Genomic DNA, 288,358 nt, shown 5'->3' with positions numbered 1-288,358 from the left:
AGCGGGCGGATTCAGCGGGAGGACCGCCTGGAAAACTAGGATACAGCAATAGCCATTGGCTGTATCCCAGTTTTCCAGGCGGCCCTCCCGCTGTTTCCGCCCGCTGCACGGAGCGGGCAGACATCGGGTATCCGATGTTGAGCGTTCTGGTTCATCCGAACCCGAACCTCGGCGGGTTCGGACCATCCCTACTTGGGACTTTGGTGTCTCCTCATGTTGGAAGCCTGACTGTGTCTTCTTTGGCCAAAGTTGGTAACCTTGCCTGTCCCTGACTCTCATTTCTACTGATTTAGTATTGACCTTCAGGCGGTAGGAAAAAAATTTTTTTCACTGCCCCAACAGTGCCGGCATGGGGATCCCAGTGGCACGGTCCTTTCTTCTAAAAGGTTCCTGGTTCCAGCACTCTGCGCCATCACACGTTCCAACGCCAAAAGTAAGCAAGTAACATCGGGGGAGCTATGAGAGTGGCTATCATTCAAAAATTTTTCCCACATGTTGAAAGACAAGGATCATCCGACATGATCGTTACCTTTTGACAGGAGCTATTACTCCAAGCGGTTATTGGCCTTAATGGCCAAGAATCAGCCAGATACGGACAATAATTGATTGGTGTAAAGGGGCCTTTACTCTTCCTCTTGTTAAAGGGTGTGTCCCTACACAGTCTGAGGCTATGTTCACACTAAGTAAAAGTATGGCCATTGTTGCCATTGGCAACAACGGCCGTACTTTATGCAGTGTGGAACATTGCCTACATTTCTATGGGATCCCGGCACATTGTATACGCTCCAGCCGGGATCCCGTGCGGCGCAGAAAGACCTGTCAGTTCACACAATGAAGCGAGCGAGAGCGAGAGAGTTCAGAACACTGGGGCCGGAAAGATCACCCGGCATGTACTTAAGTACCGGCCGGGATGATCCGGGCAGAGACGGGTCACGGAACGGCTAGTCTCTCACAGCATGTGAACATAGCCTGATACTGTATGCACTAATTGGACAGTATTATGGTCCATTTACACGTAGCGTTTATTGTTCAAATCTGCGCAATTACAATCACATTTGAGCGATAATCGGCTCGTGTAAATCCAGCTAACAATCAAGCGACGTTCGAGAAATCGTTCATTGTGGTCTTTCAACATGTTTTTAAATCAATGCCGGTCACTCAATGATAATTCGCAGATGGTTTCATCGAAACAGTTTTTCAGAGATTCACCCTAGTGTGTCCGATGGTCTTAAGTGATCTTAAATCGATTTTAAAAACAATTTTTTTGGAACAATTTATCTCTTCGTCTAAATGCTGATCGGCATAAAAACCAAATTGTTGCTTCAAAATCGTTAAGCGATCAATGGAACGACTTATCACTCTGTGTAAAAGGACAATTATTTACACATCTCTAACTGGTAACACCCAGATGTTAGATTATTCATGAACTTCTAGGAGGATTAACAGAGGAACAGCCTAATGCGGCGTGTTAAGAGAATACGTTCCAGGATTGTTATTTCACGAAGCACACAAGTATTTACTAACAGACGTCAGGAGAGCTGCCAGGTCCTCTGTAATTTACCTCCATATTCATTATCTCAGCAGGAATTGTTCTGTCTCCATCCACAATCTGACGCTGCCAACAAGATATTCCGATCCTCGAATCCTCTCCTCCCCGCTAAATGAGGTTATTTACATAATGTTTGATTCACTGACATTTGTAGTAAAATAGAGGAGATGTCCATGGATGAGGATACGGGAGAACAGATCATGCAGCTGTTTTCAGTTTGTACAAAGAAATTGCTCCTCGTTTACCGACCAGGAGGAAAACCATCAAGAACACGTACAGTACATGGTGATGTCATTGACGTCTTCCGTAAGCTGGAAGGGCAGGCTTCAATTGGGATTCCCATCTGTGTCATTGATGGTATATCTACAGGATATGTTATAAATGTCTGATAGATGCAGGTCCCACCACTGGGACCTTTACCTATCTCAAGAACAAGGGTCCCATGGTCCTATCGTGCTTGCATGTGGTAGCCAGAGATGGTTCAAAAAACTGCATCACGAACTGCAGTGGTATTTTTCCACATGGCGGTGTGTAACACCACCATAAATAACAATCAATGAGTAGCACCATGAGTAGGTCAAGTATACCAGGGTCAGAGGAAACAACCTATTTCCATTACATCAACACTGTGGTGGTGGTCCTGCACCAAGGTTAGGACCAGATATGGAGTATACATATATTAAAACAGTACTGTATGCCCTGGGCTAGATTTATAGCCAGTCACTAAAAATGGATCGACAGCTTCTGGTGGGAATTAATATACCCACCCACATAGTGTTAATCTGCAGTCTATTTGTGGGATGACCACCTGTAGAGGACAGGCTGCAGACTCGGTACACTCAGCTTCCTTAGGTTAAGAGCTATAAAGTTGGTTGGTGCTTCTCTTAGTTACCTGGATGGGCAACACAAACAGTCTATAGGTTCCTTTCATAGGGTAACCGTTCCTTTCTATTTAGGGCAGATCTCAGACCATTCCAATAACGGGACCTTATGTAGAGGTTAAATGTTAGAGAGAAATCAGAGTGTTGTATAATTTGTTCTTTAAAACCAGACAATGTCAGTGATAAATGGGGGTGCCTCAGCTCAAGGTTGGAATCTAGAAAGGTTTAAAGGGGTAGTGCGGCGGTAAAGAATTATTCATAGAATAACACACATTACAAAGTTATACAACTTTGTAATGTATGTTATGTCTGTGAATGGCCCCCTTCTCCGTTTCCCACCACCCCCCAACCGTGTACCCGGAAGTGTGGTGCGCTATACATACCTGTCACGTGCCGACTTGTCTCCGATCTTCAGTCATTAAAGTCATCTTCGGAGTGCCGGCCCCCCTCTGCCACGTCATCGGCTGCTCAGCCACGATTGGCGGTATGTAAAATAATGCACTTGTGGAAAAGGAATCCAAGTATCATATCAGAAGTGTTAGTAAAGACTTCAGAAGAGAAGGATTTAGGGGTAGTGATCTATGACAGCCTTACAATGAGTCACCAGTGCAACCAGGTGGTAGGGAAAGCTAATCGTATGCTGGGTTGTATATATAATGGTATAGTTCACATAAAGAAAAAACTCACCGGCACTACGAGTCACAGGTTGATCGCTTGGGTCAGTATTGGATATACCACCCACGGTGATCCTGGTGGTGCTCAGTTCATAAAGTAGTCCATGTAGACATAAACAAAGTAGAGATGCACGAACGGCACTTCACCTAAAATCTTCACCTTTATTTCATATATAGACAGTTAGGACATGGACATCATGGAGGAACTTGCTCCCAGCTGGGAGCAAGTTCCTCCATGATGTCCATGTCCTAACTGTCTATATATGAAATAAAGGTGAAGATTTTAGGTGAAGTGCCGTTCGTGCATCTCTACTTTGTTTATATATAATGGTATGCTGGGCTGTATATATAATGGTATGCTGGGCTGTATATATATAATAGTACGCTGGCCTGTATATATAATGGTATGCTGGGCTGTATATATAATGGTATGCTGGTCTGTATATATATATATATATATATATATATATATATATATATAATGGTATGCTGGGCTGTATATATATAATGGTATGCTGGGCTGTATATATAATTGTATGCTGGGCTGTATATATAATAGTATGCTGGGCTGTATATATAATAGTATACCGAGCTGTAAATATAATTGTATGTTGGGCTATATATATATATATATATATATATATATATATATATATAATGGTATGCTGGTGTCAGGACTGGCAGGCGTAGACAAGACAAGAGACAGTGACCCTAGATCTGAACCCACCCACTGTCACCTGCCTACTTGCCTCGGTCGACCCTAAACGGTCGCGGACAACCACGGAGTCGGTCCCTACACTGCGTAGGTGAATACACAAAACGTAGACAGACAAACAAAACACAATAGAGGATAGTCAACTAGCAGGGTCAAAACCAAACAGACAACGCAGTACAAAATCAGAAGGAGAGCGGATAGTCAAATGTCAAGCAAGAGGTCAGAACACGGGCAGAGCAATAGCAAGGGGATTAGGACAGGGAACGCTGGGAAAGGAGTAGGGGAGCTGGGACTAGTGACAACTAATAGCCAGCGGGGAACTGAGGATCTGACTGCTTTTTATCCAGGGTAAGAGCTTAGGTCCAGCAGCTGATTGGAGCAGCCCTGATTCCAGCACCAAGCTCAGCTGAACAGACCTAGCAGTGCAGTAACCCCTGCACTGCCAGAAGTCTCACAGGCAAGGCAGGTGTGGCTGAAGTAAAACACAGTTCAGACACAATTCCTATGCAAACACAGACAAAAATTCAGCGCTTCCTCGGCCGCCTGGCACAGACCGAGGAGCGCAAAGTCACATTCCTAACAGTACCCCCCCTCTTATGAGGGGCCTCCGGACCCTCTTTCAAAGGACTCGGCTTAGAGGGATTGCGAGCATGGAACTGGCGTATGAGACGAGGAGCATGAATATCTTTGCTCGCCACCCAAGTTCGCTCTTCTGGGCCGAACCCCTTCCAATGGATGAGGTATTGGACAGAGTTCTGCACCCGACGAGAGTCCAGAATCTTTTCCACTTCAAACTCAAGATCCCCCTGAACGACCAGAGGGGCAGGGGGAGTAGATGGCAACACTGGAGTAACATACATCTTTAATAAAGATTTGTGAAACACATTATGAATGCGCATGGTTCTTGGCAGTTGTAACCTGAAAGAAACAGGGTTAATGATTTCAGTAATGGCATATGGACCAATATATTTAGGTGCTAGCTTTCCGGACGGAACCCTAAGCTTCAAGTTTTTGGTGGAAAGCCACACTTTGTCACCCACACAATACTCTGGGCCAGATATGCGTCTTTTGTTGGCTTGTCTTTTAGAAGATTCTTGGGCTTTAACCAAGCTCTCAAGAGCTCGAGCCCAGACTGTGCACAGTCTACTATAGGTCTTTTCAGCGGACGGGTTAACAGATTCAGAAGCATGCGCAGATGAATACCTTGGATGAAAACCATAATTACAGAAAAACGGCGACATTTTGATAGATTGATTTTCCCTATTATTGAGGGCAAATTCTGCCAAGGACAAATACTCCTTCCATTTGTCCTGGGCACCAGAAACAAAGCATCTGAGAAATTGTTCCAATGACTGGTTCACTCTTTCAGTTTGCCCATTGCTCTGAGGGTGAAAGGCAGATGAAAATGATAATAAAGTGCCCAATCGACCACAGAACTCCCTCCAGAACTTAGACACAAACTGCACCCCTCTATCAGACACAATGTTCTCTGGCACCCCATGTAGCCGTAGAATATGATTGATAAACAAAGATGCTAAAGTACGTGAATTAGGAAGTTTCTTAAGGGGAATGAGATGGCACATTTTGGAGAATCTATCAACAACAACCCAGATGACAGTCTTTCCTTTTGATGGCGGCAAGTCAGTGATGAAGTCCATTGAAAGGTGAGTCCAAGGTCTCTCAGGTAAAGGTAGAGGATGTAAAAGACCTTCGGGTAATCTGCGAGGGACCTTGGACCTGGCACAGACCTCACAGGCCTCAACAAACAGTTTAACATCTCTGGCCCAAGTAGGCCACCAATAACAACGTGAGAGCAAATACTTTGTGCCAGCAATGCCCGGGTGACCTGCTAATACAGAACAATGGGTCTCTTCAAGAACCCTGAGTCTAAGATTAAGAGGTACAAAGAGTTTCCCATCTGGAGTATTCCTGGGTGCTAGGGACTGTGAGTTTACCACCTGAGCTGCAAGTTCAGGTTGGAGAGTGGCAATGACCACTCCTGGTGTTAAAATAGTCTCAGGTATACTACCAGAAACTGACCAAGATATTTACGAAATACATCATTTACAAAGTGCTGAAAAACTGCCGGCGCGTTACTTAACCCAAAGGGCATGACTAGGTATTCAAAATGCCCTTCAGGGGTATTGAAGGCAGTTTTCCATTCATCCCCTTCTCTTATTCGAATCAGATTGTAGGCCCCACGAAGATCAATCTTGGAGAACCACTGAGCACCCACAATCTGATTAAACAGATCCGGAATAAGAGGAAGGGGGTGCTGATTCTTAATGGTGATCTTATTAAGTTCACGGTAATCTATGCAGGGTCTAAGTCCACCATCTTTCTTCCCCACAAAAAAGAAACCAGCACCTAATGGAGAGCAAGAGGGACGAATATGACCTTTGCGAAGACTATCCTGGATGTATTCTCGCATGGCCTCCCTCTCGGGTCTGGACAAATTAAAAATTCTCCCCTTAGGATATTTGGACCCTGGAATCAAATCAATAGCACAATCGTACGGACGGTGCGGTGGCAGAACTTCCACAGATTTTTCATCAAACACATCAGCAAAGTCAGCTACAAACTCAGGAATCTCTCCCTCCATAGTAGAGCAGTCTGTGACATTTAATGCAATACAGTGAGAAGAACACTTAGAACCCCATTTAATCAACTCCTTAGTGGACCAATCAAATACAGGATTATGTTGTTCCAACCAGGGCAAACCCAAAATTATGTCAGAAGACAAGTTATCCATGACCAGAAAATCAAGAATCTCCTTGTGTACTGACCCAACCTGCACCTCCATAGAAGGAGTAATGTACCTGACTTTACCCTGGGCCAGGGGTGTAAAATCAGCACCAGTAATAGTCAACGGACATCTAAGCTGAAGCGGGCATATTCCCAGAGCTGACCAGAATGCAGAATTAATGAAGTTGGCCGAGGCCCCCGAATCCACATGAGCGTAACCAGAAACACATTTGTCTCCCAAAAACAAAGAAATAGGCAACATTAATTTGTTTTTCTTTTCAAGAGGTACCTGGGCACCTGAGTGACCCCCTCGATCGTCACTCAGGCGCTGGAGTTTTTCCGGAGGTGGTTCTGGTCTGGAGGTACATTCCCTCACCCGGTGTCCGGCCTTTCCACAGTACAAGCAGAGATTATGTTGTAGGCGGTAAGCCCGTCTAATCTTGGCATCCGCAACCCCGAGTTGCATGGGTTCATCTTGCAATCGGGGAACAGAAGGACTTAACTTAGGAGTAGAAACAGCAGAGGACAGGGTTTTAGAAGATTCAGGGGTATCTTTCTCTCTGCGTCTGTCTCTGAGTCGTCTGTCCACCCGTATGGCTAATGTCATGGTCCCCTCTAAAGTATCAGGGGTAGGGTACACTACCAATAGATCTTTAAGCTGATCCGACAACCCCATCCGAAACTGGCAACGCAGAGCTGGATCGTTCCAGCCGGATGGTACACACCACTGCCGGAACTCAGCACAATATTCTTCTACAGGTCTCTTACCCTGTCTCAGAGAAGTAAGCTGATGCTCTGCTACTGCCGCCTGGTCTGGGTCATCATATAATAGCCCTAGGGCAGCAAAAAATTGATTCACGGAGGTCAACTCCATGGATCCAGGGGACAATGAAAAAGCCCACTCCTGAGGAGGACCCTGCAAGAGGGACATAATAATGCCCACCCTTTGGTCCTCGCCCCCAGAGGAGCAGGGGCGCAAACGAAAAAACAACATGCATCCCTCTCTAAATGTTCGGAAACTCCTCCTGTCTCCCTTAAACTTTTCAGGGAGCTGCACAGGAGGTTCCAGAGGTAGAGGGGTGGTCATGGTCACCTGTCGTGGTGCAGTCTCTTGCTCCTGGACGCGCTCAGCAAGGTTCTGAACCAGCGTGTTCAGACCTTGCATCTGGTTAACCAGAGCCTCCATGGCGTCCATGATGCAAGGTGACTGCAAAAAAAAAAAAATTTTTTTTTTTTTTTTTTTTTTTTTTTAATATAGGGCTGGCTATTCTGTCAGGACTGGCAGGCGTAGACAAGACAAGAGACAGTGACCCTAGATCTGAACCCACCCACTGTCACCTGCCTACTTGCCTCGGTCGACCCTAAACGGTCGCGGACAACCACGGAGTCGGTCCCTACACTGCGTAGGTGAATACACAAAACGTAGACAGACAAACAAAACACAATAGAGGATAGTCAACTAGCAGGGTCAAAACCAAACAGACAACGCAGTACAAAATCAGAAGGAGAGCGGATAGTCAAATGTCAAGCAAGAGGTCAGAACACGGGCAGAGCAATAGCAAGGGGATTAGGACAGGGAACGCTGGGAAAGGAGTAGGGGAGCTGGGACTAGTGACAACTAATAGCCAGCGGGGAACTGAGGATCTGACTGCTTTTTATCCAGGGTAAGAGCTTAGGTCCAGCAGCTGATTGGAGCAGCCCTGATTCCAGCACCAAGCTCAGCTGAACAGACCTAGCAGTGCAGTAACCCCTGCACTGCCAGAAGTCTCACAGGCAAGGCAGGTGTGGCTGAAGTAAAACACAGTTCAGACACAATTCCTATGCAAACACAGACAAAAATTCAGCGCTTCCTCGGCCGCCTGGCACAGACCGAGGAGCGCAAAGTCACATTCCTAACAGCTGGGCTGTATATACATAATGGTATGCTGGGCTGTATATACATAATGGTATGCTGGGCTGTATATATAATGGTATGCTGGGCTGTATATACATAATAGTATGCTGGGCTGTATATATATAATAGTATGCCAGGCTGTAAATTGAATTGTATGCTGGGCTGTATAGCTAGGGTTATATTGCAATCCCGCTGTATACAGCTCTAGTGACCCCCCATCTGTGAAACTGTGTCCAATTCTGGAGATCTCACCTACAAAAAGATACTGATAAAATAGAACTGTTCCAATGATGAGCTACAAAAATGTTGGAGGGTGTCAGGCATAAAACCTGGAAAGACTTAAGAAACTTAATCCATTGTTTCAGCAGTATAAGGCTCAATATGAGTCTGAAAACATGGTGTGTGAACATAGCCTTAGCATATGTCCACCCCTGTGATAAATCTGGCACATTGCTTAACTTTCTAGTCTAAGTGTAGCCTGGGACCGCGGCTATTAGCGGGCACGGCCCGATCGCCGTGCCCGCTAATACAGTAATCAGATGCAGCTGTCAAAGATGACTGCTGCACCCGATTACTGGAAGCAGCACTTCCCTGGTGTCTAGTGGGGTGGATCGCTCCTCCGGGACGTTGTCCTGGAGGAGCGATCCACACATGTTTACCGGCCGGGTGTCTTCGCCTAAATGGCGCTGATCCCGCTCGGCACTTGGATGCTTTCGGCTGCAGCAGCCGAAAGCTTCCGAGTGCCGATCTCATTGATCTTTGCTGTATAACTATACAGCAAAGATCTCAATGAGAGATCAATGCACTTATACTAGAAGTCCCCCAGGGGTAATAATCCTAACCCCAGGGGGGAATAACCCCAACCCTAAGGGGGAATAACCCTAACCCCAAGGGGGAATAATCCTAACCCCAGGGGGAATAACCCTTACCCTAGGGGGATTAACCCTAACCCCAGGGGGAATAACCCTAACCCCAGGAGGAATAACCCTAACCCCAGGGGGGAATAACCCTAACCCCAGGGGGAATAACCCTAACCCCAGGTGGGGGAATAACCCTAACCCCAGGGGGAATAACCCTTACCCCAGGGGGAATAACCCTTACCCCAGGGGGAATAACCATAACCCCAGGGGGAATAACCATAACCCCAGGGGAGCTTCTAGTATAAATGTACAAAAAAAAAAAAAAAAAAAGGGTTGTTATTAGTAAAAAGCCCCCTCCCCTAATAAAAGTTTGAATCACCCCCCTTTTCCCATGTTTTAAATAAAAGTAAATAAATAAATAAACATGTTTGCTATCGCCGCGTGCGCAATCACCCGAACTATTAATTAATCACATTCCTGATCTGGCACGGTAAACGGCGTAAGCGCCAAAAAATCCCAAAGTGCAAAATTGCGCATTTTTGGTTGCATTAAATCCAGAAAAAAATGTAATAAAAAGCGATTAAAAAGTCATATATGCTCAATCAAGGCACTGATAGAAAGAACACATCATGGCGCAAAAAAAAGACACCTCGCACAGCCCCATAGACCAAAGGATAAAAGCACTGTAAGCCTGGGAATAGAGCGATTTTAAGGAACATATATTTGTTAACAATGGTTTGAATTTTTTAAAAGCCATCAGATACAAGAAAAGTTATACATGTTACATATCGTTGTAATCGTATCGACTTTAGGAACATTCATAACAAGTCAGTTTTACCCCAGGGCGAATGGCGTAATAACAAATACCCCCCAAATAAAAGCAATGCGTTTTTTTTGTTCAATTTTACAACACTTTGAATTTTTTGCTGGTTTCGCAGTGTACTTTATGCAAAAATTCAGCCTGTCATTGCAAAGTACAATTAGTGACGCAAAAAATAAGGGCTCATGTGGGTCTCTAGGTGGAAAAATACAAGTGCTATGGCCTTTTAAACACAAGGAGGAAAAAATGAAAACGCAAAAACGAAAAGTGGCTCCGTCCTTAAAAGGTTAATATTGGATATTAAAACAAATTAAGCTGTAATTGTAAGTGACATTGCCCTTTAAATTCAAGCAAAGCAAAAAAAAAGACAAATAAAAAAAAAAAGAAAGAAAAAAACAACAACCCAGAAACTATACATTCATAGCAAATGGTGTTGGAACAGTCATACGTTCCAGATGTCATAACTGCACATCTGCATCTCCCGGTTCTAGGCCTGTCTGCTGGCCATGGAAAAGGACAGCTCTGTGTCTGTCATGAATGGTGGCAGAGGCCCAAAAGGTTACATTAGGTTTTACACATAATAAAACACAATACTAGCTTGTATGCTTTACAATGTACACGCATCACGTCACCAAAGACACAGAGGACGACATTACAATGTGGTTCCTTTTAGAATATGGAAATTACAGCAAACAAGTAATAAACTGCTTAACATAAAATGCTCTCGCAAACTTTTGATTGCTTTTGATTTTACTGGATGTGATTTCCCTAATTGTACTGTGGAATTTGTAAAGATAATGGGGGGAGATTTATCAAACATGGTGTAAAGTAAAACAGGCCCAGTTGCCCCTAGCAACCAATCAGATTCCACCTCTCATTCCTCACAGACTCTTTGGAAAATGAAAGGTGGAATCTGATTGGTTGCTAGGGGCAACCGAGCCAGTCTCACTTTACACCATGATTGATAAATCTCCCCCGATTCATTCATAACCCTATTACACATACTGTCCACCTACTTTTGGACCACCCTGTATATAATTTTGTATAGTATAAGGATTAGTGTTGAGCAAGCACTAAACTGCTCGCTCAACTCGAGTAACAAATACCTCTGCCATCAGGAGAGAGTCAACCCTACGTATCAGCCGATATCAACGCTTCGACTGTATGGCCGACTTTATCCTTCTGGGGAGACCCCAATTTACTTAGTGTTTCAATAGTAAGATTTTTTAGTTTTACAATAAACATATAAGATACTAGAGTACATTATAAATGTGGGGGAGAAAGGTCACGAGTAACTGAAGGCATAGCTCAAGTGGTAAGGAATGGAGGGAAGTGGGAAGAGAGGTTAGTGGGAAGGTCCTGTTTTAGTACAAATGTCCAATGCAATCAAGGAAGGAAGGGGTTGAATGGCTAAGGGGCCATGGGGGTGGTGTCTGTTTGTGTGGGTTGGGGGGGGGGCATACCAACGTAAAGTACTGCATAGGCTGCTGAAGATAAGTTCCAATTCGCGTTAATTAAGGCCAGGGTAACACAGCGTATCATACTGGCCGTTCTGTGACACTGAGCTGCATTTTTCATTGTTTGAACCGTCACTTCTTTGTGGCCGCTATTCAATGAATAGAGGCCGCACAAAACTGACAAGTCAGTTTTAGTTGCGGCTGCTTGCAATTCTGTCCGGAGCGTATACTATCTTTATACACTCTAGCCGGGATTCCATTGTCTGTAGCACAATGTAAATTATCAATTAATCACAGCCATTGTTGCAAATTGTAACAACGGCCGCGAACAATTATTAATTTACATTGTGTGAACTTAGCCCTAAACTGTAAAGAAAAACAGCAGTGGACGGATGAACTTCATTTCTTTTGAAATGGGATGCGGGCACATTCGGGTGTACATTCGGGTATGCCCACAGTCCAATTCGCCATAGCCGCAACAAACCTGCAACTAGGGCAACCAATCAGATTCCACCTTTCATTTTCCTAAGAGTCTGTGAGAAATGAAAAGTGGAATCTAATGAATTTTTTAAATAAAATTAAACGTTGTGTGAATTTAGCCAAAGAGTGTAGCAGTTAATCCTAAATGCAAAACATGCTGATCAGGGACGTAACTACCACTGTAGCAGCCATAGCGGCTGCTATGGGGCCCGCCACACCAGGGGGCCCCATGGCCTGCTCCTCATTTGCAGCGCCAGGTGGCCAAGCGGGCCTCCCGGGGTCTGCAAATGTCCCTCTAACTGAAGGCACTTCTGATTAGCGATTGCAGTTATCACTACACTTGCTATGGGGCCCAGGAATTTCTGGTTGCGCCCCTGATGCTTATGCTGGTAGCGCAGAATGTCCAATGCAGGAGCCATGTAGTGTAGAAATGTAGGCTAACAGCAACGTCCATGTTAAAGGGGTTATCCAGCGCTACAAAAACATGGCCACTTTTCTACCTACTGTCGTCTCCAGTTCAGGTGCGGTTTGCAATTAAGCTTCATTTACTTCAATGGAACTGAGTTACAAAACCCCACCCAATCTGGAGACAACAGTAGGGGGAAAGTGGCCATGTTTTTGTAGCACTGGATAACGTCTTGAGCCAGAATTTAATCCCATGGTCCAACTAGTGGGCAAGCCGAGTACTCAAAGCCCAGAATACAACACAAAAACAATAAACACCAACATATAACATATAACATATGGCTGCAGGTTCGTAGAGAATAATAATCAATATCAATGCTCTGAGGGTGGTCATAGCACCAAGACATATGCAAGTAAATAAGTAGGTAAAACGGCCTAGTTTTTTGTCCGGTACAAGGTAAGAGAGAAGGCATTGGAAGGATATAAGAAAAATGTGTAGGGGGGGGGGGCTGATGAGTTTTCTTTCTTCTGGATGAGATCCAATTTGCAACCAAGAAGACGAACAATAGTAAATATCTACATATCCATTTCCAGTATGGTATATCTTGACCAATTGCATGGTCGTCTATATGGTGGTCTATATGCCTACTGGACCTCCACCCAGCTCAGAAATGAAATGTCCACTACCTCCGATCCCCCGGCGAGCCTTTATAATGTATACACGTAAATAAGAGACAGCAGCTTCTTCCCCCTGGATGTTATTCTTGTCTCAGCAATGTCTTCCACAGTGAGATGAAGCTTTGTCACCTCCTGTTAACCTCCCACTATGAAAGCTTTCTTTCATGGAGACCTTGTGTGTCCTCTACCAGTGCATTTGCTTAGTCTATCATTGCCGAATAGACATTCACCAGTAACTAAACAGGGTGGGTTGTATCTCTACCTCCCACACACAGGCCAGGAGGTCAATTCTCTGTAGAGCTGGACTGTGAACTAGCGGAAGAATGGACTGGGAAATTAGTGGGGTGTTTTATTCTACACAGCTGCTTCACTGCTGTTGAGATCGTCTGCATTTAGGATGCTATGCATATTGTATTTCAGTACGTAAACTTTTATTATAGTGCTAGGCTATTGGCACATTGCAAGCACATATGTTACCTAATTTATATAGATTCCCATAGTTATATTGTTACCTTCGCCTAGTTTTGGTTACATCATATCAAAACTACATTAAAGGGGCACTCCTTTTCTTTCAAATCAACTGGTTTCAGAAAGTTTTAAAGAATTGTAATTTACTCCTATTTGAAAATCTCAAGTCTTCCCATACTTATCAGCTGCTGTATGTCCTGCAGAAAGTGTTGTATTCTTTCCAGTCTGACACAGTGCTCTCTGCTGCCACCTCTGTCCATGTCAGGAATTGTTCAGAGCAGTAGAAAATCTCCATAGAAAATTTCTCCTGCTCTGGACAGTTCCTGACATGGACATAAGTGGCAGCAGAGAGCACTGTGTCACACCGGAGAGAATATACCACTTTGTGCAGGACATACAGCAGCTGATATGTACTGAAAGACTTGAGATTTTCAAATAGAAGTAAATTACAAATCTGTATAGCTTTCGGAAACCAGTTGATTTTAAAGAAAAATATTTCACCGGAGTACCCCTTTAACTGGTCAATCACCATATGGAACCGCTCAGTTTTGACTATGGAAAACCTCAATCTTTTACTAATGTCACACAATCTTCCCCTCCCGATGCCAGTAATATAGTTTACTTGTCCCTTTCTCTTTCTCTATTCTCACCTTAGTTTGTAGTCTTGGCACCTTGCTAGACGCAGGATAGAAGAACGTGTTGGCTGTCCAGTAGTCGATTCTATAAGTAGCATTGTATATAGTACTGTATATAGAGAAGATGGAAGGGAACATGAAGAAGCAGATGGTTACCAGCACAGGGCTTAGTCCCACAGTCACCAAACAGGGTCAACTCCATAAGAACAGATGCAGAATTATAGCCTTAAAGTGTCACTGTCGTTTAATTATTATTATTTTTTTTTTTTTTGCAGAAATCAATAGTACAGGCGATTTTAAGAAACTTTGTTATTGGGTTTATTAGCCGAAAAATGCATTTTTATCATGAAAAAGCAGTTTGAAGCTCTCCCCCCTGTCTTCATGGTTCTCTTATGTAGAGAAGAGGGGTTGAGGGAGATGAGGCACCAAACCAGGACAAGAAAGAGTTAATTTACAGCTACATCACCAGGCTATCTCCTCTGAAGTCAGCACTGACCTCTCTGACCTCTGAATACCGACTTTCACACAGGTCCCGCTGTGTAATTCTTTGTTCTCCTGCTGGCGACTAATCTCCCTCCTCCCCCTCCCCTCTCCATAAAACACACAGGGCTCGACTGATATAAAAGAGTCACGATTTCCTGATAATTATCAGTGGATGAGAGAAAAGAGGGAGGGGGGACCTGGGAAAAGTCTTTTTGAATGCAGATAATGGCATATTTGCCTAATAAACCCAATTGCAAAGTTTTTAAAGATCGCCTGTACTATTAATTTGTGCAACAACAAAAAAAAAATACGACAGTGACACTTAAAGTCACGCTGGGGGCAGGGACGGTCCTGTACGGTAATAAAAGTAGAGAAAAATAGATTAGCACTATGGTCAGGTAAACATACAGAAGAGAAACATAGGTTGTGTGAGAAGTGAAGTAGAGATGGTATCTGGCCCATGTGGACTATGACACTTCATGCCATGCTGGAGAGGCTGTCCACATGGGCCAGGTACCATCTCTAATCCCTTTATTCTAACACAACCAGTATCTGGTGAAGGTCTATAGACCGGAATGTTACACGTATTCAAGGTTATGGTTGCAATAAATGTATAACATGTTGTGCACCTATTATGGATTGCTGAGTACCCCTTCTGCTATATTGGGAATACCGGTTCTTTATACGATACCTTACTTCGCGTCCTATAGTGGTGAAGACTCTATCCACAGGACAGGAGATAACTATCTGATCGTGGGGCTCCAACTACTGGGGTCACCTACATCCTTAGGCTATGTTCACACTTAGTATGAAACCGGCCATTCCGTAGCTGATCTTTCCGACGCAGAGTTCTGATGCGGGTGCCCCGTTCTTTCTCTATGGTTGCTGCCAGATAGCTAAGAAGGGCATTTGTCTGTTTACGGCTCCCATGGAGAACGAGTGGAGCAGCAGCCCACATTACACATGTGTTACCCACCATCCCATTGCTAATGGGATCAGATCCCCCACTATCACATAGGGGACAACTTTGTCAGTCGAAAAAACGTCTTCTACTACAGGTATAGTAGCCATAGGTGACACAATGCACCATGATAGGTAAAGTAAATATAAAATAGAATATATAAACTATATTATATATTTATAATATTATATTATAAATTATATATAATATACAAATAGCCTCGCTTCTTTAACTGGCAGAGCATCTGCATTACATTGACCAGCTCTACTTGGCTTTCCGGCCACCTCCACCTTGTGAATACACCAGAGAAGTTTATTACAGTAATAGGGCAGTTACGCACCTACATGGCAGTATACTATGTGACAGTATACTATGTGAGTATACGGCTCCTCACTGTTGGGACAATTGGTTTGTCTAGTTACACATGGATGTAAATTGTTGTTACTCAGTGGTTACAATGGCTAAGTGTGTACACTGTCATAACGTTATGTCCATATGTGAGTGATGGAGGGATACTGACAGGGGGTTATGTAGAGGAGAATTCAGTTTATTTTGCTTATGTTGGGTACAATTGAGATTGCGTTGGTTTAAGAAATTCATTATTTTATTTATTTTACTTATTTATTAAATTATATATATATTTTTTTTTATTATGTTTTATTTGGTTTATATTTATTATGGTATATATAAGTTTTATTTGTTTTATTTATTTCATTATGTTTTATTTTTATTCGGTTTGTATTTATTATGGTATGCATAATTTTTATTTATTTTATTATGCTTTATTTGTTTTATTTTTATTTCGTTTGTATTAATTATGATATAATTATTTTATTTTTGTTATATGTTGATAATTTGTGTTTTTGGGTTCTCGCTGTGTCTCGAAATAAATTTATTTGCTAAGGGCCCGTTCACACAGAGTAAAATCCCACCTGCCGTCTGTTTGGGACAGCTCGTGCACTTCCACTGTTCTCCGCTGAAATAATTGACAATGTCAATTCTTTGAAGGGAGAGCCGCAGAAGCAGAGGCTCATGAGCTGCCCCATTAAAACAGGCAGCAGGTGGAATTCCGCCGATTTTGCACTGTGTGAACAGACCCTAAGGCAGGAGTCACACAGCGCTATCGCTATAGGTGTCAGCTATTTATTCCATGTAAAAAATAAATGTACCATGGGGCCCAGCAGAGGGTCCATTCACTTAAACAGCCAAAACATAACTTCTGACTATATTCAGGTACATATATATTATTTTTCTGTACACAATATCTTAGTGTGCTGCAATATAACACGTATACATAGGAAATGGCCTGAGCATAGTCAGAAGCTATGTCTTGGCTTTTGAAGTGAAGGGAATCACTGCTGTATGCTGCAATATATATCCCTTTTATAATGGGATAGTTAGCAATTATTAGAAACTAAATCACAAAGAACACGAAACATATTAAAACTATGTTCACATGGCCGTTTTCATTGGACGTCCGTCATTTAATATCAAATAACGTCCATTAATTGCTGTTTAATATAGGCCGTCCAATAAAAATGGCCATCATAGTGACAGTGTATGCGCCTTTAAAACACACTTAAAAAACTGTCAAACTTTATAATTGGTGAGGGTCCGGCCTCTGGGACCACCCACTATGTATAAGGTGATTCAGCACTGCTGTAGCATGGTGCTCTCTTCTTGAGCACCTTCCATATTGCTGCTCCTGGCTATTTTGGCAACTGCAGCTAGTCCTATGGCTCATAAAGTGTTGGTATGTCCTAGCCATATGAGGTGGGAATACCCCTTTAAGTCATAGAGTATAGTACATATCTATGAACTGAATAGTTGTAAATTTTTCCTATCTCTTGCTGCTGAAGTTAGCCCTAGATAACCCCTGGCTGCAGTTATACAGGATATGTACATGTGGACTACTATCTGTCTTATAAAGTGGACATCATCATTGTGAGCTGTGGAATATGTAAGAAGCATCTGTAAGTAATCTGCTGTACTGTCAGCATCTGAGGCTCACCCCATGCCGGACCTCCCGGGACCCATCACTCTAAAGAGAAAAGAGATGGTGGGGGAAGAACAGCAACTGAACTACAGTTTTTGCAGAGGTTCATGGTTTGAAATCTTTGAACCTTTAGGCCTCAAGCTGCTACAAAACTACAATTCCCATTATACCTGCAAAAGCTTTGACATTCCAGATATGATGGGAATTGTAGTTTTGCAACAGCTGGAGGGCAGGATTGCATAAGCCCTGGTCCTGGCACAGTTAAATATCACTAGCACAGCTGCATGCAGATACTGCAGCCTCCCCTGATGTCTATATAATACATGTTAGTATAAGAGTAGACATTACACTGGGGGAAGCTGTCTGTGTCAGCAGTACTGTAGCCTCCCCTGATGTCTATATAATACATGTTAGGATAAGAATAGACATTACACTTGGGGAAGCTGTCTGTGTCAGCAGCGCTGTAGCCTCCCCTGATGTCTATATAATACATGTTAGGTTAAAAATAGACATTACACTTGGGGAAGCTGTCTGTGTCAGCAGCGCTGTAGCCTCCCCTGATGTCTATATAATACATGTTAGGATAAGAATAGACATTACACTTGGGGAAGCTGTCTGTGTCAGCAGCGCTGTAGCCTCCCCTGATGTCTATATAATACATGTTAGGTTAAGAATGGAAATAACACTTGGGGAAGCTGTCTGTGTCAGCAGCGCTGTAGCCTCCCCTGATGTCTATATAATACATGTTAGGATAAGAATAGACATTACACTTGGGGAAGCTGTCTGTGTCAGCAGCGCTGTAGCCTCCCCTGATGTCTATATAATACATGTTAGGTTAAAAATAGACATTACACTTGGGGAAGCTGTCTGTGTCAGCAGCGCTGTAGCCTCCCCTGATGTCTATATAATACATGTTAGGATAAGAATAGACATTACACTTGGGGAAGCTGTCTGTGTCAGCAGCGCTGTAGCCTCCCCTGATGTCTATATAATACATGTTAGGTTAAGAATAGAAATAACACTTGGGGAAGCTGTCTGTGTCAGCAGCGCTGTAGCCTCCCCTGATGTCTATATAATACATGTTAGGATAAGAATAGACATTACACTTGGGGAAGCTGTCTGTGTCAGCAGCGCTGTAGCCTCCCCTGATGTCTATATAATACATGTTAGGATAAGAATAGACATTACACTTGGGGAAGCTGTCTGTGTCAGCAGCGCTGTAGCCTCCCCTGATGTCTATATAATACATGTTAGGATAAGAATAGACATTACACTTGGGAAAGCAGAAAGGAGAAGTCTGGTAGGGTCGGACAAAAAAAAAATATTTTGGGCTGGGGGTGGGGGAACGTAATAAGGAAGTTATAGTCACCTGTCATGGCGCCTGCTCAGAGCCACGTCCGGCTCCTGGACCCCAGCTGGCTGTCGTCTGAGCTCCTAGCCGGCTACGTCACACCCTGGCTGACAGATGCTCAGCCAGTCAGTGACTGGGAGAAGATGACACCTGGCTGGTTCCAGGCACTCGGTGATGGGCACTGGGAGCGGTAAGTATATTGGGGGAGATTTATCAAACATGGTGTAAAGTGAAACTGGCTCAGTTGCCCCTAGCAACCAATCAGATTCCACCTTTTATTTTCCAAAGAGTCTGTGAGGAATGAAAGGTGAAATCTGATTGGTTGCTAGGGGCAACTGAGCCAGTTTCACTTTACACCATGTTTGATAAATCTACCCCATTGTCTTTTTTATGTATTGGCTGCGCAGGCTGTTTTTCTTGTCTCAGTAAGGAAGTAGAGGCGGCTGCGATTAGCGAGGACACCAGGGGAGTGGGAACAGGTAAGTATTGATGAATGAACTTGCTAAACCGAAATAAAACAGCTCAATACCTGCAACCATTTAGCTGTTTTAGTGCAGCTGGTTTTAGGTTTGGTTCAGACAAACCCGAATCTTACTTCAAAGTTTGGCGAAACTTTCAAACTGAACTTTCAAAAAGGTCACTCATCTTTAGTTCCATGCAATATCACTGATAACCACTGAAATATAAGGTAATACAGGGTCTATAAGGGCACACTGAAGTTTTCTATATGGTGCAGTAGGTAGATGTGTCCATATGACTGGGAGTTGAAGGCGGCTCCGGATGATCCCTGGTGTTTGCACAGCTGGCCTGATCATTCTGAGAGGGAATGGGAGTCGGGTGGAGGAGCAAACTCCTTTCATGCACATGTGCTTTCTGAAGGTGGAGAGAAAAGAGGACTTTGTAAGAACTCTTCTTCCCTACACATGGTCCCTGGACAAACGTATTTACTTATGTGCAAAGGAAAGCAGGAAAAAAGGGGGATATTGATATTAATGCAAACAACACAGTGGAATGTAAATCCCAAAGGACGACCCCCTTCACATCTGGATCCAATCCCTTTTCGTCAGTATCTGCCATAAAGGTGCCGTCATTTGTCTATCAGGTTTGCTGGAAAAGTGATCAATGAGATCTCTTTAGGATATTTTTAACACCATCTCTGTCTTGTTTGGAGGGAAGATTGTAGGGAGGACGGCACTTCTGTGGGTCGGTGGTGCTTGAGGTAGTAGTAATGAGAAAATGGTAGAGAAGACCCGGCACTCACCAAGTTAGTTCTGCTTTTTTATTGAGGTGCGGATGGTGTCAGGTAAAAGAGAAAGGACACGTTTTGGCCAGGTAGTATTACTACTGCTAAGCTGTTGAAGGCCATGCCTGGCCGAAACGCATCCTTTCTCTGCACCTCAATAAAATAAGCAGAACTAACTTGGTGAGTGCCGGGTCTTCTCTACCGTTTTTTGTTTGGAGGGAAATCCTGGCTTAGTGGCTGAAAATTCCTACATTTCTTCTTGTCTCCAAACAGTATTGCAACATAAGACAAGAACATGATGGTTATATATAGGTTATATATGACACACCGAGCTTTGATGGCCTCGGAGTAAGACGTAATTTCAATCACCACTTGATGTATGGTAGAAAAGGTTTAAAGTGGCTATCCAGCGCTACAAAAACATGGCCACTTTTTCCCCTCTCTTGTCTCCAGTTCAGGTGTGGTTTGCAATTAAGCCCCATTTACTTCAATGGAACTGAGTCCTAAAAGCCACCCAATCTGGACACAAGAGAGGTGAAAAAGTGGCCATGTTTTTATAGACAAACGACTAATATAGCAGCAGTCTGCTCACTCACTCCCCTTACTCACCCGCTTCCTGCCGACGCATGTAACAGCGCTGGCAGCAAACGGGGACCGAGGAGCAAGTGCTGACAGCGCTCGTTTTCTCCTCTCCGTCGCCCCGTGTAATAGGGGCTTTACATTGTGGCTTGCATGGATCTTCTTTAGGGCTGTACTGACAGCAGGCAACTGTTTCAGGACTGAGACAGCTAGTACCGGAGCTGTGGGGGACTTCTTACCCATCTGGGAAGGTCAGGTAAACACTGGGGTATAGAATCAGTAGAACAGAATTAGTTTTTAATCTATAACTTTAATCATCCTTGTGTTCTACCACAGGGAGTGCTGAGGGGGGAGGCTCCTGCTGCAGCCAGGAATCTTACAGCCAGACACAGGACTGGAGGAGGGGTTAGGGAGGGGGAACAGGGACAGCAGATCTGCTGGGACACAAAGAATATTTCATTAGGATCTTCTCAGTCTTAATTTCAGAATGACAAAATAAAATTAAAAATTGCAGAGATTTTTTTTTTAATTGAATTAAATTTTTTAATTGGTTTTCCTTTTACACAGTAAAGTTGCCATTTTGTTTGTCTCCAGTATCAGGAAACTTAGAAATAGCTTTCTGGCCCCCTTGAAGTGGCCCGGAAATGGGTTAACTGCAGTTCCACATGACTTTTTCAGGTTTTTTAGAACATGAGGCTTTAATATGAAGTCACCCGCAGATGAGACATTCCTGTCTGCTGAAACAAGTTATGAAGTACAGGAAATTCCTTTTAGCCAAATTTGAAGAAATCAGGTCAATTGGGATGGATCACCTCTAGGTCTATTGTAGGGTTTCCGGAAAAACTTTTCATGGTACGGACTATAACATGTAAGAGTAGGAGGGTGTCCTGTAAAATGATGTCGCCCCCCCCCCCCCCCCCCCCCCCCCTTTAAATCTCGTGAGACCTCTAGCTCTGCTATTTCAGTTCTTCAGCTACAAAGAGTGGATTCATTGTCTGGGAGAAAGAGATAGACGTTGGTATTATAGACGACTGTTAAATCAAAGTTTTTAGATTTTTTTTTTCTTTGCTTTGATCAAGGCAATATTATACATGTACGATTGTCAAATAAGTGAACTCCGAACATTTCGTAACACATATCAAATTTTTAAAAGGATGTATTGCCTATATTTGTTTGTGTTATCTATTGTCTATTGTTATCTATAAACTGGTGTCATCTATCACTGTGCTCCCATCTGTGTTATCTATATACTGATGTCATCTGTCATTGTATTCCTGTCTGTGTTATCTATATACTGGTGTCACCTGTCACTGTACTCCTGTCTGTGTTATCTATATACTGATGTCATCTGTCATTGGATTCCTGTCTGTGTTATGTATATACTGGTGTCATCTGTCCCTGTGCTTCCGTCTTGTTTTCTATATACTTTTGTTATCTCTCACTGTTATCTATATACTGGTGTCATCTGTCACTGTACTCCTTTCTATGTTATCTATACACTGGTGTCACCTGTCACTGTACTCCTGTCTTTGTTATCTATATACTGGTGTCACCTGTCACTGTACTCCTGTCTGTGTTATCTATATACTGGTGTCACCTGTCACTGTACCCCTGTCTGTGTTATCTATATACTGTGTCACCTGTCACTGTACTCCTGTGTTATCTATATACTGGTGTCACCTGTCACTGTACTCCTGTCTGCGTTACCGATATACTGGTGTCACCAGTCACTTTATTCCTGTGTTATCTATATACTGGCGTCACCTGTCACTGTACTCCTGTCTGTGTTATCTATTTACTAGTGTCACCTGTCACTGTACTCCTGTCTTTGTTATCTATATACTGGTGTCACCTATCACTGTACTCCTGTCTGTGTTATCTATATACTGTGTCACCTGTCACTGTACTCCTGTCTGTGTTATCTATATACTGTGTCACCTGTCACTGTATCCTGTCTGTATTATCTATATACTGGTGTTACCTGTCGCTGTCCTCCTGTCTGTGTTATCTATATACTGGTGCCACCTGTCACTGTACTCCTGTCTGTGTTATCTATATACTGGTGTCACCTGTCACTGTATTCCTGTGTTATCTATATACTGGTGTCACTTGTCACTTTACTCTCTGTGTTATCTATATACTGGTGTCACCTGTCACTATGCTCCTGTCTGTGTTACCTATATACTGGTGTCACCTGTCACTGTACTCCTGTTTGTGTTATCTATATACTGGTGTCACCTGTCACTGTACTCTCTGTGTTATCTATATACTGGTGTCACCTGTCACTATGCTCCTGTCTGTTATCTATATACTGGTGTCACCTGTCACTATTGTCCTGTCTGTGATAAGGAGGACACTGATAAAAATCGTTCTAGACAGAACAGGAAGTACTAGCCAAGTGGCCAAAGGGAAAACTGCAAGATTTCAGCATTACCCCGGCCCATATCAGGTCAGGTCAAGTAATAGTCTTTCCTTGGCAGCATACACAGGTCTTATTGTGGTTGGAATATTAAAAATGTAACTTGTGCATGCGCGTGTCCGATCATTCTGCATCCAACTTCTTCAACCACCGGTATTCAAATGCTGAACGATTGAAATGAAGCATCCATCGTTGCCTCTCACACATACCGTGGCTATGTCAGTGTCACTTCATTGTCTGATGGCCCCAGGTACCATAACAAGCAGAGAGTGCAAGGTTGTAGCAGTGAAACAGCAAACTATATTGGTACTGCCAGATGTCAAATCAATCGGTCCTGGCAAGCGCCAGAAATTTGTAATTTTCTTCTATTAAAAAATCTCCAGTCTTCCATTACTTATCAGCTGATGTCCTGCAGGAAGAGGTGTACTCTATCCACTTTGACACAGTGCTCTCTGCTGCCACCTCTGTCCATGTCAGGAACTGTCCAGAGTAATATCTCCATAAACCCTTCTTGCTGTGGACAGTTCCTGACATGGACAGAGGTGGCAGCAGAGAGCACCGTGTCAGACTGGAAAGAATACACCTATTCCTGCAAGACATACAGCAGCTGATAAGTACTGGAAGACTAGAGAATGTTTAGGAGAAGGAAAATACAAATCTCTGTTACTTTCTGGCTGCAGATCATATGAATGGAAAAGCAAAAAAAAACAAAAAACTACCCCTTTAAATAAAACAGCAATAAGACAAATAATTCTGTGAGGTCCATCGAACATAAGGAATCCCACTTTTTTCAAGTACACGATAAGATATCCTGACATTTATAGAGCCATTGACATCTAGTTAAATGATAGGTACTGAAGAAGGGAACATTTCCGCCATATATGAATAGCGGAGCTGAGGAGCCTTTCCGCTCTTAAAGGGTTAGCAGACGGCCTTTACTTTTACTTAAGAGGAAAGATATGGCTCCTGTGGGGGAAATGCAAAGGTATAAAATGTTGCTATTTCAGTTCTTGGAAAACCTCCATGGATTCTGAGAAGTGTATGTGCAGGAGGATGTTAGAGATGAAGAGAGGACTTATACGTCACCATCCATGGGGTCTCGCTTTGTCAGACGGAGGAGTCACTTTTCTTCCTGGATAAACATTACAGTCATCGTTATTCAGCTGGAGATCTGTAAAATGACTATTCTGCATTAACTTGATTGTTTTATAGGAACTTCTTGTAATGCTCTTAGTGGAGACTGGGATTCTCTAAGATGTTATCCATTTGGCATTGGTTAGACTGGGATATGGCATCCAGGGAATCTCCATACTCCTGGCTCTTAAATGGTCATTGTCATAATGGTAAATCAGCAGGGGAGGTGACAGACTACATTTTTGCAATTTACCTCTTTTATTTTATTTTATTGCCTGTTTTCTATAGGAAAACAATGATGCTATAAAATCAGCCACTAGGTGTCTCCCTTACTGCAGGCTACAGTTGAGACTCCGTCACAAAGGCTAATTTGTCTTTTGTAACAGCACAAAAAGAGACTGAATGCAGGAAGTGATGTCAGTTGTCCCAGTAAAGAGGAGTGCTGATTGGCCAGCGGCCGTACACACCCCCTGTGCGCTGCTGCAGCTGAGTCAACTAGCTGATCCAAGGGTCCACAAGCTCCGAAGCCTGAATAGTGCAATACGGCACTAACCAGACTGCTGGAGTTGCAATATTAACATCAAAACCAACAGCATACATAGGGCAAGCATTAAAGGAGAAGTGCCACAAATACTAAAATCGTAAGGCGGGGAGGGGGGGGGGTAAGAAAATAATAAACAAGTAAACTCACCCCTCTTTTGTGCCTTGCGGCGTTCCCAGGTCCTGTTCACAGCTTTACTAGCTGCAACATCATGTCCCCGGCTAAGCAATTGCCTGCTCAGCCAAACAGTGACTGGGACAGTGCTCCAGTCATTGAGTGGCTGAGCGGGCAATCACAGGAACAAGACGTTGCTGCTGAAAGAGCCAGGTACAGCTGGAGATGACAGCTGGCTGCTGTGAACGGGACCCGGGAGCGGCTCAATGGGACAAGGGGTTATCGACTTGCTTGGTCAGATTCCCAGGTGGCGGCATCCAGAATATTCACGGATTGGCGGTAGTAGAGCTAATGCAGCAGTCATGTAGTCGGCGACAGAGCCAAGGATCATCACCAGGAGAAGTCACAAGCAAGTGATCAGAGGACAGTACATGACTTTAGTCAGATCCAGATCATTGGTCAAATCTAGGTGTAGAACAACATTAGGGTGAAACAGCAGTCAGGATCAGTAGTAGCACAAAGAGTCAACAGAGCCTTATTTACAAGACAAAGGGAGTGACGACTGTAAGGAGACCACCAAAACCACTATGATAGGTGGCCCTTTAAGTCAATATCTAACTCAATTATGAGTCTAAGCATGTGACAAGGGAAATACCAAAGCCAGGTATCCATCCACAGACAGCTGTTTTGGGCTGTTGTCCCTCATCAGTTTGGAGTAGGATTCTGGCTAGTGGGAGCAATGCCTTGTAGACCACTCAGGCAGAACAATCTCTGATCTCTGGGAGATCAGCTAAAAAAAACACACTGTAGTCTGCTTACTAACAAAAAGAACCCAAGGCATACAGGATATCAAATACACATGTCACCCATGGAAAGGGCTAGTATGTGTTGGAGTGCCAACAGTCGTGAACTTTAGGCACGGAAATTCCCTTTGAAGCGGCACTATCAGCAGGTTTGGGCCAGTGAACATGCTGATATGAGCCAGACGCTATTTACCTCTGGATTCCCTGGCTATCCTCCTTATTCCGTTGGGGTCCGGTATAGTGGTGTTTTCGGCTAATTGCTAATATGCTAATTAGCATGCACGGAGCATTTGGGGCGTTCCCCATGCTCCAGGAGCACCCTCTCGGGCTGCCTAGCCTGCCCCCTACCGGCCCGCCCACTATGCATATTCGTACTGTATATACATAGCTAGGCCGCTTGTTACGGGATGCTTTCTGCACATGCACCGAAACAAGCGGCCTAGCTATGTATAAATGAATCTGCATAGTGGGCGAGCCAGGAGGGGGCAGGCTAGGCGGCCCGGGAGGGTGCTCCTGGAGCATGGGGAACGCCAAAAAATGCTCAGAGCACGCTAAATAGCATATTAGCAATTAGCCGGAAACAACACTATACCGGACCCCAACGGAATAAGGAGGATAGCCAGGGAATACAGAGGTAAATAGCGGCCGGCTCATATCAGCAGGTTCACTGGCCCAAACCTGCTGATAGTGGCGCTTTAACTTTGTAGGCAATGGCAAGGTATTGGAGGAGACTCACTTCATGTGCATTACGCCTTTGATTCCCGATGCCTTCCCGGTCCGTGGGGAAGGAGGAGACAGCCTGGGTACCGCCTGGAATTCCGGGATTCAGAATAGGTAATAGGCCTAGGTAATAGGCTGTATCCCGGAATTCCAGGTGGTACCCGGGCTGTCTTCTCCTTCCCCACGGAACGGGAAGGCATCGGGAATCAAATACGGAAGGTTCAACAAGGTTTGAGTTGGATAGAACCTAGCTTTTTCCAGTGTTCGATCATCTATACTCAGGAAGGCTGGGTTACCCAAGAACCTCTCATTTTCTAGGGCTTTCTCCCCTATAAGTCTATGGGCTAAACAAAGTGTATTACTCCCTACAATAGATAGTAGTAACATTCTTAATAGACATAAGAACATCAATGAGGTATTGACGGTGTAAATGTCAAGTATATTGCACAAAAAGGAAACAGGAGGAAATGATGGGGAACATGGGGGCATCACACCTGACAACCATTAGCAGGCACAAACACTACACGGTGGGACACTGCATTGTTGCCTTGTGGATCCCCCCTGTACCTCCGGGACACGTTGAACGTCAGTATCTGATCCTTTTGACATAAGACACCGTTAAAGTAAACCTAAACCTTCATAGAGGCATATCAGATGTTTGGATCTGTGGGGGTCTTATTGCTTAGACCCCCTCAGTCGCTAGAACAAAGGGTCAGAAATACTTAACTCAGCACTACACCCCTTGATCTCTCCGCTTGTAAAGCAGCACGTGCTGTCTGCAGACTCCTGTCCTTATACGATCATGGGTCAAATGGCCGGAAGTGACACTATCAAAGATCACTATGACGCTTATAGTTCAGGTAACCTCATGTCTGTTGCATGAAGATAAATCTGCCTCCTTATTACTATACATATTAAAGTGACCCCATCCCTTATTCTGTACTGGAATATGTGCTGTACTTTGCACAGTGGACTGTGGAAAACATTTGCGTTGTTTTAAAATAATCATAAATAAATAACTTTAAAGGGAATCTGTCACTAGGTTAATGCTGCTTTAAATAAGGGCAGTATAAACTAGTGACAGAAATGCTGAACATTCTGTTCAGCCGTTCTCCTAATATGCAGGAGAATAGGATTCTTGCCACACCCCTCCCCCTGCCCTCCAGCTACTGGTTGAAAGTTGACTGGCTATACACAGCATGGATAGATAACTGCCAATCGGTAGCTGGTGGGCGGAGTTTTCTGCTTCTCATGAATATCCAGGACTACTGAGCTCATGCACATAATGGAGAGGACTACTTATTGTTCATGTTTTTCAGGAGGAGATCTCAGGAACAGCTGCACAGAACAATGTAAGTGATACATTGTTATGTTCAGCTTCTCTGTCACTAGTTTATGCTTCTCTGAGATAGGACGGCCTAAACCTACGGACAGAGTCTATTTAAGGCTATGTTGTTACTATGTACAGATTACCCAAAGAACAGCCATTGTTGTAAAACCCTGTTCAGAATAAATGGTCAGGAACATTTATTTCCGGACGTAGTTTTACAACATCAGCTGTGGTTTAGCATTAAACATTGGCCGTTGTTAGTACATAGTGGGAACATAAAAGTATACCCTTTTTTGTTTTTAAAGTCAACTGTTGTCAGAAAGTTTTACAGATTTGTAATATACTTCTATTTAAAAATCTCATCGTCCAGTACATATCAGCTGCTGTATGCCCTACAGGAAGTGATAAATTCTCTCCAGTCTGACACACTGCTCTCTGCTGCCACCTCTGTCCATGTCAGGAACTGTCCAGATCAGGAGAGGTTTTCTATGGGGATTTGCTATTACTCTGGACAGTTCCTGACATGGACAGAGGTGGCAGCAGAGAGCACTGTGTCAGACTGGAAAGAATACACCACTTCCTGCAGTACGGCAGCAGCCATCATGCAATCAAAAGTTTGCCATGGGGCCCAGTCATTTCTGATGCAGCCATAGGGGGTCCTTGGAAAACATGCATACAGTCATGGGCCATAGGATGTATCCAACAGGACTCCCTAGGGCTGCATCCAACTTCTTGGACTCCAGCATGCTCCAGTTGCGCTCATATCTAATCTAGTTTTAACACAAAGATATTGCAAAAATTTTGGTATTTCCAAAAAAGGGAAAGAGTATGGAAAGTAAAACTTCCAGTCTGGGAAGTGCTAAATACCACTTTCTCTGGTCCAAATTGTCTTTCCAGTCCAGCTGAATAAACACTAGACTTGTTATTTATGTGGCATTTTACTAGTTGTCAGTCATTTTCTGCTTTTTTTGTCTTTTCTGGCTTGCAGGAATTCCGTGCCTCTGTGTGTAGAACGTCCGTGCTCACCTATGGACCTACAATCATATATGGAACAAAACATTTTCAAGGAAATTTGTGTCTTGGTTCCATCTAAAACCTCAAGCAATAAAAGTGACATGATGGGGGAAATTCATGAATCATGGGTTTTGTGAGTAAACTCTTCAGCTATTTTCCTACTTCTTAATCCTGACAGGCACTACAAGGGTAGAAAAAAAAAAAAAAACTAAAATATATTATAAAATATATATTTAAAATATTTTTTTTAAATATATAAATAAATAAAATAAAAAAGAAAAAAGTGGCGAATGTGCGCAAATTCCAGGATCGATTCTGATTGATTTCCTAGCAATTTCCCACCTCACAGATGATGGGAGTTGTGGTTAAAGGGGCTATCCAGCAGATTTTTTTTTTCTTTCAAATCAACTGCTTTTAGAAAGTTATATAGATTTGTAGTTTACTACTAATCAAAAAAATTTCGAGTATTCCAGTACTTATCAGCTGCTGTATGTCCTGCAGGAAGGGGTGTATTCTTTCTAGTCTGCCACAGTGCTCTCTGCTGCCACCTCTGTCCGAGAGAAGAACTGTCCAGAGCAGCAGCAAATCCCCATACAAAACCTCTCTTGCTCTGGACAGTTCCTGACATGGACAGAGGTGGCAGCAAAGAGCACTGTGTCAGACTAAAAAGAATATACCACTTCCTGCAGGACATACAGCAGCTGATAAGTACTGGAAGACTGGAGATTTTTAAATAGAAGGGAGATGTTCTCATTGGATGGCTGCCGGTATATACAGTGACATGAGTTATATGGTAAAAATGCTAACAATAAAATTCTAACAAATTAGAAATATATAAAAGTTTAAAAACATTAATTTGTACAATACAATCAAATAAAATCTTTATTGTACAAAGTAATGCTTTCACTCTATGTAACCCCATACACTTGTAGGCTATGTTCACACAAAACGTAAGAGACCGGACGGTCTCTGAAAAGATCATCCAGGCCTGAACTGCAGTACCGGCCGGACAATCTTTGGCGCCGCAGAGTTCTGATGCGGGCGCATAGTGTGCGCGGACATGGTTTTCTGCATCCGCTATCAACTGAATAGCAGCTGCAGAAAACTGACATGTCAGTTGTTTGTGGCACCGCTAGGGATCCCGGCCGGAGTGTATACTATGTGTATACGCTCCGGCCGGGATCCCATAGACAGCAAAGTAACGCATATCTACATAATAATCAATGACCATGGTTTTACGAAAATATACGTTGTGTGAACATAGCCTTAGGCTATGTTCACACTGCGTATATGTCCAACCGCATATTTTCGCGGCCAGACATATACCGGGTAAACTCGGGCCGGAGATTTACGCTACTTGCGGCCGGCTACGTACGGACCGCTAACTTACGCCCGTAGTCTACTTACGCTTCCCGAGCGCCCTACGTTGCGATCTGACAGCGGTCTTTTACTTGGAAATCTTCGCCTAGCCCCGGACACCCCACAGAACCTTTTTGATCGGCACAAAAAGCTGCAAAAATGAAGAAATCACCACTACGTACGGGACCGCATGTAACGCTACGGGCGTAAGTTACGGCATTTTCGTCCGCAAACAATGGTCTGGTTCATTTTTTACGCCGGCGCGTACGATCCCGGCGTAAGTTCGTACGTAGTGTGAACTGTGCAGCCGTACTTCGTATACTTTCCATTATACGCAAGTCTCCGGCCGCTTATTCACGGAACGCGCTACGGCCGGAAACTTACGTAGTGTGAACATAGCCTTATACTGTAAGTGATGGAGTCTCATGACCAGGCAATGTGGCGATGTGGCATAGTGTTTCCTAGTCGCACAACCAGGAATCACCATAAAACCGCAGCCTCAGTAGGGGGTACGTACCTTTTAATAAATTTGGCATACCTGAGGCTGCCTTGGCGCACACATTAAAAACTACATCAGCTCTGAGCTGCCATAGATTTTGAGCCGGTTTACTGATCAGTAGAGCACAAACAGGTTTTTTATAGGTTCATGGAAGTAAGAAATACAATTACTGTACAAAAAATACCAATAGATTTTAAAGATTAGTTCTAGGATTTAGGATTTGACGATTTATTTAATGCACCAAAGCCATGTGAGTGTAACTGGGATTGTTCCCTCAAGGATTTCCCTTCTGTTTAAGGGTATATTCACACGAACGGACTCGCAGTGAGATTCTCGCTGCGAGTCCGGCAGGTCCTGGCAGTTCCCACACACTATATACGACCGCAGCGAGTATGTAATTCTACCGCCCTTAACTCCTTCTGCTCCCGCCCCGCTCCCCCGCTGTAAGCATACATTACCTCTCCTCGCTGCACAGGTCCGGCGTCCTGCTCTCCCGTCCGGCCAATCAGTGGCTGCGGCTGGGCAACACACTGATTGGCCGGACGGGAGAGCAGGACGCCGGACCCGTGCAGCGAGGAGAGGTAATGTATGCTTACAGCGGGGGAGCCGGGCGGAGCAGAAGGAGTTAAGGGCGGTCGAATTACATCTGAACGACCGCAGCGAGTATATAGTGTGTGGGAACTGCCAGGACCTGCCGGACTCGCAGCGAGAATCTCGCTGCGAGTCGGTTCGTGTGAATATACCCTAAAGGAGAAGTCACAAGAAGACACAAGGTCTCCAGCAGAACATTGCCCATCACACTGCCCCCGCCATCTTGTCTTTTTCCCACAGTGCATCCTGGGGCCATCTCTTCCTCAGGGAAGTGACGCATGCACCACGGTGGTCAAATAATATGAAGGGCTATCCATCAGACCAGGCCCAATGCTTATAGTAGATATTTTTGGTAATGGACAGGGATCAGCGCGGGCGCTCTGACCAGTCTGCAGCTCCCGTACACAGCAAGCAGCCATGTTCTGTGTGATCTGACACTTTTCTTTTATAGACAGCTGGGACTGCTCTGTGCCCAGTAAGCAGTTTTATTGTAATGGCTGATCAGAGTATATATTATATATGTGTGACTATGGCTCCCGGCGGCTCCTCAGTCTCAGCGGTCGGCCAGTCTCGGCCGTGTACAGTTGATGAATCAGCAGTACACTTTATAGCAGGCAGTGGTGGGAGGACGGCTTCAATGTAAAATTACAGAGCCTTCTGTTCTCCGATCTCTTCCAGACTACGGATTAGACAAACTACATCTGGAAATAATGTCAAGGGCAGGAAGACACCAGTGGAACAAATAATTCTCTTTTTCTGTTACTGGGAAACTTCATCTTAAACCTGACATGGGAGAATCGACCATTACTATACGTATATAGATTTATAACAATGCGTAATTCTCCTTTCAGTAACTCTTTATGGGAAACACTCATATTTGTTACTGCTGCGCTCTTCAGGAGAGTTATGGCCCTGTCCTACAGTAAGCTTGTCCTTGTTGCCCATAGCAACCAATCACAGCTCAGCTTCCATTTTACCAGAGCTCATTAGTACATAAAAGCTGAGCTCTGATTGGTTGCTTAAAGACAACTAAATAGGTTAAAATGATTGATTGCCATCAATCCCTGATTAGATAGGGCTGAAGCTCCCCACACTGCACAGTGGTGGCATCTGCTCCCATTGAAGTGAATAAAAAGATTTGTGGCTTCCGGCCTTGTCGTGTCTCTCCCAAAGAGCTGATCAACGGGGTTGCTTGCAGTCTGAATCTCACCTGATTGACTGGTGAGGTGCGATGGCCTGCGGATAGGCCATCAATAGTTTTAACCCGTAAAACCCGTACAAACATACTGGATCCACAGCGGATTTCTCGCTGCAAATTCGCAACGAAATCCGTTGCGGATCCCATCTTGTTAGTCTCTATGGAAAGACATACTCGCAACGGGATTGATATCCCGCTGCAAGTATGTAACTGACAGCACCGTAGACCCCCTGTCGGCCGTAGTATACTGTACCTGTTCCACGCTCTGGCATGCTTTGGGGGCTCCTGGTGTCCAGCCAGGAGCCCCTGAAGCAAGCCGGAGTGTGGAGCAGGTACAGTACAGTATGCTCCGGCCAGCGGGGGGTTTAATGGGGCTGTCAATTACATACTATGTACCCTTAGGTCGGGTTCACACTATGTAAAAAACATGGCTGTATTTCATAAAACAGGCCGTAATTGTGTAAACACCGGCCATTATTTGTGACATAACGGCCGTTGTTTGTGCAATTACGGCTGGTTTTATGAAATATGGCCGTGTTTTTTACGTAGTGAACTGGCCTCAGGGTGCGTTCACATGTACAGGATCTGCACTAGATCTGCAGCAGATTTGATGGCCCAGATTTGCTTTGCTTTGAATCTGCAACTTCAAATCTGCGCCATCAAATCTGCTGCGGATCCTGTACGTGTGAACACACCCTTAGGCCATGTACCCACTGCGTATCACACTGGCCGTTCTGTGACCTGGTCGGATGCAGCACCGGCCGGATGATCTTCATTTCTGGCGAATTTGGATGCGGACGCATTGGTGTGCACCCACATCCCAATTCACCGCTTCACACAATACAGTGTGCGTCCATAGCCGCACTCTTCATTGTGTAATCTGTCAGGCTTGTGCGGCTGCTATTCCATGAATAGCCGCCGCAGAAAAACGACATGTCAGTTTTTCATGCAGCCAGATGAAATCCCGGTCTGAGTGTATACTATGTGTATACGCTCTGGCCAGGATTCCATTCATTCAGAAGCAATGCATGTTTAGCCGTTGTTGCAAATTGCATGGCTATGATTTATGCAAAAAAATACGTTGTGTGAACATGACCTTAAGATGCATCTCACATGCAAGTCTATTAAAAATAATAGTGGGATTCAGATCAAATTTATTAGCAAGCCCACAATTAGGAATTTGTCTCATTTTGGACTATCCTAAAGTCAGGAAATGCTATCTATGGTCCAGATTTATCAATTCATCTAATGACAAGAACATAGCAACCAGATGGGAAAAGCCAGACATTATATAGGGGGAGATTTATCAAACATGGTGTGAAGTGAAACTGGCTCATTTGCCCCTAGCAACCAATCAGATTCCACCTTTCATTTTCCAAAGAGTCTGTGAGGAATGAAAAGTGGAATCTGATTAGAAACCTGAATCAAACAGTCAAATGTAAAAAGAACAGATTATTTGCCAAACTGCTAGGAATATAATTGATATATTTATATCCAGTATATGGTTGTACAAAAAAGTGTATAGTTAGCTTAAAGGGAATCTGTCAGAACCCAGGCTCTATCTAAGAAGCTGAGAGTGTGCTGCAGCTGGCAGTCCCCTAGTAAGCATTATACCTTTTGGTAATTTGTCCTCTCATGTCTCCTACTGTAATGAAGTTTCAAAGAGGAATTGTTTGTGCCGCACTCTAACCGCCTCTCCAGTCCTTCCTCCTCCTCCCTCTTCTTCATCAATAATCAATGCTGCCCGGCCTCCTGCTCGCTCAGCTGTCAGCCAGTGTCTCTGATTGCAGATCAGTCCTCTGTAGGCAGGTTATGTCTAAAAGAAACACTCAGATATAGCTGAATCACACATCCTAAATGTGTTGTAGCTGTGGTCAGGGGTAACTCACCTGTCTAGAGACCTGCCAGATGTTCATTCTCTGGTTTAAATCCCCTGATGGAAATTAAATATTATTTTTTATTTATTTTTTTCTCATTATTGTATCATTTTTGCACATGAAGTGCTTTTTTCCCTGCATTTACTACTCCATCAAAGCTTCACTTCCTGGATAAAATGGTGATGTCACGACCCGACTCCCAGAGCTGTGCGGGCTGTGGATGCTGGAGAGGATGCTGGCAGGGGGACACAGGGCACTAGAGGGACACTGAACATCCCTCTGCCATCATCCTCTCCAGCAGCCACAGCCCCCACAGCTCTGGGAGTCGGGTCGTGACCTCACCATGTTATCCAGGAAATTACATCACCATATCATCCAGGAAGTGGCATTACCATGTTATCCAGGAAGTGGCATTACCATGTTATCCAGGAGGTGACATTACCATGTTATCCAGGAAGTGACATCACCATGTAATCCAGGAAGTGAAGCCTTGATGCAGTGGTAAGTGCAGGGAAAAAAAGCACTTTATAAGCATTTCCCGTAATAAGTGTATATTGTAAATTTGTATAATTTTGGGGGGCAATACAATACTTTAATAAAAAATTTTGTTGGACTTCTTTAATGGCAAATAATGGCTATTATTTCAAAACAGCGGCCGTTGTCTTAAAATAACGGCAAATATTATTACCATTAAATGGCGGCCATCCACTCAATTGCAACAGTGTGTGAACATAGCCTAGACCACAGCTCCAACACATTTGGGCTCAGAGATTCATCTATATCTGAATGTTTCTTTCAGACTTAAACTGCCTACAGAGGACTGATCTGCAATCAGAGACACTGGCTGACAGTTGAGCAAGCAGGAGGCCAGGCAGCATTGATTATTTATGAAGAGGAGAAGGCACCATGCTCACTAGGGGACTGCCAGCTACAGCTCACTGTCCACACCTTAGGTAGAGCCCGGGGGCTGACAGATTCCGTTTAAGGCTACAAGACCTAGATCCCTTGCTGTTTAACAAAACCAAACTTAGCTCTTTATAGTGATCCCTTTTCCATAGAACCATGGGGCCATCTTGCAGCTGTAGGGTGGACGTGGCATATAGCTGCATCATGGACTTCAAACTGAATACATTTGTGCATGATGGTTTGTTCCTAATTCATCACCAGCGGCGAGGATTCTGAGGTTTACGCATGTGATTTTGTTTTATAGTGTACAATGAAGTCTGCTACTTGCATAATAGACAACAATACTGACTTAAGACTGACTGACTAATCTGAGTCTCTTAGACATCAGTATTTTATCAAGGAAAAAGTTATACACATTGCTAACAGTCCACGTTCCAGCCACGGCCACAGATACACCCAGGTAAACCAAAGTCCAAGACCCAAGAGATGAGAGGATACTGTACATAAAATACCCTTGCCCTACATTAGTATACCTAGAAACTTTTCCTTTACTGTTACACTATGAACCACTGGTGTTCACTTTTACACCATCTACATCAGCGTGGACTTATTATTTTTAACACTACAAGATACGCCGAAAACCTCGGCTGTGCGCATCGACGCGCACGGGATTTATGTAGAGGCAGTCCGCCTCTACATAAATCTCCGTAGCGCCGGAGATGCGGGGACATTTATAAGTCCGGCGTAAAAAACGCCGGACTTAATAAATGTCCCCCTAAGAGTTGTTCAACAAAGACACAAGTGTGTGAGAGGGCACCCTAAGAGTTGTTCCACCGAGACACAAGTGTGTGTGAGGGCACCCTATGAGTTGTTCCACCAAGACACAAGTGTGTGTGAGGGCACCCTAAGAGTTGTTCCACCTAGACACAAGTGTGTCTGAGGGGACCCTAAGAGTTGTTCCACCTAGACACAAGTGTGTGTGAGGGCACCTAAGAGTTGTTCCACCAAGACACAAGTGTGTGTGAGGGCACCCTAAGAGTTATTCCACCAAGACACAAGTGTGTGTGAGGGCACCCTAAGAGTTGTTCCACCAAGACACAAGTGTGTGTGAGGGCACCTAAGAGTTGTTCCACCAAGACACAAGTGTGTGTGAGGGCACCCTAAGAGTTATTCCACCAAGACACAAGTGTGTGTGAGGGCACCCTAAGAGTTGTTCCACCAAGACACAAGTGTGTGTGAGGGCACCCTAAGAGTTGTTCCAACAAGACACAAGTCTGTGTGAGGGCACCCTAAGAGTTGTTCCACCAAGACAATCCGATGCTGCAAGATATCGCATAGGTGTAGTATAAGACCTAATTCCCATGTTCCGAGCACGGTTTGTAAATATGGATGATATGCTATGGAACACGCTGTGTCAGTACAGCAGAGCAAAGATTTAAACAGTTTTGGAGCTTCTGGCATCAACATGAATGATGATGCCAGAAACTTCCAACTCTATTCCATAGCAAATTATCTGTATTTATGGACCGAATGCAGGACGTGGGAATAAAGCCTGAAAGAGGCCATTCTCAGAAAGCACCAGAACTTGTCCATTCCATGGGCTATGCAGGGAGCGCAGAAAAAAACTAACTGATGACATACAGATGCAATAAGGATCAAATATAGATGCATTTTAATGTAATACCAAGACGCTTCTGTAAAAGATGCATTCATTTGCAATAGAACGTATGAAGGAGTTTGTTGGCCTACCTGTAGATCTTCTATTACATGGAAAGATTGTCATCCTTACTTGGCCGATTACTGACCGTTCCGGAAAATAATTGTTTTGTGCAATAGCTCAGGTTGAAAGACAACGATCAGACACCATTGTGCATCATTGTCTTTTAGCATGTTCTAAAATCCTGATAATGATAGCGAGTTTTCTGCCCATCACTCCTTGCAATAGGAGCAGTGGCAGCAGACCGCCACTCTCTTCTATGGGCCATGATCTTTAGATCCCCTCCCCCAGTTCCCCCCCCCCCACACACACACACACAGACAGCAAGCGGGGAACGAGGAAGCAGTTAGTGCTGACCTGACCAATCGCTGCTCGCTTTCTCCTCAATATCAAGCTGGGTAATAGGGCCCTTAGTTTACTTGTCTATTTAAATTTCTTTATATACATTTTATTTTTTATTTCTTTTTATAGGAGAAGTCCGTCCTCCGGTTTTTCCTTTTTTTTTTTTTTTTTTTAAGTTATCGGCACGGGAGGAGGATAACAAAGTGTATTAACTCTTCTCTACCCGTGCCTCTTCAGGTCCCGCTGGCCTATGGGAGCATGACCCAGCTAATAGACTGGGTCAGTGACAGAGGCAGAGCACCATTCCAGTCACTGATTGGCTGAGCGGGCTGTCCATCAGCCGAAATGGGCATTCTCCCCCAAGTTGTGACGTCATCACAACTGGGGGTAAATACCTTTCGGGCAGGGGTTCCGAGACGGTCAGGTGGGGCATCGTGGGCATGGGTAGAGGTAAGCAATACTTCATTGTTACTCTCTTCCCTGCCTCTGTCTCCTGTGAGAGGTCATAATTAATAATTTATATAAATGTTTTTCATTGTATTTATTAATGTACCTATTTAATTTATTTATTGACTGAAGTAGCAAGTAGTAGAAAAATATACAAATAAAGAGATTTTCTCGTCATTTTAATGTCTTTAGTAAAGCCAATACTATTAGTAGTTTCAAAGCATGAAAATATTTAAGGTACAAATGATCCACTCTTGACATTGGCTTCAAAAACTGCAAAAAAAAATTTACAAAAATTTTCTAAAAAATATTGCTCCATAGCCTCATTCCGATACAAGCCATAAAAAGCTGAGTGCGGATTCCTTCATTAGAGAGCTTGTATTTGCTGGGAGATACATTAGCATTTCAACGCCTGAACTTTGGGACTGTTTGGCTTGGTCTCTGGGTACACAAGGCAATTTAGGTTTCTAAATATTTAGAGCACTTCAATAAATAAAGCCATGTTAATTTGCCATTGGGGAGGAAGCATTGTGCTTACGGTGTGAACATCCCGGAGGACAATGAGCGAAGGAAATCTCCTCTTGTTCTCGATGGATCCCAAGGATTGTTGTCTCAGCAGACAGCTTTCCCTTTAAGGCTCCTCTACCCTCCTCAGGCTGCGTACAATTATAACAAGACAATTGTATGGATGGAGATGTTTACAGGAACCTTACAAACCATCACAGCTGGCTCATGGGGAAGAGTTATAATGCACCGGGGTGGGGGGGGGGGGGGGGGGGTAGAGTGCAAGTGAGGTCACCGATTGCCTGTACACCATTGTTCATTCATTTTCATACACCCCCAGATTTGCTGATCTTTTTGTAAAGTATAAAGGCCATATGTGGTATTTTGTCCAGAAATGCATCTGAACATAGTCTAAGGGTTCTATTACACGGAGCGATTTTTAACGATTAACGACAAATGATAAACGATCGCAAACGAGATTGTTTATCGTTAACCTGAAATGGTTCACCATATTACACAGAGCGATGGTCGTTATTGCGATGGTTACTATGATCGTTTATTCCTTCTGATCCCAGCAAAACAATGAACAATGTTGCAATTACACTGAACGATTAGTGAACAAATGCGGACGATTAACGATAATTTTAGGTTCAGATCTAAATCAACGATGAACGACCTACGAGCGATTTTTCGATCGTTGCCTGCAATTACACAGAACGATTATCGTTTAAATTCGAACAATATAATAATTCTTCGCACGATATTCGTCCCGTGTAATAGGGCCCTTAAAGTGACTACTAGATTCAGCACAGTTGTGAGCACTAGTCTATCTGCCTTATTCCAGCACAGCTGACTCCATGTGTTTCATTACAGTAACCGGGTCATGTGATCACCTGCCTGACCCACACTAAATCACAGTGTTCATGTGTAAGAGGAAATAAGCTGTCCTGGATCAGCAGACTTGCAATGAATTCATAACCTCCAGACCCCTCCCAACCATTCCTACTCAGACCTGTATGCTGCTGCTATCTCTATGTGATCAGGTTATATAGTAGGTATACCTATAAAGATACAAAAACAGACATAGCAGCACATTCAAATGCCTAACATTATATTTATCATGAAAAAGCAGTTTGAAGCACCCCCACCCCCCACCCCGTCTTCATGGTTCTCTATTGAGAGGGGAGGAGGGAGATGAGGCATCAAAACAGGACAACACAGAGCTAATTTACAGCTACATCACAGGGCTATCTCCTCTGAAGTCAGCACTGACCTCTCTGACCTCTTAATACTGGCATTCCCACAGGTCCCGCTGTGTAATCCTTTGTTCTCTGCTGGCGACTAATCTCCCTCCTCCCCCCTCCCCTCTCCATAGGTTACACAGGGCTCGACTGATGTAAAAGAGTCGAGATTTCCTGATAATGAGCAGTGAATGAGAGAGAGAGAGAAGGAGGGGGGGGCCTGGGAAAAGGCTTTTTGAATGCAGATAATGGCATATTTGCCTAATAAACCAAATTACAAAGTTTCTTAAAATCATGGTGGTGGTGGTCACTGTACAGTGCTGCACCATTTAGTAGTGTCTGGGCTTATATACTTTAGTGAAATTACAACTAACTCTGATATTGGCATTCATAGAGCTGAGAGGTAGAGGATCAGTGTAAGGCGAACGATCTGCAAAAAAGTCAATAAAGATTCAACATGTACTGTATGTGAACAGAGCCTAAAGACTTCGAATCTTCATAAAACACCTTCAGTGTTATAGGTCTATTGGTGCCTTTACACAGAGAGATTTATCTGACAGAATTTAAAGCCAAAGCCAGGAACAGACTATAAACAGAGAACAGGTCATAAAGGAATGACTGAGATTTCTCCTCTTCTCAAATCCATTCCTGGCTTTGGCTTAAAAAATCTGTTAGATAATCTGTCTGTGAAAGGCACCCTAATTCCTTCCTTCTCATAGTAGTAGTACTCTAAATAATAATAAAATGCGTCAAAACTGCACATAATGTGAACTGACACCAATCCTCTCACCTGCCTGGACTCCACCAGGTCATCTCATTATAAGAGAAGAGCAGTGATGAGACTCCACCTTCTCTCTCTCGCACTGAGCAATAGAATACAATTATAATGTTATTATACTATTTAATATATTATATTATTATTACTAGTATTTTAATTATTAAATTATTTTTAAATTTTTTTGAATATCATGTATTTAAAAAGCGTATAATTATTATTATTATGGTAAACATATTTTTCAAGAATTTTTGGTGATATTTTTTCAAATTTTCAATTTTTCTATCCATAGTATAAAATAATCCTGATATCCTGCAGTTCACATTCTCACCACTGGGGCTGAAACTAAGCTGAGACTTCCTGTTGTGTCTGTGGTGATAAGAGGAGGCTGCTGTAAAGTGATCTGTACAGCACTGCAGCAGCATGTGTGTCAGGGCCCCTAGGAACACAGAGACACAGGACAAGTGGGCCCTATGGCTAAGACCCCCCACACTGTCCCTACCTACTTGCAGAGCAGGCCCTAAACGACTGTCCGCAACTGGGCGGCGTTCCCTACACTGCAGTAAGTGCGAATACAGACAAGACACAGTACAGACAAACAAAGTAAACGGTGGAGCCAAAGCCAGAGATACAACAAGGTAACAGTGAAGCCAAAGCCAGAGATACAACAAGGTAACTGTGACGCCAAAGCCAGAAAATGTAGCAAGACGAACTGGGAACAGCACAAGGCACACTGAGGACTAGAGGAGAACACTGAACCAAAAGACAAGGAAGGTAATAAACAAGCAAGGGATCAGGAACTAGGAATACAGACAATCTGAGGAAAGGCTGGATCTAGCAGTACAGACTAGCTGAACAAAGCTATCAAGAGCCCAGACAGAAGGGAGGGAGAAGCTTATAAGGGAAGAGAAGTCCCGGACTCCAAGCAGATAGGCTGAGCAGGAGAAACACACGAGAAACATAGAAAACCATAGGTGAAGAGACCTGTCAATCACAACACAGCAGACACAATTAGAGAACAGACCACAGCAAGGAAAGTGCAGGGAGAACTAAGAAACATGGACCGGATCTCAGAAGAAATAAGCAGAGAACATAGTAAAACCAGGAACGGATCATGGCCAAAAGCGCAGTCTTTGGCGCAGAGGTCTAATCTTCGCAGCAGAGGGTGGCACCAATGCCTTTTCAGGTGCGATCATGACAATGCGACACCAGTAGATAGAGGAGACAATAGCAACTCCCTGTGGAATGACCTCTTCACAGGTCACAGAGCGCGCTCAGCAGGGGCGGATTAACTTTACCACAGGCCCCGGGCTGTTCACCAAGCCTGGCCCCCCCAGGAGCTCTGGGCCCTGGGCTACCGCCTGAAACGGACCTATTATAATCGACTACTGGCTCTCAGTAATGTTTCACAATCATCTCAAGGGGATAGCGTCTGTCTATTTCAGTCTATGTCCATGAGTCTTGTTGTAAAGCATGCCCCTAAATGCTGTTAAGAACGGCCTAGGCAATATGGCAGCCCCCATAACAATGTACAAATAGTGAAATAAAAAAAATCGCAGTCAGAAAATAGAAACAGGTTAGAAAAATGAACAAGTTTTAGTATCTGACTCTCATCAGTAAAAGAAAATTTAGGTGACACCTTTCCTTTAAATAATCAAAGTAATATTGAAAAATTAAAGCAAATTATATGCACCCCAAAATAAAGCCATTAAAAAGTACAATTTGTACTTTGAAAAACAGGAATAAAAAAAAAAAAAAAAATCGCAAATTTGCTTGGAATCAATGAAATAAAGTGGTGCCAAAGGGGTTAAATTCTAGGATCTAGAATGACCAATGTATTCTTGTCATATGTATAAATAACGTATCAATAGATAAAATATGGATTTCCCCTTTAAGCTCTGTGCGTTCCCTGGAATGTCCAGGACTGTACATGGCGGTGGTGAGTTGTCTCCTTGTAGCCCACAGGCAGCAGCCTTGATGGATGGCTGTGCTCCTGCATACTACATCTGTCAGAGAAGTTCTTCATTAGTACAAAATACCAGCGGAGGAATGAGAACGTGATCTATGCCGCCATTTCCAAGCTTGTTGTATTATTTTACATTAACAACCCCATTAGCCAGATGTGACAAGTGCGGAAACAGCAACATATGGATTCCCATCCCTCCCAATAACATCCGCACCCGTAATGTTATATGTTCATAGTGACGGTGCGGGGGGCTCACTACTACAGCCATCACATGGGCTTATATCCAAAGCTGCTATTAGAGTTAAGAAAGATGTGAAGTATAAGGGAGTGTTCACATGTGGCAGAAGGGATGCAGATTCTCTGTGCGGGTAAAAACCGGCAGCTGATCACAGGACAAGCTTGAAAAAGACGATGGAGGTCGTTGAAACGTTGTATTTGACTGAATAGATAGGTAGATAATAGATAGATAGATAGATAGATAGATAGATAGATAGATAGATAGATAGAAATAGATAGATAGAAATAGATAGATAGATAGATAGATAGATAGATAGATAGATACAGGGCCGCTTCTGCCATGAGGCGGAATGAGTATTCTGCCTCAGGCGGCAGATTCTGCGTCCCTGCAGGGGGTGGCAAGATCTTCACCGCTGTCATTTTTGTTAAGTTTAACTTAGCTAAAATGACAGCAACAGTCACGGCCCCACCACTTACCACACATCTTGCCGCCCGTGCTCCCCGGCATCCCCATCGGGTTCTCTTCCTGACGTCACCCAGCAGCCTTGTCCCTGATTGGGGGGGGGGGGGGGGGGGGGGGGGGGGGCGGCATCAGCCCAGGTTTGCCTCAGGCGGCATAAAGCCTGAAAACGGCCCTGGATAGATAGATAGATAGATAAGAGATAGATAGATAGATAGATAGATAGATAAGAGATAGATAGATAGATAGATAGATAGATAGATAGATAGATAGATAGGAGGTAGATAGATAGGCAATAGATAAATAGATAGATAGATAGATAGATAGATAGATAGATAGATAGATAGATAGATAGGAGATAGATAGATAGGAGATAGATAGATAGATAGATAGATAGATAGATAGATAGATAGGAGATAGATAGATAGATAGATAGATAGATAGATAGATAGATAGAAGATAGATAGATAGATAGATAGGAGATAGATAGATAGATAGATAGATAGATAGATAGATAGATAGATAGGAGATAGATAGATAGATAGATAGGAGATAGATAGATAGATAGATAGATAGATAGGAGATAGATAGATAGATAGATAGATAGATAGGAGATAGATAGATAGATAGATAGATAGATAGATAGATAGATAGATAGGAGATAGATAGATAGATAGATAGATAGATAGATAGATAGATAGATAGATAGGAGATAGATAGATAGATAGATAGATAGATAGATAGATAGAAGATAGATAGATAGATAGATAGATAGATAGATAGATAGATAGATAGATAGATAGATAGGAGATAGATAGATTCAACAAAGTAAATTCAGCACTCAGTGTGGAGAGCGAAATGTTGCGGTTTGGGGAAATAAACACATTTGTTTGAATTTTATCCTCCCGTGTGCTGCGGTTTTCTCAATTTAGATAGATAGATACTTCAGGAGACTCTCTGATCTACTCCCAGGCATGGGGGAGGAAGAGAGCACAGTGGACATAGCAGCACAATATATCAGTGTCTGCCATAAAAGAGCGTGCTATGCCATGGACTCTTATACATCACTTTGGGGACTGTCTGATATTCTCTCTAAGATATATATATATATAGGCAGTAGATAGTCCACAGCACTCAGAATAGTATTGTGCAAAAAAGTGTTGTTTATTTCATCAAATCTTCAAGAATAATCAAGTGCAGCACACAAATACCAGGAGCAACGTTTCAGCGATTAGACCTCGCCATTTTCAAGCACGGTATGTGAACAAATCAGTGGGTTTAAATACATATGTGAAAAAACCACCACGAGCTATTGGAGTGCTGCTGAACTATCTTCTACATATATATATATATATATATATATATATATATATATATATAACTTTATTATATTAGCTTAGTGACATTGTAACCAGACTGACACTAAGGTCAGATAAATCAGTTTCATGGATCTATAATATTTTGCCTCCTCAAATAAAAGTCAATGGAAACACTAGTCGGCCTACTGGGGCAGGAAAGTCACACAGCAGTGTCAGTTTTCATTGACTGCTGTGGTATGCGACTGTCATGTGACAATTTTTGATTGCGAAACAATCTGCAACTGGTGGCGGTCATAAGGTTTACATTGTGCAGCCCAATGCATTTATATGGGCTAGAGTCGAGCAATGACCAAGAGGATGCCAGGGCCTCATCAGGATGACCAAGAGGATGCCGGGGCCTCGCCACACTGACCAAGCGGATGCCGGGGCCTCACCAGGCTGACCAAGAGGATGCCGGGGCCTCACCACACTGACCAAGAGGATGCCGGGGCCTCACCACACTGACCAAGCGGATGCCGGGGCCTCGCCACACTGACCAAGCGGATGCCGGGGCCTCACCAGGCTGACCAAGAGGATGCCGGGGCCTCACCACACTGACCAAGAGGATGCCGGGGCCTCACCACACTGACCAAGCGGATGCCGGGGCCTCACCACACTGACCAAGCGGATGCCGGGGCCTCACCATACTGACCAAGAGGATGCCGGGGCCTCACCAGACTGACCAAGAAGATGCCAGGGCCTCACCAGACTGACCCAGAGGATGCCAGGACCTCACCACACTGACCAAGCAGATGCCGGGGCCTCACCACACTGACCAAGAGGATGCAGGGGCCTCACCAGACTGACCAAGAGGATGCCAGGGCCTCACCACACTGACCAAGCGGATGCCGGGGCCTCACCAGATTGACCAAGAGGATGCCGGGGCCTCACCAGGCCTACCAAGAGGATGCCGGGCCTCACCAGACTGACCAAACAGATGCCAGGGCCTCACCAGACTGACCAAGAGGATGCCGGGGCCTCACCAGGCTGACGAAGAGGATGCCGGGCCTCACCAGACTGACCAAGCGGATGCCGGGGCCTCACCAGACTGACCAAAAGGATTCCGGGGCCTCACCAGACTGACCAAGAGGATGCCGAGGCCTCACCAGGCTGACCAAAAGGATTCCTGGGCCTCACCAGACTGACCAAGAGGATGCCGGGGCCTCACCAGACTGACCAAGAGGATGCCAGGGCCTCACCACACTGACCAAGCGGATGCTGGGGCCTCACCAGACTGACCATGAGGATGCTGGGGCCTCACCACACTGACCAGGACGATGCCAGGGCCTCAACACACTGACCAAGAGGATGCCGTGGCCTCACCAGACTGACCAAGAGAATACGGTGGCCTCACCAGACTGACCAAGAGGATGCCGAGGCCTCACCACACTGACCAAGAGGCTGCCGGGGCCTCACTAGACTGACCAAGAGGATGCCGGGGCCTCACCAGGCTTAATCTGCCCTCTTCCCAGACACTGACACTTGATAAACACTCACACGACAATGCCTAGTTGTGCAGTGCTGGGAATGGCGATTAAAGTCCCATGATAGATAAGCTGCTGCCGAAGGTGTCTGGCAGCGGTTTAAGGTACATATGTGCTATATGCATGAACCCACTACTGGTGGGTAAGGTGTTTCCTGACTCTCCACCGACTGATAATATTGGTGGTGAGAAGGGTCAGCCATGAAGGATTTTCACTGGCGGCTTAACTCTCCCTATAGGAAATACATGAAAAGTTGCCTGGCTGAACATTAATATGTATGGGGAGGATGGGAGAGATAACTGATGGTTAGAGATAAGTGAACCGAGATTCATTATGCACTTTGTAAAAAGTTAATTACAGGACCAAATTTTTTGTTAAATTTTTAACGTACCCGGTCCAAGATGGCAATCACATAATTTAATACACATAAAAAACAAGAAAGAGCCTATGCTTACCAGTACGTGTTCCCCTTGTGTCCTCCTAAGGGTCCCCCACTGATCGCAGCTCCCTTCACTTCCTGATATGAGAGTGACAGCCCGCTCCAATCACTGACTGTGGTGCTGTCCCGTATCAGTCAGTCAGTGGCTGTGCTGGCTATCATTCATGCCTGGGGCTGTCCCTTCTCACCGCTCAGCCAATCAATGACTGACTAAGACGGGAGAGAGACGCTGCCAGTGATTGGCTGAGCGGGCTGTCACTTTCATCTTGTCAGGAAGTGGAGTCGGCTGCCATAGGTGGTGGACATTGGGGAAGAGTAGGCAGATAAGTAGTGAAGAACGAACAGGCTAACAAAAAATATATAAATGTCTGCAATCCTTTAGCTGTTTTAGTGCAGGTCGTTTAAAGGGGTTATCCAGCACTACAAAAACATGGCCACTTTCTTTCAGAGACAGCACCACTCTTGTCTCCAGTTTGGGTGCAGGTTTTGCTACTAAGTTCCATTGAAGTGAATGGAGTTTAATTGCAAACTGCACCTAAACTGCAGACAAGAGGGGTGCTGTTTCTGAAACAAAGTGGCCATGTTGTTGTAGTGCTGGATAACCCCTTTAAGGATGAATCCGATCTGTGCTTCAAATTTTGGTGAACCTGCCGAACCTGTCGTTTGTCTCTACTGATGGTTATTGAAGGTGTACGGGCACCTACAGTCATGCTTTCTCGATTATTGGGAGGGCAGGGGGAGGAGCTTTTAGAAGAATTAGCATTCAACTAACAGCCCTTAGTAAGAAAGACAGAAGAAGATATAATGGGGGCAGGTGGTTAGGAGTGCCGCGGTACCAAGCGGCCGCAGACCTAACCGATCAGTAGCAATGGCACAAATAGCCGGCGTAAACCTCACCATGTTCCTAGACTAGAATTTTTCCCTTAAAGGAGAAGTCCGGCAAAATTTTTTATTAAAGTATTGTATTGCCCCCCAAAAGTTATACAAATCACCACTGTACACTTATTATAGGAAATGCTTATAAAGTGCTTTTTTCCCTGCACTTACTACTGCATCACAGCTTCACTTCCTGGATAACATGGTGATGTCACTTCCTTGATAACATGGTGATGTCACTTCCTGGATAACATGGTGATGTCACTTCCTGGATAACATGGTGATGTCACTTCCTGGATAACATGGTGATGTAACTTCCTGGATAACATGGTGATGTCACTTCCTGGATAACATGGTGATGTCACTTCATGGATAACATGGTGATGTCACGACCCGACTCCCAGAGCTGTGGGGGCTGTGGCTGCTAGAGAGGATGATGGCAGAGGGATGCTCAGTGGCCCTCCAGTGCCCTGTGTCCCTCAGTGTCCCCCTGCCATCATCCTCTCCATAAGCCACAGCCCGCAAAGCTCTGGGAGTCGGGTCATGACATCACCATTTTATCCAGGAAGTGACATCACCATGTTATCCAGGAAGTGACATCACCATGTTTATCCAGGAAGTGACATCACCATGTTATCCAGGAAGTGACATCACCATGTTATCAAGGAAGTGAAGCCTTGATGCGGAAGTAAGTGCAGGGGAAAAAGCACTTTATAAGCATCTCCCATAATAAGTGTATATTGGGGATTTGTATAACTTTTTAGGGGCAATACAATACTTTAAAAAAAATTTTCGCCGGGCTTCTCCTTTAAATCTCATGATCAATTGCTGACCATCTCATCCACCATATGACTTCTCCCTCTAAATTCGAAGTCTTCCATCTCGCTCCTCTTACAACACCCTCCAATAACCCATCATTAATCCCCTCCACATCCAGTAACTCCTGACTTGTTTTCATGTTAATTCACTTTTCATAAAATCCTAATGAATAATTTGCAGGTCGCAGCCAAAACCAATAAAAATCCATCTATTGTTCGGCTTTCTATCCACCCCTTCCAGCCTCCGCAGTATAATGGTTTCTTTTTTTTTTTTACGAGAACCTGATGTTTTGCCCTGCAATAAAACACCTCTCCGAAGTAGTTACTCATTTTATTAAATTTACGGCGGTTAATTTGCCAGGGCTAATAATCTTGGGTTCATGTTATCTTTTAGCCAACTTTTTTTTCTTTCCCTACAATTGTTCCTAATGACTGTAAGACATAGGGAGACGTCTACGAAGCTAATTCTACAAATGCTCGGAAAACACTTGGCTACAATTTGCTACAGAAGCCATAGATAAATTCACGTGACGGCCCCGGGCAACGTCCCCTTTTGACTCTCTCGCTGACAGACATGACGTTGCATTATGTGTTTGCTGTCTATGGGAGGTGTAAGCATGGCATTAAGCCGCCAATTAAAACAACTGTATGGGCGGCATTGATCTGTATACACGGAGGGAGACGGATTCCGCATTTGGTGATCTTCCCTTTGGACGCACAAGCCAAGTCTTGCATTCAATGCTTCTTACATTTCCCGTTCCTTTAGATGATTTTACAAAGTGCCGTTCGCTACCTGGAACAAGTAGTAGCCTGTCGGGCAGATTTACACAGGCTATTGAGTTTCAAAGGCATTCGTTTTGCACTGCATGTCTCCTGTCATTTTCGCCCTATGTTATATAGAATTGTATGAGTGTAGTGTGCCGTTACTGGATTACGAAATGTAAAGCTCGGGCAAAGTGCCGTAAGTGGTATGGACATAATCATAAAGCAAAAGCATACAATACAGGTCAAGAAGAAGGGGAGTTATCTGTAATAGGCTTTATAGGGTTATATAAACCCAGGGACTGACTGGTAAGAGGAGGAGGAGGAGGGGTAATCACCCCCTAGGGCTACACTTGTTTTTATTGATGGGAATTAACACAGTTGGTGTCCAGTACTTTACAGTATATCCATCCTATCTACTATCTAATAGGATTACTGATGTCTACTTTGTAATTATAAATATTGTAGATTGTCTGTAGATTGTGCTCCCTTGTAGGCAGGGTACTCTCCCTATGTAATCCCCTGTGAGCAGGGGCCACTCTTCTTATGTAATTCCCTGTGGGCAGGGGCCTCTCCCCATATGTAATTCCCTGTGGGCAGGGGCCTCTCTCCATATGTAATTCCCTGTGGGCAGGGGCCTCTCCCCATATGTAATTCCCTGTGGGCAGGGGCCTCTCTCCATATGTAATTCCCTGTGGGCAGGGGCCTCTCCCCATATGTAATTCCCTGTGGGCAGGGGCCTCTCCCCATATGTAATTCCCTGTGGGCAGGGGCCTCTCTCCCTATGTAATCCTCTTGGGCAGGGGCCTCTCTCAATTTGTATGCCCCCACAGATGGAGTCCTCTCTCCCTATGTAAGCCCTCGTGGGCAGGGTTCTCCAGGATGCAAGGACACAAGGTTTCCAGCAGAACATTGCTCATCATAGTTAGTATATTCCAGCCTATAGTCTCCCATACCACCCATATGGCTACATTATGGGCATCCATGTGGAAATGGTGAACATACAGTAAACCAAAAAGTTGATGTTTAAAACATTAAATGCAGCTGTCAAACCCCCACCCCCACCCCATGATAAAATGACAGTTTATGACTACACATGTTTTGTATTGGCACGTCCGTAACGACCCATGCTATGAAATGCTACTATCATCTATAACGCATAGTTCATGCTGAAAATATATATAAAAAAAAAAAACAGCGCCAGAATTGCTTTATTTTGTCAGTCTGCCCCAGAAAAACATAAAAGATATCATATATATGTTTGGAAATTGGTATCAATAAAAACTATATATCTTCCCACAAAACATGATCCCGCAAACCGCCATGTCACAAGAAAAATATGAACGCTATGGATCTTGCAATGTGACAATAGTTTTTGTTTTTTGTTTTATTTTCAAGAAAATAGTTTCCACTGTGCCAACTACTGTCCCCCCATGTGTCTACTGTCCCCCCATGTGTCTACTGTCCCCCCATGTGTCTACTGTCCCCCATGTTTATTATCACTGTGTTCATGGCAATATAATTCCATAGAGAATTTCACAACTAAGACCCTCGGCTGCATCTGTGAGAATTTCATATAAACCTGGAAGTCTCTTCTTTCCATCTGGCGTCAAGCTCAACAAAATGTATTCATTGCCATGGAAAATCATTGAAATTTATATGAACCGCACCCCAGAGAAGCAGAAAGATTTTCACCCTTCTATACATCCTATAGTAGAGCAGCCTCATTCCATGACCTGGGACATGTCTCCCTCTGCACAGTGGAGCAGCCTCATCCTATGACCTGGTACATGTCTCCCTCGGCACAGAAGAGCAGCCTCATCCTATGACCTGGGACATGTCTCTTACTGCACAATAGAGCAGCCTCATCCTATGACCTGGGACATATCTCCCTCTGCACAGTAGAGCGGCCTCATCCTATGACCTGGGACATGTCTCCCTCTGCACAGTAGAGCAGCCTCATCCTATGACCTGGGACATGTCAGCCTCTGCACAGTGGAGCAGCCTCATCCTATGACCTGGGACATGTCAGCCTCTGCACAGTGGAGCAGCCTCATCCTATGACCTGGGACATGTCTCCCTCTGCACAGTAGAGCTGCCTCATCCTATGACCTGGGACATGTCTCCATCTGCACAATAGAGCAGCCTCATCCTATGACCTGGGACATGCCTCCCTCTGCACAATAGAGCAGCCTCATCCTATGACCTGGGACATGTCTCCCTCTGCACAGTACAGCAACCTCATCCTATGACCTGGGACATGTCTCCCTCTGCACAGTGGAGCAGCCTCATTCTATGACCTGGGACATGTCTCCCTCTGCACAGTAGAACAGTCTCATCCTATGACCTGGGATATGTCTTCATCTAAATGTCCTATAGTAGAGCAGGCTTATTCTTTGATCTGGGACATGTCTCCTCCTACAAGTCCTATGGTAGAGAAGCCTCAGCCTATGACCTGGGATATGTCTTCCTCCATACGACCTATAGCAGAGGAGCCTCAACCTATGACCTGGGACACGTCTTCCTCTGCACGTCCTATAGCAGAGGAGCCTCAACCTATGACCTGGGACACGTCTTCCTCCGTACGTCCTATAGTAGAGGAGCCTCAACCTATGACCTGGGACACGTCTTCCTCTGTACGTCCTATAGTAGAGGAGCCTCAACCTATGACCTGGGGCATGTAAAAAGCATGTTTGCACAGGAGCAGACATAGACTGCAAAGGCCCCATGCAAAAAACGGGCTTGGGCTCTCCAAAACCCTACTTTCTTATATTAAGTGATTACAGTGCAGTTACATCCAGTACCTCACAGGGGGCATCTCTGAATGATGTCTCTGACTGGAGTCTCGTCAGATATTTTTAGGGCAGAAACTAAACTTTAGATTTTAAAATCTGGTGTGAATTTCTCTGAGAATTTCTGTGGATTTACTACCTAATGTTCAGTTGTGAACCCATAAGATGTGCATTTACCTTTGGGTGATATTCCATTACCTGCACAATACATTTCACTCACCGTAGAACTCTAATGATTTATGTGATGTAGTTCATAGCTAAACATCTGTCACTCCGCAGACTGTAATGTTCTTTCTATGTCACTAATATCTCTCCTGCATCTTTGTATTATATAAACCAGCGAGAGGGCATATTTCCATCTCCTGGAATGTATGCAGTCACCAGCAAAGTGTTTGCTACAGGTGAAATAAGCTTGTTGGAATGTGCAAGCTGAACTGTCTGTGTCCGTCCAGGTGTTTTACTGACTGCTGGCCGCCTGGAGCAGACAAAGGGAGGTGGGTGGAGGGGCACGGCTTCCATGACCACATCTGCTTCCATTACGAAAATGTTACATTTTACTGATAGAGACTATTACTAATGTGAACTGAGGACACAGGTTTATGTCTAAAACATGGGTGTCAAATTCAGGCCCTCCAGCTGTTGTAAAACTACAATCCCCATCATGCTAAAGCTTTGGTTGTCCAGGCATGATGGGAATTGTAGTCTTGTAACAGCTGTAGAACCTAAGTTTGACACCTATGGTCTAGAACATGGTGGCCACAAGATCAATATTGGGCTCTCAAGATGCATTAAGTGTCTTAGTTTGGTTCTGCCCTTCATAAACAACAGTGGACATAGGAAATCCAGTGTTCTTACCATATGCTCTCGAAGCAATGACTTAAAGGGGTTCTCGAGACCAATTTTCATGTGTAAATTTGACCAGTTTGATCCATTCTCATTGTTTCTGGTCCAAGCTGCTCAACATTTGCAGCTCTTAGGGTAGGTTCACACTACGGAACCCGAGCGGAGAATTTCCAATGGATTCCATAGCTCCATAGACAACATTCTATGGGCGGCCCTATTCCGCTATCCGTTAAAGAATTGACATGTCAATTCTTTCGGCGGAATCCGCCCGTACATAGAATGGTGTCTATGGCACGGGCGGAGAGGCGCGCGGCCGTGAATGTGTACAAGCTACAGAATCCGTCCGAAATTCTCCACTTGGGTTCCGTAGTGTGAACTTACTCTCTGTCTTTACACAAAGAAGCAGCTACTCTGCAGTATGGGAACTTCCCGGTGTCAAGGACAAGACCAGGAAGTGTTTAGTGGCTGTTTCTGGAAACATTTTTCTAAGTCTAAACTATACCTTTAAGAAGAAAGTCAAATATCCTCTTACGAGCTTATTAATAAAAAAAAAATGTATACGTACACATATGAAATGAAGCAGTCCTTATACAAATGTAACGAAAAACTCCAACTTGGCTTTATTGCGGCATATAAAAGTTCAGGCAGACAAAAAATATGGCCACGCTGTGCAAAACAGGATACAAAAACCACATGCCTGGCTGAGCTCTAACTAAACACGGGTCTTACCTTAGGGCCCATTCACACTACGGAATCAGTGCTGAACTGACATGTCAATTCTTTAAACGGAGAGGCATGGAGAGCAGAGGCGTGCGAGCCCTCCCATTCAAAAAGATAGCAAGCAGGATTCAGCGCCAAGTCTGGGCTTCCGCATGGAATTTTGGCACTGATTCCATAGTGTGAACAGGTCAGTGGCGTCCAGCCTCTCAGCAGCATTCACCAGCCTTCCGAGCTGCCTTTTCTGTGGTAGTAATTGCCTCAGGATTACACCTGAACACAAGGTTTGGACTGAAGTCAGGGAGGGAACGGCAGGTCCTACTACCAAAACTACCCACCATTCCAATAACATTCAGGCCCAGAAATATTAACCCTTTCACGACCATAGGTCATTGATTCATCAATCATAATGATCCCATAAGCTGATGTCCCTATGTTTGCCCCCTCTACTCTGTCCCCTGCCGCTGTTACTATCTTGTGACAGGGGTAGAGGAGAGAGGAGAGGGGCAGAGCTCACCGGTGCGCGCCCTGCCTTCCCTCCCTCTTCCTGCCGGCCACCATAGTCAGGAAACTGGAAGCCTGAGGCTTTCGGTTTCCATAGCTACCATCAGGGCTCTGCGATCACTTCTAAGAGCCCCGATGGACAGCGGACAGAAAATTCTCCCTCTGTAGAGGGAGAATTCTCTGTCAGGAGCCCTATAGATGCTGCGGTTGTGCTGACTGCAGTATCTATAGGGTCAACTCTCTCCAGCAGCCACAGCCCGCACAGCTCTGGGAGTCGGTCGTGACATCACCATGTTATCCAGGAAGTGACATCACCATGTTATCCACGAAGTGACATCACCATGTTATCTAAAAAGTGAAGCCTTGATGCAGTAGTAAGTGCAGGGAAAAAAAACCTTTATGAGCATTTCCCGTAATAAGTGTATATTAGTAATTTGTATAACCTTTGGGGGGCAATACAGTACTTAAATAAAAATTTTCACCGGACTTCTCCTTTAACGTCGCTGCAGCGTCAGGTATAGGCTGCAGCGACGTTAATTTGCTGCCCAGCGGCGGGAGGGGGTTCAGCAGCATATCTTTACTGAACCTCACAGCCTGCAGCCTGTGTGAGAAGTACACCCCCTCTAGTATACTTTCAGGCACATGTCCACAATATATAATTTTTTTTTTAATATAAATTTTTAGGTTTCTACTAGAGTTAAGTGGGCACTAAGATGCTCCAGTGCTTGTTACTCGAGTCGAGTATTTCTCATTGCTCTAGTCCCTAGGAGAGGTGTGACATGTAGGCACCATCTCAGCTGAAAACAAGTGAAAACCATCTGAGCACTTTCATTTATTGAACAACCATAAGGAACTTTGAATCGGATTAAAACAAGTCAATGACATGACGAGACTCCTTAAAACAATTATCTTATTTGTCCACAAGTTATAATTTACCCAAAAGATCTACTATCTCTAATTCTACCTGGCTCTTAGAAAACTTTAAAGGCAACTTGTCACCTGGTTTTGGGACAGTAAACCACCTGCACGGCTGTATACCAGCTGTGGTTTAATGTTTGTATGAAGCCCTCCTGGTCCCTCAATCTATATTATAGAAGTCAATGTCTGTCCTCTACAAGCGTACAAGCAAGGCCTCACATCTCCTGTTTATAAAGACCAATCTAGATCAATCCTAAAGCAAGTTAAAAAGATTCGAAGTCTTCACTCTTCTCGGCTAATCGCTGTCACTTTGACAAAGCGTCTAGTAACGCTCCTGGCCGATAATCATCCCATGTAAAATTCCCCTAAGGCTATATTCACATGTCCATTGTTCTGAACATAAAACCGATGTTATACAATGGCCCCGTTCACACGTCTGTACGTGTGTACGGGACCCTGATCCGTGCCGCATAAAAAATGGACATGTTGTAATCCGGACCTTTTTTTGCGGCACGGATCGCTAGGGTAATGACGTGTGATTGTAGTCCTCTGTGAAGCACAGAGCACTACAGATGCACATTTGTAGTGCAGGCCGCGACTGCTGCACTACGGGTGTGTGAATATAGCCTAACTGTTGTTCTCTGTTATCATCCATTATCACGGCTTCCTCTTAATAGGAGTCCAAACGCCTGAACTGTTTGGCCCCAAATTTGACATAAAAGTACATGAGGAGTCTTGGATAAAAGATAGATAGATAGATAGATAGATAGACAGATAGATAGATAATAGATAGATAGATAGACAGACAGACAGACAGACAGATAATAGATAGATAGATAGATAGATAGATAGATAGATAGATAGATAGGAGATAGATAGAGAGATAGATAGATAGGAGATAGATAGATAGATAGATAGATAGATAGATAGATAGATGATAGATAGATAGATAGATAGGAGATAGATAGATAGATAGATAGATAGATAGATAGATAGATAGGAGATAGATAGATAGATAGATAGATAGATAGATAGATAATAGATAGATAGGAGATAGATAGATAGGAGATAGATAGATAGGAGATAGATAGATAGATAGGAGATAGATAATAGATAGATAGATAGATAGATAATAGATAGATAGATAGATAGGAGATAGATAGATAGATAGATAGATAGATAGACAGATCGCCCCCCTCGCCACTGTACTTTCTTGTGACCGCAAGCATAGTTTTGCTTGCGGTCACAAGAGTTCTACTGTTGCCGACTGATGCGCGGCTTCCGGGGGTGTCCCGTCCTATCCCCGGGGGCGCGCGCATCAGTGAACTCCCTGTGCTGCCTGGGGCCCTGACTTCTGGCACAGGAAGCGCACATCAGAGACACTTCCTGTCCCGGAAGTCCCAGCCCCGGTGTACAGGGAGTTCACTGACCGGGGACCGGACCAGGAGGCGAGAGGTTCGACGTGGGAGTGGAGGAGAGGGAAGCTATCTATAAGGGAGGGGGGAGAAGGGGCCATCTATAATGGGGGGGGAGGAGAGGGAAGCCATCTATAATGGGGGGGGGGGGAGAGGGAAGCCATCTATAAGGGAGGGGGTGAGGGGGGCCATCTATAAGCAGGGGGAAAGGGAGCCATCTATAAGGGAGGGGGAGAGGGGAGCCATCTATAAGGGGGTGTAAGTATGGGGGGAGAGGGCCTATAAGGAGGCTACATAGAGGGGGCATATACTATAAGGGGGATCACATAGTGTCAGCCTACCCACTAAATGAGGGCATAAAGGGGCCGATACACATGTGCAGTTAGTAGAGAGATGAGGATGGTGAGGAGTGAGAAGTCTGGCAGATTCTGTGAATTCGTGGCTCGGAGAAGTTCTCATAATGGCCCAGGACAGATGGAGAAGACTGCACTATAATGTATATGGTGTACAGAGCCTGTGTAGGGCTGGGTCAGCCTCTATATGACTGGATGAGGTGATAGTGATCTGTGTACAGTGGATTATTCAGTAGCAGCGGTGGTGTTAGTCAGTATGTGGTGGTATTAGTCGGTAGCAGCGATGGTGTTAGTCAGTATGTGAAGGTATTAGTCAGTAGCAGCGGTGGTGTTAGTCAGTATGTGGTGGTAATAATTGTTACTTTTATCTGGCACTGTGTTTTATTGGTCTCAGTATGGATTTGGTCAGTAACAATATGGTGGTGATGGTAGTGGGTGTGGTGTGGCAGTAATATTTCCTTCCTATATACTGGTAATATTGGTCTCAGTGTACAGGATTTGGTCAATAACAGTATGGCGGTAATATGTATGGTGATAAAATTTTCTGTTCCTATAGGCTGGTGTTATTGGCAATATCGGTCTTGGAGTATATATATATATATATATATATATATATATATATATACACCAATAGCATCACTTGGTCGTGAAAGGAGGGGATCAAGTTGGCCTCTCGCACCAGGGCCCAGGAGACATTGGCTACGCCCCTGGATAGATAGATAGATAGATAGATAGATAGATAGATAGATAGATAGGAGATAGATAGATAGATAGATAGATAGATAGATAGATAGATAGATAGATAGATAGGTAGATAGATAGGAGATAGATAGATAGATAGATAGATAGAAGATAGATAGATAGATAGATAGATAGATAGATAGATAGATAAAAGATAGATAGATAGATAGATAGATAGATAGATAGATAGAGTAGGTCATGCGTTTTGTTATAGACACTGGAAGGTACAGTGGAGCCACAGCAACCAATACACCATTACACTGCCCAAAGCAACCAATCAGATCACTGCTTTCATTTTCAGAATGTTTGGTTGCTAGGGGCAACTGCCCACAGAATCTTTGACCTAATCTCCTACAAGTTTAGCTGTTTATTTAGGTATTTTTAGAGAGTAAAACAGTTTTACTGGCCCATAGCAACCAATCACATCCCCCCTAGCAACTAATACCTTCCATAACAACCAAACACAGCTTCCATAGCATCCAAATAACAGGTCCCATAGTAACTAATCTTAATTTCCATAGCAACCAATAGCAGTTCTCTTAGCAACCAAATAACAGCTCCCTTAGCAACTAACCAAACTCCCTTGACAACTAATCACAGGTATCGTCGCAGCTCACAGCAACCAATCACAGCACCCATAACAACTAATGACAGCTCTTATAGCAACCAATCATAGCACAACTTTTACTTCAGCTGGTAATGATTTCCTTGTAAACTATAAAATAAGGGCATAAGGGGCACTCTGATCTAATGTCCCAATTAACATATATATATATATATATATATATATATATATATATATACACTCACCGGCCACTTTATTAGGTACACCTGTGCAACTGCACATTACCACTTAATTTCTAATCAGCCGATCACATGGCGGCAACTCAGTGCATTTAGGCATGTAGACATGGTCAAAACAATCTCCTGCAGTTCAAACCGAGCATCAGTATGGGGAAGAAAGGTGATTTGAGGGCCTTTGAACGTAGCATGGTTGTTGGTGCCAGAAGGGCTGGTCTGAGTATTTCAGAAACTGCTGATCTACTGGGATTTTCACGCACAACCATCTCTAGGGTTTACAGAGAATGGTCCGAAAAAGAAAAAACATCCAGTGAGCGGCAGTTCTGTGGGCGGAAATGCCTTGTTGATGCCAGAGGTCAGAGGAGAATGGGCAGACTGGTTTGAGCTGATAGAAAGGCAACAGTGACTCAAATAGCCAACCGTTACAACCAAGGTAGGCAGAAGAGCCTCTCTGAACGCACAGTACCTCCAACTTTGAGGCAGATGGGCTACAGCAGCAGAAGACCACACCGGGCGCCACTCCTTTCAGCTAAGAACAGGAAACTGAGGCTACAATTTGCACAAGCTCATCGAAATTGGACAGTAGAAGATTGGAAAAACGTTGCCTGGTCTGATGAGTCTGGATTTCTGCTGCGACATTCGGATGGTAGGGTCAGAATTTGGCGTCAACAACATGAAAGCATGGATCCATCCTGCCTTGTATCAACGGTTCAGGCTGGTGGTGGTGGTGTCATGGTGTGGGGAATATTTTCTTGGCACTCGTTGGGCCCCTTGGTACCAATTGAGCATCGTTGCAACGATGTGACATCAAAAGATGATGCGTTGTCCCAGGATACAGAAAGGATCTGGGGAGCTGTAGACAATACACATTGTGTAGTTCTCCTATTTTTAACTTCCTGTTTGAGAAAGGCTGAGCAGGAACTGCAGGAGTCTCTGCTCAGCCAATCAGAGGCTGTTGCGGTGTCCTGCCTTGGCTACTGATTGGCTTATTGCAAATGAAAGAGCTGAACATAGAAGACACTGCTGGGAGCCCAGGATGATAAGTATAAACACCCCCCACCTCCAACAGAGCACAGTCTTGCCCCCAGGGAGCTATGTGGGGAAGCACATAACCCCCTCAGGACAGACTATAACTTGTAATAGAAAAATAACTCTGGGGAATATATTCCCCAGTAGCTAAAACATAACTTTTATTATTTAGATTTAAGTCACAGTGAACTGCAGGGAAAAGTGTGAGCGTGTCTTGAGCTTTATCACTTACTACTTACATTCTCCAACCTGGGACAGTTTAGGGTGTAATAATATAAGCACCTTAAAATAAGGGCAAGCTGAAATAACATTTTAAAACACTGCACTTTGTCTCACGTTTTTTCACGGTTTTCAAGTCTAAATAACAAAACTTATATTTTAGCCACTGGGGAAAGTGGGGTATATATTAAGGGCTTGTCCCTCAGATTGCTTTTTCTGTTTATTTTCTAGCCAATCACCGGCTATAGCCATGGCTCATCTGATTGGCTGATTGCAGAGGAAGGAGTGGAAGAAAGAAGACGCTGCCAGGGGCCCAGCATGGTAAGTATGATTCTCCCAACAGAGCACAATCTGGCCCCCAGGGGATTAAGCGAGGGATGTGCTTAACCCCCTGAGGGACCAGACTATAACTTTCTGAGGTTTTCAGGTGAACCAGATAACCTACCCTCTGCTAAACAGGGGGACCCTCTTTAAAGCGACTCTGTACCCACAATCTGACCCCCCCAAACCACTTGTACCTTCGGATTGCTGCTTTTAATCCAAGATGTGTCCTGGGTTCCGTTTGGCAGATGATACAGTTATTGTCCTAAAAAACAACTTTTAAACTGGCAGCCCTGTGCCCTACGGGCGTGGCCTAGATTGTGTATGCATTAGGCTGGCACAACCTCTCTGTCCCTCCTCCCCGCTCTCCTCATCATTAGGAATGCTCCAGGCAGATTGTCTCCTATTCCTCACCTGTGTCAGCACGGCACATGGGCTGGGTCGTTAAGACACCTGTGCAAATGTTCAGCATGGAGAAAATGTTTCAGTGGCATTCCTAATGATGAAGAGGGTGGGGAAGAGGGACGGAGGGGTGGTGCAAAGTTAGGGCACAGATACTCCTGTAGGGCCTGAGGCTGTAAATTTAAAAGTTGTTTTTTTATGACAATAACTGCATCACCTGCCGAACAAACCCCAGGACAGATCTTGGATTAAAAGCAGCTATCTGAAGGTACAAGTGGTTTGGGGGGGGGGGGTCAGATTGTGGGTACAGAGTCGCTTTAACTCTTTAATGACGGATGACGTACATTTACACCATCTCGTCGCTGAAGGAGTTCAGAGGGGGGCCACGAAGCGACCCTGCTCTGAACTGCCGCAATCTCAACTGCTATCTGTAGCCCGGGAGATCAGTGTAGTTGTACTAGAACTAGGACTTCTAATTACTACGTAAGTTTAAAAAAAGTGTTTCTATTAATAAAAAAAAGCCTGGTACCACTCGCATGGTAAACGGCGTAAGCGCAAAACACCGCCAAAGTGTAAAATTGTGCATTTTTGTTTGCATCAAATCCAGAAAAATTGTAATAAAAAGCGATCAAAAAGTTGCATATGTGCAAACAAGGTACCGATAGAAAGAACACCTCATGGCGCAAAAAATGACACCAAAGGATAAAAGCGTTATAGCATGGTCATAGAGCAATTTTAAGGAACGTTTATTTTCTGTTATTTTTTTTAAAAGCCATCACATAAAAAAAAAGTTATGCAAGTTCCATATTGTTTTAATCGTACTGACTTGAGGAACATATATAATATGTCAGTTTTACCATAGGATGAAGGGCGTAAAAACTAAGTTGTTTTTTGTTTGTTTTTTCAATTTCACCGCACATATAATTTTTTTCTGGTTTCGCAGCAGTGTCAGTAGAAATTATACAACTTGGAATGCTGAAATGAAAAAATGAAAAATATGTCAGGTCCTAGAGCCTGAAAAAGGCTTGTAAGAAGTCAACATGAATTACATATACAGGATTCATCGATGATTGATGGACTCAAGCACTACATATGTCCTAAGGCATTCGCTCTCCATGGAACAATATACAGCCTACATCTTAATGTTACACATTTTAGCGTATGACCTTTCTGCTTAAAAGCTAAAGGCGATTTAATGTTATTATTAGGACAGGAATAATCCAATGTATCCAGAAATACACAGCCTGATATTTGTTTAATTTCATCCTATTGATGTTATAAGGAAAAATTCCTTTTACTGCACCAAACCAAGCCTGGTACGTGTCCGGACCTGCCGCGTCCCACCGCGGCTGTGAGGATTTACATGCAGAAAACCATTTCCACTACTGTAACATTTTTCATCTTGGTCACGGTCTGTCCGATACCGTAAGCAAGAAATTGTTTTATGTAGCGGAGAGCGGAGCAGACTAAACAAGGCTGCCGGAATGTGGACACCAAGGGGAGAGACGGAAGAAAGTGGTTAGATACATTGTTATCATTCAGACTCCGTTCATATAGACAAGTGATCAAAGGGAACAATGAAAGTGATAGACATAACACTACAATATCATAATGCAATAAACTGTGGATGTACTCAGCAATGCATGCACAGATAACATCACTGGCAACTCGGACTGCAGTCAACCCCTATGGCTGGACATCCACAAACAATGAGTTTTGGCAGAACAGACCTAATGTATTCGATAGCCTCCCAACTTCACATTCAACAGTGGATGTTGGGAATATAAGAGTTGGGAGTTTTTGTTCACTGGGAGATAAGCTGCTGTCAGCTGAGTTTTTATGGGATCATCTTCTCCCTCCCCAACTCTTCAATTAAAAAAAAAAAATGCATGCTCTGCTCCCGGTAATGTCTGTGACGTCAAATCCCTGCACAGAAATGCCCATTCAGCCAATCAGTGATTTAGGCGGGACAATTCTGCAGTCACTGACTGGCTGAGTAGGTAGTTTGTGTCGGGTCGTGAGAACCCAGGAACCCAGGAGATTAAGAAGACCAGAGGCTGACAGTTAGCGGTGGCACTTCAGCTTTGGGGGCAGAGGGACAGGTAAGTATTACTTCATTATTATGTTCCCACCACCCCCTTCCCTCCCTGTTTTTTTTGTTTTACCTTTGAGTTCTCTTTAAAGGGGTTAACCAGCGCTACAAAAACATGGCCACTTTCTCCCAGAGACAGCCCCACTCTTGTCTCCAGCTTGGGCGGGGTTTTGCTGCTCAGTTTCATTGAAGTGAATGGAGCTTAATTGCAAACCGCACCTGAACTGGAGACAAGAGCGGTGCTGTCTCTGAAAGAAAGTGGCCATGTTTTTGTAGCACTGGATAACCCCTTTAAGCATGGAGCAGAAATTATATGTGAATAGTCATTACACAGTTATATACCTAATTTTTCTCCCTGTACTGTGGAGGTTTACTCAATGTGTTAAATAAAAAAGACATAAATGGCACAAATGTCTCTGTGTGAGTTAAATTGCAATTCATCCATAATTGTAAATACAAAGAATCCTCAGTGCCCCATGCGCTATAGGGACATATCAACACGTTAGGTTCCTCTAACCTACTCATATGTCCTGATAGCGCATGGGTCGCTGAGGATGATGGTAAGTTTTTTTTGTTTCCATGCTGATGAAATTCTGGTCTAAAAGTCACTCTTTTGTTCTCCCTGCACTGTAGATGTTTACCCCTAGCAACTTTTAGGCGTTAATAATTTACTTAGATTGCGTTTTTCTATAATAGTGACCCAGGTAACAATCAGACCACATTATATTATTAATTAGTACAGAATAATTCAAAAAATTCACTTACCTTTTTCTTCCCACTTCCCTTCTTAAATATTTGTTTCCAGTCTTTCCAATCTACTTGTTATCATAACAAGGAAATGTATATGTCTCTATGCATTATCACAACAAGGCACCAGACTTTACTCATCGTATTAAGGAGGCTGAAAGAACACTAAAAGCAGGATTTTAGAACACAAAGTTCTTCTATAAACATTTCCAAGGGCTATTCCATAACCCAGACAGCACAATATAAAGAAAAAGAAACAGAGAAGAAAAGGAAAAGGGTTCTCGGCTATTGGAGGTCTGGCCCTATGACCCACAGTATCTCCACTAAAGTTTTTGCCTGAGGGAAAATAATTTTTCAAAGAAATGTAATTTTAATTCGGATCAGACGTTAAGGAAGGACAAGAGTCTCTACCACATGAATGACGTTTGTCATTATCTAAAAATAAGACATGTTCTCCGCCACCCCCTTTATACATCTTTGGGCAGCTTTGCTATAGGCAACATGAGTAGCTATTAATTTATTATGAAACTTTTTCCCATAGATCTGTTCATCCTGTCCCTGAAAATTTGGTGATGTCGTCTCTGATCTCTTTTTTCTGTTTTCTTCTCCATCTGACTTAGACGGCCACGATGGCTTCTTCCAACTGGGGCTCATCTCTGCATGGAGCATGAAAATAAGATCCTCGCTAATAATGCCCCAACTGTGCCCCACTCATTACTAATGCCCCCTATGTTCACGTGTCGTGTCACTGTGTCCTCACACAATCATGCCCCTTTTACTTCTATGTAGTAATAATTCCCACAGAGTAACATTTCCCCCATACATAAATAATGCCCCATGTGCCTCCATACAGTAAGGACACCCCCTGTGCTCTCTTACAGCAGTAATAAAGCCCGCTGAGCCCCCATAAAGTAATAGTGCCTCATACTGAAATAATGGCCCTGTGCCTCCTTATAGTAGTTATGCCTCTCTTTTCATCATAACCTAATCATTCCCCAATTCCCTTAGAGTAATAATGACCCCTGCTGTGCCTCCATATAGTAATAATGTGCCCTTTGCCCCATATAGTACTAATGCCATCCTGTGCCTCCATATAGTACTAACACCATCCTGTGCCCCATATAGTAACAATAACCCCTGTGCCCCCATACAGTTCTAATGCCATTCTGTGCCCCCATATAATAACAATAACCCCTGTGCCCCCATACAGTACTAATGCCCCCTGTGATCCCATACAGTACTAATGCCCTCCTGTGCCCCAATACAGTACTAATGCCCTCCTGTGCCCCCATACAGTACTAATATCCTCCTGTGCCTCCATATAATAATAATGACCCCTGTGCCCCCATACAGTACTAATGCCCTCCTGTGCCCCCATACAGTACTAATGCCCTCCTGTGCCCCCATACAGTACTAATGCTCTCCTGTGCCCCCATACAGTACTAATGCCCTCCTGTGCCTCCATACAGTACAAATGCCATCCTGTGCCTCCATATAGTAAAAGTGCCATCTGTGCCTCCATATAGTGATAATGCCCCCTGTGCCTCCATACAGTACTAATGCCATCCTGTGCCTCCGTATAGTGATAATGCCCCCTGTGCCTCCATATAGTGATAATGCCTCCTGTGCCTCCATATAGTGATAATGCCCCCTGTGCCTCCATATAGTGATAATGCCCCCTGTGCCTCCCTATATCATAGTAATGCCCTCACACAAATCACACGACCTTCTGCACATTGAAAACTCGGCCCTTAATATCTGTAACTTCTGAGTGTAATGGAAAATCTAAACTTGATTTATTAAACGTGTATGATTCATTGTGTACAGATAAAGGACACGTTAGACTTTATAGTAAAAACACTGGTGTATTGTTACATTTCACTGCTTTTATTACATTGTATTGTTTGTCCCGGTCATTCTCTTTCTCCACATAAAGTGCTCCAGGAAATGTGGAAATGGTGCCATGTTGTAGCCTTGGCCAATATTCATGTTCCATTGACTGGCAGCAAATGCAAAATCATTTGTTCTATTGAAACAGTCCGTGTTATTCAGACCTTTACGGCTCCTCTCTCGCTCCCCTTACAGTGAATAACAAGTACGGGACCTTGTGTCCACAGTTGATACTCCTAGGCTTACTTTTGGCCAAGATGACTCCTCCCTCTACCGAAAATCTTTTAAAACCATGTTAAAAGATAATGGTGGAGGTTTTCAAGATGATGGTGGAGAAGAACAGGGAACCTACGTACCCCCCATGACTTGCGAAGATTAGGGCTTGTCTACTTATATCACTATGCCCCCCCCCCCCTGTCACATCCCGTAGGGCTGGCAGCATTATGTTTGTGGAAGTTTTTGTGATGAGAGGCCAGGAAGCCAATGCCCAATGGTCTTTTGTCAACATGATACAAAATGGAATTAAAGAGTTTTTCTTGGACAATATTTGTGGCCTGTCTTCAGGATTGGCCATGATTGGTGAGAGGCAGACAACCAGCACTCCTGCCAAAGAGAGCTATGGTGTCCACACATACACATACTTTATGTAGTGGCCATGTAGTGGATAGGAGTGGAGTGCAGTCACTCAGCATGGTCACTACTAGAGATGAGCGAATTGGGTTCGGGTTCGAGTCGATCCAAACCCAAACAATCGGCATTTGATTAGCTGGGGCTGCTGAACTTGGATAAAGCTCTAAGGTTGTCTGGAAAACATGAATACAGCCAATGACTATATCCATGATTTCCACATAGCCTTAGAGCTTTATCCAACTTCAGCAGCCACCGCTAATCAAATGCCGAACGTTCGGGTTCGGATGGACTCGAACCCAAACCCGGTTCGCTCATCTCTAGTCACTACACAATGTACTGCGCTTTCTGCTGCTGGATCAGTGCACTCTAGCTCTGGCAAACAGCTGACCTGTAGGGGTATCAGGCACTGAATCCTTACTAGTTACATTTAATAACCTAAGGATACATCAATTAAAAAAAAGTCCCAGAAAAGCCCATAAAATTAAAGGGGAACTACAGCAATCCCATAAATCCCATTGTTTGACACCTTTCCTACTTGTGCTCCTAGCTCCAGATTCAAACTTTTACAGATTATCACAGTTTTACATCATGACACCTGGGCAGAAAACTACATCTCCCAGCATGCACTTCACCTCAGAGCCAACTGCTATCATCTATTTGTCTATCTATCTATCTATCTATCTATCTATCTATCTACCCATCTACATAGATAGATTAGAGAAAGAGAGAGATGGAACAACAGTGTCTCCTTTCCCCTATACTACTCAGGAGAGGTTGTTGTTTCCCCGTCCTTGGCCAGGTGATTACTGTGTGATGTCAGTGGTGGGTGAGGTTACAGATGAGGTGTTACAGCTTGCCTGGCAACAGAAAAGACAGAGATCAAGTGAGCTCTGTCTCAGCAGGGAAGGAAGGACAGAGGAGTGGAGACAGAGTGGACCAGGAAGTGAGGATTTTCAGCAGCTTCAGGATATGAGTCAGGATGGGCTACAGACAAATGGGTCAATTCATATATTGGAAGCCTTTACATACAAGCTTAGATTATAAGAGGGATTGAACAGGGTTCAATCTTTCTTAACTGGAGTACCCCTTTAATTTTCTGTCTTACACCACATGGCTAAGTTAATGTATATGGACAAAAAAAAAAAAAAAAAATTAGCTTGGGCCATATCCCACTGGAACTATATTCATACTTCCATATTGACTCATAACAGATGCAGAGAGGTTGTCCAAGTGTGTCTGCTGAGAATTCCATTGAGCCGGCTACACATTGATTTATAAACTCTGCCAAGGCCACTGTACACATCTTATATAATCTCCTGAGCATGCAACATACAACTCATAGGATCAGGAGCATGTCATGTGCTTGGTATTCAGCCTATGGCTCTTTAGTCTGTACCTGAGCTTGTGATATTTGATTACCGCTGGCTGAAGAAGTTGGATGCAGCCCTAAGGCTGTCCGCAAAACATGGATACAGCCATAGGCCATAGGTTGTGTCCATGTTTTCCAGGGCTCCCTAGGGCTGCATCCAACTTCTTCAGCCACCGGCGGAAGATGCCACACACTTGGACAGACCCAAGCATCCCTATTAGTGATACCTGATGACGATCCGACCATAACAAGGGGATTGTGAGACAACCCTCCAAGACACCTGTGCACATGGATGGATATATATCCCATTCACTATGATGGCTCAGCTGTAACATGACGCTGGTTTCCTATTCAATAAAAAGACGTTCAGATCCGTTGGACTTTGTACGTTTCCTCTTCCAGTATAATCATCCCCGGACGTCTCTGCCAGAGATCAGCCCCGGAATATCCACAGGCTAGAACATTTGGTAAAAGGCGACTTGTCAGTGAACGCAAACTGTGAATTCTGGCACCAGAATGATAGGTCACAAGTGAGTGTTTGCTGAATACCACAAGAGCTCAAGACCAGTCAGCGGCTGAGCGAGCAGGAGAACGTATGAAGGCTTAACATGGATTTTATACCTTCTATCATTACTTCTTATAGCGGAGCAGCCATTGGATAAACCACGTGTTAGTTACCCCTGCAGTGACGCTCTATATGTGGTCTCACTGTCCAGACATTGTTACCTCTTAGGGCCCTATTCCACCGGACGATTATCGTTCAGATTATCGTTAAATCGTTCGAATCCAAACGATAATCGTTCGGTTGAAATGCAGTTAACGATTAACGACCGAACGAGAAATCGTTGATCGCTTTATAAGACCTGGACCTGTTTTTATCGTTGCTCGTTTGCAAAATGTTCGCATTGAATAAGACGTCGTTCGGTCGTTCGCAATAGCGAAGAAAAAAGATCGCAATTACGATCATATCGTTCCATGGAAATGAGTGAACGTTTTCAGGTCTTTCGCAATAGCGGTCGTTTGAGATCGTTAATCGTTAACGATTGTGCAAACGATAATCGTCCGGTGGAATAGGGCCCTTAGTCTATTGAGTTAAGTCTTGCACGTTTTCTGTGGCAGAATAAACTTCCTGCACATATTTATTTCTATGAATAATCTCCTCTTATTAAATGTACAAGAACTAAAGTAGGAAAAATAAACCTCAGCATTTTGGGTCTGTGTTCCCACTACAGGAACGTGCCTTCATTTAGCATGGAAAGACTACTGATAATGACGGCCGTAAACAATGATCCAAGTAAGGCCAATAATTGTTTAATCGTGAAATAGGGCCCTTAAAGGGGTACTCCAGCGAAAAAAATCTTTTTTTCCTTTAAATCAACTGGTTTCAGGAACTTATATAGATTTGTAATTTGCTTCTATTAAAAAAGCTCAAGTCTTCCGATACTTAACAGCTGCTGTATATCCTGCAGGAAGTGGTGTATTCTTTCCAGTCTGACACAGTGCTCTATGCTGCCACCTCTGTCTGAGACAGGAACTGTCCAGAGAAGGAGAGGTTTTCTATGGGGATTTGCTGCTGCTCTGGACAGTTCCTGACATGGACAGAGGTTGCAGCAGAGAGCACCGTGTCAGACTGGAAAGAAAACATTTCCTGCAGAACATACAGCCGCTGATAAGTATGGGAAATCTTGAGATTTTTTTTTAAATTGAAGTAAATTACATATCTATATAAGTTTCTGACACCAGTTAATTTTAAAGAAAAAGATTTTTGCTGGAGTGCCCCTTTAAGTCTGTCTAACACGCTGATTCATTACAATAAAGAAACCAAGATCTGGAAAGCTTGAAAAATTCTAACATCACAAAAGAAATATATAATCAGAAAATAATCTAATGTGGGTTGAGTAGTTATTGTTATTGTGGAACCCAGGACCCACTTGTGAAAGGGGTACGTGTCAAGTTTTCACAAAGAAAGGTGACACTAGTGTATAAATAAGACCATTCAGGTCATTCACAATAGGTGATGGGGGGGGGGGTATACTTACCCTCCTTGGCTCAATCTTCTCTCTTCACCAGACTCAGCCCTATTTATAGCCAAAATTGTATTGGGTCCTAAAGAGTTAAAGGAGTTATCCAGCGCTACAAAACATGGCCACTTTTCCCCCCTCTCTTGTCTCCAGATTGGGTGGGGTTTCAAACTCAGTTCCATTGAAGTAAATGGAGCTTAATTGCAAACAACACCTGAGCTGGAGACAAGAGAGGGGGGAAAGTGGCCATGTTTTTGTAGCGCTGGATAACCCCTTTAATAAAAGTATTTTACCAAACGAAGTAAAGAAAGGAAAGGCAGCACTCACCATATCCAATTTAGTCTTTCATTGACCCTTCATGCCATGCCGCGATGTGTGGGGAAGAACAGATAGTGGGTGAGTGCCGCCTTTCCTTTCTTTACTTTCATTGGTATCCTGATACTTTGGCCATACATTCGGAGACATTGACCTGATGATTGCATGGCGTGCCTATTAGCTGAAACAATTCCGCGAAACCCCTCTACATGGTGATAAAAGTATTATACCCTATAAAAGGGGCAGGAGTTATATTGCAGTCATCTCTTTGTTATATTTACTTGGAGTCTTCTCTCGATTAGTATTATATATAGAGATGGACGAATCTGAACTCTCGGTATTTGATTACCAGTGGCTGGAGATGGAGCCCTAGGGAGTCCTGGAAAACATGGATACTGCCTATGGCCTATAACTATGGCTGCATCCATGGTTTCCAGGCAGCCTTAGGGCTGCATCCAGCTTCTTCAGCCACCGCTAATCAAATGCTAAGAGTCTGGGTTGGTACGAACCCAAACTTACTCATCTCTGATTATATATGTTTTATTACCTGTGGGGTTATATCAGTGTTGGACTGGGGAATCTGGGGCCCACTAGAGGAAATGATCCTGGGGGCCCACCAATAAAGAATCAGTGAGAAACGACATGTCAGTCAGTGTTAGTGCAGGTTCTAAAGCTGGGGGCCCACCGGAGGATTCACCGGTCCTCTGGTGGGCCAGTCCGACATATTTAGTCACCTTTGCTTTACTTGCTTTTGTCTTAGTTACTTCGTTTCCATTAGGTCAGCACATGCTATTAAAGGTTACACTTCCTCAGTAAAAAAAAAAAAGGCGCACTATACCTGGCCAATTCTATGGGTGTATATATGTGTCAGCGACATAAAGAGTACACGTATTACGCCAAGTCATGTCTTACACTAAACCGACTGTACTGCCACAATGAGTCTTTTTCTGAAAGGGTATTAGACAGTAAAAGCTTTGTGTTTCCCCTCAGACCTGCAATCAGACCTGTGGAAGACTCTTCAGATGATCACACAGAAAGCCTTATTCTCATCTGCTTCAACTTCCTAAAATTAATTCACCACCAGAGTCCGAGCAGCATAAAGGCTCCTTTCAGTGGCACCGAGGGAAAGCTAGAACTAAGACTTTTCTTATTCCTTAAAAAAAAAAAACAGAACAAGGTTGTCCCTAGATATAGACTAGGATTATAACCCTAAGCAACGTAACCGAGACAGAACCGACCAGAAGTTACAAATAACATTGGTCTGATGCCATTTCATGATAAGTTTGGTGCATTAGTTCCATCTTCTCATCATGTCCCATGAATCTGGAATTTGGGAGGTTTTACAAATCTTTGAAAGAAAAAAGAAAAAATTGCTACAGTATTTGCGCCAAAGAGAGGAGGGGAATAGGAAATATAAAGGAGGAGTTTACACAGAATGTTATAGACACCCATCTGGCAGCGTTGGGTCTTCTTTAGTCTTCAGAATTGGTCTTCAGAATCGGAGAACCCAGGGTACCCCAAGAGAACTTTCCTCACACCATTACACCTCCTTCTAACTACCTTAAATGTTCACACCTGAATGGAAGGGGTGACCTATTCATGCTGCATGGGCCAAATTCTGTCCTTCCTATCAGCATGGTGCCACAAAAATTAAGATCTATCTGACAGACTATGTTTCTCAACCGAGATCTGGATCCATCTGACCGCCATTTTTTTCCACAGACAACTGGATCCATCTAACAAAGATATGTTTTCCACAGAGATCTGGATACATTTGACTGGCTATGTTTTTCTGCAGAGATCTGGATCATCTGCCCAGGCCATGTTTCTCCAGAAAGACCTGGATCCATCTGACCAAGTTATGTTTCTCCTCAGAGATCTTGATCCATCTGACCGGCCATGTTTCTCCCCAGAGATCTGAATCCATCTGACCAAGTTGTGTTTTTAGATATAGATATTTTCTCCATTACAGATAAGTCTGACTCTTCTAAAACAGTAACCCTGGTGGTGTAGACTTTTCAGTGGGTTCAAGGAAAAGTCCCACTGAAGTACAAAAACTGCAGGCAGGCTGGTGGGGGTAGGAAAATAATAAACAACTGAACTCACCTGCCCCTGTGCCTCTGATACACCTCTCCCAGCTCCCGCTCCCATCAGCCGCTTACTGGGGCTGCTCTGCTGATTGATTAGCCGCCCAGCCAACGTGACGTGAGAGGGACCCGGGAGCGGCGCATCAGAGGCAAAAGGACAGGTGAGTTCAGTTGTTTATCATTTTCCTGTCCCCACCAGCCTGCCTGCAGTTTTTTTTTACTTCCGTACAGTTTTTGTTAGTGTAGTGATTAGAAAATTGGACATATACTGTACATCTAATGGGTTTGTCACCTCTTGAGGCTTCAAAAATATTTTTGCATTATAAAGGAAAATATAGTGCCACATGGACCCCTACCATACAAACCCAATCATCCATACAATATGAACAGGGAAGTCTGGCCCAGAGCAATTAAAGGGTAAAACTGCAAGTTAAAGAAGAAGTGCGGCAAACCTTTTTATTAAAGTATTGTATTGCCCCCCAAAAGTTATACAAATTACCACTATACAGTACTTTTTTATTATGGGAAGTGCATATAAAGTGTTTTTTTTCCCTAGACTTACTACTGCATCAAGGCTTCACTTCCTGGATAACATGGTGATGTCACTTCCTGGACAACATGGTGATGTCACTTCCTGGATAACATGGTGATGTCACTTCCTGGATAACATGGTGATGTCACTTCCTGGATAACATGGTGATGTCACGACCCGACTACCAGAGCTGAGTGGGCTGTGGCTGCTGGAGAGGATGATGGCAGGGGGACACTGAGGGACACAGGGCACTGGAGGGACACTGAGCATCCCTCTGCCATCATCCTCTTCAGCAGCCATAGCCCGCACAGCTCTGGGAGTCGGTCGTGACATCACCATTTTATCCAGGAAGTGACATCACCATGTTATCCAGGAAATGACATCACCATGTTATCCAGGAAGTGACATCGCCATGTTATCCAGGAAGTGACATCACCATGTTATCCAGGAAGTGACATCACCATGTTATCCAGGAAGTGACATCACCATGTAATTAGTGTATATTGGTAATTTGGTAACCAAGAAATGGTCAAAGAGCAAACATGTTAAAGTAATAGGAAGATGCCCATTCAGCTTTAATAGCTTCAGACAAATGCTCATTCAGCTGACATCTATTACTCCCGACCCCCCTACACATTTTCTCTCAGCATGGGGGCCTTTATTGAAACCAAAGATTTCATCTCGTCTTTCAGCCAAAAGCTAAACAAGGAGCGTTGAGCACAGTAGTGCAGCGGAAGAAGTGAGCATGTATGAAGAAAAAGCATGTAACAAATTTGTAAAGATGGCAGCCGCACATTTCAATATACATAGAAAACAGAAAAGAACCTATGTTTACCTGTGGGCGCTTCAACATTGTCCTCCTACAGGTCCCCGGTGTCTCTTGCTGAGCTGAGCGGGCTATCACACTAGTCTCAGTCAGGAAGTAGAGGTGGCTGCGTTCAGTGGGAGAAACCACATAGTGAGAGGTACAACAATACAGTGAAAATAAACAGTTAAGACAATAAATGAAGCTCGCAGCTCAGCCTTCCCCTCTCTCTACAAAAGTCACAAAGTTTGCCCAATAATGTTTCCCATTCATGTCAAAGGGACACCTGTCAATTGTTGTCTATGTCTGTGGGTCATTCTGTGAAATACATCTCTAAGGCCTTATTCACACATTCAGTAAAGTTTTCTATGATGGGGGATCCACCATCAGGAATCAACTTATTGCCCATTGATTTCTGTGGGGCTATTCACACAACCACAAAATCCGTGTCACGTCCATTACATGTTCTAGTGCGGATTGAATTAAAGCATGGATTAGCCAATGGAAGTCCATGGGAGTCTTGTTTTTTGTGAACGTCAAGAATGTCACATTCATGACGTCCATGAAAAAAGTGGATCAAATCTAAGAAAACGAGTTACTTTTTCTTTTTTTTTACCAATTCAAATTTTTTGCAGATGAGGATACGGATGCAAATACCGACCATTCTTCATGGATCACGGAGGAAAAATATCAGAGTTATTTGCAAATCATAAAAATCTATTATAAATGTAAATATAAATTAGGCTGCATTTCTGTTGTCCGTTTAATGGACCTGTCTTTAAATGTTTAATTTTGGCGTACAGAAAAATATGGGCAGCCACGTTTTTTTGTGATCCTTTTCGATCCGTTTTTCTCTTTATAATGAAAATCAATGGAAAATGGACATAGCTGCGTTAGTGCAGTTTTGTGAAGATTTGTAAAACTGCGGAGCTTTCAGCATCATAATCATACATGAATCCGATCTGCAACACATGTTCCATGACCAGACCGTATGCACGTAATATGTGGATGCAGCCTTAGAGCCCTATTACACGGGACAATTATTGCAAGAAAAATCGTTATATTGTTCGAATTTAAATAATAATCATTTCGTGTAAATGCAGGCAACTATGGAATGACCAATGAGAAATCGTTCATCTGTCGTTAATCATTGATTTTTTTCTGACACCGAAATCCTCGTTAGTCGCTCACTAATCGTTCAGTGTAATAGTGCATTTACACGGAACGACTATCGTTTGTATTTTCATGATAACTATCACATTTGAGCGATAATCGGCTCGTGTAAACACAGCGAACAATCAAGCGACAAGTGAGAAATCGTTCATTTTGATCTTTCAACACGTTCTCAAATCATCGTTGGTCGTTCGCAGACCGTTCCGTGTAAACAGTCTTTCACCGATTCACCCTATGTGTGAGTTTCTTAAGCTGCTTAAGCTGTCTTAAAACAATCGCAATAACGATTTTTCCAAATGATATATCGTTCCGTCTAAACGCTGATCGTTATAAAAAACACATTGTTATTTCAAAATTGTTAATCGTTCTATTGGGCGAATTATCGCTCCGTGTAAATGGAGCATAATTCCACATTGTTTGCTATTTTGCTGGGATCAGATGGAATAAACGATCATAGTAACGACTAGCGGACTGTGTAATCTGGTGAACAATTTCAGGTAGTTCTCATTTGCCATTGTTTCTCAGTAATTCTTAAAAAAAAAAACGCTTTGTCTAATAGAAAAACACGTTCCACTATCTGGCTCTAATTAGTAAAAATAATCTGGGTGATACTTTCTTGTAATATCACAATCTTGTGAACTGAAGATGTGGGACGTAACTGGTTGCAAATAAATTGAAGAGAATAAATATGTAAATTAAAGTGACCTTAATGGTACATCCTCTTTAATTTGACCCACGGATCGAACAACGCCATCACTGGGAAGCCGAGCCGGTGCCGCGGTCTGTTTTTGGAACCACGGCCTGGTTCCCGTGTACGGCGCCGTTCTATCTACGGGTCCCGGGCCGGTGTGAAGCAAAGGAGGTGGGCCGGCCTGCCTTCTGTGTTTCACAGCGGCCAGGGACCAGTGAATAAAACGGCGCCGTACACGGGAATCGGGCCGTGGTTCCAAAAACAGACCGCGGCATCGGCTTCCCCGTGACGGCGTAGTTCGATCTGTGGGTCAAATTAAAGAATTAACGAAAATCATGGCTTTTCAGTCTATGGGTGTCGGTGGCCTGGTGTTATCGACAAGTAAAGAAAATTTCAAGTTTTTCGCCTAATCCATTATAATGTATAGCATATGTCAGTGGCTGCTGATATGTTTATGTCACTGTATGACCTGCCGAGTATCTGTCCTTACGTCCTCTCATTGTGTGAACTCCAGGAGCTCTTACTTTACTCTCTGATGAGGTTGAAGAGGAGTCGAGAATTTGGTGCTTAAGGCAAAATCCATGAAGTCGTAAATAATTCTGAGTCTTTTTAAGAAAAAAAAAAAAAAAAAGCAAAATGTCATCCAATTTTCTAACAGCTGCCAGACCTGATGTTCTATATGAGTGCGGCCATGTTACTATGTAAATTAATCTGTGTTTTTTTTACCCAGGTGCCAATGGGGTCAGGGGTTATTCTAGCCAAATAAAATTCACCTTATACAATAAAGAAGGAATATCGACTTTACCTCACGCCCGTCTATGAAATTATTTTTTTTTAATCCCATCTATGATGATATTTTATTCTCTTACGATGGATCATGGAACTCAGAAGTGGTTGGGAGCAGCCAGATTCTTGTCATGAATGGAAAATCTCTGTTAATCTGGATTTAGGTGTCCAGTGGGCGGTCCTATCTCTACATACTAGCTCATACAGGAAAGGTTATAAATCAATGATACACTCTTAGGAGTCCAGTGGGTGGTCCTATCTCTATATACTTGGTCATACAGGAAAGGTTATAAATCAATGATACACTCTTAGGAGTCCTGTGAGTAGTCCTATCGTTATATACTTGGTCATACTAAAAAGGGTAAAAATCAATGATATGCTCTTAGGAGTCCAGTGGGCAGTCCTATCTATACATATCTATATGCTTGCTCATACAGTAGAGGTTATAAATCAATGATAAACTCTTAGGAGTCCAGTGGGTGGTATTAATCAATGACTGACAGGTCTATGAGTAGGCATATGAAATGGTCCTGTCTGTCTTAGGTGACATTACCTCATAATCTCGCAATGGAAGCCGAATGTGGTGGTTACAGTCTGGAGTGAAGAAGTCTTTGCCAAAAAGCAAGATCTTAAAGGCCCCATGCACCAGCTGACTGTTCAATGTGTATGGGGGTCCCCCAGCTCTCCTCTGACAGATGATGTTAAGGACGAGAAGGATCAGGCATGTTAAATTTTGAGTGCCCAATCCTTTTGTTTTCCCTAGACAGAGTCTGTAGTTGTTTTCTCTCCTTTGTTCAACGAAATTAGATTCATGTCCTGCTAATGCATGTTCTGTCAAGGATGTATTTACATGGGCGGCTATGGAGGAATAGCTGTCAAAATAAATGTCCATCTTAACTCCTTAAATACTAGGCAAATGTCTTTAGAACTTACTCTTTGTGCACTTTATATGACACCTTGGGGAAGAGTTATCAAACTGGTGTAAAGTAGAATTGTCTTAGTCGCCCCTAGCAACCAATCAGATTCCAGCTTTCATTCCTCACAGATTCTTTGAGAAATGAAAGGTGGAATCTGATTGGTTGCTAGGGGCAACTAAGACAATTCGACTTTACACCAGTTTGATAAATCTCCCCCCTTTGTGTTCTTTTAAATAGGTCAAAAGCTAGAAGTAAAAAAAAAAAGAAAATCTACAGTAGTAAGAGGCTAGGTTAAAGGGGCATTCCAGCCCCTGTATAAGAATAATATGTTGCTAGGTTGGGGGGGCGGGGGAGCATACTCACTGTACCTAGTCCTTCTCCCCTTCATCTTCAGTTTGTCTCAGTCCCGTCCCTCAATCTTCTGTCTTCTTCCCGCCTCTGAGACAAAGTCAAGCCAGGTCATGTTCCCAAACACTTGTCAGCCAATCACTGGCCACAGTGGTTTCCTGTCTCAGCAAGTGATTGGCTGAGATGGCGGATCAAATTTCTCAGTATTCAATTTAGAAGCAGGAAGAAGACAGAAGATCAGGGGGCTGTACTAAGAAAAACTGGAGCTGTGGGGAATCAGGGCTAGGTAAGTATGCTATTTTTTAATTGCCTCCCCACCCATAGCGGTAGCATATTCATTTTTACACAGGGGCCAGAATAGCCCTTTAAACTTTGAACTTTCCCATTAGACCAGCCACCTGTTTTGGATCCCTCAGGAGGAGGGATTCCTGTATTATTGCTATTTCAGTGCATCATTTATGAGACATGGTGAAGCCTGAGAGCACACCCTTTCCTGAGCACAAGGGGAGCCTTGATGGTCTATCGGAGCACTCAGTCATCTCCACTCGAAGCAGACATGATGCATTTTTAAACTTTTTGCCTCCAGCAGTAAAAAAGACTGGATGAGTTCCTGGCAATTTGCTATATTTTTTTTTTTATCATTTAATTTCTTCTGATCTTTTTTTTACATTAAGTAGCCACATGACCTTCCCTGTAGAGTTACATGGGCACCCGCCTGTGTCTGGGAATGCCTAACGGCATGTGTTACTCATGACGAAACAGCGTCTGACAGAAAGTAACTTGAAGGCTCTATAAATAGTCCGTCCGTCTGAGTTTTATTAGCCATTCTGGGTGGATTACATGTTCTTAGTGACCATGGCAATAATTAAAGACTCATCGTGATTACAGGTTGACTTCACATGCCGCCGGCCAGCTGTCAAGACTAATGGGATGTTCAGGAAGAGTGGGCACCATCTTTCATCTGTTACATGTGTGGTTACGGTTTCTAACCGGTTGCATGACTACTGTAAGTGTAGACTGGTACTGTGCTGTAGGTGTAGATTGCTACTAAGGTTACTCTTACATGGGTGTGTTCACAGATGGAGGAAGGCAGAGTTTGCCCTCCCGTACAATGCAATTCTTCATACGAGTCAGATAAGAGGAAATTTACTAAGACCTCAGTTTTATACACTGACTACAGATGAGCGAACCAAATCTTATGAACCAAGATTTGTTATTAGCTTTGAAAAAAGTTTGGTTCTGTACCAAACTGAACTTTTTAAAAAGTTCATAATTAGTTTGTAAAGATGGTGTCTGCACAATTTAATATACTTAAAAAAAAGAAGGGGGGGGGTTGCTTACCTGTCCACCCCCCTCTGAGCAGGCTTAAGGTGGCTGCCGGAGAAAACAGAGAGTGGAGAAGGACACCGGGGAATGCGGACAGGTAAGTATTGATGAGCGAACTTGTGTAACTGCACTAAAACAGATAAATACCTTCAATCATTTAGCTGTTTTTGTGCAGTTCATTAAAGTTCACTTCGGACCAACCCAAATTTTGCTTTAAAGTTCGGTGTACCTGCGCAACCAAACTTTTGAAAAGTTTGCTCATCTCTAAGGGTACTATTACACGGGTCGACTACGGCCCGATCATTTTAGTAAACGAGCACCAATCTGCCCAAACACCTGACACCTTACCTCTCCCCGCTCCCGGTCTTCTCTCCTGTGCTCTGAAGCTTTCAGGTCCAGGCGGCAGCAGCAACTAAGTGGCCTGTCAGCTGACAGGCCGCTCAGACCTTGCTGCCGCGGGGACGGGAAAACTATAGAAGAGAAGACCAGGAGCGGGGAGAGGTAAGGTGTCAGGTGTTTGGAGAATTGCAGCCGTCAAGCATGCATCGCTATTAGAAGTAATGCTGCGAGGTCAGCATCCAACAATTTTAGGTCCAGACCTAAATCAACAATCAGCTGATGATTGTTATCATCGGCTCATCATTGTCTTCATTACACGGAGCGATAATGGGCCAAATCGGACTGATTCAGACGATTATTGCTCCGTGTAATAGGGACCTTACACTAACCCTAAAGGACCTTACCACCATATTAAACAGCATGTAATTCTGTAATTAAAAATATGTTATGCTTACCTCTCCGCACTCCCCTGGTGTCCTGCTGGTAATGTCCTCCGCCACTTCTGAGACTGACAGACAGCTGGCTCAGACAATCCCTGGCAGCTGAGTTTTTACTCTTCGTCACTGATTGGCTGAGTGGACTGTCACTCTTGAAACAATTCCATCTCAGAAGTGTCAGGGTTGCAGTCAGCAGGGGACACCGGGGGAGCACAGAGAGGTAAGCATAACATCTTTTTATTTTCTATATAACCACAGCTGTATAGTAAAAGTTATCTTTCGAAGGACAACCCCTGTAAGCAGAGCAGAATTAAGCGATCAGCCAATGAATGAGCATTTTCTTGGTTCATTGGTTGATCGCTATCCCTATTACACTGGGCGATAACAACCTGATTGACTGATACTCAGCCTTGTCTAATAATAAAATTCAATGACATCTATCGGAATACATATAAACTGATATATACTGCCATGTACTGCACATGCTATAGTAACATTCTTCTGGCTGACGTTGAGCTCAGTTGGACATTCACCTAATGTTAGGAATGACATTCACATAGATTTTGTCCTCCGCATAGTATTCGGCATGAATAGAGCAGAAGGCATTCCCTGCACCTTAGATCCCCTTTCCTTCCATACAATAAAATGTTGTTTTATGGTCCGTGTATTTTAAGAAACCTTTTTTTTCTCCTTGCAGAAAGGGCTCACATTCATTCCTGCTGCAAGATAAACAGCAGTGCCGGGGCAGTGCCGAGCTGCGGTCAGGACTCAATATTGGCTCCCGGCCACACAGAGCTTTGGAATCTATCTTTATAGACAAGTGGTGACCTGGACGTTTAGTGATATATAATAAACCTCACATTCTGAAAATCTCTGAAAATGCAAAAAAATTAAAATCTGAATTTTTAGAAAAAAAAAAGTTTTTTTTATTATTTTTATTATTTAAAGCAAAGGGAAGATTTATATAAAGGTGAATAAGCATAAATCCACTATACAAGAATTACAGCAAAAATGATTAACTGTATGGTTTACTCTAAAGTCAGATACGGTGTAAGGCCATGTTTACACAATGTAAAACAACGGCCGCTGTTGCATTGAAAATTGCATTGATTTCAATGCACAAATGTTAATTATTTCCATGGCCGTAGCCACACAATACAATTGAGCGAACAACGGCCCCTGTTTGCATTGAAGTCAATGCAACACAATTTTTTATGACAAGAACGGCCATTGTTTTAATTGAAAACGGACATTCTTGTTATAAAAAAATACTTTCTGTGAACATTGCAAAGGATGTGATATAAAGCAAGTTTACAATATACGTTTATTATTTTATTTGTTTGTTTATTCATTTATTTTTTGTTTAGTTACTTGTATCCAGGTCCAGTCTCCTGAAGCTTTCTTCATTTGTTCTGGTTAGAAAAAAAAAAAAAAAAGGTAACGCAGGAAATAACAGCCAGCACAGAGTATAAAGTCTGAATGTGTCCATCAATCACATGACTGACTACTCTATAAGCGGTCAGATGACTGGGACATCCTGAATTAAGTCTATTTTAACCAGCACAAGACTAAAAGCTTCAAGAGACTGAACCTGCATACAAGTAAGTATAGCTTTGTTATAAAGCATAAGAACTTAAAGTGTCACTGTCGTTTTTTGTTTTTTTTTGCAGAAATCAATAGTCCAGGCAATTTTAAGAAACAGTTGTTTTTTTTTAGGTAAATATGCCATTATCTGCATTCAAAAAGACTTTTCTCAGGTTCCCCCTCCCTCCTCTCTCATTCACTGCTCATTATTAGGAAATGTCGACTCTTTTACATCAGTGGAGCCCTGTGTAACCTATGGAGAGGGGAGAGGGGAGGGGGAGGAGGTTGATTAGTCGCCAACAGAGAGCAGGGAACAAAGGATTACACAGCGGAAACTGTGTGAAAGCCGGTATTCAGAGGTCACTTCAGAAAAAATAGCCTGGTGATGTAGCTGTAAATTAACTCTTTGTTGTCCTGTTTTGGTGCCTCATCTCCCTCAACCCCTCCACTCTCCATAGAGAACTATGAAGACAAGGGGGAGAGCTTTAAACTGCTTTTTCATGATAAAAATGCATTTTTTGGCTAATAAACCCAATTACAAAGTTTCTTAAAATCGCCTGTGCTATTGATTTCTGCAAAAAAAAAATGTAAACGACAGTGGCTCTTTAAAAAAATAATAATGTAAATTGTAAACTTGCCTTGTCTCACATCCCCTGCTAATTTCGATTCTGAAAATTATAACAATTGAAAAATGCTAAATTGGTTTAAAAATAATATCAATTAAACAAACACAAATTGTATAACCCTCAAATAAAAGATAAGACCTCACCACCCCCACTCCCCCTGCAAAAAATTGGAGAAACTGTTGAATGCAGTGAGGCAAAAGGGATGTCAACAATTGTCCCATGTAAAGAGGGCCTTCAAACTTACTATGATTCACTTTAAGATTTAGTGAAACACAACAATACCCCAATCATATATTTCCAAAAACGGATTTGAAATGTTCTTCTTGATATCCCTTATAAACAACAATAGGGATATTCATAGGGTATTTGCCCCCACAAACCACAAACAAATTTACTTTTCTTTCCCTCACTATAAAATAATAATAATAATAATAATAATAATAATAATAATAATATGTTGTTGTAATGCTGGTGAACCCCCTTTCTAGTTAGTTTTATATAACCGTAAAGGGGTACTCTTTAAGGTTCAACTTAACTCGTTTCAGAATGTTATAAAGATTTGTAATTTATTGCTATTGAAAAATCTCAAGTTGGTCAGTACTTATCAGCTGCTGTATGTCCCGCAGGTTGTATTCTTTCCAGTCTGACACAGTGCTCTCTGCTGCCACCTCTGTCCAGGAACTGTCCAGAGCAGCAGAAAATCCCTATAGAAAACCTCTCCTGCTCTAGACAGTTCATCTCCTATATCACACAAACAACCCATTGATGTGAACGGACACTATATAATGATTCATTTGCCCTATAGGGAAATCAAACACTGTCATATTTTTCTGCAAATTACAGCTGTTCACAGGGGAATCGAGCAGGGAAACGAATACTGATCAGTCTTATTGTCAGGAGATCCTGCTATCAGGTAGAGATTGTCCAAAGCAGAGAATTCCTTTAAACAGTAGACTTTTAGTCTAGTTACTTTTACTTTGATCCATAACATTGGACTATTACTGGCCATAGAGCCCTTTAATAAACATACTATGGGACTCAATTAAATGGAGGAGGGAATGGGGTAGGTAAGATTTAACAGAGAAATTAAACTTAAAGGAGAAATGACTGATCTGTACTGCTTTTTATAGCAGTTTCCTGCTGAATGAGTCAACATAGGAGTCCTGCTGTGCGTACGATGTACTTTTAAGTATAATGATACCTATTCCTATTACATATGGTCTTGTGCGGTATCTGTGGTCTGGTTTAACCATATGGACACACATAAAACGTATCTGATGATTTAAGCAGGAGTTACGAAACCAGCGAGTATGGTAAAGAATAGTAAGGCTGCAAGAGGGTGTAGAGTTTCTACTTGTTAATAAGTAACAGATCCAAATGCATTGAGGTTTTTATTTGTATTTTCATTCCTAGAAATTTACAAAATTAATTGAAATCATTAAAGGAGAAGTCCGGCAAAAATTTTTATTAAAGTATTGTATTGCCCCCCAAAAGTTATACAAATCCCCAATATACACTTATTACAGGAAATGCTTATAAAGTGCTTTTTTCCCTGCACTTACTACTGCATCAAAGCTTCACTTCCTAGATAAAATGGTGATGTCACTTCCTAGATAACATGGTGATGTCACTTCCTAGATAAAATGGTGATGTCACTTCCTAGATAACATGGTGATGTCACTTCCTAGATAAAATGGTGATGTCACTTCCTGGATAACATGGTGATGTCACTTCCTGGATAACATGGTGATGTCACTTCCTGGATAAAATGGTGATGTCACGACCCGACTCCCAGAGCTGTGCTGGCTGTGGCTGCTGGAGAGGATGATGGAAGGGGGACACTGAGGGACACAGGGCACTGGAGGGACACTGAGCATCCTCCTGCCATCATCCTCTCCAGCAGCCACAGCCCAAACAGCTCTGGGAGTCGGGTCGTGACATCACCATTTTATCCAGGATGTGACATCACCATGTTATCCAGGAAGTGACATCACCATGTTATCCAGGAAGTGACATCACCATGTTATCCAGGAAGTGACATCACCATGCTATCCAGGATGTGACATCACCATGCTATCCAGGATATGACATCACCATGTTATCCAGGATGTGACATCACCATGTTTATCCAGGATGTGACATCACAATGTTATCCAGGAAGTGACATCACCATGTTATCCAGGAAGTGACATCACCATGTCATCCAGGATGTGACATCACCATGCTATCCAGGATGTGACATCACCATGTTATCCAGGAAGTGACATCACCATGTTATCCAGGAAGTGAAGCCTTGATGCAGAAGTAGGTGCAGGGAAAAAAACACTTTATAAGCATTTCCCATAAGCAGTGTGCATTGGTCATTTGAATAACTTTTGTATTAACTTAGTTGCATTAACCGCATAACTTTTGTATTAACTTAGTTGTAGGGGACTTAGTTGCTCCATAGGCATTTGTATAAAAATTTGCAACTGACTTCTCCCTTGAGGAAAATATTCTATATAAGTGATGGGGAACCTTCTGGTCTTCAGCTGTTGAAAAACTACAATTCCCATCATGCCTGGACAGCAGGAGGGCAGAAGGTTCATGATAAAAAAAAAGTAAGATACTCACCCAGCACTACTCTGGTAAAGCTTGCCAGGTTCCCCACCACTATCCTGCAGCAATGACTTGTCGAACCATGTGACCACTGATATTCTGTAGTGACCACTGTTTGATTTGACATGTCAGTACTAGAGAATGATAAACAGAGACTGGTAGGAGACCAGCGAAGCCATTGGAGTGCCAGAAAAAGGGTAAGATGAGTATGGTGTTCTTTATTTTACCAACACATTTCCATACTTGCACTTTGCTTCAGATTCTTAGGTAATCTGTACAGAATCTGTGGATGTTACTCCAAATTTCTTCTTCTTTTGCTCCATATAATGTTATGCTTGCTGCTTTCTGGTCCAAATACAGAAGGAAGAGGCTAAAAAGAGAGAAGACAGCTCTTAGTATTACCAATACTACAGTATATTCCAAGTGCATGGAAGGGGCAGGAACTCTGTTATGTGTATACAGTATGTGTATTTGCCTATAAATTAGGGATGGGGAACCTTTGGCCCTCCATCTGTTGCAAAATTACAATCCTCATCCTTTGGCTGTCCAGGCATGATGGGAATTGTAGTTTTGCAACAGATGGAGGGCCAAAGGTTCCTCATCCCTGTGATAGATGGACGGCTCTGACCTGAGACGTGAACACAAGTTTAGGAACTTCTTCTGTGCCGCCCCGGTAACAACCAGTTTTTTTTATGTCGGTAAAGTTAAGGAACTATACTGTACAGGATGTCACCTAAAATTATATTTATGGATCAAAGTGCAAGAATTAGTAGCACTCAATTCAATCCTATGGCAGCGCTGCCAAAGCCAAAGAAGATTGGGTGCAAATTGCTCGAAAAGTTACTTGGTCATAATGAGGATATAAACGTCACATATCTAGAGTGCGGCTTTCCAGGGGCGTAGCTAGGATTCATGGGGCCCCATAGCAAAAAACTGTACGGGGCCCCATGAATCCTGTATGCCCCCCAACTCCCGAACACACACAATGACCCACATATATACACACAGAGGCCACCACTAACATACACACATTTACACTGTAATGTGATTACACTAGTGATAACATATACACCAGGAATAGACCATATACAGGGAAATCATCCCCCAAGTGTAATAAAAACCGTTGAACCAGAAATAATATCTGCTGCATTTTCTTTTAGTGGCGGGTCCTTTATTAGAGCCTATATATATATATATATACACACACACACACACACACACACACAAAGATACATAGATACACTCACTGACATATACAGCCACAGATACATATATACATACACTGACATATAAATATATACCCACAGATACATACTCTCACTGACACACATACACAGACTCAGCACTTACAGCTCCCAGGCTTCCCCCTCCTCCTCCTGTAGTCGGGCTGATCTGTACACAGAAGTACTGATGACCTTTGGGTCATGTTAAAAGGTCCTTCATCCCTCTCCTTCTGTGTGTGCAGGACCTGGCAGGTCCTGCTCCTCTGTTCCTCTCCTTCTGATGTGCAGCCTCCTCACCCTGCACTACAGTGAGTGGGCTGAAGAGTACAGTGGCGGTTCCCACTCCTTCTCCAGGTCCCAGGGGGAGGGGTGGTGTGGTCGTCGGCTGTCTGTGGCTTATCTACCATGAAGGTAGAGCAGGCTTTCCCAGGCCCCCTTCCTGCAGGGGCCCCATAGCAATCGCCTTGCCTGCCTTCATGGTAGATATGCCACTGCATCTTTCTTAATCTGAATTGCAAAGAGTCCTGTCATTTTGGGTAAAAAAGGAAAATTTCCATATTGTTAGGTGTTGGTATACCGCAAAGACATCACTTGACGATCATGCAAGGTGTGAACTTTATTCTAACAATCGATGGGGGTCCTAGAGGTTGGACTCCATGATCATAACATGATGGAATTGCCTCGCAATGTGCTATCACTCTACATGAGGAAAATGCCCTTTTACAAAAAATTATTATACCAAACCCGTCCATGCAGAATTTGTGGATCGGTGGCTGAAGAGGTTGGATGCAGTCCTAAGGATATGTCCATGTTTCTGCATGTGTTGTGTTCTGGTCAACTTCAGGGGGAAACTTAGGGCCCTATTCCACCGGACGATTATCGTTCAGATTATCGTTAAATCGTTCGAATCTAAACGATAATCGTTCGGTTGAAATGCAGTAACGATTAACGACCGAACGAGAAATCGTTGATCGCTTTATAAGTCCTGGACCTATTTTTATTGTTGCTCGTTCGCAAAACGTTCGCAAATCGTTCGCATTGAATAAGGGCCCTATTCCACCGGACGATTATCGTTAGCATAATCGTTAACGATTAACGATCTCAAACGACCGCTATTGCGAAAGACCTGAAAACGTTCACTCATTTCCATGGAGCGATCATCGTTACTTATGATCGTAATTGCGATCGTTTCTTCTTCCGTATTTATTCGCTATTGCGTTCGTATCTATTGCGAACGACCGAACGATGTCTTATTCAATGCGAACGATTTGCAAACGTTTTGCGAACGAGCAACGATAAAAATAGGTCCAGGTCTTATAAAGCGATCAACGATTTCTCGTTCGGTCGTTAATCGTTAACTGCATTTCAACCGAACGCTTATCGTTTAGATTCGAACGATTTAACGATAATCTGAACGATAATCGTCCGGTGGAATAGGGCCCTAAGACATCGTTCGGTCGTTCGCAATAGATACGAACGCAATAGCGAAGAAATACGGAAGAAGAAACGATCGCAATTACGATCATAAGTAACGATTATCGTTCCATGGAAATGAGTGAACGTTTTCAGGTCTTTCGCAATAGCGGTCATTTGAGATCGTTAATCGTTAACGATTATGCTAACGATAATTGTCCGGTGGAATAGGGCCCTTAGTTTTGTTTCATCAGTATTGGTGTAATAGTTCTTGAAATTAGTTTTCTGATGAATATGTTTTATAAGAAGTTGATTAGACATGTCATAATGGATACCTGGGGTCCATACGGTTCCCACCTCAAGCATAAAGGTGGTCCCTCATGTACTCGTAGACCTCTATAACTTTTTTTTATTTCCTTGAATATGCGACCAGTAGAGATGAGTGAACCTGAGCATGTGACATCTGAATACCGGTGGCTGAAGAAATTGCAGCCCTAGGGAGTCCTCTAAAGTTCTATTCAGTTGTGTGTTAGTTATTTCCGTTTGACTCCTCAATAACTAATCATTGCCTTTAGCCTTCCCCATAGGAGTTGTCACCAAGTCTACCAACATTGCAATTTGTGGATGTGCCATAAATGTCCATTATGGGGACAAACCTTTAATTTATTTGTTTGTTTATTTATTGTTTGACTGCATTCCTTCTCCCTGGATTGATGGATTCGTGACCTTGGCCATTCGTTTTTGCCTCTTTGGCTCCTCTTCTTTTTGCCCCAGGCTAGTTTTCACTTTGTTTTAGCTTCATCCCCTAACGCTGCTCTTGACTGATTATTATGACCCGGCTAAATGACAAAGTAACTTCCATTTCTAGCAGCCGCTAAGTTACCCTGTCTTGGTTCTATCCAAACGATCACATTACTAAATTACTTTGCCATTGAACTTCCTCGCACTTATTGAGAATTTTTCTTTCTTTTTTTTTTTCCTGATTAAATTCAGATACTGAAACAAGCAATTTTTTTTTTCAATTTTTTTTTTTTTTTCTGATTTTCTGAAACCTTTCATATTAGTGGTCTATCATTGGGATGCGTAGGACAGCTGAAAGAAAGAACCTGCTTCCTACATATTACAGCATAGTATATATGGCTGATAAGTCATCCCTATTAAAGTCTATAAGTCCTGGGTCCAGCAGACTCCTTACTGCCAATGCCTATCTGCTTCCAACACTATGCTATATAGAACTAATGTCTTCAATATGTACAACTTCATCTGCTACGCAAAAGATCTTTTTCCTATTAAATCCCAAACTAAACTATTTAGAAAATGTCCCTCTAAGAATTAAACTTTCCAGGCAAAGAAGTGGCCAGCTGGCTTTGGGACAAGCAACCTTCTGCAAGGTGTTGGTCCCAACTAAGGTTGATATTTTTTTTACGGCTTAGAATCAGTGGAACGACCGGAACATTTTATGGATCTTTGTTCATTACGATAAAAGGTAATTGTAGATTTATTATAAATACTCTAACGGCTTATTTTGGTCTTAAAGGGAATCTTGGAGCATGATCGGTGATCCTGACCTGCTGCTCCTATCGGGTTTAGAGCGTTTTTGGTGCATTGGGTGCTATTAGAGCCTATCAGCAGGTAAGGACTGCCTATCCATTTAAAGGAAGTCTTCTAGTGGTTTTAAACCAATCGATAAAGCTCTAAATGTGAGAAGCTAAAATTAAAGGAAGTCTATCAATAGAAGAGATGAGCAAATCAATTCCGAAGGGATCAAATCTGTTCAGAAATTTCCCAAAAATATGCAATTTATGGGTTTAGTTTACATGACAACATGGCTTTTCAAAGCAATTGGGGCACTTTCACATCTGAATTGATTTTGATGGCCGACTAGACCAAATTGTGTAAAATTTTGGTAATTTTGGTAAATTTCTTTTCAGATTTAGTTAGCCGTTTTGAATCTTAAAGGGGTTGTCCAGGGGAAAAAAAACACATTCTTAGCCATGCTACCAGGACTGTTGGGGACATGTCATATGATTCCATGACATCCCGTTTACATAGGAAATGGCCTGTCAGCATTGACTTTATGCTAAGCAGCCATTTCTGGTGGGAACACTATGTCATTGGATGCTTTCAAAACACTGACAGGGGCATAGAGCGGGCGGTCTGGGAACTGATGGCAGCGGGGGAGCAGGACTGGTAAGTAACATCCCTGGATTCTTGCTTGGTTATAGAATCTGTCGTAGTTTGACAATATTGACGTCTTTTTGCCAAACTTTGCTCTTGGTTTCAGCATCTGCCCTCCTTATTTCTAACAGGATAATATATGAGCTGCTTTGTTCATCTCTTAGGGCCGTATTAGATGACTCAATATTTAGGAAAAAGCAACAGCCAATCTGTCAGGTCAGCACTCGCTTGCTCCTCGTTCCCTGTAACTTTCATAGTTGACCAGATTTTTCAGTGAGTGCAGAGATTCTGAGAACCTGCAGACTGGTATGGGGTAAAGAAGTATCTGATAGGTAGAGATTGATGGATGTTTCTTTAATAAGATATATTACTTTATTTCTTAACATTTCCTACACTGTTTAATTTATAGGGAAAAAAAATAAATCATGGAGACGCTGTTAAGCCTCGAGCCATTGTTTTATATGAAAGGATTTGCTTCATACAGGAAACGAATGAAATGAAAGAAGAAATCTAATGAAAAGCTGAACACTATAAACAAATATTATGTGATTTAGATTACGATAGATTTTCTCCGGTAATCTAGTCTCTGGAGTTTGTGGTCTGTCTGGAGGTTTATCCATCCATGCCGAATCTATGGGTGCACTATATGTAGACTGTGTTCTATCTATATCAACGGTCCCCAAAATCTACTATCGGGGGTTAATTGTTGTAAGAGGTGTTTAGAGATACCTGCATTGAATTGCCCTCCTTGGTTGATAGTGTGTCACTTGACTATTAAGTAGTGTTGAGAAAACTTCATGAAAGTGTCCGGGTTCGGCAACTTTTTCGAACCGGAATGCTTTGCATTTATCTCCCCCATCTGGAGAAGGCGGACGTCGCCCTAGGGAGTCCTGGAACACCTGGATAGAGCCATAGGCCGTATCCATGTGTTCTAGGCAGTCCTCGAGCTTCCTCCACCTGTTCCAGAGTGCAGAGTTAAATACTGAGCATTGCGGTTTGGAGAAGTTGCCGAATCCAGACACTTTCATGAAGTTCTCTTAACACTTCATCTCCTATCCACAGGATTGTGGATGAATGTCAGAAGGCTGGGGGTCCAAGAACACAAGAACGAGCACTCAAGTCTTGTTTCTGTACAAAGTGATGAGCCCCCTTCCAAATATTTCCCCCACCCCCGGAAGTGTGGTGCATTATACTCACCGAATTACATGGGGCAGTGTGGCTTGATCAATTCACATACAGAATTCTGATGTTTTTTATGCAGCCGAGAGGTACTAGTATCAGCCATAGGTGTGAGGTGCAGCACTCTTTTTCTTCCCTGAACCGTATTTTGTTTCTCTCTTTTCTCTGTGTATTGCATTCCTCCTGGTGAGACCCACATGACCGCAATTAGCAGGAGACACCTGAGTGCTCATGGTTTTAATCCCTCCTGTCTGTCCCATTCTATCCTTGATAGCTATGGTGAGTGCAATACCTTATCCAGACTTGTACTGTTTGCGGGCAGCTTCCTCCGCCGGTGGTGCTGGCTGGGTTTTGGTGTGGCATTTATGGGTCTGGTCCTGTGGCATGGGGGTTGCAGGGCCGTTCCATGGCCTCCCTTCTCTGACTGTGCATGCCTGCGGGGGTGGTGGTCGCTGACTGGCACAGTGTGTACTTAGTGTAGGGACCCATGTGTATCAGATACCTGCACGCGGTACATGGGGCAGTGTGGCTTGATCAATTCACATACAGAATTCTTATGTTTTTTATGCAGCCGAGAGGTACTAGTATCAGCCATAGGTGTGAGGTGCAGCACTCTTTTTCTTCCCTCACTGAATTACTGTCGACACCGGGCGCCATCTTGGGTTGAACGCCTCATCTTCAGGAGGCTGGCCGGACCGCTCTAGCCGTCCCTCATGCCGGCCCCCCTCCAACGCATCATCAGCTGCTCAGCCGCAGTTGGCTGAGCAAAACCGTGGGTCGTCAGTTATTATGTGAGTATAATGCACCACACTTTCGGGGGGGGGGGGGGGGGGGGGGCACAGGGAAGTTGTATAACTTTGTAATGTGTGTTATTTAGTGAATAAATATGTAGCACCGCACTACCCCTTTAAGATTCCCATTAAGGTATATTGGATTCTCCCAAACAGCAACCTACAAATGATGTCGGTGGGGAAAGGGGTCGGGTGTGATGGAAAATCACCACCTTACTCCTTTGCTTTGGAAGAGATAAGCCACAGCCAGACCTCTGAGGCTGTGGCTTACTCCTCCCCATAGAGAACACAGGAACCGTCAATTGTACTGTATGTTGCTGTGCATGGGAAGGATGAGAGAGATAACTGATGACCACCATTTTTTTAAGGTGTATTGCCACCTTTATGGTGTTCTGTAGGCAATGAATGGCAATAAAGTCTAAGATTAGGGTCAGATCTAAATCAACGACACAAGAACAATTTTACGATCGTTGCCTGCAATTACATAGGACAATTATCGTTTAAATTCAAGCGATATAACGATTCTCCACACGATAATTGTCCCTTGTAATAGGGCTCTAACCTGTTAGTTCTGGGTTGGTTGTGGTAACCACAGCACCATATGACTTTACCCAAGGACTGTGTCCAGTCAGTGCTCAGAAGGTATCTCTGTTCCTTCTTCAAGATGAGAATTATCTAACAGGAAGAATGAGTGGCTGCACAAGTGCTCTTCTGCCAACACTGGGCTCTTTGTGGCCTTCCAGACAGGGTCAGTGCAGCATGGTTTACAAGTCACAACCATCATGTCATGTAATAGAGTATTGTATTACACCAAGTCTTGTATCTACATTCCTTACCAACTCTAAACGTGCTTGAGTTATAACCAGAGACTCGCCAAATTATTACCATTGCCAAAGCAACTAAAGGGAATTGTGACCGTAACTCGAGCATCCATTGTAGAAACTGTAAATTTCCTGCCCTGTAAGGAGCTTAGGTTATATGGCTGCGCATGGTGGATTATCCTTAAAGTTCATTCCTGTTTGTTCCCCCAGCCATGTCTGGAGTAAATTGTACATACCAATATGGGTCCACCACCACTCTTACTTTGCCCCCTTACTTCCCCTATCTCCCAGCACCGTATGGTAAACGTGACAGTTGTTTTGCGTGCGTCAGCATGCTTCTTCAGACGGAGAAGCGTGCTGACACACGCGAAACCGCTGTCACGTTTAACATATGGTGCTGGCGTCCATGCCGTCCGTTGGATTATGATATTTTTAATGGATTGAAATAAAAGTCATGTTTTATGGTGAGTGCCCTACCGATTACCCCTTTTGTTTGCTGCTATATTATTGGATTCACAACTACTCGGAGGGAGCACCCTATTTATGACTATTGGCAATACAGCAGCGCAGCATTTTTATAAGACTCTGTTCACATTATGATAGTGGCATTTTATATCTATCACTATGACTCTCTATCAGTTCAGTAGAGACCACCATCAGATGACGTCAGCGCCATTAAACTCCTGGACCTTCTGCACAGTTTTACCTCCAGCCTGCATAACCTTCTTCTGACAAAGCTATGGTGATAATACAAAAAACTTTGCTGTCCTCTTTGCTGGCACCACAAGTCCTTTACAGTTACATAGCTGGGCTCGGATCCCACTCCACATGGTCCTCATGTGCAAAATCTATTGTTATTTATGAAATAGTTAAAAAACAATGGGTTTAAAGTCCAAGAAAATCCTCTAAGAATCTCTCCTTCTAAGGTCCTCAAACAATGGACAACTTGGATTTCTATAACAATAGCACAGAAGGATTCCAGGTTAGAAAATTCCAACCCAAAGAGTGTATGGACAATGGAGGATGTGTATTAGGTTTCCGATTAAATATGTCAGATACAATTCTACAAGGTTTACTAAAAAGTGAGATCTAACAAGGTAACTAAGGTCTCCATTCATGGGAACTGTGACATATGACCACCTAGAATTCTGCAAATTCCTCCACATTGAATTCTCTCAGCACCCTCGAAATCTCTATTTGCTTGTTCTCACTGATGGCTATTTACTAGCAATGATACAATGAGCAAATATGCACTAAAACCATCCAATAGAGGTCACACAATGAGAGTGCATGTCGCATCGGTTGCTATGGTTTTGGGGCAATTTTGTTAATTGCTATTCTTTGTTCATTGGGGGATGTATGCGACCTGCTGAGTGACAGGCCTCCCCTAGATTAAATAGGCATAACTAACAGGCTACAAGTCTACATTGTATGGGACTTATGATGCAATGAAAGACAAGACGGATTGATACATGGGGGCAAAAATGTAAGAACGGATCAGATCATGGACAACCATGCTAATAGGAATAGTAGAACACCATGTTACAATCTTCTGGTCACCACCTTAGCAGGCTAAAACTTTTCCGACAACTTTGAGAAGACCACCCCATTATCCAGTCCTGACTTCTTGGATAGATTTCAGTCCCACCATATATTATGTCTGTGATCATTCTCAGTGTATTTTATGGTGGTCATGTCAATGGATTTTTAGGCCATGTTCACACAACATATTTTTTCAATCAATAACGCGCTATTTATTGAAAGTGTCAAATGACATTGTGTTCTACAGAATCCCAGCCGGAGTGTATACACTCTGGATACACTGCGGCCGTGATTCAATGCGGCCGCGCTAAAAACTGACATGTCAATTTTGCGTGGCCGCTATTCATTGAATTCATTGTCACAGAACAGCCGCTGTCTCATAGCGTGTGAACTCGGCCTTAGGGTGGTATTCCACGGGCCGATGGGGCCCGATAAACGAGCGCCGATCTGCTAGATCGGCGCTCGTTTACTGGGCCTATTCCACGGCCTGATTATCGTTAAACAAGGGCTGCAGGGATATCGTTACCGATGTCCTTGCAGCCCTAGCTTAAGTAGTATACACCGTAGTGGATTATAATAGGGGCGTTTCGGGCGGCAGCCTGGGGCCCTGAGCTCCTGGGGGGCCCATGACCACCCAAAAAGACTTATACTTTCAGTGGTGTATTGTCTTCTGGCCACACTAACGCCATGATTTGCAAAAAATCACAGTTTTTTTTCATTATCTGTCACATTATCTGTCCTGTACTATGAACGCCAGGCTAGTGCTTCCATAGTTACAGTGGGGTGGGGGGGCCCAGGCTTGGTGAACAGCCCGGGGCCTATGGTAAAGTTAATCCGCCCCTGAGTATACATTACCTATTCATGGTGCAGGGCTCCTCTTCTCCTGCTTCTCCCGGCTAGGCTATGTTTACGCAACATAATTTTTATGCAAAACAACTTGTGATAATGACGGCCGTCAATAACGACTGTGAACATTATTGACAGATCATCGTAAAACAACAGCCGCTATTTAAAAACCCATTCTCATTGTTTTGCATAGAAATACATAAGGGCTAATTTACTAATATGTTCCCATCAGCAAATTATTAGGTTTTGGTCAAATTTCCCTGTTGGTTTAGTGTCCCGCCACATTTACTTAAGTTGTGCCACACAATTTTTCCAAAAACCGGACAAACTTGTCTTTTTGTCCAAAAAAACACCCAGCGGGTGAGTCATGTTTTTTCCTCCTCGCCTTCTAAGACCCATAACTCTTTTATTTTCCACCTACAGGGCCATGTGAGGTCTTGTTTTTTTCAGGAGCAGGTGTACTTTTGTAATTGCATCTTTTAATCTGCCATAAAATGAATGACGGAACACCCAAAATATAATTTATGGGGTGGGCTTGGGTCAAAAAATGTGATTCCGCAAATTTGCGGAGGGTTCCATGTTTACGTAATGCACTTTAATGTAAAACCGGCATTCTTTCTTTATTCTATAGGTCAGTCCGAACACAGCGATATGCATGTTTACTAGGTTTGTTAACGTTTTACTTTTTTTATTAGCAGTAAAACTTTTTTTTTTTGCAAATAGGTACCTGTATATTTAAAATGGCCCTATTGTGACTCTTATAGCGCTTTTATTTTTTCGTCTACTGGGTTGTATGGGGTGTAATTTTTTGCGTCATGATCTCTAGTTTTTATTAGTAACATTTTTTCTAGATCAAACGTATTGATCGCTTTTTACAAAATTTTTATACATAAAATGTCATTAAAAAAAACACAAAAACAACAATCTCTGCTTTTTGTTCACGCCGTTCACCGTGCAGGAAAAGTATTGTTTTATCTTAATAGATTGGACGATTACGCATGCTACATGTGTTTTATGTGTAAAATGGAAAGGGGGTTGATTTTTAAGGGGTTAGTGGCGGGAGGCTACGCGATGGCGGCGGTCAGCCATTGAGGGTGAGGGCCTGGCTGCAGACAGCAGCCGGTCCTCACCGGATATGAAGCGAGCTCAGCTCGTGAGCCCGCTCCATAGCCCAGGACCCCGGCAGGGAGTACATTTACACCCTCCTGCGTTAAGGCCCAGGCAGAGGGGGCGTAAATGTACACCATTGGTCGTTAAGGGGTTAAAACCCTTCACAACCGACAGAATTACTAAACAAACTGTTCCTTCCAGATTTACATAGAGCGTGCATCACAGTAATGAACAGCAGAGTTCCCCTTTAAATTCTGAATAATCCCCTTTAAGGATGAAGGTACAGAGAAACACAATAAGGATAAACCAGAACCAGAACTTCATACCAAAACTATCTTGTAGGAACACTCCGGCATTGTCACATCTTTCCCCCAGGATTTATGGCCTCCTACATGGACGCTTCCCACCCCATCTGCATTCCTGGGTTATCACCGCTATTGCTCTTACCATTGCTCTGGCTTATCTTAATGATGTATCACCCCATGTAACATGGCTCAGGGCCCTTTAACACTGAGTGATTAACGGCCAATAAACGTTCATTCCTGATTATTGCCCAGTGTAAAAGGAGCTGTGATCAGCTGACGAAGAGGGAAGGCGAAACCTTTGTTTGTCAGCTGATCTTTTATATAGTCACAAAATTTGTCTGTGGGCCGTGCATTTTGGGTAATCATGGGATGTGTTGCCAACAGTTATTGAAGGGATCAATGAACCTTCAAGTGATCGTTTGTCGGGTCAATCACTTAGGACTAAAGATTATCAGGTCAATTCAGGACAAACCAAATTCATTCTAAATTATACAAAAATGGATATATCAGAATTATATTTTTCTCTTTCTTTTTTGTAAGGATTTGGCAAATAAAAGAGTAGGGACTCTCCAGGCAAAAACAGGAATCCCTATTCTGGTACTTACTGAGTGGTGAGACTGGGGAGTGCCAGGCCCAATTTATCATGACTGTGCAGAGGTAGGTGGCGATGCTGTATTCATCCCCGCTTCCATTCTACATGCCCTGTGCTCAGGACTCAACAGAAAGCATTAGTAAATTGATGATTGATCCTTAAAGGGGTACTCCAGAGAAAATATTTTTTTTCTTACAAATCAACTTCTTTTCTGGAAGATGCTCTTCTATTTCTACTTGATCACAATAAAAATTTGTTTGGAAAAAAAAAAGTCATACAAATTTGTAGTTTACTTCTATTTAAAAATCTCCAGTCTTCCAGTACTTATCAGCTGCTGTATGTCCTGCAGGAAGTGGTGTAAACTCTTCAGTCTGACTCAGTGCTCTCTGCTGCCACCTCTGTCCATGTCAGGAACTGTCCAGAGCAGCAGCAAATCCCCATAGAAAACGTCTCCTGCTATGGACAGAGGTGGCGGCAGAGAGCACTGTGTCAGACTGGAAAGAAAACACCACTTCCTGCAGGACATACAGCAGCTTATAAGTACTGAAAGAGTGGACATTTTTAAATAGAAGTACTTTACAAATCTACAGTATTTTCCGGCATATAAGACAACTGGGCGGATAAGATGACCCTCAACTTTTCCAGTTAAAATGCAGAGTTTAGGATATAATCTGCGTATTAGGGCCAGTTCACACTGAGGAAACACAGCGTAATTCCACGACGGAGTTCTCCCCTGCGGAATCCCGCCGCGCTCAGTGTCCTGCTTTGAGTGAATGGGAGAGCGTTCGCTCGTCCGCTTCCTCTCCTCTCCGCTCAAAGAATGAACTATTTAGTTCTTTGAGCAGAGAGCGGCGTCAGCGGACGAGCACACGCCCTCTCCATTCACTTACAGCAGCACACTGAGAATGGCGGGATTTCCGCGGAATTCCGACGATCTTGCTCAGTGTGAACTGGCCCTAACACTACACTGCAATGCACACCAAATAAAAATTAATAAAAAACATCAGACAGCAGCGAGATCTGAAAGGCAGAGAAGGAGGTGAGTTTTTTTGGGCACAGCGGCACTCTACAGTATGTCTTTTTTCATTACCTCAGACCCATGCAGCTTGCTCTGCCCTTTATATGGTTGCCACATACGGCAGGGACGTTGCCGATTTTCAGCTCCCCCCCCCCCCCCCCCCATCATATGCAGCGACTGCAGATTCTCCAGTCCAGTTCTGAAGTTTTTCAGCACCAGCCCTATAAGACGACACTCGACATATAAGATGACCCCTGACTTTTGAGAAGATTCTCCTGGGTTAGAAAGTAGTCTTATACACAGGAAAATACTGTATATAACTGTCTGAAATCAGTTGATTTGAAAGAAAAATATTTTTGGCGGATTATCCCTTGGAAGAAATAAGTAAGTCAGTGCATACACATGTACAGTGGGGAAAAAAGTATTTAGTCACTCACCAATAGTTCTCCCACTTAAAAAGATGAGAGGCGTCTGTAATTTACATCATAGGTAGATCTCAACTATGAGAGACAAAATGAGAAAACAAATCCCAAAAATCACATTGTCTGATTTTGTAAGAATTTATTTGCAAATTATGGTGGAAAATAAGTATTTGATCACCTACAAACAATCAAGATTTCTGGCTCTCACAGACCTGTAACTTCTTCTTTAAGAGTCTCATCTTTCCCCCACTCATTACCTGTAGTAATGGCACCTGTTTAAACTTGTTATCAGTATAAAAAGACACCTGTGCACACCCTCAAACAGACAGACTCCAAACTCCACTATGGTGAAGACCAAAGAGCTGTCAAAGGACACCAGAAACAAAATTGTAGCCCTGCACCAGGCTGGGAAGACTGAATCTGCAATAGGCAACCAGCTTGGAGTGAAGAAATCAACTGTGGGAGCAATAATTAGAAAATGGAAGATATACAAGACCACTGATAATCTCCCTCGATCTGGGGCTCCACACAAAATCTCACCCCGTGGGGTCAAAATGATCACAAGAACGGTGAGCAAAAATCCCAGAACCACGCGGGTGGACCTAGTGAATGAACTGCAGAGAGCTGGGACCAATGTAACAAAGCCTACCATCAGTAAGACACTACGCCGCCAGGGACTCAGATCCTGAAGTGCCAGACGTGTCCCACTGCTTAAAGGGGTAGTCCACCCAAAATTTTTTTCTTTCAAATCAACTGCTGCCATGAAGTGACAGAGATTTGTAATTTACTTCTATTAAAAAATCTCAAGCCTTCCAGTACTTATCAGCTGCTGTATGCCCAACAGGAAGTTGTATTATTTCCAGTCTGGAGAGCAGGAGGGGTTTTCTATGGGGATTTGCTCCTGCTTTGGACAGTTCCTGACATGGACAGAGGAGGCAACAGAGAGCACTGGGTCAGACAGGAAAGAAAACACCACTTCCTGCTGGACATACAGCAGCTAATAAGTACTGGAAGACTTAAGATTTTTTAATAGAAGTGAATTACAAATCTCTGGCACTTTATGGCACCAGTTGATTTGAAAGAAAATTTTTTGGGGTGGACTACCCCTTTAAGCCAGTACATGTCCGGGCCCATCTGTAGTTTGCTAGAGAGCATTTGGATGATCCAGAAGAGTATTGGGAGAATATCCTATGGTCTGATGAAACCAAAGTGGAATTGTTTGGTAGAAACACAACTTGTCGTGTTTGGAGGAAAAAGAATACTGAGTTGCATCCATCAAACACCATAGCTACTGTAAAGCATGGGGGTGGAAACATCATGCTTTGGGGCTGTTTCTCTGCAAAGGGGCCAGGACGACTGATCCGGGTACATGAAAGAATGAATGGGGCCATGTATCGTGAGATTTTGAGTGCAAACCTCCTTCCATCAGCAAGGACATTGAAGATGAAACGTGGCTGGGTCTTTCAACATGACAATGATCCAAAGCACACCGCCAGGGCAACGAAGGAGCGGCTTCGTAAGAAGCATTTCAAGGTCTTGGATTGTCCTAGCCAGTCTCCAGATCTCAACCCTATAGAAAACCTTTGGAGGGAGGTGTAAGTCCGTGTTGCCAAGCGACAGCCCCAAAACATCACTGCTCTAGAGGAGATCTGCATGGAGGAATGGGCCAACATACCAACAACAGTGTGCGCCAACCTTGTGAAAACTTACAGAAAACGTCTGACTTCTGTCATTGCCAACAAAGGATATATATATATATATAACAAAGTATTGAGATGAAATTTTGTTACTGACCAAATACTTATTTTCCACCATAATTTGCAAATTATTTCTTACAAAATCAGACAATGTGATTTTCTGGATTTGTTTTCTCATTTTGTCTCCCATAGTTGAGGTCTACATATGGTGTCAATTACAGACGCCTCTCTCATCTTTTTAAGTGGTGGAACTTACACTATTGGTGACTGACTAAACACTTCCCCCCCCCCCACTGTATACTGGCAGTAGGAAAGATCCAAGATAAGATGCCCCAATGGGTAGCAGAATAGAGTAGTGCTTGTAATCAATCCCCCCCCCCCCCCCCCCCCCCGCCGACTGCCCGATATTATAAATCACTGATCTTCTCCTTTATGTTGCAGCTAGAAGAGCCGGGTACATGACAGCGAGAGCCAGGAGCAGCGCCAGGGAGGCACTGGGATAGGTAAGTACACTATGAGAGAGATTTATCAAACATGGTGTAAAGTGAAACTGGCCCAGTTGCCCCTAGCAACCAATCAGATTCCACCTTTCATCCCTCACAGACTCTTTAGAAAATGGAAGGTGGAATCTGATTGGTTGCTAGGGGCAACTGGGCCAGTTTCACTTTACACCATGTCTGATAAATCTCCCTCTATATCTATTAAGTTTCTGCACCCTCTTGTCGTCCTGTATTTTTTTTTTATTTTTTTTGCTTTCATGGGACTTTGCTTTAAACTTGCACATGAAGATATATACACATATACAGCGCGTGTGACTTTTTTTTCTTCTGTTGTTCTCTGTTATCATGAAGCACACACTTTTGTATGATATAATCTCCTTTTTTCTAATCCCTACTGATCACATGATCACACCAGCTACTTTGGATTTGTTACAATCACACAGTAAAGTCTGATCCTTTGAGCCTTATCCACATTGTGTGTGTGCTTTTTTTTTTTCCTGTCAGTTTTTTCCTGTGAAATTTCTGTAGGAAAAAAAATTGGCATGCCAACTTATGAAACGAGTAGTGTAGGGATACAATTCGGGCCCATAGACTGGTACAGGCTCATAGAGATTGTATGGAGCCATAATAGAGCTGTGTGGATTATCCCTATAGGAAAGGATTGGCTCAGGCATACCGTGTAGATATTGGGCCCCGTTGCAGAATCGGTAACAGGGCCCCCAACTATAATGCTTCATTTAGGGCACCGGTCACCTTATATACAAAAGAGAAACCTGATGACCCCCTTCTTAGGCTTCTGGTCTTAGGTGTATCTGCTCCCCCTAGAATTGCACCCCTATAATCTTCCATTGCTTCTCTCATAGTTTAAGCAGTTACAAAGAGCATCTCTCTTTATCAAAGAATCTTCTAACCAGCAAGAATTGTACAAAGCAGATTTCCTCAAACTTCCTTAAGAGTTCCACTGTCAAAGGGACATGTCAAAAGTTTTGATCGGTCCGGGTCTGAGAACGAGCGGGGAGAGGACCGTGCTGCAGGATTTTGGGGTCCCCATACTCAATATCGCAAGGGGTCCCAGTGGTATTTGGCTCAGTCCTTTGCATTAGTGTTTTGGACCAAAACCAGGGGTTGGTCCAAAACACGGAAAAGGTACAAACCTTTCCATTATGTTTTTTCACTACAGGTTTCACTCTATCCTTACTCTTCCCCCCTTACTCCTTCTCTGGTCACCTGCTGGTGTCTTAGGGTCCTATTACACGGAACGATTTTTAACGATTAACGATCGCAAACGAGATTGTTTATCGTTAACCTGAAATCGTTCACCATATTACACAGGACGATATAGCGATTGTTACTATGATTGTTTATTCCTTCTGATTCCAGCAAAACAATGTGCAATTACACTGACCGATTAGTGAACAAATGCGGAACTTCCACATGTACTGTACTACAGATCTCACCATCCACATGTACTGTACTGCACACCTCATCATCCACATTTACTGTACTACAGATCTCATCATCCACATGTACTGTACTACAAATCTCATCATCCACATGTACTGTATTACAAATCTCATCATCTACATGTACTATACTACACATCTCATCATCCACATGTACTGTACTACACACCTCATCATCCACATGTACTGTACTACAAATCTCATCATCCACATGTACTGTACTACACATCTCACCATCCACATGTACTGTACTGCACACCTCATCATCCACATGTACTGTACTACAAATCTCATCATCCCCATATGCTGAACTGCAAATCTCATCATCCACATGTACTGTACTACAAATCTCATCATCCCCATATGCTGAACTGCAAATCTCATCATCCACATGTACTGTACTACAAATCTCATCATCCCCATATGCTGGACTGCAAATCTCATCATCCACATTTACTGTACTGCAAATCTCATCATCCACATTTACTGTACTGCAAATCTCATCATCCACATGTACTATACTACACATTTCATCATCCACATGTACTGTACTGCAAATCTCATCATCCCCATATACTGTACTGCACATCTCATCATCCACATGTACTGTACTACAAATCTCATCATCCCCCTGTACTGTACTGTCAGCCATAGAAGCTCCAGTGTTAGTGAATGTAATGTAACAAAATGCAAAATTTTATGAGAATATTTACAAATAAATCATCTTTTCCATTTCCAGTTTCCAGCATCTCTAAACACATCCTGAATCCTGCAGAGCAGCTTATGAGTTACAGAACTCCATGGACATAGATGACATAGAGGTACTGTATCTATAGACTAAGTGTGTGTGTGATGCAGATGATATAACACTGTATCAGTCCATGTGCTGTGCAAGTAACAGCCAGTGCATTGGAAAAGTTGTATCCTGTGCAGCAGAAGCAGTGGTAATCCTGGGGGTGCAGACCCTGGAGCAGGACTGAGCAGACCAGAGCCTGGAAGGAGCTGTCCCCCTCTCCCACTGAACAAATATAGCTGGAGCCCTCTATTTTTGGGAGGGTGGGAGATGGGGCTGGACCAACCTGGAGAGTCCTGTCTTTGGGGAGGGTCTTTGATTTTTGGAAGCTGAATACTATTTGCTAGCAGAGGAAGGCTGGAGAATGCCTGTAGAGCCAGCAGAGGGGTCTTAGCCCAGCCCTCTGACGGTGGGACTTTAGGAGGAGAGAGAGAGGTTTGCATTTTGATTAAAGCCCTCATACCTTCTTCAGTCTGCAGGCAGGGGACTGGGGAGGAACACATCTCAGCTGGGCAAAGGAGAAGAAAAGCCACCCCAAGCCCCCCTCCCCCTGTCAGACTTTTGGGTTTCTTCCTCCTTATGGCTGTGTAGTGATCACCTCCTGGACTTTTTGGAAGGAGCTGGTGCTGTAGATTGAATCCTGAGATTCTCTATCACCTGGGGGGCTCCCAGTATTTGGAATTGGAGATGGAGAGGTGGAACACAAGGTGGAAAACGAAAAGGAGGTGGTGGGATTCATCCCTTAGCTCCCTAATTCTCATCACTTTGACTTTCCTTTTCCAAGCTGCAGAGGTCAGAGGAGGTAAGAGAACTAAAAAAAAAAAAAAAAATCTATAGGGGGCAGATGGGCCCCCCTCCATGACATCCCCAGGAAATGTTACAGACCTGGAGAGAAAGTTCTGTGAGAATGATCTACTACTACTACAAGAGTCCATGGCCCCATGCCTGGGTGCACTCACTTTGATGCTTCATGTAGACTTCATTCATTTGCTGGGAAGGTGGGGGCACCCTCTATAGAGGGGCCAGGGAGGAGGGTGGCCATGCTGGGACACAGGTGACAGTTTCCAGATCACCATGCACAAGGGATGAGGATGCTGAGGGAGTGCAGCTCCTCCTGTCCTGAGAGGTGGGAGATAAAGGTGGTGGTGGTCCGTTAGGTGTCTATGGACAGGGCTAGAAGGGTGGATTTTTTACTCTCTCTCTCTGCAATGATCCCTCTGTGCTAGGAATTCCTCCCCCCAGGGGATGTCACATTCAGACACGTCTATGAGAGGGGTGGGACCAGACACACAGAGACCCCACCACCTTCACAGTGCAGAGCCAAGCTGGATGCAGAGAATCACACCCTCTAAGAGGAGACTTTATACACTTTAATATAGCAATCCCCATCATAGGATCCCTGGGTACCTGAGTGTCCTCTACTGCAAACTTATTTCAGGATCCAAAAGTTCATAGATAACTTTATGTTGTGGAACTACAAATACCATGATACCCACTTGGATCTCCTATAGATGACAAAGCTGGTACTTGCAGTTCAACAACTCAAAGCTGTAATATAATGTCACGTTAACTTATCCATAGTGTAGGAGGTTTTGTACAGACATCTATTGGGGATATTTTGCTACTTTATTTATTTTTATTCATTATTTATTTTTATTCATTTTTGTTTATTTATTTATTTATTTAAATTGAATACCTGGTTCTCACAATAGAAAATCAGTTACTATGTCTTAAACCATGACAGTCTTCTATATTGTATGAAGCGGCTTGTACAGTATCTGCGGTTTAATGTGTAGAATGAATATTTCTTTGCTTTATAATCTTGGCACAATGTATAAGCAGCGCGACCACTTTCCTGGTCCGATAGGGGTGAAAGCCAAGCTGTAGATCAGGCTGAAGTGCTATCTACCTCCATGAACGTTATCATTTCTATAGGACGGCGTACGGGAAGGAGGACATGTTGCATTTAGGAGGGGAGATTCTTGCATGGCCAACAAGGGCCCCACAGTGGGTGATATAATGGGGGCACTGTGCGCCTATATGCTACTTGTGGCAATGTTTGTCTTGTATGAAGCTTGTGCACACAGTACTGTAGTGTGCCTGCTGCCTGCCTTCTGCCCTCTTCTGGTCTCTCACATTCACCAAGCTCCAGGAAAGGTGAACTGAGGATTCTTTATACTCTAGAAAGGAAATAAAATCCTCTCATATGATCCTGAGCGGGATAGATTAGCAGCGGGACAAGGTCCCTGCACCTTTTTTTTTTTTTGCATATCCCCATCCGCCGCCTATATGAACTATACAGAGAATTTACTTATACACCCATAAGGCCAAAATTCCTCTCTAGTAAAATTTTTGTCCCTTTAGGCCATTTGGGGATATGTTTTAACTAGTCGTCTCAACCTATAGTTGTGGCAGAGCCGAGTTGATTATAACGTCACATTTAAAGGTTGTCGCCCAATCTGCTCTGTTATCTGCAGGTACATATTGCATTATATTGATAGATTGGATATTTCGAGGGACGTTCCATAGTTGCAGCAGCTATAGGTGCGTTTCTCCAGTTCCTAGACACAGACCTGGTAACGCCTGATTTCCTTTGTCTGCTCCTTTTCGGAATGTTCTGCGGTTTGCAGAGCAGATAATTGTATGTTCTGAATTAGTAGGACAGAGAAGATTGGAATATAGACTCTCCATCCATCCCTGTCATTTCCTACAGAAATTGCCACTTGCACATAGATCTTAACAGGGAAAAAAAAGGAGACTGAATGAGTCAAATTACATTTATTTTCTAAGTCAGGGTCAATACTTCCAGCCCGGAATTCTATGGTATTATTCACACTTGAAATCAGATCTGGAGCAGGTTAACTCTCGAGTGTCCAAGCAGGCCCAGACCACATGCAGCAGGCCCTGAAATGGATAGCAGATGTGCTTCTCATCTATTGGGAGACATTGTTACTAGAACTTTTTTTTTTCCCTGCTGTGTAAACACGAATGATACTTATTGTCCTGGAGGAATTAAAAGTAAATTGTAACTTTTTTTTTTGTAGCCTCCTAACACTCTGCCTGTGTAACTCTATCTTATAAAGGGTTACTTATAGTAAGGCCCCTTAGGATCCCAGACATGTGGAGACTAGAAGCTAATAACACCTAAAATCAGACCCTGCTAGGGGGAAGGAAAAAAAGTTTTTTTTTTTTTGTTTTTTTTTTTTTAAATCTAGTTTGGAATAGAGTAGTACAGATGTAGAAGAGCTCAGTGTGTTGCTAAGCATAAAACTTCAATGTGATATCCTCAGCTTCTTATACCAAGGATCTGTGAGAAGTGAATTGTCTGCTATGTATGGCACCGACCTATACTATAGCGTATAGGTAAACGTACTTCTTATTTAGACAAAATTTTAGCTCCAACCTATTCTGTAGCACTGTACATAAAATGTGTTTATACTGTGGCTCAAAATTTACTTTGTAATAGGTTAAGTCAGAATTACATCTTATTTACAAAGGACACAGGGTGATGTATAATCAGATTCTTATATAGCGCCAACCTATTCTGTAGCGTTGTTCACAGAATTCACAAATTGTGGCTCTTGTTTAAAAATTAACTTAAAGAGAAAGATATGATCTGTTTGCATAGCGCCAACCTATTCCATAGCGCAATGCAATAAATGCACGTATAACATGACTAATGTATAATCTGCTGTTTGCATAGCGCCAACCTATTCCGTAGCGCTGTATACAGGGTGCACACACTGTAGCTGTTGAATTAAAGTTCACATAAGAAGTGTATCATCTGCTATTTGTATAGCGCCAGCCTATTCAGTAGCGCTGTGCACAGAATGCAAACACTGTGGCCCTTGTATTAGAGCCGGTATCATCTGCTGTTTGTATAGCACCGACCTATTCCATAGCGCAGTGCAATGAATGCCCATATAACATGACTAATGTATAATCTGCTATTTGTATAGCGCCAACCTATTCCGTAGCGCTGTACACAGATGCAAACACTATGGCTCCTGTATAAGATCAGGTATCATTTGCTGTTTGTATAGCGCCAACCTATTCTGTAGCTCTGTACACAGATGCAAACACTATGGCCCTTGTGTGAACATCTCCCTCTGGATAGGTGAGGTCTAAAGATGGGCTTTTACAATGAGTCGACTTATTTCTGAGGAATGTGATTGTTTATAAATCTAAAAAGGTTCCACATTTCCTCAGCCATTGTTCCCTGAATCGCCACATTGGTTCCAGATTCGCCATCTGTATCGAAAAAGGGCAAAGTTTAGATAAACTTCATCCACCGTCCCCCACCCCCCCATCCAGTATGTTGAGTATTATTCCAGGGCTGACACTAGACCCATTAACATCAATGAGGGGGTTGGGGATTAAATAGTGTTTTGTGCTCTTAACCAGTATTTTACTTTTTCAGAGGTAAAAAAACAAAAAATGTTAAAAATGTAAAAGTGCAAAAAATTTTTTTAAAAATGTTAAAAAAGAAAAAAGAAGCGCACAATTGACACTTTGTTTGGAGGTATGAATCAAGCCCGGGCTGGAGCAGGATGATTAAATAAACTTGAGTGGGATGGGGAAAGGTTGCTGGTCGGAAAAGCAGGAATTGAGTTGAGTCCCAGGGATCAGCAGGTGAAATGGTTGGAGGAGCAGACACTCAGGGTTTGCTTAAAAAAACAGCAGGAACAGGGCCTGGCTTTCTCCTCAGCTTGTCTCCCCTTTCATGGCCGAGGGGCGTGTTTAAGGCTCCTTGCACCTCTGACTTGTAGCTGACACTGAAATATGAGTGCTATGTGGATTTTTAGAATGTCCCTTTGAGCTGAATTCTCTGTGAGATCCATTGATTCCAAGAGAGAGAGAGAGAGAGAGAGAGAGAGAGAATTCCTCATCTGTCCTACAAGGGCCACTATCTCCCAGCAGTTTTCAGACTATGGCCACTTCTTAGGTAGCATGTGTGATTTAAGGGCCTTACACGGCCATGAGAAATAGTTTGTAGCCCCCCGCCAGACGTTTCTGGAGCTGATTAGTTTGCAGTGTGTTTCACATGTGGCCAGCTGGCCCTCAGACTAAGACCCTGAGGATGAAGTCAGCTCCCTCCTCGCCCCGACGGGTCTCACACTACAAATGGGCTATTGCCAACGGTAGAGCCATTAGATGGAACACGTTTGGTGTGAAGCGCGAAACGTTTAGTCGTTGAGGGGCTTTTATGGGGGGGTTCTGGGGGGGTTTGGTTGGCAGGCACTGGCTCAGATAGGGAAATGATGACTGATGAAGGTGTAGGATTAGGAGTGGAAGGTAAGGCTGTCCAAGTAGATCATGGGGCCGACCATCCATAGTGTATAGTATGGAATAGTACATAGTGTTATATGGAAAATCCGATTCCGATGATGTCATGTAGGAGTCAGGGAAAGTTTGGCAGCTTTAATGAAACAGTCGGTCGGGCCAAATCAGATGAGGGGGTGCACAGCTAGACGGCACTATGTAGGGGTTATTACTGTACGGTATTATAGGAGAGGACAGGTGGCTTTTATGTAAGCAGGAAAGACTTGTTATAACTGAAGATTTAATACAGTGGAAATAAGGAAATTCATCGTCGTGATCCAGAAATGTCATTATACTAGGGATGATAGATGAGCTATCTATCTATCTATCTATCTATCTATCTATCTATCTGTCTATCTATCTCCTATCTATCTATCTATCTATCTATCTATCTCCTATCTATCTATCTATCTATCTGTCTGTCTGTCTGTCTATCTATCATCTATCTATCTATCTATCTATCTATCTATCTATCTCCTATCTATCTATCTATCTCCTATCTATCTATCTATCTATCTATCTATCTATCAATCTATCATCTATCTATCTCCTATCTATCTATCTCCTATCTATCTATCTATCTATCTATCTATCTATCAATCGTATATTATCTATCAATTTTCTATCTATCCATCAATTATCTATCTATCTATCTATCTATCTATCTATCTATCTATAGAACAGAATCGTGAGCAGCACTGCTGTAAACAGAAGTTTAGTAGGTGACAGCTGAAAGATCTTGACCAAAGATCAATGTAGCTAACCAAAGTTATGCCAACAGCACTCTTAAACTTCAAGAAAACATGCAATTTATTCCATCATAAACCATTGTGCAGCACAGCAAAGGCTTTCCTTTGCTGTGCTGCACAATGGTTTATGATGGAATAAATTGCACATTTTCTTGAAGCTCAGGAGTGCTGTTGGCATAACTTTGTCTATCTATCTATCTATCTATCTATCTATCTATCTATCTATCTATCTACCTCTTATCTATCTATCTATCTATCTATCTTATCTTCTATCTATCATCTATCTATCTATCTATCTATCTATCTTCTATCTATCTATCTATCTCCTATCTATCTCCTATCTATCTATCTATCTATCTATCTATCTATCTATCTATCTATCTATCTCCTATCTATCTATCTATCTATCTATCTATCTATCTATCTATTTAATGATATTGTACTTCTTTGTAGAATGGTTGAGCAAACAAAGCCAAACAATGGCAAAAATTGTGTATATTTTGCATGTTATCACCATTTATTGCATCAACTATAGGTAGATAGATAGATAGATAGATAGATAGATAGATAGATAGAAAGATAGTAAGTAGATAGATAGATAGATAGATAGATAGATAGGAGATAGATAGATAGATAGAAAGATAGTAAGTAGATAGATAGATAGATAGATAGATAGATAGATAGATAGATAGGAGATAGATAGAAAGATAGTAAGTAGATAGATAGATAGATAGATAGGAGATAGATAGATAGATAGATAGATAGATAGAAGATAGATAGATAGATAGATAGATAGATAGATAGATAGATAGATAGAAAGATAGTAAGTAGATAGATAGATAGATAGGAGATAGATAGATAGATAGATAGATAGATAGATAGATAGATAGATAGGAGATAGATAGATAGATAGATAGATAGATAGATAGGAGATAGATAGATAGATAGATAGATAGGAGATAGATAGATAGATAGATAGGAGATAGATAGATAGATAGATAGATAGATAGATAGGAGATAGATAGATAGGAGATAGATAGGTAGATATCAGTGACTTCCGCAATATCTCTTACTTAGAGCAGTATAATGGCTATACAATAGATATAGGTCAGCATTGTGTAGGCCGCTCTATCCCCGCCCGCTCACACATGCTTCCATGCAGTTATTTGCTGGCTGCATTCTATAATTATAAGCCCTGTGACCCCTGAAACACAAGAGACAAAGTAAACACATGTGGTCTAAGTCTGTCCCAAGTGAAAGAGCAAACAGACTGCTGCTAACACAGGGGAGGTGTAAAAAAGTCTTTTTCAGGAGATTTAGGATCACACTTTAGTTAGCTAATCCAAGAAACACATGGAGTGGGAATCCTGCTATTGTCCTGGGTTCCTGCACTGACCTTGTATGGAGTAGTACATGGAAATTCCTTACTATAGATTAAAAAATTCATGAAAAATACTTGGGTTCCAGGATTAGTGGCCATAATGTCAATGTTTGCTGGATGGATTGTTTCTCCTTGAGGAGACTGCCAGCTCAGATGCACAGACTTCTGGGAAATGGTATGCAAATGAGCTCTGAATACTGGGGGAGATTTATCGAACATGGTGTAAAGTAGAATTGTCTTAGTTGCCCCTAGCAACCAATCAGATTCCACCTTTCAGACTCTTTGGAAAATGAAAGGTGGAATCTGATTGGTTGCTAGGGGCAACTGGGCCAGCTCTACTTTACACCATGTTTGATAAATCTCCCCCAATGTCTCTAGCGCCATCTATAGGAAGGTCTGTATCCTTATTGAGCCTTGAAACATTGCCATGCCAGAATCTTCTCCAAGATGAAGAGACACCCATCTGTAGACACTTTAAGGTTCTTTTTATTCCATCAGTATTGAGCAGAATTGGTGAAACACTTTTGGAGGGATATTGTTTGCCCCTCGAAGACCACCATCTGGCATAGGGAGACTTACATGCATTACAGTCTTTCGGTATTTAGTATTTCCAGTCTTTATTAGCTGCTGTATGTCCTGCAGGAAGTGGTGTATTCTCTCCAGTCTGACACAGTGCTCTCTGCTGCCACCTCTGTCCATGTCTGATAATGTCCAGAGTACTAACTAATCCCCATAGAAAATCTATCCTGCTCTGGACAGTTCCTGACATGGACAGAGGTGGCAGCAGAGAGCACTGTGTTATGATAAAAATAATACACCACTTCCTGCAAAACATACAGCAGCTGGTAAGTACTGTAAGACTAGAGATTTTTAAATAGACGTAAATTACAAAACTATATAACTTTCTGCCACCATTTGACCTGATAGAATTTTTTTTTTATCAGAGTACCCCTTTAACAATTAGAATTGTTGCTATTCTTGTGAGATTGTAGTTCATGGGGAATAGCACCAACATATTGGATACTTTTTTGGAAATAGAATATATACAAATAGTCCCTGAGAACATATAGGACTCTAATGAGTAACTATGATAGGAAACTAAGGGCCCTATTCCGCCGGACGATTATCGTTCAGATTATCGTTAAATCGTTCGGTTGAAATGCAGTTAACGATTAACGACCAAACGAGGAATCATTGATCGCTTTATAAGACCTGGACCTATTCTTTTCGTTGCTCGTTCGCAAAACGTTTGCAAATCGTTCTTATTGAATAAGACGTGGTTCGGTCGTTCGCAGTAGATCCGAACGCAATAGCAAAGAAATAGCGAAGAAAATATGATCGCAAATACGATCATAAGTAACGATTATCGTTCCATGGAAATGAGTGAACGTTTTCAGGTCTTTCGCAATAGCGGTCGTTTGAGACCGTTAATTGTTAACGATTATGCGAACGATAATCGTGCGGTGGAATAGGGCCCTAATGCTGGGTTTACACGGAGCAATAATTCGCCCAATCGTACGATTAACGATTTCTAAGTAACAATTTTTCTTTTATAACGATCAGCGTTTAGATGGAACGATATATCGTACAGAAAATTCGTTTTGCGATCGTTTTGCAATCGCTTGAGCCTATCTTGCACATAGGTAAAATCAGTGAACGACTGTTTACACGGAACGATCGGCGAATTTTTTGCGAACGACGAACGACGATTTAAGAACCTGTTAAAAGATCAAAATGAATGATTTCTCGCTCGTCGTTCGATCGTTCGCCACGTTTACACGTACGATTATCGTTCGAATTCGATCGTTATCGCGAAAATTCGCCCGATAATCGCTCCGTGTAAACCCAGCATTAGTTTATGTGAGTGTATTGAAGAATTGATGGACAGTAGGCAGAGAATTCCCCGTCCCCTCCCCCTGTAATCACATTGAATCACTGGGTGGTAAGGGAAGACACATAACTCCATTAGATCCCCATCAGGGCGGCCATGTGCAGCACATATGACTCTTACAATCAGAGATGTCCTGTCTGGACTCTACTAGTGGGTGGTGGGATAATGGTGATACCAGCTGCTCTGGAGGTTGTTAGATGCCGTTTACACCCTGTCATCTGTAATAGGAGAAGATTCCTAATTGAAAACTTAAGTAGAAACTTCTTATTGTTCCATAATAAATACATTGTCGAGAAAAGCTGATTTACTGATTTGCGTCAGTGATTAGCTCTAGCCAATGTAAAAGGAGACTTTAAAGGGGTACTCCAGGAAAAATGAATAAATAAATAATATCAACTGGTTTCAGAAAGTTATATAGAATTGTAATTTACTTCTATTTAAAAATCTCAACTCTTCCCATACTTATCAACAGCTGTATGTCCTGCAGGAAATGGTGTATTCTACCCAGTCTGACACAGTGCTCTCTGCTGCCACCTCTGTCCATGTCAGGAACTGTCCAGAGCAGGAGAAGTTTTCTATGGGGATTTGCTGCTGCTCTGGACATGGACAGAGGTGGCAGCAGAGAGCACTGTGTCAGACTGGAAAGAACACACCACTTTCTGCAGGACATACGGCAGCTGATAAGTATGGGGAGACTTGAGTGTTTTTTAACAGTAGTAAATTAAAAAATATATATCACTTTCTAAAACCAGTTGATGTGAAAGAAAAAGATTTTAACTCTTTAATGTAGTGCATTAGTGACTGTACTCTTCGGCCAGGGTCTTGTATGTGTAGTGATCCGGCATGGTTGACACCCAGGCGATCAAACATATAGCATGTAGCGATGAGCGAATCTCAAGCACGCTTGGGTACGGGGATTACCGGTGGCTGCAGAAGTTAGATGCTGTCTGGAAAACACAATGGGGAAGATTTATCAAACATGGTGTAAAGTGAAACAGGCCCAGTTGCCCCTAGCAACCAATCAGATTCCACCTTTCATTTTCCAAAGAGTCTGTGAGGGATGAAAGGTGGAATCTGATTGGTTGCTAAGGACAACTGAGCCAGTTTTACTTTACACCATGTTTGAAGGTGGTTGCTAGGGGCAACTGGGCCAGTTTCACTTTACAACATGTTTGCTAAATCTCCCCCTATGGCTGTATCCATGTTTCTCAGGCCTCCCTGGGGCTGCATCCAACTTCTGCAGCCACAGGTAATGAAATGCTGCAGCCTCATCTCTAATAGCATGCAGCTTGGTGCAACCTGGCCAGATCATCTGCAGCACTAGTGCCATGTCCTGTTTGTTACTATAGGGTGCCAAATGGGGCACCAGGTGCAATGGGTCAGGCTTGTCGCACCCGTTTTGGGACATTCCCAGATCCGCAGACACATGTGAAGCTGCCATAAAGGAAACAAAGCCCAATAACCTGTTGTTTTCACTGGAATGAACTCTATTTGTAAAGACGGCCATATACACATTAGATTAATTAACGTGATAGATTTAGAGGGATTGGATGACCAGTTAATATATATTGAGGTGTCCCAGCTAGAGATGAGCAAACCGGGTTCGGGTTCGTGTCAATCCGAACCCGAACGTTCGGTATTTGATTAGCGGTGGCTGCTGAACTTGGATAAAGCTCTAAGGTTGTCTGGAAAACATGGATACAGCCAATGACTATATCCATGATTTCCACATAGCCTTAGGGCTTTATCCAAGTTCAGCAGCCACCGCTAATCAAATGCCGAAAGTTCGAGTTCGGAGAAGGAGACTGAATAGATAATAAAAAGTATGGAAGAAATTGTTAGTCAACATATGAACAGTTATGTTTCAGTGGAATATCCCTTTAAGTCATCCATAGCAAAAACCCTTTAAGTGACTGGGACATGTGTAATCCGTAATTGCCGGTTCTGTCATCTCGATTCATTCCATCTAATGCAGATATTATAGCGGTAGATGTTATCTGGTGTGCGGTTGCGGTATTGTGCATTCATGAGTGTAATCTAGTCAATGGCGACGCATTCATGAGTCCCACGTTAGGAAATGACAAGGTTGTTGTAGCAGTAGGTAAATTATAGATGCCGTCAGCTTTGATGTGTGTGGCATGCTTATGTTACGAAAGGAAACATTGACCAGATGTGCCGCTCCGCCATACGGTGCCGCCATGAATCCACCTCTTGTAGAAGAGCGCTCCACCAAAAACAGCTGCCTACCAGATAAGAGAGGCATCGCTTCTTTCTTCTATTTAGTCAAGGTCAAACAGGAGAAAGTTGCTAATACTACGAGCCCCCTTAGTCCAGTCCCTATTGGATACCCCCCAAGCTGAACCAGATGTCCTACAATCAGATAAGTCTCCCATTTCAGCAAAAGTTGAGTCTATCGGAGGCTGAAATCACGTAGCAGCAGATTCAGATGATGGTCATAGGGGCGAAATGTCATGGGAAACTGCCCAGGGAGGAGCTCCCAGCTAGAATAAGGGCAGGAAGGGAAAACTGACACTCGGAAGGTGCCAGAAGAGTGATCAAGAGGCTCTTAACCTTATCCGAATCATTACCCTCTACAAGAGGATTTCAACTCAAGAGTCAAATTGCATTATCTTTGCATTAGAGCAGGGGTAACAGTAATGGATTATAATAGGGGCGTTTTGGGCGGCAGCCAAGGGCCCTGAGCTCCTGGGGGGCCCATGACCACCCAAAAAGACTTATACTTTCAGTGGTGTACTGTCTCCTGGCTACACTTCCGCCATGATTTGCAAAAAATCACAGTTTTTTATGGCAATTTTGCACAAATCAGGACATCATGACATTATCTATCCTGTATTATGAGCGCCAGGCTAGTGCTGCCATAGTTACACATAGTTACATAGTTACACACAAGGTTTGAAATAAGGGGAACGGGGTAATCTAACAACTTAAATTAAATTAACTTTGTGTGGTCATTTTTAAATTTACTTGAATGAGATATAATATGTATTTGGTACCAATGTATACATAATAAAAATTATATATTTTTTTTATGAACTAAGCCCAGTGTTCGTTTGTATAAAGTATAGTGCTGCCATAGTTACAGTGGGGTGGGGGGGCCCAGGCTTGGTGAACAGCCCGGGGCCTATGGTAAAGTTAATCCGCCCCTGAGGGGTAGGGAACCCTTGGCTCGCCAGTTGTTGCAGAACTACAACTCCCATCATGCCTGGACAGCCAAAGCTATAGGGCAGGGGGAGGGAACCTTGGCTCGTCAGTTGTTTCAAAACTACAACTCCCATCATGCCTGGACAGCCAAAACTAAAGCTTTGGCTGTCCAGGCATGATGGGAGTTGTAGTTCTACAACAGCAGGAGAGACAAGGTTCGCTACCCCTGTCATAGACAGTGTCTGGGAGGCTAGTGGATATATCGCCTACGTAGAATCAGCACTATAACTGAGAGGAACATTGGCACAGTCACCACATCTGTTTTTTTTTTTGTTTTTTTTTTTATTCTATTAAATTCCATTGAAAATTTATTTTTTTCTAATCGACTGGTACCAAAAAGTTATACAGATTTTTCATTTACTTCTATTTAAAAATCTCCAGTCTTCCAGTGCATGCTCCTGTATACACTGCATGCTCCTATAGACAGTGCATACTCCTATAGACAGTGTATACTCCTATAGACACCTCATACTCCTATAGACAGTGTATACTCCTATAGACAGTGCATACTCCTATAGACACCTCATACTCCTATAGACACTGCATACTCCTATAGACACCTCATACTCCTATAGACAGTGCATACTCCTATAGACAGTGTATACTCCTATAGACACCGCATACTCCTATAGACAGTGCATACTCCTATAGACAGTGTATACTCCTATAGACAGTGCATGCTCCTATAGACACGGCATGCTCCTATAGACACCTCATACTCCTATAGACACCTCATACTCCTATAGACAGTGTATACTCCTATAGACAGTGCATACTCCTATAGACAGTGCATACTCCTATAGACAGTGTATACTCCTATAGACACTGCATACTCCTATAAACACTGCATGCTCCTATAGACACCTCATAGTCCTATAGACACCTCATACTCCTATACACAGTGTATACTCCTATAGACAGTGCATGCTCCTATAGACAGTGCATACTCCTATAGACAGTGCATGCTCCTATAGACAGTGTATACTCCAATAGACACCTCATACTCCTATAGACAGTGTATACTCCTATAGACAATGCATACTCCTATAGACAGTGTATACTCCTATACACAGTGTATACTCCTATAGACAGTGCATACTCCTATAGACACCTCATACTCCTATAGACACTGCATGCTCCTATACACAGTGTATACTCCTATAGACAGTGCATACTCCTATAGACAGTGCATACTCCTATAGACAGTGCATACTCCTATAGACAGTGCATACTCCTATAGACACACTGCATACTCCTATAGACAGTGTATACTCCTATAGACACCTCATACTCCTATAGACAGTGCATACTCCTATAGACAGTGCATACTCCTATAGACACTGCATACTCCTATAGACACCTCATACTCCTATAGACAGTGTATACTCCTATACACAGTGTATACTCCTATAGACAGTGCCACGTGGCTCTCACTATCAGTATTAGCACCATTACTGAGAAGAAGACGGTCACAGTCACCAAATCTGGAGTCAGAATTTCTTGGAAAGTCGGTCAGAGGATAAAGGGCAGGAACAGCAGGGATCATTTCTGTCTCCCTAACAGAGTCTTTTTATGAAGAACAAATGGGAGGACTACGAAAAAACAAAAACCCAAAAAAAAAAACTCCCTTTACTCGGGGCAGGTCAGGCTCTTAGCCAGCAGTTTATTAGCAGGAACAGAGGAAAAGGGGATTTCTGTATCTGCCAAAACTACAGGACAGTTGGCAGTTGTGCACCTAGTCCCCAGGCCTGGCATTCATGGTGCGGATCAGGAGGTTGTTGCAAATGGTGCAAGTGCAGAATCAAATCAATAGAAAATAACTAGGATATTGATACGGTTATAGACAGTATTAAAGGATTTATCAAGTGAATATCTTTTTTCTTTTAAATCAAATGGTTTCAGAAAGTTATTTAGACTTGTATTTTACTTCTATGTAAAAATCTTACGTCTACCCATACTTATCAGCTGCTGTATGTTCTGCTGAAAATGTTGTTTTATTTTCAGTCTACACTCTTTGCTGCCACCTCTGTCCGAGACAGGAACTGTCCAGAGCAGGAGAGGTTTTCTATGGGGATTTGCTACTGCTCTGGACAGTTAGTTCCTGACATGGACAGAGGGGGCAGCAGAGAGCTCTGTGTCAGAAAGGAAAGAATACACCACTTCCTGCAGGACATACGGCAGCTGATAAGTATTGGTAGACTGGAGATTTTTAAATAGAAGTAAATTACAAACCATTTGAAAGAATAAGATTTTCGCTGGACAACCCCTTTAATATCTTGCTTTGGGTATACATTGGAGCCTGACCCCCTGCTGGCAGACTCTGCTAACCCCTTTAAAGGGGTTATCCAGCGCTACAAAAACATGGCCACTATTCCCCTACTGTTGTCTCCAGATTGGGTGGGGTTACAAACTCAGTTCCACTAAAGTAAATGGAGCTTAATTGCAAACTGCACCTGACCTGGAGACAAGAGAGGGGGAAAAGTGGCCATGTGTTTGTAGCGCTGGATAATCCCTTTAAGGCTAAAGGGAAAATCCCAGTGTATAAAGTCATGTGACATCATATACAAACGTATCCAAACAACCTATTACGACAACGACAATTCTGTCATGCTAATATGTTGATACTTTTTGCAAATCTTAGTTACTAATAAAAATACAGAGAAATTGATATGTCTAGCAATGTGTCTATCAGTTATACAGTGTTTAAGGTGTTTCTATATACCTTAAGATGTTGTGGAGGTTATACAGAAGGTAAACGCAGTCGGGGATCTCCTTTTGTTAGTGGGTAGGAAGGGTGTATAGCTGCTAATGCTTTAAAGATTTCATTTAATGGGGTTATCCAGGGGTTCTAAGAGAAACATGGCCGCTTTCTTCCTGAAACAGCCCCCCCTGGTTTCCTTAGTTTGGGCGTGGGGGTTTTGCAGCTAAGGTTTAGTGAAGTAAATGGAGCTGAATTTGTAATACCACACACAACCTGAGGACAGGGATGGCGCTGTTTCTGCAGGAAAGTGGCTGTGCATTTGCTAGTCCTGGATAAGCCTTGTAATACTACATGTTAGTGGTGCACAGCAGTATCTATCTATCTATCTATAAGTCAGGATTGCACAGGGTCTTACTTTCAGGACCTCGTTTTACATCTAGATCAGTGTTTCTCACCTCCAGTCCTCATGGCCACCAACAGGTCATGTTTGGAGGATTCCCTTAGTATTTCACAGGTGAGAAGAACTGATGCAGAGAATAGGGGGCTGGTTGTACATTTGTTGTGGTTCTTTTATTCATTGTCTTTGGCAGCAGATAAAGATGCTAAAATTGCAGCTTAGTTTTGTTAAAGTGAATAGAGTCAGTCTGTAATACCACACACAACCAAGAGTGGCACTGTGTTGTTGTTTTTTTGTTTTTTTTGGGAAGAAAGCAGCTATGTGTGTGAATACATTCTTAGGGCATGGTGTGTGTGTGTGTGTGTATCCATCCATAGAACATATTGTGTGTGCATCCACCTCTCCAGGACATGCCGTGTGTGTATCCGCCCCAAGGACATGGTGTGTGTGTGTTTATCCACCTCCCTAGGACATGCTGTGTATATATCTACCCCTAGGACATGATGTGTGTGTGTGTGTGTAGGACATGATGTGTGTGTAAGTATCCACCCCCAGTACAGGCTGTGTGTATATTTGTCCTTAGGACATGGTGTGTGTGTGTATAAGTATCCACTCCTAGGACATGCTGTGTGTATAGCCGCCTCTAGGACAAGGCAAAATCAGTCACATGGCCAGACGGCACCAATAAGCACTGCATCGTCCATGCAGCCATTAAATGCATTGTTATCGGCCTTGTACACGGCCCGACCATCGGCTGAATTAATGTTCCTAGGATAATCGGAGTAAAAAAGCCTTTAGACCAGATACAAGGGGAGTAGAGATGAGCGAACCTGGAGCATGCTAGAGTCCATCTGAACCCGAACGTTCGGCATTTGATTAGTGGTGGCTGCTGAACTTGGATAAAGCCCTAAGGTTGTCTGGAAAACATGGATACAGCCAATGACTATATCCATGTTTTCCACATAGCCTTAGGGCTTTATCCAACTTCAGCAGCCACCGCTAATCAAATGCCGAAAGTTCGGGTTCGGATCGACTCCAGCATGCTCCAGGTTCGCTCATCTCTAAAGGGGAGGAAACTATCTCCATGCGGTTATATCTACATCTATGCACTGGGTATCTGGAGATTCAGGTTCAGTAAGAGCAATCAGAGGTCTTCATAATGATAAAGAACTAAAAAAAACTGAAGGCGCTTATTGTTCATCTGTCAGCGAGAGTGATGTGACCATAATAACCAGAGAGTACATGTGCCATATACTGTAGCTTAGACTTCTTTTCTGTACGGCGGTTCCTGGAATAGTCCTAGCTGTAACCCATACAATGAAGCATGTCTTGTAGCTAGACAGTAACCAGTGTGGTCCGACTTGACAGACATCGACCATAAGATCACGGTTCATAGTAAAATAGTTACTTAAGGAAAAGTAACGTCTTCATTGTGCGCATAAATCACAGACAAAGAGCCGGCAATAAGACGCACACATGGGAGAGACTTTATGCTTCCAATTATTCTGCACATTTCTTCTCCATTTGTCAAGTACAATTTATTAAGACATGTGGCATGTTAGAGCAGCAGATTGGGCTCGGAAAGTATCTGTCTTATTTCCCTTCCAGGCATAGCAGTCACCAATAAAGAGAGGATCTCCTCCAGATATGTGGAGAATCTATACCATAAGAATATTTATTCTGGCTGAACATCTGCAGTAGCCCATTTCCTCCTTTAAAGGGGTTGTCCAGCGAAAATCTTTTTCTTTCAAATCAACTGGTGTCAGAAAGTTATATGGATTTGTAATTTACTTCTATTAAAAAATCTCAAGTCTTTCAGTACTTATCAGCTGCTGTATGTCCTGCAGGAAATGTCGTTTTATTTTCAGTCTGACACAGCGCTCTCTGCTGACATCTCTGGCCGAGACAGGAACTCTGTCTCGGTTTTCAATGAATCCCCATAGAAAACCTCTCCTGCTCTGGACAGTTCCTGACATGGACAGAGGTGGCAGCAGAGAGCGCTGTGTCAGACTGAAAATAAAACAACATTTCCTGCAGGACATACAGTATGGGAAGAGGTGAGATTTTTTTAATAGAAGTAAGTTACAAATCTATATAACTTTCTGACACCAGTTGATTTGAAAGAAAAAGATTTTCGCTGGAGTACCCCTTTAAGATGGTTACTAGGATTGTGCACTCTAGCAGATGGTGTATGGAGTAATCCACAAAGTATCAGTTCCTTTAATATACTTATATGTTACAAAGTTGTATCCGTTTGCTTCCGGTTAGGGTATATAGATGACTATATACAGAGGACAGCAGTGCATTCACCCCTCTGGGAGCCATCTTGAGCTAACATTGGTTTAAAGCGAATGTACCATCAGGTAGTGTCGCGGTCCTTTTTTTTAACCACACACAGTGCCAGTCTATCCCCGGTCACCAGCCTAGATTGAAGCACTGGAGGTGGCCTACCCACCCCCGGTGTGACAAATACCCCTTCCCTCTGTGACAAAGCTCCATTGATTCTTATGGAGCTGAGTGGAGATCGTCACACTGGTACGTGCGGGCTGGCCGCCAGTTCTTCAAGCCGGCATCCCCGCGCCGCCACCGATCTATTGATGCAAAAATCTTAAAGCAATGTACCTGCTGGTACATTCGCTTTAGAGATGGTTCATTAAGATTTGGCACAGATTTGCTTAGGGCCCTATTAGACGAGACGATTATGGTGCGAACTATATTATTTGAATTTAAACGGTAATCGTTTTGTGTAAATGCAGGCAACAATCAAACGACCAACGAGAAATTGTTCATCGTTCATTTGGTGCTAACACCAAAACAATTGTTATATCATTCGCTATAATTCTGCACTCATTCGCTAATCGTTTCGTGTAACGTTGCACAACGTTCCTTTATTTTCTGGGGATCCCATGGACGAGCATAGTAACAATTGTAACTAATGCTGCGTTGATACGGAGCAATAATTCGCCCAATTGAACGATTAACGATTTCGAAGTAACAATGTGTTTTTTTTTTAATGATCAGCGTTTTTACGGAATGATATATAGTTTGGAAAATTTGTTATTGTGATCGTTTTAAGACAGCTTAAGCCCATCTCTCACAGGGTGAATCGGTGAAAGACTGTTTACACGAAACGATCTGCGAATTTTTAGCGATTGACCAACGACAATTTGAAAACATGTTGAAAGATCAAAGTGAACGATTTCTCGCTCGGCTCTTGATTTCGCTGTGTTTACACGAGCCGTTTATCGCTCAAATGCGATCGTTATTGCGACAATTCAAATCGCTCCCTGTAAACGCAGCATCACAACTATAGTTCTGTGTAATGTGGTGAACGATTTCTGGTTAACGATAAACAATCTCTTTGCGATTAGTTGTTAAAAATCGCTTTGTCTAATAGGACCCTAAGTCATCCAACAGTTGGTTAGAGAAGAGAGATGAGTGAACCTCGAGCACCAACCTAATGCTGCGTTTACACAAATCGATTATTGTTCGAATTTTCACGATAACGATCGCATTTGAGCGATAATCGGCTCGTGTAAACACAGCGAACGGTCAAGCGACGAGCTAGAAATCGTTCATTTTGATCTTTCAACATGTTCTCAAATTGTCGTTGGTCGTTCACTAAAAATTCTCAGATCGCTTCGTGTAAACAGTCTTTCACCGATTCACCCTATGTGTGAGATGGGCTTAAGCGATCTTAAAAACTATTGCAATAACGATTTCCAAATGATTTATCGTTCCGTCTAAACGCTGATCGTTATAAAAAACACATTGTTACTTCAAAATCGTTAATCGTTCGATTGGGCGAAGTATCGCTCCGTGTAAGCGCAGCATAAGTGTGCGATGATTGATTATTGGCTACAGAACTTGGATGCAGTCCTTGAAAACATGCGTATGACTTATGGCCTATGGCTGTATCCATGTTCTCCCGGGTAATTAAATGTCGCACGCTCGGGTTTGCATGACCCTGAGCAAGGTTCCCTCTTCTCTTTTAGGGTCAGACTGTGTTCTCTGTTGGCTGTAGTTGAGTATATAGGACGTATTTGGACTGATTTACTAATGTGGTTCCTTCATCAAATTGAATTTTTTCCCTGTTGGTGTCTTGTTTCACCATATTTACTGACATTGTGCCGCACAAAAATTCTGCTTTAGAACCAAAATTGTGGGCGGTGACAATTGCCCCATCACAGGGAGAAAATTCTGTCCCAACTCCAATGGCGACCAGAATAATCCCTGGATCAGCGTATCACCGGAAATCTAATGCCCGTAACCTGTAATATTATATTTTTCAAGAAAAGCATCCAGGCCTCCCTTGAACTTATTTAATGAATCAACCATGACAACCTCATGTGGCAGAGAGTTCCATAGTCTCACTGCTCTTACAGTAAAGAATATAGCGAGTTCCACAGTCTCACTGCTCTTAAAGTAAAAAATATAGAGAGTTCCATAGTCTCACTGCTTGTACAGTAAAGAATATAGAGAGTTCCACAGTCTCACTGCTCTAACAGTAAAGAATATAGAGAGTTCCACAGTCGCACTGCTCTAACAGTAAAGAATATAGAGAGTTCTATAGTGTCACTGTTCTTAAAGTAAAGAATATAGAGAATTCCATAGTCTCACTGCTCTTACAGTAAAGAATCCGTGTCTGTGCTGATACTGAAATCTTCTTTCCTCTAGACGTAGAGGATGCCCCCTTGTCATGGTTACAGACCTAGGAATAAAAAGACCACTACAAAGATCTCTGTACTGTCCAATCGTATATTTGTACATTGTAATCAGATCGTCCCTAAAACGTTTTTTCTAGTGTAAATAACCCCAAGCTTGATAACCTGTCCTGATACCCCCATTCCCTTAATGAGCTTTGTCGCCTCCTCTGCACCCGCTCCAGTTCAGATGTGTCCTTATATACTGGTGCCGTATACAGTAATCCATATGTGGTCTGACCAGTGATTTATAAAGAGGCAAAACTATGGGGTATAATACACCAGAGATAAGGAATTTGTGAAAAGGTGCTCACCTGAAAGCTACTTGGGCTTTGTGCATATCACCCCTCGCTGGGGTACACATCCGAATCCACAGTCTGTCTGTCCACTGCATGAGGACCACTATGCACAATCACTTGAAATACCACTAACATACATAAACACACATTATTGACACCGAGACTGACTGACACAGTCACTGACTGACTGACACACACACACTGGCTGACTGACACACTCAGACACTGACACACAGCACTTCCAGCTCAGTCTTCTCCCTCTTCCTCTCTGTCCGGCTGCTCTCCACACTGTAAGGTTGAGGACCCGCAGGTCATGTGATCAGGTCCTTCACCCTTTTCTGTCTCTGTACACACCCTGCTCTGTCTCCTGTGTCTTCTGATGTTCATCCTGCTCACCCTGCACTACAATGAGAGGCTGAACATTAGAACACCGGGCTCCTCTCCCTCTCTGGGACATGGACAGAGGCAGTAGCGGATTATAATAGGTCCATTTCGGGCGGTAACCCGGGGCCCTGAGCTTCTGGAGGGCCCACGGCCACCCAAACATGCTTATACTTTCAGTGGTGTATTGTCCCTGGCTACAGTTCCGCCATGATTTTCACAGCTTTTTTTACCTCAATTTTTGCACAAATCAGGGCATCATGACATTATGTATCCCCCCCTATGAACACCACGCTAGTGCTACCATAGGTACAGTGGGGTGGGGGGGCCCAGGTTTGTTAAACAGCCTGAGGCCTATAGTAAAGTTAATCTGCCCCTGGACAGAGGTGGCAGCCGAGAGCACTGTATCACACTGGAAAGAATACACCACTTCCTGCAGGACATACAGCAGCTAATATGTACTGGAAGAAAAAAAAAAAGATTTTCGCTGGAGTACCCCTTTAAAGTTTGTTTTGTGTGTGATGGAAAAGCAGACAAAGGTGGAGCAGTAGTAGAAGAAAAGTTGATGAGGATTTCAGCTGTCGGAGTCTCAGTGGTTTATGGCTTTGGTTATATATTTCGGGAAGTTTAATGGAAAGACAAAGCGGTATTCTTCTGTACATGCAGTCCTCCTTACTAGGACACATTTGAGACAATCCAAAGTTTACTGTACAAAGACTTTGGCAGAGGATAAAGAGATACATTCTGCTTCTTGGACTCCCGTGGCTTGTCCAGCATATCAGATTCTCCCCAGCGGGAAGCTGCAGTGTCCTTCCTTACAGCGACAGCTCTGCTACAGGGGAGGCTGAGACAGAGACAAAGAGGGTGTAAAGAGGAACGCTCGGTATTCTGGCAAACAAATAAGAGCAGCCGAAGAATAAGGTTATAGTGGCGGCTTTATACCAGGGTAATGGCAGGTTACAATAGAAGGGTAAACTGGGCCGTGCTCCACGCCTTGAAGGGGTTCTCCAGCGCTACAAAAACATGGCCACTTTTCCCCCTACTGTTGTCTCCAGTTCAGGTGCGGTTTGCAATTAAGCTCCATTTACTTCAATGGAACTGAGTTTCAAAACCCCACCCAAACTGGAGACAACAGTAGGGGGAAAGTGGCCATGTTTTTGTAGCGCTGGATAACCCCTTTAACTCCTCTGCTTGCAGAATGGCCACGCCCACATGGCATTTTCACAGGGCTTGAGGTAGATTATATATCTCAGACAAATCGAGAAATCGTTCATTTTGATCTTTGAAAAAATGTTCTCAAATCGTCGTTGGTCGTTCGCAGAAAATTTGCAGATCGTTCACAGTCATTCACCGATTTAACCTATGTGCGAGATAGGCTTAATCGATCGCAAAACGAATTTTCCGTACGATATATCGTTCCCTCTAAACGCTGATCGTTATAAAAAAAAATAAAAAAAATCGTTACTTCGAAATCGTTAATCGTACGATCGGGCGAATTATCACTACGTATAAACCCAGCAAAAGGGAATCCAATTGGAGAGGTGGGTCATGGCACTGTACACTAAGGGCCCTATTACACGGGACGATTATCGTTATATCGTTCAAATTTAAAGGATAATCGTTCTGTGTAATTGCAGGCAACGATCGAAAAATCCTTCGTATGTCGTTGATTTAGATCTGAACCCAAAATTATCGTTAATCGTTCGCTGTAATTCCGCACTTTTTCACTAATCTTTCAGTGTAATAGCACATTGCCTATTGTTTTCCTTAGATCAGAAGGAATAAACGATCGCAATAACGATCATAATAACGATTGTATCTAACGGCCATCGTTCTGTGTAATATGGTGAACGATTTCAGGTTAACGATAAACAATCTCGTTTGCGATCGTTTATCGTTAGTCGTTAATCGTTAAAAATCGCTCCGTGTGAGAGGACCCTGGTCTGTTTACACGAAGTGATAATTCGCCCAATCGATCGTTTAACGATTCTGAAGCATCGATTCGAGAACATGTTAAAAGATCACAATGAACGATTTCTCGTTTGTCGCTTGATCGTTCGCTGTGTTTACACGAGCCGATTATCGCTCAAATGCGAAAATTCGAACGATAATCGTGCAGTGTAAATGCACCATTATCCCTGTTACATTAAATTTGCTTGCTTTGCTTGTATCAACCTGGTCTTAAAGGGCTACTCCAACAAAGAAAAATATGTTTAAAATGTACAGGTGTCAAAAAGTTATACAGATATGTAAATTACCTCTATTAAAAAAAAACCCTAACTGTTCCATTACTTATAAGCTGCTGTAAGTCCTGCAGGAAGTGGTCTATTCTTTCCAGTCACAGTGCTCTCTGCTGCCACCTCTGCCTAGAGCAGGAGCAAATCACCAAAAAAACCTCTCCTGCTCTGGACAGTTCCTGACATGGACAGAGGTGGCAACAGAGAGCACTGTGTAAGACTGGAACGAATACACCACGTCTTGCAGGACATACAGCAGCTGATAAGTAATGGAAGATGACATTTTCAAATAGAAATAATTTACCAATCTATATAACTTTCTAAAACCAGTTGATTTGGCAACATTTTTTTTTCTCTAGAGTACCCCTTTAGAGATAGCCTGACCTTACCCCGTATATTCTGTTAGATAAGTGCACTATGGATTTCACTGATGCTGAGAGTTTGTTGGTTTGCTATTGTTGAGTTATCCCGAGAAAAAACAACTGGAACGTGTGAATCTTGTGATATTTAGGTCAGATTTAGTAAATATGATAGTGAGGTTGATTTCCTATAAATATGGAAGAGCCCTGATTGTTTAGCGTGTACTGCAGCAGGGACACCTGTCATAGATAAGAGCCCCTGCTCATGCACAGTACACTGGGTGGCTGAATCAGGGGCAAAAATCCAGAATTATGAATTGGATACGTACAGCCAAGTAATTTACCTCCGATACCCTCAGTGTTCAGGAGCAGAGAACAGACAAATAAAAAACTTTGATATTTGGACAAAAACCAACTCATATTATATAGACTTAAATGGGGTGAATCAACATGTGGGCCAAACTTTAGACTGCGTATCATTGGCATAAACACAAGTGTCAGTCTTATGTCTGTCGTGGATCATATGGTAAAATATGTGTTGAACAAGACAACCTGACCTGTTATACCCCCCCCCCCCACCCCCCCACCCCCCCCCACACACACTATACTACTACTTAACAATATTGTGGCCATTAAAGGGGCACTCTGGTGAAAATCTTTTTCCTCCAAATCAACTGGTTTCAGAAAGTTATATAGATTTGTAATTTACTTCTATTTAAAAAAAATCTTAAGTCTTCTAGTACTTATCAGCTGCTTTACGTGCTGCCGGAAGTAGTGTTTTATTTTCAATCTGACACAGCGCTCTCTGCTGCCACCTCTGTCCATGTCAGGAACTGTCCAGAGAGATTATAGAGATTTGCTACTGCTCTGGACAGTTCCTGGCATGGACAGAGGTGGCAGCAGAGAGCACTGTGTCAGACTTTAAAGAATACGTCACTTCCTGCAGTGCATACAGCAGCTGATAAGTACTGGAATACTTAAGACTTTCAAATAGGAGTAAATTACAAATCTGTATAAATTTCTGAAACCAGATGATTTGAAAGAAAAGTATTCTCAGCTGAGTAACCCTTTAAAGTCATTATATGAATTAACATGGCATCTGTATGACCTCTTTAACAATTTAATAGAAGAGAATACCTGAAGGACCTGTATGTACAGGTAATTTTATGATTTAAAGGGACCGCTCCTTGAACCTTTCCATGTGTTGTAGACAGAGCCTCGGTTCTCCGTATACAGAGCGATGTATGTGACAATCACTTTGATGTGGCTAAACCTTTCTCCTGATATTTTTTCGTAAAGCTGACTTACAGCTGCTAATCCCGTTTCCCTTCCTTAAAGCTCCTTCTAATCCCCTTTAAGGAGCAGCAAAGTGCCCGCTGGACATGAAATAAGTCTCCTGTGAATTTTATCGAAGGCCAAGGAAGGGATTTATCTGTCAGATCATCCTTGAAGGATGACGGCGGAGCTGAGAGTTATGATAGCTATATACTGAGCCGCCACACGTACATGCTATGTATTGTGTTCATATACCGGGACGCTGTCTCTCAGCTCTGTCACTCGGACTGTAGCCGTCGTCCCTGAGATATCTTCACAATGTAATCACTCCTATATCTGCCCTTAAAGTAATTTTCCATTAAAGGGGTATAATGGGGGAAAGTTTTTCCTTTCAAATCAATTCAGAAAAAAAAATCTCAAGTCTTCCAGTACTTATCAGCTGCTGTATGTTCTGCTAGAAGGGGTATTTTCTTTGCACTTTGCTGCCACCTCTGTCCATGTCAGGAACTGCCCAGAGCAGTAGTAAATATCCATAGAAAACCTCTCCTGCTCTGGACAATTCCTGACATGGGCAGAGGAGAGCACTGTGTCAGACTGGAAAGAATACACCACTTCCTGCAGGACATACAGCAGCTGATAAGCACAGGCAGACTTGAGATTTTTAAACAGAAGCAAATTACAAAGCGATATAACTTTCCGACACTTGCTGATTTGAAAGAAAAAAGATTTCTCCGGAGTGCCCCTTTAAATATAGTCTATGTCTTAGATTAAAACAATGTTATTCATGTACTTTCATAAAAACAATCCAATGAAAAGTTATGAGATTTTTTTTATATAGTATAGCACCACCTGGTGTTAAGAGTGAATAATAATGGGTACACCCACCTTAAAGTAGTGGACGCACATGCTCAGTCGCTTTCCCCACTGACAGGTCTCTGCATAGGGATTTTCTGTTCACCCCAGGATACAGTATGCAATGGATTTAGCCGTATCAGGGAAAGAACAGGAACACGACAGTATGGCTGAGAGACCGAACGGGTTAAGTGAAGTCTCCCTCTGCAGGGGAAGTAAAAGGGATAGTCTATACCGTCAGCTGGCGGCAGGGACAGGAGAGCTTGAGAGGAAGTACTTTATGTATGGCTGATCTGACACTTTGCAGTTTAAAGGGGTTGCCCATGAGGTTTTTCTTCTAAAACAGTGCCCGATCCCTCCACAGGTTGTGTTCGGTATTGCAGTTCTTCTTTTGGACTGAGCTGCAATACCGCTAACAATCTGATGACAGGTGTGGTGCTGTTTTTTGGAGAAAGAAGCCACATTTTTTTTTCCAATTCTGGACAATCCCTTTATTTTCATATTAAATTAGAACTGCAGATATCAGCCCAAACAAATGGATCGCAGACAGAATGATCTGCAGACACAAGCACTGTGTGTGTGTGTGTGTTTGTGTGTGTGTTTAAGTGTGTGTGTGTGTGTGTGTGTTTGTGTGTGTGTGTGTAGTTTTCACAGCCACAGGCAATAATAGATCCGAAAGGAAGTGACATGAACCTATATGTTTTCCTTGTGTTAGACCCAATTCTGGCTTCGGCTGAGACAACAGGATCAAATAGTGCACGTGTCTGGCCTTAGGCTGGATTCACACGTAGTAGTTTTTTATGCAGTTTAGCCAAAGCCAGAAGTGGATTCAGAAGGAATGGGGAAATATATAGACAGGGCTTCTCCCTTCTGCCTGTGGGTTTTTAGACTTATACAATAAAACAACCAAATTAGTAATCATACAGCTAATAGAGCAATAGCATTGTACATTGTCTTACATAATTCCCTAATCTGAACTGGGTCCTGCCTTGTAGAGAATCAGGGCCGGTTCGGATCTGTCTTTTGCACCTTTTTGCTTAAAGGGCTTTTCTGTGACTTAAACATTGAGGGCTCATCCTCGGCACAGGCCATCAATGTCTGATCGGTGGGATCTCAACACCCCAATCAGTTGTTTGACTCCATCATATATTCAATGAATGGGGCCAAAACCAGATGGCTCCATACATTATGTAGTGGTAGCACCAGTCATCATTCACTTCAATGGGAGCTGAGCTGCAGTAAATAATAATGTTTATTTGTATAGTGCCAACAGATTCCGCAGCGGTAAAGGGGCACAGCCACTCCACCAGGGATGGGGAACCTTCAGCCTATGATGGAAATTGTAGTTTTGCAACAGATGGAGGGCCGAAGGTTCCCTACCCCTGCACTATACAATGTATGGAGTCATCTGTTTCTGGCAATGTTTGTTAGGATACTACAGTACAACATAGGGTGGTGAGAGATCAAGAGCTCAAGAGTATATTCACATTGAGCAGATTTATACAAAACATACATTGTATTTGAATAAATGGAATCCCAGCCAGAGCATATATACATAGTATACGCTTCGGCCGGGATTCCATTCGGCCGCACGAAAACAGACATGTCGGTTTTCTGCGGCCGCTATTCATTGTATAGCAGCAGCACAGACATGTCAGCTCACACAATGGAGAGTGCAGCTCCGGCCGCACTCTCCATTGTGTGCAGCAGTGAATTGGGATGCCGGAGCACACGGATGCTCCGGAATCCCAGTTCAACAGAAATGAAGATCATTGCAGTACCGGTAAGGATGATCTTCTCTGACACCTGGCCGGGTCACAAAACGATCGGTTTTAACGTAGTGGGAACATGGCCATAGACTGTATTCATGTTTTCCTGGCAGCCATAGGGTGGCATCCAACTTCTTCAGATGCCAAGAGGGAAATGCTGAACATTCGGATTCGGAGAATGTTGTCAAATCCAAACATTTCGGCAAGTCCACTCCACTCTAGTTAACATTTATGCAAATGTTTTATTAGACCCTTCGATATACATCTCTCTTTGATACTGTATACTCTTTATTTTACTTATTCTGTTTCCAATAATGGTGACCAGTGACCGTCTGGCCCTTTAAGAAACTACTTGATGAGCAATTGCAATAACTACTATTTGTTGTCTGATGATAAAACCCATTAACTCTCTTCCTTTTTGCTTTTTCAGCTGAACCGGTCGATGTACTCAGAGCATTCGATTTTCACAGGACACCAGAAGGTGTGTCGAGAACAGCAGGGTTTTGCGCAAACAGGAAGGCAACCAAAGGATCAGACACAGCGTACAGAGTTCAGAAACATGCCCAGCTTAGTGCCCAAATGAGCCGATTATTTCCAGGTAAGAATCGAGGAGGCTTATATCGTGTGTTTGCCTTGTTGTTTGCTACTTCTGACCTCTCATTCAGGTTATTCGTAGACGTTATTTGCCCATAACAATGAGCCGCAACCTGTGGCCTCCCACACGTAGAGACTACAATTTGACAGTGTGAATGCAGCCCGTTAGGCTATTTAGAATATGGTGTCCGTCTTTAATAACAACAGCCGTCATTGTGCGAATAATGTCTGTTATTTAAAAAATAACGGATGTTATTTGCGCAACGACGGCCGTTGTTTTTAACTATTGTTAACCTAGCCTTTAGAGCGCCGATCTGGTCTGTACATGAGTGATCACTCTATGTGACTATTCATGCGGCCCTTTTGTTGCTATCAGCCGTCATGGCTAATTGGAGTGTGATTGTTAGTTAGTAACGGCTGTTGTTGAAAAGCTGCAGCAACGGCCGTTGTTTAACTAAACCATACGGTGTGTGAACGAGGCCTCATATTAAGAGTCTATGTGTTGCCCATAGCAACCAATCACAGCTCAGCTTTCAGTTCTCATATTGCTCTGGTAAAATGAAAGCTGATCTGTAATTGGTTGCTATGGGCAACACATAGATTCTTACTATAAGCCATAAGTCTCCCCTGCTTTTTTGGACCCTATTTGGGCGAATGTTTTTAATATGTTAAAGTAAAGAAAAAGACAGATTTATGGCGCTGTCTTATAGTAAGGGTCTCTGTGTTGCCCATATCAACCAATCACAGCTCAGCTTTCATTTTACCAGACCAATATAAGAAATGAAAGCTGAGCTGTGATTGGTTGCTATGGGCAACACAGAGACCCTTACCATAATGCTGCTTTTAGACGGAACGATTTTTGTTTGAATTTTCGCAATAACGATCACATTTGAGCGATAATTGTTCCGTGTAAGCACAGCAAACGATCAAGCGACAAGTGAGAAATCATTCTTTTTGATCTTTCAACATTCTCAAATCGTCGTCCATTGTTCGCTAAAAATTCACAGATCGCGTCGTGTAAACAGTCTTTCTAAGATTCACCCTATGTGAAAGATGGGCTTAAGCGATCTTAAAAACGATCGCAATAAAGATTTTTCTTACAAATTTTAGGACGATTTTTCTAACGATTTATTTGTCTAAACGCTGATCGTTATAAAAACCAAATCGTTGCTTCAAAATTGTTTAACGATCGGCGAATTATCACTTCGTATGTAAACCCAACATAAGACAGCGCCATAAATCCCCTCAATAGCAAACAATGTATTTCCTAGACTATTATTTCCCCAATAATCTTATGCTGTACTCACAGGGTAACACAGAGGAAAAGGACTTTTATTTTAAAAAAAAAAAAAAAAAAAAAAAGAGTATAAATGCAATACACACTGAGGCTAAACATGGCGTCATATCAGTAACGGTTAATCGTCTTCACCTGCTATAAAATTAAGAAAATGCTAAAGGTCGTGCGGCTACGCTAATAAACGTTGCATAAAATGTTGACCTTCAAATATAGGATTTTACAGCTTTTTAATGAGAGAAAATAAAAACGATAAAAGACGCCTTTAATCGATGGGTGTCCTTGTGTGCGAGCTAATATTTGTTTTCTAGCATTGATCAGGCGGCATTAGATTTACTGTCTCAAATTAGGCAAAACCAATGAAGAGGTAATATATGATCCTATAGGTAATACTAGACCGGTGTTCCCTAACCTGTGGATTCTCAGCGGTTGCAAAACTACAACTCCCATCATGGCTGTCAGGGCATGATGGGAGTTTTAGTTTTGCAACCGCTGAGGAGCCGCAGGTTGGGGAACACTCCTCTAGACTGTCTTCTTGGTTAGACTTTGTTCACATTTTGCAGTTTTCATGTTCTTTTGAGATTAAGATTGCAAACTTTACAGTATGAACAAGGCTTAAAGGGGTAGTCCAGAATGCAAAATTGTTTATATGTTACAACTTTTTAATGCTGGAATGGTTAATCTGAGGTCAAGTTGCTGATAAACTCACTATGATTAACCCTCCCAGCATGACAAAAAAGCTATAATGTTGCAGATAAAGCCTGCCAGAGACTTGTTTACATCAGCTGTCTCAGAAGGGAAGGAGAGGAGGGGGAGATAAAAGCTCACACACAGATTTTTGTGTCTTCAGCAGGAAGCAGCAGCTCAGAACCGGGGGAAGGAGACTGAATAGATAATAACAAGTATGGAAGGAATTGTTAGTCTCACCATGGGCAGCAATATATCAAAAGTTATGTTTAAATGGAATACCTCTGTAAAGGGAACCTGACATCACCTTCACTGTTGACATGGATTGATAGATCTTTCCTTATACATGAATAGGGAAAGATCAATCAAAGCTGGTGAAGAAGCTTCCAAGGATTACTCTGATGACTTGTAGATTGGGCAGTGTGAAAATGGCAACAGAATCCCTTTAAGTTAGTACACAGAGAGATGATATACATTCCAGTCATTTTAATATGATTCTAATCTATAAGGGGCCTATTCCATGGAGGGATAATCAGCCGAATTGGTCCGATTCAGCCGATTATCGCTCCGTGTAATAAATATGACGATCAGCCGATGACAACGATCATCAGCTGATCGTTGATATAGGTTTGAACCTATAATTGTTGGGCTACGTGTTATAGCGGTGCGTGGCCGGTGGCTGATGATTTACATTACCTATCCATGCTGCAGGGCTCCTCTTGCGGTCTTCTTCTCCCTGGGTCCCGCGCACTCCAGCTTCAGACTGGTCTGTCTGAGCTGACAGGCCGCTCAGCCAATCACTGGCAGGGACCGCACCGGTCACAGGCAGTGATTGGCTGAGCGGCTTGTCAGCTCAGACAGGCCGCTCTGAAGCTGGAGCACGCGGTTCCCAGGGAGAAGACCGCAAGAGAAGCCCTGCAGCCTGGATAGGTAATGTATAAAGTTTAAACAAGGGCTGCAAGGACATCGGTAACGATGTCCATGCAGCCCTTTTTAAACGATAATCGGGCCGTCGAACAGGCCCAGTAAAAGAGTGCCGATCTAGCAGATCGGTGCTCGTTTACAGTTATTATCAAGCCCCTAAGGCTATCATGTAACTATCACATATATACTGAACCTTCTTGAGATCTTCTGGAAGTCTCTTCCTGCCCTGCTTCTGTAACATAGACGACATATATAAATATTAGTACAGGCAAATGTTTGTTAAGAAAATAAACCGAGGAACAAAAGAAGCAGCATATGGTTTCCCTTGTGGTGTGACGATGACATATCAAAACAGAAATCCCATCCCCAATTTCCTTCATTATTATTCATTAGGAGACACAAATCCCCTTCCTGAGGAGTTGCTATAATATACGGTTCCATGCTTGGAGCTACAGCTTGCACCAGTAATGTTCTCAGTACTTCCCTAATATATTGTACGGAGATCCGGAGCAGCATGTTCACATATTACTGCAGCACTGAAGTGGTTTATGACCACAGACTATCGTGAAAAGGGAAGGATGAGATTTAAAGGGGTTATCCAAAGCATGGCCGCTTTCTTCCAGAAACAGCTCGATTTCTGTCCTCAGTTTAGGACTTCGGCTGAGGTCAGGGGCACTTAATATGTACTGGGAACTGACACATGCACATGACCTGCCACCAGAAGATGCAATGCAGGAGAGGAAGGAAAGTGGTGGCTGGCAGGACGCCGCTGGCGAGGGTTCACATGCTACTCTGTACACTTAATGGAGTCGAAAACTTTCTGTAAAAGCAGTTTGCTAATAAAAGGTGCAGAGTGTGACTTCAAGCAGTTCACTTCTGGAAAAAGTAATCTTTCTCATCCAGGGTTATTTGGACAGAAGACAGCAGAAGGAAATCATAAGAACACTCACATAGGGCCCATTTAGTTCTGGCATATTCCTTGCCTGACGGCCTTCTCGGCCACCTGCTCTACCGGGCATTGTTCAGGTGAACATCAGGCAGTACACTAAGCATTGAGTGACCACTCATCATGAGTATCTAATCTCTATCTATTAGGAAGTGACATCATATCCTAATAATATGACATCATAATAGGTATGGCTGCCAATTCAGCACCTGGGAGTTGTATTTCAGTAATTTTTCATTTGCATTGTGCTCTCTAGGGAAGATGAAAATGTGGTATCCCACCACGGGTGTTTCTTGTCTCTACACCCCTCGCAAAAGTCTGTACTTTAAAGTAAAAGTGGTGATGAAGTAGTACCTAAGTTTTGACACTAGATGTCGCTAGTATGTATATTGTGTACCTAAGTATTGCACAGCTATATGTAACATAATGGTTATTGTTTTTAGGACCTGTGCACCAATGAGAGCTCTTTCTTTTGTCTACCTATCTCTATCTTTCTCTTACACCCTCTTCTCACTCACAGCACACGTTACAGACGCTGTAGAAGGAAGTCACATGGGGAGAGGAAGTGTAGCCACACCTTGAGTAAGTTCTGCTTGGTCTCTGTAGAGAACGGACGCCTTAGCACTTGTTTCTTGAAAGCAGCACTTCTATACACCATGCAGTGCTGAACGCAAACTTAGGTCATGTTCACATGGCGTAAGAGACCGGCCGTTCCATGACCCGGCCTGGTCACGGAGCGGCTGGTCTCTGAAAAGATCATCCCGGACGGTACTGCTGGGATGATCACACACCGATACGGTGTGTGAACATAGCTTTAGAGAGGACAAGTCAGGGATCACCCCAACCCACGCCGAGAACCATTCTAAGGCTGGGTTCACACTATGTATATTTGAGGCTGTATTTGTGAGGCTGTATAGCAACCAAAACCAGGAGTGGATTGAAAACACAGAAAGGCTCTGTTCACACAATGTTGTAATTGAGTGGATGGCCGCCATTTAATGGCAAATATTTGCTGTTATTTTAAAACAACGGCTGTGGTATTGAAATAATGGCCGTTATTTACTGTTATATGGCGGCCATCCACTCAATTTCAACATTGTGTGAACAGATCCTTTCTGTGTTTTCAATCCACTCCTGGTTTTGGTTGCTATGAGGACCTGACATGAGGACCAAATACTGCCTGAAATATACTGTGTGTGAACCCAGCCTTAAAGTGCAGGACAGTATCCTGAAGAAAGAGGAACTGATCCGTATTGAGCAAAGTTGCTCGAAGCCTACGTACTCTATCTCGCAGAGCCGGTGTCATCAGAGAACTCTGACCACTCTGCTCATCTAGGTAACAAGGTCTGGGGCTTGTGTCTTCCTCTAGGACGGGTCGCCCAACAGTGGTGGGCAATAGGTGGTGCAAAGACCACCTATTGACCACCTAAGAGTCGAAACACGGACACAAGTATTCTCTCTTCTCTCAATTATTCTACTTATTCTTCTTCTAAAGTTCCAGCAGAGCACAGTACTACATTGGGTTGAGACTCTCTTGACATCCTCCTCTCTACTTTTCTAAACCTTTTCCTACCTCTCAGCTTTCAACACGGTCAGCACGACTGTATCTCTCCTTAAGCTCTTAGCACAGGTCGCTGTCACTCTAGATTGAGCTATATTATCAAGTCAAGATCCTACTGCATACCACCGTATTAAGCCTCCCTGCAGTAAAGAAGAGTTTATTTATTTTCACTGGACTCAGTAGTTCTTCACTAAGCACCTACACAGCCATTGCCTCCTCCTTGGGTCATCTCCCCTTTCTGTGGGTGGCGGTACCTCTAGTCCGGGTGGGTCATAACTCCAATCCAGACCACCGTGATAAGTGCCCAAGGAATCCCCAAACAGCCCGGCAGGTTACCGACCACAGAGGAAGGGGAATAGCCAGCCTATCTCAAATAAAAGCAGGTGTGCCACCATACCTGTGTGCCCAACCAGCACTGGCGTTACTATAACATAACACCTGGCTGAGCTATTCACCATCTGGCAAGTGACCGGTCGTCCACCACATCGGTGGTGCACCACAAAAAGAAAATTAACGTAACAAGAAAATTACCAAACTTTTTTAAAAAAATTATTTAATATTCCACATTCCACGTCAGATTTTTCCATCTCTCACTGACAGCAGATATTAAAAGAAATAAAGAAATGCAGCGCTAAAAGTTTTTATTAATAGTGACAAAGATATGCGAGTCCTGAAAAGCCAATGAGTTATCCGACTCCAGATCAGACTGGGGCATGCTAGTGCACATCTGCCAGCAAGATGCATCAGTTTTCTTGGGGGCTTCTGCAGCTGGAATCCAGTGATGAGGAAGGGCTTACTCCAGTCATGCCGCTAATGTGTTGCTGGCTGTGATCTCTTTTACATTTTTAATAAATAAACAAGACTTTACAAGTGTCTTCTCCGTATATATCTCCTTACAAGCCAAGACGTGTAAGACCCTGAAAATGAGTGTGAATTCCACAAAGGCTTTCCACTGACTTACTCCCTGCGGCAGGAAGACCTGGAGTGGGTGCCGTTAAACAGTATATTGGTTTGCAGCTGTACAGTAGTATGGAAGAACTAAAATACCAATGTCTTTATATCACAAATGTATGTACATACTAAAGTATATGCTGCTTTGGCATTGGCTACTTTAGGCAATTTTGATGCACCCTATTAGAAAATTCTGAATTAAAGAGACTCTGTCAGTAGGTTTATGCTGCCCTATTTAAGGTAAGCATAAACTAGTGACAGAGAAGGTGTACATTATGTTTGTGAGCTCAGTAGTCCTGGATATTCATGAGAGTAGTCCTGGATATTCATGAGCATCAGCAAACTCTGCCCACAACATCTATCCATACTGTGTATAGGCAGTCAACTGGATGGCGGAGGGAGTAATGTGACATCAATCCCATTCTCCTGCATATTTGGAGAACGGCCGAACAGAATGATGTAAGTAATACACCGATCTGTTCAGCACTTCTGCCACTAGTTTATGCTAGCCTCATTTAAGGCAGCATAAACCTAGTGACAGATTCCCTTTAAAGACAATTCCACCTGTTTAGGATACTCATCTCTTGGGACTCGGGAGAGTAATAAGAAAGAGTGTCTCTCCCTTTGGAGGACCTGTCCAATCCCGCATTACTTAATCAATCCATAGATATCAATGGTCTACCTGTGTAGTACCTGATTTCCCCTGTGGAGGTGCCAAAGAGAAACTCAACACTTACTGACAGGTGTCCCTACAGATTCTTAATAAATTGTCTAAGTTATGAACATAACTGATACACATCAGCTCTATCTACCATCTTATTCCTATTATTTATAATAGGATTTTATATTTTTTTTATGTTTACTGAATTGGAAACTATTATAAGAATCTTGAAACTTGTTATGACAAGTTTTTTTTTTTTTTTTAATTAAGGCACCTGAGATATGTCCATTTAAGAATGATGGACACAAATCATAGGCGCACAATGGAAAATATGTAGTAGACCCCAGTTAAATTTGCTGTAGGCGGAAAGAGATGGTGAAGAACATAAAGAAAGGGCAGGGCGATCTCATTGTCCAACTATTCTATAATGTAGCTTCATCCAGTTAGATTATAGAGGTAACCACATCAAGGAGCAACCCTGCAATAACCAATAGTCAGGTTCATTCACATATTACTAAGTATAGAACTTTTCCATTCGTCTTTACTCTGGTCTACGTTGGGATAGGTACAAAATTGTGCTATTGTGCTATTGTGCTCTGTACCATAGTGAATGCACAGCAAGACCATAGCATGTGGAAGAACAGACATAGTCTAAATGTGATGTATTTCATGACTGTATTCATTCTATGTGGTGTCCCATTTTGTGGCCCATGCGTACAACATACTGTATATGGTCATTAGAGATTAGAGATGATTGAACATCGGAAAATCTTAGGTTCTATAGAACATGAACCTTGTCAAACCTTCCGCATTTGATTCCGTGGGGAAGGAGGAGACATCCCAGGTGCCACCTGGAATTCCGGAATACAGCTTATTACTTAGGCTGAATCCCGGAATTCCAGGCGGAACCCGGGCTGTTCAATGTCAAATGCGGAAGGTTCAACAAGGTTTGAGTTCTATAGAACCTAAGATTTTCCGATGTTCGGTCATCTTTTTAGAGATGAGTGAACCGGGCCGAATCAGCATTTGAATTCCGCTGTCTTCCGGTTACGTGAGGAAGCCCTAGTCCCACCAGGAAAACAGGACTACAGTCTAGGTCATAGGCTGTATCCCAGTTTTCCAGGCGGGACTCGGGCTGTTTCCACCTTTCCCACGCAACGGGAAGACGGCAGAAGTCAAAGGCTGATGGTTCAGGTTCCTACGAACCTGAACCTTGGCAAGGTTTGCTCATCTCTAATGGTCATGAAACTGTCCCAATGTAGTCACAAGTAGTGACTACATTTGGACTTGAGGGAACTATCTGGGTTCTACAACTTCTCCGAAAGCGAACGCACAGCATTAAGTTCTCAATGTTTTTTCTACCAGTAAAATGTGGAAATGTGGATACAGTCATTGGCTGTATCTATGTTTTCTAGGACTCCCTAGGGCAGCATCCAACTTTCCAGACACCAGAAATCTAATGCTGAGCGATCAGGCTCAGAGAAGTTGCCAAACCTGGACAGTTTCCTCAAATCCACTGAGCAATAGTCACAAGTAGATTACAGTAGATATCAAAATACCTTTTTAAAGATACCCCAAATGCACACAAGCAAGAGAGACGCAAAACATATTGGGAACAAGGGCCAAAGTCTTATCTTTTTTTAGTAAAAGTATTATTTTATAATGTGAAAATTTCCTCACTTGTTTTCTTCTCAAAAGGGCATGCACCTATTACTTAGAGCCTTCATATTTAATGACTGTATCCATGGACTAAAAGGAACCACAATAGGGTCTACATCAATCCAACCATAGCACCTAATACTATGAACGCTCTTATTTAATGACTGTATTGGACTAAAAGGAACCGCAATGGGGTCTACAACAATCCAACCATAGCTCCTACTACTATGAACCCTCTTTTTTAATGACTGTATTGGACTAAAAGGAACCGCAATGGGGTCTACAACAATCCAACCATAGCTCCTACTACTATGAACCCTCTTATTTTAATGACTGTATTATAAGACTAAAGGGACTGCAATGGGGTCTACAACAATCTAACCATATGGTTTTGTTGAAATTTGACCAAGGATTAGGATGGATGTGTCCATTTTTATTATATACAGCTCATCTCCTTGACTATTCTGATCTTAAAGGAATCAGTGTGTTTTATTTGGATTAAGGCTGAATAATAATAATAATAATAATAATAATAATAATAATAATAATACTCAATGCTAATAATGCAAAGTATTCCCTATGTCTGTCAACTTACATTCAGAATAGTAGTTCTAGTAAAGGGGTTCATTGAGTCTTCTCTATCAAAATTAATGTAATGTCATTCTTTTACGGCTTTTCCAATACAGCGCAATAGGTCTAAACAATGTATTCTTAACTTTGCTGATCTTGTGTTTCTTTTCTAGGGGGAGTATTCCCAAAGGATTTCTCAATCATGCTGACAGTAAAGCCCGCGGTGGACCTGCAGACATTCATCCTATCTTTTTACAGTCAAAAAGGTGTGCAGCAATTGGGAGTCGAGGTCGGCAGGTCCCCTGTCTTCCTTTATGAAGATCAGCATGGAAAGCCCAGACCAGAGCAATACCCCGCTTTTGGCACTTTTAATGTTGCAGATGGAAAGTAAGTATCACATGTCGCGGAAATAGATTTTTGTGATATAGTTTATGTTGTCCTTTGATGAAATTGATATTTTATGTAATTGCTTATATAGCAATCCCTTCAGCTTCCTTGTCCACTTTGTAACTGACTAGGCTGTTTCCTTCTATCTGCATTAGTTATTCCATGGGATGAATAGAAGGAGCTTAAATATGACAGGTTAACATTGCATTGAAAAGGAACATGGACAATTTGTTATCCTGGCAAGGGCCAGGGCTGAGCTGTTTGCATGCAGTTTCTTCCTTTCTCTGACTTCTCTAGCCAATCACAACACTGCTCCTCTCTGCTATGTCACGACTTAGTGCTGGCTCTTAGTACAGTACACTACTAAAGATACTATGTGGGGGGAGAAGGGGTTTCTGATGCACTGGGTTTCCAAGCTGCCATTTGTGCAGAAATACACAACAGCAAGCACTGAATCCTGAGCCCAGAACAGGCTGTACAGTGTGTATGGGGGATCTATACAGTAGACTGCTATAGATGGCATGTAGGGGAGAAGGGGTTGATGAGTAGAGTTGAGTGAATCTCAAACAGGCTTGGGTTTGTCTAAACCCGAGTGTGCAGCATTTGATTACCTGTGGCTGCAGAAGTTGGATGCAGCCCTAGGGAGTCCTGGAAAACATGAACACAGTTTATGGCTATGTTCACATTTGGTAAGAGACCGGCCGTTCCGTGACCTGGCCGGGTCACAGAACGGCCGGTCTCAGAAAAGATAATCCCGGACGGTACTGCAGTACTGGCCGGATGATCTTTAGCGTCGCCGAGTTCTGATGCAGGCGCATCCATGCGCGCCCCGCATCAGAACTTCCCACTTCACACAATAGTGTTTGAACTGCCAGGATTTTCGGCAGCTGCTATTCAGTGAATAGCGGCCACAGAAAACTGACATGTCAGTTTCTCCCGACACCTTTAGGGATCCCGGCCGGAGTGTATACTATGTGTGTACACTCCGGCCGGGATTCCCTCAGCCTGCAGCACTACGTAAGTTCCGTGGGGATCACGGCCGTTGTAACAACGGCCTTGATTCCTGCGGAACTTAGGTAGTGTGAACATAGCCTATGGCTGCATCCATATTTTCCAGGCAACCTTTGGGCTGCATCCAACTTTTGCAGCCACCAGTAATAAAATGGTTTGGATGAACCTGAACATGCTCAAGATTTGCTCAGCTGTAGATGCAAAGCCAAGGCGTTCTTGACCCCCACCACCACCACCACCACCACCTTCCCCTTATAAACAGGGCACATGGTATGTCCAACCCCTACTCCCCGTGTTCCATCTTGCACATACTCTTACTAGAGACAGATGTTCCCTGACTAAAGCCAATAAACAGCAGATTGTAGGGAAAGAGGCACCTGGTGACCAAGATTTACAGCTGTTTTTTCTGGGGTACGGAATACTTTTTAGTAAATGAACTGATCAACAGAAATGTTAAGAATGGCTACCACATGGAGGCAAGTTATTTCATCAAAGCTCAGTTAGTAAGATTGGTTATTCTATCTACAATCAGCATTTTGTTATAGCAAGAACATATTGGGAACAACTACCAAATGTGGCAGAACTGGGAAATTCATATGTATGCGATGTGGGGGAGAAGCTATACTGCAGATGAAGATTTGTATCCCACTTGCCCATGATAATCCAGGATTGATGCATTCCATACATTCTACACTCTGCAGTGCACGACTTCATCATGGTCCACTGCCTTCATGGACTCCAGTAACCAAACGATATGGAACTTGTAGTCATCATCTCCTGTGGTAAAATAGATGGTGATTTTTGGACAAAGGACAAAGTGGTTGGAAAACTTGAAATTAAAGGAAAAAGGAAATTAGGACGTACGAATGTGTCCATCCCGCTGTTCAGTAAAGTCATCTTTCTTCTTGGTACAGCACATTGTTATTTGCTCTTTTGATTCAGAACGCCTCTTATGTCTGTGCCAGGAAGCTCAGCTGTGCAGATCAACCATGGTGTCTATGATGTCTCCTACAAAGTGGCAAACTTTTTGATCGTCTTGTTTTGGTAATCTAGGTCACTTGTATAAATGGCTAGAAAATGTTTCCACTTTGTATGCAAGATTTTTTTTCTTCATGACAAGACCATGTGCCTAGGGCTGCAGCTGATTGGACTTATACTTGGACAATCAGGGTCATACGATAAACCAGAACAGGGTCAAGCTTGGGGGTCACGTTTCAGTAGTTTGTTAACTGTGTCCATTACTATGTGTACAGCAATGGAGTAGACACGAGACCTCATCAGGTAAAACAGGTAGTGTCAGAGTCCTTTTCCCAGCCGACGGGTTTCAGGAGCAATATGCATCCTTATTCATGGTCCTGATTAGAGATGAGCAAATTTGCCGAAGTTCGAGTTCGTATGAACCTGAACTCTCGGCTTCTGATTCCCGCTGTCTGCCCGCTCCGTGGAGAGGGTGGATACAGCCTAAGAACCGCCTGGAAAACTGGGATACCGCCTATGCCAATGTCTGTATCCTAGTTTTCCAGGCAGTCCATAAGGCTGTATCCACCCTGTTCACGGAGGCTGCAGACAGCGGCAATCAGAAGCCGAGAGTTCAGGTTCATACGATCCCGAACTTCGGCAAATTCGCTCATCTCTAGTCATGATGTGTATTGTATCTGAAATGCATCAGGCAGGAAGATGATTTTATGCTCAAGTACCTATTATAAGGAGTTGCATATAACTTTTTCATGTTGTAATAAAATACATTTAATTTACGTCCAATATTGAACCAATGAAGAAAGTGGGTGGAATCTCGATGTCCATGTCTACTTAATGTCCATGACTGATCATTGTGGGAAAAAGAAACTCAAACTTTTTTGTTTAAACATACCTTAAACATTCTTAAAGGGGTTATCTCATGGAAACAATGCCCGTCCTTTGTGCAGTATAAGACATAAGAGCCTTTTGAGAACCTCTGATGTCTAAATTTTCCTCCTACTACAAGGATGGGCATTCATCTGAGTAGCCAGCATGTAATACCACATCTCTCCTGCAGTGGCCACTGTGAGGGAAATGGCCAGCTGGTCAAGGTTTCCCCAGCAGAATGGACTAATGTGCCAAGATCTGGCCTTGGGGTGATCCGATATTTTCTTGGGAGACCAAATTTTTGTAAGCAGTTCTCTCGAATAAGACAAACCCTTTAAAACCCAACTCAAACCAAAGGTGCACATCACTTCTAATCTTATAATGGCAATATGCTACCATGTGATGGGTTCCTTTAAACTTTTATTGTAATACTATAGTTATATTGGGCATATATAGAATAGTAGAACAGACTCATAGAATATAAGTTCGGCCTGTACTCCATTGATGCTGTACTACTGACCCATTGGATATGTGGTACGGTCTATGTTACAATGCTTTCTTCATTCATATAGGTGGCACCGAATTGCAATCAGTATTGAGAAGAAGACGGCCACAATGATTGTGGACTGCAAACACAAGATCACTCAGCCCCTTCTAAGAAGTGACAGACCCGTTCTAGACACCAATGGAATCGCTGTGTTTGGGACCCGCATCATGGACGATCAGGTGTTTCATGTAAGAGAAGCTTATAAAGAACGGCACGGGCCATCTATCTATAATAACTTGTGAATATATATTGTATAATATGCCATAGATATCCATTTGTGAGACAAATGTGTCACCAGGTAGGCTTCAGCTGGGGTTGGTTCTCTATGTTCCTGCTACATCGTGTGTGAATGTTGTGAGTCGTGCTCTTCTTTGGGCCATTAGGCCATTTTCACAATGGAACTAAGCAGGGCTAGACAACCATCACAGTTTGTATTATGTATTATTCTTTGCTGTCTGGATCCAATGTCTGCCATGAACAGTAGTAGTGCAGTGATATTAAACAGCTGGAGAGCAAACCGTAGAAGAACATATGGTGCACGATATTGACCAGATATGAGTTATGCTATGGGAGCACTGAGGTATCTTTCCCATCTCCTAGAGTTGTGTTATGTGCATATTAAAAGGGGTTGTCCAGCGTTATATGAATTTTTTCCTATATAGCTGTGATCATATAGAAAATAATAAAAATCTGATGCTTACCTGTCTGCGCTCCCCTGGTGTCCTGCTGGCGGTGTTTCTCTTGTTCCCTTTTGACTGCAGACGCTTCACTTCCATGACAGCCCGCTCAGTCAATCACCGAGTCAGGACAGCACCGCGGCCTGTGATAAGCTGAGCAGGATGTTACACCCAAGAAAAAAAAAAAAAGTGTCTGCAGTCATTGGGGGAACAATGGAGAAACCGCCAGCAAGACACCAGGGGAACGCAGACAGGTGGGCATACAAACTTTATTATTTTCTATATGACCTCAGCTATATAGGAAATATTTGCTAATGTCGGACAACCCCTTTAAGTGTATCTGTGTATGGGCTTTTTATATGGATGTGATTCGTGTTTCCTCATTGTTTCAGTAAAAACTTTAAAGATCTTTTTGTGATTTTTCCTATTATTATAAGTAGGGATGGTCCGAACCCGAACCCTCGGTAATGATTCCTGCTGTCTGCCGCTCCGTGCAGCGGGCGGATCCATGGGGAGGACCGCCTGGAAAAATGGGATACAGCCATAGCCATAGGCTGTATCCCATTTTTCCAGGCGGTCCTCCCGCTGTATCCGCCCGCTGCACGGAGCAGGCAGACAGTGGAAATCCGATGCCGAGCGTTCGGGTTCATCCGAACCCAAACCTCGGCGGGTTCGGACCGTCCCTAATTATAAGTACTATTTATTTATTTCTGCTTTTAGCTTAAAGCAGAAGTCTGGCAAAAATTTTTATTAAAATATTATATTGCCCCCCAAAAGTTATACAAATCACCAATATACACTTATTACGGGAAATGCTTATAAAGTGCTTTTTCCCTGCACTTACTACTGCATCAAGGCTTCACTTCCTGGATAACATGGTGATGTCACTTCCTGGATAACATGGTGATGTCACTTCCTGGATAACAGGGTGATGTCACTTCCTGGATAACATTTTGATGTCACTTACTGGATAACATTTTGATGTCACTTCCTGAATAACATGGTGATGTCACTTCCTGGATAAAATGGTGATGTCACTTCCGCGATAACATGGTTATGTCACTTCCTGGATAACATGGTGATGTCACTTCCTGGATAAAATGGTGATGTCACGACCTGACTCCCAGAGCTGTGTGGGCTGTGGCTGCTGGAGAGGATGATGGCAAGGGGACACTGGGAGACACAGGGCATTGGAGGGACACTGAGCATCCCCTCTGCCATCATCCTCTCCAGCAGCCACAGCCCGCACAGCTCTGGGAGTCAGGTCGTGACATCACCATTTTATCCAGGAAGTGACATCACCATGTTATTCAGGAAGTGACATCAAAATGTTATCCAGGAAGTGACATCACCATGTTAGCCAGGAAGTGACATCCCCATGTTTTTCAGGAAGTGACATCACCATGTTATCCAGGAAGTGAAGCCTTGATGCAGTAGTAAGTGCAGGGAAAAAAGCACTTTATAAGCATTTCCCATAATAAGTGTATTGGTGATTTGTATAACTTTTGGGGGGCAATACAATACTTTCATAAAAATTTTCACCGGACTTCTTCTTTAATTAGAATCTGTCTCTAAGTTTATGGTACCTTAAATGAGGGCAGCATAAACTATTGATATAAATGCTGAACAGATTGGTGTATTACTTACATCATTCTGTTCAGCTGTTCTCTTGATATGCAGGAGAGTGGGCTTTGCACTGTGCCACTCCCTCCACCCTCCAGCTGCTGATGTCTGCCTACATACAATATAGATAGACAACTACCAATCAGCAGCTGGTGGGCATAGTGTGCTGGTGCTCATGAATATCCAGGGCTACTGAGCACATGCATATAATGGAGAGGAGTAGTTTGCCATGCTCAGTGTTGTTTTTTATTCAGGAGGATATCTCTGACTGATCTTTACAGAACAATATAAGTGATACATCATTCTGTTCAACTTCTCTGTCACTAGTTGATGCTACTCTTAGATAAGGCAGTATAAACCTACTGACAGAGTCTCTCTAATAAGATAAAGGGGAAAAAAAGTTGGGTAATATAAACCTATGTGTGTTTATGGAGTTATTGACCATAGTTGGACTAATAGAATCTCTATGGATCCAATTTTGCAGGGTGTCTGTCCATTGGAAAAATCTTTTCCAAGCAAGGGCAGATTTGGTAAAAATAAATAAATATGCTTTACCCCTGATACTTCTTTTCCGGTCTTCCCTGAAAATATCAATTGACCATTATTCTATGGAAAAAGGAACATAAGCTGGATGAACTGTCTGCACTGAGGTCATTGATGGACTCCTCTTCCTTCGGCTTCACTCATCGTCTTCTTCATTTTTACCCTCTTCCCCACAGTCTCTCGATCTTCTCACCTGTTCTTAGAAATGGGAGAAGCCTTCCATGTCCGAGCTCTTTATTATTATTAAGTTAGTTAGAAGAATGTGCCTTAGGGGGGTATTCGCATAAGCCAGATTTTCTTTGCTGAAATTTCTACCACTGAATGAACCTCCTCTGAATGAACTTGTTCTTATGCAAGCACAAAGATTTCTGCAAATTCCTTTCAATAAATGGAACATTCGAAGAAATTTCTGCAACAAAATTTGATGCATATAAATCCATGACCATTTTTTTGGACGGCCGTCATCTTGTGCCCAAATCAAAAACGTTATTTCAAAACGACTGCCTCTATCCCACAAATAGCGGCCGTTATTGGGTGCAAAACAGCCATCCAAAAAAATGTCCGTCAACCAAAAAAGGACTTCGTGTACAGTAGTGTGGTGTGTTCATACCACACTGAATGCATAACTGCAAATTTTATATGCGGATTACAGTAGTAGATAAGGGAACAATATTTTACTAATATCATCTACATGTTGCCATTTTTTTCCATGCAAAAATTTCAGGATCTTATGGATTTGGCACAGAGTTCACTATTTTTAATGTAGTGTAATGATACTCAGGGCCCAATGTGCATGTAATAAAAATATAATGCATGCAATGCAAATCCATTGCAGATATTTAGCAACAAAATATGGTCATATCTTTGCATTCATACTATGGTTGCAAGTTCTGGTCTGACCACCTGGACTTGCTTGACTTGGATATGGCCACATTTTTGCATTCATACTATGGTTGCAAGTCCTGGTCTGACCATGGTTCCAATGACCTAACCTGATCTATGAGCCAAAATTCATCGACATTCAGAGAAATACTAGAGAATGAATAGAGTGGTGGTCAGGCATTAGCAACCAGTTCTGCTCATTCAGCTGCCATTTTATTCTTATCTGGGGACTGGCAGAGGTCCCTTTGCTTGCACCTACAGTGATTTGCAGGTTTGTTGTTATCTTATGGTTCAGAGATAAATTACTAGTGTGAGAATACCCCTTTAAAGTCTGCTGTATGCAGTGTCGGACTGGCCCACCAGAGGACCGGAGAATCCTACGGTGGATCCCCAGCTTTAGAACCTGCATTAACATTGACTGACATGTTGTTTCTCTCTGGTTCTTTATTGGTGGGCCCCTAGGATCACTTCCTTTGATGGACCCCAGATACTGCAGTCCGACACTGGCTGTATGCCATTAGAGCTGGCCTATAATGTCTTTGGAGGAGATTGACACCGCCCCCATCACTCTTCATGGGTCACATGCCCTACTTTATAACTTTCTTCTCTACTTTAGCATTTATGCACACGGAGTAATTCTGTCGGAAGACTCCATATGGAATCTGCCGCTCTTCCCCGCATGCTCCCTCTTCCCTCTCCGTTATATGCTGTTGCGGATTCCGCTGCCCGCCTAAAGAATTGACGTGTCAATTCTTTGGGCGGACAGTGGAATCTGTCGGAGCATATAATGGAGCCATCAGAAAGGGAAGCGGGAGCAAGCGGCAATGATTTGCGGATTCCGCACTAAATTAAGACAGAATTACCCCTTGTGCATATACCCTTAAAGGGTATGTACCACTAGAACTACTCAATAAATCTTTTCATATAACCTGATTGGCACTACCATACAAATAATAACAGTGCCGTCCATTCTTCCCATCTCCACCTGGTTCCTGAGATCTCTTCTAATTTCTATATCTGCAAATATCTAGTTTGGTGCACTGGAGGAGGGCTCAACTCCCCCAGTACACCGATATCTATCCCTGAGTGATGCACAAGGCTGGGGACAGACTTTATTCTGAAGGCGGCGAGCCACTGAAGGGAGGGGATATCGGTGCATTGGGGGAACAATGTGCGTGGTGGCACCAATCAGGTTGTATGGAAACCTTTTTGAGTAATTCTATTGGTACATTCGCTTTAAGGCCCAGAGAGTCACATCTTTAGAAGCCTGTAATCATCCTATATAACACTACGGCAGCAGTTAGGGGGCCGTGTATTTGACATCTGATTACTTTAAAACCATTATCACGGTGCATTGGCTTCCACCTACTCGTTGATGTCATATTTCCATGTAAACATTCTTAAAAGATCTGCTGCTTCATAGAAATTTTAATTCCGACACATCTACAAAAGTGATATTTTTTGACATAAAAGATCAAGTCAATCACGTCAATTGAGCGAACTTAGGTGTTAACTGATCTCATTCACTGTTAAGAATACTCTTCAGTCTTCTTTCAACTATCGGGTGACATTCTTTTCTCTGTTTGCTTTGCCTCTTTGTAACTGATATGATATGAAACGAAACTTTGGGCTACAGCCAGTTATCCGTGCACTGGTTCGCCGGCTTTGGAGAGCGCTGAAAGAAGCCTGTCAACCCCCTTCCTTGATGTGAGAACAAGACGTGAGCTCTTCATGGCTATGTGAATTACTCACAGTGGCACAATGCTTGAAGTTGTCTGCAATTCGAGAGCAGTTCATGCATTTAGGTTCATCTTCTGAACTGTGCAGCGTGGCAACATTGCACACACTTTTTGCTCTAGCAGTGCGGTCCTCTGCCGTAAAGTACAGCTGAGACAGTGATTTTCGCCATGATTCAGTTTGCCTGTTTTTTACCAGTCTGATTTCTTATCTATTTGAACACTTGCTGTTTGGTGATTGATAGCTTTTACCACACCCATCTGCTTTCTTCTGCTAGTCTAGTCCTAGGCTGCCGATGCAGTAGTGATGGACATTTGCCCTCTTCACTTATCTCTCTTTCTTGTCAGTCTGTGTTGTGTGTGATCTGGATGTCAGAGGACTGGTCCAATCACTCCCTGGACAGGGACTCTGGAATCTCATAAGAGGTCCACTTGTGCTCTGGAACCTTGCTTGGATTACTTGGACCAAATTGGCTTGGATTTCTTGGTATGTTTTTGCCTGCTGTTCTTCTAGTACAGTTCTGCTATCTCAGTTTTGACCTGAATCTGCCTTTATAGTGTTTGTCTGTCTTGTCTTGTTCTGTATTTCACTAACCCAGCATAGGGACCGACAACGATCAGACTCGAAAATGTTTGAGTTGGTCTCATCTGCACTCTATACCCTAAGGCTGCATTCACATGTTCCGTAAAATTTTCAGGGGATTGCGAATCCACGACCACAGACAATATTAGGGGACATTGAATCCTAAGTCTATTCATTTATTCAGACGCTCTGTGCCAAGAAATAAATCAGACATGTCAGAACTCAGTCTATGTGATCAGTCTATGGGATCAGTTTTTTTCACAGACGTCATGGATCAAATCAAAGAAAACTAGTCAATTTTTTTTTTTTTTTTTTTACCAGTTCAACATTTTAAGCAGATGAAGACATAGATGCAACAGAATTCAATTAGGGACCAAATTGCAAGGATCCCAGAGTAAAAATGGCAGATCTTTATGTGGAGAGGGAAAAACTATGAACATGTGAATAAGGCCTAATACTAGAGCCTCTCCCAGTGACATTGGCAACACATTACCTAAGACCTTACATTTAAAACTTTTATATTTTGATTCTGTTTGTTCTGATGGGAATAACTAGTGACTAGCAGGGGGTCAGAATTCTAAAGAATTCCGAATTGAGACAACACCTTTAAATCATTAGATATAAGGAGGTTGACTTTGATGGACATACGTAGATCGGATACATTTATTATATGTTGAAGTGGTTTACCATAAACACTGTATAATGCAATAGCAATGCCCCCTTGTTACTTTGAAGATGCATCGGGAATGTGACCTTCATGTGTGACCTCTAGGCTGCAATGAGCGGCAGCATCATACTTAATCTTGAAAAGATGTTCCCAGAGGCTTCAAGTTGCTGTAAGACGACACCTTCTTGACCCCTACTTAAAAATGAAGACTTATCATAGAGTTAAATCATAGAGGGTTTTTTAATTTTATTTTTATTCTCAATGACAAAGTTAAAATAAGCAAATGACGGGATACTGCTATCAAATACTTGTCTTGGCACGAAAGGTCGAAAGTCGTGTAAGAGACAGATTTGACAAGAACATAAATGTCCGTAAACTAAATCTCACCAAGTCGGAGAATCAATCTACCGTCAACTGAGTAGAACAAGCCAAGTAATCATGGCGTCTCTCGTTCTGCTGACTACGAAGGAAGCTGCACAGACATCTGCCTGATTCCTTATAAGACTATTGCAATCTGGTATCCAAATGCCTTCAGCCCGGTGTTTATAACGGAGATTTATGAGGAACTGAATGGCTGATTGTGGTGCGGCTCCGGAATTCAGAGCAGTCACCAGATGGGACTCATTTCATTGCACCGCCTAGGAGCCACCGCAATTTGCTGAACAAACAGTCTGACAAATACTCTTCAGTGACAAATTGAAGTGACAAATAGGCCGCCATTGATCCTGATTGAAAATAACCAACACCCAAGGATTTTTAAACATTTTTTTTTTTTTTTAACCTTTGTCTGCTCCTTCAGCCTAGTTTTTCCCTTCATCATTCAATGAGAAACTAGTATAATTACATGAATACGGCACAGTGTACTATTTTAATTTACCATGATCCATGGTTTGGCATTGAAGTCTGTGCTATTGCTTAAAGAAAAGGAATACAAAGATGGACTACAAGGACTGACAAATAGTATGAGCCCTAATGCTAGGTCCCTCAAGCCTGTTTCGGCCTACTTGCCAGCCCCACCATAGGCAGTCTGTGGCAACTGGGCGACGGTCCCTACACTGAATAAGAGAACATGGCAAGACAGATAAACACAAAGGGAGGTAGCAGAAAAGTACAAAAACAGTAAGAAATAACAGAAGGACACGCAAAGTGGTCAGAATTCCAAGCAATCCAATGCATTCCAAAACACCAGCTCAAGAGTGTCCAAAGAGTGATTGGACCAGCTCTCTGACATCCACACCAAATAGAACACAGACTGGCAGAAAAGAGAGATAAGTGAAGAAGGCAACTGCCCATCACAACTCAGTCTAAACCACCTGCAGCCAGGCTAAAGCTAGCAGATGAAACCAGACGGGTGTGGTGGAACCTGTCAATCACCACAGAAATAGGACAGTGTTCAGACTGGTAGAAAATATTGACACTACATCATGTCTAAAAGCGAAGTCTCGGCCGTACTTATTGGGCAGAGGACCGCAGAGGTCTGAACCAGCTCAGATATAACACCTTGACATATACAACCGAAATGAAGGCCAACATAACGCTCTAAAGATATCCATTGTTAAATGGGGGTCTATGGATATGTTAGAGTAGACACTAGGAGCTCTCCTGGTGCATACATATTTCATAATACCCCTTATATAAAATTGTTTGTCTTGCCCTTCAAGAGTATGTTGATGCCCGTTTGTGATGTGTCAATGTATTTTCATCTTGTAGTGAGCATTGTGGAGTTTTGGGGCAGCTTCTGGGTCTGGGGTGCTCAATCACTTTTGCTGGACGCCAGGAAGATTAGTTTTAGGGAACTAACATTCATGATGTGTTTGCTGCAGTTTTGATGACGCAGCAGATTTGGTGCCATAGGCTGTATCCATGCTTTCCAGGCAGTCCTTGGGCTGCATCCATCATCTCCAGGCAGTGGGATTCAAATGGCAATAGTTCAGGTTTGTGTAAAACTGAGTGTTCGGCAAGTTATGTAGAATGTTCCTTAAAGAGATTATCTCAAGTTTAAAACTTATGCAAAGGATAAGTGATAACTGTCTGATTGGTGGGATCCTGACTACTGGGACCCCCACAGATCATGAGCATGGAGGTCAATTGTCCCCTGAGTGAATGGAGCGGCAGCACATATACTCGATGGCAGCTCTATTCATTCTCGAACAGAGTTTAGTGCTCATAGAGAATGAATGGAGCACAGGCCGTGGTGGCTGCACAAACGTGATGATCGCTCCATTCACTACAAGATGATTGTGTCCCCATTCATAGAATCAGTGGGGTTGTAGGCAGTTGGACCCCCAGATATAAGCTTGTTGTACCTTATGAGTAGGGGATAGCCAACTGAGATGGGAAAATACCCATTTAAGGGGCCTATATACCAACAATAACTGATCTTTGGGCCAACAGTTATCACTCCTGATCTCCCCATACACATGAACATGAGCATACCCAATCATTCATGCGTTCCCCATGGGATAAGGCAGTGGAAATCCAACGCACACAACCTTTATCTCACCTTAGTCAGGAGACCCCCATACAGCTTACAACAGTGGGTTCAGCTGACTTTAGTATAACATATCATCATTACATGGATGATATTATTATTATTATTATTATTATTATTATTATTATATTTATTTTTTTTTTTTCCTGACACTTTTTAAGAAAACCCTAGAGGAAAATGTCAATTTTCTCAGCAGTAAGTGTCCAATTAAATGCTAATCTCTATATTGCACATTGCAAAATTTACATACAAAAATCAATAAATTATATATATATGACATGCATGTGCATGTGACAATCCCCAAAAGCTACAATTAGCAGAACCTTATGGAGAACGTCTCAATTTACAGCAGCGATTCCCAACCTACAGCCCTGCAGCTGTTGCAAAACTACAATTCCCAGCATGCTCTGACAGCCGCAGGCTGTCAGAGCATGCTGGGAACTGTAGTTTTGCAACAGCTGCAGGGCTATAGGTTGGAGATCCTTGATTTGAAACATCAAAAGAATAACCAATGCATCTGTCAGGGGATGCTGGGAACTGTAGTTTTGCAACAGCTGCAGGGCTATAGGTTGGAGATCCCTGATCCACAGCATCAAACTAATATCCCATAGGATTTAATAACAGATTGTTCTATGTGATCCTATTCCAAGTGTAGTCAGTGCACACCTGTCATACATTGGGCCCCCAGCCTGACATCACAAGGTAGATCTGACTTTGTATGTGTACTGTTATTTGCTTGTGCAGAATATGGATTATATTGTTATAACTACTTCCTAACCCTTGATGGTAATGGTAGCCCCTCATTACACCCCCATCATAAGACCATAGAGGTGTCAGGAAGGTAAAGGTTAACATCTGTCCTCCTGATAGGGATTGTGTAGTTTCCTGGCAGTGAAGGTGTTAATTTGATCACGTCTAGTGTATTTACCCTTCTGGCACAGACGGGTAACTCTGAGCTCTGAAGAAAGAAGGGAGAAGTAATGAGTTTCCCAGAGATGAAATTTACAGGTCTCAGACGAGTATTTTTCCTGTATTTCTGTCCTGTAACATTCCTTCCTGATGAGGTTTAATCCACTCAGTGCAGCAGGGCAGAAGGAAGCGGAGAACGCTCTGCACATGGTGGATTTATACAAGTCATCTGCAGCGTACCTGACCGCCAGAAAGGAAGAATTAAAAAAGTTACAAAATATGAATAAAAAAAGCAAAAGTGCAAAATGCAACACGAGTAGTAATAATAATAATAATAATAATAATAATAATAATAATAACATAATAAACAATAATAATAACATAATAAACAAAAATATAATAATAATAATAATAATAACATAATAACAACATAATAAAAAATAATAACATAATAATAATAATAAATAATAATAACAACAACAACAACAACATAATAATAATAATAATAATAATAATAATAATAATAATAATAATAATAATAATAATAATAAATATTTATATCCAAAGATACATACGCAGGCAAAATTAGACTTTACATAGTAACAAGTACAAGAGGAATAAGGAATAAGGGCTCACAAGAGCTTAAAGTCTATTAGGAACTACTGTGGGGGTAGTGTGTCTGCTTGAGATGAGAGGCAGCCTGGTGTATGGAGTTATGGATAAGCCATGCAATGCTTCCTGGGAAATAAAAAAGAATGGAAAGTTTTTATCCAAAAGATAAAAATTTTTGCTCTTTACTGCCATCTATTGGTGATAGGAAATAGGGTTGAAACAAAAAAGCAGAAAGCTCTTGATCTGTACAGTGTTGCAGTCATCTTTTATAAAGATAGGATATTTCATGTAAAGATGAATGAAAACATAGCCAGCCAATATCTGTATGTGCTGGTACAAAGTGCATTGACTGGCACAGGGGAAATGCATGGTACAGTGACTGGCACAGGGGAAATGCTTGGTACAGTGACTGGCATAGGGGAAATGCATGGTACAGTGACTGGCACAGGGGAAATGCATGGTACAGTGACTGGCACAGGGGAAATGCATGCTACAGTGACTGGTACAGGGGAAATGCATGGTACAGTGCCTCGCACAGGGGAAATGCATGGTACAGTGACTGGCACAGGGGAAATGCATGCTACAGTGACTGGTACAGGGGAAATGCATGGTACAGTGACTGGCACAGGGGAAATGCATGCTACAGTGACTGGCACAGGGGAAATGCATGCTACAGTGACTGGTACAGGGGAAATGCATGGTACAGTGACTGGCACAGGGGAAATGCATGGTACAGTGACTGGCACAGGGGAAATGTATGGTAAAGTGACTGGCACAGGGGAAATGCATGGTACAGTGACTGGCACAGGGGAAATGCATGGTACAGTGACTGGCACAGGGGAAATGCATGCTACAGTGACTGGTACAGGGGAAATGCATGGTACAGTGACTGGCACAGGGGAAATGCATGGTACAGTGACTGGCACAGGGGAAATGTATGGTAAAGTGACTCGCACAGGGGAAAGGCATGGTACGGTGACTGGCACAGAGGGGAGGCATTGGTACAGTGACTAGCATAGAGGAGAGTAGTAACCCCTCGGCTGTGAGAAGTGTTTCCCATTGCTTATGTACTAAGTTTGTTATCTATCTGGTAGTACTGTAAAACTTTTTTATGTCATTGAATGGGAACAATCATTATGTACATAGACAGAAAACCTATACAGCTCCAAGCAGAAAATCACATGCAGCTTATTTTTTCCCCCCTTAATATTTGCTGTAGGAAAGTACTTAAAGCTTAAACGGGCACTGTCACTTTAAAAAAAACCTTTGCCATGTTGTAGAGCTAAGCATGTCCTCTCCCAGCTTTGTCCCATCTGATAGAATCCCAGTCTATGGCGCTGTACGCTTACATCTCCAGCGATCGGTTAGGTATACGGTGAATTCACATGCAGCAGATTGGTTACACATTCGTTTCTGCGACAAATCTGCCGCGTGTGAATTCCCCCTTAGGCCTGGAGAGTTCCATGTTTAGACAAGTCTCCTTTCAGCCGTACACATTGTGCAAAATAAAACTTCCGTGCTGTCAAGCCCATGTATCCTTCACATGTAACATTCAGACGGGGGCACATTCCTGTGTGTTAGTGCGTTCACTCTCAGCCTCATAAAAGTGTCTGGAGAGATATATTCCTGCCAGTAAGTTACCAAGTGTGTTTGACAGTGCCATAAAACTACTCTCACAGAGAAGAAGAGACCATCCTTTACACACTACTTCAAGCAATAGAAATATTCCTCGTAAAATACTTCTGTTATAGGTTAAAAGTAGAGATGACCGCAACTGGAGCATGCTAGAGTCCCATAGACATGTGAATACTGGTGGCTGACGGAGTTGGATACAGCACCAGGGGGTCCGGTATGGCTATATCCATGTTTTTGGGACCTCCTAGGACTGCATCTAACAGCCACTGGTATGCAAATACTGAACGATAAGATGGTTGAGATAGCATGGTTGAGTTGCGCTCATCTTTATTTAGAACGATTGTTGTCAATGTCTTTCCTTAGGGTGGTTTCACACACAGCAGTTTTTAAAGCCGTTTTCTTTTTTTTTTTTTTTGGGCAAACCAGAGGTGGATCCAAGAGGAAGGAGTATAGGTCCTTCCTTTATATTCCTCGATCCTTTTGAATCCACTTTTGGCTTCGGCTCAAAGAATGGCATAAAAAACAACGACAACAAAATCATAAATGGAGGAAAGCGGAGTCCAAGGGTAAACTAAAATGGGTCGTGCTTGTGTTGTTGAATAGGGTGGCATAGCTTTGGGCCACAATATTTGCCTTTCTTGTCTAGGGGATAAGAGGTTAGGGCTATTATCGAGCAGAGAGACCAAACTTTTTGGGTTTGGTAAAGTTCTCCGAACCTGAACGCTCGGGGAGTCAAATGCCGAGCGTTCGGGTTCAAAACTCTCCGCTCAACACTAGTTAGTGCCAACCTGAGTCATCTGTCCTGCATGGGGGTAGGAAGCCTTTCCTGCTATCAGGGCATAAATTCACTTTTCTGTCTAAGCCTTGTATGTAAATAACCCTGCAACTGGTATGTTGGCATGTGGGCACGTCTGCCCCTGCCACCCAGCACATTATACATGTTCTTCCACCTGAATGTGAAGACTTTTGTTCACAGTTAAAACAAACCCTTAATTCTAAACATTTTTTATATTTATACTTATTCAGAAAAATTCCCATTACACCAGATATTTCTGGAATAATTTAGCTCCCCCTGCTGTTTTTCTTCAGTAGACATACCGTGTCCACCTCAACACTAAGTGGACACAGCAAAGCTATTGAAAAGAACCAGCAGATGGCGCTATCTTAACTCTGTTCCAGGCATAGTATTTTTTTTTCAGAATTTGTGGACGGATTTAGCCGTAAATAATATTATTCATGTGACGACCTCTTTAATGTTTTAACTTGTGAGCACAAAAGTACAAGCACATTTACTGACCAGAGTTCAGAACCAAGGGGGAGAGTCTATAAAACATCTTAACAGTGAGGTTGATGATTTCCCTGCAATATTGTTCCCAGCTGTGATTCACAGAACCCGTCCCAGGTAATTAACGTCAGCGGCATCGGGTGCAAATCCGGCCAATACAGTATATAGTATATGTACAGTATATAATATGGACAAGAGGGGGGCAGAATAAGAAGGAACTCTACTTGGTATTCATAGAGAACAGTTCAATCACCCAGTATTATTATAGGGAACACCACCAAGATGATCAACAAATGCTGAGTTATACGACTGGAGATAAGTGAACAAAGATGAGTCTCCTGTGATGAGTGTGTTATGTCCCCCCCCCCCCCCCTTTCCAAATGTGAACTGATGTTCTGGATTAACACCAGAGGCCTCTCTCTCTTTCACTCATTTCTTACAAGCTGCTTCTCCTCTTCATCTGTCATGTAGTCATGTGTAACATTCAATGTGTTCATCTGGGGTTTATGTATCCAAGGTCACCATACACATGGACGTCCAGCTTATCTCCCCCAGAGGCCACCATACACATGCACAGCCAGCTTATCTCCCCCGGTGGCCACCATACACATGGACGTCCAGCTTATCTCCCCCAGAGGCCACCATACACATGCACAGCCAGCTCAACTCCCCTGGAGGCCACCATACACATGCACGTCCAGCTTATCTCCCCCAGAGACCACCATACACATGCACAGCCAGCTCAACTCCCCCGGAGGCCACCATACACATGCACGTCCAGCTTATCTCCCCGGTGGCCACCATACACATGCACAGCCAGCTCAACTCCCCCGGAGGCCACCATACACATGCACGTCCAGCTTATCTCCCCGGTGGCCACCATACACATGCACGTCCAGCTTATCTCCCCCGGTGGCCACCATACACATGCACGTCCAGCTTATCTCCCCCGGTGGCCACCATACACATGCACGTCCAGCTTATCTCCCTGGAGGCCACCATACACATGCACGTCCAGCTTATCTCCCCGGAGGCCACCATACACAAGCATGTCCAGCTTATCTCCCCCGGAGGCCACCATACACATGCACGACCAGCTTATCTCCCCCGGTGGCCACCATACACATGCACGTCCAGCTTATCTCCCCCAGAGGCCACCGTGCACATGCGCATCCAGTTTATCTCCCCTGGAGGCCACCAAGCATATGAACATCAAACTTATTTCCCCTGAAGACCACCATGCACATAGACGTCCAGCTTATCTCTCCTGGAGGCCACTACAGACATACACTTTCGGCTTATCTCCCCTGGAGGCCATGACGCACATGCACATTTGGTGTTTTCTCTCTGGAGGCCATTATACATATGCACATTGAACTTATCTCCCCTGAAGACCACCATGGACTTGGATGTCTGGCTTATCTCTCCTAGAGGCCACCACACTCATGCATGTCCAGTTTATCTCCCAAGAAGGTCACTGTGCACATTAGTTCAAACAAATTTTTATCCTTTTTCCCCCGTATGTAAATATGAGAGGCTACCATGCTATGTTGATTGCTATAGAATGCACATAACGCTTTCATGTGCTCACATAAGATAGCTGTCAGCCCGAAGCTGTGTCCTTCAGCTTCTCCATGAACTATGGGAAACATCCAGGTCTGAATTCTCCTTTAGGCTATGTCTCTATTGCTATGGGCTTCTGCAGCTCAGGTCGGGCCTGGATTATACTATAATACATGGCGCAGTAGTCCATTCGTTTTATTAACACGTTATCACAATCCTCAGGATGTCGTCCTAAAGAGTTAAACAACACCTTCAGCTCTGCTACATTTTCGAGTAATATGAATAATTGATAAGCGCGTGTTATAACTGCTCTGTGTGATATCGGGTTTACGAGTGTGGCCCCGAGTGCTGTGTATTGTGGGTATTAGCATGGTGCAGATGTTGTGTTCCCTGTGATATAAGTTATCTAGGTGTTTTCAGTGTTAGCTTCTCCTTGAAGTTCTGCAGGCTGTAGGGGCTGCGCTGTGCTCCTGTACCAAATACTCTGCTGCTGTGTGATGTCTGTGGAAGCTCTGGCGGCTACAAAGGCTTCTGATGTCGGCACAGTGGTGCACCGTGCCTGGGGTCTTACAGTAGCTCCACGGTATTAGGGGTGAGGACATGCATGCTTATATACTGGATGTCTTCTTTGTGTCATCATAGCGCAAAATAATCGAAATCGGGTAAAGGACACATGAAACAGAGGTGTAACGGGAAGGTCCTGTGATTGGGCCCCCCCACCTATCATTATGTGGCCGAGGGGCCCGGTTGCAACTGCGACCTCTGCATCTCCTGTAGCTGCACAATGCATGAAAATATAGCAAGATGTTCAGGACTTTCTGTGTGTGTATAAGAACCTGATCACATACTTGGGTAAGCTCTAGAGATGAGTGAACCGGATTCGGGTTCAAGTCAATCCGAACCCCATTGTTCGGTATTTGATTAGCGGGGGCTGCTGAACTTGGATAAAGCTCTAAAGTTGTCTGGAAAACATGGATACAGCCAATGACTATATCCATGATTTCCACATAGCCTTAGGGCTTTATCCAACTTCAGCAGCCACCGCTAATCAAATGCCGAAAGTTCGGGTTCGGATGCACTCCAGCATGCTCCAGGTTCACTCATCTCTAGTAAGCTCCCAAATACATCCTGACCATAGCCTTCCACTACCAGAGAGAGAGGCCGGTAGAGTGACCATTCATCCTCTCTCTTCGTAATACCCCTTTAACAGGAGCCCAAATCAGTCTATGAGTGACAGATGCCACCATCCCGGCCCAGAGTCTGCTTAACAAAATCACATTGGGAACTTTTCTTGGTGCATTGGCTACATATAAACAAGACATCCTCACAATGCAAAGCTAATGGACCTCATGGACACGGGCAGACAAGAATTGGAGTAGCTCTGTGATTCTCACTTGTCCCATTGGTATAGGCGATGCATGGACCTTGCTTTGGCTTAGAACAAGAGAGGCACAAGCACAATACGGGGATGGATACAGCGCTTAGTCCATTAAAATTCTTCAGTTTATGATAGATATAAAGTTAAAAGTATGTTACCAATACATAATAGCCTGGAGCGTGCTGTTATCATATATCGGTAAAATGCTTTTAACTCTATATCTAGTTTTCCAGATTTTCTACTAGATAACCTATTTTCTTCTTACACTGCAAAGAACATACTAATACATTTTCTATGATGTTTCCTCAGCATTTGTACAGGCTACTCTGGAGGGGGGTACTCTGGAGAAAAAGAAATATTCAACAGGTGTCAGAAAGTTGTATAGATACGGAAACTACTTCTACTTAAAAATCTTCAGTCTTTCAGTACTTATCAGCTGCTGTATGTGCTGCAGGAAGTGCCGTATTCTTTCCAGTCTGACACTGCTCTCTGCTGACATCTCTGTTCAGAGCAGGAGAGGTTTTCTGTCTCAATCTTTTCATAAATTTTTCATATAATGTCAGAATTACAACATCATATTAAAGTTGCATCAAATATATTTGTGCTATCTCATAAACAAAACAAGTATGTATGTATATATATATATATATGTATATATAAATATATATATATATATATATATATATATATATAGTATATTAAAAATAGCATGAGATCTATATATCTAAGGAGGAGAGGTTTTCTATGGTGATTTGCGAATGATCTGGACAGTTCCGGACATGGACAGAGGTGGCAGCAGAGAACACTGTGTCAGACTGGAAAGAATATACCACTTCCTGCAGGACATACAGCAGTTGATAAGCACTTGAAGACTTAATATTTTTAAATAAAAGTAAATTACAAATCTATATAACATTCTGATACCAGTTTATGTTACTTTTTTCCCACTGGAGCCCCCCTTTAAGTGGAGAATAGATTGTGACTAGAGATGAGCGAACCTTGAGCATGCCCGAGTTGATCCGAACCCAAACTTTCGGCATTTGATAAGTGGTGGCTGCTGATATTGGATAAAGCCCTAAGGCTATGTGGAAATCATGGATATAGTCATTGGCTGTATCCATGTTTTCCAGACAACCTTAGAGCTTTATCCAACTTCAGCAGCCGCCGCTAATCAAATGCCGAACGATCGGGTTTGGATCGACCCGAACCCGAACCCGGTTCGCTCATCTCTAATTGTAAGTCCCAGTGGAATCAAGTATGGGGGGGGGGGGGAGAAAATACTATTAGGATATAAGAAGGGGAACATGTAGAAAAGTAGAATCCATGTTACAGAATATCACAAAAATTCTAGCACTACATGGCGCCATTTTGTATATGCAAATTACCCTGGGAAGGTGGTGGTCTAGCTATAGCTACACATTTCAATGCTGCAAACCATCCAAACTAATAAAGCTGTTTTTAACTGAGTGAAAGTTTGCGCACAGACATCTTTTTGATGGATTTTATATGCTGCAGAAGGTTTGTGTTGAGCATCCCCTTGTTGCCTATTATATCTCTTCTATGTCCTGTAAGTATCCGTATGTGTCTGTATAATATTGCCGGACTGGGATTTGGCCGCACAAAGTAAATGCAAGCGTCGTGAGTGAATATAAGTAAAACCGTAGGTTGTTGTATATCACTGCCCTAGAAGACATCACGCTGTTATTTTAGTTTTATAACGCTTGTTTCGCATTGACTTTATTTCCTCAGGGCGATATCCAGCAGTTTCTGATAGTGGATGACCCCAAAGCTGCGTATGACTACTGTGAACACTACATGACGGACTGTGACACCCCAGTACCCGATATGCCCCAAGCTCAGGACCCACAAGTGGATGAGGTAAGAGTTGACCATGCGCGGCACAGGGTGGGTGGGTGTTTGGGGTCTCGGTATTTCGACATTGATTTACAGACCTATTATATAATAATTTCCATATACAGGGTGGTCCAAAAGTAGGTGGAGAGTATGTGAAATAGGGTTATGAAAGGGGAGATTTATCAAACATGGTGTAAAGTGAAACTTTCTCAGTTGCCCCTAGCAACCACCTTCTAAACATGGTGTAAAGTGAAACTTGCTCAGTTGCCCCTAGCAACCACCTTCTAAACATGGTGTAAAGTGAAACTTGCTCAGTTGCCCCTAGCAACCACCTTCTAAACATGGTGTAAAGTGAAACTTGCTCAGTTGCCCCTAGCAACCAATCAGATTCCACCTTTCATTTTCCAAAGAGTCTGTGAGGAATGAAAGGTGGAATCTGATTTCCCCCCTCATAACCCCATTACACATACTGTCCACCTACTTATATTAAATAATAGAAGAATTATTCAGAATTAAAAAAAAAAAAAAGCACAGCTACTTTCTTGCAAAAACAGCGCCACCCCTGTCCTTAGGTTGCGTGTGGTATTACAGTTAAACTCCATTCACCTCAATGGAACTGAGCTGTAATACCACCCCCAAACTGAGAACAGGGATAGTGCTGTTTCTGGAAGAAAGCGGCCATGTTTTTCAACAAGCAAAAGTCTGATCAGTTACAACCTTTTCCTTCTAATAGAATATTTGTAACAAAAAAAAAAAGTTACAACCAGAGTTCGGCTCTTATTACTAAATTTTACAGAACGGGGACTGAGATGCAGTAACCAGTAACCTTTATTGTATGTATTACTATAGTTTCTTGTTCTTTTGTATTAATTGTATTTCCCATTACTTCCAGTTTCATCTTAGATGTTAAATATTTTATCATCCGGTACTAGGAATTTTTTCGTTTTAATTCCAATTCTCATACCTATTTTCTTTCCATGGATGTCTTTGTGTTTTTTTTTTATTTTATAGACTAAGGAAGTTCAAACCACATTTGCATACATGCATGTGATTCTTAGATATTATTGGGGGAGATTTATCAAACATGGTGTAAAGTAGAACTGGCTCAGTCGCCCCTAGCAACCAATCAGATTCCACTTTTCATTCCTCACAGACTCTTTGGAAAATGAAAGGTGGAATCTGATTGGTTGCTAGGGGCGACTGAGCCAGTTCTACTTTACACCATGTTTGATAAATCTCCACCATTATTTTTATTTTTTAAGAATCCCCTCCATCAATTTCTGTTCTTTAAAAGGGGTTATCCAGCGCTACAAAAACATGGCCACTTTTCCCCCTCTCTTGTCCCCAGATTTGGTGGGGTTTCAAACTCAGTTCCATTGAAGTAAATGGAGCTTAAAGAGAACCTGTCACCCGGGATTCCGGCGCAGAGCCCGCCCGACCCCCCAGTGGAGCCCCGGATACTTACCCTTTGCTGGAAGTCCCGCTCCTGGACCCGGTCCCGGGATGGAGATATCGCCGTTGGAAGCTGAGCACGTGCTGCATGCTAATTACCAGAGATGAGTCCGATGCCCAGAGAAAATTACTTGAGGCATCATTCTCTGTGGGCGTCGGACTCATCTCTGGCGCGGCTGCCGATGGCGATATCTCCGTCCCGGGAACGGGTCCAGGAGCGGGACTTCCAGCAAAGGGTAAGTATCCGGGGCTCCACCAAGGGGTCGGGCGGGCTCTGCGCCGCAATGCCGGATGACAGGTTCCCTTCAATTGCAAACCACACCTGACCTGGAGACAAGAGAGGGGGAAAAGTGGCCATGTTTTTGTAGCACTGGATAACCCCTTTAATTTGATATGATGGACATTCTCTATCTAAGCAGCTGATCCCCGGGTGATGGGAAAAGCTGGATCCAGTCCTGGGAAACTGAGAGAAGGACTGGATCCAGCTTTCCCCAGCACCCGGGGAGGAGCGGCACTGAGCAGCTGTCAGTAAAAGGCAGCCGGCTGATGAGCGGATTGCCGAGATAATGAAGCGATTTGCTTCCTTATTACTGTAAATCCGCTCATCTCTAGTGTCTATCGCGAAGAGGAGGGAGAAGAGTGAGGTCCATGCTGTCTTTGTGTCTGCTCTTTGACTTCCAAATGAGAACCATGTGTTCTTACCATGGGAGAGATCTCTCCGGAGGCTCCGGCTTCTGAAATGTACAATCCATTGATGCAAACATCCCTCAGAGCTACTGTGTAACATGATAACGCTGCTTCTTGTGGAAAATAGGAGCGCTGAGATCATTCTGGAAATATTCGCAGGCATTGAGGGAAAAATATATATTTTAAAGAAATTCACCTCTAATGCATTTTCCAGACAATGTCTCTATACCGCTGTAATTTGTGGTTTCAAATGGTTTTAACCTGTTCACGACCAACAAGAAGGCAGCAAGGGGTCCCATTCTGACTCACAAAATGGAGGACGGAGTATAGTAAGATCATTGCCAATAAAACATTTGTGTAGAAAGTAATATAAATCTCGATGTTCGGATGTTCCGCCATTTTTTTTTTTTTTTTGGAACTTCTGTACATGTGGTTTATATTTCATCCTGGGAAAGAACAGACAATATAAAACAGATATCTAAAATGGGGTTCATATCCATTAGTCACAAGGTTGGGGGGGGGGGGAAGTCATTGGACAAAATTACGGCAGCTATTTACATGGTTCAGATATTTGGGAGACGCCAATATAGGCAAAGCCAAAATTTTTCTGACTTTTAGTATTTTTTATAATGTGACATGTCCATGCACAAGACATAGAGGGCCAACTGGGATTTTTTTTTTATCCCGGGGTCAGGAATACCTTTGTTCAGCCATATGTTTTGCATTATGTCTAGTGAAGGAACGGAGCTCAAAGATTATTATGCCCCCTTTAACCGTGGCGTTTGTAGTCATTTAATTGCAGCGTATTTAATGGAGTTACAATTTGATATCAGCCGGCTTCTTTTCGCAGTAATAATTAAAATTAATATTAAAAGCCGTCAGGGCAGCGACACATTAAATTCCAAGCTAATAGGGAATAGACTAGAGAAAAAGGATCTAAAAATCCAAGGGAATTATTTTGAAAATGTTCATGTTTAAAAGATAGTTGTGTTAGTTTAAAAAAAAAAAAGAAATAACATACTAAAAAACTGGGTTAAAAAAATTTTTTGCTAAATTTTCCGCCACATAGGTGCAGAAATAACATCATGTACAGTACATTATTCACATAATGCTGTAGCCAATATAGAAAAAGATCACTGTAGTCAGTGATTGGCTGTGGTGTCATGTGACCTATGTTCATGATGTCACTGCACTTATGGACAAGGTTTAACGATTTTGGTATTACTTTTTGCATAAAACCACAGGAAAAATATGTTTTGCCTCAATAGGAATAGATGTTGTAGATAGAGATGAGCGAAGCGCTTCGTTTGATCAGAGCTCCGCTCATCAACTCAGCTTGTCAGACTGTCAGGAAAACCTGGATCCAATCCTGGAAAACTGAAATAAGTTTCCCAGGATTGGATCCAGCTTTTATGGCATCCTGGGAGGAGTGGCAGGGAGCGGGGCAATACTTAAAGGCAGTCGGCTTGATGAGTGGAAGTTTCCCAGGATTGGATCCAGCTTTTCTCTGCATCCTCGGAGAAGTGGTAGGGAATGGGGCAGTGCCTAAAGGCAGTCGGCTGGATGAGTGGGAGACGTTTCCTAGGATTGGATCCAGCTTTTCCCAGCATCCAGGGAAGAGTGGCAGAGAGTTGGGCAGCATTGAAAGGAAGTCGGCTTGATGAGCAGAAGAGGTTTCCCAGGATTGGATCCAGCTTTTCCTAGCATCCTGGGTGGAGTGGCAGGGAGTGAGGCAGTGTTGAAAGGCAGTCGGCTTGATGAGCGGAGCACAGATCAAATGAAGTGCTTCGCTTTGTTTAGATCAGTGATTTGCTCATCTCTAGCTGAAGACTATGCAAGGGTCCTTGGTTTGGAGACTTCCAGCGGGCATACAGAGTCTTATAGATCAGGCAAGGCTTCTTGGCAAAATGTATGCTAATTAGCTGTCCTCCAGAAGGAAGAAAGCTAGTGCTCTAGTGCCACCTGTTGGAAGTAGTTACTCTATAAATCAACGTCCAGCTCCTACAATGAAACAGGACCCATCTTTAGACAGCTGTTTTGGGGTTCCTGTCCCTTGTTACCAGCTGGCTGGGTAGGTAGGGGTAGAACACTTTGCATAGACCATGCATGGTAAGAGCTAAATAGGAAATGTCAAAAACACATGAGAACTCCCCAAACTGTCTGTGCAAATGTCTTATGTATCAGATCACCCCAGCGTTAGTCATGGGACCTGACAATCTCAGCGATTCCTTTCCCAGAATAAAGTGTTTCCAATCTAAACGTACAGGGAAGAGGAATAGATATTTTAATGGGAGTTAACCTTCAAAAACTTGGAAAATTTCAAGAAATTTGACCCAGTTGGCAGCACAGCTGAGCATGTCTATGAGCAGCTGAAGCATACCTTTTTCCCAGCAGTGTTTTGTCCAAAATGCTTCATGGTGAAAGAAATTCTAAAGGGCCCTCGTTTCTTATTTTTCTTACCATTTTGCCGCTATAACGTTTCTTAAATGGTCCATTCTTTTCCAGTATTATAATTGTTTTTGCTTAATTTTGTAAAAAAAAAAAAAAAATTATAGTTCATAAATGAAGTGAACCATTTGATCTTTAATGTTTTCTATTCTTCTTATAATTTGCAATATTTAAGCTGCAAATATAACAAGGCAAAATCTATAGAAGCTCTGCCGTCTCCTCACATTGGGTATAGTGGGTTTCGGCGCAGCTTTCTATAGGGCTTCATCTGCTTTTTGTAATTGTGGTTTTGCCAGGATATGGATTGGTTGGATACATAATTGATGAGTCACTGGTGGAAGACCAGCTGTTTGGACCCCCTAGGACGAAGGAACTGTAGTGCTATTTAGTAGTGTTGAGCAAACATCCAGCACGCTTGGGTTTGTCTGAATCTGAGTGTGCGTCATTTGATTACCATTGGCTACAGCGCTAAGGTTGCCTGAAAAACGTGGATACAGACTAAGGCTAGGTTCACACTCTGTATGACACCAGACGTTCTTTGACCCGGCTGGGTCACGGGACGGCTGGTGTCAGAGAAGATCATTCCAGCCGGTACTACAGTACCGTCCGGATGACTACTGCCCGCATCAGTATCCCCCACCGCACACAATGGAGCGTGCGGCCGGAGCCGCAAGCTCCATTGTGTGAACTAACAGGGTTTTCTGCTGCTACTATTCAGTGAATAGGGGCCGCAGAAAACTGACATGTCAGTTTCTCGCGGCGCCGCTAGGGATCTCGGCTGCAGTGAATACTATGTGTGTGTATACTCCAGTCGGGATTCCCTCAGCCTGCAGCACTACGTAAGCACCATAGGAATCACAGCTGTTGTTACAATGGCTGTAATTACTACAGAACTTTTGTAGTGGGAACATGGCCTTAAAGGGAACCTGTCACCCTCCGTGCCGGGGTGACAGGCTCCCGACCCCCCGTTAGAGCCCCATATACTTACCTAATCCCGCCGGGTCCCGCTTCTGGAGGTGGTCGGGTGACGGAGATCTCAGCCGCTGCAGCCCGGCGCGCGCGCTGAGAGATGAGTCCAACACCCATAGAGAATGACGGGAGAGTCCAGCGCTCCGTCATTCTCTATGAGCGTTGGACTCATCTCTCAGCGCGCGCGCCGGGCTGCAGCGGCTGAGATCTCCGTCACCCCGGCACGGGGGGTGACAGGTTCCCTTTAAGCTAATGGCTGTATCCATGTTTTTCAGCACTCCTTAGGGCTGCATCCAACTTCAGCAGCCTCCGCTAATCAAATGCCACTTGTTTGGCCACATTCGCTTATTAGTATTTTTTCAAGGATGAAATTTGTGATCCGCAAATTTTTATCCACAATCTGCAAAATATCATTCATGCTCCGTATTTTGCGGATCCGCAAATTAAGGGTGTAGTTGTAAAAAAAAAAAAATTGGAAGGCAAAAATGAGCTTAGTGATGTCACAAAAATTCAGATCCGTAGATGCGGATGGTTTTGCAGATGGTATAACGGATTGCAATGTGCTCTCCGCAAATTTTGTGCTATCCCATAGACTTCTATTGGATTGTCTGTAGCGGAATTGCATACCGCATTACAACCTGTGCTATTATTTTTCTTTACGTTGCAGATTGCAGATCTGCAAATTTACAGGATGTACGAATAGCACCATAAAAATTAATGGGTTGCAAAGGATTCAGGATTTGCTGATCAGCAAATATTGATGAAAAATACTGACGTGTGAATGAGGCCTTAAGATTCGGATGAACCCTCACGTGCTCGAAGTTCGCCCAACTCTACTTTTCACTCTTTCTGAACAAACTCAACTCAAGTAATTGGGATTGTGCTTAGAGATGAGCGAACCTCGACCATGCTGGAGTCCATCCGAACCCGAACTTACGGCATTTGATTAGCGGTGGCTGCTGAAGTTGGATAAAGCCCTAAGGCTATGTAGAAAACATGGATATAGTCATTGGCTGTATCCATGTTTTCCAGACAACCTTAGAGCTTTATCCAAGTTCAGCAGCCCCAGCTAATCAAATACCGAACGTTCGGGTTCGGATCGACTCGAACCCAGTTCGCTCATCTCTAATTGTGTTGCAATTCTTACACATTCCAAATCGGGAGCTGATAAAGACCTTACTACTTTCATACAAAAACAGCACTACTCCTTTCTTTGGATTGTGTCTGCTATAGCTACTCAGTTCCATTGAAGTGAATGGGGCTTAATTGCAATAACACATACAACCTATGGAGAGGTGGAGCACTCACGTATTTTTACTCTTCTCTTTTAATGAAATGCTCTTTTACTGAGCGTTCCAGCTTCCTTTGTTCTAGACTTCCTAGAGTCCTCTTTGACCTTTCATCGATGATGTAACTAATCAACATGTGCCTAACCTCTGCCTATGCAAATGCAAAAAGTCTTAAAGTGGAACTAAGCCTAAATAAAAAAATTTTGTATTATAGGGGGTCTATCTTTAAATTTATATAAGAGGGCATTTACATGTTCCATGCACGGTCTGTAATTACGAATAATAACTTTAGAGTTCCCAACATCATCATTCATTGTGATGCCGGAACACACCAAAACTGTTTCAATCTTTGCGCTACTGTACTGACACACTGTGCAAAGAATTAAACAGTTTATTACTTTGCTTTCTTTACATCCCTATGGGATTATTAACATCTATGACATGTTTAAAGGGGTGTTCCCATCTCAGGTGATGTCATATTGCACACCCATAGGGTGTAGAACTGATGCGTCATCTTTACCTATAAAATTACTAGATTACAATTTTAGTTCCACTTTAAAAAAAAATAACTTAAAGGGAAACTCCAGCTTTTTTTTCTTTTCTTTCAGATCAGCTGGTTTTAAAAATTTACATAGATTTGTTTTTTTACTTCTGTTTAAAAATCTCAAGCTTTCCAGTACTTATCAGCTGCGGTATGTCCTGCAGGAAGTGATGATTTTTTTTCCAGTCTGACACAGTGCTCTCTGCTGCCACCTCTGTCCATGTCAGGAACTGTCCAGAGCAGAAAAGTTTTTTTATGAGATTTGCTACTGCTCTGGACAGTTCATGTCACGGACAGAGGTGGCAGCAGAGAGCACTGTGTAAAACTAGAAAGAATATACCACTTCCTGTAAGACATACAGCAGCTGGTAAGTACTGGAAGACTTGAGATTTGTAACTAGGAGTAAATTTCAAATCTATATAACTTTCTAACACCAGTTGATTTGAAAGAAAAGAAGTTCCCCTTTAAATCAATAAGTAAATAAACACTAAGTGCATGGGGTTTTATGTGACATATAAGCTTCACAAGGACTCCATTACTTAGTTATGCCATTTTAATATGGTGCAATGTATCTGCATTATAAGCCAATATAGAATGGGCAGATATATTGTACCTATAATAATGCTTAACATCTGCTTCTAACTAACCAGGCCTTGCCTAACAAGTCTTCCTTTTACAATATAGTACGCACCTGAAGAAATAGTCGAGTATGACTATGATTATGGGGGAGCAGATTACAAGGAGCCTGATTTTGTTACAGAGGCGCCCACAGTTGCTGAAGAATATGTAGCTCAGACTGAGGTACAGTAACTACGTGTTGTGTTCACCGTGTGTGTCGCTACTCTCTCATCGTCCGTCTGCTCCAGTGTCATCTCAGTCCCTTTTTCTCCAGCTGACTTGTGACCTCCTTGCTCTGGAAGTTGGGTGAAGTTGGCAGGCAACACTATGGTGACTTTCAACAACAACAAAAAAAAGCCTCAGAATCAGCCAGGCAAAACCTTGATAGACCCCATTCACATCACGTTTTGGAGGTCTGTTCTTAAGATGTGCAAGGATACTGTCAAAAAGGCATTCTGGTCTACCCATAGTTTGGCAATGACTTTCGTAGACTAAACATAGGGCTAGTAAAGTTTTACAAAGGCATGGGTTTTGTTAGTGGGACACAAAAGTCTACCACGCGATTGAGTTCTGAAGGCAAAATTTATCTTTTTGTGAAACAGAATGTTACTATAGATGATCACACCTGGAGCATGCTCGAGTCCCATTTTTTTGGAATTTGAAAACCAGTGGCTGAAGAAGTTGGATGGAGACCTAAGAAGTCCTGGAAAAAATAGATACAGCCATAGGCAGTATCCATGTTTTCCCCGACTCCTTAGGGATGTATCTGATTTCTTTAGCCGCCGGTAATCAAATGCAGAATGATCTTGAGATTGCTCCAGTTGCGCACATCTCTAGTAGTTACTAAAAAACTATGTTCATTCTATGAAAGACTATGGCCACTGTTTTGGTACGCTGTTCTATATTTAAGAATACCTTTTGGGATGGTTTTTCTGGCATATACTGGCAACAGAGCCCCAAAACATGGTGTCAATGGAGCCTTCCAAAGATCTTCTATAAATGTATTAAGGTATTTGTTGTAAACCTACTTTTTGGTGGCTTATATTCTTATTGTACTCATGTAAGTTTTGTAAATCATACTTGTGGACATATCATGTGTGATATTGATGGCTTTCGAAAGCAGTCAATAGATCATTGTGTTATGTCACCGGAGGACAACACGACTATTTTTTACTCTAGGATGAGTAGGAAATAAGCCATCAATATAGGTAAACCGCCTGCCCTTCAAACTCCTCCTTACTTCCCCTTCTTCATTCTTTCATTCATTGTCTTCTCCATCCGGTCTTTCACCACATTTTTGCAGAAGAAGAAAGCCAGTTCCAAAACGAAGAAGAAGCCAGTTCCCCCTAAATCAAAGGACAAACCCCAAAAGGTCACACCCAAAAAATCATTTGCAGCTAAGAAGAAGAATGGCAAAACCGATTTCCAGGCATCAACAAGAAAAAGAATAGGGGTAAAGGTAGCAAAGATATCAAGATCTTCTATAGGGTCAGCCCCGAAGATCTGTGATCATGAGCTATAAAATGCCCTAACCTCACTAGAAGTGGACAGAACCTATCTAATACCATAACCTACATCTATACTCCTACTTTTGACCTGGTATCCCAAAAGGTATTGAGATTCAATTAATTGATTTTTTTTTATTTCCTCTCAGGCTAATGTGGTGGATTACAACCCAGAACAATACGGAGAAGTAGACTATGGTTACCAGACCGATACTCCTGCTCTTACAACTGGACTAAATGAGGTACAAAAAAAAAAAAAAGTTATTTTCTACAGGAAAGCAACACGCGCTTGTATAATATTAGGTCTGATCGTTTCAGTAGCCTAATTTCACATTTTTGGGTTTCGACCAAGATTTGTAACAGAAAAACCCATGGATACACTAGCAGGTATGAAACCGCATGAGACATGACGCGTGCCTCAATGACAGTGAATTCACATCAGGTTACCTATGAAGAGAGGATTTAACAGCCAAAAAATTATCGCTGATCCCCTTGCTTTTGCCAACTTTTCTTTGGTCAACTTTTCTGCTCGGGAAAGAGCTGAACAACGATTCTGTATTCCTTTATCAGATTACTTCTTGTGCACACATTAAGAACAAAGCTTACTATGTTTTTTTTCCACTGCAATCACAAAACCGTGTAAAGGCAAAAAGTCGCTACTACCTGTTGCGACCAATTATATATGTTTTTTTTCCATTTGGAAATAAGACCAAGTAACCACAAGTTGTAAAGGTTAAAGCAGCTTCTTTTGTTTGGTCTTATGCATCAGTTTGTATTATCCATTGAGTTTCCTTGTCGAAAGCTCTAAGCATTTTGTGAATTGAAATCTATTAAAACTGTCTGATATCATTAAGCAAGTTTATCAGCTAGAACCTTTGTTTTAGACTGAAGTAATTCACAATGTAGATTTTCCAAAATGACCAGTGGAATTTAGTATTAGGTTAGGGTTTCATTCCAAAGGTTAGCATCATTGTTTCTCCATATATTTGGTACCATTATTCCTTCTATTATTTACTTTAAAAACTGATAAAACCAAAAACTTGTGATTATGGGCACTCTTTCCAATAAACCTTCTCTGCCACTGAAATAGACTATTACTTGACGAAAATCACTTGTCGGAAAGGGGTTAACACAAGAGTGAGATATCCAATATGATAATATGATAAAAAGTTTGTCACTCACCATCATATGTGGTCAAATGAGGTATATTCCTTACGGAGAATAGCAGGGAAGGGGATAGAGGTGTCTGCTCAATCCTGGGACATCTGTTTTACGTGAGAGTTTGCTTCTTCCTCTCCTGACCAGAAGAAGCATACTCTTACGTGAAACGTCTGTTCCAGAATTGAGTGGACCTGTTAATTTCCCTCCCTGCTATATCTCTGTAAGGAACAAACTTGTTTGATTGCATATAGCGGTTAATGCCAAACGTATTTATTATCGTATTCTCAGATAGATATACCATTCATAAAATTGATTATTAGACCAGAAACACACAGTTTGTAAAGCAATTTTTGATGCAGGTTGTGAGCATGTCATTATGTATGTGAACCCATTCTATTAGAATCAAATCCTAGTCAAAAACTGCACCAACTCTACCACAAAAACTGTGTGCGTGATTCCAGCCTGAAGGTTCTAGATGATAAATCTGCTTTATAAATCACTCAAAAAACCTAAAAGGTTGCTGTGGAAAAAGGCATAATTTATAATCAACCATTGCGTACTACATCTGTTTTGAGGATAGCATTAACCCTCAAATACATACGTCTCATACTTTGCTTCCATCTCTTACAATTACATCAGATTCGGACAAACTTTTGTAAGTCTACAATTCTCATCTTATCTACGTAGTTGCAAACAATGATTATAAGGTATCCCATTGCTAGCTGGCACCGGAGGTGTCTAACATGCTCCTTCTATTTTAATGGCAGTCTTCGTTGGCTCACTATCTACTTATTAACTGGAAATACCGACCCTTTGTACTAAGGTTCATAAACAGGTGGTCAGCCAAGAGACGTCTACCCATCGCTTCCCCCTCGCTTAGATGATCTGTGCTTGGTTTATATCCATTGGAATGAACATCTATGAAATGATCTTTTAGTTAAGATGATTTAATAATTCTGAAAATCATTCTCGTGGAAATAATTGAATTGCCTGAGATCATAAAACGTTATGGTTCTGTTTAGCGTCTTCTTTAAATATGCATTCTCTATTGACGTACAGTATACGGTACGCTTCCGTAGGAACACAACCCAACAAATTTCTATTTTTATCAGTTGTAAGTTTCCTACCAAGTTAATCTTTCGATCGTATGCTAAAAACTTCTGGATGTTATAAATGACATATGTTTCCCTTCCAAATCTCCTGCGGCAACAGATACAAAGTGGAATGCACATTTAAAGAACGCCTTTAGTTGAACATTTGAATCAGCTATTTGCAGATGCTATAACAGCTTTTATTTAATAATATTTAATGAAGAAAATTGCTATGCCGTGAATGGTAAGCAGACGCTGGCTTCACAGGGATATCGGCATTGCTTTTAAAGCAGCAGTACTATCTGTATGACTATATTCAAGGAACTGTGATTACCTGAGCCTGTTAAAATTTGTAAAATTATTTGTTCACATATATCCAGTGATTAGAAGTCATCACAGGTGAGAACACTAGATGTGTTGCACCATTTCATTCATAGACTCAAATGGAGTATGATGCCAGACCTATACCGTAGTGTCGGATCTGATTTAGAGATAAGCAAATCAACTCTAAACAAATCAAATTAACTAAAAAAAAATTGATTTTATTGAATTGAATGAATATGATTTTTGGGGAATTTTTGTTATAAGTAAATGAGGTGGCATCCTAAACTGATAGCATAGGGCACTATGCAAAGTGCAAGCAGGAGTCCCTGCTCCTATACATTGAGCAGCAAACATATACTGGCTCACCACTCAATGAGTTCAGCCTAATAAATTTGTACTGACAGGCAAGGCATACAGAGTATGCCTCTCTGCTCAGTGCACACAAGCAGGGGCTCCATTCTTTTGACGAGAGTCCATTTCCCTCTACCAACCAAAATTGGCCATAGGCTCCCAATAAATTTTTAACTAATCAACAAATGCTGTCTTGCTCATCTTTAATGGAGAAGTCTGTCTATTTTAAAAATCTGGCAGCCACCAGGGGCAGGGGGGAATTCAATAACAAGTATGAACTTACTTCTCCCCGGAAGGCATTTCCCACTGAGTTTTCATGATGTCATGACTTGGGGAAAAATACCTGTCACGGCTGATGGATGGGCCACTCAGCCAATCAGTGACTGGAGTGGCATCCCACCCTCACTGACTGGCTGAGTAGCCAGTCCATCAGCTGGGTCATGACATGTGCAGCACTGGAGATCCCAGAGCCCGGCAGGGGGCCCGAAGCACAGGGGAGAGAAAAGTTCGTACTATTTATCAAATTCTCTCTTGCCCCTGCCGGCTGCTGTATTTTCAAAATGGCCGGACTTATCCTTTAAGTGCAAGAACCATGCCATGCCAGTATAAAGAAAGACAAAGGCAGATCACAGAGTAATTTCGCTAAATAATATATGTGACACAACAGGAAGCACTGAAACTGCTCACCTTGAGGGGTTGTGGAATCCAGAGCCATAACACCCCACAACACATTGCAATCAATGTGTGTAACACACCTTCAATAATCCACCAGTGCAACAACAGTCTTCCTACAGGTCATAAATAGAATTGCCAGTTGCGGTCGGTGTATGAGTGATAGAGAAGGCCAAATGAAAAAAAAAAATTACCTTGAGATTGCTATACTCGTAATAGGACACCAGAGTCCAAAAAATACTTGCAAACAATTTTCTATTTTAATGCCCAAAAATAATCCGTTTTAGGGTTATAATACCCCTTCCTTGTAGACAATCATTGGACATATGCGAACGTACCATAACCGGTTAATATCTATACTTAGTGACTTACCTATTCGTGTCCTGGATAATAGTACTGCTGCTTTACAATGAATCACGTTTACATGGTCATCTTTTAATCGATAAGGAGAACATGACCCTCCCATGCTCCTACAATCGAATTAAAAGATCATGATGAATAAAAGCTTTAGGTTGATGATATCTAAAGTTGCCTCAATGCATCTAACGCTTTCACTAACCTTAAACCGTGTGTTCCTCCCACTTTTACACCAACACTAATAGAAAATTCCTGAGGAGGAGACACTTGTGGAGGAGACAGTGGTGGAGGATCCATTTGTGGAGGAGCCTTTTGTGGAAGAGTACATAACTGGAGATGATTATGACTCAGAGAAAAAACTGGTAGAGGAAACAGACTATGGGGTCAAAGCTGTAGAACCTACAGAGTCTGAGCCGGTGGTGGGAGGAGATTTAGGAAAAGATGATTTATATGAGTACACAGACTATGAAGAGAAACCAACAAGCCCAACAACAGAGGAATTTGGACCTGGGGTACCAGCCGAGAAAGATATCTCAGAGACCACCGTAAGTTATCAGTGGCTACAGATGTTAATGTGAACGTGTCATTGAACTGCAAAGGTTATGGTACAATATCTAATCCCTAAATAATCACATTTTTATTTAAAGGAGTTGTCCATCTACTAAGGCTAAGAATGGCGTAAAGTAGCTCAAGATGTTATTTTACTAATCCCTCATCTCTCCTGTTCCAACATCTTTTATGTCTGCCATTGGGATCTGCATCTCCTGGTCTTTCGACATGGGCATGTGACTCCTGCAGCCTATACAGCTACTAGCTGTAGCGGGTCATTGCTGGGGTCAGTGATTGGCTGCAGTATCCCATGCCCATATCGAAAAGGGCCAAGGTGCATAGAGACTAATAAGTAATGGGTATGTGTTGGAACTGGAGCAATGGGGGGCTGGTAAGACATTTTGGATTTTTTGTTTCTTATTTTAAGTGCCAAAATAACCACTTTAAATCTTTTCCATGGGGAAAAAACATAAGAAATTGCTTGCATAGACTTTGGGAAAAAACAAAGAAAACCATAAGTTATTGAAGGAATGATACACCAGTGTCACATTTTATAGTCTTGGGTCGGGAATATGGGCATGCATTTTATAGTGGTTGTGAGGTTAAATATATACAGTTTTGGTGAAACCGGTTTGAGTTAATGGTTAACCATTTTGGGAACTACATTTGGGGAGTACAGTAGTTGCAATTGGTTCATATAGTTGAATAGAAGTTCGTTAGGGATGATTGGAACATGCTCAAGTCCGATAGTTCGGCATTTGAATACCAGTGGCTATAAAAGTTGGATGCAGCCCTAGGGAGTCTGGGAAAATATGGATACAGCCTATAGCCTAGATCTGTATCCATGTTTTTCAGGACTCCAAAGGGCTATATTCAACTTCTTTAGCTATTGGTATCCATATGCGTCAGAACGATGGGGCTCAAGCATACTCAAGTTGTGCTCATCTCTATTCGTTATATATTTGGCTTTGGGTCATTTAAGTATAATGCACTAGGGATTTATTGTACTGAGCATTAGTTTTGATGTGTTGATTATTTACCGTCTAATCGATTCCATTACGGCCATTTTCTGGGTAAGATATTGGTTATTACAAGTGATTGGTCTTTGCTCAGTAAGATGTTCAAGTGAATTCCTTCAGTTTCTAGTACAAGCACTTGATAAATATGGCTTTATCCTGGTGCAAATGAAATCCCAGACATAATTTATCTTACTAAGAGAATAATTATGATGAAAGTGTTCTGCAATCAGGTCCTATAACGTGATCCACTAAAGGCATCGCTTCTCATCAGTTTACGTTATAATAAGAAGCCTCTACTAAGTCGTCGATGAAAATGAAAGAGGGCGCAAATCTATTTAATTTTTTAAAGGTTACTTTTGCAATAAATCATAAATGTTTTATGGGATGTATTAATCCCTTCCCTGCAAGCCTTTCTATTAACTGTATGTTACAATCACATTTAATGATTGCAGGTGAATAATTATGGAGGCTATGGAGAAAAGGGTCAGAAAGGAGAACCAGCTGTTATCGAACCGGTAAGTAACTAATAAATCAATGGTAGAGACCATACTTTACATCCGAATGGACATGAAAGTGATGTCGGCTTTTCAACTTTTTTGCAAATAAACCTCGTAAACTTGGAGAGGCCGGGATAAATAGTTGAGGCATTTGACTCCCGGATAGTGAAAAATTTGGATGCCGCCCTATGGCATGTGTCCAGGACTCTCTTGGGAAGCATCCAACTTCTCGAGATGCCAGGAGTCAAATGCCCAACGTTCGGATTCGGAAGAATGTTGCCGAACTATCGGCAAGTTCGCTCAACACTACAGAACATACATACACAACATTAGAATAGGAATTAGCGATGCTTTTGCCCATAGATATCAGACCAAGCTCCGTTGAAGCCATAAACCATTCTAAGTCCCATTACAACTGCACAAGCTGTCTCCCTGGTACAAATCACAGTAATGTCTAACTTGAACATGGTTTTAAACCTGGTTCCTATAACCTAATGCAAAATGTATTTATAATAATATAAAGCCTTAATAACAATGAAGCCTTTATAATATAATTATATACAGTGTAACCTCTTCAAGAGACCACCACTTAGAGAAGACCATGTTCAATATGGTGTGACAGATTTTCATCCTACCATACATTCTATTCATCGGCCATTTTCTTTGAGAAGACCATCCCCCACAGAAGTCCCCACTTTTCAATACACTTTAGGTGGTCTTCTCAAAGAGTTTCCATTGTAATATCCTTTATACAGTTCTGAGATTTATTAGTTCCTTAGGTATCTGTGTGTAGGTGCCACGCTGTACTCTTTTTAATCCTGCAAGCATGAGATACAGGGAAAAATGCAATGAGCTAATCAGGTTTGATTTATGCGGCTCACAGATTTGGTGCCCTAGGAATGCCTGTATGGGGGCCTCGATGACTACCTGGAGTGTAGCCCCCTCTATTCACAGTGAAACAATAGATTATCTGTATGCCAATGCCCAGTCAAGATGCCGCATCATCTATTTTGCATTACTCTCACACAAATCCTAACTCGGTAAACCAGTGATAACGTATTAGCCGCAATGCCTACGATTCGTAAGCCGCGGATCTCGACAACAGGAATAGTTTAAATGAGCTGTATTGTATAATAACAAATCTAATATGATGTCGGCTCTTCAGGACTCTTTAGTCACCCAGAGTGAATACCAATTATTTCACAGTGAATAAGCCAAAGAAAAAGATAACCTTGCTCGTACTCGCGCCGGTCATTCAGAGACTCAATCATGTTGACGGATTCTCTAATGTTTCTTCATTCCTGATTCTCCACTTAAAGTAATTTTGACTATATGAATAACAGGAAGAACTCGGTATTGATGAGTCTTAGTTTCTTCTCATTACTGCAATACACTATTTTGTTTTTCAGGGAATGCTGATTGAAGGACCCCCAGGATTGGAAGGACCGGCAGTATGTATCCAATTATTTCTTTAGAAATTCTAATGATTTTTATGGTCAGTTTGATCAACGAGATGGAAAAGTTGAAGAAACAAATCTCATCTATGCTACAGAGAGTTCCTGATCTATACCTTGAGTGAATGGTCTCATACGCTTGAGTGCTATATTCTGTTCACCAGCTATAACATCCAGCATGCCCTCATAACTGAGGAGCTAGCCACCAATTGGGGAACACCATTAAATAGTCTACGATAATGTGTCATTGGACTAATGCAGCCAACAAATGTTGGAAAATAACATCTTTATTTTTTTGTTTGTTTGTTTTATTCTTCTTGGGCTACAGCCATAGGCTGGTGTGAAAGGGCACTGTCATGTAAAAAATAAAAACTTTTTATAATAAGTTTTATTGGCCAGGGTCTGAACTCTCATGAGAACGGGACAGGAGAGGTTTGTGCTTAGTGTGTTTTTTCCCAACTGTCTGTCATGTGACCAAGACAGCCCCAAAATGTAAGTCTCACTCACTCATCTCATTCACATAGAGAGAGGAGACAAAGGTGTGAGGCACTGCGCCTCTCTCCCTTCACATTCTCCTGATTGATTGAGGTCTTTAAACTCAGACCCGAACCAATAAAAACTTTTCACATGTCAAAGGATTCATTTTAAGTCAAGCATATTATATGCATTTTAGTGTCCGTAATACGATCAATTGTTAAAGCCCAACTGTGGGTTTACTAATAAGAAATCAGGAAATCCTCACGTTCCAGATCTGAACTCTTATATAGGGATCTGAATTCTTATATAGGGACTGGACGCCTTTGTTTATCATTACAGTAGGGTTAATCAACAGTAAGTTTTGCCGATTTGAATCTAATGAATCGGGCAACAACTCATTAAGTTCTTGTAAAGAAGTTCTTAGTTCTTTTAAAAGTTGCTCTGCTTTCAAAGCGTTCCCATTCCCCTTGAGGTCTGGAAATCCTGGACTGTCTCCTCCCAGACTTCTCCAGGAAATTTGAACACTTGGAAAACAAGATGACTTTTTCTAGACTAAATAAATTGATGGTTGATTTCTTAGATTCAAAGTCAATTGGATAAAGTGATTTTGCGTTTTTACCGGTTAATGATAACCAATTGCAAACGTGCTCTTTTAGGAACAACCAGAAATCATTCAACACAATACACGAAACCATTGTTGTTAGCTATAAACGTAATTACGATCTTTATTACGATTGTTCATGCACTCTAATATATGAACATTGGTAATACCAAAGAAATTATGCGTACATACACCAAAAGATTTGTAAGCGATTAACAATGATTTGATGGTCAGCTCAAAAGATCCGATCAAGGACATAGGAACAAATTTTTGTTTGTCGTTTGATTGTTACCGATAAACACTTAGAAAGATTATGGCTTAAATTTAAACGATAATCGCCCAGTGTAATAGGGCCCTAACTCAACACTCAACTCCAGTTCTGACCTTTTAGCATAAGCATATGTAACTGTTCGATCTTCCACAGTGTCTTTATATCATAAGAAAGGATTTTAGTTAATACTTTAACTTTTTTTTGTCTATCTAGGGTCTTACTGGCCCTCCTGGCTTGCAAGGACCACCTGGCCCATCTGGAGACCCTGGTGAGAGAGTAAGTGCTGTCGGCAATTACTGTTTATATATTCCTCCATTTTTAGAAAATAAACTACTCTTTTCTGTGTGACATCATGTGTTTTTGCTTCTTAGGGTCCTCCTGGACGCTCTGGACTCCCTGGTGCTGATGGTTTACCCGGTCCTCCTGGCACTATGCTAATGTTACCTGTAAGTTCATATATATTTAGTTACCAAAGTCCATGTATTAAGTGTTGTCCAGATCCAAGTTGTTCATAGTTAGGATAAAGATTTAGAGAGTATTACTAAAGATCAGTCCAGTTATTGCAATGTATAAGACTGTACGTACACATAAGATTATTGTTGTTCGAAGACAAGACCAGCTGACCCTCTATTGTGTGAGGTGGCATCCCATTTCCAGTTGATGTTTGGGAGAGTAGGATCGGACATGATCCTATTGTCTTCAGGAGGTACAAGCCCTCAAAGGTGCCTGGCAGTGGTTTTCACTACTCTCTCCATATAGGGTAGATTATAATTACAAAATCAAAATTTCCATCATGCCTGGACAACCAAAGCCAAAGCTTCGGCTGTCCAGGCGTGATGGGAATTGTGGTGTCACAAGTCCCCCCATGCCTGGATTAAGAAAAAACACCATATATGCAATCTTGTGAAGCAACATGCATGGATTCTGACTTACATTTGACTACCTGTGTCTTGTTTTCCAGTTCCGGTATACTGGAGATGGAGACAAGGGACCACCTATATCTGCTCAGGAAGCTCAAGCTCAGGCCATCCTCCAGCAAGCACGTGTGAGTAATGGACTAAAGACGTTGTACAGAAGGTTGGGCTTTGAATGTACTTATGGGCTCATCCTTACTTTCCTTCAAATATAGGGTTATTCCCATCTGGTACATGTATAGTCTATCCACAGAATATACCATAAATATCCCCTCTATGCAACTCCCACGTAACTCTACAATGAGTGCTTTCAGACCCCCGTTTAGCCCGGCTTGTGGCCAGGTAGCCGACCCTGCTGTTGTATGCAATTTACATAACTCCTATTGACTTTAAGTCAATGGGAGCTACACAAATTGCATAAAACAGCCGATTTGGCAGTTTTCAGCCAAGCCTCTAGCAAACCATAAGAGGCAAGGGCCATGGTGGTGAACCTAATGCATCCCAGCAGTTGCAAAACTACAATTTCCATTATACCTAGGCAGCTAAAGCCAGAGTTTTGGTTGTCTAAGCATGATGGGAATTGTACTTTTGCTAGAGGGCCGAAGGTTCCCCATCTCTGGGCTAGGGAGTCCTTGATTTCAAGATAGGTGTAGGGCAAAGGTATGACTGTATCTATTAGATATATGTGGCATATCCCATACATATACCATTAATTACCCAGATGGGGACATCAATATATATAGATTCCAATTTCTCATTGTATAAATTCAATATATTAATATAACTGACAAGCTGCAATCCACATCACAACCACTGGGTGGCTTCAGACAGATGCATGTGGTATAAACAACTCCTAATAGAGTACCACAAAAACATGCTTTTATCCATAGTGGTGATCTGACACACCGTATGTATGAAATGCCCAACCAAGTGCAAAGATAAGGATATCAATAACATATACAAATAAATATTACTATATCCGGGCCAAATTCTATGTATATTCACAACAACACTGATCAAAATGAGATTATTCTGTTTAGTTTAAATGTACTGAATGTTTTATTTGTCTTTCTTGAAGATTGCCATGAGAGGTCCTCCAGGTCCGATGGGTCTGACAGGAAGATCTGGTCCAGTGGTATGTAACATATTAGATGTTGTTACAATGACTGCTTATTACTATACAGTAATACTTTGTATCTATAAACATTGGTGTAGCCATTCTCTGACGTGTATGATTGGTGGGGCTGTGTGGATAGGAAAGTGAGGGGGGAAATCCTGCATCTGTGATTGGATAAAACATAGCAGATGACACAAACCAGTAAACCCATAAGACCTTCAGCTGTGCACAATACAGTATATACAATAAGTACACCAGTGACACCTAGTGGGGAAAAATACAAAATACAGAATCCTTCATCCCTTTCTGTGAGAATCTGACAGATTTTCTTTTCCAAGGTTTATAACGAGTGGCACACCTGTGTTGGACCACTACAATGGCAAAAATCTACACCTGCTTTGGGGCAAGTGGAGATTTCTTAGTCCTCTGTGCATGTCCCATCGGATTTACTAAGAGACGTGCGCCTCTTATGGTCCTATTACATGAAATGATTTTAAGCCGATAATCATTTTGTGTAATAGCACATGTTGAAAGGAGTTGTATAGGAGTGGTGGCAGCAGATGGCCAGTGACTCCAGTGGGCAGCCCAAATGATCTAAGGATCGTTCAGGTGGCCCCTCCCGCTATTCCCTGTTCACTGTCTGTACCTGTAATAGCACAGGCAGGGTTGCGGGGGAACTAGGTGAAGAGAGCGTTGACCTGATAGGTTGGAGCTCACTTCCCCCTTACTATCGTGTAATACAGCCTTTAGTAAATCCGGTGGGGTTTGGGGCATCCCCCAATTAGTTGAATGGGAACTGTGTAATGCCTAAATTCTCCTGTGTCAATGCACGTGTAATTTTTTTTTTATTATTACAATGAAAAGTTTCTTAAACTTTCCAATATTTAGTGTGTTTAAACAGAAGCGTCTCCTAATCCATAGCGCCAGTAAATCCCGCTATATAACCGCCACATTGTAGCTGTTTAGTAAACATTAAACTGTCACAACAGATAATATCGTCCCCGGCCACCTAGTCACACACAAGGATAATGCGGATAAATATCCCATTGCCTCCTATGAACGGAATGAACTATGCATTCAGCTTTGGCCTAGTTTTTTTTTTTTCCATGGCCTATTAACTCATAATAGAAAATTTATCTTCGCAAAGTTTTAATAGGTTCTGCCTCCATCCAAAGCAAATATATTATTTTTGGAGCCCTCTCTGTTTACAAAGAAAAGTTATTGATTGTGGTTCGTTAGAAGCGAAATTAGCGTTATTTTTTTATTTAGTTTTTTTTTAGAGCCATTTAATTAACACTTTGCTAAAGTGTACATTGCGTTGCATATTTTATCCGTGAGAATCTATTGTATTGAAAACAATTCCATGACCCATTAAAGTGTAGACGTGCCGGCCGCATTGATTGCCGCTACAGTGTTATGATTAGACATTTCGCCTAATGAAGTTTATGAGCTTGAAAGAAATGAAACAAGCAATAGAGAGCCGAAAAAAACAGGCTAATATGGCTGGCAAATAGCTATACACGACTCCTATAATGTAGCGAAAAAACCTTCGACGGTGTAATGGAATTTGATTAAAACCATGTGACTAGTGGCGGTACTGCTGTGTAAGGGTGAAGTCAGAGAGGTAATGGGTCTCCTTGAGGAGATTGCCATGCTGGCATAGAAAAAAGTATGCAAAGTAGCTCTCTTCTAAAAGGAAAAGAGTCGGCTCTCTAGTGCCACCTATTGGAGGTAGCTTCCCATTCACAGTGGTTTTTGGAAAGATGCCAGTACATTTTTTGGGCTACGGCCAGAGGTGTATCCAGGAGAAAAGTTTTTCTTTTATATTTTCCTTTCCTCTTGAATCCACTCCTGTTGCATTAAAGACTCTAGGGGGATTTATAAGAAAAAAAAAAAAACAGATATGTATAGGGCCATCAATATTAGAACGAGGCATAGCTATAGGGCCAATAAATTAAAAGGGCCAGACCAGGGGAATTCCACCACTTTTACTCAGTGTGAACATACTCTAAGGGAGGCATTTATTAAGTCCGGCGTTTTTTACGCCGGACGTAAAAATGCCCCCGCAGCTCCGGCGCTGCGGAGATTTATGTAGAGGCGGACTGCCTCTACATAAATCCCGTGCGCGCCGTTGCGCACCGCCGAAAACCTACGCCAGCTGAGGACTGGAGTAGGTTTTCAGCGTACATTTTGGCGGAACGGATGATAAATCGCGCGGACTCCGAGTCCGCGCCCTCCGTTCCGCCCACTCTCCGCCCCTTTTCCGCCCCCTGGCGTACTCGGCGGAAAGTGCCGATTTGCGAATATTTTATTCGCAAATCCGCCATTTTTGCTTAAAAAAAGACGCAAATCGGCACTTTCCGCCGAAAATCATCCATTCGCCGGATGATACATGTGGCCCTAAGGGTATATGCCTGTTTAAATGCAACATTGCTCCTTTCCATAGAGGAAAATGGGATTTCCGACTGCCAGTTAACACAGAGAAAATTTCCGTCCGGAATTCCGCGTTCCGCCCAAAGAATTGACAAGTCAATTCTTTGGGTGGATTCCGCTAGAGGAAACCTTTAGAAGTCATTGTGGCTTAAATTCTGCTTGAAATTCTGCTTTAATTCTGCTTGCATTCCGCTCGGATTCCGCTCAAATTCTGCTCAAATTCAGCTCCTATTCTGCCAGAGCGGAATTAGGCTATGTGCACACTGAGGAAAGGGCGAGGAATTCAGCTTGAAATTCAGCTCGAAATTCAGCTTGAAATTCCTCCCGTAAAAAATGTGCAGAGCAAAGTCCCATTGTGTTCAATGGGTTTTCTGCTCTGTTGTTCACACTGCAGAATTTCCGAGCAGAATTTTCTGCTGTAGATCTGCTAGAGGAATCCTATAGAAGTCAATGGGGGGCTTAAATTCTGCTTGAATTCTGCCTGAAAACTTTCAGCTACAATTCCTCGAGAATTGCTCAGTGTGCATATACCCTAAGGTTGGGTTCACACTGCACTGTTTAACATATCCATTGAAGGGAAGCAGATTTGTTTGGATCCATTATTCTATTGACTTCTATAAGAAAACAAAAACAGATCCATTAGTAACCATTTAAAAAGGATCTGTTAAACAAACAACAAAAAATAGTGTGAATCCAGTCTAAGGCTACAGTCACACGTTCAGTAGTTTTTCAGGACAGTATATGCTGTCCTCAGTTGTCCACAACTTTGCCCATACTGTATCCGTATTATGGCCGTAATCCGTATATTTTGCAGATCAGCAAAGAAGGGGAAAGTGATAGTAAAATAAGAGGTAATGGTTTAAAATGAAAATGATTACTTCAATAGGAGAATGTGTGCCACCATTATGGTCCGTACGAGAGCTTGTCAATAATTTTTGCAGGTCCGTAAAACACGGATTAGAGATAATCACAATAACTACAGAAAATGTGAACAGCCCAATAAAAATCAATGGGTTCTAAATTTTTCCCTAATGGCGTGTCCGCTATTCCGGACAAACTTACAGAACGTGTGAATGTAGCCTGAGATGACACTAGTGCAATCAACTGGTATCAGGAAGTGTTAGAGATTCGTAATTTACTTCTATTAAAAAATCTCAAGTCTTCCAGTACTTTTCAGCTGCTGCATGTCCAGCAGGAAGAGGTGTATTTTTTGCAGTTTGACACAGTGCTCTCTACTGCCACCTTTGTCCATTTCAGGAACTGTCCAGAGCAGCAGCAAATCCTCATAGAAAACTTCTCCTGCTCTCCAGACTGTAAAGAATACACCACTTCCTGCAGGACATACAGCAGCTAATACATACTGGGAGACTGGGAATTTTTTTAAAGAAGTAAATTACAAATCTCAGGCACTTTCTGATACCAGTTGATTTTAAATAAATAATTTGCTGGAGTTGCCCTTTAATACTAGATATAACACTAGACAGATGTGAGAGGACATAGGGAGGAGCCCCCTCGGTGTAGTGGCTGCAGCAGAGTAGGAGACACACGGCTGGAGCTCCTGGTGCATTCTGGAGGCGTGAGGCGTTTGGATTATTAGTTCTGCAGTTTTGCTGCCTCTAGCTGCCGGCGGATGAGCTATTAATCCGTGTATATAAAGCAGCCAGGACGCCCTGTGAGCTGTTTAGCTCTCGCACCACAAGGCGGCTGTAGACGTCCAGATATTTTATTAGACCGGAGCAGAGCACAGAGCCCTGAGAACAATGCAGCCGCGCCAAAGGGATTCTAGGCCTCACATCCACATATTAGGAAATATTATTCTGCATCAAACAAAATTCAGGAGACGTCATTTGTGAAATATTTGCAATGTTCTCCTTACCATACGGATTGGTATGGCTTTATGGGGTTTGTAGAATATCTGGCATTCTAGATGATAGTGCTGGATACTATACAAGAGGCTGCAGATCCAGACACTACATTCTCCATAGGGATGAAGCATTTATTTCTATGCAGAGGGATGTGAGGAGTACAGATGTAGCAGAGCTGAGTTTGCATCTTTGCACTAAAACTATATAAATCACATCACTTGTTTCCTGTCTTATAAAAATTCTGTTCTGTTCCACAGTGACAACTGCTCCCCCCTCCTTTTCTGATATCTATCTATCTATCTATCTATCTATCTATCTCCTATCTATCTATCTATCTATCTCCTATCTATCTATCTATATATATATATATATATATATATATATATATATATATATATATATATATATATATATTTGTATTAGGCACAATTTCAGTTAACATCACATGTACATCAGAAAAGAGGATTTACAAATAAATTCTATGCGTCCTGTACATACATTTTTCTCAGAGCCTTTCCTATGAATTTTTATCTATATAATAATAAAAAAGTAATAGTAAATCGTTGCCAAAACTAGCTTGTCCACAAAGAAGATGTGACATCTAAATTCTCTGAAAACAAAAACCAAAGACCTACTAGACATATAGATAAAAAGAAATCAATCTTATTGAGAGGAATAGGTGATTACATGCGTCCATTTTTATGTTTTGTCCCTTAGTGACAACTATCCCCCCCCCCCCTTTTTCAGTTTTGTCCCTTAGTGACAACTCCCCCCCCCCCCCTTTTCTGTTTTGTCCCTTAGGGGCCTATTCCACAGAGCGATAATCGGCCGAATCGGATCGATAATCAACCAATTCGGCCGATTATCGCTCAGTGGAATATAGAGAACGATCAGCTGATGATCGTGTCATCGGCTGATCGTTCATTTAGGTTCAGACCTAAAATGATTGTTAGCCACCAGCGCATCGCTACAGTGGAATAGCGGTGCACAGCGGCGACCGACGATTTCAGCAGCACCATACATTACCTGTCCAGGCTGCAGGTCTTCTCCTTCTCCTGGGGTCCTGCGCGCAGCAGCTTCGGAGCGGGGCTGTCTGAACTGACAGACCGCTCAGCCAATCACTGGCCAGGAACGCCGCGGCCAGTGATTGGCTGAGTGGTCTGTCAGTTCAGACAGCCCCGCTCTGAAGCTGCTGCGCGGGACCCCGGGAGAAGGAGAAGACCTGCAGCCCTCACTTAACCATCATCGGGGCCGTGGAATAGGCCCAGTAAACGAGCGCTGATCTAGCAGATCGATGCTCATTTACATCGTTGATCGGGCCCTCATCGGCCCGTGGAATAGGACCTTTAGTGACAACTATTCCCCCCTCCCTTTTCTGTTCTTCTCCTTAGTGACAACTATTCCCCACCCCTTTTCTGTTCTTCTCCTTAGTGACAACTATTCCCCCCTCCCTTTTCTGTTCTTCTCCTTAGTGACAACTATTCCCCCCTCCCTTTTCTGTTCTTCTCCTTAGTGACAACTATTCCCCCCTCCCTTTTCTGTTCTTCTCCTTAGTGACAACTATTCCCCCCTCCCTTTTCTGTTCTTCTCCTTAGTGACAACTATTCCCCCCTCCCTTTTCTGTTCTTCTCCTTAGTGACAACTATTCCCCCCTCCCTTTTCTGTTCTTCTCCTTAGTGATAACTATTCCCCACCCCTTTCTGTTGTGTCCCTTAGTGACAACTATTTCCCCCCTCTTTTCTCTTCTGCTCCTTAGTGACAACTGTTTCCACCTTTCTGTGTTTTCCTAAAGTGACACCAGGAAATAGCGGCCATTACACCTCCTGGTATCACCTGTTCTTTTAGAACTCTAGGAAGAATAAATTAAGGTTATATGAGTTAGGAAAAAATGTTCTTTTGCTATATTTTTTTCCCCATTTTTTTTAAGTGTTTTAATTTTTTTTGTGAAGTTTTGGTATTAAAAAAAAAAGCCATGAAGAAAATAATTAATTGTAGCTATCCCATTTTATATTTCATCACTGACTCCCAGCTAATATCTGGATGTGGTGTTTTTTTATTTTCCAGTCAGGAGCCATAGCATTCTTTTTTTTTTTTTTTTTGTATGAAACCAGCCTTAGGCCTCAGTCACACGTCCGTAATCTGTCTGTGATTGCGGACCTATTAAATGCTGTGGCCCCTTTCACACGATCGTGCCACAAATAAACATGGTGGGCCCTAGTACGGACCCGCAATTGTGGGAGGAATCTCTAGTCATCTATGAATGGGTCCGTATATTGCAGACAGCCCTAGGTATGTGCGTATGAGGCCTTAGGGTGAGATTAACAGCGCTGTCTTATAGCAAGGGTCTCTCTGTTACCCATAGCAACCAATTGCAGCTCAGCTTATATATATTAACAAGCTCTGGTAAAATGAAAGCTGAGCTGTGATTGGTTTCTATGGGAGACAATAGAGTTTCTCTATTAGTTACTTTTTCTTTGTTCCCATTTTTTTCCTTTAAAAAATCCCTGTCTGCTCTGCCAGTCTACTTTTTGTTATGCCACATTATGTGGTGTCTGTAGACGTCAGGGAGAGTTCTCGAGGTTCTGTATATGTTGGATGATGGATGTCACCTAGGAGGTATACCGTATAGTGCTATTCCATCCAGCAGTCCTCCCACATATATCCCCAATGGGGGCCACAGTGACACATTTCTGGCCTTCATTGGGCATTTAGGTGTCTATGGATCAGTTCAATGTATATATTGGGACCTCTCAAGGTCCTTACATTAGGAGTAGCCCACTGTATACTGCTTAAAGAGGTTATGTAGTGTTAGAAAAACATGGCCACTAACTTCCAGAGACAAGAGGACTCTTGTCTCCAGTTCAGGTTTCGTTTGCGAATAACCTCCATTCTCTTCAATGGAATGGAGTTGCAAAACCTGCACCCAAACTGGAGAAAAGAGCGGTGTTATCTCTGGAAGAAAGTTGCCATGTTTTTTCTAACGTCGGAGAACCCCTTTAACAGGTTGAGAAACTAATGGTCCTTTTACACAGAACGATTATCGTTCGAATTTGCACGAAAACGAACGCATTTGCGCGATAATCGTTCCGTGTAAACACAGCAAACGATCAGGCGACGAGCGAGAAATCTTTCATTTTGATCTTTCAACAAGTTCTCAAATCGTCGCTGTTCGTTCGCAAAAAATTCGCAGATCATTCCGTGTAAACACCGATGTAACCTATGTGTGTGATTAAATGATTGCAAAACGATTTTTCCGTACGATATATCGTTCCGTCTAAACGCTGATCGTTATGAAAAACACACCGTTCATTCGGAATCGTTAATCGTGCGATCGTGCGAATTATCGCGCCGTGTAAAAGTACCATAAGACATATTTCAGGAACACCAAAAAGGCTCCTTTGAAGGCCTATAGGTAATGCTGTATATCAGTCACGCGTAGCCCCTCCTAATCTCAATATGACTGTCGCTAAACTCAGCTCTGCTACTCTACAACAAGTGATTTAAAGGGGTTATCGAGGATTCGAAAAAAAAAAAAACATTGTTGCCTTCTTCCAGAAACTCTTGTCCTCGGGTTGTGTGGCATATTGAAGTCAATGGAATCGAGCTGCAATACCACACACAACCTGAGGATAGGGGTGGAGCTGTCTCTGGAAGAAAGCAGCTATGTTTTTTCTAACCCCTATAACAAAAGGTACCGATTCTGTTAATGTTTGTGCACCTATATCCACTTCTCCTTTTGTTTTTTATCACAGGGCTCACCTGGTGCTCCAGGAATTAAAGGTGAATCAGGAGATCCCGGTCCTCAGGTAGGTGACTTGCTGCGGGTTCATAAATCCAGATAAAAAGTAAAAAAAAAAAAAAAACTCACTTTACTGGTCCCTTGGTGTCCCTATAGTAAGTGCCTGCCTTTCTCTGTATACCTGGACTCTTGTTGGCATCTTTCTGCTGCAGCCCGTCGTTACTGAAGACTAAGGGGCACATTTATCCAGAGAGGACTTTCTTGCGCAGCACTTTAAAAATATTTTTACTTTTTTTTTTAATTTATTATTTTTTTTACCAGGTTTAAATTGATGGAATTAGCAGAGGCCACTGCACAACAGCCTGTTTTTTGGGGGGTAATCTGGGCTTAAAAATGGCTGCTCTCCGCTCATATTGGGCATAAACTTGAAAAAGAAGTTTACAGTTGTTGCGCATGGGATGTCCTTGCACAAAACGTTAGGCACAGAGCATGATGAATGTGCCTCTATTTTTTATTTTATATTTTTTTGGGGGGTTACCTTTTTTAAGGAGTCACCCAGCATTGGAAAAACAAGTTCTTTTGGCCAAAAACTATCTCTTTCAATCCCCTCCATATGCTGGAGGGGTTATCCAGGCTTAGAAGAACATGGTCGTTTTTTTCCAGTAACAGCACCTCTCCTGTCCATAGTTCGGGTGCGGTATTGCAGCTCAGTTCCTTTGAAGTGAATGGAGCTGATTTGTAATACCACACACAACCTGAGCACAGGGGTGGCGCTGTTTTTGCAAGAAATCAGCTGTGCATTTTGTTATACAGTATAATCCCCTTTGCATGTTTGGGTTGGCCAAGTGTTTGTGTATTCTGAATAGAGACACCTCTGGCAGTGACTTATGACTCCGAAAACACAATAGGTTGGGCAGTTGGAAATCCAGCATGTCGGATCCTTTTTTTTTTTTTTAATCCTGGCATCATCTGTCAGAAAAAGAGTCAGGAGCCCCCCCATATACAGCCAGAGGGTCCCTCAAGGTCAACTCATTCCGCCATCTTTCTTTGCAAAGCTGCAAAAAGATCTGTAGCAAGGTGCCCAGACTCCAAATCCCCTGCAGATTGTGGTGACAATTGACGCCAGAGCGTATATCCAGGTATACACGTCCTTACTCCATGCTCTGCACCTCCAGGTCTACAACATCTACTCACCATATAAATGTTCATTCAAGCTTCAGTAGTTTTCCTTAAACAGTGACATATGTATTTTCCATTTTGCAGGGTCCTAGAGGAATTCAAGGTGCACCTGGGCCAATGGGTAAAGCTGGTAAAAGAGTGAGTAATGTATTCCTCATCCCGCTATAGTCCCTGAACATATGTTATATGGATGTATGGAAATGTAGTCAGCCACAGGAAAGTGCACTCAGCTATGAAACTGGTGAAATAGAATATACCGGAGAGGATAGATAGATAAATAGATAGATAGATAGATAGATAGATAGATAGATAGATAGATAGATAGATAGGAGATAGATAGATAGATAGATAGATAGATAGATAGATAGATAGATAGGAGATAGATAGATAGATAGATAGATAGATAGATAGATAATAGATAGATAGATAGATAGGAGATAGATAGATAGATAGATAGGAGATAGATAGATAGATAGATAGATAGATAGATAGATAGATAGATAGATAGGAGATAGATAGATAGATAGATAGATAGATAGATAGATAGATAGATAGATACTGTAGATGGATGGGAAATGTTAGATATGGGATAAATGGATTCACTTACGGTAGATTTACCTACCACATCTGCTGGAAGTTTGTTCCAAGCATCCACTACTCTTTTAGCAAAGCCATTCAGACGTTAAGCTATAGCACTCGGACATTACATGGCCTTAGGTTTCAAAACTGAATGGGATCAACACTTTACTGTCATCTTATTACAACAAAATTAATCTGATTTATGTTTTTATTTCAGGGACGCCCAGGAGCTGATGGAGCCCGTGGTATGCCTGGCGAACCAGGGTCCAAGGTATGATCACTCCTATGTCCACGTTACTTAAAGGATTGTAGGATTCAGTATTATAAAAATGACGGCTAGGAGAGGTATCACATATTGGGGGTGAGAGTACTTAAAGTGTCACTGTTATTTAAATTTTATTTGCAGAAATCAATAGTACAGGCGATTTTAAGAAACTTTTGTAATTGGGTTTATTAGCCTAAAAATGCATTTTTATCATGAATAGGCAGTTTGAAGCTTCCCCCCTGTCTTCATGGTTCTCTATAGAGAGGGGAGGGGTGGAGGGAGATGAAGCACCAAAACAGGACAACAAAGAGTTAATTTACAGCCACATCACCGGGCTATTTCCTCTGAAGTCAGCACTGACCTCTCTGACCTCTCTCTGAATACCGGCTTTCATACAGCTCCCACTATGTAATCCTTTGTTCTCTGCTCTCTTCTGGCGACTAATCTCCCTTCTCCCTCCTCCCATCTCCATAGAACAGACAGGGCCCGACTGATGTAAAAGAGTTGAGATTTCCTGATAATGAGCAGTGTATGAGGGGGGGACCTGGATAAAGTCTTTTTGAATGCAGATAATGGCATATTTGCCTAATAAACCCAATTACAAAGTTTCTTAAAATCACCTGGACTATTGATTTCTAAAAAAAAAAAAAAAAAAAAGGACAGTGACACTATTTAGACTGGACTTAGAAAGAAGTTGACGAAGAGCATCCACCGAGTAATAAAGTAGTGAAAAGCCCCTCTTAAATTTGCCCGTAGTCTTTTGAGATGAATGCATTACATTAGAGTTGAGCAAAGTTCCGGAAACTTGTTTCGGGTCTGATTCAGAGTCGGCCATAAGATTCCTCTAGATTCAAATAAATTCTGTCTGAATCAAAAGTTCCTTGAGTACCCTAAAACGTCATGAATAATGTTAAACAGAGAGGCTAAACGGTTCAACAACGCTCTCCGAACCCAAACGTTCGTCATTTGGCTGGAGAAGTTGGTTACAGCCCTAGGAAGTCCTGGAAATTACAGGCCATAGGCCATATCCATGTTTTCCTAGGCTCCCTAGAGCTGCATCCAACTTCTTCAGCCACTGTTATTTAAATTCTGAATGATCGAGCATGCCCCAGTTGCGCTTACCATTTTTCTTTTTGCCAACATTTGGAGTAATTGGCCTTAAAAAGAAATTCCCAAACTTTTGTAGACACTGGAATCTGAATTTTGAGGGAAATTCAGAACAAATTTACCTATTTCCCGTATAAGGAAAATATTAACACACTGAAAAAAATGCATTTTACTTAATATTTTCCTTTACATTTGGTGCTTTTTGGGGGTTCAGAGCGTTCTTCCCCAAATTCAGTACGCTCTTGATATAGAATTTTTTCAGGTATTTGTCTCCCGTAGACCTCCCAAGCACCTAACACATCATAAAAAAAAAATGTTTGATAAAAAAAAGTTGCCATACTTGACGCCTTTGGATTTTAGAGCAAAAAAAAAAAGCCAATAAAGCTACTGAGAGAGATATATGTGGGATAACACTTCTCATTCATTTCTATGCATTTACCATTGTATTTGATTTTTCTTCTCTTTTCGCAGGGCGACAGAGGGTTTGATGGCCTTCCAGGTCTTCCCGGTGAGAAGGGGCACAGGGTGAGTCATTCCTTGGCACGGCCGTATTGCCTTTGTTTTCTTCCACTCACATGATTGATTTTGTCTTTTCCTTCCGTTTCCCGTGGTTTTCCAGCAGAGGGCACTTTCTACTTTACTCTCCTATTCCTGACATTGTATTAGAAGAAAACAAAATATCAGGGCCCCATTATCCAGCAATGTGTTTACACTTCTGTGTGCGGTTACTATGTGTTAGGTTACACAGTCTATTGATGTATGGGATTTATTTGTTGTTTTATGCATCGGATGGACGTTTTCTTCCCTTTCAGAATTGATAGTTAATGTATTTTGTAAACAAACATGATCATTTACCTTCGGCATCGAATAAGACCCCTGTATCCGTATGAGATACACTCCTAATAGGAGAAAAATGAGGTGCGCTCTCATGATTTATGGGGTATGAAGTATGGCTGACTCAGAGGCTCAGCATATTCCTTTTTGCTAGGTTGATATGCCTCATCAAGTTATTCTTGTATATAAAGTGTCTCTGCTATGTTTCATTGCAGTGCTAGGCAAACATGACAGCAGTACAGGGCCCTGCTTCAATACAATTGCTTTAATGATATAAAATATATTACTTTTTTTAGGGTGACAAAGGTCCACATGGTCCACCTGGTCCTCCTGGTGAAGATGGAGAAAGGGTAAGAAAAAGGAACCTGAGATGCAGCTATAGTACAATTTTAAATTTTCAAAATCCTTTGAAAAGGTCAACATACATGTAATTGGACACCTTTATGAACATGTTACATACAGATACATATGAACTTGTTGTGTGGCTATTTATACCAGGATTGAGCAACACTGATACTTCTGTATAGAGTGTATACAATACTGCTTTTATATACCACCAAACAGTGCTAAGTAATGCCTCTGTACACTATCCAAATAATACCACCTTACAAGCCCTATACCATAATACCATCAAACAACGGCCTAAATATTACTTTTTATTGTTTATTATCTAAGTGTTGTTGTACCCTGCACATTATCAGAATAATATCACCATAGAGTGCATAAATAATACTGTTGTATAGAGATGAGGTGAGTGAATCTGTCAAAATGTCAGCTGAACCCAATGCTCTGTGTTTGATTCTCCACGGTTCCATAAGTTGGATGCTGCCCCAGGACTGGCAGGAAAACATGGATACAGTCTGTGGCTGTATCCATGTTTTCCAGGTCTCCCTAGGGCGGCATCCAACGTATGGAGCCACGGAGAATCAAACACAGAGCATTGGGTTCAGCTGACATTGCCAAACCTGAACATTTTGACAGGTTCACTCAATACTACTGCTGTACATTATTCAAAGAATACCACTAAACAATGCATACATAATACCACTACACCTTATATAAATAATGCCACCAAACAATGCCTACAGAATACCACTACACCTTATATAAATAATACCACTACTTTCCAAATAATACCTTGACAAGTTATATAAATAATGCCAACAAACAATGCCTACAGAATACCACTACACCTTATATAAATAATACCACCACTTTTCAAATAATACCTTGACACGTTATATAAATAGTACCACCAAACAATTCCTACATAATACCACTACACCTTATATAAATAATATCACCAAACAATGCCTACACAATACCATGACACCTTATATAAATAATACCACAAAACAATTTCCACATAATACCACTATACCTTATATAAATAGTACCACCAAACAATGCATACATAATACCACTACACATTATATATAATACCACCAAACAATGCATACATACATAATACCACTACACCTTATATAAATAATACCACCAAACAATGCCTACATAATACCACTACACGTTTTATATATATATATATATATATATATATATATATATATATATATAATACCACCAAACAATGCCTACATAATACCACTACACCTTATATATATAATACCACCAAACAATGCCTACATAATACCACTACACGTTATATATATATAATACCACCAAACAATGCCTACATAATACCACTACACCTTCAAAGGCAAATAAACATTATTTTAAAACAACTGCCATTATTCATATGATAACGCCATTGTTTTAAAGTAACGGCCATTATTTGCCATTAAATGACGGTTGTCCAATAAAAATGGTCATCAGTTCAGATTTGTTGCAGAAATTTCAGCAACTGTTCCATTTAACTGAATGGATCTTGCAGAAATCCACGTGTTTGCCACCAAAATAACCCCATAGAGATCAATGGAACAGATTTTAAAAAGCGGAAACTCCTGCAACAGATCTTCCCTAATCTCATCCCCTAATACCAGATGATTGAAGGCGTTTCGTTTTAGCCGTATCTGTTGCGTTACTGATAACCGGAGCTCTTGGCGCACATTAACAAATCGCTTTCTACAGGTTCTGAATAATTTAGCAACAGTGATGGATGTCTGTTATTAGGGGCGTATGCAAATGGGGTGCCCTTGAAGTTTTACTATATGACTCGTACAATTAATAGATGAGACTCCGTCCAGAACATCTCGTTATACATAGAAAGGGTTATGGTAATTTTCTATAAAATATTTCCAGGAATTTAGGGTATTTGCTAAAGTTTTATTGATTTAGAAGATTGTCAAGAATCTTCTCTTTGAACGTAAGAAAGTTATGGCGAATAAGAAGTCATTCCACTCTTTGGAGATAAAATCGATAAAATCGTATATTTCCTTTAGCTGACAGCGAGCAGAAATTATTATTAAGAAACCCAAGGTATTTCTGAAAGCTGCCATGCTTATTTTGACAAATTCATAAAATTATTACTCCCCTTTAAATTAAAGGGATTGTCTAATCAGGATGGATGGAGCCATCATGGTGATCAGACGATTGCTGCAGCTGTAGGTCCCGCTCCCAGTAAACACCTGACTTTGCCAGTGTAAATCTCTCCAGTGACCACTGCAGTAGAAAACGGGTATTACATGGTACCCCTGTAATTCAAAGATGGTTCAAGTCCACCAATAAGGAAGCTACTTTCTATACTGGTTCATAGAGGAGGGGCCTCCTCTTGGGACTCTTCTCTAGGACTTCCGTTGGCCTTTATAGTCTTCTAAAACAAACCCTTTAAAATAATTACTGGTGGTAGAAATAAAAAAAAATTATAAGACTCTTATGTGCTAAGTCAATGAATTATATAGCATTGTGTATGTGTACGAATGAGACAAGTGTCCCAGAGGAGGAGCACTTTGCAGCTGCTCTTTACTCTTACCAAGAGAAGGGAGGTACTGGCATAAAGTCTTCCCTCTATTCCAAACCAGACATCCCCTTTAAGTTTGCAATGGACAGAGAATAACATCCATTAACTATACAAATCATGGCTCAGGCATAGGTGGCTGTCTCCTTATATAGATGGCCACTAATAAAGATTTATCAGCATCATACACTTTGATAAATCTGGTGCATTCTTAGGCTATGTTCACACACCGTCTTTTTCTGGCCATTGTACAGCCATCTTTTTGAACTGCCGTCATTTTGACAGCAAAGGACGTTCGTGTTTTGAAAAAAAAAAACAGCTGTCAATATCGAAATAACGGTCGTTATTTTCAAAACATGGTCGTTGTTTGCTCTTAAAATGACCTGCCAACGAAAGACTTTGTGTAAACACAGCCTTAGATTGCCGACTTAAGCTTACACTGTCTAGAGGTGCCTATACACCGTATACTAAAGTCTTCCAAACCTGCCATTGCCAATGAGTCCGGCTGACAGTATAGGGTGTATGGTGGCCTCTCAGCTGGATTTTGGACTCCTTATCCTTATTGTTGGTGGGAGAACTGGGCAGCAGAACCAATCCCCATGGACAACACATAAATGTTATGATATGTCATAGAGACATGTGTCAGGTGTGAGTGTTTAGATGCCAATCAATCAGGTAAATGAGCCAGAAGCTGTGCGCAAACTTCACCTGGTCCGTTCTCCTAATCAGTCTTGGTCTGAACACTCAACCCCCCCCCCATCACAACTTTTGACATCTGGGTTACCGTATCTTTATCGTCAATGCCCCCCCCCCCCCCAGAATTCCAATTCCAGAACTGATATTCATACGCACTACACTGAAACCGATCTACTTCATGATAAACTGGACGCGATTCCTTATCCTACAATTTAGAACCACGGCCACATTTGCATTCAGTTCTCACCTGGCTTTCTACAATTAGCCTTTTCTGTCCGTCATGGGAAAGGTTATAGAACACGACATATATTTTTCAATTTGACAAACACAAACACATCGGTAGCTTGTCCCACTTTACGTGCCGTGTGTTCCAATAACAGGAGAAACAGCTTTTTCTTTTGTGTAACAGGGAGAAGATGGAGAGGTTGGACCCAGAGGGCTGCCCGGTGAACCTGTGAGTGACACATTAATCTGTTGTATACAGAGCTCTCACTTTATATCTGTACAATTTTACAACATAGCGTAACACGGTGCATTGTCCCTGACCGAAGAATCATTCGCAGCTCCTGCATAACCTTTATCCTGCCACAGAGCCCACAGTGTCTCCTCCAAGAACCTGTGTTGGAGTCTTAATACCTTATGGATTCTTTGGCTTATCCAGCAAGTAAAGGGTCATTGCAAAACAACATATAATGTTAAACTGGATAGTGCCATAAAGTTTTAAGACTCCTAGATGGGATGAAACACTGACCTGAAGTGATGTGAGAGCTAATTTGCATATCCCAGAATTCCCAGTGGAGCAGCGATGGCTGTTAGGTCTCTATAGGTCTTTATGACTAACTCCCCCTAAGAAGAGCTAGTGTCACTTTGACCCAATTGATAGGCCTCTCACTAGCCAGCCAACACCCTTCTCTGCACTGATGAAGGGGCAATAATCCCAAAACAGCTGTTGGCAGTCTTTCCATTTGGTGAGATTTTTGGCTTGGCATATTTCCCCGGTCAGTGTTCTAAGACTCCTATATGGAGTTAAACACTGACTTGAAGGGACACCACTTTGTCTTAGTGGTGTGAGAGCTCTTTTGCATATTATTTCTACCTTAAGTGGATAAATCTATGAAGTGACATTGTCATCTCAATTGTTATCTTCTCCAATGCAGAGCTACTATAACATACAATAGTTGCAATATACATTAGTATTGACCCATAAATGTACATGAATGATTAGAGACCGTAGTGGTAATTCACTCTAAATATACAGTAGATGTGTCCATCCTTACCTTTCCTTCTGGCTTGACTTATCGAGAGGCAAGTGATAAAAAGAGAAAAACTGTAATTTTGCAATACTCTGTCGGGGTATGTTTATGCTGTAGACGGAAACCCTATTGTTGCTATATGAAAGGCATTGCTTTGCTAGCGTGTCATGATATTGAATTTGCAAAAAATTGGAGTAACAGAACTTACAGAAGGGTAAGGATGGACACAAAGGTAAATGCAATCACCCCTGTATTAGCATTTTAAGATAATATCTACAAACCATGGCTGAGTATCTCCGTTTTTTTTTTTTCTCAGGGTGAACGAGGATTGTTGGGGCCAAGAGGTCCTCCTGGTCCTCCAGGCCAACATGTAAGTATATGATAACTGTGACTTCTATAGTACCAATAATAACTATCCAAGAGCATTTAATTTATATATATCCCAAAATAGACTGTCAGACCTTTCTAAATTATAAAGGGTGACCAAAAAGAGAGTAACTTTAAGAAAAAAAAATTCTAGTTGATTTACCTTTTTTTAGGTGGACTACACAAGTAATTTTATGATGTGACACTCTTCTTGGTCAGGAACATACCCTCTTATATGTAGTACCATCTTATGTTGCCGTTCTTAATATACAGCTGTTTTCTCTTCTGAACATGACCCTATTTTAGCTCACAGAGGATCAATGTACAAGAATAGCGGGGACATTGGCACACATTTCCTACTTTTATGATGTTATTTTATCTGATATTTCAGGTTTTATTTGGTTAAAAATTGACATGCCCTTTGCTCTCTTGTTTGTCAGGGCGTTGCTGGTGTTGATGGTCCTCCAGGACCCAAAGGAAACATGGTATGTATATTTTCTATCATTCTTGTTGTGTAATGTCTTTATTGACCAAAACTCTAATATGGAATCCATCTCACTAACACATGATAGTAGACGTAACATCTTACCATCTTGGGTTCATAGTAATAAGGCCTTGAGATGTCATGGTGGCCTTACACCATCAATAGCTGGTGGTTGAATATTCATTCATTCATTCGACAGCCATTTATCTTAACACCTCCATCCTCTGGCTGAGCCTACATGTGTTCTTAGTGGGGAGAGGTGAGAAAAGTCTTTGCTATAGCTGGTGGCATGTTTTCTCCTGGAAGAACAATGGGATAGAGTGATGAAATGTAAAATTCTTAAATTCGTGTTACAAGTAGAGATGAGAGCAACTCAAGCATGCGAGTCCGATTGTTCAACATTTGAATACCGGTGGATGAAGAAGTTGGCTGCCGCCCTAGGGAGTCTGGGATAACATGGATACAGCCTATGTACTATGGCTGTATCCATGTTTCCCAGGACTACCTTGGGCTGCTTCCAACTTTTTCAGCCACTGGTATTCAAGTGCTGAACAATCGAGCATGCTCACGTTGCACTCATCTCAAGTTCTAGCCACTTTATGGCTACTTAAAGGAGTTATCCCAAGATTACAACTGATCACCTGTCTACAGGATAGGTAATCTGTCTGATTGATGGAGGTCTGACCACTGCAACCCCAATGATCACAAGAACAGTAGGTCCTAAGTGCCCCTGTTTAAATGGATACTATCACTGCAATAAAACTCTATGGGACTGCTGAAAATAGATAATTGCCATACCTGGCTATCAGTGGGGGTCCCATAGACCGTCAGTGTGCATAGTTACAGCTTCAGTCAAACAGGTGCTCTTGAGACCCTTCATTGTTATGATTAGTGGGGATCACAGCAGTTGGACCCTCACTGATCGGACACTTAGCCTCTATCCTCTGAATGAGGTGATAGGTTATAATATTGAGGTAACCCCTTAAATATTTATGACCATCGGGGTACATCTTGACAATGCTGCCATAGATCAGTTCACAACAAACTATAAAATTATACTTTGAGATCCTTATGAACCTTATGAACAATATTCTATATTTGTGCATTTTAGGGACCTCAAGGTGAACCTGGACCCGCAGGTCAACAAGGAATTCCAGGACCACAGGTATGTGAGATATAAAACATATTTACAGCCACATTATGAACCATAAATGGCCGGAAACAGCCACAAAATAAATAGGTGAATAACAAAACAGCTGTTTTCCCATTGAGTGCAACAGAACTCAGTGGAAAGATTATGGCTACAGATGAGATCAGCTGGAGCATGCTCGAGTCCGATCGATTGGCATTTGAATATGAACGGCTGAAGAAGTTGGATGCAGCCCTAGGGAGTCCGGGAAAACATAGATGCAGCCTATGGCCTATGACTGTATCTATGTCTTCCTGGACTCCCTAGGGCTGCATTAAACTTCTTCAGCCACTGATATTCGAATGCAGAGCAATTGTACTTGAGCAAATTTGAGTTACGCTCATCTCTAATTATGGTCCTTTGCCAACAAGTTCGCACACCTACATACATGTAAGATAGTTGGCCAATCCCACTGAAATCAGAGGACTTAGCTGACTTTGCATTTTAAGGCCACGTTCACACAACGTAAGTTTTTAATTAAACAACTGCCGTTGTTGCAGGTTTGCAACGATGGCCATTATTCAATGAAGTGGACGATCACATTGAATCATACAGTATACCCTCCGGTCGGGATTCCATGTGGCCGCACAAAAAAATGACATGTCAATTTTGTGTGGCTGCTATTCAGTGAATAGTGGCCGCAAGAAGTTGACAGTGCAGACAATGTAAAGTGCGGCTCCGGCCGCACTTTACATTGTCTGCAACGGTTAATTGGAACGCAGGCACACCCAAACATTCTGGTATTCCAATTTTGAAAAAATGATGTTCATCCAGCCAGTTCTGCAGTAGCGGTGAACTTCACAGACAGCGGCCATTCTGTGACACGGCCGTGAACAGCCAGTCATACATTGTATGAGATCAAGAAGCAATACTAGCTTACCCTCTTATTATTTGTAATTCTAAGTCATATTATATATATATAATCGCATAGAACAAGGCTAATCTTGCTGCAGTCATACGTTGTCTATGTAATTGATTGTCAGTAGCCTGAGTTATTCTTAAACTTTTATAAACCAATGGTGCAAGGTGTTGAAGAGAACTCAAAGCAGATTTAATATTACCAAATAAGAGGATTGCTGGGAGGTGGAAGCACTGAGCAGGAAGCTGTCCCTCATCGACACTCCAGCACCTTCTCTCCGCAGCGGTCTATGGAGAATAATGAAGGATTGTACATCTGACTCCTGGCTGCAGAGCCCGCCATCAGGAATGCGGCCCAGTGTGGCAATGTTATGAAGCGCAGGTCTGTTCTCAGCTCACAGTGATGAATGAGATCCTGAGATATAATGCTTTCCTTTCTCTACAGGGTCTCCCCGGTCCACAAGGCCCGATTGGTCCCCCTGGTGACAAGGTAATCTTTCCTCTGCGTAGATATTGTTGCCTCTTCCATCTATTCTATGCATAGAGACATTCAAACCAAACAGAAAACTAAGATCTCATTAAAAGTAGTACATAAAAGAGAGCAATGTATAGTGGATATTATATCACCTGGAGCACATAGTGAAATACCTGAGAAAGTAGACGTTCCTTTAGGTGACTATATCTGTAGGGAAATTTTACCTTTTAGTTTGTAATATATTTTTTTTTTTCATTTATTTTTCAATTCAAATCCATATGGAAATCTGATTTGTCGTGGATTTCCCAGTGGAAATTTGTCCTGTGTGCTTACACTGTAGACTTGTTAAAAAAAAAAAAAGGATCCGCAAAAATTTCTGATGCTTCCTCAGACTTCTATGCTGCAACTACAGTCAAGTACTAGAGCTTGTCAAAAAGTTTTGCGGTAGCAGTTTTTGCGGATTGCGGACAGTGTGAACAGCCCAATTGAAATTAGTGGTCCTTAAATTTGACTGTAAATGCAGATTAAGGACAAAATTACGGAATTTGTAAAAGTAGTCTAAGACAAAATTATGCAGTTTTTTTCCGCAACTGTGGATCTGCATAATTAGGACCCATTGATTTCTATTGGGTTGTCCACAATGTCCGCATACTAATGAATCCGCAATCCGCAAAAATGATTGACAAGCTCCAGTACGGACCATAATTACGGCATGGATTGTCCCATAGAAGTTTGCAGTAACGTCTGCAATTTTCCACGGATCCATAATATTTACGGAAGAAACGTCCATAACGTCTGCAATCAAACGTCCGTAACATAATCATTTTAAACCATTCCCGCTTATTTCACTATCACCTTTCCCTTCTTTTTTTGCTGATCTGCATTACGGACAAATTTTTTTGCGGATTGCGAATTGACAAAGATTGATTGTAGACATCATATAGGGTCCTGAAAAACTGCTGAACGTGTGAACGTATCTATCGGCCCTATTTTTTGTCCGCAACTGCACAAAGAGCCACGGATGTGTGATCTGGGCCTAAGGGCACATGGTGACAGCGGCCACGGCACAGATCGCAGTGTTGCGTGCATGGATCAAAGTGGTCAGCAGGCGCCATGCAACCAGACATACTCCAAAAATCCATCCTGTAATTTACAGGTTGTAACAGAACCGCAATCCCTTCCTCTAGCTACTATACCATGCAGGCACGTCACCCTGGCCAGTCACCTCCTTGCCCGATCCTAACACATTATAACTCCACAGTTATAGTAAATCCGAACTTTTTCCCCCGCTACATCTGACATCCTCAGCTCTGCTGCATTTGTCATTTATAGATATATTATAGAGCCTTAATACTGGGGCCGGATACTTTAGTTTACGTTTTGGTCCGTCTGACTCTGAAAAGTTTTGCCCATAAAATAACAAAATGATATGAATATGATTCCGTTCATTATCACAAATGAGGCAAGACGCTATTCGGGAAGCTTTGTCCTTAAGATGAAGGAAAGGATTCTGCGTCTGGGCTACGACGGCTTCTTCCTACTTATATAATTGCTTTATAATTGTATATTAACTCAGGGAGATTCAGTCTTATGGAAGAGAAGATGCTGAGATGTACAATTATCCAGCACATCACTTCCAATGAGCGTTACATCTGTCTCCTTCAATGGACTGTGCTTTATGTATCTACCATCCAGACGGTATTCTTATCTGTCTTCTCTTATGTATATAGGGACCACAAGGAAAGCCTGGCCTGCCCGGACTACCTGGAGCTGACGGACCCCCTGTAAGTAGAGATACATGACTGTACGGTCAGTATATAATGGTCAGCCTAGATTCTTGGGTAGCACACCTTTTATATACATTACTGCAAGACACTTCTTTAAAGAGGTTAGAAAAACATAGCTGTTTAATTTCAGAAGCAGCGCCACTCTTTTCTTCTGTTTATATGTGATATTGCAGCTCAGTTCCATTGAAGTCGAGTTGTAATACCACACACAACCTAAAGACAGGGGTGGCGCTGTTTTTAAAGAAAGCAGCTGTGTTTTTTTTCTAATCCTGGAAACCCATTCAACTAAATGCCTCACTAAGGGACCTATTACACGGAATGATTATCGTGCGAAAAATCGTTATATCGTTCGTATTTAAACGATAATCGTTCTGTGTAATTGCAGGCAATGATCAAAAAATTGTTCGTATGTCGTTGATGGTTGATTTAGATCTGAACCTAAAATTATCGTTAATCGTTCACTAATCGTTCGCTGTAATTCCATATTCATTTGCTCAGGTTCCACATTTTTTCACTAATCGTTCTGTGTAATTGTTCATTGTTTTGCTGGGATCAGAAGGAGTACACGATCATAGTAACGATCGCAATAACGATAGTAGTAACGATTGTAACTAACGACCATCGTTCTATGTAATATGGGGAACGATTTCAGGTTAACGACAAACAATCGTTTGCGATCATGTATCGTTCGTCGTTAATCGTTAAAAATCGCTCCATGTAATAAAACCCTTAGACATACCCCATGCAGAAGCCCCTGTATTAGCATTCTGTTTTTGTACCCTCTTTTATGCAATTTCCTGGCAGTAGGGAATCTCTCAGATTGGATTTTACTGTATGTACAGTAGGTCTGGGCCTATTGGCATCCCTTGAGAAAGTTAAATAGAAAATTTACATATGAATATCTAGAACAATATGTATCTATATGTAATTGACAGGTATTTATAGGTTAAGGGAGAAAGTGCAGAGAGGGCAGGAAGCTGGAGAAGCTGCACAATAGTAACAGCAAAAATATACAGTATGTCTAAAGAAGAACAATGTTAGAAGGACCCCATGAGAAAAACTGATCACAAAGTGATCAGCAGCAATCTGTGGATAAGTCTGGCTGTATAGGCTTGTTCACACTGAGCAAAAGTGGCGGAATTTTAAGTGGAGACGGCGCCGTGGACGCCACTTGAAATTCCACCACTTTTGCTCAGTGTGAGTGAGTTCTAAAGTTGCAGATGACGAGCGCTAATCTTGAGGGTCGGGGCTCATTTGCAGTGCCTTTACTAAGCTAGATCTGTTGGGCTGGTTGGGTCCATGAACAATCATGTGATAAGCATTACCAGGCTTCATCATGTGATAAGCATTACCAAGCTTCATCATGTAACACTGGTCAACGGCCAAAAAGGTTCCGTCATGAAAACAGTTGATCTTAACTAGTTTTGGGGTGCTGAAATCGAAAATGATGTTCAAATTTTGAAATTGGCTCTAATTTTCAAGATATGGACATACTTTCGATATTTCTCACAGCCTGTGATACAATACTGGGAAAAGTTTGCATCATCAGTATTGCATCATCAACTGGTATATTGTATCATCTTAGAATGACCAATATGGAAAAAAGGTATCAGGGTAAGGCTAGGTTCACACTGCATTTTTGAAATCCGTTTTTTTTTTTTGCAAAAAATGGATGAAAAAAACATATGCATTTGTGTGCATCCGTTCTTCCATTGACTTCCATTATAAAAAAAAAAAAAAAAACGGATCAAAACGGATCAGTTTTTTTGACGGACACAAAAGTAGTGTCAGGTACGTTTTTGTGTCCGTTAAAAAAATGGATCCGTTTTTGTTTTTTTACAATGGAAGTCAATGGAAAAATGGATCAAAACAGATGCACACAAATGCATCCATTTTTTTCATCCGTTCTTTGCAAAAATAGGATGAAAAAAACGGATTGCAAAAACACAGTGTTGACCTAGCCTCAATGGAACCCATCAATGCTTGCAGATTACTGTTGGACAGTTATCAGAGACAATCCCATGTATGAATACAAAAGACGTGTAAATGCACCGAGAAGCCATTGATAAGGACCTACATTCCAGAGTTCAATAAACATAATTAATTAGTAAAAATTCTTGGATCTGCCTATAAATTGTAGTTGATTTCAGATAAAACTAAGTTTCCTATGAATATATTTCAAAAGTTTATGAACAGCAAACTTGCTTCCTTATGATTGCAGAAGTAATAAATCTGTTGGCTATTATACTGTATTCTATACAATTCACAAAACAGTAACATGAGAACTCTTCCGTATCATAGAAACTAGAGACAATTAACATTTTTCCTTGTGATATTTGAATTCAGCACATAAAAATCATTAAGAAATGGCTAATTTTATTTTGGAACCAAACAACTTTTGAAAATTTGTTGACCAGTGTAATCAGTATTACCAGGCTTCATCATGTGATCAGCATTACCAGGCTTCATCATGTGATCAGCATTACCAGGCTTCATCATGTAATCAGTATTACCAGGCTTTATCATGTGATCAGCATTACCAGGCTTCATTGCATGATCAGCATTACCAGGCTCCATTACGTGATCAGCATTACCAGGCTTTATCATGTGATCAGCATTACTAGGCTTTATCATGTGATCAGCATTACCAGGCTTTATCATGTGATTAGCATTACCAGGCTTTATCATGTGATCAACATTACCTGGCTTCATCATGTGACCAGCATTACCAGGCTTCATCACAGTTGTTTTTCTTGTCAAAAATTATCTAAAAAAAACCTGATAATGATGATCACATGGCAAAGCATGTAATATTCTATATATTCTTTAATTTTTTTATAAGATAGGAATATCTCTTTAGACTTTTGTATAGGCAAAAAGTTTTGCATATTTTCTGCTGGCATTTTTATCAGGACATGAAGCCAGCCATAATGATTTGCTGATCGGTGTTTCCAGAGCTTTTTTGGGTAAAGCTTTGGCTGTCCAGGCATGATGGGAATTGTAGTTTTGCAACAGCTGGAGAGTCAAAGATTCCCCATCTTTGCTCTAATATAAACTATATAAAACACAAAAATCCCATCTCCTCACCTAAACGTGAATCATTTAGCAGATTACACACTCATTTTAGTTACTGTCATTGAACAAATAATCTTTACACATGGTAAAAATGACTAAAAGCCTAGTAATCACCGATATTCAGTAACGGCGGCAATTATCTCGTAAACTTACCTTGATTTCAGATAACGGGCACGGAATAGTAATTTATGGAGACGTTTATCAATTTTAGGGAGCGACATTAAGGCGAAGGTTATTAATGTTGATTTAGGACGGGGATTATGGCCTAGTAAATAAGCACAACCCTGACATGAGATACGCCGGGCTCACTTACTCCGTTACTCAGGCACGCTTTTCCCGCATTACCATAATTTGCTGTTCACTTTTCATCATTACGGCTTTGCTTTAGTTTTTAGTGTCGGTCACTAATCAAATGACAATAAGAAACAAGGCCCCGAAATGAATGAATATTTTATTGACCTTTAGTGAATCACGCCCCATTACCTTCTCCGATGTCTGTTCCTCTTGTATTAATCCCAAGCAGTCGGGCAAACATTACTTTAATATGATTCCAATTTACTATACCTGCTATCAATTCTGGTTTGCAGTTTTCTATTTTCCTCTATTTCTCATATCGGCCCCTACGGAGATATATGGACAAAGGACAGAAGTTCTATTTTTTGTTTCGGCATACTCCATGATCAGACTTGAGCAGAGTTGCCGATCTGTCTGAATTGGCAACGTTCTCCGAGTACGAACGCTCGGCATTTGACTCCCTGACTCTATTTGCTGCAGAAGGACTCCCTAAGGATACTATTACACGGAACGATAATCGGGCAAATCGGCCCTATCCGGCCAATTATCATTTTGTGTAATAAACACAACGATCAGCCGATGACAACGATCATCGGCTGATCGTTGATATAGGTTTGGACCTATAATTGTCGGGCACCGACCGCGCATCGCTATGTGTAATAGCGGTGCACAGCTGGCGGCTGACGATTTGCAAAGTGCATACATTACCTATCAATGGTCCAGGGCTCCTCTTGCGGTCTACCTACCCCCGCCGCAGCGCCGATCTAGTAGATCGACGCTCGTTTACAGTTATTATCTGGTCCCCATCAGGCCATGTAATAGTACCCTAAGGGCCCTATTACGCTGAGCAATAATCAGCCGAATTGGGTCGATTTGGCCGATTACTGCTCAGTGTAATAGAGACAACGATCAGCTGATGAAACGATCATCGGCTGATTCGTTGCTTTAGACGCAAATCTAAAATCATTGGTTGTTACCTGCGCATAACTACATGTAATTCTGGAAACACTAGACATTACCTATCCACGCTCCAGGGCTCCTCCTGCAGTCTGCTTCTTCCTGGGTCCCACATGCTGCATCTTCAGAGCAGGTACTCAGCCAATCACTGGTTGCGTAGTTTCCAGCCAGTCATAGGCTGTGCGTCCTGAAGCTGCAGCGCGGGTCCCGGGAAGAAGCAGACTGCAGTATAAGCCCTGCAGCGTGGGTGGGTAATGTACACTGTTTAAGCAAGGGCTTCTGGGCATCGGTAACGATGTCCGTGCAGCCCTTGCTAAGCGATTATTGGGCCGTGTAATAGGATCAGTAAACGAGCACCGATCTACCAGATCAGTGCTTGTTTACAGTATTCATAGGGCCCCCATTGGCCTGTGTAACAGGACCCTAAGTCTACATCCAACTTCTGAAGCCATGTGGAGCTTATGAACATCATTGGGTTTTGTTAATTTTAAGGATCTTTAATGTAAAAGGAAGAATCTATTCTAACTTAACTTATCTACCATTTTAGGGACATCCTGGGAAAGAAGGACCACCTGGAGAGAAGGGCGCAGTGGTAAGTTTCCATTAAAGTTTTTCTTTTTTCCATACTGTAAAGACTTTCACCTTAATAAGCGATATAGATGTGTTCTTCCTTAAAGGGGTTATCCCGCATTATCAAAAGCACAGTAACTGTACTTTCTTGCAAAAACAGCACCACCGTTATCCTCAGGTTGTGTGCAGTATTGCAATTCAGTTCCATTTACTTCAATGGAAATGAGCTGTAAAACCGCAGCCCAAACTGAGGACAAGAGTGGAGCTGTTTCTGGAAGAAAACGGACTCTTACCTTCCTTCTTGGCGCCGTTCTGGTGCAGTTAGTCGGGTGCTCCACGGTCCAGTGAGACTGTTAGGAGTGCTGGAGGGAGCGTTAGGAGCACTACCCGCCGCCAGAGTGCAGATCCGTCCGGCCCACTCCATTCACTATCATGCGGATGGCCTTAAGGGCCATTTACATGGGATGATTATGAGCCTAACTGGCCAGATAGTGCCCCATGTAAAGACCCAATGATCAGCCGACAAATCATCAAATGCTCACATGTTGGTTTATTGTTGGGATCAAATGGCTTTTAAAATAATTGTTGATTGGCCTTTAGTGTGGTTGACAGCGATGGAAGCAAAAGGCTGTGCAAACTATTCATTGGTGTTGCCCTGCCTGCGCTATATTGGGCCAACAACTCCAAACCCCCAAAGTAAGATTTCTTAGAGTCACCAATACGAGGTAAAGTCACAAATTCTGGGTAAACTACCAATTCCCTCATGCAGTATTCCTGGTAATATTAGTGTAGACATTAGTCACTAGCATCATCGAAAAGGCCAATAGATTGGACTATGTTATCCGGCAATAGTACTTGGCTTGGTTATTCATCGGACCGTATAGCGTGCCAGCTTCTAGGTCTAGAATATAACCTGTTTGGAAATCAGAGTAAAAAGCCAAAGCAACAATATAGAAGATGAACCAAGGTAATTCCTTATACCGCAATATAATGTTTTCTCCTTGCTGGGCCTAGGGTCCCCATAACTCTAGATTATGGACAGTAGTCAATGATAAATGTGTGCTGTTTATATCATGGCACAGAAAAAAAATCTTTAATGATTTTTCAATACAGTGCTTACATTCAGCTTTAGATGAAGCTTTTTTTATCCATGGGATTCTTCATATAAATGTTCTTTATCGATCTGACCAAGTCATTTTCTTTTATAAGAAAGATTCAGGTAGAATAGTGTCACCAAACAAGTCAACTAATTCTAACTCTGCCATGGTATAGAAACTATATGGTAGACTATTATCTAAGTACTGTAAATAGATCATAGTCATCGAGGTGCAGGATTTGGGTGTCCAGGCCATTGGGGCAAATGGTGACATAGATGATGAAGGGTGTTTAACCACATAGGCCACACAACCATAGGGAATGTTTCAACCACCTTGATTGGAAAATTGTGGTATTCAACATCTCATGTGCTTTTCAACATGATATGCACTCGTAGAATACTTTTGGAGTAGCGGTTAGACCCCCCTATCCAATGGCTAGGAAATAAAGTATATGATTATGGCTTGGACACCCCTTTAACTTTAATACTGTTAAATCTCTCCAAAAGGAGTTGGCGATGGATTATCAATTCTCATAAAAAAGATGGCACCTTTATAAGTACACATTAACATGGAAAAAACAGATGAACGGCACTCACCAGTCGTTTTAGTGGTCAATTATTCGTGCATCATGCGTCACTGATAACAAGCTATAGAAGGCATAGAACAACAGGGGGGTTCCAATAGGCAATGGTCATTTCACGCTGACGCGCTTCCTCTTGCTGATGGGAGCCCATTGGCCAGAGAAAGCACGTCGGCATGAAATGGCTCACACTGCCCTATGGTGGAGGCAGTGCCGGGACTCTTCTTACTTTGTATCACTTTTATAAGAACATGTTTCACCTCTCAATGAAATTTTTCTGCATATAAGAAATAGTTTTTTTCCCCATAAACAACATCGGGCCGCAACATTCATATGTCCCATTGCTTTTAATGGAGGAAGTGTCAAAAAGTTTTAACATTAATTTTCCTTCGGCAGCGGTTACGGCACTTTGCAGTTTCACCACTAGCCAATATGTGCATGCACTTAGACATTGACATTCATTCTGTGCTTTTACCACTTACTGGTGGCAACAATACAGCTAAAAATGTTTCCTGTACATCAGTAATTACCAACATTTACAGATGTAAGTCATGGTTTTTGTAAAGTAAAATGCTAAAAACCTCTTGTCAGTAGGGAACACCACCTGCCGATGTAAGTGACTCGGCTGAAGATATTGTAGAATTTCAAAAATGCTTTTCTGTTTTGTAAGATATTCCAATAATATTGATAATATAGTAATATATTCATATGCACCTTCCATACATTGTACCTTGGTTGCTGTAGACACTAGGGCTTCTTCTAATGGTGTCACCTTCGGATATATAGATTCCAGATTCTGTCTCTCTCCAGTAGTGATGAGCGAACTTACCAAACGTTGAGGTTCATCCGAATCTGAAGGTTCGCCATTTGACTCCTGGTGGCTAAAGAAGATGGAGTCCTGGAAATCATGGATACAGCCTATGGCCATAGGCTTTATGCATGTTTTTCCGGACTTCCTAGGGCTGCACCTAACTTCTCCAGCCACGGAGAGTCAAATGCTCAATGTTCAGATTCAGACGAACCCGAACGTTTGGTAAGTTCACTCATCACTATTATCCAGCCATTGCAAGACTACAACTACTGTATCACATGGGAGGTGTAATGTTGTAATCCATGGTGAGCCAAAGGTTGAAGACCACTCTTTGAATTTCCTTGAATGCATTGGAAGCAATGCAGGTCTTGCTGTGTACCTACATAATGGATGGTGTGATTCTAGGAGGCTCTTTTTGTCTAGGAGAGCTGACCAATGTTTTAGAAAGTAAGGTTCTACATCTCTGCAATTTCTTCCTGTAGGTTTTACTTTTGTTGGGTATTATGTCAAGAATAACGCAGGCGACAATGAAACTCTTACCACAAAAAAAGTCTCTGTCTGGTTATTATGACTGTTCTGAGAAGAGAAGGTTTCTGTTTGAGTAGTTATTAGAGATGAGCGAACCTGGAGCATGCTCGAGTCGATCCGAACCCGAACTTTCGGCATTTGATTAGCGGTGGCTGCTGAAGTTGGATAAAGCCCTAAGGCTATGTGGAAATCATGGATATAGTCATTGGCTGTATCCATATTTTCCAGACAACCTAAGAGCTTTACCCAAGTTCTGTAGCCCCCGCTAATGAAATACCAAACGTTCGGGTTCGGATCGACTCGAACCCGAACCCGGTAGTTATATGGTTCTTTGGACTTTCTCCCCCCCCCCTTTTTTGCTCAAAATTACACATTCACACTTTCTGCTGTAATAACAATATATTGTCTTTTATTTATAGGGTCCAACTGGTCCCCAGGGTCCTATTGGTTATCCTGGACCTCGTGGTGTCAAGGTATGTAATTTATTAATGGTACCTCTAAAAAGCAGAGTTGACTTCATGCTCACGAATGTGAACAGTTGCCAGGCTGGGATGCCAGTAGATGACACATTGTGTGGTTAACATGCCCACTTACCAAGCACTGATCTCACAGTTATGTATAGAACTGGTTATAGACTTGGGATAACTGTTGGCTGGACGCTAGTCTGGCTTATAGTTGTCTCTCCTGATATCCCAGTACACATTAACACTCAATACTCAGCCAAGTGGGCATGTGTTGTTAGAAGAGTCCGGAGAATGGAGCTGGAGCATGCTCAAATCAGGTCATTCAGCATTTGAATACTGGTAGATGAAGAAGTTGGATGCAGCCATAGGGAGTCCCGGAAAACATGGATACAGCCATAGGTAATAGGCTTTATCAATGTTTTTTAGGACTCCCTATCCTTTAATCTTAGGATAACTTTTTAAACTCAGAATCCTCTAACAGAATATATTTCTTCTAAACTAGACACCTCTTTATGGTCTATTCGAGTGTGAACAGTTACCAGGCAGTTTTACTTTCCGATTTGTCCCCATCCATAAATAGACTGTAAATGTCACTGTAGTCACTCCATTTTCCATTGGACAATCACTTTTTGCCAGAATGGTCTCCTGATAATAAGTTGAAGACATGGCTGGAGCCCCCAGTGATCAGCTGTAATGGACAAGTGTTCAGTCTACCTTCCCCAGGGGAAATTATACAGCTCTCAATGAAATCACGGGATACGGAAAGTTGTTCAGCAGCATGAGATGGTTGCTGAGCTGCTGACTGTGCTATCAATATAACATTAGTATTGGGAGAAGAACTTCTATTTTGGTGGTTTACTTGTAACCCATCACTTTCTTATAAATTGTTATGCATTTCTTAGGTCTTCGGCCTAGAAAGCCATCCTTCCTAATAACAGAGAGCACCTAAATAGATACTTAACAGGATAGCGAAATGGAGTGTGAACCTATTACAAAGGATCCCTAAACATAGTCTAAAGGTCACACCTTTAACACTTTGTTTGGCCAACAACTGCACCTCCCCATGTTAGAAAAACACGGCCACTTTCTTCCAGAGACGCCACGACTCTTGTCTTCAGTTCAGGTGTGGTTTGCAATTAAGCTTCATTCACTTCAATAGAACTGAGTTGCAAATTTCCACCCAAACTTGAGACAAAGGTCACTGGATAAACCCTTTAAGCATCAGACAGTCCCACTGATAAACTGATTTGGATGACTTTCTTATAATGCCTATGGCCGCCTTATGGGATGATTTTTGGTGGTCAGTGATTGGTTATATAGCATTACACTCCTCACCAGGGATGGGGAACCTCCGGCCCTCCAGCTGTTGCAAAACTAAAATTCTCCATCATGTCTGGACAGCCGAAGCGTTAGCTGTCCACTAAAGATGGGCTGGAGGGCTGAAGGTTTTCCATCCCTGCTCTACACTATTGACAGTATATTATAGTCCTGAATAGGGCTTAATCTATTATCTCAGCATTCCCTAATATAAAAATATGGGTTTATAAATCTTACCATCAGGTAAAGTATGTTTCTTGAGAAATTTGTCTCCATTTTGTTTTAGGAACATGTAATTTTGTTGAAGTCTATGTATAACATTTTTTACTCCTTTTCTTTCAGGGTGCCGATGGTGTCAGAGGACTGAAGGGAGGCAAAGGAGAAAAGGTAAAACTATGTTACGTGTAAGAATGTGATAGAACAATTATAAATAGGATTATCTTCCATATGGATAGTGTTTTCTGTAGAGAAGTGTTGCCCAACGCAATTGGCTGAATCGGAGTTTCTTCTTTCTCATGATCCGTGGGGTTCCCAAAGGCTAGACCCCCACTGACAGAGCAAATATACCATATGTGCAACCTACTGTATGTAATTGTACAGGGCTCCAGAAGGTAAGGGGGGGGCTATTGTAAACTTCAATGGAGATTCCTACTGTGTAAGAGAGATTGAAAGTATGAATTTAATAACTTCTATATAACTATGTAAGGGTAAGAAGTTCGTAAATTGTTGATGAACCGGAGTCCTTTATTGTTTTTGTCCACCCCTGCCCACTGATCTTAAAGTGAAAGCATACCCTACCAAAAGGGGAATAGGGAATACTCCTTTAGTCCATACTAACTGGAGGTTGTGATCTTAGAAGAACATGGACCTTGTGGATGACAATTGTGAACAGTCCAATCTTTTCTTAATACCAATACAAGACTACCTAGTCCAATTTTGGTTGGAGATTGGTTGGCAATTTTTGGCACCAGCTGATTTGAAAGATTTTTTTTTTTTTTTGTGAACAACCCCTTTAACAGCATTATGCCTTAAACATTATTTCCTTTAAGACAAGGATTACTGTAAGAGAGAGACAGCTCCTAACATCATCTACTTCTGAAGAATTTATAAGCGTTTTGCTGGAAGTGCATTGATTGAATGCAGCACATTTTAGCATTCTGCAGCTTCCCCCTCCTGTGAAAGCGTCCAGACGTGGCTATATCTCCCTAATACATAGACTCAAGGTTGCATCATGGTGGCAAAATAATCAGGATGGATTCCATAACTGAAGAACCGATAGGCCGTATATCACATCAATAAGGAGCTGAGTTTTCAAAAACATTTACATTTTTATCTTTTTATGATTACGAGTTGCTAGATAAGGCTTCAGGTATAGACTATCGATAGCATTATATTCATCATGGAACCTTTACGATACTGGAGTAGTTAATAATAGGAATTTCTAGTTTATCTTGTTAACGCTCAATTTTTTTATTTTTTGTTATTTTTGAAGACGTTCTCTGACTGCTGATAGCACGGAGACGTGAGGAATTTGGGGCTTTTCACACTTCACGTCTGTAATTCAAGACAAACTGCAGAGCTCTACTTTGTTAGCAGAGCTAATAACACTTAATCCAGAGATGTGCTCCGTGCGGCTGGCAGATGCTCCGCGTACTAGTCTACTGATCCATCTACAAGTGGTCATTAGACATGAGCAAACACACCGTAATCCTGCTAGCGCTAACCCTCTATATTAGTATTATAGCTGTCCTAAGAACTGCGAGGGGGGGGACTTACTATTTGAGATGTGTTATTATCTGCAACATTCAATTATAAGCCCAAGTCATTAGCGGCACTTCATCATAGACCGCTCACACACCGTCTGTTTATAGATCATTGGAAGATTACCTCTCACAATAAAAGGGACAATCTTCCTCACTTGCCTTCGACCATGCCAGCTAATAACTGCAATGACTGAGTGGAATAGATGGAATGGAATATTGTTAGTATAGGGTTTGGCGATGTAACATCCAATCCAACTAGACCGATACCAATATACCAGTAGACAGAGCTATGTAACATTCAGGATAGAGATGAGCCCAACTGGAGCATGCTTGAGCCTGATTGTTAGGCAATGGATTACCAGTGGCTGAAGAGGTTGGATGCAGCTCTAGGGAGTTCGGGAAAATATGAGTAATGGCTGTATCCGTGTTTTCCAGGACTCCATAGGTTTGCATCTTACTGCTTCAGCCACCAGTATTCAAATTCCGAACAATCAGACTCAAACATGCTCATCTCTAATGATGGATATCTTCACAAACAGTCCCGACACATTTCATATACCTGTATTCCTAGGTCTACTTTCCATATAGGTGTACCAAACCATAGAAGTAAGATGGGGTCCACTTCATTCGTTGCATGGAGAACGGTTTGCACCTCATCTAATTCAAAATCTGACATGAAAAAGTGGTCATCCGGCTTTCCCCCCCCTTTTCTACTAGACTTTTTTAGAGCCAGATAGGAAAATTATGCAATGTAGCTCCTTGGCCTTGTTATCAATGGGATCATCATTTCTTCTATGGATGGTCCGAACCTGCCGAGGTTCGGGTTCGTATGAACCCGAGTGCTCTGCATCAGATACCCACTGTCTGCCCGTTCCGTACAGCGGGTGGATACAGCGGCAGGACCGCCTGGAAAACTGGGATACAGCCTATGGTTATGGATGTATCCCAGTTTTCCAGGTGGTCCTCCCGCTATATCCACCCTCTCCATGGAGTGGGCAGACAGTGGGAATAATTTCCGAGAGTTCGGGTTCGTACGAACCCGAACCGAGGCAGGTTCGGACCATCCCTAATTCCTACTATCTGACATATCAGTTCAAATACAGGATGCAGGAACAATCCCAATGACAACAATGCTATTGGCTCTGGTATCAGTCTACCACTGGTGTTTTTCTACGATGCCAGAAGGAAACTGAGGTGGATCTTCGGATATATGGGAACAACCCTTAACCCATGTAAGAGCTTGTCAGTGGGTGGCCTAGCTCTCTTAGTCCTTTTTAGAGACAGGAATTAAAGGGTTTATCCAGCGCTACAAACACCTGGCCACTTTTCCCCATCTCTTGTCTCCAGTTCAGGTGCGGTTTGCAATTAAGCTCTATTTACTTCAATGGAACTAAGTTTGAAACTCCACCCAATCTGGAGACAAGAGAGGGGAAAAAGTTTCCATGTTTTTGTAGCGCTGCATAACCCCTTTAAGGAGGTTTTCCAATTTAACATTACTTGACCCCTATCCACAGAATAGAGGACTGGTATGAGATCATGGGGAGTCCGACCTCTGTGCCCCCTTAGGATTTTTAGATTAGTGCCCCAAATCCTTTGTTTTGAATGGAGCTGCGGGTTAATGTGTGACCACAGCTCCATTCATTCTCTATTGAGCACTCTTCTCTTTCTGGCAGCTCTATAGTGAATGAATGTAAGGTTACATAGAAGAAAGCCTTTAATAACTGATTGAACTGGATGGATTTGTGTCATTTTTATCCTTACTATGTCAGTATTTTACTTTTCATTGTATTTCTCATGCTATGTATATGTGTATATGTAAATGTTATTATTACTGATAATTTATGGCGATTTTGTGTAAACATTGTAGTCAGTGTTTTTGATGGTTTTATACTTATATCTAAGGGAGAAGACGGTTTCCCAGGATTTAAGGGTGACATGGGACTTAAAGGAGACAGGGTGAGTATTCTACTAAAATTCTTCTTTCACTCTAAAAATAACTTTTTTTTTTTTACTCTTTGAATGTCGCCATTATTTCATTCCCTGCCTTGGCAGTCACATAGTTTACAACATGGAGGCGTAGGATTATATCAAAACTATGAGAATTTAGTAACATGAAGGGTTTCTTTAGAATATTGGCATCTTTGAAGTTCCTCGTTCAGTCTGAAATGAATGCGGTCGTGTTTATCTTTCTTCTTTCCTCTTACAGGGAGAGTTTGGTCCTCTTGGTCCAAGAGGAGAAGATGGCCCTGAAGGTCCAAAAGGAAGATCTGGTCCAAACGGAGACTCTGGGCCTGCAGGTCCAGCTGGTGAAAAGGTAAGGTTTTCCAATATAAACTGAAGGTAGAAACCTATTTTTAGCTGATATAGAGCTGATACGGCTTATTGCTTACAGAGGGTGCATCCTGTCTTCTTGCCTCTTGTCTTGGGATGTATGCTGAGATAGGTGGCATTAGATGACCAGCTTTGGACGGACAAACATTGTGACATCCTGTCAACTCTATATGCAACAACCCAGTGGTTGTGATGTGATTTGTAGCTTATTGAGGGTTAGGTTGGCACACAAATTACCTAGGCAAGGTCCCCAGTGGATTTTGGTGATTTCCTTGGACTTATGCACAACATGTGAATACACAATGTAACTTACGTGACTTATTTTTTTTGTCACTTTTTGGATAAAGTTTATAAACAGCAGTACAGTATATTACGTAGGTTGGCTTTGTGCTCTTTTGATCTATTGTATGTATTGTATGGAGGATGGACGATTGTTACTTGTGAGTTCTTGCCCATCGTTTCTAAATGTTGGACCCTGTTCAACCGATTAGGCTGAAGAGACTAATGGAGAAATGACCTGAAATTTTCCTTTGCTCGCATCTATTAGAGTAAATAGCTTTTGTGATGGTTGACACTAGCGCTACGTATCGGGGGATTTGACACATCTACGGCTGTTTTCATGTCTGCATCAAAGATAAAAAAGAAATATTTTAGCGTCTACATCAAACACGTAAAAGATTCAGCCATGTGAATTACACACAGGAATGGCGCTTTTGGCTTTTACGGGAAATGGTTGATTTTTTAATCTGGCTGCAAAGTTATTTCTTAAAGGAAACACGTATTTCTGTGGGTCAAGAGTGATGGGAGAATGCCGATTCATTTGAAACTTTTAAAAACAATTGTTGGAGGACAGTTTGGCATAGACATTGAAATCTAATATTTATATTGTGATAAATTATGTGCGATCAGATTAATCATATATATATATTGTCTTTTTTACCTTAGGGCAAACTCGGTGTACCAGGATTGCCCGGTTACCCAGGCAGACAGGGTCCAAAGGTAAGAAATAAAGATGAAGTTACTCAGGATTTCCTCCTTTGAGTATCAGATATAGTAAATGACTTAGGTGTCCTTGAGATCTAAAACACAACGCGAAGCCTGTACAGTATCAAGTGGAGACCCTGCAGTTATTAGTGGAGTGAAACTATATCGTGCTCTATTCTTTCGGGGAGGACGATCTTAGTAGTATGGTATACATTGGAAAAAGTTGTATAAAATCAATAGCATAACAAAGTACGGCTTAAATTCTATGAGTTTAATATTACCTGACTGTAAAATATGGTCACACAGTATATAGGAGACCTTACAACCAAGATACACATTTTCATGGGGCTGGCCAACTGTCTATTGTGTATGGCAGCCTACCACTCTATTGGATATATGGGTAGCTTTAGATTGATTGTTATAACTAGTACAGCGTTGATGGGCGCTCTATGTTCCAGGTGAAAAATGGTGGGTAGTCTTTAGGATGAGTTTTACATTGATTGACCCAAAGGAATAAAACAAGTCCAATTAGCCCATAAGCAAAGTTTTGGCTTGTGGTCCCCATAATAAAGCAGTAATTGATGGTTCCTTGGAATTGGTTCCACTTTTGTCTTCTTGGATGGATCAAGGTGGAACCAGTGTCCTGTTCTCAGACCTGGCCACATGACATAACCCGTTTTTACAACTAAAAAATCTAAAATTCAAAGCTAAAATGTCTCCAGCAATGATGTCTTTACTTCTGTCAAGTTATAAAAATGTAGGATCAGCCATATTCATCCGAAACAGGCTTCAGGAGAAACAATATGGCCACCACTTCAGCTTCCACAGACTAGAGAGCTGAATGATAAACCTACCTATTTACTGTACCTAGAGACATATCCCTGGCTTTGATATCTCTACCCAACTAGACCAGTTACTATGCACAAGACAAGATAGCTGAGTGACAACAGATTGTGGAAATGAAATGGCAGCCATGTCTAAATTTCCAGGAAAAGATTTGGGTGAATTTATGCACAAAATGTTTTTTTTTTTATGACTGTCCCATTCATTGTAAATAGGGCTTGCAGAAATTCAAGTGTTTACAGTAAAAACAACCCCATTCAGATAAATAGATCTGTTTTTTTTTTTAATTGTGGAAATTTCTACCCTAGCTGAGAAATATTGGAATAGAATTCCAAAAAGTCTAGTTGCCTATCGGAAGAAAATTAAATTTCCGGCAATGTAACGTGAGACATTTCCTGTAAATATCATGCGTTTCTGCAACATTATCTGACACCGAGTCACATATGTCCCCATTCGGTCCTTTCTGTATTTGTACAATCACCTGACCCGTTGCAAATCTGCCTCATTTTTACCACGACTGTCACATCGATTGCTTTCCATTCCGTGTTTGTTCTTCAATAGTCTGCAGAGATTTTCTGCCACATCCTGAGATCAAAGTCTTTCTGCTGTTTTGCTATTGAACAAACAGAACTGTGTATCAGGAGGGTTGCTCCAGATGCTTCTGCTTTACATAAAACAACAGGCTGAATCCTTTCTGCCTCTTCGCAATCATGTTCTTACTTGAGAACAAAGCACTTTCTTCTCACGAGTCTGCCACTTTTCTCTTTGTCCCCAAAGCTTAATTTGCTGCTTCAATTATTGCAAGAATAGGGATGAGTCGGATAAAGTGCATTCCTGTCTCTACATGTTCTGCTATCTTAGTCTTTGGGGGCTTTGAAACAGAGTCCATTGCCGTAGTTGTCCTTTTGGAAGCAAAGTGCATGTGTCACCCTCAATTATCATTTTCTGATTCACTCATGGATTAGTCTGACCCCACACCATTTCACAGAGGTTTTTACAGACATGGTTAGATGGAATATCATTACACATTGGTATAGCTGAAAATACGGTCATCATATAGCACAATCTATTATGATATCACAGCGTGTAGGGCTGTGGATAAAACGTAATGCACCGTTGACTAGTTTCCAGAACTAGGCTATGACCAATAAATCAAGGATTTCTGTATAGACTAGAGATGAGCGGACTTCGATTATGTTTGCGTTTGAACCTGAACTCTCAGCATTTGATTACCTGTTGCTGATGTAGTTGGATGCAACCCTTGGAAAATATGGATACAGCCTATAATCTATGGCTGTATCCATGTTTTCCAGATAGCCTTAGAACTGCATCCAACTTCTTCAGCCACCGGTATTTAAATGCCAAGAGTTCTGGTTTGGACGAACCTGAACGTACTTAAAGTTCTACTCTACTCTAGTATAGCCTATTAGAAATCTTATGAAGACTAAAAGGTATCATTGGTTGAATTGGTTTCTTAAGCTAAAGCTCACTCCTCCTGTTTACCTTTATACTGCAGCTCGGTGTGATCAGATTGGCTGCCAGGTGTAAGTACGAGCCCACTATAAGTTCACAAAGAAGTCTATGCTAAGCAACACACCTTACGAGATGGGAATTCCCAATTTCGTAATGTTGTCTAAGATTGCCATGATATAGTAGGAAAATATATCAGCTGCAGTAAGTAAGAGGCTCCTGTCATCTGTTTAGGTGCAGACTGGGCCACAACTGTACAGTGCCCCTTCCTTTTCAGAATAGGTGGGGGTCCCATCATTCATGAAGTCATGGTTTACCTTAGCAGTCTAAAGAAAACCAAGTTCCAGCCAAGTTTTTTATTCTTTAACTCTAGAATAGTGTCGAGCAAACTTCGTGAAAGTGCCCTGGGTTAACAACTTCTCCACACCCGAATGCTTGGCATTTAACTAAACGTGTCTGGAGAGGTTGGATGCCACCCTAGGGAGTCCTAGAGGAGCTGGATACAGCCATAGGCCATAGGCTGTATCCATGTTTTCCAGACAGTCCTTGGAGTGCCTTCAACTACTCCAGACGCAGGGAGTTCAGGGAAGATGCAGAACTGGTACAGTTTATGGAGTTCATTCAACACCACTCTAGAACAACCCGTTGGTGTTGAAACTTGCTGTACATTTTTTTAGATTGCTAAGAACTGAGCTGACCCCCATGGGACCCCCAATGGTTCTGAACATGAAAGAGTCCTAGCAATGTTTTCCATTGCACAGTGGTGCCCCAGCCACCTGGCTTTGTAGGGAACTACACTATGGATGGAAACAGAATCTGATCTTGTGGACCCCAAATTATCATAAAAACATGGGGGGAGATTTAACAAACATGGTAAAAAGTAGAACTGGCTCAGTTGCCCATAGCAACCAATCAGATTCCACTTTTTATTTCCCAAAGAGTCTGTGAGGAATGAAAGCTGGAATCTGATTGGTTGCTAGGGACAACTGAGCCAGTTCTACTACACCATGTTTGATAAATCTCCCTCATGGTGTTTCCAAGCAATTTCAGACGTCAGACCCCAAACACTCATGAAGTGATGGCATACTCTAGGAACATGGGCCTGTGGGTCCGTGGGCCTGACGAAACGTGCCTGTTTGCACGTGAAACAGCCTGTCGCCTTGACACACCTGCCTTCACCTCCCTACCCTGTAAACATGCTGAAGTGAACCCTGAATAAAATGGACTATGTTTTCAGCAGATGGTGAGTGCTAGCTCTTTTTCCTATTGGACTGGAATACTCTAGGAACATGCCATCACTTTCTGACATTGGAATATCCCTTTAACATACCAGACATCATCCTGTCGTAGAACAAGAACATCCCTTTTTAATAGTCTATCGATGACCATTAAAAGACTTCTCAATATGAATGATTACAATTAAATATATTTTAATCCATTCTTTTTATTTCCTAATTAAAAGAAATTAGTGATAGCATGGGCAGAGTTCACGAACGCCGCCATATCCTAATGTATAGAATAGAGGCATCGCCGTATACCACGAGCCAAGAACGCGCAGCTTCTAGTAAAATGCAGATAAATCGACAGGCTTGACAGCGCTGCTTATTGACCATTTCAGACGCATTGACTCAATGTATTCCCATTCACATTCAACTCGAATTCAACTTTAGAATAAAATCTATCCTTTGTTAATGAGTTTTCCGAAGTAGCATTAAGTGAAGCGTTCATTGATTCCACCGACTTACAGAGGGTTTGATGAAATGTTCTGATTTTTTCTAAGCTTTCGGGATCTGAGAAGTTCTGGTAAGAGATTATTTTAATGTGCAGGTCACATCATCTCATCTGCAGATAGAGATATGGTTTTAGATCTAGGCAATGTTCTCAAAACGAGTTCCCATTCATTGATAGGGAACGCTAGATGGAGCCTCAACCAGCTATCCAGTTTATGCGTCAGTCTATCTTGCTATGTAATAATCTTATTTAATAGGATCTCTTAGGCTTACTGCTTCAATTTGTGAATCACATAGTCATTTGCTTGCCGTTATGTTATATGGAGGAATTTGATTTGACATCTGAGGTTCCTTTCTATGAACTGGAGATAATAAATTATGCAAATAAATGTTACCCTCGTAGTTACTATAGAGGTAATATACTTTATAGGGTCAGTTATGTTTGATGAATTAATTATCTGTCCCTTGAATGTTCTTAAACCTATTTTTTTGTATTTTTGTGCATTTTCATAGGGATCAACAGGTTTCCCTGGATTTGCTGGAGCCAATGGCGAGAAAGGAGCTCGGGTATGGATGTGGAAAATTTTTATTTTTATGCCATTTTTACTTTATGCTTAGACACCATTATTATTAGCAATTTAGAAAGTCCTTCAAGTACTTAATTGATTTTTATGGCCTTTGACTATATTTTTATAATTTTATTATAAATGTAACTATAATTTTTAAATTGCATTGTGCTTATTTAGATGTAAAAACCTTTTTTTTCATAGGTCTTTAATAAAAATTCTGCTTCCTTCTTCCTCTGCAGCCTGCATGTTGTCACATATAGTGCAGGCTGCTCTGTCGTATTCAGAGTGAAATCCATCCGAGGAGCTTCTCAGTCTCCAGCCCTTATCTCTCCTCTCCTGAACCATCTTCTAAACTAATTTATGACCAGATCAAACGTGATGTTTGATGTCACTCATACTAAGAGAGAAGATGTCATACGCATCCTGTGTTTTATTAACATACATATCTGCTCTTCACTAGGGTGTTGCTGGCAAGCCGGGTCCAAGGGGTCAACGAGGTCCAACGGTTAGTATGCCTCCATCTTCTATGAGGTTTTCTTACCAAATTATGTTGGAAAATCCTAAATGTTGTAGTAACAATGTTGGAACGAGTCTCAAAAAGATATTTTGTTTACCCACTTAGGGTCCACGGGGCGCTCGGGGTCCTAGAGGTCCTACTGGAAAACCAGGTCCTAAGGTAAATATCTGGGCTCTACCATAAGAATAATGTGGGTTATTATCTATAGTGGGTAATATAATAGGGTTAGGACAGGGTATATTTTATGGGTGGGAGGATGTAAGAACATCACATACAGATGTTTCCCTCCTTACCTTTCCTATTGGCTTGACATATCCCAAAATAACTCACGTTATGCCCCAATGACCACGTGCCATTTAGTGGTATTTATAATCTTTAAAACAGTGTCATGGTAGCTTTGTGCCCTCTATATAGTACTTTTGATGTCTCAATTGTTCCCTATTCCACTTTGACTGACATATATCCTCTTTTACAGGGCACAGCAGGAAACGATGGTCCTCCCGGCCCACCTGGTGAAAGGGTAAGTGGTACCTGGAGGTCTTGTGGTGCAGAACAGGGTGGACAGCCTTAAAGTGGTTATCCCAAGAAAAAAAAGGTTACCTCCTTTCTACAGGATAGGGGATAACTGGCTGATCATTGGAGAATCCCTACCAATCATGGAGGTCAGATGTCTTCTAAGTAAATGGAGTGGTAGCACACATGCTCGGCCATCGCTCTATTCACTGTTGACTTCCAAACTGTGCAGAGTTCATCACCCAGCTATGTTTGGAATCACATGGGATGTGAATGGTGCCATGGCCAAGCATGAACAATATTGCTCCCTTCACTATGGTGACATTATATTGGCTGCTGGGGTCCTTTTGGTTAGACCCCCATTGATCAGTTATTTATCCCTTCATCTGTGGATAGTCTTATCTTGGAATAACCATTGAAGAGTGGATTTAGAAATCTTGTACTTATTACAGACTATTAACAAATGGGGTTTTAGCAAATTCCAATTACTCCACCATAGATTCAAATAATTTTTGGGGTTTGAACATTTATCTGTCTTGCAGACATAACACGTATTTTCATGATCAATTTTTTTCATTGCAAAAGCAGTGTCTAAAGTAAGCAACATCTAAAGTAAAACCTGCACCATATTAGCTTCAAAATCTGAATGTAACAGATGGATTTCATTGTAAATGTTTAGTGTAGACCAGGGGTAGGAGCCTTCCGCCCTTAACTGTTGCACTACTACAATTCCCATCATGCCCTTACAGTCAAAGCTACAGCTGGTTGCCCAGGCATGATGGGAATTGTAGTTTTGCAACAGCGGGAGGGCCAAGGTTCCCATTGCCTGGTAAAGACATTAGGCTCATTCCTTGCAAGTTGCGTAAACAGTTGAGACCCAAAGATTTCAACATAAAATTCAGCTCTGCTCCATTAAGTTTTCTTCACCAGTGTTTAACAATGAACTGTGACTGTTCCTTCAAAATTCTATTCCCAAAGCTGCCGCCATATGTACACTGTGATATTTATCTGCATAAGAGTTCTATAGAGATCAATAGCGTTCACATAACCCAGTGCGTGCACTGCTGCAGCTCTGGGAATACCATGTCTAGGAAGTCACAGCAGAGGCTCATCATTCCGGTGTAAATCTCCAGGGTTCCCATCTATAAAAATGTCCGTGCTTTTCCTTTGTTGGCCACTGTATTTTCCTCCCTTCCATTCTGCATGTAAAAGCATTGACTATTGAACCTTCACTATTGTATTGGTGTCACAGGAACCGGCGCCTTGCCCTTATCGAGACAGAAGGCTTTGTGATGCCGTGTAGCTCCTCGTGTCGCCCAGCAGTTTATCTGCGGCTTCACAACGGTCCTCATTACAATGCAGAATATTGTAATGATCTGCGCGGCGTTCACTGACATCCAGGGAAGAGGCAACTTCCTGCAGGAGTCGGAGGCCGAGCAGCCGCTGAAAATAGACATGGTCTGAATAAAGTGGAGTTTTTAGCAATTTTTTATATGGACAAGATAAAACGAGTCACGGAATGATGAAACTCGCTCTCTTATCTCTAGCGACATTGCCCATACTAGAGCTCAGTCAATCCATTCTGAGCTAATAAAATTCGCTTCGAAATTCTCCAAAAAATTCAGTCATCCAATTAAAAATGTTTGGGATTAGTTTAAAGGGGAACTTGGCAGAATTTTTTTTTCTTTCGACTGGAGCTAGCTGTAATCAGCTGTTCTCCTAATATGCAGGAGATTAGGATTCTTGCCACACCCCTCCCCCCGCCCTCCAGCTGCTGATTGAGAGTTGTCTGCCTATACACAGCATAGATAGATAACTGCCAGTCAGCAGCTGGTGGGTAGAGTTTTTGCTTCTCATGAATATCCAGGATTACTGGGCTCATGCACATAATGGAGAGGACTACTTATTGTCCTTGTTATTCAGGAGGATATCTCCGAGTCTGCTGCACAGAACAATATAAGTGATACATCATTCTGTTCAGCTTCTCTGTCACTAGTTCATGCTACCCTTAGATTGGACGGCATAAGAGTCTCTTTAACATATATGCCTCAAAAAGCTCCTGAGATATCCTGTACCATTAATGGAGGCCTCACGTTCCATCACTTCCATCACTCTTGACGTTATACAGCCTAAGCTATTCTATAGAACAGGGATGGGGAACCTTCGGCCCTCCAGCTGTTGCAAAACTACAATTCCCATCATGCCTGGACAGCCGAAGCTAAAGCTTCGGCTGTCCAGGCATGATGGGAATTGTAGTTTTGCAACAGCTGGAGGTCCGAAAGTTCCCCATACTTGCTATAGAGGATCACTTACACCTTGCCCGGGAGTTGACACCAGAATAATTTGCCCTTACATATCCATTGCTGTAGGTCAGCACAAGCTGTTCTGTGACTTAATGGTCCGATTAGATGACAAGGTGAACCAGTTTACCCGTATTCCCTGTGGAGAAGTTTCCGGATCATTAGCATTGCAAATCCCGCACTTTGATCTGTAATGTATATGTAAAGTGTATTTTCTGCCTTTCCCGGTACTTTTCATGATCCTTGCTGCAGAGTACGGTTTGCAGAGATCTAATAGAGCAGAACAGACTATAGAGCGCAGCTCCTGGAATGTGCAGCGTTCCTGACGGTTTCATTGCGATACACATTACGGCTGTTTGATCTTTCATTTACTCTAATTACCGCCGTGTCAAGGGCGCAATTTACTTTAGTGGTTATAAGGAAATGTTAAACTATACTATCATTTCCTGCCTTGAAACATTGATTGTTTGCTATTTTTTACTAACTTTCTTCAATGACTTTTAGATAACTTTTAATGTTTTATCACTAAGCAAGAACTTTTTTCTTCCGTTGTATCATAGGGACCTCAAGGACCACAGGGCCCAGTTGGGTTCCCAGGACCAAAGGGCCCCCCTGTAAGTATATGAACCTTCTAAAGCCATAAAAATAACATTGCTCTAGGCTGGTTGTGTAGGATAATATACAGTATGTACTATATGAGCACTTGATAGGGCGTTCAACAAATGACCAAGCCCATGGTACAAGATGACCCCTAATTTTGGTCATACAGTACCAAGATTAGCTAAGATTTAGGCAACTACAGTCTTTTCTGTGTTGCACATTGATAACATGGACTGTTAGGTGTGTTCTAATGCTGCAAATACTTAACCAGATGTCTAGATATAGGGCCAGCTATCTGACCAGGATTGTCACAGTTTAGCCAGAACTACTTTTACGAAGAGCCTGGTAATCGATATTAGTTCTAATATTGACCCATGAGTGTTCCCTTTGACCATGTAGAACTTGGTCATATTCTTCTTAATGCCTAGCACACTTCTAAACTTTTAAGTTTTAAAAGTTTTCAAAGTAGTTTCAGAGTAGTAGATCGGCAGATGGAAAATCCATGCAGGTGCAAATTCCAACCAAATTCATTTTTAAACAATTTATGCAATTTTTTAGATCCATAGCATGTCAATATCTGCTTTGCAGACAGCAAAGATTTGCTGCCAATTTTCCCACTTAAAATTACCAGTCAAATTCTTATCAATTCCATCAATCAAATTCTTATGTTGTGAATGTTGTTATGGATTAGCTACCAAACAATCTTCAGAGAAGAATACAGTATATACATCTTTCCCGTCTAATTCTATTCCTGTGGGGAGGCTTCTTTAATCTCCCGGTCAGTCCCGAACTGCTGGCCTCTTCCGATAATGCCTTCTCTAAATCAAAGGCTTCTATGATTGCATTTGTTGACGCATTACCACCGGAGCAATTTGGAATTCAATGTGGATTTAGTTTCAGTCTTGTAGCCTTATTATCCTCAGCAAATCTGAACCATGAGAACTTGGTCTATTGTAAACTATCATGCCATTATACGGTACAATTGGCCAAACAATCTTATCCAAATCTATACCTATTACATATAATGTTATCCTATGCTGTTAAGTTATTACAAATGTAGCAAACTTTAACTTGACTATTGATACATTACAGACTGTGATGTAGTTAGTTTTAACTTGACTTTAACTTTTCAGTGAGATGTGATGTGTTAAATGTCATTAGCCGCATCATAGCGTCCAATATGTTCAGTATCAAGTTAGAGTTTACTACATCTGTATGTAAAATATGGCTAATGCAATATGTTTAATAGATGACTAAATCTAAGAACTATTTGCTGGTAGAATTCTAATCGGCTCATATTCTGGTGTCTTTTAGGGTCCTCCTGGAAAGGATGGGTTGCCCGGCCACCCTGGACAACGTGGTGAGACTGTAAGTATGCCAGTTCCTTCTCTTTCTTGGCAGCTGTTCCACAGTCACTTCGCCTTCTGCCGTTACTTTCTCTAAACACTTGTGGCCCGGTAGGAGAAGACACTTCCCGGGTTACTCTGAACGTGTGTTCTCGTACCTGGCTGGACCTGTTTACAGCAAGTAGCAACCATTTAACTACAGAGGTGTGTCTGTCAAACAGCTGTGAAAATTCACGGATAGAACTAGACTTTTATACATTCCGCTAGTTAGACTTGTTTATTATGTCTACACTATGTGTATCGTATGAACTGTCTGACTAACTGATTGTATAATCCACTGCCATATCCGTGAATATAAACTCTGTATATTAGCTATAAAGGGTGTCAGATATAATAGGGTACTTCTACATTGAATGATGTCCATATAGATCAGGGATGGAGATCCTATTGCCCTCCAGCTATTGCAAGACCACCATTACCTTCATGCCTGGACATCCAAAGCTTTGGCTTTGATGGGAATTGTACTTTTGCAAGAGCTAGAGGGCCAAAGGTTCCCCCTCCCTGGTATAGATGCTGACATCAGGTCTCCAAAACATTACCAGACCTCCAAAAGCTAGACTACCTGCCTCAGCCATTAAACCTGCTATAGAGATGCTTTGAAAGTTTGGCATATTGCAAGATCCCTCATCACATCGATCGTCATTGAGTTGCACTAACCGTTTGCTTTCCCGTATTACATTGCCTGTGCCGCTTTAAACCTGTAATTCCCTTGCAGGATCGGATCATCGCTAGTAGCTTCACCCATATGCATAATCCTTACATTTTGTCACCAGCATTTCAGTCCTATAGAGAAATCATCATTATTATACGTTTCTATCTGCTCCATGTAAATCCATGTAAACAATTCATCATCTTTAGACCAATGAAAAGACTGAGTATTCCCTCAGAATTTACACATTCATCCCACTCCTAAATAGTGACAGAATACTGTGATGTCTGCATGGTTTTTATCCATGTGAACATGGACCATGGTCCAAGATAGAACAATGTACCAAAAAAACATTTAATTAAAATCTGGACAATTGTGCCCATGGATTGCCCCTAAGACTGACATTTTGGGGTTTGCATTTGTTTGCCCATTTTGAACCCAGTTCACTGGATTGTTGATAAATTTACAGATGTTACTCTGTATAATTCAAAGGTGTCAAACTGTGGCGCCCTGGCTGTTGCGAAACTACAATTCCCATCATGTCGGGAGAGCTAAAGCTTTGGCTGACCAGGCATGATGGAAATTGTAGTTTTGCAGCATCTGGACAGCTGTGAGTTTGACACTCTGGTTTAAAATTTAAAATCCTTAGATTTGTGATATCAGTATGAAATATAAATACGTATTCTGATGATGGTTTCTTTCCAAGGACAATCATTAAAGCCTAACGCCTTACTTGAATATTAAGTTGTCATTTCTATATCATAAGATTCCAGAACCATTTCATTTTGTGATCTGTTTAGCTTTGCCTGGTGAGAGAACATCCATAGTTGGACTAAAGTTGGCCATGAACTTCAGTTGACATTTAACTACAGTATCTCTACCAAATCCACAATCCCCCGTCCATCGACACATGACATTCACTGGTGATCAGTAGTGAAAAGCTCCTAATAGCTTACCTTCTGAACACCTTAGCAGGATACTTACTCTTTGGTTACCATTTGTATTGCTCCACTGCATCTAGAATAAGATCTGAAGAAAATTTGATTGAGCCTATCATCCTTTTTGTGTCTTCATCACCTGTGTAGACTTATGTGCCCCCATGGTTCCAGACTACAAATAAGCCTGGTGTTCAGTCTGATACAGCAATCATGTACCCCTAGTCCTAGGATGGGGAAACTTCGACCCTCCAAATTTAGTGGGTGAAGGGAGTGGCCCAGCACAAAGCCCAATCTCCTGCATATCAGGAGAACGGCCGAACAGAATAATGTAAGTGATACACCGATCTGTTTAGAATTTCTGTCACTAGTTTATGCTGTCCACACTTAAAGGAGAGGTTCAGTGAAAATTTTTATTAAAGGATTGTATTGCCCCCCAAAAGTTATAAAAATCACCAATATGCACTTATTACGGGAAATGCTTATAAAGTGCTTTTTTTCACCGACACTAGAGGTATGCTCAGTGTCCCACCAGTGCCTGTGTCCCTCATTGTCCCCCTGCCGTCATCCTCTCCAGCAGCCACAGCCTGCACAGCTCTGGGAGTCGGGTCGTGACATCACCATGTTATCCAGGAAGTGACGTCACCATTTTATCCAGGAAGTGAAGCCTTGATGTAGTCTTAAGTGCAGGGAAAAAAGCACTTTTTAAGAATTTCCTGTAACAAGTGTATATTGGAGATCTGTATAACTTTTAGGAGGCAATAAAATACGTTAATAAAATTTTTTGCTGGACTTCTTTAAGGCAGCATAAACCCAGTGACAGATTCCCTTTAAAGAAGGTATCCAAGGATTCCAAAGTATCACCTATCCATAGGTAGTTGATCAGATCACTGGAATCAGATTACTGGAATCTTCACCGATCACTAGAATGAAGGTCCCATGTCCCCATGTGTGATTGGAGCAGTGGTCGCACATGTGCACTGTCGCTACAAGATCGACAACTTTGTAGAACGTTTCAATGCAGACAGGAATCTCCCCAAGGGCTGTAAATATAAATTGGCTTTACTGTTTATTTTAGATGCACAAGTAACCAGAGTAACAACTCAACAGTGTACATACCCATACATGATACTTGGGTCAACTCTTACTTTTTTGTTTCATTGGGTTGGGCTTTATCCATCCCAGAGCCTGGAAATAATCCTTATAACACTTTAATGTAGGAATGTATAGCCCAGAACTTATTTTATTACATATAATTTATTGGAGAGAGAAAAAAAAATAACTCACTTGCCTTTATTGTGTTAACTTAGGTTTGATTTTTTCCAGTTTCTAAATCATTTTAATGATAGTCATTATATCCCTATGCACCTGATTATGGATCGGAGTGGTTGTTAGCGCATATTTGATGCCCTGCTGGAGATGCAGCTTTAATTTTACAGCTTGCTGAAATTCAGGGTGTCGCTCATATCTAATACATACTCCTTCCATCCCTGTAACTAGCCTCTCGGGGAGGTTAAACCAGTAATTTTCTCCCCAATGATTATTCGATGTCCATCAAGTGAATGGGGATATAATTACAGCATTACGTATGCGCCGAAGACCAGATATGTCAAGTACTGATATCTCTCCGAGTGAGAAAGAATAATGTAATACTAGGATAAACAGCTTGGCTAAACAATGGGAAATCAAGCAATGATCTCCACTAAGATAAAATAATTCAGTGCCACAAGTGTCAATGTTATTAATGCTAAAGGTGGGAGAATAGCGACTGTAATAGATACAATTACGTTTTTTAGAACAGCTTTGTTTACAGATAAGCATGATTTGAGCATGTTGGAGTTAGAATACCGGTGGCTGAAGAAGTTGGATGCAGCCCTAGGGAATCCTGGAAAACATGTAAACAGCCATAAGCCATAGGCTGTATCCATGTTTTCCTGGACTCTCTAGGGCTCCATCCATATTCTTCAGCCATTGGTAATCAAATGTCGATTATTCCAACTCCAACATGCTCAAGTCATGCTCATCTTTATCTTTGTTCCTTAGAGGGTGGGGCTATATAACAAAAAAAAGAGATAAAAAATACAAAAGGCCATAGCAAACCGATAATGGCCCCCCACAACAGCAATATGTTCTTGTCATTTAAACTTATGTTTAGCAATTGGAGCAAATGTAGAATGGTTATGAGATATTGTTCATATTCATATGAGACTAAACCATAGCCTATATCTATGAACAATGAGATACACTGCCCACAACCAGAAGGGAAGCCCTGGCAGAAGTTCTGATGTCACTGTTGTTATATGGCCAGTTATCATGTGTAAAAGCCCATTTATAGTAACTACTAGAGAAAAGCGCTACTCAAGCATGCTCCGGTCCATCTGAACCCGAGGGTGCGGCATTTGATTAGCGGTGGCTAAAGAAGTCGGGTACAGCCCTACGACTATTTCTATTTTTTTCTAGGATTTCCTAGGGCCGCATCCAACTTCTTAAGCCACCCGTAACCAAATACCGTACAACCGCGTTTGAACCGACCCAAGCATACTTAAGTTGTGCTCATCTCTAGTTGCACTTGTCTCTATTAAAGAAGGAGGAGAGGAAGAAGTTCCCTCAATTTCAGCTTCAGAAGCTTCACTGACATTGACCACTGGAACTTCCCAATGTGTCCATTAAAGGGGTATTCCAGCGGGGGGGGGGGGCATTTTTTTGCTGGGACCAATGGCTGAGGGAAACAACGTCTACTCACCTCCCCAGTTCCAGCGGCGGGTCCCGCATCGTGGCGCTCCAGTCCCCGGCCGCTTCCTGGTGTCTGATGCGGGCCCGAGACGATATGTCTCAGGTCCGCTCAGCCAGTCAGTGACAGAGGCGGGATCTGAGCGGACTTGAACCGTATCCTGCCTCCGTCACTGACAGGCTGAGCGGACCTGAGATGTCACCCGCCGCTGGAACCGGGGAGGTGAGTGGACGTCGTTTTCCTCAGCCACCTCCTCCCCGATCCCAGGAAAAAATGCCCCCCCCCCCCCGCTGGAGTACTTCTTTAAGGATGCCCATCATGGCTGCTGTACATTGGTATTGGTTTCCCAAATTGTATCTGTTTAATGGATCCATTTTTTTTTTACAGGATTCTCCTAGAAATTGTGTTGTCTACTCTGCTATTCCATTTTCCATTTTTTTCCCCGGTATACTGACGTATACCAGCTTAAAGGGGTTATCCAGCGCTACAAAAACATGGCCACTTTCCCTGTTGTCTCCAGTTTGGGTGGGGTTTTGAAACTCAGTTTCATTGAAGTAAATGGAGCTTAATTGCAAACCGCACCTGAACTGGAGACAACAGTAGGGGGAAAAGTGGCCATGTTTTTGTAGCGCTGGATAACCCCTTTAAAGGGGTTATCCAGCGCTACAAAAACATGGCTACTTTCTTTCAGAGACAGCCCCACTCTTGTCTCCAGCTTGGGCGGGGTTTTGCTGCTCAGTTCCATTGAAATCAATGGAGCTTAATTGCAAACCGCGCCTGAACTGGAGACAAGAGTCGTGTTGTCTCTGAAAGAAAGTGGCCATGTTTTTGTAGCGCTGGATAACCCCTTTAACAGGGGCACAGAGAACACTCTTCTGGTCTCCATCTGGTGATGAAAGCCTATGGGCATCTTTACTATGTAAAAACACAGTGTGAGCCCAGCACTTGTGCTTATGAAACGCGCCCAATACAATGTTCTACTGACTCCTCTGCAGTGTATTTATTATAATACCATCAGGCAGTAGTATAGCACGCTATATTATTTAGAGTCTACTGTGTTTTAAATGCATTGACTCACTTACACACACTGTATAAAACCATGCATTTCCATAGCCTAAAGCCGGCCGCACACAAATGCCAATGCACAATGGCCTCCCAACTATTCCAGATGCATCAGTAAACAGCGATCAGACAGACCGAATTTCAATATGGCTGATCTTAATTTCCAATAGGGTTGTAATCAGGTAAATAATGTTAAGACGAGACAAGAGCATTTAAGGTGTGATATAGAAATTGTAACATACAGTAATAGCCAGTGATATTTATGATTTGCTTCCTTTGCTTTTTCATTACCGAGCTGGAGATATTGCATCTATTCCACTCGCCAGTCACATCAATGATTCTGCAATGTGTTTCTTATTATGCTGCCCTCCATTAACATACTGGATTTGATTGCTTCCTAACAAGTAGCTGGGCCCTCCTAGCGCTCAGATTATCTTGCATTTCATAGTGTCCCCCCCCCCCCCCATGCCATAATAACTCTTATTTCCAGGCGGATTAAATGCTTTTTTATTTATTTTTTTAACCATCTCATACACGAAGCTGCGTTATGTACCATGCTGAAAGAGATCATGTAGCTTGGCACGAACTAGACGCTTCCGCTTGCTAGTACGTGTTCTAACTGTGTTGGAGTCTTGGTAAGTAGACGCGTCAGGGGATGTCACTCATGATTGATACATCAAAAGATCTATACCTATTCCAAGGAACAATTCATTGTATATTGATCAGCTCCACAAGGGTCCTATTACAGTACATAAGCGTAGGTAATAAACAGATATCCATTCAATGTATTAAGTGGTTAGCCCTATGGGTCCATTTCTGTCTCTATGGCATGGTAGATACTTGTGATCAAAGTATTTTAGGAGTGATACCTTTATTGGCCAACAATTCTAACAATTTTTTGGTGGCCAATAAAGGTATCACTTCTAAAATACTTTGATCACAAGTATCTACCATGATATGGATTTTTCTGGCTAACACGGTACTATACTATATTTGTCTCTATGGCCTAATTCTTGGGAAGTGGGTTCTCCTTCGATGTTAGGTGGGGGTTATCTTGTCGGGGAGTCTTCTTCTATAGTGTTTCCACTATAGAGCCTTCTATGTCTCCAAATGTTTATTAACTGCAATATTCATTTTTTAGGGGTTCCAAGGCAAAACTGGTCCCCCAGGTCCTGGAGGTGTCGTAGGTCCTCAGGTAAGTACAAAACTTTTTGCCAACTTTGTATTTCTCTCAACGTCCTACTACCTCTCCCTCCTTGCTCAATACTCTTTACCTTAGAGAAGTCTTATTTGGTGATTTTAGGCCTGTGATAAAACATAAAAGAAAACATAATGCCATCTTTTAGAACATAAAGGGATATTCTCATTTCATGAACTAAAGCATATGACTTCACTTAATCATTGGTGGACGTTCAACTTCCGGGACTCTCACCAATTCTTAGAATAAAGGGGGTGCAGCACTAGAAGTAGTAGAGCTACGTTCTGCAACCCCACTTCGTTTTCACGATTAGTGGAACCTCACCAACCCTAATGTTCTAACGTTATCCCATCACTTAGATTGGGAAAATCCCCTTAAAATAAGTTAATAAAATAATTTTTCCCATCTACCAAACCTTATAGCACCTTTTTCTTTGTAATGAATATAAATTATCAGAGTTATCGTTTGTATACAGTTGTGTCCGTCCATCTGCAGATCATCACCCTCGTTCCCCCCCCCCCCATCTTTCTCAACCATAAATAACGCTCCTTGTTTTACCATTATACCTATTCCGCCTAGGGTCCAACTGGAGAAACTGGTCCTATTGGAGAGAGAGGTCATCCTGGACCTCCAGGTCCCCCAGGAGAGCAGGGCTTACCCGGAGCAGCTGGTAAAGAGGGTGCAAAGGTGAGTCTGTCACTAGGCGATTTTGATATTGACTCAAACAAATTAACATGTTATCTTTATTCTACATGACACACATTAGTGAGCAGAATACTTTACAATGTGGTGATGGGATCCATTGGGTGAGACCGAGACTTGTCTTATTTGTGATGATAAGGAAGAGGCTGCTGGAAAGTGATCTGTACAGCATTAGGCTATGTTCACACTGCGTATGAATCCGTTCGTAGATCGTAAGCCACCGTACATGTGCGGCTGAAACAACGGGAGTGGGAAAAATAGACATGCGGCCGGATGCGTACGAACCGCGAACATACGCCCGTAGTACAGTTATGCTTCCCTAGCTTGTTTCGAAGCGATCTGAAACAGGTCATTTACTTGGAAATCTTCGCCCAGCCCAATAAACCACACAGAACCTTTTGGATCAAAAAATCAAGTTCAATTTGGCTGAAATAAGTACTCCGTACGGGACCGCATGGAAATCCACGGCCGTGAGTTGGAACATTTCCGTCCTCAAACAATGGTCTTGTTCATTCTTCACGGCGCCGTATACAAACCGGCCGTAAGCTCATATGTAGTGTGCGTAGTGTGCGGGCGTATATCGTATACTTTTAAGCGAATGCATCAACCTCAAAACCACGTGCGTATATTCGCGGTTCGCACTACGTTCAGAAACATACGCAGTGTGAACATAGCCTTAGAGTTAAAAGTGACACCAGTATATAGATTAACAATAGGAGATGTTCACAGGTCAAATTCCCCTTCCTAGTATAATGGCATCTGTAAAGGTCACAGAGCACACCCAGAAACCTTTCCCATTCATGAAAATGAGACATTTCCTGTCTGTTGGTGTCTATGTCCATGGGGCTTGCAGTAAAGCATATCATTAAATGCTGTAAATAACAACTCAGAATGAAACACATTGGAAAAACAATAACACATTTCTTTGTCTGGCTCTAACTAGTAAAAAAAATTCTGAATGATACATTCCCTTTAACACACACTTCCAAGCCCCCAGTGGGTGAGGACGATGATGCAAGACTTAGTTCTTGAAAGATTTTATCTATTTAAAAATAATTGGAGAATCAATGATTGGACCCCATAACATTGTGTCAATCACACTGAGCATAGATGACGGCATTATCTATAATATTTCCATTGTTCCTTTGTATCATTATATTGCACACAGCTGATTTCAGTCAATAACATGATTTTTTTTTTTTGTTTCGAACAGGGAGACCCAGGTCCTCAGGGAGTTTCTGGTAAAGATGGTCCTCCAGGTTTACGTGGATTCCCAGGAGAGAGAGGACTTCCCGGAGCTCCGGTAAAACTCTATCCAACAAATAGAACCTATAACATGGATCTATAGCACTTCTCCCAGATCATTCTAGAGATCAGTGGGGGTCTGAACATCCAGACCTCAACCAATAAAAACCTTCGACATGTCTGTAGGACATGACAGAGACACTTTGAATGAGTGCCTGGTAAATAATGAAGGTTTAATACTTGCTGAAGTCCTACTGATCTAATATAAATGGCTATGAATTATAACCTGTTTGAAGGGGTTATTCAGCGCTACAAAAACATGGCCACTTTTTCCCCTACTGTTGTCTCCACTTCAGGTGCGGTTTGAAATTAAGCTCCATTTACTTCAATGGAACTACGTTTCAAAACCCCACCCAATCTGGAGACAACAGTAGGGGGAAAGTGGCCATGTTTTTGTAGCGTTGGATAACCCCTTTAAGCAAACACCACCATATCTGTATATCACAGTGACAATACAGGCTTTTTTTTCTAAAATTATAAGATGTATGGCCTATATTTAAGTGGGCGAGTGAATATTAGATCGGTGATCAGCTAATTGACAAATGCCTTGAGGTTCAGGTGCGTGCTGCAGCTTGTTCATTCCCTGGCACAGCTCCATACAGTTTATAGTGGCCGAGCCTGGTACTACATGGAGCTACGCTTTAACCTGAATAGGACTGAGCTCGGTAAGCTGCAGTACCAGGTGTAGCCCCTACAAAATGTACGGCGCTGTGCCTAGTAATGAAGAGGCTGTGGCACTCATCTAAGAGTCATGACCCCTTCAATTGGCTGATCAGTGAGGGTACCTGATGTTGGTCCAACACCCATACGATACTGATAGCTTACTCTAGCTAGGACTAGGCCATTAAAATTACAGTTGTGGAAACCTCCTCTACGGGTATGTTCCCATGAAGAGTTCATAGCCTATCCCGTAATATTGACGGGCACAAATATAATGATCATAATCATTTATTTCCAGCCTTCAATATTACGAGGCAACCCCCTTTCCTCGCTATGATCCCGTAGTGAGAATATAGCCTAGCCTAGATAATTGTCGCAAAGTTTTATTGAAAGCTACAGAATGGTAGTCAGTGCAGTGTTCCCATTTCCTTTAAGATAATCAATAACAAAGAAATGTCTGGTTAAGTGCTCTCATCTATCAAGCTTATTTAAAGCTATGCATGATATATATACATATCTATATATTATATTTTTTCTCACCACGCTCTAATCTTATTTTCTTATTTTATTTTAGGGTCCTGCAGGCTTGAAAGGTGGAGAAGGACCACAAGGCCCTCCTGGTCCAATTGTAAGTATTCATAAAATAGTCATATTCTGTATTGTTCCTTCCATGCTTCATAGAAACATACTGGATATTTTACCTTAATCCTTGAATACTTAGAGCGAGAAGTCCACCCTACTGTTAAAGCTCTTGCATTCGCCCTTATCCTGACCGCTTAGTTATATATCTGTTCTTGTTTTATTCTTTTTAGGGTTCAGCTGGAGAAAGAGGAGCAGCCGGTACTGCCGGACCTATTGGTCTTCCAGGAAGACCTGGTCCCCAGGGCCCACCAGGACCAGCAGGAGAGAAGGGTGCACCTGTGAGTATCACATTGTATCTAAGCCTCTGTATATAGAATATACATTAGTATCTTCTGTAAAATCATTAACATGCTTAAAGGGAATGTGCCATCAGAAAATGAACTATTGTTTTTAAGGTAAACATTATATTATTTTTGGTCTCTATACCATTATAGACAATAGGCAATAAAATCTAAAACCTATTCATGAATAATACGGGATCTGCCATTCACAATAGGTAATGTCACAGATTAGCTTCCCTCCTTCTCTCATAAAGACTTTGTGCACAGGTTACAGAGCATGCCCACAATACTCTTCCAAGGAAGTCAATGAACGTCTCCAGCTTAAAGGGGTACTCCATCGAAAATCTTTTTCTTTCAAATCAACTAGTTTTAGAAAATTATATAGATTTGTAATTTACTTCTATTTAAAAATCCTAAGTCTTTCCATACTTATCAGCTGCTGTATGTCCTGCAGGAAATGGTGTATTCTTTCCAGTCTGACACAGTGCTCTCTGCTGCCACCTCTGTCCATGTCAGGAACTGTTCAGAGCATCAACAAATCCCCATAGTAAACCTCTCCTGCTCTGGACAGTTCCTGACATGGACAGAGGTGGCAGCAGAGAGCACTATGTCAGACTGGGAAGAATATACCACTTCCTGCAGGACATACATCAGCTGATAAGTACTGGAAGACTGGAGATTTTTAAATAGAAATAAATTACAAATCTATTATAACTTTCTGAAGCCAGTTAAAGAAAAAGATTTTTTGCTAGATAACCCCTTTAATATGGTCCACATGGCTGCTGTAAAGCATATCTCTAAATGTTGTGCACGGGAGGTGGGGCAAGATGGCTGCCCCCATAAGCACATACAGAAAATAGAATAACAATAGAGAGAAAATCATATATGTCAGCATCTGTAACCATTCATACGGACAGGCCATACTGGAGGTATATCTAAAAGCCAAAGAAAGAGTTAACAGAGCTGCTATTTATTCCGCGGCAATGTTTATGCCGAGTCCAGATAAAAGTGCAATTAATTCTCCCACATCATTAAGACTTATAAGATGTGTCTGAAAAATCCAAAACCAATTTATTGAGCCCAGATACGTCCTCGGCAGTGATGTGCCTCACGTCCCATCTCCAGGCGACCTTTCTGTGGGTCTTAGCTTCTGGAGTCTCGCAGTTATTAGGTTCTGTAATCCAAACAATTCTGGAAAGACTTTAAGAAGCCTCTAGGCAGAAACATCAGCTTGGTTATTATTCCAAGGGGACACACAATTTGTTTGAAGGGATAGCTCTCGTGAAAGATACAGAGGGCTGTGGTATCCTACCCTCCAAATTATGTGTATATATATATATATATATATATATATATATATATATATATATATATACTTAAAGGGGTAGTGTGGCGGTAAAAAATGATTCACAGAATAACACACATTACAAAGTTATACAACTTTGTAATGTATGTTATGTCTGTGAATGGCCCCCTTCCCCGTGTCCCACCACCCCCACCCATGTACCCGGAAGTGTAGTGCATTATACATACCTGATCCGTGCCAACACGCGTCCGCCATCTTGTGCCAAACGTCATCTTCGGCCGGCTGGTCCGAGCACCTTCGATCTTCCCGTGTGCCGGCCGCGTCATCAGCTGCTCAGCCGCGATTGGCTGTGCACAGTTATGCTCAGCCAATCGCGGCTGAGTAGCTGATGACGCGAAGGTGTTCGGGCCGGCCGGCCGAAGATGACGTTTGGCACAAGATGGCGGACGCGTGTCGGCACGGATCAGGTATGTATAAAGCACTACACTTCCGGGTACACGGGTGGGGGTGGTGGGACACGGGGAAGGGGGCCATTCACAGACATAACATACATTACAAAGTTGTATAACTTTGTAATGTGTGTTATTATGTGAATAATTTTTTACCGCCGCACTACCCCTTTAAATATCTGCAAAGTTTAAAAAAAAGTTTAGTATTTGCTATGAAATTGACTGTTGTGTGTGTGTATGTATGTATGTATGTATGACTATGTGTGAGCATGTACTCTTATGTGTATGTATGTATATTGTACGTATGTGTATGTATGTATGTATTTATTTATGTATGTATGTGTATTTCTGTGTATTTGTATGTTACTGCAGGGCATGCAGTAGCTGATAAGTACTGGAAGACTTGAGATTTTTAAACGGAAGTAAATTACAGATCTATATAACTTTCTGAAACCTTTTGATTTGAAAGAAAAAGATTTTCGCCGGAGTACCCCTTTAAAGTCTCTGTAGGCACAAATGCAAAGTCACATGAGTACAGTATGGATAGACAGCAATCCATGAGCGCCATATTACACATGAAGAGAGCATATATCTATTACATAAGCATAGCTATGATTGAAATTAATTGTGTCTATATAGTATAAATTAACATTCAGAGTAGCTGAAAAGCCGCAATACACCATGGGGGGAGATTTATCAAACATGGTGTAAAGTGAAACTGGCTCAGTTGCCCCTAGCAACCAATCAGATTCCACCTTTCATTTTCCAAAGAGCCTGTGAGGAATGAAAGGTGGAATCTGATTGGTTGCTAGGGGCAACTGAGCCAGTTTCACTGTACACCATGTTTGATAAATCTCCCCCAGTATACATATTATAGAGTGATCCTGTAACTGGATGTTAAACCCAATCATTCAGCTCTTTAGCATTGCTGCAGAATATAGAGCGATGACCGGATCTGCGGTGCTCTGCCTCAGCTACACACTGACCCCTGCTCCGCCTGTCGGCCATTATTCATTGTGTACAGGGCTATGCTGACACATGCATTTAATCTCCCCAGCCTCCTCACTCCGCCATGCATTATATGACACATAAGGAGAGTAGTTTATGGAAATTGATGAGATACAGATTATTAGGATTACTCTTTGGATTTATCATAATGATGGATGCTTCCTGTTGACAAGAAAATGAAACCTCCTTTCAGCCGCTAATGTATTACATGGAGATGAGTGGCGGCTGAATAGCTTTATACATAGAGGAGATTAGCATTTACCAAAAAGAGGGTTTATTGTGCCTTATAGTCTGTCAGGCTCTTTAGGCTTATAGGCTATGTTCACACTACGTAAGTCCCACAGAAGTCATGGCCATTGTTACAACGGCCGTGATTTCTGCGGTACTTACGTAGTGCTGCAGGCTGAGGGAATCCCGGCCGGAGTGTATATACATAGTATACGCTCTGGACGGGATCCCTAGCGGGAACAGTGAGAAACTGACATGTCAGTTTTCTGCGGCCGCTAGTCAATGAATAGCGGCTGCAGAAAACCCTGTCAGTGTGCACAATGGAGCGGGCGGCTCTGGCCGCATGCTCCATTGTGTGCAGCAGGGAGTTTTCACACTGATGTGCCCGCATCAGAACTCAGCAGAGCTGCTGTACCGGCCGGGATGATCTTTTCCGTCCGGGTCACGGAACGGCCAGTCTCATACAGCGTCTGAATGACACAATATACTGTATAACCCATGCTCTACCTCAGACACAGAAGCATCGAAAGTCTCACGAAAAATTTTCAGAAAACTTCAATGTACTGTATCTTCCACAATTACTCAAATTCAATGACGGCAATACAGTATGAGGTACAGTATAGTGGAGCATTGTAAACCGAGTTTCAACCCTTCAACCGAGTTGATGAGAATTGTGGAGTCAGAATATTTGTACATATATTACTGTACAGTAGTTTGTTAAAGACTTCTGTTTTTTATTGTTTTTCTATGACAGGGAGAGAAAGGACCTCAGGGACCTGCTGGGCGAGATGGAGTACAAGGACCTGTAGGACTTCCAGGACCTGCTGGCCCACAAGGACCACCTGGTGAAGATGGTGACAAGGTAATCTATCTATCTATCTATCTATCTATCTATCTATCTATCTATCTATCTATCTCCTATCTATCTATCTATCTATCTATCTATCTATCTATCTATCTATCTATCTATCTATCTATCTATTATCTATCTATCTATCTATTATCTATCTATCTCCTATCTATCTATCTATCTATCTATCTATTATCTATCTATCTATCTATCTATCTATCTATCTATCTATCTATTATCTATCTATCTATCTATCTATCTATCTCCTATTTATCTATCTCTCTATCTATCTATCTATCTATCTATCTATCTATCTATCTATCTATCTATCTCTCTCTCTCTCTCTCTCTCTCTCTCTCTCTCTCTCTCTCTATCTCCATCTCTTCATCTTACCCTCTGACTCCATAATATTGTAGCTAGAGACACCTAATAACTCACCACAGACAGCAAGGCGGCGAGCGCCGATGACATCATCAGACGTGCTGCGCTGTATGTCCTACTATATGTTCCTTCATCTTGATTCATTCAAGATAAAGATAATGATGTGAAATTACAGAATTGATGTAAGATCAAATGGATGATAATCGCACATTATTACAATTAAGCGTGAAATAAAGCCTCATCATTTACAATATGGAATGGAACTGGAAAGCTTTATTAAATGTAATGAAGAATAATTGGAAAATTATACCAATATATCTAATAGTAATGAATACCATTACATGCAAATAAATATTTCAACGACCGGCGATTCAAAGCTATTAGAGGGGATGATCGCACGCATGGTGACACGTTGGCGTAGTGTTCCTGGTGTACTGGTAGTGATAAGCAACCGCTGGGAGTCAAATGACGGGCATTCAGGTTCAGAGAACGTTGCCAAATCCGTACAGCTCGGCAATTTCGCTCAACAAAAAGGATGGACACATCTGTAATACAAGAATGACTCTATCATGTAGAGTTGCTTCCCTTTCTAGCCTATAGAGGGTAACTAGTAGGGGAGACCTCTCTATGATGTCAATATTCCTTAATAGGGATCATAAACCCAGGGGTGGTCTTCATGAAACATTCCCTTTAAATAGTACGACAGTACAGTATATGCTTCTTTTTTTTTCTTTTCTTTTCATCAGATTTATCAGATTTTCTGGATATTATTCTACTAATATCTCTGAAAACGAAGGGTTGTTATAGGTGAAGACTGTCATCCATGCCGTATATTATGTCACAGCCCATAAAGCGCTGTGTCTTTGATGTAGCGGGTGCTATTATCTCCGGCACTCGCCAGTCACTGATGTCCTGTGATCTTATTAGTAATCACCTCCTGCCCCTCTTACTGTCTCCCGTCTCCTACTCAGTGATCATCTATTTAGACCTCTGGGAGAGCTTGCTGCAAATCCCAGCAAGTACCATGCTAATCAATGCTGGGATTAAGCTGTCAGAATATGAAGGGGAATCAATACACACAATGCCAGCTCCGTCTCCGTAATGTGACATTCACACAAGCTGCTGGGAATCCTGTGAATAATTCACTTTTCTTTTCTTTTTCTCCCCCGTTATAGGGTGAAATCGGAGAGCCAGGTCAGAAGGGAGGCAAGGGAGATAAAGGCGAGCAGGTGAGTGCCGAGAGCGGCTAGGGTCAATGGTTAATACGAAGAGACAGCCGATGACTTCAGATCTGTTGCTTTGATCTTTATGGCTCTTACAAGTAAAAAATTATATATATTTTTTTTTGTGTTTTTGTTCATACAAAGCTACTTTTTGAATCTAATGCTAAGTCATTTAAAGAGTACCTGTCGCTAATAAAAACTTGAAAAAACTAAAAAAAAAAAAAAAAAGTTCAGGCTGGCTTCACATTTTCTTAAAAAACGCCTAAACCACAAAAAGGATCATTCACACATAAAGTGAAAAACGGCAGTAAACATGTTAGAAATGTTTTTTTTTTTAGCCTGAAATACGCTAAACAAAAAGTGTGTGGGAGGGCACCCTTAGAGTGTTCTGGCCCCAACCGATCAGTCGAGCAGTTAGGTAGACTGTGTTGCCGCATACTCCTCTTCCCATTACCTGTCTATGAGACCTGGACGGCCCCATAGACTTGCATAGGGAGTCCACCTAGGTCATGTGACACAGACATGGGAGTGAATGCGCTAAGCACAGGATTTTTCCCTGCTCGTTCTACTGATCAATAGCGGTCTAAACACTCAGACTCCAATTGGTCAAGGTGTTTTATATGTCTATGTTACAATTTTGCTACCTATGCTAGTCAACTCAATAGGTGCAAAGTAGATGCACAAAAAACTAAAAAATTAACCTAAGGCGGCATTCGCATGTTCTGTTAGTACAGTCCGTGCTGGGAAAATGTGCTGCGGACAAGATTTACCGCCATGATGCCGGGAGCTCCAAATCAGTTAAACCTTCACAGTACTGTGCCGAGTGGCTGTGTCAGTACAGTGCCACAAAGATTTTGGAGGTCCCGACACCGTAATAATACATGATGCCGGGAACTCTGTTCTGTTGCACACCGTCTGTATATACAGAACATTCATGGAACTGGTAAATAAGGCCATAGTTAATAATGTGTGTCAGATATCTGAAAGAAAAGGACACTAATTCTTTTTCGGATTTCTGATTTTCTTTATTTGCTTGTGCGAAATCGAGAAAAAAAACGACATCAACACTTCGAATTTCAAACAGGCAACAGAGAAAACCCTACAGAAAGTGCTGGCTTTCTGTTATTCAACACACAGTTTTTTTTTTTGCGAAAGAAAAGATGGTTCAAAAACTGTTTGCGAACACAGCCTTAGGCTATGTTCAGACGCTGTAAGGCACCGACCGTTACGTGACCCGTCTGGGTCACGGAACGGCCAGTCTTAGAAAAGTTCATCCCGCCCGGTACTACAGTACCGGCGGGATGATCTTTGCAGCCGCAGAGTTCTGATACCCTTCGGCCGGGATTCCATAGACAGCAAGGTAACATATTTTTTCATATTAACCACGGCCATTGTTGCAGTCCGCAACAACGGCTGTAGTTTTACGAAAAAATATATGGTTTGAACATAGCTTAAGAGTGTATCCACAAAGGGCAGATAAGCTGCACATTCTCTTTCCAGGTTTGCATTTAGAAAGTCCTCTGCAACAGCTGACCATAGCATTTTTGAGCCCCTCCTCCCCCACCAAAAAAAAAAAAACAGTTAACAGCAAATAACGTCTTATACGAACGATGTGCCCGGTTATAAAATAGTGTCCGCAATTTGTCATCAAATGATGTCCATCCAAGAAAAACAACTATCATTTTAACGGTGTGTGAACATGGCCTAAAATATATGAAGAAATACGAAAGGACATTATATCCTGTTAATATCGCCTCCTCATTAATAATTTTTTTTTTATGGTTCTCCAACACTTCCATCCAGAACACGCAAATGCGTTTCTGTTTTAGACCCGTCATTTATGTGAAAAATTCAAGCGACTTAAACTCTACTTAAACTCTGCGTATAAATTATCCTATGGTGTGATTGCAGCGGCTGGTGAAGGCCATATAGAGGCCTCTGGGTAATAGCTTGATTCACTGACCACTTTAAGGTGTAAATTAAATCACTCTTAGCGACATTTCTGTTTTCTTCTCCTCTTTCTAGGGTCCTCCGGGACCAGCCGGTTTGCAAGGCCCAGTTGGAGCTCCAGGTCCAGCTGTAAGTATTTTAATAATGACATTTCGGAATTTTTTTTTTTATGGAACTGAGGATTTATGGTATATAGCGCTTTTCCAGTCTGTTTCACCATGGTAGGTTGCGCATTGTAACCCAAGACAGCATATCAAGGAAATACACATAAGATGGGGGTGTCTTGAATCAGTGTGGGTGATGGAGTATTATGATGTACAAGTCAAGAAGAAAAGATTCCATTATAAAGGCTACAGAGCTTATATGGTGTTTATTTATTTTTTTGACGGGAGATTTAGTTTTCTTCCTACTGCAGGGAGCTATTTTGCATATTATTTACCCACGGTGCATTTCCTGTAAATAAGTCTCCATAATGAATGTAGTAAGGTTGAAAAACTATTCAGTTCAACTTATTATACTGCAATCTTGACCTCTAATGAGACAAGGATGCCCCCTTGTTATGGTTCAAAGCGTGTAACAATATTAATACTAAGATCTTGCTAAAGGTGGTATAGACCATAGCTAGTCATAGATCATCAAGGTCTTCATTCTTCATAGAGCTTCCATTATATTCAGTTCTGTTTGATGATATACTATGGGGATAACATATATTCTGTAAAATATTATCTGAAGGTACATTAGCTGCCCTATGGTTAATGCATGGTAGCTGTAGACCTAGTCGATTTTAATTTCAGATATCATTGTTTTACATATCATATTATTTGTCTTTTAGATTTTTTTTTTTTTTTTTTGTATTAACACTTGTGTATAACCTTTGTCTCTTCCATATTTTCCCAGGGATCTGATGGAGAACCCGGCCCAAGAGGTCAACAGGGAATGTTCGGGCAAAAGGGTGATGAAGGCGCTCGTGGATTCCCAGGTCCCCCCGGTCCAATTGGTCTTCAAGTAAGAACGATTGCAAACACTTCTATAACACAACATCACCATTCTTGTATCTATGTATGGACTCCCCTCTGAGCTGTTTATACTATCCACTGGGCCATATTACTCTGTTCATTCACAACTTTTGAAGGATTTTACAGAATCTAAACTTTTTTTTATCAGTCTATGATCCTAAATGGCCACAAGCAGCAACAAAATCCCCATATCTGGATTCAGCCACGAGTCACGAGACAATTGTTTTAATGTTTACCTTCTGATGTTTTTACACCTCATATGAAGATCACATAGTCACTGTCCAGCTAATGGATAATATCAGGGGCTGATCTGTTACAATACAGGAACAAGGGAGCATATAGATGGACAGGACACAGATCAAGGAGGGTGGAGTATTCAATGTGTTGTTTAGAACAGTGTTCCCCAACTCTAGTCCTCAAGGACCACCAACAGGTCATGTTTTAAAGAATTCAGGTGACATTATGGTACTCAGTTCATCAGGTATCTCCACAGCTGTTCTTTATATGGGATACCCCCAAATCCTAGTCTGTTGGTTGCCCTTGAGGACTGGAGTTGAGAAACCCTGTTTTAGAGCTTGCAGCGCCTAGTAATCTAGTGTAAAGAGATGGCTTTTCAGGTTGCTCTTGAAGGTCTTGAAGGTGGGCAAGAGCCGGATGTATCGTGATTAGTTCCAGAGTATAGGGGAGGCTCGGAGCTTTGTGTGAGGTACGAACAAGAGGGAGCTTTATCAGAGGTCAAGGGAGGATTGGAGGTTACCTGAGGGACGGTAGCAGGATATCAGGTCAGAGATATACGGAGGGGCCGGGTTGTGGATGGGTTTATATTTCATGGTCAGCAATTTAAAATGGATTCTTTGGGCAATGGGGAGCCAGTGAAGGGATTGGCAGAGAGGAGAGGCAGAGCGAGGGGAGAGGTGGATTACTTAGGCAGCAAAGTTAAAGGGGTACTCCGGGCTGGGGTTATTTCTCCTGTCCGGACGCCGCTTCCTGGTCTGAGCTGTGGCTTGAGACATGACATCTCAAGGCAGCTCAGCCATTCAGCGGTCGTAGCAGGGTCCCGCCTCAGCCGTTGAATAGCTGAGCTGCCTTGAGACATCACATCTAAAGCCGCAGCTCAGACCAGGAAGGGGCAGCGGGGCGGAAGAACGGGGCGGTGCGATCGGGGACCCGGTGCTGGAACCGGGGAGGTAAGTGACCGGCGGCCTCTATATCCACCCCTTTCCCGGCCATACAATAAAAGTAACCGCAGCTTGGAGCACCTCTTTATGGATAGACTGGAAGGGAGCAAGGGTTGATGGACGGCTAGAGAGAAGGATGTTACAGTAATCCGAGCGGGAGATAAGAGCATGTACCAGCAGTTTTGTGGAGTCAGGGTTGAGAAAAGAGCAGACTCTGGAAATGTTTTTGAGGTGAAGGTGGCAGGAGGTGGTCAGGGCCTGAATATGTGGTTTAAATGACAGAATAGAATCAAAGGTGACCCCAAGGCAGCGGCACTGACGGCTTCTTTATATTGAGAGCTGACATTACTTGAAGAGGCCACAGACCAATTGAAGTCGTAATGCAATAATATGTCATTTTATGGGAAACACTGCGCTGAAATACTTAAAAGCCGCACATTACAGCTTTTATGAACACTTAAGGCAAGAAACATAAAAAGCCCAGAGATAAATAATAACAGCTTATAGGAGGGAAATATAGGACAGGAAAATAGGGAGTTTGCAGTGCTACTAAATTATTGAATCTTGGCGAGCCTGGTATATATATCTAACAGCTTTGTAAATGTCCCCCGTCATATTGCGCTCTTATACGGAGGCTGTCCCCTCTACTGAAACAAATAGGAAGCCCTCCTAGTATCCAGACAATCTGCTCGGCAAACAGAGAGCAGCGGGAATGTTTATGTATATATTCATTAGCAGTGAATATGTGGCGGCATCTCTGGCATCTGATGAAGATATAACAGGGACACAGGAGGTGCCCCATGCCCTTAGCAGATGAAATGTGTGCATGAGGAGATGGCACAGCCCAGATCTGTGGGTATCAGCCTGGCTGAGCCTCAGTCAGCAGCCCTGGCAGACTGAATAAATGGGCCATCAGCTCAGTAATCAGGACCATGCCAGCTGGCAGGGATTATTCTTGTGCCACCGTGCTCCAAGCAGAGAGTTACTGATGTTACAGAGGAACGTGCAGAAGATACCTCGCCTAGCCGTGGCTCCTATTACAGAGACGTGGACGGGTTCTCTATAATGATCCGTGTGAAAAAGCAGAAGATATTTCGGCAATGGCCTCTTCCCTGTAAATATAAATATGAGCTTCTGAATATTGAGATATATGTGATGCTAGCTGCCCTGGTAGTAATGCTTTATGGCCAAGGTTTACTCAGCACTGTGCACATAGGAGAGAAAAGGTGGGGGAGGGTTGGATGGGGGGGGGGGAGAAGGTGCAGGAGGATGTATCGATAGATAGATAGATAGATAGATAGATAGATAGATAGATAGATAGATAGATAGGATATAGATAGATAGATAGGATATAGATAGATAGATAGATAGATAGATAGATAGGAGATAGATAGATAGATAGATAGATAGATAGATAGATAGATAGATAGGAGATAGATAGATAGATAGATAGATAGATAGATAGATAGATAGATAGGAGATAGATAGATAGATAGATAGATAGATAGATAGATAGATAGGAGATAGATAGGTAGATAGATAGATAGATAGATAGATAGATAGATAGATAGATAGGTTGATAGATAGATAGATAGATAGATAGATAGATAGATAGATAGGAGATAGATAGATAGATAGATAGATAGGAGATAGATAGATAGATAGATAGATAGATAGATAGATAGATAGGAGATAGATAGATAGATAGATAGATAGATAGATAGATAGATAGGAGATAGATAGATAGATAGATAGATAGATAGATAGGAGATAGATAGATAGATAGATAGATAGGAGATAGATAGATAGATAGATAGATAGATAGATAGATAGATAGATAGGAAATAGATAGATAGATAGATAGATAGATAGATAGATAGGAGATAGATAGATAGATAGATAGATAGATAGATAGATAGATAGATAGATAGATAATATTTATATACGCTTGCCTTTTCCCAAAATGTTCCCAAAGTGGGAACAAAGCCTAACAAGGAACACCTAATATCTAATGACCTAGCTGACCATCTAATGTACAGTATATGGGATTGTCCTAACTTTCCGGACTGGCAGGTGTTGGTATAAGAAAGATTAGGTTGTTGCATCTCAACTTGCCTGATCCATTCATTCCCAAAGGAGATTAGCTGATGCCAGAGGTGTCTGTCTGTCTATCTATTACCTTTGTATCTTCTATCTATCTATCTATCTATCTATCTATCTATCTATCTATCTATCTCCTATCTATCTATCTATCTATCTATCTATCTATCTATCTATCTATCTATTACCTTTGTATCTCCTATCTATCTATCTATCTATCTATCTATCTATCTATCTATCTATCTATCTATCTCCTATCTATCTATCTATCTATCTCCTATCTATCTATCTATCTATCTATCTATCTATCTATCTATCTATCTATCTCCTATCTATCTATGAGACTTTGCTTTAGCCAGCACAAGTTTTATTCCTTCTGGAATAGAGCTAATTTGCATACCTTTTTTCCCATGGAGCATTGCCCGTAAATAAGTCTCAATAAACCGACTGCTTCTCATCAATATAAACAGCTCTCCTTGTTTTACAGAGGTGTGCGATAACCCTCCTCGGCCGAGGTTCCTGAGTAATAGCCCCTCTTATAATCCAGCTCCATCCGTGGGCTCTGCCAAACCTTCCGCCACCTGTTTGAAGCCCGGTCAAAAATAAATCACTAGGTTTTTCTGAACGGTTTCCAAATTTGCAAACAAGCGGCAACAAAGGCATCTGGCAGCCGGTTCATAGAATAAGGAAGAAAAACAAACTTTTTTTTTTCTTCCTTGCACTCACTACATCCCTACTTTATCCGTATCCCCCTAACCCCAAAGAAATATCTCATGCGGTTTCGGAAAATATCAGGGTATTGTGCCAAAAACACAATGATGAAGTCGGAATATTGTCTCTTGTGAGCAGATTTTATAAATGTGATTTTGACTCCACGATGAAGATGGATTCCACTTTCTGCACGATGTAGATTTACATTTATACATATAATATCTGGCCGGTAGCGTGGCGGGGACAGTGAGTGATGTGCCTCTCGTCTTGCCAGAAGCGGCTTCACATATCATCAGTCTGACCCAGCAGGACATAAATTATTAACCATGCTCGCACTACAACTGCTGTGTACAGTTTTCATCATCCGTTTACAGCCGCCAACATCCTGCGGCCAACATGGCATTTGTATCCCTTAGTGGAGCTGGAGCTGAAGGATTGATAGGGAAATATAGTAGAGATGCTGCGTGCAGCTCGCCACTTCAGGCCCGATCGACATACAGTAGATGGTTTACATTATGTTAGCTGTGTATTTAACACTCTGGTTACAGTACTAGAGGATAAACCTATATATATATATATATATATATATATATATATATATATATATACATATATATCCCAACTTCACACTGCCTAAAAACGCCAACGGCCAGATATTAGCTGGTGGTCAATGGAAGTGTAAAGTGAAACAGTTGCCCCTAGCAACCAATCAGATTCCACCTCTCATTTTCCAAAGGATCTGTGAGAAATGAAAGGTGGAATCTGATTAGTTACCCCACTAAACCAATTTTACTGTACACCAGTTTGATTATCCCCATGGTGTCTTTTTTTTTTTTTTTTTTTTTTTTTGCAAAAACGCCAGATGTTAGCTGAAAGTCAATGGGAGTTTACGATATGGCTTCTTTTTTTTTTTTTTTTTTTTAGGGGGGGGGGGGGGGGTTGTACTGTCCTTTCTGGTGTTTTTGAGGCCCTTTGGCAGTTTTTTCCCAAAACACTGTATGCTGATGGTGTGGCGTTTTTTCAGCAAACTGTGGCGTTTTTGTTTTTTTTTCCCCATAAACTTCAATGGGATTGTTCTGGTTGTTTAAAAAATGCCATTGCTGTACGTATGGCTTTTTTTTTTCCCTCGCATTTTTGTCACCTTCTAGTCCAGCAGTTGGGTCATGTGATGGCAGAGGGGGAAAAAAAGTTCAGCACACGAAAATGCCTATACCACAAAAAAGATAATGTATACATAAAATCAAAAACGCCAGATAAAACGCGCCAAATTGCCATTTTTGTGGTGTTTTTTTCTTTCTTTTTTGCTTGAATAACGCCAGACAAAATGTGTATGTGAAAACACCCTTATGTCACTATACTCAAATTCCATATACCATAAGGATTGGGGAACCATCGACTTCCCAGCTGTTGCAAAACAACAATTCCCATCATGCCTGGACAGCATTTGGCTGTCCAGCAGGCATGATGGGAATTGTGGTTTTGCAACAGCAGGAGGGACGAAGGTTCCCCTTCTCTGCACTAAATAAATACCAAACAACTAAAACACTACACAAAAATATCTGAAAAAAAATTTCTTGGTGGAAGCTAATGTTTCTCTATTACCTATTTCAGGGTCTTCCCGGTCCTCCAGGCGAAAAGGGAGAAAATGGTGACGTTGGTCCAATGGTAAGACACCATTATTTGATGTAGATGAGTACAATAAATTTTGCTTTTCTTTATAGACATTGTGATTATATTGTTAGTTCTGGATGTACCATATATTAACTCTCTGATTCTGTTGAACAGGGTCCACCCGGTCCCCCTGGTCCCAGAGGTCCTCAAGGTCCTAATGGTGCAGATGTAAGTAGTTGGCACGGAATTAAATTCTAATTTTTTTTCCCCCTTTTTATTTATTATCAATTTATATGTTTTTTTATCTTCTTGCAGGGTCCACAAGGTCCACCTGGGTCTATTGGCTCTCCTGGCGGTGTTGGTGAGAAGGTAGGCCAAAGAAACTTTCTTTCTTCCTCTTTGTAAGAGAAGCTCTTTAAAACCTTAACATCAGCCATATGGGTATATACTTTGGCTGACATTAAGGGGTGAAGTGAGCGGACTCTGGAGCTGAGCCCACTCCATACACAGCTATGGGCAGCAAACACCTCATGCTAATGACTGACATCAGCTATCCCGCTGGTGTCAGTCATTTAACTATTTCAATGTCACAATGTCAAATTATCGGAGAACTGAAATGGCTAAATGAAAAGTGCTGCGATGTCTAATCAACACCCCTGCAACATGATTGCGGGGTGCTGGTCGGTTACTTCAGCAGTCAGAGGTCTATACATATCTTCCTTCATTGCTGAGGAGTTTCTGCCAATAGAGTCTGGCTCAGCAGACTCTATTAGCAGAGCACCAATCTCACTGATCTATGCAGTGCTATTGTTTGTGTTATGCTAGTGGTTGTGATGTGTATTGCAGGTTGTTAAAGGTTTTGTAGGTATGTTGCAATGATGTATTGGCTTTGTCCTTAAAGGGGTACTCCGGTGGAAGAAATTTTTTTTTTTTTTTAATCAACCAATGTCAGAAAGTTATACAAATTTGTAAGTTGCTTCTATTAAAAAATCTCAGCCCTACCAGTATCTATCAGCTGATGTATGTCCTGCAGGAAGTGGTGTATTCTCTCCAGTCTGACACAGTGATCTCTGCTGCCACCTCTGTTCATGTCAGGAACTGTCCAGAGCAGGAGAGGTTTTCTATGGAGATTTTCTGCTGCTCTGGACAGTTCCTGACATGGACATAGGTGGCACTGTCTCACACTGGAGAGTATACACCACTTCCTGCAGGACATACAGCAGCTGATACGTACTGGTAGGATTTAGTTTTTTGATTAGAAATCATTTAGAAACCTGTATAACTTTTTGGCACCATTTAATTTGAAAATATTTTCACTGGGATACTCCTTAAACTAAATCCAAGGAAAGGTAAGCATGGACACATCTATACCTGTCCCAGTGGTACAATGCCAAAACATTTCTGAAAAATTATAACTAAAACATAAGGAAATATGCAAATAATTCAGCTTTTAAAAAAATATTAATATTATCACAGGACTGCAGTATAAAAAAGAAATCAGATTTTTATGCTTCTCCGTACCTCGTGATATGGGAACATTGTGTCTCCGGAGCTTTTACCCACTCCTCTAGAGTTCCCATACATTAAAAGGCTTCTGCCTGCAGTGTTTGCATACAGACTTATTGTATAATAATAGCTGTCATCTTAAATCAGACAAATGCAGACTTGTATTCCTGAGGAAGTGCGCTCTCCTATCAGCCAGACGCTCTGCGGGTTTATCATCTCCAAGTAGAAATATTTTTATGGATTGTTTTTGTGTAGACGAAAATCGAACTAGCGATGGAATCTTTTTTTTTTTTTTTTTACATCTTCCGTGCAGCCTTTGTAATCTCAGAAGCATTACAATGCCTGTTCACGTCAGATCCACAAACATTGAGCTATCGGGACAGCATCGAGCCCCTTTGTTATTGCACTAAATGATCGGTACATTTCGTATCGCTAGAATCTTATTACTTGTCCTGGTTCTCTACATACTGATATACATTTGTGTTAACCCATGAATGAAAAGACTTCGGCTTCAGCTTTTACTATATTAGTCGTCTGTGACACTAAACATGTCAGACAGCTAAGTCGGCTACACGGCGGCTTGTTTAAGGGATTCTATTATCTTCAAATATCAAGACTGAGCGTAGGCTATCGGGAAACATACATATTACAGAGATGTCTATTATTAAGGTATAACTCTTCCTTATGCTCCTGGATATTGGCCCTGTCTGAACAGAGACAGACTTCAATGTATGACATGATAATTACTTTATTCAGGGTAAGGGTATATGCACACTGAGTAAATGTGGAGGATAACTCTGCGAGGATTCCGTCATCCCCCACGCTCACACTTAAAGTTCCACCCGTTACATAGGATTCAGGCGGCTCAGGCAGATTGCAGTGTCCGCCCAAAGAATTGACATGTCAATTCTTTGGGCAGACAGCAGAATCCGCCTGACCATAGAATGGAGTCTATGGGACGGCTGGAGAGCCAAGCAAGGAGCGCGTAGGGACTAGCGGCAGAATCCTGGCGGAGGTATCTGCCACATTTGCTCAGCGTGCATATACCCATACCCCAAAAACCAACCAAATAGATAACCATGCCAACCAAAGCAGAAGCGTAGACAATAAAAAGTTTCTTCCTTGGACTGATACACTACCAGACTATTTACAATAGGGCTACAAAGCCAACTTGGCTGCGACACATGTTTCATGGCCAAAGATTGCAATATTACTCAGCCCGTATCATCAATAAGTGGCCACAACCCATTGGAAATAGATTTCTGGTGACTGGGTATAAGTGAATTGGATTTGGTAAAAAAAAAAAAATTCTATTTTTTTTTTTGGTTTTGTTAGAATCCAAACTTTTTGTGATTAATTTTGGATTCATTTCTCACCTGTTCCTGTACACAATGTCATCTAGAGGTGAGCGGCAATGTCGGAAGCTCTGCACCTGGTCCAGCCACTCCCAGCACAGCACAGGAGCAGGGACTCCTATCTTTGATAGGAGTCCCTGTTCCTGTAGATTATTTACATGGACAATCACAGAACACCTGATTTAAAAACAAATATGACAGTTATATTTCTTCATCTCTACTAGTGACGATCGAGTCATAATAACTTTCCTGTTGTGACATGACCCTTGTTTCATTGAAGCTGCTCTTTGGCTGCATAGCTTAATCGGTGTCCATTGGTTGTTTATCTCACGATCATCCTAATCCAAAGTGCAATACCAGACGTAGCTAAACATGAGCAAATAAATTTAGAACTTATAAAATTAATTAAAAATGTTTTTTATAATAATAATAATAATAATAATAATAATAATAATAATAATAATAAAAAAGGAGTATTAATAAATAATAGTAATTAATAGTTATAGTAATAAATAATGAATTTGAGCATTAATAAATAAATGATAATAAAAATAAATAGCAACCTCTATCAAAGACGGGAGTCCCTGCTCCTGCATTTATGAAGCAGTGTGGTTAATGGTGCCTACCCAGTGACTGAGTTGTGCCCCTGGGGTAATGCAGGGATAATATATGTAATACTACTCACATTCCTTGCACCAGGAACCCTGTAAGTGGCAGTAAGGCATACAGTGTAGACCGGCTCAAAGGTAATGGGCAATGCTGTATACAATACTGCGTACAATCGCTAGTACTCATGGCCATCAAATCCAAATATAGTCAATGACGGATTTGGTAGGCCGGTCTTAAATTAGGCCCCACCCCCTTTCCCTGGCCGAATTCAATAAGAGTCTCACAATCCTGCATCGGGCATACCATGGATCATGATTTAAGCAGGATACATATTAAATGAGGCACAGGAGGCGGCCACTCCTCCCCGCAGTGCCACTCCCTGCCCGCCCATCAGGCAAGTGGGGAAACGGGAGGAGTATGCCAGGGAGAAGAGGCGAATCTGCACCTTCTTCCTGGCGCACATGTCTTCCGGATTTTTCATAAACCCTCCCATAAGTCTATTTAGCCCATCAGCGGCAGCTGGACAAAGATTGTGGTCAGCCGGAAACATCTAAAGAGCCATTGAGATCTGTCAAGGTCTAAACACTGTGTAAACCCGGAGCCATCAAAACATTTTATATACCTGTCTGACATGTCAGAAGTTTTCTAAATGACAGATACTTATTACCTGTAGGTGTGGAGCTGTTTCTGGAAGAAAGCCGCCATGTTTTTTTCTGTTTATAAGTAATAAAAAGAAGTAAAACTACTATATAAATCTGGTAACAATATAAAATGAAGTGGCCAGTGCAGCTACTAAGTAATAGGTGAAATTATCGTCCATGTCCTATGCAAATAATGGAGAATAATTATGGCTTAATTGTTAATTAAATAGCGTAGATGGTTCCGTGTAAATGATAGCGACAATGAGGTTAATATATACAGTAAATGAGCCTAGGTAATTGGTTGTTTGCTAAACAGTGCATGCATGCCAGTATACTAGATGTGCCTTTACCAGTCCAGGACAAGTCCTAATAGAACATAGACCCAAAGATGAATGCATAATATATTACAGATATTCAAAAAGTTTCAGTACAGCAGAAATATTAGACTTCAACAACTACGTTATCATTTAAAAGTAACCTAGTTTGCCATCTATGCTATGACATTTGTATAAAAGCAAACTTGCAGCAGGGACATATGCAAGGGAGAACGCCTGCTGTATGCCCCACTTGGCCTACGCCTTGACTTCCCACTTCTCTATACACATGTATACTCAACGTAGCTGAGTATACATCTTACTAATGAGTAGTGTTGAGCTGATCTGTCAAAATGTTTGAGTTTGGCAACTGGAACGCTCGGCATTTGATTACTGGTGGCTGCAGAAATTGGATGCTGCCCTAGGGCTTCCAGTAAAGCATGGCTACAACCTATGGTCATGTCAATGTTTTACCGGCAGCGCTAGGGAGGCATCCAATTTCTGCAGCCACCAGTAATCAAAGGCTGAGCGTTCCAGTTGCCAAACTCGAGCATTTTGACAGATCAGCTCAACACTACTAATAAGCAGAGGGGAGAAATCTGCAGCTGGACACCTCCAGTGGTGGCATATCTTCCCTATGGCCATAGTGACTGCCAGTTTCTTCTCTCCCTCCCACGTCATAAAAAGAGTGGATCTCCTAAAAGTAGTTCTGGGTCCAATTCACTTGACTAGGACAGCAGAGCAGGGACTTCTATTAAAGGCAGGAGTCCCTGCTCCTGCACAGCACACTGAACAGCTGTCCACCATCTCTTGTCCTGGCGCAGAGCATCTTACCCACCAAATGTATTAGAGAGGATAGGGAGCAAAGCATTCAGCATTCCTGCTTACCCCTGGAACATTCAGCATAAAGGTGCAGGGACTTCTGTCATTTAAAGGAATCCCTGCTTCTGTACATACTTTCTATGGCAGTCTATACTATCAGCATAAAACACCATGGTAAGTATATACAGGAGAAGAGATCCTTGTCAAAAGCAGAAGCCCAAACCCACAGAACGTATTGAGTGCAAATAGTAATGCATACAGCATTGCCACTTGCTTCCTGACTGTTCGTTGTACAGGAGTAGGGACTCCTGCTTTTGAAAATCTTTGGAACCAGAAGAATCTATTAAAATGCACTTTTCTGGGTATTTCTTCAAAAAAGTTATAAAGTGGTGCCTTGGATTAGGAGTATAATTGGTTCCGGGGCCGCGCTTGTAATCCAAATCCACTCTTAAATAAAAAAAAATTCCCATAAGAAATCATAGAAATGCAAACAATTGGTTCCACACCCCAAAAATAATTTATTATTCTCAATAACATGTAGAACAGATGAAACAAACATTTAGAAACAGCAGAATATGTGATATTATAAGTTACTGTACAGTAATGGAGAGGATGGGAAACACAAGGGCGGACAGAGACTGCAGGGAGCATGAAGGAATGAGCAGGGCAGATGTGGGCACATACATGCAGCGCTCTCTGTCCGGGGAGAGAGGGGTTACAGCTATGGAGAGATTACCTCCACGGTCCTGTCCCCTGATGCAAGCCCCAGCCTGAAGTGGATCTGCTATGATTTGGAAGGTGAGGGAGACTTCCTGGGTCAGAATACAGGGCTGTAGACCCCGCTATGCAGACCATACCCCTCCTCCACTTGCGCTCCCACCCAGTACAGGGAGCCCTTAAACCAAAGCAATGCTCTCAAACCAAGTCACAATTTTGAAAAACTATGAGCTCTTAAACCAAAACGCTCTTAAACCAAGTTACTCTTAAACCAAGGTACCACTGTATGTCCTGCAGGAAGTTCTGTTTTCTTTTCAGTCTGACACAGCGCTGTATTCTGACATCTCTGTCCATGTCAGGAACTGTAGCAGGAACAGAGCAGTAGCAAATCCCCATAGAAAACCTTTCCTGCTTTGGACAGTTCCTTACATGGACAGAGGTGGCAGAAGAGAGCACTGGAAAGAGGTCAGAGGTCAGACTGGAAAGAATACACCATTTCCTGCAGGACATACATCAGCTGATAATTACTGGAAGACTTGAGATATTTAAAGAGGAGTAAATTACAAATCAGGTTTGTGTTCAGTTCCCTTTTAAGCTCCCCATAATATTATGAGCCCGTAATGACACCTTATTTTTATCTGCTCTCTTAACCACGACTTTTGGAGAGCGCCGTTGGAGCAATGGCCAAGGTGCTCTGTCTGGTGTTAGTATTAAGTACCCCGCCTGAGTAACCTTGAATTGACATTAACCGACCTTGCGCTCTTCATAATTTTCAATATTCAGAAAATATTCAGAAAACGTTTCATTCTAAAATAGAGTTACGAGAGGGTCTCGGAACGGTAAACCACTTAAAGTTATTCATTGTGTGTGGGCTCCGCTAATGTATTCCGAGCCGTTGTTGACACCTGTGAAGGAATTGTGTTATTTCCATATTTATTATAGGCCATACATCACTGTTTCTATTTCAGTGAATACTGAAAATAGCAACAAGGCCGTGTAGTCGGCGTGTCTGAGAGGCGCTCTTTTGCATACAAAAACCCTGCAGAGGCATCACTCACAATATAGAATATTTATTATATCAGCAAAATGAAATGCTTTTACCTCCTCTCCATCACTCAGATGTCAGCAGCCATGTCTATGGCACGGAAGTGGCGCTCCTTACCTAGCGTCAGCAAATAGATCGCCATTCATTTACCGTATTCGCAAGAAAAACTCATTTCCCTTTCGGCAGGCTATAATGGGTTTACATTGAACTTATAGTCATCTGGCACCAGAAGTATCTATTAAGATAGCACTTTTCTAGGTTTTTCTATGTCTCTGCTAGATGCAATGGTTGTCACTCTGTGATCCAGGGATGTCACTATAGAAGGTGCAGAGGTGGCAATAACACTGGAGCCCAGGAGTCTGTTAAGGTCTAAAGGGTCCCTCTGCACCTATGGTGAGACCAGTACTATAGTGTAAGGGCCCCATTCCACCGGACAATTATCGTTCAGATTATCGTTAAATCGTTCGAATCTGAACGATAATGGTTCGATTGAATAGCAGTTAACGACTAACGACCGAATAAGAAATCGTTGATCGTTTAATAAGACCTGGACCTATCTTTATCGTTGCTCGTTCGCAAATCGTTCGCATTGAATAAGAAGTCGTTCGGTCGTTCGCAATAGTGACGAACGCAATAGCGACGACAAGACGACCGCAAGAACGATCGTAAGTAACGATTATTTTTCCATGTAAATGGGTGAATGATTTCAGGTCTTTCATAATAGCGGTCGTTTGGATCGTTTATCGTTAACGATTATGTGAACAATAATCGTCCCGTGGAATAGGGTCCTAAGGATGTCACACACACAGTAAAATAATACCAAAATACGGCTGTAATTTTCTGTGAAAAAAAAGTGGACAGGTAAAAAAGCAAAAACAACAACAACAACAAAAAAGCCATATTTTGCAAAAAAAAAAAAGGTAATAGATGAGCATGTTCATTATTTTGATGATTGTAATCTAATACGGACGTTATTCTGTACAGTGTGTGCTGGCTAATTTTTTACTTTAAAGAAGCACATTACTACACTAAAAATACAGGGATGGGCTGGGCCCGCTGGAATATGACCCTCACATACAGAGCAGCTATTTATTATTATTATCGTTGTTATTATTATTATTATTATTATTTAGATAATAATACCAATGTAAAAAAAATAATCACATTATGTATAGGGGTACTCTGGGGAAAATCTTTTTTGTTATCAACTGATGTCAGAAAGTTATATAGATTTGTAATTTACTTCTATTGAAAAATCTCGTCTTCCAGTATTTATCAGCTGCTATATGTCCTGCAGGAAGTGATGTATTCTTTCCAGTCTGACACACTTCTCTCTTCTGCCACCTCTGTCCATGTCAGGAACTGTCCAGAGCAGCAGCAAATCCCCATAGAAAAATTATTCATAGCATATGATAATAATAATAATAATAATAATAATAATAATAATAATAATAATAATAAAAACAATACTTAAGGTAAGATCCACACACTCACATTTTTACAATTCATGACTATGCAGTCTTATTAATTTTAGTCAAATATATATCATACCGAGCCTTGCAATATAATAATTTAATAATGTATGCCAGTCTATGAAAGAATTTCCTATACTGTGTGGTCAGTGTATAGATTATTCTTTGAACATCTGGCCACAAACACCACTGGTTGACTTCCAAATCCCCATCTGGGCCTTACGGAGTTCGTAACATTTTAATGCTAAATTGCTATTTCTGGTTATATTTATCAGTCCAGTGAGCTAGAAAAATAATGGCATGAGGCTTAATGTGTGCTCTGGATTTCAAGCCTAAATCTCCCTGCAGAGCTGTGTAAAATGTTTGTTCTTAAAATGAACATTTCATGTTTTGCATATATTTGAATGACGGCGTATGCTTCTCCATGAGCCGTGTTCACGCCGTGATGATGTTCTGCCGAAGGTGAAATAAGGGGCAACCCTTGACTTTTCCTTAAGTTTTTTATAAAAAGACAAAGTTAGTTCATACTCTTTAGAGTCGTAAAATGACAGATAAATTTAAGTTTCTCCAATTTAATAAATGAAAAATATTGTTGTTAGATTAAAAACACCAAAGGGTTCAATCAATCTGCGACTGAAAAAAAGTGCAAGCATGGAATATAGAAACCGGACATACCGGATTAAGATTTATTTGTCAAGCATCATTGTTAGACTCACACTGTTCTTTGTTTGTTTTTGGGCCGTTCAACTGCCGTCTTTTTGGACATCCGTCATTTTGAGGTCAAATAACGTCTGCTGTTTTGCAATGACGTCCATAATTTTAAAATAACGGACATTATTTGGCCTCCAAATAATGACGGACATCCAAAAAGACGTCTATCAATTGGCCAAAAAACACCTTACTTTTTACGAAAGGAAACGGCACCTCTGCAAATCTGGAAAAATATAAGGAGGAGTAATCATTTTAAACCATTCCAACTTATTTAACTTCCTTCCTCTTATCACCTTCCTCTTCTTTGTTGATCAAGAGAAAATACGGATGCAATACTGATGAATCTTTTTGTGGATATCATATATGGTTGTACAAAACTATTGAATGTGTGAATGAACATCTATGTTTTTTTTATTTTTTTTATTTTAGGGTGAACCCGGTGAAGCTGGAAACCCAGGACCACCTGGAGAAGCTGGCGTTGGCGTAAGTTCTTCTGCAATATAGCTCCTCTATAGTTTTATCCCTAAATTCAGGAATTGATTGATATGTGTATGGTTAAATGTCTATTGGTAGAATGTCAGCGCCTGTGGCAGATGTTTCTCAGTTTGTTCCGTGGCCGACAACAGTAGAACCAGCATGTTGCATAAGACCCTCAATACTTTAGGGACTAAATTGCTGCCAAAAATCTACATGAATAGCAAGTTTTCCTCATTTCCATTGTAAAAGTAACTGGGGGCTAACTCACTTATTAGGACTGGAGTGAATGTATTAGATGTATGCTTCCTAAATAAAGGTAATGCATCTTCTTAGGTCTAACAAAAATTAAAAGGGAATTAACAGGCAGAGATCTGTGCTAACTGGAGCACAACTGGAGCATGCTCAAGTTCAAACGTTCGGGATTTGAATACCGGTGGCTGACCCTATGGATTCTGGAAAACATGAATACAGTCATAAACCATAGGCGGTATCCATGTTTTTCAGGACTCCCAAGAGCTTCATCCAACTTCTTCAGCCACCGGTAATCAAATGCCGAATGATCAAATGCGCTCATCTCTAATCTTGAGACATTTGTTAGAAATGTGACAGCCACGTCTCTGCTTAAACCAACCACTATTCTCACCAGTTTTCAAAAGTGAAAGGGAAAAGTCAAAAACTAATTATCAATCGGTAACCTTTCACAAGACAAACCATTATTATAATGAATCGTAATTGATAAGAATGTGGACAACCCATATAATGCACTGCTGTTGACTAGTCTTTATCCACATACAACCCCAAACCATTAAAGTGGTTATCCCAAGGATTTATTGATCCAGGGATTATTTTAATTGCCATTGGAGTCGGGAAGGAATGTTCTCCCTGTGATGGGGCAATTGTCATCTGACTCATAAGGGTTTTTGGATCAGCGCAGTAGGGTTTCTCTAGGTAGAACCTGATGGACTCTTGTCTACTTTCAATCTTATTAACTAGGTTACTATAATTAAAGCTTATTGCCAGTCACAAAATAGGTGATAAGTGTATCTCAGTTGAGCGTAGTAGCAGTTGAGCATGAACGCTATCGTTACAATGAAACTTAATGCTGCCAGAGATAGCCGAACTCTGTACTTCATTATCTTTTTTAGTCTTGTAGACTTGAGTGTGCATGCTCAATGGATGCTCCATTCAAACAGTAAGGATATAGGACCCCATCACCACGACCAGTTGCACCCACCAATCATCACTTAACACCCACAGTATATTATGTAAAAACTTCATGAATGCATAATATCCGCAAGGATTTAAAATATATGCAAATATATGCAAAGTTTTGAATTCATTGTAAATCTTTTAAAGATATATATATATATATATATATATATATATATATATATATATATATATATCTTTAAAAGATTTACAATGAATTCAAAACTTTGCATCGGGACAAAGTGATTTTATCTCTTCTTCCCTTAAGGAAATGTGAATCTATTAATAGAATTACAGTAACCTAAAAAGACACGTCTTGTGTTAGACCTCATAAGTACAATTCATTTTTCCTAATGTGACTGTCTAATTTATCGGTATCTTACCATCATGTCTCTTTACTCAAGCATATTGGCTACTTCCCTTTAGCAGTCTGGCAGATTAAGAATTGCATTGCAAGCAAAGAACAGAGCTAAAGAGAAATTAGCCTAGGGAATTGAGGGATGACATAGATTCATTAAATAAAGACCGTACAAGGATTTCAAAGCTTCTGGGTTTTTTTTATAATCTGAACAATAGTAAAAATACGGTTTCAGTCAGTTTATAAAAATTGTTACAAAGGACTTAATCTTCTTATAACCCTACAAAGGCTTTCTGAAATCTAAAGGTCTTTTTACGAGGCCCGATATGGGGCCGTGCAAGGATACAAGGGAGAGACAATCAATGAGATCGGTACTCGTTTGCAGTGCAAGGCATGGTTAATCACAAGGCCTGGCCACTCAAACAGTCGCTCATTGGTATCATCCAAACAACCCTTGTTTACAATGGAAGATGAGTGACCAATAGCAATAGATTTTTCTGCTGCACAAAAGATGTAATCAGCAAATGATCACTTTTACGTGGGACGATTATCGGCTAAAGGACATTTCTAGCAAAGCTCTTTACCGATAATTGGCCTATGTAAAATGGGCTTTATACTATATATTCAGCCATCCATATGTATGTATTTACATGTATCTGTAGGGCCCTAAAGGTGAGAGAGGAGAAAAGGGAGAAGCTGGACCTCCAGGAGCTGCAGGACCTGCTGGCCCCAAAGGTCCACCAGGAGATGACGGTCCCAAAGGAAATCCCGTAAGAGAACCATTCCATTTTTACTATTTTCATGTTTTGAATAGATATGATACTCACAATGTCTACTCTCGCTTCCAAAATATTTAGGGTCCCGTTGGCTTCCCTGGAGATCCTGGCCCTCCCGGAGAACCTGGTCCAAGTGTAAGTATCATAAGTTTGATCTCCATTTTTCAGCTGAAAGGTTTGCAGCCAAAAATACTGCTCAATACGTATGTAAACACTGATATAAACATCATGGGGCAAGATGTGCCCCGATATATATATATATATATATATATATATATATATATATATATATATATATATGCAGGATGCCAAATAGGAACGATATTACAATGTTCTCTAAACTTTCTGTATAACTTTTCTTTAATGTTCTCTAAAAGGGTCAAGATGGAGGACCTGGTGACAAAGGTGAAGACGGTGAACCAGGCCAGCCCGTAAGTATTATATTCCTATTTTGCTTTTCTAAATTTCATTATAACTGTGCCCTTCCTATCCGGATGATACTCTGTTGGGTGTTGTCTATGCTATATGTGTCTAAATGTGGGAACATAATGGTTTTAATTTGAATTATTGGAATACATATATAGATTGCAGCCTGTTAAGGGTTTAGCCAACATGTCATCATATTGTATTCAATTTTTATCAAAAGAAATTGAAGTCTTCTAAGCAATTGGTTAAGGGTAGTCGTTAAGGGTGGACTCATCTATATTTTGTTCATCCATTCTATAAATCTTTAATTTATGACATATTCTTCTAGATGTATATATCTACTTGATATTAACCCTACATTGGTGGATAACCATTGCTTTGCTATCATTACAGGGACCTCCTGGGCCATCCGGAGAAGCAGGACCACCAGGTCCACCTGGCAAGAGGGTGAGTTTAGTATCTCGGAATGTGCCCATGACCTTTGACTGAGATCTAAACAATCATGGCTAAGGCAGCACTCTGAGATGGATGATTATGGTTGGGTATAATAGAATTTTTATTTCACTATGTGTTGAGTAAGTAACAAATACAGGAAGACAACAATTGTCGGCAATAAAGTTAGTTATCTACAAATTTAAACATATACATAAAACAATATCCCTTTAGGGAACCTTGTGTGGTCATAGTCCGTAGCCTAAAATGGCCATAATTTTCCTCTAAATCCCATTATATCTTTATCCCAGGGACCTCCTGGAGCTGCTGGTGCAGAAGGCAGACAAGGAGAGAAAGGTGCAAAGGTGAGAACAACGTACATTGAGCAATACTCCATCTTTTTATTCCTTAAGAACAGAACAAGCATAGAGTTTCTTATATAATATATATAATATAAAATTATATAATATATAAAATTGTTTCCCCAAGGGTGAAGCTGGTGCTGAAGGACCTCCAGGAAAGACAGGGCCAGTAGGACCCCAGGGAACAGCAGGAAAACCAGGTCCTGAAGGTCTGAGAGGAATTCCAGGGCCTGTGGTGAGTTAACCACCATATAAACCATATCGGTCCCATTGTTTTATTATACATAGTAAGATAATCTAATGATTTTCATATTCTTAAATATTTTATATTAGGCTTTTACTTTATTGGTGTATTTATTTGTCTATTTTTGTTTAGGGAGAACAAGGTCTTCCCGGTGCTCCAGGACAGGACGGACCTCCAGGTCCAATGGTAAGTAAACAAAATAAGTTCTTACTGATGACCCATAGTAAAGATATAGTGCATGAAGATTTCCATGATTTTCCTGTCTGAAAGCATTTAGTTAGAGACATTTAGTTCAGTTACATTATAGTTAGTTGACCTGGTCATCTTTTACATTATATAATTTTTCATTTCACTATCTGTATTGTTATAAAACAATCATGCAGTTTTCATTCTGGCCACTAAGCCTAACAATGAGCTGAGAATTCCTGTATAGAAAACCCTTCAGTAATCTCCTCTTTATCATCACAGGCAAGATCACAGTGAAATGATGCACTAATAAATAAGTAGCAGAAGTAACGGTCACAGCTTGCCTCCTACCGCTGACCATGAACTATGTACAGGTCCCAGAGCATGCCCACAACACTCTTCCATAGTAGTCAATGAGTCATCTTCAGACTACACATTCCTATGGTCCATGTGGCTGCTATGGAGTATCTTAAGATGGCAGCTTCAATACTCATGTTATATATATACATACATACATATATATACACATATATATATTTAAATATCTATATAAAAAAACAACAGATTAAAATATTTATAAGTTTATCTAATTATATTAGAAAAAGAAACATAGGAAACCAATTCTCTTTAATGTAGGTTTTTAGGAGATGTATTTAACATTGTCACAAGACTATTTCTTTAAGGATCTGTTATTTGTTAAATATTCAATGCAAATTGTATTTATTTATTTGAATTTAATTTATTGAATTATCTATATTTATATTTTAAATACTAAAATAATTACTTTCATTGTTCAGTCAGTTTACTTCATAGTTTCTTCTCTGCGTTCTGAGCAGATGTTACAGTGTTTACTTGTTTTATTCAGGGTCCCCCAGGACTTCCTGGTCTGAAAGGTGATCCTGGTACAAAGGGTGAAAAGGTAAGTTATTTTCCATGTATTATCAATTCCCTACTGTCTCAATTTGTGGACTTGAATTTCTGAATTTCTAACTGTATAATATAACTGAGAAATTTTAACAGTTAGTAAAATAATTGCATCTACAGTAAATCCCCTAACTGATAAAGATACAAGCGGTTTCTAGGACTTTTTTATTTTATTTTATTTTTAACAATGGCCTCTCGTTAAGATAGGTCATCAATATCTCAATATACGGCTTCATGCATTGTGTAGTGGTCATGCTGGGTAACTACATCTGTGTAGTATACCGTTAATATTTTTTTGGTGATGGAATTATTTTAATGGCTATGTGATGGATTTTATTTGTACTTACTCTTTTCTTATATTCCTTTAATTCTAGGGACATCCTGGTTTGATTGGTCTTATTGGTCCACCTGGAGAGCAAGGCGAGAAGGGAGACAGAGGACTTCCAGGTCCACAGGGAGCTCCTGGAGGCAAGGGTGACTCAGTATGTCCACACTATTATACATTTATTTTTCTAACTTTTAAGAGTTTTAACGTTTATCAATGTTCATAATTTAGTCTAGACGTTATTCCAACTCAAAATCCTATCTCTAATAATTAATAATACATCTTTTAACCCCCAGGGTATCTCAGGTGCTTCTGGCCCCAATGGTCCTCCTGGCTCTCCTGGCTTGCCTGTAAGTATGCAGAAAAACATCTATAAGAACAGCCAAATAAATATAATATTTATAAATGTCCATCTGGCTGATGATTATCTCTGTCGACCCCCAAACACATGCACTCTCAACTCAAGCATGCATGTATTCTTAATGGGGAGAAGTTAAGAAAGCTGCTGCATACATCTGTGGGTGGTGACATTTTTTTGTTGGAATCCAACAGTTTGATCCTTGTTTCTCTTGACAACTGCTGTTAGGAGAAAGTCTGGAAACCTCCATAAATATTCAATGGTTGGCTGGTCCTGCAGAAATCTGTGAATCTGGCCAGTTTATTTGCATGATCCCCATTAAATTCTATTGTTACCTCTAGTTTATAAGTAGCAGGCCTATTTTTCACCTGCTCAGTTGGCCCAAATTCCATTGTACCACTAAGGATTTTGTTTAAAAAAGTTTTTTTTTTAACATCACCTGCTTGGTGCCGGCATGGAGATCCCGGTGGCAAGGTCCATCTTTTTTAATTGCCACCCGGTTCCTGCCATATGCACCAGCTTCTATGTATGCAAATTGGGCTGCCTTTTGCACTAGAGGAGGGCTCGGAACTTTCAGTGTACTGAAATTCCCTCCATTCGGTGAAGTACTTCCTTCCTAATCAAGTCTGGCTATGTCACCAAGGGTAGGAGATATCGGTACACTAAGGGCGCCGGTCCCACCTCCAGTTCATAAAGCGGCCCGATTTGCATATGAAAAAAACAAAGCAGATGACAGATACCAGGAGGCAATTGGAAAAATGGATTAGCCCATTGTAATTTTAATGGGCTAACCATACACTATATATTTTTTTTTTTATTTAACCTCTAGGTTATAAATAACGTTAATGAACAGTGTAGATGAGCAAATCGATTCGGCACAGATCAAATTTGTTTCAAATTTCCTTTAAAAAAATTAAATGTTAGAATCTGAAAAAAATTAGCCCATCTCTGGCCCTCACTATTGTGCTAAATACAAGATACATGTAAAAACAAAAACTGAGCCTCGTTGACCTCAAAGGGTTATTCATGACAATTCATTCAGGGCATCTTGAACCCAGGCTAAATTGATTCTAACCAAATTGAATCTGAATCAGACCACAAGTAAATTTTGAGAAATGTGCTCGTCTTTAATTAACTGCTTTAGGATAACTATCCAGACCTGAATAGACTCTATACAGTATAGTCAATAATACATTTTTTTAAAATAATAAATTGATTTGTAAAATTATTTTGAAAATTCTTAACTGTATTGATAGTTATACTAATATTTTTTTTTTCTTATATATTTCTAGGGTCCTCAAGGTCCTAAGGGTTCGAAGGGTTCAACTGTGAGTATTTACACTTCAATTATGTTTTCACTCTGTGTTTTCAAAAGGGTCATTTTGCACAGGCAGATAAATTGCCTATTAGGGAATCGACTGGTGCTCATTCACTTTCATTTTTAGAGTGGCGTAAATGAATGCTTATTCTTGCAATCATTCGGTCAAACCATTCCATCCGTAGACATGTAGTACATTGTTTACTATCTACACAGTAAGATGTGCTGCTGGCAAATGATTGTTTTAATAGTCACATAAAAGATGTGATCAGTCATGTAAGAAAGGTTTGCCCATTTGTCATCTGTTCGCTGGGAAGGAACGAACATTTGTAGGAGTATTTGTTTGGCTGATCATTGGCGTCCGTGTTTGATCCTGATTCCCGTGTCTGATTCTGATCTTGGAATGGCATCTATTGTGTCTGCCTTTTATTTTACACTTTAGTAGAGCTGTACTCGCTGTACTCGCCATTCCACCTGTGACCCCGTGGCAGTGTTGAGGGGACAGCACTTTAGTTTGTTAAAAACTTGCCTAATACTGTTGATGTAGCTGATACCGTCAAGCTTTGACCTGAAGAATCTGCCCCCCCCCCCCCCATGGTTGAAAGAACATTGGTCAGAACTGCAACAAATTGTATAGGGATGCATTTCAGGGTAAATCTGCATGTACCTCATGTGGTTTGCTGCATATCTGTGACTTATTTGCATAAAAAAATTCTGGTCTTGTGTAGAGATGAGCGAACCTTAATCACGCCCAGGTTTGAAGTTGATTACCAGTGGCTGAAGAAGTTGAATGCTGTCTATGGCTGCATCAATGTTTTCCAGGCAGTAATCAAATGCCAAGAGTTCAGGGTCGGAAAAACCCGAGTATGCTTAAGGTTTCCTCACCTCTACTCTTGTCGAAATATACTGATGAGATGTATTCAGTCCACATGCCTAGGGCAGCACAAGCCACGATTACGCTATAGTGGTAATATCCCGTCACAGTATGATGGTGTTATCCATTCATTGTATGGTGGTGTTATCCAGTCACTGTATGGTGGTGTTATCTAGTCACTGTATGGTGGTGTTATACAATCATTGTATGGTGGTGTTATTTAGTCACTGTATAGTGGTGTTATTAAGGCATGGTGGCAATAACTGGTGGGTGTAAATGGGCCTTCACTGGGATGGGGGTGGGGGGCTCTTTTACATTTTAATTTCCCTGGATATATTCAGACTCCATATTCATTTCTTTTTTCACTCTTGCTTTAAGGGTCCTTCAGGTCAGAAGGGAGATTCTGGTGTTCCCGGACCTCCTGGTCCACCGGTAAGAAAACAAATTATTTTATGTTTTTAGTTGTATTAGTGGCCGATTAACTGGCAATATTTGTCTAATTTAAATAATCTTTTTTTTTTTTTACTTAGGGTCCACCTGGAGAAGTCATCCAGCCACTGCCTATCCAGTCATCAAAGAAGACCCGTAGATCCCCAGACACCATGATGTCCGATCTTGGAGACAACATTTTGGATTACGACGGAATGGAGGAGGTCTTCAACTCCCTCAACTCACTGAAACAGGACATTGAACGCATGAAATATCCAGAGGGATCACAGAACAATCCTGCCAGGACATGCAAAGATCTCCAGTTATCTCATCCTGAATTCCCTGATGGTACGAAGGCAGAAATCTATAAAACCACTACTATTTGTCTATATTATTACTTTGTTATAGATCTTTTACATGCAATAATAGAACAATTGCACAGCACGGAGCCTATTCCGTGTTTTCTCAATTTCTAAAAAGGCAATTTTCTAACATTTCCATCATTACACACGAATTCTATCTCTCGCATTGACCAACCAGCCTTTTATTTCATTGAGTGCTAATGAAAACGTGAAGCCTCATAGCTTACATGCATCATCCAGTGATCAGTCTGAATACAGCGCTCGTATTTGAGCCTCTGATTATCCGTCTTCTGTCAGTCTCCTGAGTAATACATCCAGTAATGTGGCCAATTCATCACATGCTATCTGAAAAGCAAGGGCTATTGTTCTGTGATGGACTATAATCTGCCTCCAATCAGCTGGGATGCAATTTATGCCATTCCAAGCCGAGTAACATATCAACCAGGCTAACCTATTTTTCTAATTGTAACCACAACCACCTTTTCATGAAAGCTTGTCAAATGTGGTCTGAAACTGTGTGTTCAACAAGATTTGTATCTCTAGATCAAATAGACATTGCTATTAGAGATGAGCCAACTGATTCAGATTTGGTGATTCTGCTACTCCAAAACTTTTGAGATTAGTTTCAGAAGATTTTCTCAATATGGTGGCCTACACTACTATCCCTGCACATCTTCTGACTTGTCCATCGTGCTATACCACCACTGGGGGAGCCAGTGGCGGATTAGCTTCACCATAGGCCCCGAGCTGTTCACCAAGCCTGGGCCCTCACCCAGACAACTGTTACTATGGCAGCACTAGCGTGGTGTTCATAGTAATGGATAGATAATGTCATGATGCCCTGATTTGTGCAAAATTGAGGTAAACAAGCAGCAATTGTATGCAAATCATGGCAGAACTGTAGCCAGGGACAATACACCACTAAAACTATAAGTCTGTTTTGGTGGCTATGGGCCCCCCAGAAGCTCAAGGCCCCAGGCTACCACCAAAAATAGACCTTTTATAATCAGCTACTGGGGGGGAGCCCTACCATTCACAGGATAAATTAAAAAAAAAACCTGGAGACCTAGAAGATTTCAAAGGGTCACACACACGCTTTTCGAGACCATCGGCTCCCGATAAATGGATGAAAGCCAAAAGTTCTTTTGGCCTCCATTTGGCTTGTAAATAGTGATGAGCGAATACTGTTCGATCGAATAGATATTCGATCGAACAGTAAGGTATTCGATCTATTGAATATTATCGAATAGTTCGCCAAATATTCGATAAATATTCAATAAGCATTCAAATCTCCCAGCTTCCGGTTTTTACCTCCAAGTGGTCGAATAGATGTTTTTCAATAATTGAATACTTGTTCCCATTGACTTTAATTGGATCGAATATTCGGAAGATATTCGTACAAATATTGAATATTTCACTATTCGCTCATCACTACTTGTAAATGTCAATGGTTCCGGTTAGAATAGCGCACGAGCCCAAGTGAATGTAGCAGCAGGGTCCGTGCTTGGCCATGGCACTATAGGACTTCCAAGCATACTAAGCTTATGTTTGGTAGTCCTATAGAGAATGAATGAAATGGTGGTCAAGAGGGACAATGGATCATAATTCACTATGATTGATAGGGCCCCACCATTACCACTTTTTTAATGTTAGGATAACAAAAAAAAAATTAAGCCTACCACTGACATAAAGTAGCAAAATAAATGTTAAGATTGAATCTTATTGTCAGAGAAAAAGTCTATAAGTTGTTAAAAATATCTTCATGTTTTAGGATTTATAACATACAATCTTCGTCTTACCCTTAGGTGAATACTGGATTGATCCAAACCAGGGATGCTCTGGAGACTCATTCAAAGTCTATTGCAACTTTACTGCTGGAGGGGAAACTTGTATATATGCAGACAAGAAGTCAGAAGGAGTAAGTCAGACTAGGTTAACATTAGAGAATATTCTAGTTTTTCCAGTTCTGGGATAACTGTCCTGTCCTAAAACATCTTCAGTGTCTATGAGATAATAATAAAACATACATATATATTTCTATAAACTAAAAATATAAATGTTCCGAATGATCATTGTAATTTTTTTTTGTAAATCATAGTAAGCCATTGTTCTTATTGCAAACAGGTACGTCTTTCATCATGGCCAAAAGAAAACCCCGGATCTTGGTTCAGTGAATTCAAGAGAGGAAAGCTGGTAGGTCCCTCGGGCTTATAATGAGAGATGCAATATATGACAAATGTATTATAGACTACACCTAGGTTATAATCTACATTTCTTTCCTAGTCTACTGGTTTTTAGCATCTTATGTAATTTGCATAGTTGTGGCTAGTATTGTAGGTTGAGAAGGAATCCAACATTTCTTAAAGGGGTTATCCAGCCTTAGAAAAACATGGTCACTTTTTTTCAAGAGACAGGAGTTGCAAAACCTACACCCAAACTGGAGACAAGAGTCTTGCTGTCTCTGGAAGAAAGTAACCATGTCTTTCCAACGCTGGATAGCCCCTTTAAAGAAACTGCACTGGTATCTACAGAAGTTCTTTCATTCATCGGGCTTTATTTGTCCGGTCTTTTGGTTTTGGGAGACATTCCCATCTGTCATCAGATGACTGCATCCCATAAAGAATCTAATATTGAGTAGTCGATAGTATTGTTATTAAGGAAATACATTTTAATAACATGAACAAACTTGGTTTAAATCACTCTACCTGGTAGACATGGGCCAATGTCTTTCCCACTGACACCATTGTCATTTCTTCTCCGTAGCTTTCCTATGTTGACATTCAGGGCAACTCAATTAACCAAGTACAGATGACCTTCCTGAGACTCCTCAGCGCCTCCGCTCGACAGAACTTCACCTACAGCTGCCATCAGTCAGTCGCCTGGCACGATGCTGTAAATAATAACTATGACAGGGCCCTGAGGTTCTTAGGATCAAACGATGAGGAAATATCTTATGACAACAGCGTCTTTATTAAAGCCCTGCACGACGGATGTGCGGTAAGTAAAGAAATTATACGAAAGTGTGTCACTGGTGAAATGATGCAAGATATTAGGAATATGTACTGTAAACAGGACAGGAATATACAAAGCATCAACATGATTGTAGCCTCTAACATAACCCTACTCTTAATGAGAAGTATGTATATTTAGCCACATCAGACTTCCACTGGATCAAAGGCCCTTTAAATGTTTACCCAGGCACAGTGGCTCATCTGTAGCTGTGCCTAGTATTGAAGCTGAGCTATGTTTTCCTCCTTTTCTTCTTCAAGTCATGGAGGTCCTTGGGATCTTTAAAGGAGAAGTCCGGGCATTTTGAAAATCTGGCAGCCAGCAGGGTTAGGGAGGAATTTGATAACAAGTATAAACTTACCTCTTACCATGCCCCCCGTGGTAAGAGGCAGGACCAGCTGCGGAACCCTTGTCAGTCTCAGAGATCTCCGAGGTGTACTCGTGACGACCCGAAGATGGACTGGCTTCTTAGCTGACTGAGGGCGGAACGCTGCTCCAATCACGGATTGGCTGAGCGGCCAGTTCATCAACAGTCATTTTCCCCCAAGTTGTGATGATGTCACGACTTGGGGGAGAATGTCTGTTCCGGCTGATAAAAATGAGTGTATACTCGTTATGAAATTTCCAGCTGCTGGATTTCCAAAATGGCTGGACTTCTCCTTCAATAGAAGCTGTGTGCTTTTGTAATTTTTTTTTTTTTTACAAAAAAAGACAAAAGAAGAAATTTCTAAATCAAAACTAAAGGAGTTTCTAAAGAAAACTCAAGGAGTGATTAGGTGAAAATATTCTTTTGTGGGGAACCTAGCTGGATCAGTCTATTATTGAGAATGGGGACCTTCCGAATCCTTCCTGATAGCATGTTGTATTTTAGCACTTGCTCATTTGTTCTCCTTGGAAATAAGATTCATTCTTGACTGAGCTGAGAGTGCATGTCTATGGAAGGGTCAGGAAGATTACTGTCAGCTGAATATGCATTTGGTTGACAACTATAAAAGAAGTGTGACAATTCTGTTCTTTGCAAAATTTTGGGTTCCAAATCATGAAAATGACAAATTTTGATGATGTTCAAAATTTCCCACTGGCAAAAACCACAGTAGTGACTACTATAACTTCTCATAGAGAAGAGTCAATTGGTATAACTTAGAGGTGCATTGAATGCCCAGGATTGATATGTATTACAGCTTTGTACAAACACCTGTCAGAAAGGAAGGAAGATTGTATCATATGGACCTTATAGAGAAGATGATATTTCCTGTTCACATTCAGGAAGAATCTCAATGATGCTAAATGAGAATGACAAGTATCTCCCACACAATAAGCTCACCTCCGTGTTGTGCATTAATACATGTTTTTTTTTTTTTGCTTTTGCTTTCGAAAGACCTTTCTCTTAACTAATTCTGACGTGGTAACAAACATTACACTAAATCCTGTAAAAACTATGTTTTTGTAATTTATTGAGTATTTCCAAAACCAAATGCAATCAGCACTCGACAAAGTCCGTGAATTAACCAGAGTCGGGATAATACTCCTTGTCAGCCAGTGTGTCCTTGCACTGGAAAATGCTCTATTGATAATAATATAAAGGGGGAATAATGTGAAGAGAACACAGCAGGAGCCAGGTTAAGAATAGACCATTATATAAAAAAGAAAAAGAAAAGAAGAAGAATAGACCATTATAACTGCATAGTCTAATGTCATTGGGGATAGGAAGCTTTTTAACGTTCGCGTTCCACTCTTTAGAAATGTCTCTAAAGTTCACTTGGTTGGAATGTTAGCATTTGCATTACATAGAAAATGTATCAAGATAACATGCTTGATAGTATTTTAGAGCAAGAATAGAGGCTAGATGAGGCATTCATTCATTCTTTCCGTAGCAAAGGAAAATATTATGGGAGTATAACAAGAGAACTAGGGTCCGCAATGAATTATTACTAATAGACCCTATATTAATGGAGCTAGAACAGTTATACCCAAAAAAGGTGGTTATAAAATTAATTTCCCCATACCCTATCAGGGAATTCTGACTTAATAGTATGCATTCTTCTTTATCAGCCATAGAGATAAGTAAATCTTTCACAATTTGTTTCCAGTTCAAATTCCAATTTGGATTTGAAGATGCCACAATTGCCCTGTGATTGCTCACGCAACATATCACAATGTTTAGTACTCCAGATTAGAGATGATCGAACAGCGGAAAATCTTAGGTTCTATAGAACTCAAACCTTTCGCATTTGACTCCCGATGCGTTTCTGGTCCATGTTGAAGGAGGAAACAGCCCAGGTACCGCCTGGAATTACAGGATACAGCCTATTACCTAGGCTGAATCCCAGAATTCCAGGCGGTAACCGGGCTCTCTTCTACTTCCCACGGACCGGGAAAGGCATCGGGAATCAAATGCGGAAGGTTTGACAAGGTTAGAGTTCTATAGAACCTAGCATTTTCCGCTGTTTGACCATCTCTACTCCAGATCGGGAAATGTTCTCCATTCTACTAAATAGAGTCCCATACATGACCCCTTCCATGTTCCTTAGTAGGGCATATAAACAAGGGTTGTTCCAATGAAGCAACTACTTTATGGAGTCAAAGATGAAAGTAGTATTTGCCTATCCAGGAATGCTATTTTGATAATTAGAGACTAATTTCCAATTGACCACCTTGGTAGTCAAGAATAACTGGAATACCTATACCTTGGTTATGATTGGTGGGGGTCCAGGTGCTGAGTTCCCCAACTATCACTAAGATAGAGCAGTAGAAGGACTATGTTGAGCATTGTGCCTTGTCTTCTCATCATCTCTCAAGCATGCGGTGTAAGAATTCATAAAGTGTCTCTTCTGTGAATCCATATTCAGTATAACGCTTGGCTCTTTTCTCAGAGCTGATTAGAAATGAAGGGTCACCTGGCTCAGTAAATCCTTCTGCCCCTTCATTTTTGTGATAGATGGCTGTCTTGGCACTTGGATCCGATCAGTCAAAACTATTGTCGCTGTGATGTCATAAGTAGATATGAGTGAACCTGAAGCATGCCCTGGTTCATTCGAACCTGAACACTCTGTATTTTATTAACGGTGGGAGAAAAAGTTGGGTTAAGACCTAGGGAACCCTGGAAAACATGGAATCAACCTATGGCCTATGGCTGTATCAATGTTTTGCAGGCAGCTTTAGGGCTGCATCCAACTACTTCAGCCACCAATATTCAAACTTAGAGCATTCGGGTTCAGACCAGCCTGAGCATGCTCAAGGTCCATTCATCTCTAGTGATGAGTAGGGTTGATCGAACCTTTGGAAATCCTAGGTTTGATCGAACTCAAACATTCACGAACCTGCCGTATTTGATTGTTGATGCCTTCCCGGTCCGTAGGGAAGGAGACTGCCCATGTACCGCCTGGAATTCCGGGACTCAGCCTAGGTAATAGGCTGAATCCCAGAATTCCAGGCGGTCCCTGGGCAGTCTCCTTCCCTACAGACCGGGAAGGCATCAGCAATCAAATACGGCAGGTTCGTGAATGTTCGAGTTCGATCGAACCTAGGATTTCCAGAGGATCGATCAACTAAAATGATGAGTTTAAAAAATATTATAGGAATACTTTAAGGCTTCTGTCTTATAGCAATGGACTAGAAAGTACAGAATAAAAGTGACTGATTATGGCAATGTATGTGAACAGCCTACATCGAAAACTATTGACCACTAATGCTTATTCTTCTCTTCACAGCTGAGAAGCGGATATGAAAAAACAGTCCTTGAAATCAACACGCTGAAGATAGATCAGTTACCTATAGCAGATGTTATGATAAGTGACTTTGGGGATCAGAACCAGAAGTTTGGATTTGAGGTCGGACCGGCCTGCTTCTTAGGTTGAGACTGAAATCCGGACAAGCAGCTTAATAAAAAGTGTAAAAAAAAAAAATCTTCTTTTAAAAAAAAAAAAAAAGCGTCAGGCTTTGGATACCACCAGAGACGTGTTCGCCACATGCAAGTTTTGAATATGGATTGTGCAGAGGGAAAGAAAAACAAAAAACATAGAAAAAGCTCACTGCATATGAGTTACTTAGAGTTTGCCAGGCGCCCTCACCCGGGGCAGAATCACATGACTTAAGCAGTTGCAAAAATATGAAGGACTTAGATGTGATACTATAGAGACAGCTGTGTCCTCCTTTCAAGGGAAACGTTTGGTGCTGAAGAACATCCAAAAAAAAAAAAAACAGGCTTCGTCCATCATAGGTGCTATTCTTGTAAATGGGTTTACCAAATGCTGTATACATGTAGTTACTCTGCATACTTGTTATCAGGCTTGCATGTCCTTTTCCAAAACTTGCATGTGACTCTGGGTCGAGCCATAAAACTAAGAGCAAAATAAAAACCTGAAAAGGTTCCCCACTGTCTAGACCGGATGCAGTGTCTGTACTGTGCAAAAAATACCATGTAATTCCAGTGGACTCCAACCCTTCTTTCTGACTCCAAATAAAATCCCTTTGTATATATTGATGTGGAAGACCTCTCTTATTTGCTGTTGCTAAACGAAAAAAATAAATCTATATATATATATATTTACATTCTCTATATATATAAAGCCTCAGGTTGCCAAACTGGAAGACAGAAATGATAATCTTAAAAAATTTTCACTATTTTTGTGTTGCTTTTTTTTTTTTTTTTTTGCAAAATGAAACCATTTTGGTGCAATATTTGATGGTGCTAATACCTCATTCCAGGATGTTGTGACATGCATGTATATACCTAAAATAACTTTTTTTTTTAATTATTATTTGTGGTCGGGGGAAAAAATGTGTATTAAGAGAACTATTTCTGTATAAGATATTTGTCAATTTTTGTGTGAAGTCATTGGTCAAACGCACGTAAATGTTTTCGATTTAATGTATCATCGCGGTTTGTGCAACTTCTAACACGTAATATTAAAACTGGACCCGAAACAGTCATTTTATGTATTTGTTCAGTGTTTCAAAAAGAAAAAAAAAATTCTAGCCATTGAATACCGTACAGACAGTATATATGTTAATATGTGCTGACTGCTATTTATGTTCTAGCTCTTCCGAGCAGACACAGTCACTACGTTGTTGAACCCATGAATAGCTTTCACATATTTATGTGCACAATTTCGGCAAGGTCATGTGATTCTACCTGGTTGCATAGCAACATAGGAGGGGCTGCTAGTAACGCCAGTTAATTCGACGTCCACTTTTTTTTTTTTTAATTAGTCTTCCAAACTTCTTGTGGTCTTTTCCTCCCATTCTGGTTTTAGCTGGAAAATAAAGATAAAGATTTTCACATTAAAAATAAAATTCTTTTGTAATTATTTTTCATAATATATGTAAGACTTGAAAATTGTGTGTTACTCTTTCATAAATAAACTGTTAAATTAATTGGTCTCAGATCCCACTAGCTCATTTTCCCATGACATTTAATTAACAGGATATAGAATAAACATTTTTTTTTCTTTTGCTGTTTGATTTTTTTTTTTTCTACAAAAATGTTACTGTCACCTCCGAGAAGATATGAAAATGTTATCAATAAATTCAAGTCTTGTTTACGTTAAATGTTCCTTTCCTTTCTGTTTCTCCTTAAGGAGACCTCTGGCTGGGGTAGTGTATCTTACAACCAGGCAGTGCATCCTGGGATAAGGGGTATGCAAATTAGCTGTCAAACTGCCTTTCTAGTGCTTCTTAAGGGAGGTAGCTACTCTGTAAGTCAATGTCTGACCAGTTTTTCTTATCAGGAATTACTGACTAGAGATGATCGAACAGCAGAAAACCTTTAGGTTCTATAGAACTCGAACCTTGCTGAACTTTCTGCTTTTGATTCCCGATGCCTTCCCGGTCCGTGGGGAAGGAAGAGACAGCTCCGGTCCCGCCTGGAATTACGGGATACAGCCTATTACCTAGGAATTCCTGGCGGTACCTGGGCGATCTCCTCCTTCCCTACGGAGTGGGAAGGCATCAGGAATCAAATGCAGAAAGTTCTGCAAGGTTTGAGTTTGTTAGAATCTAAGATTTTCCGCTGTTCAATCATCTCTTTTCCTGACCCATAGGTTTGCATTGAACACTTACACCCTTCAGGATTTTTCCTGAAGGGTGTCCGTTCAGGAAAATAGGTCAGGAAATTTAAGAACCTGAACGGATGCCCCCATAAAATTCTATGAGAGCTCAGGAAATATTGAAGACACTCCTGATGGTTTCCTGAACATAAAATCTGATTACTGTCAGGAAATCCTGATGCTTTCTTGAAGCTTTTTGAGGCCTTCTGAACAGGATTTTCTGACAGTAAAAACGGACACGGACATGTGAAGGGGGCCTTAGGGGTTCTAGAGCCTGAACAGAACAGATCAGGGTACTGGGTGAGCAGGAGACTCCAGTAGACAAGTAACATGCATAGGCACACGTGTGTGTGTGTGTGTGTGTGTGTGTGTGTGTGTGTGTGTGCATGTGTGTGTGGAGAAGGTCCTGCTACAGTATGCAACACAACACATCACGGTCAGGTGCTCAGTCAGTGATAAAGTACAACAAACTTTATGCAATGAAAAGATGTCCAGTAGAACTCACCATATGTTCAGCTGCTTTACTTATTAAGGCTATGTTCACACTACTACATTGGCAACAACGGGCATACTTAATGCAGTGTGGAACATTGCCTCTTGTTCTATGGGAACCCGGACGGAGCATATGCACATAGTATACGCTCCGGCCGGGATCCCATGCTGGGCCGCAAAAAATTGACATGTCAGTTTTCTGCGGCCGCAATTCAGTGAATTGCGGCCATAGGAAACCCTGAAGCGAGCGGCTCCGGCCACTTGCTTCATTGTGTGCATGTTGATGCGCCCGCATCACAACACTATGGCCATAAAGATTATCCGGCCGGTACTGCAGTACTCTCTCCAGAAGGAAGAAAGCTACCATTGTAGTGTCACCAGCTACAGGTAGCTACACTATAGATCAATGTGTGACTTTTTAAAGAGTCTTGCAACATAGGATACCAGCCACATGAGGATATAAACCCATATGTAGCTGTCTCCAGGTTCCTTCTCTAAAGAAATGCAAGGTCCAGCACAATAAGGTTGACCCATTGGTCATTTTCTCTTGTCTCAGTATGTTCATTTAAGAGACAAGATGTATTTGCTATTGACTTTTTACCTTGAAGTAGCTCATTGGGACAAAAGATGCGTTGGCAGGATCCATAAGCAGGGACTTCTGCTAAGACTATAATGGTTTAGTTATAATGTGCCCAAGTCACTTCAGTGATATCAATGACTCAGCTTAAAACACAATACTACTTCTGATAAGTATCCTTGTTCTGGACATTAGAGCGGATTGGCTGAAGTGGAGAACTCTTCCACCATAGAACCCAAAGAAGACAAAGAAACACTAAACACCATTGTTTAGAAATCTAAAGACATCTCAAACATAAGTTGAACAGCATATCAATGGGAAGAGCCTCTGATAGTAACAATAAAGGTCATCTGCTGTACGACCTCTGGACCTATTATATAGGCCAACATGTGTTGTCAATGAGCAACGATCTTATAGATTGGTGCTTGTTTAAAGAGACTATTGGGGTCAGTTCACACGTACAGACTTGCAGCGTAAATCTCACTCCGAGTCTGTCAGGTCCTGGCAGAACAGACCGCTGCGTGTATGTAATTCTGCCGGCCCCTTGACAACTTCTGCTGCCGCCCGACTCCCGCTCCGCTCCTGCTCTGTATACATTACCTCTCCTCGCTGCACGGGATCCCGGCGTACTGCTCTCCCGCCTGGCCAATCAGTAGCTGCGGCTGGGCAACACTCTGATTGGCCGGGCGGGAGAGCAGTACGCCGGGACCCCGTGCAGCGAGGAGAGGTAATGTATACAGAGCAGGAGCCGGGCGGCAGCAGAAGGGGTTAAGGGGCCGGCCGACAGCTGCGAGTATGTAGTGACAGTGAACTGCCATGACCTGACAGACTCGCAGCGAGATTTACGCTGCGAGTCTGTTCGTGTGAACTGACCCTTACAAGGCTTGATTCTCATGCTGGCGTGGCTGCATGAACAATTCCTTGATCATTCGGCCCTTTGCTTCCATCACTTCCTAAACATCCCCAGCCCACAAATGGTTTATCGACTTATCGGTGGACATATTACACAAGATGATATCAGCCTGTCTGACTGTTAATCGTCCTATCTAATAGGGCCCTTACAGTACAAACGCAATGTGGGAGCAGAAGGAGGAAGGACGGACTTGCTCCCTTCTCAGGTCACACCGAGGAAGTGACGGGTCTGGCACTGAAACATGTTTTGACTTTATGTAAGATAGGCATTTTGGTGACAGCAGCTCCTTGCCCTCTGTATTTTTTCTCTTTATTCTGAATCCTGCAAACAAATCAGAGGAAAAAAAAATCTTAAAGCTATGTTCACATACTATTTTTGAAAAGAACGTCCACTGTTTTCCATTAAAACAACAGCCGTTCTTTCCATACTGCCGTGATATACATTAAAGTCTATGGAACAATGGCCGGTTATTTTCACACAATGCATTGAACAATGGCCATTGTTTTTAGTGCCAAACAACAGCTTATGTTTAATGCATTGTGTGAAAAGATTGGCCGTTACTTTAATGAAAAAACAATTGCCGCTCTTTTAAAAAATAGTACGTTTTGTGAACATAGCCTAAAAATTAAGGTTCACAGCTTGCTATGAAACTCATTTCATGATCCCTATCCAGAACAATCCAAAACAATGACACGCTGTCCCATTTCTGATAAAGAAGCTGACATAGCTATCAAAACTAAAAGCAAAACTACTACTTTTAAGGCTACATTTTGTATATTCTTCCATATCTCTGCTGTAGCATTACACTGATTTGCACAGAGAACATTCGCTTGGTTGCAGAACAATCCATAATTTAGCAATTAGGGGGGAATTACTAATGATCGGACCATCCTTTATCCCAAACAAAATTTATCTGGAATGAAAAACTGCAAAAAGCTACAACTTAGATGAGACCCTACTTCTTCCTAAAATTTGTGACTTCAGACCATTTAAGAACTATGATTCTATCAAGTCATCATAGATACATATTATAGATATAGGAGCCTCTGTGGGTCTCGGCCTTCTAAGGGCAGTAAAACTTCTATCCAAGAAGGGCACGGTAGAGTATGAGATATGGGGAACTTACCCTAGAGTTCACTAGCTAGTAGCTTTCCTGTCAACAAACATATTTTCTTTTACCCTATGCATTTCTGCTTCACAGTTCCATCTAATCGGCTTCATCAGGGGTATAATTATCTACTGTGTGAATGACAGGAAAGTGGCAAAGCAGAACAAGGTTATGGTATTGACTATTATGATTACTGGACTTGGAGAAGCGGACTTTGATGTTTGTATGTGAAAGCAGAACAAGGGCCATGGCAGTTTAAACTTATAGCCCTGATGACGCTGATCTGATGGAACTGTGTCAGTAGAAACATGTATGGTAAAATAAAAAAATATTCGTTCTTCTGCTCTTTCTACTCATCTTCAGGCATTTTCCCAACTGTGCTGGACAGGCTTCCTGGGGGATTGGGCTCCCTCTAGGGGCAAGCATGCGCATGTTCATCTATATTTACAGGCTCAGCACACAGGTTCTGGTGAATTGTAGGCTGATCACCTGATGGTATTTGTAGGTATCATTTCCAGACCTCTGTGCTCAGTTGTTGGTGTTGTTCCAGTCAGCAACCACATCAGTGCTTCCTGGCTTTCTGCCATTTCCCTTGATTCCTAACAACATTCTTCTCGTTTGGATCTTTGTTTCAGCTCTTGCTTTCTGTTCATCTTTGTTCTGGTCTAAAGATCCATTTACATGGAAAGATTATCTGACAGATTATCTGCCAAAGATTTGAAGTCAAAGCCAGGAACAGACTATAAACAGAGATCAGGTAATAAAGAAAAGCCTGAGATTTCTCCTCTTTTGAAATCCATTCCTGGCTTTGGCTTCAAATCTTTGGCAGAAAATCTGTCAGATAATCTTTCTTTGTAAATGGACCCTTAGTCATCACATTGAAACATTGACCTTTGATTGTGGAAAACTTCTAGTCCCGGGCTCCAGAACTCACCGGGGACCTTCTCTGAGGGTAGAAACCTTAGAGTTTCCCACGAAGAACCTTGGGGTGGGCTCTGGTAAAAAACGGTGACTGCTTAGAATCTGCTCCTTGGAGGGGGTACATCAGAACTTCCCGGTGATCTAGGGGACCTACCTCCTCATGCCTTGGCCAACCTTTACAGTGCTAGCTCGTGAACTTTATAAAGGTAAACGCAATGCTAGAACCAACTTCTTAGACTGCTACCAAACTAACAGTCTGAGTTTGTCCTGTCAAATGCCCTTGAGGGTCATAACAGACTGTGCTATTAATTTTTAACAAAATCTATAAGGAATTTTATTATAAGCATCTTAATCCAGACAGAATTGAATTAAATAAAAGTTGAGTTGAGGCCATTCTTTGGCCTGGAGGCAAAATCGTATGCGATGCGACAGTGCATGCCAATGATTGACGTAGTATACCCAACTGGTAGTGGGTATATTTGCCTCCCATTTTACATAATTTACAATAGACTTGAGTGTGTGACGCACAATAATTAAAAATGAGTCAAAATAATTAAGAGTCCTGCTGCCCATAATAGATTTTCCCATCTTACTCCGGCACATTTTGGCATGAAGACCGGAATACGATGCGCCAGCCTTAATGAATTCCACACGTGTCTTTTTCTTGTTTATTGGCGGAATACGCCTTTTACATGAGTTGTTCTGTATAATTATTAGCAAATTGATGGAATATTGAGGAGAAGCAGTTATTGTTATAATCAAAACTTTCTGTTCAATTTTTATTTAAATCAGGCAAATATTATATGAAAACATCCGACATGATTCACCGGAAAATTATACAAAATTGATTATTCTCTGAAGTGAAAACACATTGAATCGTTAAACAAAGGAGAAATAGATTCCAACCGAACCTTGTGACTGAAATAATAACAGATTTTTAGAATTCTATTGTGTATAGGGGCTTAATGCAAATGGCTACCGAAAAAACGAAGAGAAAATCGGGAAGACAAAACTGTTTAGAGATAAAGTCAGCAATTTGCTCATTTTATATGAAGCCGAATTCATTATTTCGCATTTTACGGTAGTATTTGTCATGTAAATAGGATGATGTGCGGCTTTGGTACATTTCAAATATTTTTGTAGCAATGCTCATTAATGTGCAAGAGAAATTTGCAACATAATAGAAAATCTGCCTGTGATAATGTTTTTAGCCGTGATAATGTTTTTAGCCGTAGCAAGGTTAAGTGATGCTCACCATGCATGTATTCCCAGGGAGATCATTATGGTACGCGCTTCCTAGTAGTTGGATGTAGAGGATGAGCTGATGTCTTGATTTAAATTTACCCATAAAAAAAAATATCGTGTATCAGATTTATTGTGTAATGGGCAATGGGTTCAGGGCCAAGTCCAGGTACTGACCAAGGCCTTGGTTGGTGGTGTAGTAGCATGTTCAAAGAAGGCCAACTGGTTGGAGTGGGCAGCTGAGGCCAGACAAAGGAGGGGCAAAGGTGGTACTGGGGAGTATGCAGATTTTTCAGATTATAAAATGCTAAAATACACCAAGATTTCTTGAAAGCACAATGTCTGCACCTGAGGGGTTGGATTATGTTTATTGTATCACCGACACCATTATAAATTGTGTATTTTCTGCAGTTAGATAGGGCAGGTGTGCTCATTATTCACTGCTGGTCTGTTAGTATAACTCGGTTGGTGTGTCACTTCGCAAAAAAACACCATAATTTTGTGTTATTTGTAGTTTAAAGGACAAGTGCCATGAAAAGCTTTTTCCCAGTAATTGAAGCACATTACAAAGTTATATAACTCTGTAATGTGCTTCAATCACCTATCTGCCTCCCTTCCCTGCCTTTTCCCCCCTCCACCCCCCACCAGGAAGTGTCCTGACTCACACAGACCTGATTACTGTCGTCACCATCACTAAGCTCTTATCTCAGCTCCTTCTCCTGTTACACCAGCCTCCCCCCTCCCCTGCCTTGTCAGGTGACAGGCTTGCTCAGCTCCCATTGGCTGAACAACTGCAAGCCATCACTTGTCACATCTCACTTGCTTATCTTCCCTCAGACTGACTCGGCACATAGGCAGCTCCCCCCTCCCCCCCTCCCCTCTCTCCTGCTGTTGTGGACTCAGTGAAGGAGTCATGTCACTAGAGAAGATAAGCTAAGGAAGCAGAGTCACCTGACAAGGAGGGGGAGGGGGAGGCTGGTGTAACAGGACCTAGAGCAGCCCTCCTGCTGATGACTCATCCTCACAAGAAGGAGCTGCCCGGTGACCACAGTCATTAGGTCTGTGTGAGTCAGGACACTTCCTGCTGGGGGGTGGAGGGGGGAAAAGACAGCGAAGGGAGGCAGATAGGTGATTGAAGCATATTACACAGTTATATAACTTTGTAATGTACTTCAATTACTGGGAAAAAGTTTTTCAAGGCACTTGTCCTTTAAATAACTATTATTATTAATAATTAATAACTACTATTATATTACTGTCATGAACGGAAAAAAGCCAGCTTACCCCATCCACCGAGCTTCACAGCACGGGCTCACACTCCAACAGGTGTCCTGAGTAGATGCGGAAAAGAAACGAGTCCAGCTCCCGGCAAGGTGGAATCAAGTGCGTTGTTTATTGTATCTCCGTCACCGTACACACGTGCGGCATGCCCCCAACTGAAGCCTACGCGTTTCGGCTGCTACATTATATTACTATTACTATTATATTACTGTATGAAGTAAACTAAAAACCAAAAACACATACTACCCCACCTGACCCCCATCCCTCCCCATACACTACCCCACCTGACCCTCATCCCTCCCCATACACTACCCCACCTGACCCTCATCCCTCCCCATACACTACCCCACCTGACCCTCATCCCTCCCCATACACTACCCCACCTGACCCTCATCCCTCCCCATACACTACCCCACCTGACCCTCATCCCTCCCCATACACTACCCCACCTGACCCTCATCCCTCCCCATACACTACCCCACCTGACCCTCATCCCTCCCCATACACTACCCCACCTGACCCTCATTCCTCCCCATACACTACCCTACCTGACCCCCATCCCTCCCCATACACTACCCCACCTGACCCTCATTCCTCCCCATACACTACCCTACCTGACCCCCATCCCTCCCCATACACTACCCCACCTGACCCTCATTCCTCCCCATACACTACCCTACCTGACCCCCATCCCTCCCCACTCATACACACAATACCCCACCTGGCCCCATCCCTCCCCACTCATACACACATTACCCCACCTGGTTCCATCCCTTCCCACACAATACCCCACCTGGCCCCATCCCTTCCCACACACACACACACAATACCCCACCTGGCCCCATCCCCCCCCCACAATACCCCACCTGGCTCCATCCCTTCCCACACACAATACTTCACCTGGCTCCATCCCTTCCCACACACACAATACCCCACCTGGCTCCATCCCTTCCCACACACACAATACCCCACCTGGCTCCATCCCTTCCCACACACACAATACCCCACCTGGCCCCATCCCCCCGACACACACAATACCCCACCTGGCCCCATCCCCCACACACAATACCCCACCTGGCTCCATCCCTTCCCACACACAATACCCCACCTGGCTCCATCCCTTCCCACACACAATACCCCACCTGGCTCCATCCCTTCCCAGACACAATACCCCACCTGGCCCCATCCCTTCCCACACACAATACCCCACCTGGCCCCATCCCTCCCCATGCAAACACAAACTTTACTTTTTACCCCCCATCCCTCCCCACACACACTTACAATCCTGCTGCCGTCCAGGATCATGCTGTGGCACCAGGAGATGACACTGCAGGCAGGAGCAGGCGGGGCTGGAAGCAGGAGCAGGCGGAGCTGGAGCGCCGCACCGCTCCGGCCGGCCGTACGCAGCTACTGTGCCGGGTGACGTCACACTAGCTGTGTCCGGGCGGTACGTAGGGCGGGGAGTACATGGGGTCAGGGTGCACTGTAAGGATGCTGAACTGCCTTGGAGCTTGTATGCGGCTGCATACAAGCTCCAAGGCAGTTTCAGCACGCATGGCGGCTGCCTGTCAGCATCTATGGCTACACGCGTGTCATAGGTTCGCCATCAGGGCTCTAGCTTATTATACCATAGGGACTTTAAAGGGGAACTCCACATAAGAAAAATTAGTTTTCAATTAAAAGTACATTAAAAGTTATATAGATGTGTCTATACAATGTATTACCATATCTGTGCTGTTCTGCCACACTGGTAGCTGATAGAAATCCAGGAAGTGAAAAAAATGGCCTCTGTGCCAATTCACATTGTCTCCTGCTCCCACTGCTCTCCCCCCTTAGGAGACAAATCTTCCATGCCTCTGTCTCACATTGTGTGTGTTTGCTGAGCACAGGCTGATGATGCAGACAGGGGGCAGGGCGGGATGTCACAGAAGTCTTGCCTGGATCCCCTGAGTGATTCACTATCTCTGCCAAAAGCAGCTGCTGCAATTTCGCTGATTGTGTAGTGAAATTTGTCATATGTTCACACTTGTTGGAGTTTCATTGCAGTACTCACAAAAATGATGCAGTAACACAAATAAATGATGCTAAACGGCAGAGGGGATCAGAGCTGGCACTGCCAATCTCAACAGGAGAAAAAAATGAGGCATAAACAGTATATCCCATGTAAGATAATATTGGATAAAGTCCTTATTGTGGGAATCAACTTCAAAGATAAAAGATGCTTGATCATATTATGTGCGTGGAAATGAAAAGAAAAAAAAAATCCAAAAAGTTCTTTATTCCAATGTCAGCATTACAGGTAGAGAATACAACGTGCTGTGTGGTGTTACAGGTAGAGGATACAGCGTGCTGTGTGGTGTTACAGGTAGAGAATACAGCGCGCTGTGTGGTGTTACAGGTAGAGAATACAGTGTGCTGTGTGGTGTTACAGGTAGAGAATACAGTGCTGTGTGGTGTTACAGGTAGAAAATACAGCGCTGTGTGGTGTTATAGGTAGAGAATACAACGTGCTGTGTGGTGTTACAGGTAGAGGATACAGCGTGCTGTGTGGTGTT

The 288,358-nt window shown here is 42.0% G+C and overlaps 1 protein-coding gene across 6 annotated transcripts; it reads left to right on the top strand.

Moving 5' to 3' along the window:
• Positions 1-101,517: 101,517 nt before the first annotated feature.
• COL11A1 (collagen type XI alpha 1 chain) lies at positions 101,518-278,665 on the top strand. Of its 6 annotated transcripts, XM_069967528.1 has the most exons (68): positions 101,518-101,868; positions 129,035-129,202; positions 138,625-138,838; positions 142,267-142,429; positions 160,575-160,703; positions 168,750-168,866; positions 169,987-170,136; positions 170,338-170,430; positions 174,390-174,689; positions 176,165-176,227; positions 177,619-177,660; positions 179,226-179,288; positions 179,384-179,458; positions 179,974-180,057; positions 181,005-181,061; positions 189,094-189,147; positions 190,344-190,397; positions 191,056-191,109; positions 192,682-192,735; positions 193,341-193,394; positions 197,064-197,108; positions 198,224-198,277; positions 198,714-198,758; positions 199,869-199,922; positions 201,250-201,294; positions 203,010-203,063; positions 207,940-207,984; positions 211,398-211,451; positions 213,102-213,146; positions 216,425-216,478; positions 216,729-216,836; positions 217,799-217,852; positions 222,394-222,447; positions 222,910-222,954; positions 223,072-223,125; positions 223,442-223,486; positions 226,340-226,393; positions 227,694-227,747; positions 234,304-234,357; positions 234,940-235,047; positions 236,276-236,365; positions 237,602-237,655; positions 237,840-237,947; positions 241,696-241,803; positions 243,348-243,401; positions 245,421-245,474; positions 246,243-246,350; positions 251,962-252,015; positions 252,136-252,189; positions 252,277-252,330; positions 261,583-261,636; positions 263,860-263,967; positions 264,055-264,108; positions 264,351-264,404; positions 264,793-264,846; positions 265,143-265,196; positions 265,321-265,428; positions 265,570-265,623; positions 266,489-266,542; positions 266,922-267,029; positions 267,169-267,222; positions 268,523-268,558; positions 269,801-269,854; positions 269,953-270,199; positions 272,019-272,131; positions 272,338-272,406; positions 272,977-273,210; positions 276,933-278,665. In XM_069967528.1, exons 1-68 carry the CDS (start codon positions 101,754-101,756, stop codon positions 277,077-277,079), a joined length of 5,622 nt encoding a protein of 1,873 aa, XP_069823629.1. In that variant the 5' UTR covers positions 101,518-101,753; the 3' UTR covers positions 277,080-278,665. The 6 variants fall into 6 exon arrangements, with proteins under 6 accessions (XP_069823629.1, XP_069823624.1, XP_069823625.1 ...); XM_069967523.1 differs by lacking the exon at positions 168,750-168,866; XM_069967524.1 differs by lacking the exon at positions 169,987-170,136.
• Positions 278,666-288,358: the final 9,693 nt, after the last annotated feature.

The sequence above is a fragment of the Dendropsophus ebraccatus genome, chromosome 4 (assembly GCF_027789765.1).
Source record: "Dendropsophus ebraccatus isolate aDenEbr1 chromosome 4, aDenEbr1.pat, whole genome shotgun sequence".
Taxonomy (NCBI): domain Eukaryota; kingdom Metazoa; phylum Chordata; class Amphibia; order Anura; family Hylidae; genus Dendropsophus; species Dendropsophus ebraccatus.
This window is presented reverse-complemented; position numbering and strand designations above follow the sequence as displayed.

Bases quoted from the DNA above. Each gene is read 5' to 3' on its own strand.
- COL11A1 (XM_069967528.1), top strand. From the start codon at position 101,754: ATGGAGAGGTGGAACACAAGGTGGAAAACGAAAAGGAGGTGGTGGGAT. The intron at 267,030-267,168 runs GTATGTCCACAC...TTTAACCCCCAG, and splicing joins CTGGAGGCAAGGGTGACTCA to GGTATCTCAGGTGCTTCTGG. The intron at 272,132-272,337 runs GTAAGTCAGACT...TATTGCAAACAG, and splicing joins CAGACAAGAAGTCAGAAGGA to GTACGTCTTTCATCATGGCC.